General features: G+C 41.8%; 1 protein-coding gene and 2 long non-coding RNA genes across 3 annotated transcripts; 1 reads left to right on the top strand and 2 right to left on the bottom strand.

Moving 5' to 3' along the window:
* Positions 1-50,328: 50,328 nt before the first annotated feature.
* MAP10 (microtubule associated protein 10) lies at positions 50,329-52,977 on the bottom strand. The gene has a single exon (XM_033944117.1). The coding sequence runs from the start codon at positions 52,975-52,977 to the stop codon at positions 50,950-50,952; it is 2,028 nt and encodes a 675-aa protein (XP_033800008.1). The 3' UTR covers positions 50,329-50,949.
* An 8,565-nt stretch (positions 52,978-61,542) lies between these two features.
* On the bottom strand, positions 61,543-128,217 carry LOC117360531. The gene is made up of 3 exons (XR_004539440.1): positions 128,086-128,217; positions 126,246-126,900; positions 61,543-61,833 (listed from the first exon to the last, which is right to left on the bottom strand). It is a non-coding gene; the product is annotated as an uncharacterized LOC117360531 (long non-coding RNA).
* A 137-nt stretch (positions 128,218-128,354) lies between these two features.
* On the top strand, positions 128,355-177,410 carry LOC117361541. The gene is made up of 3 exons (XR_004539682.1): positions 128,355-128,428; positions 165,773-165,914; positions 176,128-177,410. It is a non-coding gene; the product is annotated as an uncharacterized LOC117361541 (long non-coding RNA).
* The last annotated feature ends 110,948 nt before the right edge of the window (positions 177,411-288,358 follow it).

Here is a 288,358-nt window from a genome sequence, read left to right as displayed (position 1 = left end):
TGGCCCTTCACTCCCACCCTCTGTTTCCTACCCGCTAACCAGTTTCTGATCCATCTATGTACATCTCCTTCCACCCCATGGTTCTTCAGTTTTCGAAGTAGGCGTTCGTGGGGTACTTTGTCAAAGGCTTTTTGGAAGTCTAGATATATGATGTCTATGGGGTCACCTCTGTCCATCCGTTTGTTAATTCCTTCGAAGAAGTGCAATAAGTTAGTTAGGCACGATCTCCCCTTGCTGAAACCATGTTGACTGGTTGTCAGAAGTTTGTTTCTTTCAAAATGTTCATCAATGTTGTCTGTTATAAGTGCTTCCACCATTTTACCTGGAACTGAGGTCAGACTCACCGGTCTGTAGTTGCCCGGGTCACCTCTTGATCCCTTTTTAAAGATGGGCGTAACATTGGCTATCTTCCAGTCCTCTGGGATCACGCCTGTTTTCAGGGATAGATTGCAAATTTGCTGCAGTAGTTCCGCTATCTCCTCCTTTAGTTCCTTCAGAACCCTTGGATGGATTCCGTCCGGACCCGGGGATTTGTCAGTTTTTAGTTTTTCTAGCTGCCTGCGTACGTCTTCCAGGCTCACTTCCATGGATGTTAATTTTTCTGCTTGATCTCCCTTAAAGATTTGCTCAGGTTCCGGTATGTTGGATGTGTCTTCATTTGTAAACACAGACGAAAAGAACATGTTAAGTCTTTCTACTACTTCTTTCTCTTCCTTCACCACTCCCTTCCTGTCTCCATCGTCCAGCGGTCCCACCTCTTCCCTGGATGGCTGCTTCCCTCTAACATATCTAAAGAAAGGTTTGAAATTTCGAGCTTCCCTGGCTAGCCTCTCTTCATACTCTCTTTTGGCTTTTCGAACCACACGGTGACATTCTTTTTGATACTTCCTGTGCTCTTTCCAGTTGTCCTCAGTTTTGTCCTTTTTCCATTTCCTGAATGAATATTTCTTATTGCCTATCGCTTCCATCACTATTTTAGTTATCCATGCCGGGTCTTTTGTTTGACTCTTTTTGCACCCCTTTCTGAATCTGGGGATATACAGATTTTGCGCCTTGCTCACTGTGTCCTTGAAAAAAGACCAGGCATGTTCTACCGTTTGCCATTTCTTGGAAGTGTTCCTAAGTTTCTTCCTTACCATTATCCTCATTGCTTCATAGTTTCCTTTCCTGAAGTTGAAAGTTTTCACAGTGGTTCTATTTCCTTTCGGTATTCCTACTTCGACCTTGAACTTGATCATATTATGATCACTGTTTCCCAACGGTCCTACTATTTCCACTTCCTTTGCAGGTCCCTTTAACCCATTTAGGATTAGATCCAGAGTGGCATTTCCTCTCGTCGGTTCTCTTACAAGCTGCTCCATGAAGCAATCTTGTATAGCCTCTAGGAATTCTGTCTCCCTAGCGCATTTTGAGCTTCCAAGACTCCAGTCTATCCCAGGATAGTTGAAGTCTCCCATAATAACCGTGTTACCACTTTTGCATTCACGCTTCATCTCGTCTTCCATTTCTTCATCTATATCTCTGGTTTGCCCGGGTGGACGATAGTATAGACCCATCTTTATTTCAGGCCCTTTCCTTCCAGGTATTTTAACCCATAGCGATTCCAGGTTGTTGGTCGTCTCTGCTTTGTCCATTTTTGTCGATTGTATGCTTTCTTTTATGTATAGGGCTATTCCACCTCCTTTCTGTCCTGACCTGTCCTGGCGATAGAGCTTGTACCCTGGCAGTGCTGTATCCCATTTATTTTCTTCATTCCACCATGTTTCAGAGACTCCAATGATGTCTATGTCTTCTGCATTGGCCATGGATTCCAATTCCCCCATTTTGTTTCTTAGGCTCCTTGCATTAGTATATATGCAATTTAGATCCTGGTATTTTCTTGTCTTCATTTCCTTTCCCTGTGCTTCGGTCTTTAGTTTATTCTCTTGTGCTACAATACTTCTAACCTCCTCTTCTGTGTTAGTCAACTCCTGTAATTTGACCATTGTTTCTTCCCAGCCTTTTTTCCCTCTAGTATCTTCATGGGATACCTTCTTCCGAATCGTCGACGCTTGGTCGACTATCGGCTTTCCCCTTCTTCTTAGGAAGAAAAATTACAGCATTCCTTCCTTTCTCTTATATTTTATTTATGCTATATGAGGTTACAAACATTCTGTCTTCCAGGGGCCTGACTCTCATAATTGAGTGTCACAAAATTTAGGTGTACAATAAAAGGAATTTTCATTCTTTAAAGCAAACAAAAACAATGAAACAATCTTCTTTCTCTAACTGCATCAAAATGTTATCTTTCAAGTTACCCCAAACTGAAGGAGTCTGGGACTGGTTTTCCTGAGTTTTAAATTAAGTTTTCTCCTTAATAAATGGCTGAATTATGTTTAGTTGCAGGCCTAACTTATCTCGTGTTCTAGCCTGCCTACTCTGGGTGTTTTAGCTGGGCGTTTTAGCTTCTTATGGTTATCTCAGCATACACACTATTGTATTCCACCCTCCTAGACATGCAACAGAAAGACTGCAGGGCTTAGATAAGTAACCTGCTAGTGACCTGCTAGTGTGAGCTTAGGACCAATGATTGTTAAGAAAAGTAACACGTGAAAAGTTTTTCCAACATTCAGTTGTATAGCCAGAAAATTGTATAAATATCACTGTAACTTCCTGGTTTCGGGACTTCTGAAGCTGCCAACTTGGGGGCTCAGGAGTCCGCATATGCTGAATAAAATATACCTGTCGCTTTCTTCAAGTCTCTAAGTTTTGTGGCTGACCAAAGTGACCTTTCAAAACAAAGTACTTCTTTTCTTACAAATAACTGTAAAACTACTGGACTCTTCCACCCTTTTCCCAAACTAGCACGCACTGTTAAGCAACTCAGGGCAAGACTGCCCCTTTGCCCTGCAACTTAATTAATATGAGCAACAGCTGTGTTGCATTCTGCCTTCAACACAGGTTTTAGCTCAGCATTTCCACAACCCCCATACACTCCTCTATTCTTGCTGAGGTATAATGCCTGAAATGATCTGGCTGTTTTCCCATAAACATCCCAAAGGGTTCTGCTTACTCTTCTTTACAGTAGGTTTCAGTTCAGCTTATCTAAACCTCCAAGTACTATCACATTACTGCTGAGGTAGAGTGTCTGAACTGACCTGGTTGTACTCCAGTATGTTCACAAAAGGTTGTGTTTACTCTTTCCCTTCCAGAACCAGAAAAGAGAGACTGAAGCTTCCTTCTTTGTTCCCTGCCTCAATCTTAGCCTCAGAAAAACTCTTGTGTGTGACCCTGGATATTAACCAGTTCAGGGACTCCAGCCTTTTCAGTTAGGTTACTGCCCCCTAGTGACCTTAGAGTCAATAATTATCTAACCCCTGTGGTTTCTGTGTTGCTAGGCAACCCCTTCTTGTTGATCCAGCAAATCCTTGTTCCCCAATAGTAAAACCAAATACTGAAGTATTCTTTGAACTTTCCCTTCTCTTTCTGGTTACCATTCTGTCTAGAGAAGGGGATTTTCTCCTCAAAGTGGGGGTAATACAGAAGGAATCCTGCTTTCCCAAGGTAACTCTGCAACCCACTTAATAAATCTGTAGTAGTTTCTCTCAAGTGGTGGGTAACTCCTGAGTTACCTATCACAGCACGTACCTAAAGTTCCTGCGAAAGGTAGTTTCAGGTTTCCACCTCAATCATAACATAGTTCTGCCATTCTTATTTCCTCCTCCTCATGCCTCACCAGTGGAAAGCACCTCTATATCTTGGAGTGCAAAAAACAACCTTTTTTTTTTTTTTTTTTTTAAATCTTCGAGACACTGCAGCCTTGCATCAAACCAATCAGCTGTTTGCCACTTTTAACCTGGCCAATCTAGGTCAACCATCCTCTAAGCAAACCATATCCATGTAGATTTCCCATTGTATTGAATTCTACTACACCAAAGCAGGTCATCCACATCCTGGCAGAATCAGTGCCCAGAGATTGTAGGCTACAACTTCTTTAGTGGCAAACTTCAGATCCATTCCAAATCAAGATATCTGCAGAGCTGCAACCTGGTCCTCAATTCATACTTTTGTTAAGCATTATTGTTTGGACCAAAGCACAGCACAGGATGGGAAGAACAGAGAGGCCAGTGCTGGGCAGACTTTCATAGACTGTGCCCTGAAAAAGGTAAGGACAAATCAAGATCCATGCATATATAGTACCACATTATACCTCATGAGTAGACTTGAATTAGTGCTTATTTACTTCTTCTGCACAAGCATGCCAACATAAGAACATAAGCAGTGCCTCTGCTGGGTCAGACCAGAGGTCCATCATGCCCAGCAGTCTGCTCACGCAGCGGCCCATCAGGTCCAGGATCTGTATAGTGATCCTCTATCCATACCCTTCTATCCCCTTTTCCTTCAGGAAATTGTCCAGTCTCTTCTTGAACCCCCATATTATACTCTGTCCTATCAGTTACCAAGGTTACAATGGAAAGGTCTCATCTGATTCTTTTCAAAAAAACTACGGTATACCTCAATGATCAATCCTCTCCCCACTTCTATTTAACCTCTTCACTGCCCCCTTACTGACCTTGGGACAATCTATTGGATTTACAATCTACGCATATGCTGATGACATACAGCTATTACACCCAATTGATCCCACCGACCCAAACGTGATCCAGAGTATTAACCAGAAATTAGAACAGATCAGCCAATGGCTAAATGATAATGTGCTAGCACTTAATACATCAACATTTAAAGTAATGCTTTTCCCTATCAACACTTGTCTATCAACACCACTTCAAATTGTACATACCATAAAATACTAGGTGTAACATTCGACAAAAAATTAACTTATAATCAGATCAAACATAAAGATGTTTCATTTTGACTAATACTATCAGAATGTTTCCTGATGTATCTTGTTCTACCCAGAAAAGACAAAAACATTCTTATTTTGAGACCGCAGGTTACTCAGTTGGGGGCAACTTTTGTTCTGCGATTCCCCTGTAAATGTGTATTGGTTTATAAGGAGGACAGGTATTTGTCTTCTATGAGCCACAACAGTTATCTAAATTTATTTCCTCTAAGAGTAATTCTTGATTAATTATGAATAAGGCTGGCTCTCAGACAGCTCAGAAATAATTGTTTAAGAGCTATTAGATCTCATCTTGATTTTTCCCCTTTTCTATTTGCTTATTTGTTAAATATTTCAGCCTATCATCAGCTCCGCTTCCATTTAAATGGTGGACTAATTATACTCTGTAATATTTTGTTTAAATCCCTAAATCATACAGAGTCAAGTCAAATGATCTTTTATCCGACCCATGGTCAAACCCCTGCAGAGTTCCACAGGGATCCCCTCTATCGCCCATACTTTTCAACCTCTTCATAGCATCCCTAGACACAACCCTAGATGCCCTAAACATTACATCCTTCAGCTATGCGGATGACATAACCATCCTCCGCCCCTTCGACATCCAAGACCCCACCGCCAACGGTCGCCTGAAAACAACATTGGAAACTGTAGAAAAATGGATGACGAACCACAAGTTAAAACTGAATGCAAAGAAAACCAAATTCCTACTACTAGAGAAGGAACAAAAACCATCCCTAACTGAACTAGAAGTAAACACAATCAAATATCCAATACAGAATATGCTCAAAATTTTGGGAACACACCTAGACAGAGGCTGCACTATGCAAACACAAATACACAAAACCATAAAAAAAGCATTCTTCACCATGCGAAACCTAAGAAAAATAAGAAAATTATTTTCCAAAGAACACTTCAAGATCATTGTACAATCCCTCATACTCAGCTCCTTAGATTACTGCAACAGCCTCTACCTATCTTGCCCAAACACTATGATAAAACAACTACAGACCGTTCAGAACACAGCTATCAGACTCATCTACGCGCTCAGCAAATTCGACCACGTCACCCCCGCCTATATAGACTCTCACTGGCTTCCGATAAAAGCAAGAACTCAATTCAAACTCTACTGCTTACTTTTCAAAGTAACCCATGGTATGGCCCCCAAATACCTGAACAACCGCCTTTACCGCTACCGTTTACCTAGATCAAGAAGAACTCAGAACCTTTTCACCTTCCCCCCTCATAATGGTACCCGACGTAAGAAACTTTACGACAGCCTTCTAGCAACACAGGCAGCGAAAATTGACCCCACCATCACCAAACTGATGATCAACACAACAGACTACAAAATGTTTCGGAAAGAAATCAAAACATTTCTTTTCAAAAAACACGTCCTCACTTAATATCCCCCTCCCCAATCACACATGCACTCTCCCCAGCAAATAACACACTAGTCACCCCCTCGATCTTCACTTACTATTAATATCCAAACCCCTAAATAAACATCTCCCATAGGTATCCATTTAACCTTCTCCTAAATAAGCATCTCCCTTTAGGTATCCACTTAACGGATTCCCTCAAAGTTAGGTATCTTTCTTCAGTTGCCTATATTGTTTTCCCCACTGAACCTGTAACTACTTGATCCCTGTCGAGTTATTCTATCGATAAATCCAGATATCTTATAATTGTATTTCTATACCACAGCATGTAATGTACTTGAATCATTGTTATGTAATTCTCTCGGTAATGTCCTGATCTCTTTTAACTGTAATCCGCTTAGAACCGCAAGGCACAGGCGGAATAGAAATCACAAATGAAATGAAATGAAATGAAAAATGTTTGATTGTGTTTACATTGTATTTTTACTTATGATTTGAATTTGAAAATTGTCAAATGTTAAAATCAATAAATAAAGAATTGAAAAATATAAAGAAGATTACAAATAATACAAAACACGGCAATTAAACTCATAACAAAAGGCCTGTTTTACAAAGCCGCACAGCAACAGCCCTGAAGCCCTATAAATCTCCATGGGCTTCGGGGCCATTACCAAACTGCAGCCGCTAATGTGGCTTTGTAAAACAGGCCCAAAGTTTTTAAAAATATGATCATTTAACACCTTTACTGATAAAGGCACACTGGTTACCAATCTCCTACAGAATAACTTACAAAATCTTATTGCTGGCATTTAAGGCTAAAACTTCTTACAATCCAGAATTAATGAATGGAGTGTTTATCCCTTACACACCTACCAGAACACTCCAATCCCAAAATCAACACCTTCTAGTAATACCATCACCCCAACAGTTAATATATGAAACCACATGTTCATCAATCTTCTCAGTCACAGCACCACAATGGAATTCAATGCCTACTCACCTTCGGGAAGAAAAAGCTTTGGACAGATTCATATCCAACGTAAAGGTATTCTTGTTCAAAGACGTTTTTGACTTATATCCTGATACTGCCTCTTTCCACAGAGGAAAATGTAATTGCCCTCTCCCCTGTGTACTTAGCCTCTATGTCTTCCTGTCCTAGCTAATATTGTAATTCTCACCTCTAACCCCCTCGTAAGCACTATCAGTCTCTTAATATCAATTGAGTGTTTATATTATGTAAATATGTGTTTTGTAATGATTATAGCTTGTATATCCCATCTAATATAATAAAATGATAGGCCGCGCATGCGCACTAAAAAAACGTGTTCCCTGATCCGTCGCAAAAACACGAGTGCGCATGCGTGGGATGATGATGTCATCAGGGACGTGCCAGAGTAAATCAGGGCAGTAGAAGGACCCGAAGCAGCGTGTGGAGACTGATGCAAGCGCTGCTATAATCACATTTGTAGTCCGGACCGCGGGAAGGGAAAGGGGGGGGTAGAGGAAACGCTAATGCTGCTGCACAGGGAACTGGTGGGGGGGGAGGGAAATGGAGGGGGAGGGAATGATGCTTTGGACAGACAGACAGAGAGAGGAAGGGAAACACAAAGAAAATAAGAAAGACACAGGGGCAGGTGCACAGGGAACTGGTGTGGGGGGAGGGAAATGGAGGGGGATGGAATGCTGCTTTGGACAGACAGACAGAGGGAGAAAGAAGAAAGACACAGGGGCAGGGAGATACACAGAAAGACAGACAGGCAAATGGGGGCCAGGGACACAGACAGACAGAAAGAACAGCGGGAGCCGCGTCAGGAGGGGTGCGAGATGCGGCAGTGGGAACTTTTCCAATGGGTGCAACTGGGCGGCTGTCGGGAACCTCTGATCAGGGACAGAGCAAGGTAAGAGTATCATAGGGATAAGAAGGAGGAGGGGGGATAAAAAAGGAAGGGATGCCTACTGCTGGACAGGGGGAGAAGGAAAGAGATGCTGATGGACGGGGGGGGGGGGGTGAAGAAAACGGAACAGAGGACAGCCAAGGAAAAATAAAGGCAGAAAGAAAGAAAGCGGCTAAGGAGAGAGAGAGAAAGAAATAAAGACAGACACACACACATATGTTCTAGCACCCGTTAATGTAACGGGCTTAAAGACTAGTTAATTTATATTTTACAACTGTAAGCTGCTTAGATATTTGATAAGCAGGATAATAAATTTTAATGAAACTTGAAATAGAGCCCGATTCTATAAATGGTGCCTGAGAGAACCTACATTGTCGGTGTCCGCTCAGCACAGTTTTCAATAAACCACTAGATGTCCTTTATACAATCCTGCCTAGTGGTGCCTAGACATACTTAGGCATCACTAGGCGACGGTGAAATAGGCCAGCAGGTTTTACTTGGCCAAATTTACTGGCATCTAACTTGGGTGCCTAGCAACACCTAAGCCAATCACACCTAGTCTCTACCCCTAACCATGCTTACTTTTCAGGTAGGCATCATTAAGCATTGGAAGATGCCTTGATTTAGGCACCGCTAGGTGTCCTAAGAGTTCTGTATGGAACTCTTAATTGGTGATTTTTTTTTTTTTTTTTAAATGACTGAAAACTGACATGGTCAATTACCATGCCAATTATATATAAAAAAAAATGTTTGCAGATTTCAAAGTTAGGTGTTGCTAGGCGTGAGTTATAAGTGTCATTTTTTTTTTTAGCCATTGTGGAACGTGCATTGAATAGAGCATAAAATAATGTAAGTACTTTCCAAGATTGTTGTTTTGCTATATTAAGTTGTTAAGCCTCAGGTGAAACGGGCTCTGTTGGGAACTGTTATTTTCTACATCTGGCTCAACTGCCTGTTATGTATATAGCTGCATCAGATAAGTGCTTGAATTAATATTGATATGAAAACACATTGTATAATGTGTATTGAATCAAATTATTAATATTATAGATTATAGGGATGTTTTTTGACTGATGATTATAGTCAGCCTGTAAGTGGCCAAGCTTAAAGATGTTTAACCTAAGGCATTTGAGGTCTTTTTACTTCCATGGGCAATTGTCTACTTAGCCTCTGATATATTGATTTTTGTAAGTAATATCTTCTTTGCAAATAGCACTTGTTTTTGTCTTTTGCAAGTTGCACTTTTTTCTGTATTTTGCACTTACCTCTGCTCTTTGAGAAAAATAAAATCCAGTTTGTGCAGTGCTACCAAGTTAGGCGGTTACCACCCAATTAATTTTAATTTAAGCTAATTATAAATTAAGTGTCGATTGCCAATTATTGGTGCCAATTAAGCTTATTAAATAAGTTAGGCACCTAGATTAGCTAGGTGCACTGATCTAGATGTCTAACTTTATGCATCTTTTAAACAACCAGGATTTCAGTGACCTTTCAATTAATAGGTAGGTTTTTTTTTTTAATTTTTGGACTCTTTGGATCAGATCTTGTGCGATTTGGATATAAAGCAAAAGTGACTATAAAACCTCTCATTCTTTGGTCTTCTCCAGTGAAGTCTTTCTTAGAACAGAGAGAGTCCCTGGACTCTCTACTTTCTTTCGTGATTCTGAAGTCTGGCTGGTAAGAGTTCAGCAGAGGAAGCTAGCAGGTCAGACATACAGTACATGTTAGTAAAGAATTCGATATAAGATGTCTATCGTTATGTGATATTTCTGTGCTGATTTTTCTTTTTTTATTATTTATAATTTCAACAAATTTTTACAAGAAAAATCTTGTTTACAGAAAAGCTGTAAAAATAATGTTACATCACATTATATGAAATCATATTGTTTAGTAATTGTCTTTAAACCTCCTTAGACCACCATATTTTGGGGGGAGAATGACAGAAAATTTGAAAGGAAACTTTAAACAAAAGAAAAAGAATAATCCAATAAAGGAAACAGGCCTAACACTCAGTTCTGCATTATTAGTTATTCACTTGGTCTTTTTGGGGCAATTCTTTTGAGTTCCAAAAAAGCCTTCAGGTACTCTGGGAGGAAAAACACATATTTTACTTGAAGGTATTTAACAACACACTTGCAAGGATATCAAGTAGAAATGTAGCCCCCAGGGACCTGGTTTCTTGCCGCAGAAGAAGGAATTGCCTTCTCCTCTCCTGCGTAGATTTCATGACATCCTGGTAGACCCAGATTCTTTTACCATGGAATAAATTTTTTGAGGAATGAAAATATTGCTTCATGAACGCTTCTAGGTCCTGCAGGAAAACACATGAAACCAATAATGTTGTTCTAATAGAGGTGTCCGAAACGGACTCCTCTAGAATAGCTGAGATATATTGAAGATCAAGTTGGGATTGAGTATTCTGTCACTCCATATGCTCCTGGGATTGCTTAATTGGTATTTATTTATTTATTTCAATTTATATCCCGTTCTCCCAGAAGCTCAGAACAGGTTACAAGTAGACATTCACAATCGTTTGAAAACAGACAAGACATGACAACAAATAGCTTACAGTAGACAATAACAGAGCTTATTCTAGAGACCAGACTGGTCATAGCGAAGAGTACTAAGAGAAGTATATTGAGGAGGCAATTTTAATGGCCCAACTGACGGAAGAGTAAGGTCTTTACTGCTCTGCAAAGGTCATTAGTGAGTCTAGCAACCTGATCTGTGTGGGTAGTCAGTTCCATAGCTGAGGTAGGAAATGGCTGTAGGATCTTTTGTACACCATACTCATTCGGAGGGACCTCCCTCCAGGAATGCTGAGTCTTTGTTCTGCTTTGGAGCGGAGGGGGCAGTTAGGGGTGTATAGGTGTAGCTTGGATGCTATGTAGGTTGGTTTTTTGGGGTAGAATCTCTTGTGTGTCATGACCAAGACTTTGAAGATGCATCGTTTTTTGACTGGTAACCAGTGAGCTGCATAGAGTGCTGGAGTAATGGGGTCATGGTAGCTGATAGTATAACTTGATAGATAGTATAACTTGTTTAGTGGAGGTATACAGTCCGGAGTACTTCAAAGTCTCAACAAGATTAGCCTTAAACATATCATATGGAGATATTCCAGGGGATTTAGGGAAATTAAGAATTCTGACATTTTATCTCCTATTGAAATTCTCAATATTCTCAATTTTCTTGTGGATAGCCATACAGTATTGTTTTTTACCACCACAGTCCTGAATCCCTGAAGAAACTGTACCTCAGTTTGTATTTGGATAATTGAATTTTTCATTTCTAAGTTGGATTGCTACAATCTTTTAGAGATATCATCCATTTTTCCCCTCCTTTGATGTTTTTAGGGTCACTGCATCCAGCCTCTGGATCACCTTCCAAATTGCCTCCAACATCACCTCTCTGGTGGGGGCCAATGTCCCTAAGATGATATCCTTCAGTAGAAGTTCATCTACTAAACCTTCCTCCTCTGCAGGGTATTCAGATGCAACTTTGACATCCTTTCTTCCAGCCACGTCGGCATCAGCTTCAGCCGAACAGGGAGGTGCAGCCGGAAGGGGTGGTGATAGTGAGATCTCATGCCCCAGTGAGAGAGGCTCCTCTCCTGCCTCTTTCGCAATGGGGCTCATTCCGCCTGTATGTGTGCAGACTACAGGTAAAAAATGCTCAATTGGGAGTTGCTGTGTTGGTAGCAAGGGTGTCGAGGAGGTAGGCACCTGCACATTTCCCTTCTGTTTATGCGGTATCACTTAGGAGGCAAATAAAAAACTGGCAGTCCCAAGAGCGATCTTACAAATGCTCAGAGAGTGCCTCCATCTTGGCTGCTCCCCCCAGACGGTCCACGACTCCTCTGTGTTGATTTTTCAACATGGAAAAACATTATAATGGAGGCAAATCACTAAAATGGACCAAAAAAGGCAGATTGGCACAGAACTTTCGCACCCAGTTATAGAATAACACCTAAATGTTTTCACATGGATCAGAAAAAGGGGACATAACAATGAGAGGGACATTGGCAGATCAGGAGTGTTCTCTTAAAATGCATACACCATCTCTGGCTGCTTACTGGAAAATAATCCAAGTACACGTACATCAATTCTTTTTTTTTCTTGCGCATTGCAGTGCTCTTAATGGAGCAAAGGAAATATGTATTTATTTAATTTGTTTCTATTCCATTCTCCCCAACAAGCTCAGAACAAGATACAGGTTAACACGGCTAATATATATCGTATATACTCAAATATAAGCCAAGATTTTTGGGCCCAAAAATGTGGGTCTCAGCTTATATTCAGGTCAATGCCTACCTGCCCCACTCTCACTCCCGGACCTGTTGCAGGACTCCACCAGGCCTGCTGTAAGACCTGATGTAAGAACTTTCAAGGGCCTGCTATAAGAATTTTCAATGGTCGCTGGCTAAGCAGAGCTGTTGAGCTCAGGTTGTTGTTGCGGCAATAGCCCGTCCTGATGAAGAATCGAAACGCGTTGGTGGGGAGCAGTGCAACAACATGATTAAGCTAAGGGCTCCTTTTATGAAGGTACACTAGCGTTTTTAGCGCACGCACCAGATTAGTGCATGCTATAGCGCGTGCTAGCCGAAAAACTACCACCTGCTCAAGAGGTGGCGGTAGCGGCTAGCGTGCGTGGCATTTTAGCGTACGCTATTCCGCCTTCGTAAAAGGAACCCTAAGTCCATAAGTATTGTTATTTGGAGATATTAGGTAGGAAATAAGCACTTATTATTAAAGTATAGTACTTTTATTTAAAAAGATGAATTAAGAAGATGAATTGAATTGCAAAGCAATGAATGAAGAGAAGTGAATGAATTGAACAAGAAGATAGGATTTAAAGTATGAAATTAAAGTAAAATTAAATTAAATTATATAATATAATATAAAAACAAGTTCTGTAAGTAGTATGTTATAAAACTGGGTGAGAACAGTGATGAGTGCTGCTGCACTGATATTTGATAGTCAGATGGCGTTCTGAGACTCCCCAGTGATATACTACTATCAACTATTTATTGCAAACTTGATTTTATATGGCAAGAGAAGATTAATATTTTGGCTGTTAAGGACTTGCCATACAGCCTGATGGGCCAGCGGTGGGCCAAGACAAGAGGGATCCCGCCTGCCTCCTATCCCGGCCAACTGTGAGTTCCTTTATCACCCTCCCACCTCCTCTGCATACCTTTTACAATCCCCAGTGGTCCAGCAGTGAACCACAGCAGGAGCAGCCTTCCTGCACTCCTGCCCCTCAGAGAGCCACTAATGATTAGCTGTCGTGAGTTCTTGCAGGCCATGTGAGAACTCATGGCAGCTAATCACTAGCGGCTCTCCATGAGACAGGAATGCGGGTAGGCCACTCCTGCTCCGGCACACCACTGGACCACCGGGGATTGTAAAAGGTATGTGGAGGAAGCAGGAGGGAAGCTACCACGGTTTCAAGTTCACATATTTTGCTCTGTAGCAAAATTTATAAGGAAAGGGAAGAGATGTATTGCACTACTGAGATCGTTATGAAGTGAATCAATGTTTCTATGTCACAATAAGATCGCTATTATCCCCCTTTCATCTCCATTTAATCCCTTGGAAACCTAGTTTTTCAAAGTTAGGATACCATATAAGTACAGAAAAGCTTTGGAGTTTCACTGCTGTTTAACTGCTAAGTTTTCTTAATACCAGAACACTAGAAAAAAATCTATCAATATGATTTTACTCCCTTGTCTGCTTACTTTGTTGGTGTATGTATTTTATCACATCTTGTGACTAGCATATAGAACATGGCTTATTTTGCAAACAAAACTGTACAGAAAGATGTTAGGTGATGTCTTTGAAATAATTATACAAATTAACAGTAAAGAACAGCAGCAGAAGACCAGCAAGCCCATCCATAATGCTCAGTTATTTCCATCCACATTGTTAAAATAGAGATGATCATAGATAATAATTTGCTATTCAGTTTGTTTTTGAATTCTAAATTATTTCATTATTTTATTTCATTTGAATTGATTAAAGTCAAGTTTGTAAGCAAATCTGAACACAAAGAAAGATTCTCTGTTAAATGTATTTTTGAATTCTAAATTATTTCATTCTCCCCCCCCCCCCCTTTTTACTAAACCACAATAGTGGTTATTAGCACAGGGAGCAGCGCAGAATGCTCCGCACTGCTACCAAGTTTCAAGTTTAATTAAATTTTAATATACCGACCATCGACGTGCACCTGGCCAGTTTACAAAGCTAAAAAATGTTAAAATAAATTTTAGAAGGGGGAGAGGAGAAAATGTGAACATTAGACAGGTTACGAATACAAACATGAGTTTGAGGGTAAAGAGGGAGGAGAGTTAATAAATACATCATTAAAACAAATTAAATCAAGGGGAGGGGGGAACACCAGGAAAGGGGATTAATTGCTGTATTTTGAATGAGCTGCAGACAACGTAATTCTTTTTGGGTGATTCCATTATATAGGGAGTTGCAGTAATCTAAATGAAAAATGAACTCTATGAGCAATGAACTCTATGAGCGTCGGGAGCAGTGTGGAGCATTCAGCACGGCTCTCTGCACTAAGGATGATCTCTCTCTCTCTCTCTCTCTCTCTCTCTCTCTCTTATGATGAAAAGTTCAACAGCTTAGGGGTCTCCAGTTTTAAAAAAATTTGAACAAAATGGATATCATAGAAGTTTATAAAATCATGTATAGGGAGGAACAAGAGAATGTTCCATGTTCCACAGGAGAGGCCTAAGGCTCCCGGGCCTATTCTGATTGGCCCAGGTGCCTTAGGCCCCACAAGTAGGCGGGGCTTTGGTACGGCTGGGCCAATTCGGCTCCATTCTTCTATGGGCTGCCTGCCAGACGGACGGGTTTGGCACCTGTCTGTCCGGCCAACGAAAAATAGGACGGGGAAGGGGGGTGGGGATGAGGGGGTTGTGGGGTCAGCCGGGGGAGTCGCGGGTCAGCTGGGGGGGCCGATTGGGGGTTCTGGGGGGACGGACATTAGGGGGAGGAGGGTTCATCGAGGGCAGGAAGGCCTGCGATCCTTCCTGCCCGTAATGTAGTGGGGGGTGGGGGTAGGGGTCGCCTGGGCCAGGAGAGCTTGGGCTCCCTCGTGGCCCGATCAAGTCGGGGGGTAGGGGGGTCGTCTGGGCCAGGAGGATTTGGGCTCCCTCCTGGCCCGATCGAGTCGGGGATAGGGGGATCGCAGCTTCAGCGGGGCAAGAGGGCTTGGGCTCCATCTTGCCCCAATCGAGTTGGGGGGTCGCGGCTTCAGAAGGGCAAGAGGGCTTGGGCTACCTCCTGGTCTGATGTTGTTTGTGGGGGGGAGTAATCCATCGCGGCAGGAGAGATGCCTTTTCTCCCCTGCTGTGATGCCATTATTCCTCTACCGGAACTGCTACGGGTCACGGCAGTTCGGGTAGAGGAGTGATCGCATCGCGGTAGGGGAGATGAGGCATCTCTCCTGCCGCGATGGTTAGGTTGCCGGGCTGCTGAACTGATGGCGCCAGCGGCCATCAGCTCAACAGCCCCTTTTTCGGCACTTAGACCTGGTTTTCTTTTATCTAAGTCAAAAAGGTCTAAGTGCCAACTAAACTGTTTTGGTTATACCTGTTGTACGCTTAGGTGTAGGTCGGCCTACCTCCCTCCCACTGCCCGCCCTTTCCCCTCCTCTAAACACACCTCTTTTCTCTCTGTGCGTTTAGTGGCAGGGGAAAGGCCTAAGCTGTTTTTAGATACATCTGAAACCATCTTTGGTTATGGGTACTTGGACGATCAGGCTTTTTGATCATCCAAGTAGCCACTTAGGACACTTTTTAGACTTTTTTTTTATTATTACCTCCATAATCAACCAAAAAAAAGCCTAAGTCTCAAACACCCAAGACAAGAGCTTTTAGGTGATGGAGGAGCCAGTCCTTCGCCTAAAAGCTGGAATCTGTAACCGGTGTCTGTCAAAAAGAACACCAGTTACAGAATCAACTCCCCCCCCCCCAGCAACGATCGTGGCAGGAGAGATGGCTCATCTCCCCTGCTGCAATAACGATCCCAAAGTGTCGTCAACCATAGCACTTGGGATCACTATCGCGTCAGGAGAGATAGCCAATCTTTCCTGCCGTGATCCATCACCCCCTCCCTGACAAGATCGGGCATGAGGGAGCTCAACCCCTCCTACCCCGATGCAGCCCCGTGATTGGCTCACGCAGGAGGGAGCCCAAGCCCTCCTACTCCAATGCAGCCCGGCACCCCCCGACTCGACATGGGCAGGAGGAAGCCCAACCCCTTCTTCCACAGCTACCTCCCCCAACATGATCTGGGCAAGAGGGAGCTCAACCCCTCCTGCCCCAATGGAACCCCCTCCCCACCGATCTGATCTGGGCAGGAGGGAGTCCAACCCCTCCTGCACAGACAACCCTCCCTACCCTCCACCCCCACTAAGATACAGGCAGGAGAGATCCCAGGCCCTCTTGCCCACGATGCACCCCCATGAATGTCCCCCTGAACCCTCGATCGGCCCACCACCTACCGACCTGCAAGACCCCCCTCCTACCCCGCAATACCCCACCCCTGAGACCCCCATTTCACTTAACAAAGTTGACAGGACGGGTCCCAAGCCCGTCCATCCGGCAGGCCTGCCATCCTCATAATGGTGAGTCTTAGGGCCTGATTGGCCCAGGTGCCTCAAGTCCCGCCCACAGGAGGGGCCTTAGGTCTCTGGGCCAACCTGAATTGGGCATCTCTCCTACTGCAATGGCGATTGGCCACCCCCCCCCCCCCGGAAACCGTGGCACTTCGGAGTGAGGATCAGAATCCTCACCCAGAAGTGCCACGGTTCAGGGGGGGAAAGGGGTGGCAGATCACCATCGCAGCAGGGGAGATGAGCCATCTCTCCTGCTGGAATGGTTGTGGTGGGGGTGGGGCGTGGGCAGGTTGCCGGGGCTGTTGAGCTCATCGCGGCAGCCGCAATCAACTCAGCAGCCCCTTTTTCGGCACTTATACCTGTTTTGACTTGGTCTAAGTCAAAATGTATAAGTGCTGACTAAGCAACCTGCCAAAACTTTTGGTTATATCTGCTGTATGCCTATGTCTAGATTGGCCCACCTCCCACCCTTTCCCCTCCTCTAAAAATGCCTCTTTTCGCTCTATGCATTTAGAGGCAGGGGAAAAGCCTAAGCTGGTTTTAGATACGTCTAAAACCAGCTTTGGTTATGGGTACTTGGATGATCAGGCTTTTTGATCATCCAAGTACCCATTTAGACCACTTTTTAGACGTTTTTTTTTTGTTTTGATTAGGAGCCCCATTCTGTATATTTAATGCTGGTAGAAAAAAGTAAGACTGGGGATTTATTGTGATTCTTCTTTGGATTTTAAATCTCACATAAGTATGGTGGTCAAGATTTTCTTTTATCATTTGCAGTTTATTAAACTGCTAAGGCCATTTTTGAATGCATTTAAATTTGGTGCATGCTTTAATAATTAGTTGATTAGATTATTGCAATTCACTGTACAATGGATTAAGTAAGAATGGTTTAGCAAGATTGCAATTAGTGCAGAATACTTCTAAATTGATACCTGGAAAAAATAAATCAGATCATGTTACACCTATATTAGTTAATTTGCATTGGTTGCCTATTATAGGACACGTTACTTTAAAAAAAATTGTGTGGTGTTTAAAGTTTTGAAGTAGAAAGCCCCAGAGTATTTGTCAGATAAAATTGATCAAATATGCTTCAACACAAGTTTTGTGCTCATATCAGAAGAACTTGCTACAATTACCATCATTGGATAAAGTGAGATTGACAGGAACACAGAAAAAAAGCATTCTGTTATGCTGGACCTAACTTGTTGAATAAGCTGCCAATTAGACATAGAAACATGGAAACATGATGGCAGATAAAGGCCAAATGGCCCATTTAGTCTGCCCATCTGCAGTAACCATTATCTCTCTCTCCAAGAGATCCCACGTGCCTATCCCAGGCCCTTTTGATTTCAGACACAATCTCTGTCTCCACCAACTCTTCTGGGAGACTTCCATTCATCTACCACCCTTTCTGTAAAAAAAGTATTTCCTTAGATTACTCTGGAGCCTATCACCTCTTAACTTCATCCTATGCCCTCTTATTTCAGAGTTTCCTTTCAAATGTACTGCAATCAATGGAAAGTTCTATGGGTTTTCGCATGCTATTGAAAATGTGGCTTTTTATTGAAAACCTTTGTATTGTGGAATGAACATTATAACATGGATAGTAAGGAGAGTCAGAATGCTAGAAGTAACAGCTATTTATTGAGGTCTTTTAGACAGTATAGTGGATTTGATAATGAGAATTCCAATTAGATGTTTATTATATCTGGGAGTGGGTCCTATGGATGTGATAGTATAATGAGTATAATAATAATTGTTGCACAATGAGATGTTTTTAAAGTTTGTAACTTGTTATAATGAACTGTTTTTAGATTTGTAAACTGCTTTAGCACTTTGGTTTTTAGCAATATATTAAGCATCAAATCAAATCCCATGACTTTCTAATTTCCTCAAGTTGATTCCATACCAAAGCCACTAAATAGACAAAGGAAAGCCCTAATTTCAGGGAAATCTGATTTAAATGAGTGAGTAGGTCTGGTAGTTATAAACTGTGCAGGCATTTTTAGATAATGAGCTGAACACTTAGAGTAAGATCATAAATTAATTTGAATACGGAAGCATGCAATCTTAAATGTAATTCTTGATCTAATAGGCAATCAATGTAACCAATGTAAAAGTGGATGTGCCCTCTCAAACTTGCCCATAAAATAAAATAAAAAATCAGCCTTGCAGCAGTGTTTTATAATAACTGCTATCTTTCCAACAAAGCTCTTTGATAAACTCAGTGGCATAGTATTGAGGGTGGGGAGAAGAGGGAGTCTGCCACAGGCGTCCTCTTGGTGGGGGCACCAGCATCCATCCTTCTCTCCACCCCCATGCTCTTTCCCGCCCCCCACTACCATGCACCATTTTCCTTCCCCCATACCTCTTTAAAGTTCACGGCGCAAGCAGCAACTCCTATCTGCTGCACGCGCCAGTGTTGGCTCTTCTTCTGACATCACTTCCTGGACCCGTGCCTAGGAAATAACATCAGAGGATGAGGTGATGCTGGCGCGAGCAGCAGATTGGGGTTGCTGCTCGTGCTGTGAATGTTAAAGAGGTATGGGGGAAGTGAAGAGGCACGCACGTGTGACAGGAGGAGGCAGGGAAGGAGCAGATGGTGTGGGGGCAGAAAAGGTGGCACCACCACCCCATGTGCCTCTCACCCTCGCTACGCATTTGGATGTACTGCAATATAAGGCATTACAATAATTCAGATAAGGGAGGATAATTGATTGAACCCTAATTTTTGAGCTCAGATTAGAATGCATATTGTGTTAAGGAACTCCTGTCACGGTTAAAAAGACTGCTAGCCCAGTCAAAAGTGCAGCCCTCAAACCTGCAAGTCCTGAAATAAAGCCTGCACATCCTACCCTAATTTAGCACAGCCAGAAAGAAGGGAGAAAAGGCAGGTGAAGTCACAGCCAGGAATTCAGGCAGGGAGGGCACTGAAACCACAGTCTATCCCCTATTACTCCTTTCCCAGAGCTAGGAAGAAAGACGAAACCAATACAGAAGGGGGTGGAGTTAGCTATCGAGCTCTGCAGTCACGTAAGCCTCAAATAGGAAGACTGCAGGGAGATCAGGGGAAGACAGCGGCCCTGATTGGAGAAGCCAGGCAGCACACAGGGAAGGCAGTTTCCAAACGTCTCTTATTCCTCAGAAAAAAGGTTTTCCAGGAGGCCAGCCAGCAAGAACAGAAAGCCTGACTCCAGAGAGGTACAATAGCTTTCCGATTGAGCCTTGGGGTGAAGGGCTGGAAGGTTGTTATGATGATGAGGAAAACTACTTAGAGAAGTTCCCACCTGAAGTGGAGGACTAAATGGAAGTCTCCAGTCCCTGCGACACTGAGTGGGGAGTGTACAGGGAAGCTGACCCAGAAGAATGTGTGCTGGAGGAAGACATGGACCTATGAATGAGAAGTGTGAAGCTGTTTTCTTCCTCCCAGTAATGAGTCCAAGCTGCCCACATGAAGCCTGAGCTAGAGTAAGGCTGCAGGTTCTGACAAGGCAGCAGTGCCAAATTAAAACAAGGTTTCTATAAACCTCAATTCACCCAGTTTCCAAAAGACTAAAGCAGAAGTACACTAGGGGAGCATATTGGGAGGGTCTGAAGACCTGGGTAAAGGGAGGTTTGCTCCACACAGCCTGCAAAGCCGGGCTGTGAGAGTCCTTAGAAGGGACGAGGTGATAGAGAAAGAAAGCACAGCAGAGAAAACGGTTTTTTATTTCCTCTCTGCCTGAGAAGTAATTGAGAGATAGATTGGCACCTGTGCTAGCACCAGTGCTGGCAAGACTGGAATGAATGTAAGCCAGCAGCTCTAAGGAGGGTGACTTAGGGAACCTGGGAGAGACTGAAAGGTTGATGTGGTTTTAATTTTTTTTTTTTTTTTCCCCTCACTGATAAGGACTATCCAGTGCATGAACTAAAGCCCAGAGAGAGGGTTTGGACTTAAGCAGGAAAAATGTCATAAGTGATACCTGGGAGAAATAATTGTTCATTTTGGAATTTTGTTTTTTTTTTCCTTGTGCTTTAATAAACCCGGTAAAGTTTGGTTCTGAAATACGGTGTCCGGGTTTTCCTTCCACCCACCATATAAAAGGCGCACAAATAAATTGCAAGTATCTTACATTTAATGAAGACTTGCCAAGACAGAGCTTCAGCCCCTCCTTCCCATTAGGGCTGCTGTAGTGTTAGGAAGAGAGATTTTTATCTTTTGCTGCATAGTGAGACAGATAGCCAAAAGCAGAAAAAGGGACCATTAAATGGTTATGTATTAATAATAATAATAATAATTTTATTCTTATATACCGCCAAAGCCGTAGTAGTTTGAGGCGGTTTACAATAAAGAAGAGCTGGACAATCAGCGAATATAGGTACAACATAAAGTAAATCAACATATGGGTGGACGGGAAGCAGGTAAGGCATAAGAGAAAATGGGAAACAATTCAGTTAGTGTGGAAGAGATAAAGCTTAAGAGGTCTTAGGTTACAAATCGATTAAACAAGTTTGTTTGCACTAATTTTCTGAAACTTAGGTAGGATGAGGAGTGCGTGATAATATTACCCAGCCAATTGTTCAGTTGATCTGCTTGGAAAGCAAGTGTTCTGTTCAGGTATCTTTTGTAACGGCAGGTCTTTAGTGTTGAATGGTTAAACATATGGACTCTGCGAGTGGGTCTGGATGAATAATCTAAGTTAAAATGGGGAACCAAGTACATGGGGGCCGAACCAAGAATGGATTTGAAACAGAGACAGGCAAATTTGAACAGCACTCTTGCTTCAAGGAGCAGCCAGTGGGGTTTTTGATAGTAGGGAGTTATGTGTTCCCATTTTTTTAACCCAAAAATCAGTCGGATTACCGAGTTTTGGATGATTCGGAGTCTTTAAGTGGTTTTTTTGAAAGACCCAAAATAAATGATGTTGCAGTAGTCAAGTAAGCTCAGAATGGAGGATTGGACCAGTAAGCGGAATGAGATAGCATCAAAGTACTTTCTGATAGTTCTTAGTTTCCATAATGTTGAGAAGCCTTTTCTGACCAGTGAGTCGGTGTGAGCTTCAAGGGTGAGGTAGCAGTCCAGAGTAACTCCCAGAATTTTTATGGAATTTGTAATAGGAAATACTTGACCATTCAAGGAAATTGATGAGTCTTTGATTTTGTCGTTCGGACTCACCAGGAAGAATTTGTTTTTTTCTGAATTGAGTTTCAATTTGAATTCAGCCATCCATAGTTCGATTTGCTTTAAGATAGATGCCAGGCGTTTCTTTGTCTCGAGAGTTAGGTTTGTTAGAGGAAAGACTATGGTGATGTTGTCAGCATAGATGTAAAATTTGATTTTTAAACTTTGCAATAGGTTCCCCAGTGCGGCCAGGTAAATGTTCAACAGTGTGAGGGATGGGGGGGGGGGGCGCCCTGCGGGACTCTGCATGAGTTTACCCAGCTGAAAGAATGAGTATTGTCACTGTAAACTTGGTATGATCGTTTACTCAAGAAACCGTGGAATCATTTTAACACATTACCAGAGAGACCGATTGACTCCAAACAGTCCATAAGAATAGCATGGTCAGCTAAGTCGAAGGCATTACTTAAATCAAATTGCAGGACTAGTGTACTTGTGTCCTGGCTGAATAAGCTATGGAGGGAATCTAGCAGTGAAGCACTAACAGTTTCCGTGCTATACCCGGAACGGAAACCTGACTGGTTATCATTTAGTATGCTGAATTTATCCAGATAGGTTACTAAATCCTGGTTGACCAGACCATCCATCAGCTTTACAAAGAAAGGAATGCTCGCGATGGGTTTGTAATTTGATGTCAGCTTGATAGATTCCTTGGTTTTTTTTACGATTGGTGTGATCAGGATCTGGCCTTGGGCCTCAGGAAAAGTACCCGACACTAGAAACGAAGAAAGCCATGTGTGTAACTTGACTTTGAAGGTGACCGGAGCAACTTTCATAACATTTGGAAGGCAATAGTCTAATTTGCAGTAGGAGACAGCATATTTTGAGTAAAACTTGCAGAATTGTTGCCAGGTAGGGATGGTAAAATTGTTCCAGATCATATCTGCCCTTGGTTCGTCTTTGAGTTGAGCAATGGTTCAGATGGTTGGTTGTAATGACCGATAGGGAGGATCTCAATTTGGAGATTTTGTTGTTGAAACACTCAGCCAGGGCATTGGCCGATGGTGGGGAGTCTAAGATAGGACGGGTTATGGTCTGAATGTCGTACAGATTGTTGACTAATTTGAAAAGATTTTTGATGTCGGTGTTTGGAGAACCGATTTTTTGGGCATAAAAGTTAGAGTGTTTAGTTGTTATAAGTTTTTTGTACTCTCTTAATTTTGATCTCCAATGCACTCTCTCTTTACTATCTCCGGATTTCAGCCATTGTCTTTCAAGTTTTCATAACTCCTGTTTCACCGTTCCTAGTTCGGCGTCAAACCAGCCATCCAGATTTTTGTTTCTCTTTTTCCTTGATTTTATGGGGGCCATTTTGTTTAGGATCTGCGTACTCATGTTGGTCCGGGAGTCTATCGTAAATGAATCGGGATCTGAGTTGGAAGAGATGTCATAGTGTGACCAGAATTCCACTGGATTTACCAAGCCTCAAGTGGCTACCACTTTCTTATTCCTTTTTTCCACCTTGGGTAGTATGGGGAATGTCTTGTTTGCCAGCTAAGTTGGAAATTGCATAGTCGGTGGTCTGACCATAGGGAATCAGTCCAAGTGGCTTGCTCCCAGAGAATCTTGGGGTATACTAGTCTTTTGGAGGAGAAGGTTACTAGGTCTAGTTGATGGCCTTTTTGATGGGTCTTTTCTGGGGTCGGCACAAAGAAGTCTAGAGAAGTGATGAAGGACAGTAAATCTTTAGGGTCACTCTCCTCTACTTGTTCTAGGTGAATGTTCAGATCGCCGGCCAGTATATTGTAGGAACCTATAATTGAGTTTATGAGGAGGAATTCGGAGAAGTTATCTTTCGCTGTGGACCATTTCTTAGGAGGGATGTAAAACAGCGTGATAATTAAGGCATCTTCTAACTGGTCTGATTGGAGTTTACAGGAAAAGATTTCAAGATCCATTGAGGATTTTGAGGCTAAGATGGTGGACTCGAAAGAATCTCTTGCTAGGATGGCTAGTCCTCCCCCTCTTCCCCTGGTTCTAGGTAGAGATATAATTTTAAACCCAGGTGGAAGACATTCGCGAATTATGATGTCATTATCGGAGACAGCCGTTTCAGTTAGAAGAATAAAGTCAGGGTTGGTCTCCTCTAGCCAATCTTTAACCAGCTGTGATTTGTTCCTGATAGATCGGATGTTTAAGTAGAAACCTTGAACCTTTTGTTGGTGGGGTGAGTTAGCAGGTACCGAGTAGGAAACTTTTCTTAGCAATCGGTGTTTTTTGCTGTAAGGTCTCTTTGGTTTACGTGAGAGGGGAACAACCGGGATTTGAAAAGGGCCCCATTCAGAACAGTCATGAATGAAATGATGGGCGGACCTGTGGGGTTCTGGGTTGGTAGAACGAGACCTTAGGAGGATTGGAATCGGGTAGAGTGTAGTGCCTCAGTTGACCGGCTTTTGTGACAAGACCAATAAAACATAAGAAATAATGTTAGGTAGATGTGTATAGAAGCCATCATGAATTGAGTGGATAACTTTATCTGGAATAGATAATAGATTAACCATGCAAAATACTTATCAATTTGTCCGTTGGATTTTGTCTGCTGGGTTTAGGGTAGTCCCGGAGTTGATGAGGCGTTGTGTGGAGAAGGCTCCAACGTCTGATGATGAGAACGCATCAGTGCAGTGCTTGGCTGCTGGGAGGAGATGTGGTAGTGCGGTGAAGCTTCAACCGCTCCGCTTGCTGCTTCGCAAAGGCGCGCAGTAAGGCACGTACCTTTGCTGTGTACCTTAGCCAGGGAGCCGAAAGGCTGGGCGCCATTTCCTCAGTAGGATTTTAAGTGCTCCTCGCAGGTCGGGAGGGGGTGGAGCAGGCTCGCATGCCCGGCGGGGATAGGGCAGGAACGAGGCTCCCTGCAGGAGCCGGCCTGGTGGCTGGGGATCACCGCAGCAACCTCTGATCGAGATTCAAAGGGAATGGGACTTGTACGAGTTCTGTTCAAAATGTTCTAGGACAGTTTGAATTATACACCAACGGGAACTTCTTTTGAGATGCACTTGGCGGCATTGAGTAGCTTGAAACCAAACAAGTGACCTCCTTTTTTCCGTGTTGATATCTGTTTTTGTCTTCAAACTACTGCAGTTTGTGAAAGTGTGTTTTCATGATTGGCTATTTATCCTCATGTGCGACCTTAATGAGCAGCGCTACAACGTGAAGTCCTGTTTTAAATTGGGCAAGACCGCTAAAGAAACTTATGAAATGTTGAAAGTGGCTGATGAGGAACATGTCATGAATCATGGAAGGTGTTTTGAATGGCATTGATGCTTCAAAAGTGGTTGTGAATCAGTGGAAGACAATTTGTGAACTGGAAGACCATCAACATCAACTGATGAGGGTTCTTGTGTACGCTAATTGGTGATTAACTGTTACAAAATTGGCAGAGGAATGCAACATCTCCATTGGCTCATGCCACAACATTCTAACAGAGAAGTTGGGGATGTCCTGTGTTGCAGCAAAGTTTGTTCCACATTTGATGATTCAAAAAGTAATACAAAAGGAGAAAAGATTAACTATTAATAATAACATCCACAAAAAAGTTAATCAAAAGAGCAATTATATAAATGATGTTAGACCGATCATTAAATCATAATTATCAAAGTGAAGGAAAAGATCTCAGAATTGCCACTCCTAGGATCATAATAATATCATCCAACATGGAATAGTGGCGTGGGTATCTTCCATTGATCATAAAAACCTTCACTGATATTATGTGATGATTTGACTAAATACATCAACATAATTAGTATAGCTGAACCACCCTACATCTTAATTTTTTAAAAAGTTAAATAATTAAAAAAAAACTGTGCATAAAGTGACTAGCTCAATTTTTGACTTTAAAGTGACCGATGCTTTAGCTAACTTGTTTTAAAAGTATTGACTTTAAAGTGGCTGATGTTTTAGCTGGCTCATATGTGACTAGTGTTTTAGTGCCAATAACTAACCATCTAATTTGCTATAAACTGTGCAAAGATTTCAACGTTAAAGTGACTAGAAATTTAGCTGGCTCATATACATTTACTGTTTTGATGACTAACAATTAAACAAGCTTTAAAGTGACTAGTGCAGTAAGCTCGTTACACATTCAATATTTCTTAACTATACTAATGGCAATCTCGTTCAAAAGACTAGTATAGTAGATAATCACTAGCTCACATACAATGTTATTTAGATTTAGCTAGTGACAAGCTTTAAAGTGACTAGTGCAATTAGCTCGCTAATGTTTTTTCTAGCTTGTGCAAATAGCAGTTGTAAACTATAGATTATAATATCATCCAAAAGACTGATATAATAGTCAGCCGAATGGAACAAAATATAACCCAAAATTGGCCCTTATCTTTTTAAGTTCAAAAAGATAAAGAAACGGCAGAATTTTTTATGTCGTTGTATCTCTGTGTTTCTTATCTTATCCGACGGGACCCGTTTCGCCGCTATTGTGCGGCTTCATCGGGGTTTTTGGATAGAAACACTAAAGAAAAAATAAGATACAAAAAGAGCATTAAAGTACAATTAGTGAATGCAACAGACAAATTGTCTGAGATACAAGCGCAGCGTACTTACTTCGATGCAAACAATTCAGATCGTTCTTACACAATCTTTCTGACTAAAGATGGCGCTTATAAACATAAGACGCCAGCACATGCGCAGAAAAAACTGGCATGACAATCTGATTGGACCAAAAAATTTTCCCTAACAATCGTTCGTTTCATGGTTTTAAAAAACAAAGCACAGAATGTTTTAAATCATAAGAGCTAACAGAGTCATAAAAATACTGACCAATCTACTGTAGTATTTAAACCAAAGGGGTGCATACTATTGAGATTATATATCCATCTTAATTTACGTTGTTTAAGTCTTTTTACCCTGTCACCTCCCCGTTGAATTGAAGGCTCATGGTCAATTGCTAAGCAGCGAAGATCGCTGAAAGCATGCTTGAATGTGGTGCAATGTTCTACAATGACTTCTGAACATCTGTTACGTTTTAGGTTAGATTTATGCTCAGATATTCTTGTTTTTAAGTCTCTTGTAGTCATGCCTACATATAGCAAATCACATGGACAAATGATGACATATATAATAAAAGTAGTTCTGCAGTTAGTGAAATGATTTAACAGATATGATTTATTGTTCTGTGGATTAATGAAAGTCTTGGTCTGTAATGTGATGTCACAAATACTGCACAATAAGCACTTAAAATGACCTTTTATATTATGAGTTGTCACATTGGTTTTCATGGTGGATGGACATAAGATTTCTTTCAAATTTGAATTCCTAGAAAAGACAATTCTGAGGTTCTTATTTTCAAAAATTGGATGAAGCTTCATAATATCCCAGTTATTTTTAATGATCTGCACAACATTATTACTATTTGAAAAATATCTTAACATACAGGTCTCAGCATCATCTTCCAGGGTGTTCTTTCTCCCAGTTTGTAGTAGAAGATCTCTGTTGATATATTTGGCACGACGTCTTGCTTGTTTAATGACCTGAATAGGGTACCCTCGAGAAGAAAACTTATCCTGTAAAATTCTTGATTGTTTATTATATTCATCTAATTGTGTGCAATTCCTGTGAATTCTTAACATTTGAGAGAATGGCAAACTCTCTTTTAGTTTCCTAGGATGGCAACTGTCAAACTTAAGAAATGTATTTCTATCAGTTTGTTTAGTGTAAACTCTTGTAATAAACGTATTATTAGTTTGACAGATATCGACATCTAAAAAATGAATATGTTCCATAGATGATTCCATGGAAAATGTAATGTTACTATCACAGTTATTAAGCCATGTATGGAATGATGTAAGTTCTCTAAAATCCCCTTTCACAATAAGAATACATCGTCGATATACCTATGCCATGAGTAAATCTTGGATTCAAATGGGGAGTTTCTAATCCAGGTATTCTCGAAGTCTATCATATATAGATTGGCGATAGAAGGTGCAAATGCTGCTCCCAATGCTACTCCGGAAAGTTGTAAATACATCTCTTTGTCAAATATGAAAAAGTTCTCTTTTAAGGCGAGCCTCGTTAGATGTAATAAAAATTCTGGAGGAATGAGAAATGGCCTTGAAGAAGAGAAAAGGGCTTCTTTGACAATTTGAATTGCAGAATCTTGAGGGATTACAGTATAGAGTGAGTTGACGTCCAAAGTTACCATCAAAAAAGGGAAATCTTCCACTGGAATTGATGAAATGATATTCAAAAAATGAGCAGTATCTTTAACAAAAGTACAGCTCAAACTGACCAAATCTTTTAGAAAAAAGTCTACAAATCTGCTGAGTGGCTCAAGAAGAGTGTTACGAGAGGAGATGATGGGACGTCCAGGTGGATGATCCAAACTTTTGTGGACCATAGGCAAAAAATATATAACCGGTATTGTAGGATTTGCTGTAAACAAAAATTTTGTGTCTTTCAAAGATAAATAACCCCCTTCTGTACCTTCCTTTATAAGTTTTCTAATTTTACTTTGTAAATGCTTAGTAGGATCCAATTTAATCAATTTGTAAGTGTTTTCATCTTTGAGCTGTTTTAGGGCCTCATCAAGATAGTCATTTTTGTTTAAGACGACTACCGCTCCGCCTTTATCAGCTTTATCACTTTGATAATTATGATTTAATGATCGGTCTAACATCATTTATATAATTGCTCTTTTGATTAACTTTTTTGTGGATCCACATTTGATGACCAATGACCAGAACAACCACAAATTTTTGCGCCAAAAAATGTGATGACAGTTCTTCCCCAGCCACCTTACACTCCTGACTTGGCTCCTGCTAACTTCTTCTTGTTTCCTAAACTTAAACCCATGCTGAAAGAAAAGCAATTCAACACCATTGAAGAAATAAAGCAAACTTTGACGCAGCAACTTTTGGTGATTACTGAAGATGCATTTAAGGCCTATTTCCAGAAGTGGAAATGACATTGAGTAAAGTGTATACATAGAGAAAGGGAGTACTTTGAAGGAGACTCACTGGAATAAGTTGTAAAATTGTTTAATACATTTTTATAAAATCAATTCTGGAACTTTATGAACAGACCTCGTATATTGACTTTCTGTGGTTACACATTCAAAATGGTTTACCGTATTTTCACGCAGATAACGCGCACCCGTGTAAAACGCGCACACGGGTATAGCGCGCAGAAACCACAATTTTATGTACAAAAACTTTTGTATAACGCGCTCACGGGTATACCGCGCATGCAGCCCGACTGTCCTTTCGCCCGCCCCGACTCTCCTCTGCCCACCCCGACTCTCCTTTCGCCCTCCCCGACTCTCCGTGCGCTGTCCCGACTCTCCGTTCACCCTCCCTGACTTTCCGTGCACTGCCCCGACTCTCCGTGCACTGTCCCGACTCTCCGTTCACCCTCCCTGACTTTCCGTGCGCTGTCCCGACTCTCCGTTCCTGTCCCCCTTGAAGTCCTGTCCCCCCTTGAAGGTCTGCCTGTCCCCCTTGAAGGTCTGTCCCCATCCTGAAAGCCTGATGCCCCCCCCGACGTCCGATACATCCCCCCCTGGCAGGACCACTCGCACCCCCACCCCGAAGGACCGCCGACTCCCCGACAATATCGGGCCAGAAGGGAGCCCAAACCCTCCTGGCCACGGCGACCCCCTACCCCCACCCCGCACTACATTACGGGCAGGAGGGATCCCAGGCCCTACTGCCCTCGACTCAAACCCCCCTCCCTCCAATGACCGCCCCCCCAAGAACTTCCGACCGCCCCCCCAGCCGACCCGCGACCCCCCTGGCCGACCCCCATGACACCCCCACCCCCCTTCCCCGTACCTTTGGTAGTTGGCCAGACAGACGGGAGCCAAACCCGCCTGTCCGGCAGGCAGCCAACGACGGAATGAGGCCGGATTGGCCCATCCGTCCCAAAGCTCCACCTACTGGTGGGGCCTAAGGCGCGTGGGCCAATCAGAATAGGCCCTGGAGCCTTAGGTCCCACCTGGGGGCGTGGCCTGAGGCACATGGTCGGGTTGGGCCCATGTGCCTCAGGCCGCGCCCCCAGGCAGGATGTTGGAAGCTGTCACATAATTCTACCCATCTTTTTCAGTCAGGATTAATATTTTTCTGACTTTGTTTTCTCTTTTATTCTTTTTTTTTGTATCTTTTTAAATCATTGTTAACCAGGAAATACTTTTTCATCGAAAGAGTGGTTGATCGCTGGAATAGACTTCCACTTCAGGTGATCGAGGCAAGCAGCGTGCCTGATTTTAAGAAGAAATGGGATCGTCACGTGGGATCTCTGCACAGAGTTAAATAGGGGAGGGTTATTAGGGTGGGCAGACTAGATGGGCCGCGGCCCTTATCTGCCGTCTTTTTCTATGTTTCTATGTTTCTAAGTCGAGCTCCTTATTTGGTTGATGACCCGTTATACAAAGCTAAGTTTAGTTTAGGAGTGAGAACAAGTTGCAGGGGACTAAGTGAGCTTAGAACAGCAGTCCAGGGAAGAATGTAGGCACCAAGGCCCAAATTCTGCAAATGATGCCCCGATTGTAGGCAGCTGTAGGCATCCTCCAGTTGACTAACCAGCCAATCTGGACACACATTTTCTAAAAATATTCTCCCCAGGCAGGCCGCCTAGAATGAAGGCGCCTCTGGGAGTCCAGGGAGGCATCTCTCTAGTAGAGTGGGAGACGCTTACAATATAGGCCACATCGAGTTGTGGAGGTAGGGGTCTTCTGGCAGGAGGGGTCGAGCAGCCTGCCGGTGATCGTTGGGGGCAGGTGGAGGGTCTTCTGGCAGTAAGGGTTGGGCATCCTTCCTGCCTCATTCGTTCAGGAGGGGGGGGGACTGGAGGTCGCAGCCGCGGCCGCTATACTTATCGCAGCAGGGATAAGTGTAGCGGCCACATCTACAATAACCCAATTCTGTAACCGGCGTCTGCAACATGGACGGCGGTTACAGAATTGGGTTTATTTTAGTCGGCCTTAGGCCCAATTCTGTATAGGACGCTTGTCAGCTTCTGAGACCGGGCGTTCTATACAGAATCCAGGCCCGAAAGTAACCAACTTTTACGGCAGAACCCATAGGAAGTTTGATGACTAGATTCTGAAAGTTACTGTAGATTGTGATTTTGAAAGTACTGATAGCCCCCCCCCAATCCCAAGGTGATGAGACTCAATGTTTTCCATCCATAATTAGTTAGTTATGCTGTTAGAATGAAAGTAATGTATTTATTAATGTATGGTTTTGAATTTTGCACATGTAATTAATAAATTAGCCTCCTCAATACTTTTCCAGTTTTGGAAGAACATGTAAAGTTATATGTATTGAAATGAAAGAACTAAGCAGGAAAAAGGGGAGAGGAGGAAGGAAAGAGGGGAGATGTGGAGGCAGGGAGGTCAGGGTTATGATCTAGTCATTGTCTACCCTATTTAAGGATATTTTCACCCCTAATTGCTAACACACACCTAACCCGGCTACAAAAGGAGTACCACGGGAAACACTCAGGCATCCATTGGTAACTCCCAAATGTGTATGTGCTAACCAAGCACTAAATATTTCAAAATTCTATAAGAGGCACCTAAAGTTAGGCACCTAACTTACCCCCTTTTACAAAACTGTAAAATTCAGTTTTTAATGCTGGTCGGCACACTGAATACTCTGTGCTGCTCAGCTGCTCATAGAGTTCCTATGACTGTCGGGAGCAGCACAGAGCATTCAGCGTGCCGGCTGGTGCTAAAAAACGCTTTTGTGGTTTTGTAAAAGGGGAGGTTAATTAGTAAATTGGCTTCAATTAAGAGCTTTAACAAGCTCATAATTGAAAACAATAAAAATTAATAGGGCTATAGGAGCTTATCTTCTTAGGCGCGTTTCTGCAAAAGGTAGATGCCTATCGAAAGGTGCCTAGCGGCGCCTAATGCCAAACTAGATGTGTTTAGGGGCCACTAGACACTATTTTATAAAGAACTTAAGCACCTATAATGTAGGCCTTAAACTTCTGACCTAAATTACAGGCACCAGTAATTTAAGTGCCAGTAGGCATAATTCTGTAAAAAAAAAAAATGCCTAAGCATGATTAACATATAATAGGTGCCTACGTTATAGGTGCCTATTTTTTAGATGCCATTTACTGAATTTCCCCCAGAGTGGGCATTCCTGCTCTAACCAGTTAGCACATCTACATTACGGCATTCTAACTGGTTAGTGCAGGAATACCACATGAGCCCTTTTACCCACAAAATGGATGGCAGTAAATACTTGTATTAATTTTTGAAATGGCCATGTGCTAATGGCAACATTAGCACATGGCTATTAAGACACAAAGCAAAGCAGAAAATTGACCAATTTATTGATATGGTAAAAATGGCCTTAGCATATGAGAAAGTTCCACATAAGGGCGTGCTAAGTCCAATTTTTGTTGCAGCTTGGTAAAAGGACCCCTTAAGTGACTTTTTCTGAAAATAATTGTATTTATGGTGCTTAGAAAGACATGTCTGATTAAAGCTTTCTCTTGTGATATATAATTTTCAAATATATATTCAGGTATGATATTATTTAGAAATTCCTAGGGGGTGGGGGAAGAAAAGAAACAGATAAACCTAGAAAAGTCTAGAACTGTTTATCTGCAGAATTCTCTAGGAAAGCACAGAATTTTGGTAATTACTATAAACTGTAGAAGAACTTATACTTGCCTGTCAGAGACATTTGACAAATGCTGATGACTTATAAGGCAAAATAAGCAGCTTTGCTATAGTGTTGTTATGTATGAGTTTAATGGTTGTTTTTCTCTTGCTGCAATTGGAAATCTATACATAATCCATACATAATGTACATAGCGTGTGTCACAGCATTGTTTTCCAATTGCAGGACTTAACTTGATTGTCCCACCAGATTTGAATATGTTATAGTGAAATACAGTAGATTCAGGGCTACTTTTACAAAGCTGCGATAGCGTTTTTTGCGCGCGCTAGACGCTAATGCCAACATTGAGCTGGCGTTAGTTCTAGCCGCATAGCGCGGGTTTAGCGTGCGCTAAAATTCTGCGTGCGCTATAAAAGCTATCGCAGCTTTGTAAAAGGAGCCCTCAGTCATTCCATTTCTTAAGCTTAAGAAGGTAAGAGAAACAATATTTACAGTATAACCCTATTTGAATACTGAAAGCAGCAATATCTCTTTCCAAGATACTTGTCTGTATAACTTAGTATATTTTAGGCCAATTTTCAAAATCATTTACCCAATTAAACACCAGTTTATTTAACCAAATTAACCTTTCTGAAAACTGCCTTCCATAGATATTGCAAGTTTGTTCACATCAGGAGTGGCCTAGTGGTAGAGCCGCTGCCTCAGCACCCTAAGTTTAGAGGATCAATCCCAGCAACACAAATCTTTGCTGCTGTCTGCCGACCTCATTTGAATGCACGATTTTTTGAGAATGTCTAGGTTTTTTAGATTCGCTATCAAAATGGCTGCGTTAGCAGACCATAGCCTGTAAGATGACCCAGCTAAAACAACGCTATCTGTACTTTTCAGCTAAGTCACTATTTTTGAAGTTCATCTATTGGAAATCACTTAAGAGTTGGACAATATTTTGCATTTCATAGACGATTGAACATTATGAGTTAATTTATTAAGCACTTCAAAAAATCTTTTACGACATACATGGTGCAATGATAGATACCATAAGAGTCTCCTTAGGGGTATAGTCCCCACATTGAGGTCTTAAATTCCATCTTGGATTCTGAGCACCGTTTAAAGTCAAAAGGTTTTTGAAGTAGTTCTACTGTTCCTCTACCAGTTTGTTAGTTGCGTTAGCAGACCGTCACTTTTTAACGCGGGTTTTTAAGTATCCTGCTCTCAGTGTTGATATTCGTAAGCTCTTCGCAGGGTTTTGTATTATTTTTTTACTAGTTGTTTAGCCCGTTACATTAACGGGTGCTAGCAGCCCTTCTCCCTTACTTTTATCTCCTCCCTGTCCAGCAGCACCCCCACCCATTCCCTGCTCCCCCTATATAGCAGTAGCCCTTTTCCTTTTATCTCCCCCTGTTCAGCATCACCCCATTTCCAGCTCCCCATATCCAACAGTAGCTATTCTCCTTTGCCGGAGCCCTTCTCCCTTCCTTTTATCCCCCCCCCCTCCCGGTCTAGCAGTACCTCTTCCCTGCTTCCCCTATCCAGCAGTAGGCCTCCCTTCCTGTTACCTCCCCCCCTGTCCAGAATCACCTCTTCCCCGCTCCTCCTGTACTGCAGCACCCCCTTACCTGCTCCCCCTGTCCAGTCCGGTGATCTCCAGCCAACAGGATGGCTCCTGCAGGGAGTCTAGTTCCTGTCCGGTCCGCGCCAGGCGTGCGAGCCTGCTCCGCCCCCTCCCGACCTGCTGGGAGTATTTGAATTAGACCCGACGGTTCCTGTTGAGGGAAGCACTCCTCACCGGACTCAGCGGTAAACTCCAGCCATCGGGCCGACATCCGCCTTGGTTTTTTGTTTTTTTTTAGTTGAAAGATGCAGCGGTGGCTCCTCTCATGATCCCCGCCTGCGTCGGAAGTCCAACGCAGGCGGGGATCGTGAGATTAGCCACCGCCGCGTCTTTCAAAGAATCGTAAGCCGCGCATGCACACTTCCTATGTGTCAAATGCAGGGCTCACGTGACAGTGGATCGCAGGCGCTCCTCTTGCTCTCTGGCTGGTGTTAACGTCTGGGGCATTTTTTATTGTTATGTGTAATCAAGGCAGAGATGAGAAGTGGCTCGAGCCGACGCGCTTCTGCTGGGGACTCGTACAGTCCAGTCCTTCTGGAGAGTGTAGGGCAGTGGGGCCGTAGTAAGAGCGGGGCATGCTGCAGTCTTGGCGGCCACGGACATACGGATCATGGAAGCACGCCGATAAGACTGCGCATGCGCCGCCTACGGTTTTATTATATAGATATATCTTGATGTACTTCTTTGGCACTGAATGGAAGTTTTCTATAGCAGTTACTAAGCTGATATTGCATATTTTAAAGTCATCTGCCTTGACCCCTCTGAAAAAAAGCCGAATATAAATGATAGTTAATTAAAAATTTCTCTGCTTTGTGTAGTTTAATTTTCTAGTTACCATTATGTATTGTTAATAAGATTATATTGTGTGTGCATATGAAGAATGAATGGAAGAAATGCCATTACAATTACACTTCTCCCTCTGTATCCACGGGGGTTAGGGGCAGAGCCGGTTTGTGAATATTAAAAAACTGCAAATAATATTCGGGCCAGCTCTGACCTACCCCCCGCTTCCCCCTGGCATCCCTTAAGCCTTACCTGGTGGTCTCGAGAGACTATGGGAGCTCACTTCAGCCATTCCCTATGAGTGATCTGCATGGGGCAGGAGCGTAGGAAGATCGCTCCTGCCCCCAAAAACCACTAGACCACCAGGTAAGGCTTATGGGGGGTCTAAGAGGGCTTAAAAATAGCCCAAAAAATAAAAATGGAATCACGAATAACCGAATCCGCGGATGCTGAAATCGCAGATTTGGAGGGAGAAGTGTAGTACTATTATTATGGGGGCATGATCTGAGGCAGAGCTTGGGCAGGGTCTGGACAGAGATTGGGTGGAGTCTACGCTGGATTTTTTGGGCCCCCCAAACAAAAAAGTTTTCCACTGCCTACGGTGCATATTATTGGAGAATACTGGGGTTTTGTGCCTAACTTATGTGCTGAGATTTACATTTGAATTTATTTATTTAATTTTCTATACCAGTCTCCCAAGGGAGCTCAGAACGGTTTACATTAATTTATTCAGGTACTCAAGCATTTTCCCCTGTCTGTCCCGGCGGGTTCACAATCTACCTAATGTACCTGAGGCAATGGGGGGATTAAGTGACTTGCCCAGGGTCACTAGGAGCAGCGTGGGTTTGAGCCCACAACCCCAGGGTGCTGAGGCTGTAGTTTTAACCACTGCGCCACGCACTCCCCACTTCAGCTGATATAAATCATCATGCCCAAAGTTGAGCATGGATCCTAGCACTACATGCTATTATCTAAAGGAAGCTTATCATAGAGCACTCTTTCTAGGTTACTATTCAGCAGAGTGCTAAATTTTGAGCATCATTTACCGAATCTAATGTGGAACCTAGTATTACATAGTCATAATTTAGGTTACATAACATTTCATCCACCCTTTGAATGCCCAGTCTTCCAGTCTTATATGGTCCTCCTGGAATTATCACAGGCCACATGCCATTTAACAACTCTGAATAGTTTTGTGTCTTCTGCAAATGTGATCACGTCACTCCTCATTCTGTTACTTGCAGGACATCCGTTCAATAAAAGAAGCCATTAGATGAACCATATTGAACTGCTAAGCTCAAGTGTAAAGATAAAATATATAATTTGTTCCTTTTGTAAAGCCAGTATGCCTGCAGGGTATAAAATTTTCTAAATGCTCAGATATTAAGATAACTTTCTTCTAAGCTGGATATTTCTCCCCTCCATTTCTGTCTTTATTAGAGGCCTATATATGTAAAAGAAAAGCCAGACTGATTAATACTCTTTAAAGTCATCTTTTGTTTTTTTTCAGATTGTTCTACAAAGAAAACTGGAGATAATGGATCATTATCAGAGTAATACAGAGTATCTGTATTGATTAATCCATTTCACCACTCTTTAAAAGGGCTAATAATTTTAGAGGCAGATAAATAAGGCATAGCAGTTATCAGCAAGGAAATGCCCTTAATTGCCATCTGGGTAGTGAATCAGAGATGTTTATTAGACATCATCCATTACTATGACCAAATGATCATTTGGCAACAAAGTTAATGTCCACACACAGCTCATTACTCTCCAGCCGCATCAGTGAACCTCTGTGTGAAGGGGAGGAAATTGCAGTCAGTTATTGGTTCACACTGTGCAAGCCAAGCAAAATATTAGTTAAAACTAATAAAAATGGAAATAGTCTGAAGGGCACTTCTTATCAGCCTTCACTATCTGGCAAAGCAAGAGGTTTTAATACAAACTATGCTATATCTTAATCCATCTTCCTTAAAAGTGCATATAGCCACTCATGGCTTTCTCATGTCACAAACAAGCCTCTTGTGAACAAAATAGCAGTTGCTTGTTTGCTTTATACATCCATGAATCTTTGTTTACTGGTTTACCAGAGAATGCTTTAACGGCCTCATCATCTTGAATTCAATTATTTTTAAATGGCTTTTACATGTTTTTATGAGTGTTCCCTTGCTATTTAACACTAATGGCTACTCAAGAGAGAGAATTACCTGTAAAAAGCTTTTAACAGGAGAAGGACTGATTAGACACACATTCTTTCCTGTAATAATATTCAGTAACTACAATGGTTATGACAAACTGGAGAATACTAGAGTATTTTACCTAGAATGGGAACAGAGAAAAATGTGTGGCAGGATATTTGTTCATCACTTTCATTAAATATACTTAGAATGATTTTCAACCTGTCTGCTTTTGTTACATAGTCTGTAGGCAAGTCTTATTCTTGGACTCTGCCTCATATTTCAAAGTGAAGGTATGCATACATATCTCATTTGAAAACTGTCAAGAGTGCAAAGTGCCTATAGATGCCAGTGATGGCTTTTTATTTGAGTAGAATTAACGCAAACAAAAGAAAAGGATACTAACCTTATTATCTTCTGATCCTTCCCAAAACATAATCATGCTAATGCCTTCTCCAAATATGTACATGTTGTAGAACCCCCTCATATTACTAGCTGGCCTGAGGCAGCACAGTTTTCAAATAGGTTTGGTAAATGTCTTTGAAAAGGCTCTTATGCCCCATATTTTTTTAAATTCTTTATTCATTTTTAAGCTTGCAACAAGTGTAACAAAATACAATCAAATATACTTTAATATCACTTATTAATCTAGAAAATATTTATGCTATGCCCCATATTATAAATGAAATTCCAAAGTGTGTCTCATAATGCTCATGTCCATCTTTTTAAAACAGATTTTTAGACAAAGCCACACTCTGTATTTTGAAACAAGTGCAACTCTGTTTTAGATAGAACATAGAAATCAGAATTGGGAGTGATAAGGTTCAGAGTCATTAGGTTGTGCAGGAGATAGGAAAGAGAGCATGTGTAAGAAGACTGAATGCATTTTAGAATAGTGATTCCCCAGCCCCAGCCAGCAAAGTTTTCAGGATATCCTCAATTAATATTTCTAACCCCCTGCCCCAGAGAGCAAACTGCATCCTAAATTATTGTTGTACAGTGGTACCTCGGAATCCGAACGCCCCCAGAACTTGAACGTTTTGGAATCCAAACCTTTTTTTGTAGTAAATTTTGTCTTGGAATCCAAACTCTGCTTTGGAATCTGAACGCCTTGCACATTGCTCAAACCCCAGGCATAGCGCCGCCAGTCACCCCTCCCCAACTCTCCCCGATGATCGCGGCAGGAGGGAGCCCAACCCCTCCTTACGGATCCCCCAATGGCCCCCCTAAGATCGCCGGCAGGAGTGTGCCCAACTCCTCCTGCCAGACCCGTCAACGGCCCCCCCTAAGATCACCAACAGGAGGGTACCCAACCCTCTTGCCAGACCCCCCCAATGAAACCCCCCACCCCAGAACCCCCCTTGGGCTTACCTCGCAGTTGGCCGGACGGCTTCTCGCACCGTCTGGCCAGCAGGCTCGCCTCCATCCAAATGAGGCGGGCCCGCCTCTCCACTGTCCAACCCACAGGATCCTAGGGCTCACCTCATTTGGACGGAGGCGGGCCTGCTGGCCGGACTGTGTGAGGAGCCGTCCGGCCAACTGCAAGGTAAGTCCAAGGGGGGTTCTGGGGTGGGGAGTTTCGTTGGGGGGGTCCGGCAAGAGGGGTTGGGCACCTTCCTGCCGGCGATCTTAGGGGGGCCATTGGTGGGTTCAGCAGGAGGGGTTAGGCACCCTCCTGCTGGCGATCTTAAGGGGGCTGATGGGGGAGTCCGGGGAGGGGGTTGGGACCCAGGAACGGATTAATGCCGTTTCCATTATTTTCAATGGGAAAAATTGTCTTGGAACTTGAATGTTTTGGAATCCGAACGAGGTTCTGGAAAGGATTAAGTTCGGATTCCAAGGTGCCAAGGTAATCAAAATGGCCAATATTTCTGGTGCAGCTCTTTTCCAGAGAAGCAAAGATTTGCAAAATAAGATAAACAAAAGGAGAAAGAGAAAAAGAGATTGAGAGCAATGATTTTTTTTAGAGAATAGTCAAGAGGAAAGAGAGGAGAAAACAATTAATTTTCCAAACTCTGACTAAATTTACAAATAACAAACCACAGAACATAAATGTAAATAAATAAATACTATAAGGCATAGTTAGATAGATAAATAGATATATAAAAACCCTGACTGGAACCAATTCTGAGAATTGTACACTGGTATCCTATAAAGAATTGTGTCTGCCCTAAGGGACACAACCAAACCCATGTAACTGGACCGATTCTCTAACTGGCACCCTTGTCACAGGCGCCGGTTAGAGAATAGAGCCTAATCCCTTGCCATCAGCTGATCGCGGTGTTGGAAACATGAATTGCATTAATAAATAATTAATAGAGTAAAAATCCCAACATTTTTCCCATTACCAAATGTTTATATATATATATATATATTTCCTATTTTTTGTTTAATTTTAATTCTTAAATTACAAAATTTTAAAATTATAATACTTATATTTTTAAGCTCTCAATTGATATTAAAATAGCAAAAAAAAGAAGAATACTCCTAGTGATATACCTTTTACTGTCAAATTTTTACTGGCAATGTTAACTACTACTTGAATTAAAACCTGCAATTTGCATACAAAGGCTACCCCAGTTAGAGATTGCACCTACCCAGGAGACCAATCCATCAATCTTGTAAACAGTATAAAATAAATAATGCAGTGCTCATCTACTACAGCAGTGGTTTCAAACTCAAACCCTTTGCAGGGCCACATTTTGGATTTGTATGTACTAGGAGGGCCACAAAAAACATAGTTAATGTCTTATTAAAGACATGAAAATTTTGCATGAGGTAAAACTCTTTATCGTTTATAAATCTTTAACTGTTAAAGGAAAGATTTATAAACTTTAAACTGTGAGGGCCACAGAAATCATAGTTAATGTCTTATTAAAAACATGACAATTTTTTTTCCTAAGGTCTTGATGATTACACCTCGGGAGATGCTGAAAAGATATTTAATGGAAATTTTGAGTTTGTCTGAAAATATGATACCACCATTTACACAAGTCTACTATCTTCCTACTAATCAACGGAAACAACAGCAAGAGGTTGAACAGGAAAATTTAGATGTGTCCACTATATTGGAATCCTCGAACACTGAAAAGGCAGTCCCAGCAACCTTATTATTAACAGTGGCATTGGCCCCGGACAAAAACTGGTTACTGAGACTTTTCTTTAAAAATAAAATGAAAACCTTTTTAGGAATGCAGATACAAATGTATCCTGATCTTGCCAGAGAAACCCAGAAGCGCCGTAAAGAATTTCTACTATTAAAGCCAGGGGTGTTGGCCCTTGGGGCAACCTTTTATCTACGTCACCCATGTAAATGCATAGTGTATTATTCTTCTCAGAAATTTGTCTTTTTTGATCCTTCACAGCTGGTGACCTTCCTGTCGTTGTGTCGCTTGGAAAAAGAAAAGGACAATAAGATCTAGCCCTAGATGGGAAGTTATTAGGGAACTTTGAGCTCAGCTTAGATTAATCTCAGCATTATTGGTTCTTCTTTTTTAATTTTAACTGTCCTTTGTGCATCTTGATCTTCAAAGTGGACTTGAGTTAAAATTTAAGTAACATAATGGAGTTTTCTTTTTGTTTTTCTCTGAAAATATGGATATGTATTATTTGTTTGTTTCTTTGATTTTTGGACCTTAATATGATGATAATGGCTATGTATCCTTAAACTTAAATTTTTGCTTTCTGTACAAGTTTATACTTGATAATTATTTATAAAATGATAAATAAATAATAAATAAAAAAACAAAAAAAAAACCATGACAATTTTGCATGAGGTAAAATTTTTTATAGTTTATAAATCTTTCCTTTAACTGTTAAAGGAAAGATTTATAAACTATAAAGAGTTTTACCTCATGCAAAATTGTCATGTCTTTAATAGGACATTAACTATGTTTTCTGTGGCCCTCAAAGTTTAACATCTTTCCTTTCTCAGAACTGATACATTTCAATCACTATATTGAAAATAAAATAATTTACCCTACCTTTATTGTCTGGTGACTTTATTTTTCTGTGCTTTTAACTATGTTTCCAGGGCCTTCTTGTCCATTGACTGTTTTTCTCTCCGTCTACACTTTCTGCCTTGCATCCATCTTTCACTTAAAGCTCACTAAAACTATGGCACTAGTTTCAGTAGTCCTTATTCCAGTATAAGTCCAGAACTATTATAAAAAGTGTATACTGAATAAGAATCTTAACCTTGCAGACTCATGAGTGGATAAATGAAAAAGCCTCAGCCCCACCACTCCACCGCTGTAATATCTTGTTACTGCGGGAAGAAATTACGTGATGCAATCATCACTGGCTATTTCATTCATTTATAAGTGCTTTTTGTTTAAATAGTATGTTTAAATAAATAATTTATTAGGTATAGTAAGAAATACTGAGGTTCAGTGTACTTATCTTATGCCAGCTAAACACTGGGAACATGACTCAACATGTTTCTCACCATCTGTGCTGTATCAAGGGTCCCCCTAAAATAGTAACAGGAAGGTGACATTAGTGCTTATTCTATAACATCACCCCACCCGCTAAGTTTTATAAATAATTACTGCCTAACTTTAAAATCCAAGTGTCTTACCGGGTTGCCTATGTCATCTGACTCTGTCTATGTTTGTAAAAGAGCAAGATGGCGTTGGCGTGTACACCGGTGTTTATATAGTGTCCTCCCATTGGTACCAGTAACTCCTCCCCCTAAGTCCTATTGGTCAGAATCGGTCAAAACAATGGAGCCCTATTGGTCAGAATCTATCAAAACAATGAAACCCACTCCAACTCACAATTAAGTCCATAAGGTTTGACTGTATTAAGAAAAAAGATGTTTCTCTGCTCTCGTTCATTCAACTTAATTAAATCTTTTCCACCTCCCTCCCCACAACATTCTCGATAACCCTCCATCTCATATCCTCAACTTTATGGTTATGAACCAGCCAGTGGTCAACCAAAGGGGCTTTTTCAACCTTATTCAAAATCCAAGATTTATGTTCGGTCAATCAAACCGTATTGGCCTTGACGTGCGTCCCACATATATTAGATCGCACGGACAGATAATCATGTATATGATATCACTGGTGTTGCAGTCAGTATCACTCAAAGATTCCAAGAATTTGTCTCTTCCTGGCACTTTCCACGACCTCCCCTCAATCGTAAGGTGGCACCATTGACATCTCCCACAAGCTGTATGCTGTCCTCCACTCTTTGTTTTCCTACAACCATATTTTTGGAAGTTACATTTTTGGCCCAACGTCATTCCCCTCGAGTATGCAATTCTCGGAAAATTGTACAAGGAGAAATGTCCCTGTACTATATGCCAGTGTCTCCTCATGGCCTGTACTAGAAAACTAACAGTTTTCTTCTCAAAATCTACATTTCCATGTCTTACCTTACCTTCCTATCTCTCTCTCTTTCCCTCCCTATTTTCATGGCCTGTCATCTCTCTCCTTCCCTCCTTCCCCCAGTGTAACATTTCTCTTTCCCTTCCTCCTTTCTGGCCCCCCTCACAGTACAACATTTCTCCCTCCTTTCCACCAGTCCAACATTTTTTTTCTCTCTTCCTTCTGCATGCTTCTCCTCTGGTCCTCTTTCTCTCAACCAAACAACATCTCTCTCTCACTCCCTCCATGAGTCCAACTTTTCACTCTCTGCTCTCTCCCCCCTTCCCCAGTGTAAGATTTCTCCTTCCCTCCTTTCTGTTCTCATAAGAACATAAGAAGTTGCCTTGCTGAGGCAGACCAGAGGTCCATCTCGCCCAGCGGTCCGCTCCCGCGGCGGCCCATCAGGCCTATTGCCTGAGCAGTGGTCCCTGACTATCCCTATGACCTACCTCTACTCCTATCTGTACCCCTCAATTCCTTTATCCTCTAGGAACCTATCCATACCTTCTTTGAAGCCCTGTAACGTGCTCCGGCCTATCACAGCCTCCGGAAGCGCGTTCCATGTATCCACCACCCTCTGGGTGAAAAAGAACTTCCTAGCGTTGGTTCTAAACCTGTCCCCTTTTAATTTTTCCGAGTGCCCCCTTGTACTTGTGGTTCCCCATAATCTGAAAAATCTGTCCCTGTCTACCTTTTCTATACCCTTCAGGATCTTGAAGGTTTCTATCATGTCTCCTCTAAGTCTCCGCTTTTCCAGGGAGAAAAGTCCCAACTGCTTCAATCTGTCGGTATATGCTTTTTCAGTCTGTCAGTATATGAGAGGTTTTCCATATCCTTTATCAGTTTAGTTGCTCTTCTCTGGACTCCCTCAAGTACTGACATGTCCTTCTTGAGGTACGGTGACCAGTACTGGACACAGTATTCCAGATGCGGGCGCACCATTGCACGATACAGTGGCAGGATGACTTCCTGCATCCTGGTCGTGATACCCTTCTTAATGATACCCAACATTTTGTTTGCTTTCCTTGAGGCTGTGGCGCACTGTGCCGACGCCTTCAATGTTGTGTCTACCATCACTCCCAGGTATCTTTCAAGGTTACTTACCCCTAGCAGTGATCCCCCCATTTTGTAGCTGAACATCGGGTTCTTTTTCCCTACATGCATGACCTTGCATTTCCCTATGTTAAAGCTCATTTGCCACTTTTTGGCCCACTCTTCCAATGTCGTTAGGTCCCTTTGCAGATCTTCATAGTCTTCCGTGGTTTTAACCCTGCTGTAGAGTTTGGTGTCATCCGCAAATTTAATAACCTCACATTTTGTTCCCGCCTCCAGGTCGTTAATAAATATATTGAACAGGAGCGGTCCCAGCACCGACCCCCATCCATCTTACCCTCTCCATGAGTCTAATACTTTCTGCCTCCTGCACGCTTTCTCTCTCTGTCCTTGCCTCTTCCCTCAGTGGTATCCCTCCTTCCCACCCCACAACCCAACATGCTCTCTCTCCCCATGCACCATCTCCCCCTCCCCTCCAGTGTGTAGCACCTTTCCTTTCCCTCCCTTTCTGCCAGGTCCTGGAGTACCTCTTCTCCCTTCCTTTTACCTCCTCCTTGTCCAGCAGTATCCCTTCTCCCTTCCCCCTTGTCCAAAAGTACTCCTTCTTCCCTTGTCCAGCAGTATCCCTTCTCCCTTCCCCCCTGTCCAACAGTACCCCTTCTCCCCTTGTCCAGCAGTATCCCCTTCTCCCTTCCCTGCTCCTTGTCCAGCAGTACCCCTTCTCCCTTCCCCCTGTCCAACAGTACCCTTTCTTCCCTTGTCCAGCAGTACCCCTTCTCTCTTCCCTGCTCCCCTTGTCCAGCAGTACCTCTTCTCCCTTCCTTCCTCCCCTTCTCCCTTGTCCAGCAATACCTGTATTTTGCAGCCGCGGTCTTGTAAGTGATCTCGCACACTGGGCAGGAAGAGAGGCTCCAGCGCCAGCATCAGCTGACTTGCATCTTCCTGCAGCCATCGCTTATGTGAGGACTCCTGCTTTCGCATATCTGCCAGATTCACGAAGGCAGGAGTCCCAGCATAAGCAATGGCATCAGGAATTTGCATGTCAGCTGACGCTGATGCCAGAGCCTCTCTTCCTGCCCAGTGTGAGAGATCATGCCAACATCAGCTGACTTGCAACTTCCTGCTGCCATTGCATATGCCGGGACCCTTGCCTTCACGTATACACAAAGGCAGGAGTCCCGGCATATGTGACAGCAGCTGGAAGTTGCAAGTCAGCTGACGCCAGCGCCTCTCTTCCTGCCCAGAGTGTGAGATTGGGTACAAGACCCCTGGGGGCCACATGCGCCCCATGGGCCGTGAGTTTGAGACCACTGATATATACTAAGGTTAATTATGTGTTAAAGGGTGCAGTGGTGCGAGTGCCAAATGTTATGAATCGAGTAGCAGATGCATTGTCCAGGTTACTGGAGCAAAATGTTGGGGAAAAAAATGAAGCAGAGATTTTAAATGGAGAGAAAGATTTCTTTATGCTTTCTAGTGCAGAAAGTTTGGCTTGCAAGAGCACATTTAAATGCTGGACTAAAGCAAAAGTAAGTGCTAAAGACAGCTGGTTAATACGGAAAATCACTTGTTCGATTGCAGAAGAAATATCTAATTTTCAGAAAAGTAATGCAGGCTCTAGATCAGTGTTCTTCAACCTTTTTACACCCGTGGACCGGCAGAAAAAAAATAATTATTTTGTGGACCGGCAAACTACTAGGACTAAAATTTAAAAACCCCATTTCCGCCCCATCTCCGCGAGCTCGGTCCCCACAAATCATCTGATCCCATCCACACAAGCCTCAGTTATGATTTTATATTGAATGTATTTTATTAAAGTATAAAAAGAAACAATATTCTGTACAATTGTCATTTTATAAATACAAATAATTCAGAGCAAGGATCAACAAAACCCCTGTCTCCCCTCCTCTTCACATATATCTCCTCTACTATCAAGAAAACTGAACAAGCCAAATTATTACAGAATGCTACACAGAAATATCATGCTAACAGAATACTGCAGTCACACATGACAGGAATAGTTTTAGGGGAGTGCAACTAGGGCAACTGCCCCCTGGTCAGAGAGCGCCCTAAGCCAGCTGGAAGCTAAAGAAGCACTGCCTGGGCTTTGCAGTCCCCAGTTATGTCTAACACCAGCTCTAGCAGGATATATATTTCAAATCTGATATATTCTAATCACAAAATAGAAATAAAATTATTTTTTTCTACATTTTGTCGTCTCTGGTTTCTGCTTTCAATCTTCTTTTCACTCTCTTCCTTCTAGCGTCTGCCCTCTCTGTCTCTTCAATCCAGCATCTGCCCCTTCCATCCACTCTCTGTCCTCTCCCCCTTCCATATGGTATCTGTCTTCTTTCTATGCCCCTCTCCCCTTTCCGTCCAGCTTGTGCCCCCTCTCTCCTTTTTACATGATTCATTCCAGCTTCACTGCTCTTCATTTTTATCTCTCCTATACCAGATCTATCATCGTTGTCCCTCTCTGCTTATTTTTCTGCTGAACCCTTCCTATCATCAATCTCTCTACTTTCTCATGCCTGTGTCTCCCCTTCCCCTCCTCTAATCTCTCTGCCAGCTGTTTCCTTCCTTTTTTAATTCTCCCTTCCCTCCTCCTCCGCGGACCGGTGGTTGAAGAACTGTGCTCTAGATCAGTGTTCTTCAACCTTTTTATACCCGTGGACCGGCAGAAATAAAAGAATTATTTTGTGGACCGGCAAACTACTAGGACTAAAATTTAAAAACCCCGTTTACGCCCCATCTCCGCGAGCTCGGTCCCCGCAAATCATCTGATCCCATCTGCACAAGCCGCAATTATGATTTTATATTGAACGTATTTTATTAAAGTATAAAAAGAAACAATATTCTGAACAATTGTGATTTTATAAATACAAATATACAGAGCACAGACCAACAAAGCCCCTGTCTCCCCTCCCCTTCACATATATCCCCTCTACTATCAAGAAAACTGAACAAGCCAAGTTATTATAGAATGCTACATAGAAATATCATGCTAACAGAATACTGCAGTCCCCAGTTATGTCTCTAGCAGGATATATAATTCAAATCTGATATATTCTAATGACAAAATAGAAATAAATTATTTTTTTCTACCTTTTGTTGTCTCTGGTTTCTGCTTTCATCTTCTTTTCACTCTTTTCCTTCCAGCATCTGCCCGTTCCATCCAATGTCTGCCCTCTCCCTTTTCCATATGTATCTGACTTCTTTCTATGCCCCTCTTCCTTGTCCATCCTCCTCTCTCCTTTTTACATCATTCATTCCAGCTTCACTGCCTTCTTCATTTTTATCTCTCCTACACCAGATCTAGCATCTTTATCCCTCTCTCATTTCTCTGCTGACCCCCTTTCCAGCATCAATGTATCTCTACTTTCTCGTTCCTCTCTCTCCCCTTTCTCTCATCTGATCTCTCCATTCCACCCTGACCCCCTTCCCCTCCTGTAATCTCCCTGCCAGCTGTTTCCTTCCTTTTTTCTTTCTCCCTACCCTCCTTCCTTTTTTCCTTCTCCCTTCCCTCCTCCCTCTATCCAACATTATCTCTCTTCCCATACCTTTCCCTCCTCCCCTTCCAGAAGCATCTCTCCTTCTCCCTTCCCTCCTCCCTCTATCCAACATTAACTCTCTTCCCATCCCTTTCCCTCCTCCCCTCCCAGCAGCATCTCTCCTTCTCCCTTCCCTCCTCCCTCTATCCAACATTAACTCTCTTCCCATCCCTTTCCCTCCTCCCCTCCCAGCAGCATCTCTCCTTCTAACTCCCTTCAAGTCCAGTAACAGCTCTCCCTTTTCCAGCACCTTCCCAGCCTCCTACAGTGGCTTCCTCCCCTTCCAGCAGCTCTCGGTACTTGCCTGCAGTAAGTTGCCGGTAAATCACTGCCCTGGCAAATAGGATAGCTGGTGGGAGGGGAGGAAGTCACTATGAAGGCTCCCCAGGATCTTGTTCGCACACGCTGACCATCACCCTCCACCTGCACCTGAATCTGCAGCTCTCTCCAGTCTAATCGCAACTTCCCCACGGCCCTCTTCAGCAACTCGGCAGGGGTGGCGATCAAGACACGCTGCCGACATCGGGACCTTCACTCTCTGAGTCCCGCCTATTTTGTTTCAACTTCCTGTTTCCGAACAGGCGAGAATCACAGAGGGAAGGCCCCGACGTTGGCAGCCTATCTTGATTGCCTGAGGCTGGGAGGAACATTAATCGGCAGGAACCGCAGTCGGGAGGAACCGCAGTCGGCAGGAAATTTAACTGCCGACTTGATCTCGCCGGCCCTGTGCGGACCGGCAGAAATTTTCTGCGGATCGGCACCGGTCCGCGGACCGGCGGTTGAAGAACTGTGCTCTAGATTATGAAACCTGGCCTGTGGAATCATAGAAACTCTGGAATCATAGAAATAAATGTATGCTCCAAGATGGGGTATTATTTTGGAGTATTGAAGATCCCAGATATAGGAATGAAATTTTGCAACTGCTGGTGCCAGGCTATGAAAAGAACAACCTGTTAGAGTTATATCATAATAGGAATGAACATTTCACAGTAGAAGTAACTAGTTAACACATAAGATGAAAATATTTTTGGGTCAACCTTATGCAGGATATAAATAAATGGATCCTACATTGCAAGCTGTGTAATCTGGCTAGAGAATCTGTTCCTACAGGAAACACAAAACAAAACTCCAATGCAGCTTTTCACAGCGACTGCTATGTAAGAAGTTGTAACTCTAGACTATATTCTAGAAAAAAAATATTCAAAAGAATATGAAAATATGTTAGTAATGAAGACATGTTTACTCGGTTTACTATACCTATAGCCACAAGAAATCAAACAGCGAAGATATTAGTTCAGCAATAGATTTTATTTATTTATTTTATTTTAAAAATTTCTACCCTCTTACAAACTAAGAGGATGCATGCACAATTGAAATACATACAAACATAGCAAAACAATCTCATCACACATTTTCATTAAAAAACATGCTAACAGAGCTCTAAAATAGCCTTCCCAATAAACTAATAAAAGGCCTTAACAAATAATAAGATTTTAAGTTGTTTTTTTTAAATACATCTTATCCCTTAAGAGAGTCAGGTACCCTGGCAGGGCATTCTACAAGCTTGGCCTGCCACTGAAATTGTTGACCTCTGTGTCATCCTATAGTGTGTCTCTCCAAGTGCCTCAATTGATAGTTGCATTTCAGATTGAGATCTCAAAACTCTAGGAGGAGCATACTGTTTCAACACTTGAATTAAATACCAGGGAGCCACCCCATAGATCACCTGGTGCACAATTGTCAAAACCTTATACTCAGTTCTCATCTCAATCGGCAACCAATGCAACTGTTTCAACACTGGACTGATATGCTCATTCCAGTCCGCTCCAGCGATCATTCTTACTGCAGCGTTCTGAATGATTTGTAGTGCTCTGATCTTAACTTTCACAACGCCCATCAACAATGAATTGCAAAAATCCAATTTTGTCACAACCATATTTTGTACTACAGTCCGGAAATCAGTAATGGACAGCATCGTTTGGTCAATTGTTCCCGTAATTATGTTTATTTTATTAACTAGACTATTTTTATTGATTAATGTACACCGCCTAGAAGTCTGATTAGGCGGTCTAATAAATTTTTAAATAAACTTGAATCCTAATTGAAAAAAATCTCCTTTAATAACATGCATAATGTGTGCCTGCATCATAAGATCTGCATCTAATTGCATCCCTGACATCAGGAGAAATAGGAAACGCCTCAATTTGCACTTTCAAACTATAATTCATCATTCCCTATGAACATTTTAGTACATGGATGCCCAAATTGTTTTCATATGGATCAAAGAAGAACATTTGAGTCAGTTATAATAAAATAATTCTGTCAATTGTAGAGAATAGAGAAATCTAGAACAATACTATCTCATCTTCAAGGGAACAGTCACTGCAAATGATTTCACAGGAGAATGCACCATCTACTAAGAACAATGGAAGGGATAAGAAAAGGAATTGATCACACTATTTACCAGAAATAAACCAGATATACGGTATAATAGTACTGTGCATGGTTCCTCTGGGTACACACCTGCATTCCTGTTTTTGAAAGTGGGAAACTCTACTTCCTTACAAAGAATGGTATAATGGCAACAAATACAATGATAATGATATGGTAAATGAATGGTTAACAAAACATCAAATTAAGAGAAGTCAGAGCCTGGGCTAAGAAGAGATGTGAAGAGAGTGGCCTGAAGATAGCATATGATCAGCATTCATGTGATGTAGGCAGATTCTTGAGCCTGGTGATTGGATATTGACAAGAAAACAAGGTTTTCCTGGATGTCAAAAAAAGTCAAAACATTTGGGAAGAAATACCTGATAAAGTAACTGAAAAAGTGGGAACTTATAATAACATTTATAAAATTCAGGACAGGGATGGGAAAACTATAGTGGTACACAGGAACCAGTTAAAAAATAAGTTACTTGTGAGCTAATGAATGAGGAGCTCGTAGCATATGAAGATTTGGATAACAATGTGAATGAGCAGCTGCTGATGAAGGAGATGAAACTGAATGTGAAAAACCTGAAACATCTTGTTTAATAATATCAACTGAGACATCTCCTTTTGTAGAAGGTATGACAGAGCATTTAATGTGTACTATGCTGAAGACAGAGGAAACAACATCTGATGTTCAGATTTGAATTTCTTATAGAGAAAATATGGGAAAGTTACCCAATTATTTAATTTTGTAGTAATATTTGTCAAATATTCTATGACACAACTCGGAAAATAATCTTCTCAGCTACAACTCCCACCCTTTGGAATGCCCTCCCTTTTATTTTGCAGTAATATTCATCAAATATTTTATGACACAACTTAGAAAACTATCTTTTCAGTTACAGCTTTGGAATGCCCTCCCTCACTACCTTAGAAAAGACACTTGTTAAACTTTAAATCCAATCTTAAGACATTTTTGTATAATGATGTTTTCATCACATGATTCCATCAATCAAACTTTATGCCAGACATATGCCCCAACTCCTACTGTTTCTCTCCCTTTTCTTTGATAGGAAACTATTGTAGCCAGCGTCTCCTCCCCACCTCTTGTAACACGTCTTTGTACAATGTCAGTATCTTTTTTGGCCCTTTATTTAATGTGCTTTTATTCTTTTTTGACTTGCTTTTGAATTTATATGTACTGTATGTACACTGCCTAGACTGCTAGATAGGTGCTATATCAAAATAAAAATAAACTTGAAACTTGAAGAGGGAGGGATGATGGTATATTTTTAAAAATGTTTTGTTATATGCTCGTTTTTTAATTTTTTTTTTTCTTCCTGAATTCATACACATGCTGGCTTCTGAATCACTACTAAATGTTTTTCTTTTGGGTTAACAACTACTATCTTTGGGAAGTTGTCAAGAGGTTCTTTATATATGAAGGGGAATGGTGGTATGAAGTGAGTCACTTCAACTCTCTTGGCTTGCAATAAAATCATCAGAATATATTACCTCAGGGCTGCTTGACAAACTGTTATTTGGATTCTCTTTAAATCCAACTGATCTGAAAGAAGCAAACTCCCCACCGGTGTTACCATGATCATGAATGGTATTTATGTTCTTACTGACAATGGTATCACCAATACCAAAGTCCTGGGCTACAGGTTGTGGTAGCAACATTTTACCATTCCTTTTATTTTCTCTGAAATGTTCTGGATCAACTTGGGATTTTTCCAATGAGCACAAGTTGGCATTATCTTCCAGGCAATTATTACTCATAGCTTTTTTAACATGATCATTCAGGCCATGTTCTGTAATATGATTTTGAGGGAGAAGTTTTATTCCATTTTTATTCATACTGCTTTTCATTAAAGGCTCAATTTTCTCATCAAATGATCTATTTGGATAGGAAATTCTTCCATTGCCAGATCTATATGACTGTATGTGTGTTGAAGAATGCTTAGAGAGTTTCTCTGTTGGCAAGTTACCTCTATTCCTTCTCTTCTTCAATTTCAGCATTTCTTGTTGTTTCTTCCTATATTGCTCTCTGCGTTCATGTACAATTAGCATATCTGGGTTTTTCTGCTGTAAGCGCAATTTTAGTGTATTTGTCAGTCCATAAAGTAATTTTTTTGTTGAATGTCCATGGCCTTTAGTCTCACTGCTCTTCTTGGGTTCTGTAATTTTCTTAGCTTCTTTTTGAGGATTCTTTGAAAGTGATGTGTCTAGTTTCAAAACATCAGCAATTTTGTGCTTGGGACTAGAAGACTTTTTATCTTTCTCAGGGAACTCTAATTTGTCACTTTCTGTCTGTAATTTAGACTGAATTTGGGATTCTCTGGAACCCTCCTTGTTGCTCACACTTCTGTATAACCATGCCAGCTGGGGGTGCACACCAGTACTATCTGCAACTGGCTGATTGCTTAACAGAGAGAGCTCCACCAACAAGGCATTGAGCAATGGAAACTGTTTTATATTGTGTCTCAGATCAGGGGGTGCTGGATGAGGCTGCTGAGATCTCAATCTATGGTCCTCTTCAGTTCTTGCAGGAGTTGACTTCATGGGGTGTATTAGAAACTCTTCTTTCAAAACAGTTCCTTCAATTAGCACTGGATCTTCTTTGGTTATATGTCTGTATTGCAAAGGCAGCTCTTTTTTAGGTTCCAGGGTGCCTGAGCAGTAGAAGAGAGGAGGCGGACAAAACACATTAGCTCCAATCTCGAGATCAGTCTCAGACAAACTCTTGCTGGACTTTCCCAGGAGCAATTGTGTCTGGGTGGACATAGAAGCTTTTTTGCAGGGTGATGGAGCAGCATCAGTCTCTGTGACTACCAGAAGCTGTGGCTCCTCAGGTCTTTCAAGAGGCAGAGGCTTTAAGATGAACCCATTCCCAGTGGGGAGCACACTGCCTTTATCCGCTGCTGTCACACCAATGGTCACTTGTTTTTCCCCACTTAGTAGCTCTAGGCTGCTGCACGGAGGCAAGTGTGGCAGCAGATTGGATCCCAAGTTCAGCAGCCTGTAGGCGAGCGCAAGCTGCCCCACCTCACATCCCATGAGGTCGCATAAAGCATGGGTCCCCCGGTGCTCAGAAATGCTGGCTAGACTCAAGGAAGCACTAGCAAGCAGGTGCGGCAGCTGGCCCCCGAGCAGCAACAGCATGGTGTACAGTGGCACATGGCTTAGGTGTGCATGTAATATCTGCATACCCATGCGGAAAATGCATGACTTGCCCCTGCCAAAGATCACATTCAACAATGGTGCTTGGGGGCCTTCAACAGCATTTTGTGGCTTAGGAGGATAGACAAACAGTGTGGGGAAGTCCAAAAGACGGAAGGCTACGCAGAGCTGCAGTGCTAATGGTGTTCTTTTACCCTTCGTGTGTCCAGGTAGAAGTGGTTGCAGCAGGTCACGATTGATGCAGACAGACTCCACTAGTAACTCTAGGCAGAAAAGACTTTCTGCGTATTTACCATCTGCCATCTCTTCCTTTTCCATGAATTTCCCAATGAATGAATTCCTAGGCTTGTAATGCTGTCAGGTCCCATATAAACTTCCCCTCATGAAAAAGAAAGGAGAAGAAAGCAGAAAGCTCAGCAGGGCAAACACAATGGAACATTTGAGTACAAGCATGTGCATGCTTGCTGGTTGCCTTGGCAACCGGTATGAACATTCTTACAGCAGGTGTGTCTGGCAGTTGGGTGAATAATGCTGAGAAAGAAGATGTGTGACTGTGAACTGAGAATGAAGAAAAGATTTCAAATGTTTTAAGAGATTCGTTAGTAATGTTATATAGTTAAACATTTGAAATCTGCTGTATTTTGGCTTCAGGAGACAGTGTGACTGTTTATGAGGCATTGTGGAATATTACATTAAAAGTTTTAAAAATAAAACTGCCCATAAAGAGAAAGAAAACAAGGGATAGGTCGAAACTTTATGGGTCTGATGCTCTACATTTGAACCTGCTAGGCTAAAACGGGATTGGCAGTTGACACTGGAATATGACTGGTAAGCGCTGTTTTTAGAGTAGTATTGGGGACAATATTTCAGTTTACCTTAACAAGAACACTGTCACTAAGCAGGAGTGTTGGCTTAAATGAAAAGGGCAGCACAACAAAGAAAAATGGAGAGACCCAATGATCCACAGTGAAAACAATCCACCGATGAAAACAAAAACTGTGGATACAGATGTTCTGGAGATAATTTATTAAACACTGACATATAAAACCATGAAAATTAAATTAAAAAAGTATAATGATAAAAATACTGTGATAAAAATCCAACCGGACCCTTCCTCAGGTGTCCAATGGTTTGCAACCTCACATATAAAGAATTGGACTGAAAACAGTCTATTGTCTTTAAACATGTGAGCAAAGAACACCTCAGACAAGCTGAAGTAGCAAAAAAAATGCTAAGGTTGCAAACCATTGGACACCTGAGGAAGGTGTGTTCGCCGAAACACAGACCGTGTAGGATCCGGTTGGATTTTTATCACAGTATTTTTTTATCATTGTACTTTTTTAATTGAATTTTCATGGTTATATATGTCAGTGCTTAATAAATTATCTCCAGAACATCTGTATCCACAGTTTTTGTTTTAATGAAAAGGATGCCATAACTTCTGTATTGTCCCTATGATTCATATAATTGCTAATTAAAAGGAAGAACTCTTTTGTTGATAGAAGAACTTCAAGATTAAGGTAGAATAGAAATCAATAAATGCAATGCAATATAATGTTTTAGTTATTGTTGCAAGGAATATGGAGGAAGAGTGTGAAGTTAGAAATAGTGTACCCATGAAACTCCTGGTCTAACTTGTTACAGTATGATAATTTTACAATATTGAATTATAATGGAGTGCCTGAACAGATACTGAGTAACAAAGTCAATCAAAACCTACCTTTTTGACCAAATTCCTCTAACTTCTCCCCCCCTCTTACTAGCCTCCTCCTCCAATTCTGATTTACCTCCAGACTCTCCGACTCCTCCAATCCTGTTAGCCACGAAATGACTTAACAAAATGGATCACTCGATCTAACTAATTATCCCTTCTTCATTACTCCCCATACTAAATGCCTCTGCTTTGCCTTATCGAACACTGCAGTATGTATCACCGCCGTATGTAACACTGCTTTATGTAATATCGCTGTATGTAACTTACAGCAAATATAACCTAGCTGTAAAAATTAACTTCACTGTAAATGCAGCGTCGCCAAAAATATAACTTCGCTGTAAATGTACAGTCTCTTCATCTGTTAACCGCATAGAACTTCCATGGTAATGCGGTATACAAGAATAAAGTTATTATTATTTGAACAATCACAAGATAGCATGTGCACTATGTGCCAAAGGAAAAACCTTTTTGGAGGAGTTTGGAATAGGGATTACTATTGCTTCTTTGTGGATGATACCAAAATCTGAAATAGAGTAGACACCCTACCGTATGGGGTATGTCACCTGACTATCTTTACCCCCACTTCAACCTGAACTATAATAATAAGAGCTCCCGCAGAATAACTATGTTCGCTTTCCCCTCACTGAAAGCATGTCATCTTAAAAGATTCCTTGAACGAACCTTCTCTTTTCAAGCGGCCAAACTAAACTCATGGCTCGCCCAAATTATACTTGACGCCTCTTCATACCTCCACTTTAGAAAAAAGCTCAAAACTCTACTTTTCAATGGACCAAATCCTTAATGCTCCCCTCTTCCGCCTTAACGCTCCCCCTCTCCTCATTAGAAAACAGATCGAATTCCCTCCTCTGCATCAGACCAAATCCTCCTCTTCCCCCCCTCAACACGGCCCACCTTTCTTTACTTTTTCCCCCTCCTCCCCCTCCCAATGATCCCTGTCCCCTTCTCTCTTACAATATGCTTGGCTCCCCCTTCTCACAAATTCTATTGAACTCTTTTACGGTAAATACCATATATGCTCTGTATTAGTCCTTCCTTACTTAAATTGTCAATGTAAACTAGTTTGACCCTTCGATTGACTTGTTATGTACTTCTTTTTCAACTGCACTGTATGTAACCCATCTATTTGTTGTGAACCGCCTAGAACTCCCTGGGTATGGCGGTATACAAAAAATAAAATTATTATTATTATTATTATTAGATTGTATAAATAACATGAAGAAAGACCTAGCAAAGCTTGAAGAATGGTCTGAAATTTGACAGCTAAAATTGAATGCTAAGAAATGCAAGGTCATGCATTTGGGCTGCAAAAACATGAAGGAATAGTACAGTTTAGGGAATGAAGAACTTGTGTGCATAACAGAAGAGAATGAAGAACTTATGTGCATGACAGAAGACCTTTTTAAAGTGGCCAAATAGGTTGAAAAGGTGATGGTGAAAGCTAAAAGGATGCTAGGATGCATAGGAAGAGGTATAGCTAGTAGGATAAAGGAGGTATTGATGTCCCTGTCTAAGACTCTGGTGAGACCTCCATTTAGAATATTGTGTACAATTCTGGAGACCACATCTTCACAAAGATATAAAAAGGATGGAGTCGGTCCAAAGGAAGGCTACTAAAATGGTGCATGGTATTTATCATAAGGCATTTGGGGACAGACTTAAAGATCTCAATATGTATACTTTGGGTTTGGGGTTGGGATGGGAATATGTATCATATGGTCATGGGAATATTGATAAAGAGGGAGGTATTTATTTTTATTTTATAAGAATATATGATTGTAATTACAAGTGATTTGTGAAAATTGTTTTATTATTTATAATTCACTTGATGTAAGAATTAAAAATGAATAAAGATTTATATAAAAAAAAAAAAAGGATACTTTGGAGGAAAGGGGAGAGAGATGAAGAAACATTTAAATACCTACGTGGCATAAATGTTCATTAGTTGAGTTTCATATGAAAGGAAGCTCTGGAATGAGACAGTATAGGATGAAGTTAAGAGGTGATAGGCTCAGGAGTAATCTAAGGAAATACTTTTTTACATAAAGGATGGTAGATGTGTGGAACAGTCTCCCAGAAGAGGTGGTGGAGACCAAGACTATGTCTGAATTCAAGAGGGTGTGGGATAGGCACGTGGGATATCTTAAAGAGAGAATGGTTACTGTGGATGGTTAGATTGGATTGGCCATTTGGTCTTTATCTGCCTTCATGTTCCTATGTTTCTAACCTTTATTTTCTTAGGGTAGGTGCAGCTATAATATGAGCAGTGTTCAATCATTTATCCACCTCAGTAGGAAATAAATTAATTTTCAAAAGATTTTTGTTTTATTTTTTCAACATAGTCCCCTGATAGCTCCATATACTTCATCTACTTTTCCTGCAATGACTTTAACCCCTTCAAAAAGAATTCTTTGGTTTGACCTTCACACCAGGATGTCTTTATCACTTGAAAACTGCTATCCACAGAGAGATTTCTTCAAAACTTGTAAGAAGAAATAATCCGAGGGAGCCAGGTCAGGATTGTAGGGTGGATGGTTCGGTTGCTGAAACCCACATTCTCGGATGGTAGCCTGTGATTGTTGTGACATGTATACTGGCACATGGTCATGAAGACGCAGCACGCCTGCTGTGAGTTTTCCTCATCTTTTCTCCTTGATTGACTTCTGCAAAGCAATCATTGTGTTGGTGTAACTCTCCACAGTTATGGTCATCTTGTGTGGCATGAACCAGAAGAAAAAGTCCTTCATCCCAGAAGACAGTTGCCATGATTTTGCCTGCAGATTTTTCTATCTTGAACTTTTTTGGGGTGGGGGATTACTTGTGTTTCTAACGCATTGACTCCACTTTGAACTCAGGATCTCTGAAATTGACCCAAGTCTCATCTCCAGTCACCAAAAGAAAAAATTTCACTTGGTCTTCACAGAGCCATCTCCAAGTTCTATTGACAGCAATGGAGCCTCATGGCCTTCTGACAGGGCATCAACATTCTTGGAACCTATTTTGTACTAACCTTGGACATGCCCAACTTTTCATGAATTATTTTCTAAACTGTACCTGCCAAGATGCCCATTTCTTCATCTATTCGGGAAACCTTAATTTGTCTGTCTGATAAAATTAAATTGTCTTTCTTGTACATTTTTGTGGAAGTTTCTTCCACAGGTCATCCAGTGTGAAGGTCATCTTCAAAGGACTCTTTGCCCCATTTAAACTGCTTGCTCCAAAAATTTTACTTTGTAGGATGATGGGGCATACCATAAACTGCAATTGTGCATTCATGGATCTCCTTTGGCTTTTTCTCTTTTGTGAAAAATTTTATCACTGAATGATACTCCAAATCTAGCAGTTTATTATTTTATTTGTACAAGGATTCTCCTGACATCCTGTCTCTTGGAATGTTACACTCACACTGAGCCACAACTGTGCATGAGTAACCTTGAAACATGTTACAACATGCACAGACTATGTTACAACACAGTTGCTACTTTCTTTCATACTCAGGTAGATAAATTATTGAATACCTCTCATCTAATCTGGTATCCCAAAGGTATCTGCAGAAAAGAATTCAAAGCTCCAATACTACAAGAACTTCCCTAAGTTCCTTCAGCCCCCTCGGATGTACAACATTCAGCCCCATCGCTTTGTCTACTTTTATTTTAGCTAGCTCCTCGTGAACACAACCCTCTGAAAATCGATCAGCGTCTATTACTCCTCCATCCCTATTCACGTTTGTCTCCCAGCACTTCAACTGTGAACACAGAAGTATTTGTTAAACAATTTGGCCTTTTTTTTAATCAGCTTCTACATATTCCTTCCCTTCACCTTTGAATTTCACAATGCCACTTTTGCACTTCTTCCTATCTCTAATATATCTAAAAAATGTCTTGCCTCCCCATTTTACTGTGTCAGCTATTTTTTCTTCCATTTGCATCTTTGCTTTCCTTACTACACGACCAGCCTCTCTTAACTTTTCCAGATATTTTTGCCTTTCTTCCTCTTTCTGCAATCTTTTGTAGTTTATGAAATCTAACCTCTTATTCCTTACCTTCTCAGCTACTACTTGACAAATTAAAGTTTAGCAGTGCTTCCAAAGGAAACTGAACTAACACCTTGTTAATAAAATGAGCCTCAGACATTATAGCAGGACTTCAAAGTCACTGCTGACTCAAGAAGCCATAATCGACTCAAAGTTTGTAAATCACAGGCTCCTCTTACCAACAGGGGGAAGCACAGTAAAAAAAAACAAACCTCAATGGATAACAACCAATTGAGAAAAACCTGCGCTTCTAACCTACCCAAAGGCAGAGCACAAACTAAGTTCATACGCTTCCAGTGACAAACACTGCAAACTGGACGTAGTAGTCAAAACAAATGCTCATAAGAACATAAGATTTGCCGTTGCTGGGTCACAAATGCTCTTCTTGTACTTAGCTCAAAAAAGCTGACATCACATCGTCCTCTGGGATCCAAACGGTACTCACACCACGCTGTTCCAAACACATAATTGTAATCCAACTTAGAGCAAGAGAGCAGTTCATAGTTCCCTTCTCTCAACAAGAACCTTGTTTCACCTTGTGGATCCCAGAGGAAGATGTAATGTCAGCTTTAATCAGTATGTGGTCTTAAAGTTGGGTATCCCATTAATTGTGGAGATAACAGTGCTCACATTTCTGAACATCAAACTGAGATGGTTTAAATGGAATCTAGATTTCTGAATGAAAATGTTGATAAATGGGTGAGTGTAAGCAATCAGGCCTGCTCTGCCAAAAAATGATAACTTTGAAGCAGATTTGGTAGTTCATTTGCTTGTTCAGTTTTGTGTGTGAGCTTACACTGATGGCAGAGTATTTTCCAGATGACAGAGCTGGTTGATGATGATGTAATGTCAACAACCTCCCTCTGAAAATACAAGAGAGGCAGGAGATTTGTGATATAATAACAGCAAAACAGTAAAACCATGGTTTTGCTTGGCATCTCTGCAATGAACTTAGGCCCAGATTCTCTATAGGGTGCCGATATCAGCAGCTGCATAAAAGCGGCCATCACTCGCGTGTCAATTACACAATGGTGCCCTATAGAATTTTGCCTCCATGAAAGATATGTGTTGGAAATGTAGGCCAGGATTTTCTGAGCCTACATTTTCAGCACCTATCTTTGTCATGAATCCCGGCTACATAGGCATTTAGGCCACCTAATGCCACTTCCAATGTTAGCAGTGCCTATAGTGGCATTAGGCAGCCTAAAGAACCTACATAGGTACAATTCTAGCATGTAATATTTAGGCACCAGTAAGCACTTTTAACATTGCATTTTTTTGCCATTTTAAATGGCATTTGTTAACTTAGGCACCGGTAGGGCACCTACTGGCACCTAAGTTTAGGCACCATTTCTAGAATTTCCCCCTTATTGCCTTTTGCCTCGGAAATATTGGGGATGCAGAATCCAATATACATTAGCATGGGGCATCTGAGGGGCCCCTGAAAAGTTCTCAGCCCAACCTAGAAGAAAATGATGTGGAGCCATGAAGCTTGCAAGTTATTCCACACTTTTCTCGACACTTTTTTGTTTCAGTGATATGAAATGAAAAGTATTGAGAAAAGTGTGGAATAACGTGCAAGTTTCATGGCTCCACATCTTTCACTTCTTGGTTGGACTGAGAACTTTTCAGCGGCCCCTCATATTTCCTGCATTACAAATAGGCACTTCACTTATATTTGAGCATAAGAGGACCACAGTTTTTACCTGTTATGTTTCATTTTTTTAACGAACTGTAAACCGAGTCGAGCTCCTTAGGTAGTAAATTCGGTATATAAAATGAAGATTAGATTAGATTATTAATAATAATAATAACTTTATTTTTGTATACCGCAATACCACTAAACAGTTCAGAGCAGACCAACTTCCTTCTGCTATTGCAGAGTTTGCCAGGTCATTTAGCTTAGACTATTGCCCTCTAAACGCACCCACACAGAGATGTATGTCTGATTTTCCAGCATATACTTTTCTAGTCAAACAATACATATACTGTACTGTAGTTCTGAAAATCCAACACTGTTGCTTCCCCAAGAAATATTGCCAATGAATGACAATCAAATTGCACGTGTCATAAAAGTGTGCCATTTGTTTTTGTATTGAGCAGTCAGCAGTTTTACTGGGGACATGATTTTGAATATTGCCCAGTACATTTTTTTTACAGAAGTTGTTAAGCTTATTTTAGAAAATGGTAATGATCCCATTTTCACATGAAAAATTCATATAACATGATCTAGGGTTTGCTGAGAATTTGTTGTGGCATTTCGTGACAGCTTTGCTGTTGTATGGTATAACTCATACTCCTTGAAAGAATAATAGGTTTTTTTTTTTAAAGTCAGTTTACTATGATGCCACTTAATACCATGCAGTGTCTCAAAATATCAACTAGAACTTGTCAGCACTGAATTTTCTAATTACAATACCTGTCTATTATCAGTCAGATAGAAAGCAAAGATAATTTGCTCAAAGGAGACAAAAATAATCATTGGAAAAAATAAGATGTGGCAAACAATTTTAAGTTCAGGTTGAGTGGAAACAATTGAGATAAATATTTTAAAGTTAAATCCAGTGGTTTGTTAAAAACTTATAGTGTACTCCATTTAATATTATAATAAAAAAAAAGTATATTTTCTACTGTTATAGTAGACATTCTATTACACAGGAATTGGGCTGTGTCACATTTGCCAGGTAGGAATTCCTACTGTCTAATTATAAAAGGTGTTCTGTTATAATTACTCCTTTAAGAATTCAGTTGTAATAGAAAAGTGTTCAAAAAACATGCAGGTTTTCATTTATCTGCAAAAGCTGAGGGCCCAATATTTAAAAAATAATTGTGCCCTATTTTCAACTAAATTTTAATTTTTCATCTGATAATTCATCTCAATTTAGGAGTTTGAAAGTTATGAGGTACATAATATTAATAATAAAAAAGTCTAAAAACCTGCCTAAATCGGCACTTGGATGATCAAAAAGACAAGTTGTCCAAGTACCGTGGAACAGGGTTTTAGACATATCTAAAATCAGCTTAGGCCTTTTCCCTGCTGTGCGCCCAGAGTGAAAAGGAGCATTTTTGAAGGAGTGGGTAAGGTGGGTGGCAGGTGGCAGGTGGGAGGTGGAAGGTAGGCGAACCTACACTTAGTGGTCCGGTAGCCATAATCGAAAAGTTTGACAGGTTGCCTAGATGGAACTTATATGTTTTGACTTAGACCAAGAAGGCAGTGCAGGCAAATCTCTCTCATGCATATTTATTGTGGATAACCTGAAAACCTGGCCTGCCAGTAGATCTTGAAGACCGGACTTGGACAGCCCTGACATAGAGTGTCACTTCCAGTGAGTCAGGTGGAAATCACAGGAAGGAATCTGCCACGTTCATGGTGGTTTTAACACGGAGACAGTAGCTGCACTGAGAAAGTCTGCAAGACACAAAAAGTAAGATAAAAACTCAAACAAATTCACTAGAAGTAAGTAATAATAGGTCCCAAAAGACAGCAGCATGAATCCTTTAAATATCAGGCCCTGGGTATATTGCAGAATTACATCTGCCTGAAATCAGTGTCTGAAATCACTACTACCCCTCCATCATAGCCACTGTCCTGAGTTTTGCCTTGCAATTAAGGCTGGATTCTGTAAACAGTGTTATTATCGGCGGCCACCTAATAAACGTCCACCAATTGCAGGTCAATCATCCAACGGTAACATTTATAGAATTGCAGTTGTCATCAAAGGTAGGCGCCAGAAATGTAGGCCAAGGTTTTAAAGGCCTACATTTCTGGCACCTATCTTTGACAATCATGTTTATGGAGGCACCTTAGAGAGCCTAAGGTCATTTTCGGCATTAACCACACCTACTTTAACCATAGGCATTCTAAGGCATTTCCGTGGACACAATGAAGGCACCATTTTCTAGGCACCTACATTTTTAAAAAAACAATATTTTAATTGTTTATAAATGGCAGCATTTATAGAATACTAGTCTTATATCCCGTTACATTAACGGGTGCTATAATATATGTGTGTGTGTCTGTCTTTATTTCTTTCTCTCTCTCTCTCTCTTCTTAGCCGCTTTCTTTTTTTCTGTCTTTCTTTTTCCTTGGCTGTCCATCACCACCCCTTGCCTGCTCCCCCTGTCCATTGTCCCTTCCTTTTACCTCCCCTGTGTCCACCACTACCCCTTCACTGCTCTCCTTATGCAGCAGCAGCCCTTCTCTCTTTGTTTTACCTCCCCCCTGTCCAGCAGCACCTCTTTCCTACTCCCCCTGTCCAACATTAAGCCTCTGTTCCTTTTTCTTCACCCCCCGTCCATCAGCACCTCTTTCCTTCTCCCCCTGTCCAGCAGTAGGCATCCCTTCCTTTTTCTCCCCCCCTCCTTCTTATCCCTATGATACACTTACCTTGCTCTGCCCCTGATCAGAGGTTCCCAACAGTTGCACCCATTGGAAAAGTTCCCTCTGCCGCATCCCGCACCCCTCCTGACGTGACTCCCGCTGTCTTTCTTTCTGTCTGTCTCTGACCCTGGCCCCCTTGTCTTTCTGTGTATCTCCCTGCCCCTGTGTCTTTCTTCTTTTCTTTCTGTCTCCCTTCCTCCCTCTGTCTGTCTGAAGCAGCATTCCCTCCCCCTCCATTTCCCTCCCCCCACACCAGTTCCCTGTGCAGCAGCATTAGCGTTTCCTCTACCCCCCTATCCCTCCCCGCGGTCCGGACTATAAACGCGGTCCCGAGTTCTTTGCGGCCCCCCTTCCCTTCCCGTGGGCCCGACTACACATGGAGATTCAAGCAGCATGTGCAGCAGTCTTCAAACGCTGCTTCGGGTCCTTCTACTGCCCTGATTTACTCTGGCACTTCCCTGATGACATCATCAGAGATGTGGCAGAGCAAATCAGGGCAGTAGAAGGGCCCAAAGCAGCGTGTGAAGACTGCTGCACACAGCTGCTTAAATCACCAGTCGGGCCCGCGGGAAGGGAAGGAGGGGTGGCAAGGGACTTGGGTCCCGGGCAGCGGAAAGTTGCTGGGCTCCTCAGTGGAGGCGTTGAGCGGCCGCAATCCCCCCCCTCCCAGACCCTCCCCCATGCTGGAGGAATGGAGATCGGCGGCTAGCTGCGGTCCCAACTTGTGGAGGCGATCGGCGGCTGGTGACGTATAAGCGCACATGCGCACTCCTGCGACCACAGACCTACTGATCATGGAAGCACGCAAATAGGAGTGTGCATTCGCGGCTAGCCTTTTATTATATAGGATGGACTTTAGTGACTTATCACCTGAAGGCCACTTTTAATTACCATATATCCCCATCCACTTCTCCTCTGTTTCTTTCCAACATTGCCCTTCCCATATCCCTTTTTATTTTTTATGCACCTAAATTTAAATGCTTAGATGTGAGGTTATTTTTCTTAAACTAGATGTACATATCCATCACTAGCTAGAAGCCTAGACCTGCTGAAAATTGTACTAATAGTTTCCAAAAGTGTGCAAAAGTTTCAGTCGCTGCCCAAATCCATGTTAACAGTTATATGCAAATAATTTCCCCATTAACAGCTAAAGTGCTCTATTAACTGCCAGCTTGCCAGGTTCAGCGGGGTCTCAAATACCTGACATAAATGGGACCGACAGGTTGTTGGATAATCAAAAAGTTAGATGATGCATAAAAAATGGATGAGAGATGAAATAGAAGTATATTGAATGTGTGTTTCAAAAGAGGAAACCAAAGAGGATTGACCCCAAAGTATCCACAGAGAAGAAAATCCAGAAGAAACATCGTCATTCCACAGAGTTTCTTTTGGTTGTTTCAAAAGAGGAATCAGTAAAAAAAGAGTTTAAAACTTAAATATGCCCAAGAATCTTACCTAGCACTGTTGCCTTTTAACGAATGCTAGGTTTTGCAAAACAATGCTAGAGGCTTTAAGCAAGGTGAATACTCCAGTGCTCGTAGGAATTCTATGAGCGTCAGAGAGCATTTACCTCACCAGCCTATGCTAAAAATCCTCTAGTGCCATTTAGTAAAAGGAGGCCTAAAGTGATGCTAGGAAAAAGAAACCCACATGCATCTCAGTGACAAAGTTGTGACATCACAGGGGTATGTAGAATAATCCAAAATATTGAATAAGCAAAGGTCAGATAAGTGGGACTAGTGTATCGAAATCTATAATGTTTGAAGTATAGATTCTTGGGGACTGGTCTGCACATTAGAAAGGAAATAAACTTAATTTCTGTCCTTAACACTGCATATTCTCATATACATTTAAATTTCAACCACTTATCCCTTCAATTTGGTCAGTAAAATTCATCAGATCACAACATGATTCCAGTGTTTGTGCTGACTGGGGTCCTGCAAACACGCATATTGCTTTACAGAGATTTAATTCAAGGTTGCTAGGAAATGAACAATTTAAAACTTGAATTAAAAAGCTATTAGGGAGATTTTGAGCACAATACTGGTGAAAGCACCTCTCTGACAACCAGATGGGATGCGTTAAAAGTCATCCTTCATGGTAGGATTTATGAGTTGTTATGCTCATAAAAGAAAATTGGAGAGACAAAAATGTTGCCAACTTGAAAAACAAATTTCTCAATTAGAAAAACAACATATTAATAGAGGAGATAATGCTTCACTGCTCCAGTTGCAGAATATAAAATGGGAGAGCTGAGAAAGAATATGAATGCTGTGCTGAGAAAGAATAAGGTTCACTGAGTCCAGCATGCTGTCTCTGACAGTAGCCTGTCCAGGTTACAAGTATCGTGCAAATCCCAAAAATTAAATCTTTGTCTTATAGTTCATTTCCAGGGATGAGCAATGGCTCTCACAAGTGTATCCGGATCAGAATATATTACAGACATTTCTTCCAGGAACCTGTCTAAATGTCTTTTGAAATAATCTATGTTAGGCACTTGAACTAATCCCTGACAAGAATTCAAATCTTAATTATATATTTTCTGTGATTAAAGCTTTCAATATTTTGGTCATTCTTGTTGAAAAGTTAATAAACCAGACCTTATTTATCATTCCATCCCACACATCTTTTAAAAGCTTCTATTGTATCTCCTGTCAGTCACCTTTTCTAAGTTGAAGAGCCACATTTCTTCATAGGAGAGGTGTCCTAGCCCCTTTGTCATTTTTTCATCTTTCTCTGAATCTTTTCTAGTTCTATTATATGCCTTTTTCAGATATGGCAACCAGATCCACATCCAGTATCCAATGAGCAGTCATATTGTTGACTTAGATTCACTCTGTATGTGTAAATTTAGGATGAACAAACTGTATTAAATGTATGTCAATTTGTAATCCATTTTAACTATGGGCTCCTTTTACTACGGTGCACTAGCGTTTTTAGCACGCGCTAACCCTACGCTACATGAAAAATACTAACGCAAGCTCTATGGAGGTGTTAGTGTGTAGCACGCATGCTAAAACCGCTAACGCACCTTAGTAAAAGGAGCCCTATATCTTTATGTAACCCATTCTGAGCTCACTGGGGATAACAGAAAATAAAATGAATTAAATAAATAAATTATACAGAACGTACATATTTATTCTTACTTGTATTGTTCTTTCCTTTTTGAATGATTCCTGAGCCTAGGGCATTCTAGTTATTGTCATGGCATCTGTGGTATTTGGAATGAAATTTTCAGTACGTATGTTCCCACAGTGACTCCTAGATTCCCATCTTCGTAACCCGTAGCATCTCATATTTATGATATTTAACATCGATTGTCACCAGTAATGAACATTCAATAAGTCATAAGTCTTCCAGTTAGATAATATCAGCCTTAAGACAATGGTAAGAAGAATTTTAAATAATTTCCATAGGCCTGTTTGGGGAAAACCAGGCCTTCACTGTAGTTTTAAAGCACTTAAATGACAGCGCTGTAAATCTTGAGTGAAAAAGGCTATTCCAAGTGGTTAGTGTCACAAAAAAATCCACAGTGTCTAGCAGATTCTAAACAATCACTGGTCTAGGAAGAACTGAGGGTTACTTAAAGAGCAAAGAATTCAAGTTATTGTGTAGGGAATAGTGAGCGAAGCCAAATAAGGTGGCACACCCATTTCATGAGCTTTCAAAAGAGGGATCACAGGACCATATTTATGTGCTTAGCAAAGGAGGCAAATTATAGTGTTTTATACGATTAGAAGCTTTTTCAGATTCACCTGTGAAGTCCCTATGTAAATAATATTATAGTAGTATTATAGAAATGAAAATAGCACATGAATGCATGAAAGGATTAATCAGTTGATGTAAGATGAAAAACCAAATATCACAATGGTTAATATCTAGAGCGTAAAGGAAATCCTGCGACTCTTTACTGACTCGAAATAGTGACTTGACTCGACAGGCTTAATAAGAGTACTAAATAGAGCCTAGATAAGAATAGAATGAGAAGAGAGTTCTGCTATCCAACAAGCAGTTCTTGTCAGGATTTAACACAAATCATCGATGACATAGCCACTGATCAATTGAATTTAAGTAGAATTACAGGTGCATAATTTTTGGGTGATCTGTATTAGAGAAAAAGATCAATAAAATGTAATCTGTATAAAAATTGAAAGACAGAGTCAAATTTTGGCTAAACTGTAGCCAATGGGTTTATAAATGTTACATAAAAGTGAAAGAACTGACTTCCAGAGTATGTCACATGAAGCAGCTTGAGGATGGGATGAAGAACTAGAGAAAACCACTGTGAATGAACTTTCAATCAGAAACAAGAAAAAACAAATAAGAGATGAGCCAGATAACCCTAGCACTGACTATCTAGCTAGGTTAAGAGGAGAGGAGGAAAGTGCCCCCATACCAAGATATTGCGCCGAGGGCCAGTCCGCCTTACTATGCCAATGAGCATAGTCATCCGTATGCCAACATATGTACCAAAGAACCTCTAGAAGACAGCACTAGAAGGCAGAGCCCCATATTATATGCTCTGGTCAGAATCACTCCCCGGTATTCCACAGAGTTCAGTGTAGGCTAGCAGATAGTAGAAAGGATCTCTGAGGAAGAGTAGGGACCAGCCTCCCTCGCCCTCCCTCTTTCCTTTTTCACACAGAGGACCTGAAGAAGGCTACATGACACCTAAATATGCAGATGCAGGAGAAAACAACGTCAGAATAAGCACACTGAGGATATTCACATATGCTCCATAGAAGTCAACTTTTCAGAATTATTTGGGGTACTAACCCCATCATAAACCTCCTTGGACACAGACTGCAACTATGTGGCCAATATTGGAGTGTTGGAGCATCTGTGATTTGACTGCTGTCACCACATTAGACAACATTTGTGCCACATGTTACAGCTACTGTATATTAACCAGTGACTTGCCACAGCGACAGCTCACATTTAATGTATCCCTGTTGAAAGTACACACACAACAGACACAATATGCTACTCTATGCTGCTTCCTCATAATATATCCCCTTCTAAATTTCCCTAAAGTTCCTCTCATTGTTCTCAGGGCTTAGGATATTCGGGAGAGGGGGGCAAAATATCTTATACCCTGCCTCACCCCAAAGCACTACAATAATAAAATAAGAACAGCAAGAATTATGAGAACAATAGAAGTAACCCATGGCTCCATAAAACAGGAAAGGTTATAGCAAAACTGTTATGAGTTATACATTAGTTATACATTAGCAAGTGTGTTTTCTAATATACTGAGAGAGCCACGGTCCCTGTGCCCAACCTCATTCTTTGCCAGGCCTTCATTTTTTAAATCATCAGCACCATCTGGGAGCTCCACAGAAGCTGATAGCTATGTTCCCTCTAAGCTGAGCACGTGAACAATTGCTTATACATTCTAGGTGTATCACTCACAGATTTTATAAAATCACTCACAAAAATACTTGCAAATCTGGGAAAAATTTTTTAGAACTTGTTGCTCACACACACACACACACAAAAATAAAGTTTTTATAACTTGTTGCTTACGTCAAAAAAAAATTTCACACGTCAGGCCAATCCTTAGAGGGAGCATTGTACAGCTGTACCATCCCTAGCCTCCATACCTTCCTCAGGAGTGTGTGAGGAATTTCCTCACTGTCCCGATTTTCTTTTGAAATTAGTATGCCAGCTGCGCTGCATCCAGTTGATTTAAATTTGAGTCACCGCTGTTGGCTTGCGTTGATGTCAAGGAGTCAAAAATCTTGAAGAGGCTTTTAGTGGAGTTTTCTGACTGATTTATGAGGTTCTCATAGTATGTCTTTTTGGCCTTTGATGTTGCCTGTTGATATGGTTTTATTTTTCCTATCCATTGGACGTGGCATTCCTGCATCTGGTTTTTCTTCCAGGCCCTTTCCAGTCACCTGGTTTCTGTTCTTAAGGTAAGTAGTTTGTCAGCCTATCCAAGGCTTTCTTGAAATCAGACACAATCTCTGTCTCTGCCACCTCTACCGTGAGACTGTTCCATGCATCTACCACTCTTTCTGTAAAAAAGTATTTCCTTAGATTACTCCTGAGCCTATCACCTCTTAACTTCATCCTATGCCCTCTCATTCCAGAGCTTCCATTCAAATGAAAGAGACTCAACTTGTGCACATTTACATCACATAGGTATTTAAACGTCTCTATCATATCTCCCCTCTCTCGCCTTTCCTCCAAAGTATATAGATATAGATCTTTAAGTCTGTCCCCATATGCCTTATGACAAAGACCACACACCATTTTAGTAGCCTTCATCTGGACCAATTCCATCCTTTTTATATCTTTTTGAAGGTGTGGCTTCCAGAATTGTACATAATATTCTAAATTTGGTCACACCAGAGTCTTATATAAGGGCATCAATATCTCATTTTCCTACTGGCCATACCTCTCTTTATGCATCCTAGAATCCTTCCTGCTTTCGTCGTCACCTTTTCAACCTGTTTTGCCACCTTAAGATCTTCACATACAATCACACCCAAGTCCCGCTCTTCTGTCATGCACATAAGTTCTTCATCCCTAAACTGTCCCATTCCCTTGGGTTTTTGCAGCCCAAATACTTGACCTTGCATTTCTTAGCATTAAATTTTAGCTGCAAAATTTCAGACCATTCTTCAAGCTTTGCTAGGTCTTTCTTATGTTTTTCATACCATTCTGGGTGTCTTCTCTATTGCAGATTTTAGTATCATGTGCAAAGATGCAAATCTTATGCAATAGCCCTGCAGCAATATCATTTATAAAAATATTTTAAAAAATAGGCCCAAGAACAGAACCTAGAGGCACACCATTGGTAACATCCCTTTCCTCAGAGCAATCTCCATTGATCACTACCTTCTGTTGCCTTCCACTCAATCAGCTCTTGACCCAGGACCTATCCTGAGGGCACTCAATTTATTTATTAGACGTCTCTGTGGAACACTGTCAAAGGCTTTGCTAAAATCTAAATACACCACATCTAGCGTACTTCCTCTATTCAATTATCTGGTCACCTGCATGCTTGATTGCTGATCCCATCCAGCACTAGCCCACTTTTCTTCCCAAACATGTCACCTTTCAGGACTACATCCTAAATATGCACAAGGCTCTTTTCCCATTATAAAATACTGTTGTGTGTTCTCAGATTCTGAGAAGTTGGATGTTGATTTAGCACTTGTAAATGGTACCTAACTTCTATGTGCATATGTTTGTGTCCCACCCATGATGCACCCAGACTCCACTCATATAAAAACACACCTGCAGCCTATTCATTATTGAAGATATGCTTATAAGTATAGAATTGTGCGTAGTCAGATTTTCAGCATTTACATGTTTATGTGCACTCATATTCACATACACAACAGTATTATAGTCATTGATATGTATATCTGATGTGTAAATTAGTGATGTTTGGCTAGTTATTTATTTATGAAATGTATCATTATTAAACATATCTAAGACCATATATAAATCATAAAAACAAAGTATCTCAACTCTTACAACATCATAAAATACAACAAAGGCCATTTTCAAAAGGATGTCTAAATCCAACTTTGGACGTTTCCCTCAAGATACCCAAAATCGGAGATAAACAAAAAGCCATTTTCAAAATCAGCAAAACCATTAGAGGTCCAATTTTATTATGTTTTTTAAAATTGCCTACTTAAACATCATGGATGTCAGGCCGTCAAACCTTAATATGTCTAACTTTATTTGTTATTTTTGACTACAGAAACATCCAAGTGCAAAATGTCCAAATCCAGACCATTTGGTCATGGGAGGAGCTAGTATTATAATGGACTGGGCACACAGACATTCCAGCAGAGTAGTGGGCACTTCTATGAACTTCACATAAAGGGTGCCAGATGTACATTTCACAATATATCCCTTATACTTTATGTTGAGCCCTACAAATCTCCCCCAAAACCTACCATACTCACCTGTCTACCATCCCAACAGCCCTTATAGCTGCAGATGGCATCTATATGGCAGTATAGTAGGATTTTGGTAGGTTTTGGTGGGCTCACACTTTCCACCATAAATGAGCCTGGGTCCTCCTCTCTATGGCTCACTAACCCACTCCCCAGGCTACTTAACACACCTGTATGATGCTTGACTAGGCTTTCCCATGCTAGGTACTGCAGGTCTAGCTCAGAATGTCTAAATTCCATTCAGGATGTCTTTGGGAAAGGTTTGAATATTACCGCAAGATATCCAAGTCTAAGCTTACTCAAAACCCACCCAAATCCCACCCAGAACACACCTTCAACATGCCTCTTTTTGTTTTGGACACATAGCAGCTGGGATGCCTCACAAGACATCCAGAAAGACAGTTTCAAAAGTCAATACTTGGACATCCCAGCAATTAGGGAATCCAAGTGCTAGTTTATGCCATTTAGACATCTGTATTGTTTTTAAAAAATGAGCCCCATAATCATTATCTTCTGCAAAATGACATTATATATTTGTCTACTTACTTCTTTCAATTAATTTCATCACAAAATGCCTCATGGAACAATAGCTGCTTCAAACATGGACAAGAAGCTATATGATATATTTCTAGAGCAAGATTGTTCCACATTGTTGGTTCTGATATAAAACCAACTACAGGAAGTGACATCAGAAGGGAGTCAAGACTGGCAGGAGCAGCGGGTGGTAGATGCTGCTCGCACTGGTGAACATTTCAAGGGGTACATGGGGGGGGGGGAAGAGAGGAGGAGAGGTGCTGGTGCCCTTGCAAAAACAGTGCACAGGGTGGTTTGCCCCCACCCTCCCTTACTATGCCACTGAGTGCACACAATTATCAATAAATGGCTTTTTGTTGCAATTGACAGCCTAGTAAAATTTTAGCATCTTCTTTATAGCAACACCCGTATTATGCTACTGATCATGCATGCTAAATGACCTTAACATGTAGGCAAAGTTTTAAGGCCTCCTATTAAACATTTAGGATGGATGTATTATGCATATTATCATTTTGGCCTGTCTTTATTCATTTTAATTGTTCTTTTATATTGATCAAAAGTAACAGGACCATGCATGTTCCCCATAGAGTCTGCAGTCACATTAAGATCTAAGTGAAGGAAAAATGATGGGAGTTAGAGAAAAGAAGACAGCTGAAATAGAAAGTTGTCAGCTGGAATTCAGCTTTCTGGAGAAACCTTTGTATTAAAATATGCAGTGGACAGCTACATCTTGTCCAGTGATCACATAAAGAGAAAAATTTGCCTCATTCTAACTTGTAGCAATCAGTTGTCTTATTGAGGCTCTGCAGCTCTCTGAGAAGGACATTTAAGAAGTGACTGCTGACACTAGGAAGTGCCAGCTTGAGTAATTTCATCCCTTTCATACTTTAATCAATATCTGTTACAAGAGCAGAAGGTAAAACAGCATCTTTTCCTTTTCTCAGATTCTCTAATACTTTAAAACAGGATCCATAGATTTCTATCATTAAAGCTCGGTGTGTGATATTTTTCTGAAAAGTAGATTCACTGTAAAATTAATGTGTGCCCATTCTTGTCTTTCTCTTCAGGCTTAAACATTAAGATGTGCCTCGTTCTTCTATTTTATAGCTCTGCTCTGAAATGGGAAGTATTCAACACTTTAAGGCATGTTTACAAAAATGCAGCCAGATTTCCCACCTAGTACACATGCAGTGCAAATTTTGAAGTGTGTAAAGTGCAAAGTGAATATGATAAAATGAGGGGGACATAGCAACATCTGTTATGAATTTACCACCCAGGACAGACACTTATCATACGAGCCTACCTTACATGCATCAAAAGATAGTACACTACTTGCTTCAAAAGGTTTCTGCACTTTTCTTTTTTAAACACTACAAGGGCTCATAATCGAAAGTGAAAACATCCAAAAAACAGCCTGTCAGCACTTGGACAAACATTGTCAAAATACGTCCAAGTGCCAATAATAAAACCGGGTTTTGGACATATTTATAAATGACCTAGGCCTTCACAGTGCCGCTGAACAACCAGAGCTAAACAGGGCATTTCAGGAGGAGTGGGAATTGGGCGGGACATGGGCCGGCTTAGACTTAGTCGTACTGCATGTATAACCGAACGTTTTATAACAAAGCATAGACGAAACTTGGATGTTGTGACTTAGACCATTTAAAACATGGTCTAAGTCACAAAAAAACAACCTAAAGTGACCAGATAAGAACTGCAAACACATAGTACAGACCCCCACACACTACCCCAGTGATCACCAACCCCCCCCTAAAAATCATAATCACAACTTTTAAATTCTGCCTCTAGAACTTGGCAGCCTGGCATATGAAAGCCTAGTCACGCTGTACAGAGGTGTCTTAAGTGGTCTTGGGGGTGGGTTAGGGACCCATGGAGAGGAGGACCCATACCCATAAGCCACTGTAATGACTGCATTGATGGTGAAACATGAGCACTCCCCTAAAAAATCCCCAAACCCTTTTGTACCGCCCTATAAATGGCTGCTGCAGCCATAAGAGCTATTGGGGCGGTAGATAGATGGGTCTAGGAGATTATGGAGGTGGTTTGGGGGGGGCTCACCATTACCTATAAGGAAGCTGTAGTTAGATGATTACGTGGCATCCTTTTTGTAAAGTTCACATCAGTGCCGTGTAAGGTAGCCCACTGTTTAGGTGCCCTGTGTGGGTGTCCTATCCATTACTTTGCAGACCCCTCCCACGTCCAAAAGGTCTGTTTCTAGGTACTATGGACTTGGACCAAAAGTTGGACGAAATGTGGTATAAAGATGGACGATTTAGCGAACTGGACGATCAGGCGGCTGGACGTATAGATAGACGATTTTCAAAAACAATTATTTTTTGGACAGCATTTTTCAAAAATGTGTCCCACGTTGATTTTTTACTTTGGATGACTTGTGACTTAGATGAAAACGGACTTAGACGGTTCCTTTCGATTATACCCCTCCACATGTTTTGACAGTAAATTTTCCTGTTAGTGCATGTAGTTAGCCTAATAGAGGCGGAGGTAGTAACCTACTGATTTGTGCATGTGACTGAGATCCAGGGGGACTAAGATCAATTCCCGCTTCAGCTCCTTCTGACTCTAGGCAAGTCACCTAATTTTCCATTGTCCTAGGTACAACATAAGTTTATAGTTTATATATTTATATCCCACTTTACACAAAGCGGGTCACAATAAGTACATACATAATCATAAAATCAGCAATACACACACAACAAAATAATCACAAACCATGGAAAAGCAAATAAGCGAGCAGCGCTCAGTCTTACAACCTAAAATTCAGTTTGCATACTTCATCTTATAGAAAAGATAACTTTTTAAATAATCTTTTGAAATTTTTCAAGTTTTCCTGCTGTCTTATGTACAACGCCTGCCTACTGTCTTATTCTGTTTATGCTTCTCCAAGTTGTTCTTAGATACCCTTCGGGGTATTTGAAGAATTCTGCATATATGTTTAAATGCATGCAGAGGTCTTTCCTGAGCTCCTTTGATGCTTTGGTTAGCTGGTTCCCAATTCAAGCAAGAATACTATTTAAATTCTACTGTCTATTATTTAAATCCATAAATGGTGACTGCCCAGCCTACTTGAACAACCGCCTAATCCAAACTACCACAACCAGACACAGGAGAACCCAGAAACCATTCACATACCCTCCAATCAGAGACATGAAAAGGAAAAAACTGTACGATGGCCTTCTAGCCACACAGGCAGCAAAACTAGACCACCAATCTACTAATCGTGACCCCAGACTACAAAACTTTCAGAAAAGAAATAAAAACCCTGCTATTCAAGAAATCCATGAAGACTAACTAACACCGTTTGAAACATTTCAATCCTCTGATGCAACCCGCTCTACTCTAACACCTCTGGACATGTTCAGAAATTCTCTTCTGTAATCCTCCTTGAATCGTAAGGTAATGGCGGAATAAAAATCACTAATGTAATGTAATGTAATTCCTGGAGACCTGTACAGGAAAATATACTAATTCTGGACACCTTCAGGCTTATTTGCCTAACTGTTGGAACACATAGATCAGCACGATCTACAGAATGCAGCTGTCAAAGTGCTAAATTGTACACACATAGATAGATCATTAGCAAAAATTTATATTGTATCCTGTACTGTACACTGCTGAGTACCTGTATATATGTAAACAACTTGGATTGCAACCACAGAAAAGCAGCATATCAAATCTCATCCCCTCTAATTACATTTCTCTTTTTGTTATTTTTTGGGAAGGTATATGCCATGAGCATGGAAGTGTTTATCCAGCTAGTGCATAATGATTAGTACAGTGGTGCCCTCGCCATAACGGACGCCTCGCACATGCGAACCGCTGCGCACAAACGAACTTTATGTCGTGATTCGTACAACGGACTTCGTTTCACACAACGAAGTCGCCCGAGCTGCATCCTTCCGGGGTTCCTTCTCCTTACCTGCCCTGTCGCAGCACACAGCCGAACGGAAATCTTCCCGATGTCAGCGCTGACGTCGGAGGGAGGGCTTAAGCAAAGCCCTCCCTTCCTCCGACGTCAGCGCTGACATCAGGAAGACTTCATCTCTCGAGGAACCTACAGTTAGAGCGAAACGGAGACGCTCCGTTGAGCGTTTAATCATCTAGTTTGCCCTGGGCCCCGGATAAAAGACTAAGTACTAATAGCCAAATACTTTTGTGCTTTATAAGAATTGAGAAGTGTCTACGAGTAGGAAGAAGGCAATGGCGAACGAAAGAGGGGGGAGGGGGCGGTCCGCCTCGAAGAATGTGCACAGCCTGGTCAGGTCCCCCGATCGACCGACAACAGGCCCGGCCGACAAACCTCCCTGCCCTGTAGCCGCGAATCTAAATTACCATCTTACAGCAGCTTCAATAATCCAGCTGCTGTAAGAAGATAATTTAGATTCGCGGCTACAGGACAGGGAGATTTGTCCCGACCGGGCCTGTTCTGTTGTCGGTCGGGTGCAAAAGCGCCACAAAGGTGGAGGCAGGGAGGGAGGAAAGGTGGAGTGGAGAAGAAAAGACGCTTAAGGGGGGAGAAGGCCCCTGAAAGCACATGTTGGAGCAGGGGATGAGAGGGAGGGAGAGAAGGGGAAATATTGGACAAGGGCAGAAGGGATGCTAAATCATAGGGTGACAGGCAGAGAGAACAACAGGAAAAAGAGTGGAAGCAATCTTGAACCTGAGGGTGAGGGCAGAGAGAGGTGGTGAGATGATTGATCATGGGGAGAGGGACAAAGGGAATAGAGATGGGATAGGAAGATAGTGGAAGTAAAAGGACAGGGAGATGTATGTTTTTTAGATGTATCTAAATAAAATAATAACAAAAAATTTATCTTTTTTATGTCATCTTAGCATATTTTATGCTGCAGAACGAATTATTTTTTTTTACATGTATTCCTATTGGGAAAACGCGTTTCACATAACGAACGTTTCACATAACAAACTTGCTCCTGGAACCAATTAAGTTCGTTGTGTGAGGCACCACTGTACATGCTAACTGGATAACACAAACTTGGGGCCCCTTTTACAAAGCTGTAGTAGTGGTGCTGCTGTGGTAAATGTGCCAAAGCCATTCAATTTCCTTGGTCTTCGATGCATTTACCATTTATTCTCGTTAGCCTGCTCTACTCTTCCCCTTTCTTCACAGACTCTCTCCAACCCACCAAAATTATCCAACCAATCCTGTGACTGCTCCACCCCCATCTCTTCAGCTACCTCCCCATTCCTTTCTTTCTTACAAACTCTATTAACCCTATATTACTTCTGTTTCTCCACTCGCCAATCCTTACTCCACAGTCCCTTGACATCACTTAATATATTCCCCTACACCATCTGACCCCCCCCCTCACCCATCCCACCTATCCAATACATAAAACTACCAAGTGACCTCAGTTCAGCTAATATTATATCACGCCAGATGAATCTGGTGTCCTTCTAAACACTGCACACATTTTGGCTGGAAAATAAAAGGGTACTCACATCAAAAACAGGTACACATCTCTCTACAAGTACTTTTTTCTTGAGTAAATTTTAAAAGGAAAATATGATACATTTTCCTTTTGAGAACTGATACATAATTTTTCTCTCTCTTATCCACAGAGTTTTCACCTGCCTGCACAAGTTTAAAAGAAAACATTTAGCAACCCCCATCTAGCACTTACATAAGAACATAAGAAGTTGCCTCCACTGAGTCAGACCAGAGGTCCATCGCGCCCAGCGGTCCGCTCCTGCGGCGGCCCATCAGGTCTATGACCTGTGAAGTGGTTCCTGACCATTTCTATAACCTACCTCTACTTCTATCTGTACCCATCAATCCCCTTAACCTTTAGGAAACTATCTAAACCTTCCTTGAACCCCTGTACTGTGCTCTGGCCTATCACAACCTCCGGAAGCACGTTCCATGTGTCCACCACCCTCTGGGTAAAAAAGAACTTCCTAGCATTTGTTTTAAACTTGTCCCCTTTCAGTTTCTCTGAATGACCCCTAGTACCTGTGGTCACAATTGATGTGGAATGGCAGTATCTAAGGTTTAATGAAATAATACAGCATTGCTAGTGGTCACTTGGGGCTCCTTTTACAAAGCTAGGGCCTTAACGCGCGGAATAGCACGTGCTAAATTGTCCCACGCACTAGCCGCTACCGCCTCCTTTCGAGCAGGCGGTAGATTTCCGGCTAGCACGCACTAATCCAGTGCGTGCACTAAAACGCTTAGCACACCTTCATAAAAGGATCCCTTGGTTTCTTTGCCAACGAGTGTTTGAATATTGTCCAGCCTTCTGGATAATAAAAACCCCATGAAGGATTCCATATTCAATTCCACTAAAGAACTGAGGACACAAGTTAATTGTAGGGTTTCAATATAATTGCCCTGATTTAGAGTCATCACATCCATCATATTTACAAAATGTCAACTTTTGTTCTCCAAGGCTCTAGTCTTTGCAAAACAGCATGATCCTGACAGCAAAAAAAACCCCAAACATATTGCATATTTCTACACATCTATGTTGATGATGCAGTCTGCTACATTTTTTTTTTTGGACAGTTCTGTGAGCATTGCACTAGCTGTTTACTCTGTGACATTCTGCGTTATTCCTTATTTTCTTCTGTAAGAATTCATTGAAATTTCAACATTTAATTTTAATACTGGTTCATTAGGCCATTATTTTTCACATCACATTAAATCATGAGGCAAAAATATGAAACCTGAAACAACTAATTAGTAAAATAAGATATTTTAACTACTACAGACACAAAATAAAAAAAAAATTAAAAAACCACCACAATATCCATTAGAACCGGATGAAGCAATTGATTTGGTTTTAGTTTGTTAGCCAAGAATTTACAATTAATGTGAACTATATTATATGAAAACCTAAATTTATTGTATCATCATTATTTAAGATATATAGGTATTGACTTATTTGATTTTTATGTAGGAAATTGCAAATCTCAAAGAATATTTATAACTCCCTGGCGAACTATACAGTGATGATTTAGCAGCACATAACCATATTTGGCTACCATCGAGTTTTCAGTTATCTACTAGAAGGGCAGCAGACTAGAAAGAGATATAAAGAAAATAGACTATAAGATCTTTAGAGATGAAAAAATACCACCTAGACCTGAATATAATTAAGAAATGCAAGCTAAGTAAAAATGAATCATAAATAGAACAGAGGCCTGAAAAATGATTACAACTATTCTAATTTAATTCTTAATAAATAGAAATAATAATAGCATATGATTATTTGTTATTTTGATATTAGCTTATGAAAAGCACCAGGAGAACATGAGTCAGCAGATCCCCTGCAAGCAAATTCCCCCTGACTACTCTAGTGGAACTATATATCAAATGAGGATAATAAACCTCTCTAACTACTGGTTTATCACAGTGTGTGATCTGAGTAGTTTAAAAGGACTTTTATTTTGACCTACCAGTAAACCAGATAAAATTCAACTATAATCAAAAACCTAGAAGAAAATTTTAGGAAACTCAACTTGAAAGTATATTTTCACAGACAGAGACCTCCAAAAGACTGGAATACAATTTTAAATAAAATAATATAATTTAGCATGAGCTACTAATCAAGAAATGCAAGCTAAGGCCCTCTTTTACTAAGGTGCGCTAACCGATTAGCGCGTGCTAATCGATTTAGCATGCACTAAACGTTTATGCGTGCATGTTAGTCTATGGACTTGTTAGTGCTTAGCACGTGATAATTGGTTAGCGCATTTTAGTAAAAGAGGGGGTAAGTAAAAATGAATCATAAGTGGAACGGTGGCCTGAAAAATGATTACAACGATTCTAATTTTACCAATTGAAACTCTAGATATGTGATTTATGCAATTGTACGTCCTTGCCGGAAGATATATATTGGGTGTATATCTAGATCTATAAAGGTACATTTAATGAACATAAATCCAGGATCAGCACACTGAATTTGTCTGCTCTGCTTGTTCCAGCATTGGAACCCAGTTCCATCATTCCATTATGGATTTGTGTTGGGGCATAATTAACTTTGTTGAAATGTGGGTGGGAGGGGCGGCGTTTAGGACAAAATATATTTTTTAGTTTATTAACATCGAAATGGTCTTGCATCCTTGAGGAACTTTTGGAAATTTTACAAAAACTACCACGAAAACATTTTACTGCTACTTATTTTGTAGCCGTTAACTATTGCAATAACCTAGTTAGCAGATGGCAATTTAGATGTGCTAAGTGGTTAGAACAGGAATGCTCACTTCTCCACCCCTGACATGCCTCATCAAATATTAAGAAAAAAATAATTCATTCATTCAATTTTCTATACGTTCTCCTAGGGGAGCTCAGATGATTTATATTAATTTATTCAGGTATTTAAGCACTTTTCCCTGTCTGTCCCAAGTATGACATGGAGTGGACCACTGTAGAGGAGGACTGGCTGAGTGAAGAGATGAGTGTGTAAATTCCTATAATGGAAAAGTTGAGTTTTGAAAGTGGATGGAAAAGTTGGTTCTAAGTTATACCAAAATGATATATTGGTATGTGTGAGAAAATCCTGAAAAACATACAAAGAAAAGGTATAAGAACATAAGAATAGCCTTACTGGGTCAGACCAATGGTCCATAAAGCCCAGTAGCAACATTCTCACGGCCAATCCAGGTCACTAATACCAGGCCAAAACCCAAGGTGTAGCAATATTCCATACTACCGACACAGGGCAAGCAGTGGCTTCCCCCGTGTCTTTCTCAATAACAGACTATGGACTTTTCATCCAGGAATTTGTCTAAACCTTTCTTAAAACCAGATACGCTATCCGCTCTTACCACATCCTTTGACAACGTGTTCCAGAGCTTAACTATTCTCTGAGTGAAAAAATATTTCCTCCTATTGGTTTTAAAAGTATTTCCCTGTAACTTCATCGAGTGTCCACTAGTCTTTGTAAGTTTTGACGGAGTGAAAAACTGATCCACTTGTACCCGTTCTACTCCACTCAGGATTTTGTAGACTTCAGTCATATCTCCCCTCAGCCATCCCTTTCCCAAGCTGAAGAGCCCTAACCGTTTTAGTCTTTCCTCATACAAGAAGAGTTCCATCCGCTTTATCATCTTGGTTGCTCTTTTTTAAACCTTTTCTAGTGCCACTATATCTTTCTTGAGATAAGAAGACCAGAATAGAATACAATACTCCAGATAAGCAATACAAAGGCATTATAACATTCATAGTCTTGTTAACCATTCTTTTTTTAATAATTCCTAGCATCCTGTTTGCTTTTTTGGCCGCCACCACACATTGGGTGGAAGATTTCATCGAATTGTCTATGATGACACCCAGATTCTTTTCTTGATGCTAGTCCCCAAGGTGCACCCTAGCATCTGGTAACTGTGATTCGGGTTATTCTTCCCAATGTGCATCACTTTGCATTTGTTCACATTAAATTTAATCTGCTACTTGGATACCCAGTCTTCAAATTTCCTAAGGTCTGCCCTCCTGCAATGAACTCTGTTCATCCCTGAATTTAGATGCCTGCATTTCCACACCTAACTGCCTGTGCATTGTTATAAATTATTTTCAGAACTGTACATCGCCCTGAATATATGATAGGGCAATTAAACAAATTTTAAATTAACTTGAAACTTGAAACATTAGTTAGGTATGTGCATTTACACTAGCTTCTGCCAGGCATAAATGCAGCAACTCAAAGTTAGGCACCAAGGCCCTGATTCTATAAACAGTGCCTAACTTCTAGGTTCTGAGGAGCACAATTGTCAGTCATCCATTAGGTGCCATTTATAGAACTGTGCCTAGTGATGTCTAAGTGGTATTAGGTATCAGTAGGTGTTGTAACCTTAGCACATTCCATTAATGACAGTTTTTGTTGTTTTTGTTTTTTTTTGCCTAAATGAGTGTGGCTAAGTCAAACTACAAACAGTACCCAAAATCTGCCCAGAATTTGTTCCTTAACCATGCCTACTTTCTGGTAGGCGCCTCAAAGTAGACACCTACCTCAAAGTGGTAGGTGCCTACCAGCTAATTAATTATTTTTTTAATTGCTTTTTTATTATTTTTCAATGGAGTTTTTCAAATGCACACTAAACTAGTATTCTATAAAGGCCATTCCATGCAGTGCCTAACTTTGGGTGATCTATACGGAATTCCCAGCAAGTGTCCATGCCAGATATTTTGCAGGTTATTGAGTGATTAGAATAGAGTGATTAGACTCACAATTATGTAATTTTCCTCAGGAAGCCATGCTTAAGTTTAATAATGTGGATGCAAATCTTTCAGCTTTAGATAAGTGTGTTTCAGCTTTGGTTCTTGTATTGCTTCTATTCATGCAATTTCTTCTTCTATTAAGGATTCATTATCATGCATATGCAAATGGAGGCTCCTGAGAATAGATTAAGAGTGAAAAATTTATGAATTCTGCATTTTCCATGTACGTGCTTGTTGTCAGCTGAGATCTTGATTAGGAAATATTTCAAGGAAGTTTTATCCTTGTCTAATGCTGACAGTATTCAAGTAATTAATTGCTATTGCATTCCTCTTAAGAAGCAGATTCTTATCAGAGGAAGGGTAGATAAAGATGGGTTTTTTGAGGATGCTAGAAATTTAGTGTATTTTTTGAAAGATCTTACTTTATAAAACAAGGGCCCCCTTTTATTAATCCACATTAGAGGTTTCTACCACGGCCCGAAGCGCTAAATGCTCCAATGCTCATAGAATTCCTTTGAGCATGAGATCAGCATCGGCGCATTTAGCGCTCTGGGCCATAATAGAAACCTCTACTGTGGCTTAGTAAAAGGGGTGGGGGAGATGTTTTTTGTGGAGCTAAAATCCAGATGTTTCCAGATATTTCAAGAGCTACACAGCAAAACTTTCTTACAACTTAAGTCTTAAGCTGTTGTTACTAGCAATACTTTCTAAAATTCCCTTGTAAATGTTTAGGGAGTAATATTCATCTTGCAACAGTAAGTGGTTTATAAACTGCTCACAGCTGTGTGCCGTACTAATCCCAGATATTAAAAACTGGGGCATGTGCACCTCCTGGCATTAAATATCTAGATATATACTTTGATTGGAAGTTAACCTTGCACTGGTCAATATTTAGACTGGTGCTTTGCATCTCTGACACCCCTCCCCCTCAAAAAGATGAGGTGGGTAGGTCAAGGGCAGCATTACAGAGGAGCTGTCAGGTATGCGAGTGCCAGCAATATTGAGTGTCTGCACTTGTATAGCTAAATAAGTGAATTTAAGACAGCTCTTCACTATTGGAGAAGTCATTAAGTTAAGTGTTTGAAAAGCATTTGTGATATGAAATATGAGTATAATAGCTGTTTAAGCACGAAAAATAATCTATGAATAATTATGATAAGAACGCTATAAGAAAGTCACTTAGTAACTCACCATCTGATACGACGTACACAGAGAAAATACTTTGGAATGTAAGGTAGTAATTTTTGGTATAATGATGCTTTAAGCATTTCCACTTTACAATTTCAATGTTACCAACACATGCAGAGAGAGTGAATTTTGCCACCACTAAGGGTCACCTTAGTGGTTGTGCCTGGTCTCAATGGCAGGCACAATGCTTGTGCTCCGGTGTACCGGAGTAGACTAATATTTCTATTGCTTCTCCCCTCATAGTTTCCTGTAAGCCAGGAGTACTCAGCAATAGCCAGTCAGGTTTTCAGGATACCTACGATGAATATGCACACACATATTCTCCCACTTAAATTGGATCAAATCACACACAGGTGTATCACATCAGGTTCACATGATTAGGACATTGTTACTCAGCATTTTGAAGGAGGTTTGCCCTTCTTAAACCTCAGACATTTAGTTTGGTATGCTCATGACTGCTGCAGTAAGAGTGAACACCATGGAGAAATCAAAAGAGCTGTCTGAGGCCTTCAGAAAGAAGATTGTAGCAGCTTATAAGTCTGGTAAGGGATTTTAAAAGATCTCAAAAGAATTTGACATTAGCCATTCCACGGTCCGGAAAATAGTGTACAAGTGGAGGACTTTCCAAACAACTGCCACATGCCTAGGTCTGGCTGTCCAAGCAAGATGCTAAAAGAAGTCTCCAAAAACCCTATAATGTCATCATGGGACCTACAGCAGGCTCTTGCTACTGTTAATGTGACAGTGCATGCCTTTACTTTTTTTTTTTTTTTTTTTAGTTCAATAATTTTTTATTAAGTATTTTAAAGGATACAAGAATCATTTAAAGTACATAGAAACAAAATAAAGCTTTCTGTATATAGAGTATACAAATTTATGTTTAACTGTAGAGGAGCAAAGGCTCCAATTATTGAAGATGCATGTAAGGGATATATAAGATAAAGATGAGAGAGAGCAGTAAAGGATAAAGGAAAGAAAATGAAAGAGAGAAGAGAAGAGAAGAAAAGGATAACAGGAGTGTCTAAGAAGATGAGCGCACATAGGAATCTAAGAATGACCATGGAGATTTGTTATATTTCAAGTTCATGCAGGTTCGGAATGTAACTCTCTTCTCATATGCATAGGATTCAAATCTATGATACATACTCAGAGAGTTCCACCAAAAACTATAATCTATTTGGACCTACGTCTGGAAAACCATACAATCTATTACTAACCGCTCAGAAGAAATCTCTATGGACATTGTAATCCTTCGCTCTCAACACCCATGTTTCACACAATCAAATTGTCCACCTAAACTAATTGATACCATGATGGTGACAGCTCTCATGCACATTCTAAAAAATTGGAAATCACCTTCGCTACTAGATTATACTTTTTGGTGGAACTCTCTGAGTATGTATCATAGAGTGCATGCCTTTATAATCAGAAAGAGACTGCACAAATTTAACTTGCATGGGAGATGTGCAAGGAGGAAACCTTTGCTCTCTAAGAGAAACATCAAGGCCAGACTGAAGTTTGCCAGAGAGAATGTAGACAAATACCAGGACTTCTGAAATAGTGTTCTATGGACAAATGAGTCTAAAATTGAATTATTTGGACACCAGAACAGAGGATATGTTTGGCGTACACCAAATACAGCATTCTAGGAAAAGAACCTCATACCAACTGTGAAGCATGGAAGTGGAAGTGTTATAGTTTGGGGATGCTTTGCTAAAGCAGGACATGACCAGCTCACCATCATAGAATCTACCATGAATGCTACTGTGTATCAGAGGGTACATGAGGAACATGTGAGACCATCTGTAAGAAAATTAAAGCTGAAGCAACACGACAATGACCCAAAACATACCAGTAAATCCAGCAAGGACTGGCTGAAAACGAAGAAATAGAGAGTTCTGGAGTGGCCGAGTCAAAGCCCTGATCTTAATCCCATTGAGATGCTGTGGGGTGATTTGAAACGGGCTGTACATGCAAGAAACCCCTCAAACATTTCACAGCTGAAAGAATTCTGCATTGAGGAGTGGGCCAAACTTTCCTCAGATCGATATCAGAGACTGTTGGATGGCTACAAGAAGTGTCTCACTACAGTTATTTCAGCCATATATGATTTATATTTCTGATATTATGGCCCCTCCTTATTCAAGCTGCAGTAGAGCATTTTAGTGCAGGCCGATGAGATAAATGCACCAATGCTCATAGGAATTGAATGATTGTTGGAGCAGTGACCTTGTCGGCCCACTCTAAAATGTTCTACCGCTGCTTGATAAAAGGGGGCTTATATTTGTATAGATTTTGTGTTGTGATATTGTTATCATTTACAGTTATGCCCCTAATGAAGAATTCAGCAAAATGTGGCCATGTTGGATATTTTGGCCCATATTCTATAAACAGTGCCTTAACTTAGGCACAAGTAGGCGCCCTACTAGCCACTTAGTTAAGTGCAAAACATCTTTAAAATATGTTTTAAAAGAAATTTCAAGGTGCCTACTGGTGTCTATGTTGGAACTTTATGACACCTAATCCCAATCTAGGTGTGGTTAACACCAGAAGTGGCATTAGGTGCCTTAAAGCACCTATTTTGGCACAATTCATGTCAAAGGTAGGCACCGGAAATGTAGGCCTTGAAAACTCTGGCCTACATTTCTGGTGCCTGCCTTTGCCGGAGGCGTGATTCTATAAATGGTGCCATCACGGGATTGAAACGCAATCGGCGACCATTTTTAAGGTGGTCGCTGACAACAGTACCACTTATAGGATCTGGGCCTATGTTTGTTTGATATAATAACCATTTCAGAACTTCTTTGGGCTGATCTACCCTGGATCCTCTAAAGCCTCTCATGCTTGTCTGTTCAACTAGTATAGTTGAGGGGTTTAAAGCAGCAAGTTTATCACACAAGTAACACAGGGTGCTTCACACAGATTTGTCCACCTGCAGAGCCGCCGAAAAATTACACAAGTTCTTAGAAGTTCTGCTGGGATGCTGTAGTACCTGCAACAAAGCAGATAAGTGCATTGCCCTGGCCAAATGTTATGTTCACTGGAGGTAAGGGGACTTGGAAGTGTTATGATGGTCCCTGGTAACAACTAGCAGCAGCTTGCATGCAGTTGGAATGGTACTGAACACTTTATATGTTTAAAAATACAAGGTTGTGCATAGAAATCTAAAATAAAATAATGCTTACTGACATATAGCCTATACTATAAAAAATATATAGATTCTGAGTAAATAGGATTTATTGAAATTGGACTCCTATTGTTTGGAATAGTCAACTAGTATAGCTCCTGCTCTCTCATTGCCCTAGTGTAAGGGATTTTAGTGATTTTTGCTGTCTGTAATGGGGGAGTATCACACTTTTTTCTTAGGAAGGGGGAGGGGGAGTTCAGAGGTAGGGGTTATATCTCATCATTATTTGATGGGCTGCTCCATTAGTAATTTGTATAGTCGTCATTTTCTAGACTGCAAGAGACTGGCCATCTACCTAGAAGATTTTAGTATGATTTAAAATGTCTTTTTCCTTGGCAGTGATCAATCATGCTACACAATAATCAGAACAAATTGGTTCAGCTTATTGAAAAAATTTCAAGATGTTTGTTGTGTTTTACTATATGGTTATGGAGAATTTTCAGTTTAATCCAATCATATCTCAAAAACTTTTTTTCAAATTACCACAGCTGGACAGTAAAAGCAGTTCTGCAAATGCATATGACTTGTTGAACTACGTAACAGGCATCTCTGTAAAATATTCCCACCAACTCAGAACAGAACAGAATATTTTTAGAAATGTTTCTCAATTTACATTACATCAACATTTGAGAAATTTAACACAATCCCATATTTGCCCAGCAACCTGCAATTGAAAAGTCTAACTTGCAATCACACCTGGAGAGGCACAGCGAATAATAGGATTCATGCAGTTTGAATTATTACTCCCTAATTTTCATTCCCACTCATTTTCAAACATTTTCTGTTCTCCATCTGATCCAGAATTTGTTCAACCAGGAGGTGGTCACAGATTTTCTGACAGGATAAATAATATTCACTTTTATAGCTCAAGTAAATTTGCCCTACAAAAAAAACATAAGCTTCCTTCCATGAAACAGAAACAGATGGGATTTGGTAGTCTACCAATAAGAAAACGTATGGGTGTGGATCATCTATCTGTACTGGGAGAACAGCAATTGAGGAAAACTAATTGCTATGGCTGTAAATACTTGATTGGTAGTAGAGCTTTTTGACTGTTTTTTGAATGAATAAGCACAAGTGTGAATGTGAGCTCGCTACTTTTTATTAGCATTTATTGAAATAACACAAATACTATCTTTGTGCAGGAAAATAGTGGAAACAATATAAAAATATCAAAAATAAAAGAATAAAAATATCCCCATTAAGGGCCCCTTTTACAAACCTGTGTTATCTACATGTATACATGTTGTCACACCCCCGGTACCGGGTTGTCAGAATGGCTACCGGGAGATGTGCAAAACTCAGTCACTGGCGCCTTTATGGGTTGAAGGCCCTGCTGGTGCTAATATGAGGAGCAAAAATAAAGTTCAGAACAGCCTGGTTCTCCTCAGAATAATAAGTCTTTAATGCCTAACCCAGCTTCCTTCAGCCAGGTGGCTAATGCTTCAAAGGTAAAGGCAAAATCAAAAGAAACAAATGCAAACAGGACTTAGTCCTACGAGAGACTGCACTCAGCCTTTCCTCAGGTAAGTATTACAGTCCTTAATCAGCTTGTTCACAAAAGAAAAGAACAACTGTAAAAACAGGAGCACATAGACTAGCACAGTCTTTGTAGCATTCAATCATAAAAGTTCATTGCCTTCAATAAAGCACACTGTGGTTGCCTAGCTTCAATCAGGCCTCTCCAACCAGCTTCAATTAACTGGTGGAGATGGGGAATTGCTGAATCCACAATTAAACGCTGCCAATACTAGCCCCACAATCCCAACCTGAGGATCTTCTGTGGATTCTCCCCACAACTCCCACTGAAACAATCAGTAGCAAAAACTTCCTTTATCAAGAGCAAAAGAACCAAATCCCAAAACACAGTTCACAGCCCTTCAAAAATTCAAGAGAATTCTTCAGGAGTGAGCTTTGGAAATGCTCACCCACACACACAGCCAGCACAAGTCCCAAAACACAATGCAGAAAAAAAACACAAGGAGAAACTTAGCTTTCTTCCATGGGAATTTCCTCAGGCTCCCAGGTAAGCTCCATAGGTTCCTCAGTCTGTAGGCCATCAAGCAGACTTGGCAGAGAGGGATCATCCAGGTCTCTCATCTCAATTTCATGTTCAGCCTGGAACCTAGAAGCACCTGGACACGAGTCTCCTTCCAGAGCTGGATTCAGACTGACTTTACTCAGCTTGCTCTGCTCTATTTGGCCAGCCTTCAGAGAGCCATGCCCTACTCTGAATGGGGGTTGGGCAGCCTGGTTTTGAGCTTTCTGCTGTTTCTCAATTAGTTTGAGCAGGTGGGGGCTGGGCTGGATAGGAGCTTGTCTCCTATGGGGAGTTTTAACAGTTTTAACTCTAGGTTTAGAGAACCTTATGATCTCCTCTGGTTTCCCCCCTTCACAGGCCTCTTGTTCCTGGATACCCTTGTCAATGACAGAGCTCTGGGAACTGCTTGTAGGAGAGCTGCTGCACTGATCTACTCTCCGAACAGTTAGGGGTCTTTGTCCCTTCTCTGGCACAAACCTAACTCTGGTGCCGGGTTTGTGACAATGTGTAAGTAGGCGCTTTGCCTATTTCCCACCCAAGTATTTATTTTCTATGTCGTACTCCCCAACGAGCTCAGAACGGGTTACATTGGCCTCTGCAAATATGTGCTATGCAAGATAGTTGCATATGAGTGCTTAGACAGCCCATTCATATATGAACCCATTTGTACACAAATACACACATACACTATTTTGCTAAACATTTGCACAAGTAGTAAGTGTGTATATTTTAGCACCTGGTTTATAGAATTGTCCTCTATGCAAGCAAATAGAACAAGAAGCAGCCACTCTTTTCAAACCATACAAGGGCTAATCAATATCTATCGATCTACATAATTAAAACCAAGGTTGCAAATCTGCCTAAATCCACATAGGGGCAATTCTGTATACAGTATAGACACTTAGGCCCTGATTCTGCAAAGCACGTCTAAAGTTAGGCGTCGTTTGTAGAATTGTGCTCAGTGACACTCACACTGTATAGATGTCCAATTTTTGAGACGTGCTTTAGAAAATCGGGCTTTAGGCGAGAGTTAGACTCCCAAACAATGTCATAATATTTTATTATTATATTATTAGAATGGCAATTTTATGCTGTTTTTCATTATAATTGTGATATTGGGAGTTGAATCTGTTTAATGCTTTTATTTATTTATCTTCTATTAGAGAGAGTGACTGGGATTTGAACCAGCAACATTAGGGTAGAAGGTTGTAAGTTTAACCAGTGTGCTACACAGTGAGCTAGCAAGTTCCATAGCAATTGTAAAACTAGGTCCTTTAGGCTTTGTAAAGGAGGTCATAAAAACATAAGAATTGCCGCTGCTGGGTCAGACCAGTGGTCCGTCATGCCCAGCAGTCCGCTCACGTGGCGGCCCTCTGGTCAAAGACTAGCACCTTAACCGAGACTAGCCCTACCAGCGCACGTTCTTGTTCTTGAGTGTAGTTTGGACTTTAGATAGACCTGAGTTCTATGGACGGAACTTAGGCATACTTTGGATATCCGTAATATGATCTACTAAATAATAATAATAATAACTTTATTTTTGTATACCGCCATACCCCGAAGAGTTCTAGGCGGTTCACATGGGTTAGAACAAATTACAAGAGGTTACATGCCAAATTGATCATAGAATTACGAACTACAAGGAGGAAGAAGGGGGGAGAGGAGGGAGACGGGGGGGGGAGAAGTTTCGGTAGGAGGGAGGAGGAGGATTGAAGGAAGGGGCATTAGGGACTTTAAGGGTCTTGCTCTCGGAATAGGTGGGTTTTAAGTGTTTTTCTGAAGTCGAGGTAGTTGTGGGCTTTGAGGACCATTTGGGCCAGCCAAGGGTTTAGTTTGGCAGCTTGGAAGGCATAGGTTTTGTCGAGGAATTTTTTTGAGTGGCATAGTTTTAGGGAGGGGTAGGCGAAGAGTTGGATTTTGCGGGAGTTCTTATAGTTGTAGTTTAGGGTAAAGTGAGGGGTGATGTAGCTTGGGGATAAACCAAATATTGTTTTGTAGCGAAAGCAGGCGAATTTGAATATGATTCTGGATTCTAGTGGGAGCCAGTGGAGTTTGTGGTAGAAGGGGGTGATGTGGTCCCATTTTTTCAGGTCAAATATGAGGCGGACAGCAGTGTTCTGGATCATCCTAAGTCTCCTGATGGTTTTCTTTGTGGTGCACAAGTAAATGATGTTGCAATAGTCCAATATGCTGAGGATGGAGGATTGTACTAAGAGGTGGAAGGAAGTGTTGTCAAAGTATTTTTTTATGGTGCGAAGTTTCCATAGTGTCGAGATACTTTTTCTGACTGTGATATCGGTGTGTTTCTCCAGGGATAGATGTTTGTCTAGTGTTACTCCTAGTATTTTTAAGGTTTGTTCGAGGGGGAAAGTGGATCCTTTTACTTGAATTGAGGTGTCTTTGATTTTGTCATTGGGGGTTGCTAGGAAGAATTTTGTTTTGTCTGGGTTTAGTTTTAATCTGTAGGATAGCATCCAGAGTTCTATCTGATTCAGTATGCTTGTGAAGGAGTTGAGGAGCTCTTGAGTGAAACTGGTTAGAGGGATGACTATGGTAATGTCATCTGCGTAGATAAAGAATTTTAGCTTGAGGTTTTGCAGGAGGTTTCCTAGGGAGGTGAGGTAGATATTGAACAGGGTGGGGGACAGGGGGGAGCCCTGAGGCACACCGCAAGAGTTTACCCATGAGTAGGAGAGGGAGTCATTTTTGAATACCCTGTAAGATCTGTTCCGTAAGAATCCGTTGAACCAGTTGAGGACCTGGCCGGAGATGCCAATACAGGCAAGGCAGTTTAGGAGAATGTCGTGGTCGACTAGATCGAAAGCACTGCTCAGGTCCAGTTGTAAAATCAGGGCACTGGATCCCCTGCTGAAGAGTGTGTGTATGTGGTCTAGGAGGGAGGCTAAGATGGTTTCGGTACTGTGATTGGAGCGAAAGCCTGATTGGTTGTCATTGAGGATATCACATTTTTCTAGGTATTTGGTTAGTTCGGCATTTACCATCCCTTCTGCAATTTTGGTGAATAGCGGGATGCTTGCGATTGGTCTGTAGTTGGACGGGGTGTTGAGTGGTTCATTCTTGTTTTTTATGATAGGAGTTATTGAGATGTGGCCTTGTTCTGCTGGAAAACTGCCAGTGGTTAGTAGGAGGTTTACCCAGGCCAGCATATTGGCTTTAAAATGGATTGGAGCAGTTTTCATAATGTGGGGGGGGGGCAGGTATCCAGTCTGCAGAAGGAGTTGGAATAATTGTTAAAATATTTGTTGAAGGTAGGCCAGTCGATAATTGTGAATCGATTCCAGCTTAGGTCTGTTCTGGATCCTGGGTCTGGATTGGGCCTGTCCGAGTTTGGGAGGATTGGGAAGTCCCCATGGGGGTTGGCTGGGGCAGTTATTGATGACCTTAATTTTTTTATCTTTGAGTTAAAGAAGTCTGCAAGGGTGTTAACGGTTAATGTGGGTTTTTATTTTTGCTTTATTAAGCTCAAAATACTTTTAATAAGGCACCACATAAACAGGTCAGATCAAAACAGATATATTGCATGCAAAGCCTTCTGTTTTTGTGGACAAACAGCAATGTTATTTGCTAATTAGAGGAAAACATTCATTAACTGAAGCAGAGCATATGAAAAAAAAACAGCTTTAGGTTTCTTGCTAAAAAGCTACCCTTTTTTTTCTGACTAAACAGTGATCCAATCAGCCCATTACTGAAAGCAAGGAAAGCATATAAAAAATATATAGATTGCATACATAACTTCATTTGCAAAAATCTTAAAAACTGAAAAAAAAAAAAACAGATACAGACCTTAGCATGGCTTCTACTTCATTGGAAATGGAGGTGTGCAGCTGCACAATGCTGACCTCATTGTGAGATCATCAAGGTACACCTGCAAGATAGCATACCACAATTAAAATATGTGCTGGGATTTGAACCCATGACCTTGGGAAGATGAGCACAGGGCTGTTACCCAGTGAGCCACAGCTGCTTCCTTTCAGTTATGGGGGGTTATAAGTGCCTTTTATAGAATCAGAGCCAAAATGTATGTATTTTACGCTTATGTATGCCAGAAATCTAAATCTTCACACTCATAATGCTTAAATGTTACCGCTTAGTTTGTAGAATTGACCTGATTGGTTTTAGCCATGGTAACCATCCCCCAAATTCTATAAAAAGGTGCTAAAAATTTGAATGCACAATTTCATTTAGCAAGTCAATTAGGTCCTGATTCTATAAAAAGCGCCCTGCCATTAGGCACCTAGATTGGCTCACCTAACCGATCTAGGTGCCTAACTTATTTTTTTTAATTGGTTAATTCAGTGCTATTAACTGAACAGCACCATTATAACCAATTTAAGAAAAGAAAGTTTTGAGTAAGCGCCTAACTCGGTAGGCACCATGTAGGCATCTAAACCAAGGTGCCTCCCAAAATGTGAGCAAAGTTATGAGTGGTGTTTGGGTGTGGAATGAGTTAGGAGCCAGGAGGCATCTGCCTTTGGTGCCAGTATTTTAGTGTGAAACAGAAAGATTGGTAGACAATCAGGAGATTAGGGCAAATTTATTGATGATGGTCCCAGCAATAATGCCCGATGTGTTTCATCAAACAGGACTGCTTAAGGAGCAAAGTAACTATAACAACACTACAAAATAAAACATATGTATAGTTTCATTCATTAAAAAACAATATAATGGGGAAGAGAAGAGGTCAGACTCATACTTACCCTTTGGACAAGTCTGCCCCAGCAATAGTGGATCCGATGGATCGCTTTGCAATGAGTGGTGGAAGTTCCAGACCGAGGGTCTCGTTAAAGGAGGATACAGGGAAAGGAGAGCCACCTCTCTTGTTTGACACTGACATTTCATTGAGTCTACAGACAAGCGACCCACCACAGAATCCAGCTGAGTTTGTGGAAGAGCAAGGTGTGGTACCGGTGCCGATGAATGCATTTGGTGCTTCACCAGCAGGGTCTGCTTCTTCACTGATCTCAGTGGAGCGGGGAATTATGGCTTCTTTGACGGTGGGTGAGACACCAATTCCCCATGGCGGGAAGGACCTGAGGCCTGCTGAGGACTCTCAATTTGATATTCAAAAAAACTACACTGATTTTAGAAGTTACATAAAGTTGCATTGCCTGATAAACCTAAACTGATTACACAAGATGTTATATGGGAAGCTTTAAATCAGATGTTTCCTTTTCATGTAAGTTATATCTTTTGGCTTCTCAGCTGTTTATTAATCAAGGATCTTTATTGGAAACTCAAAATAAAATTTCTGCTGTTGAAAAGGAACTAACGTCTCTCAAGTCGGAGATTAAAACCATTTCTGATACCCAAGTTGGACTGATTAAAGAGAATGTGTTTATAAACTGTAGACTTGAAGGTTTAGAAATTTTACTGCATCAGAAAACTTTAAGATTTATTCATTTTCCAAAAGTGACTGTAGTGGCTCCTATATTGACTTTTAAAAGATATCTCCTGGAAGTGTTAAAAATACTGGAACAATCTTTTCCTCCAATTACAAAAAACTATCATCTACCAAAGGTGATTAAAAAGGCTACTGGAAAAAACATTGTACCCGGGACTAATGTTCCCTTTGACGAATTAAATCTTACTCAGACTACAACTGGTGAAGATCAAGATGATATTCCAGCTACTTCAATAGTTAATTTTGGTTTTGAATCTGATAGAGAATGGATATTACATTTGTTTTTTTAGGAAAAAAAAGGAGACATTTTTGAATTGTTCAGTCCATGTGTTTCCTGATATGGCTTGTTCTAGTCAGAAAAGATGAAAATTATTTATGACAATGAGAGCTAAGGTTTTACAATTAGGAGCTTTATTCTGGTTGAATTTCCCATGTAAATTTTGTAATCAAGTTAGAGTCTACTAGATATATTTTCTATGAACCACCTCTTCTGAATGCGTTTTTGCCTTCTGGCACATTTACACCTTGATATAAGAAAGTTCTGCTCTGCAATTTGCATGCATGATATGTTATAAGTTAATTCTTGGAATTGTACCTTTGGATTCTCTCCTTCAAATTATGGACTAATATGGGTGATTATTATATAGTATTTCCCTTATTCTTTCTTTTTATTGAGATATATAGGGCTCCTTTTACTAAGCTGCGCTAGTGGTTTTAGCGCACTTAGCACATGCTGCATTACCACACGCTAGATGCTAACGCCACCATTGAGCTGGCATTAATTTTTGGCGCGTAGTAGAGAATGACACGGGGAGCGATCCCCGCAGCGAACCGCTGCGTGGCTGCGGTTTGGCTGCGGGTTATGGTGACCTCATTAGCAAATCGCCGCAGACGCGGGGACAAATCCTTTCACCGCCCGCAAAAGCGGTGAATAGATTTGTCCCCGCAGGCCAATGTCCCCCCTTCTAGGAACCGCTATTTACCTGTGTTTCACCGTGTTCGTGACCGGGTGTTAGATGTCTCCGCCATGTTGTCTGTCTCCTCCAACTTTCGATCCAACTCGCACGGTGCCGCATTTACTCTCGATCCAACTTGCATTTGTCAGATCAACCCTTCCTGCCAATAGAACCCGCCCCCCCCCCCGACGATCGCCGGCAGGAGGATATCCAACCCCTCCTGCCAGCTCCCCAACAGCCCCCCTATGATCACTGATAGGAGGGTGCCCAACCCCTCCTGCCGGCCCCCCCAACGGCCCCCTATATCGCCAATAGGAGGGTGCCCAACCCCTCCTGCCGGACCCTCCCCCAACAAACCCCGCCATCCCGAAACACCACCCTTAGTCTTACTTTCCAAGTTGGACCGGACAGCTCCTCGCTCGTCTGGCCAGCAGGCCTGCCTCCGTCCAAATGAGGCGGGCCCGCCCCTCCCCTCCCCTGCCTAACCCACAGGATCCTAGGGCCTGATTGGCCCAAGCACCTAAGGCCCCTCCTATAGCGGGAGTGGCTTTAGGTGCCTAGACCAATCAGGCCCTAGGATCCTGTGGGTTGGGCAGGGTAGGGGTGGGCCCGCCTCATTTGGACGGAGGCAAGCCTGCTGGCCATACGTGTGAGGAGCCGTCCGGTCCAACTTGGAAAGTAAGACTAAGGGGGTTCCGGGGTGGGAGGGTTCGTTGGGGGGGGGTCCAGCAGGAGGGGTTGGGTACCCTCCTGCCGGCGATCTTAGGGGAGGCCATTGGGAGGACCGGCAGGAGGGGTTGGGTACCCTTCTGCTGCGATTGTCGGGAGGGCCGTTGGGGGGGGGTCTACAGGAATACACAGTCTAGTACCCGAACTCGCAATCTGGGCAACTGCAACTGGGCAACCTGATCCCGAAATCTGAGCAACTGCCTGCTGCCGTCACATATGCTGGGACTCCTGCCTTCGTGTATCTGCCGGATACGCGAAGGCAGAAGTCCCGGCATATGCGACGGCAGCAGGCAGTTGCAAATCAGCTGACGCTGGCACAATCTTGCACACTGGGAAAGAAGAGAATCTCCGGCGTCAGCTGACTAGCAACCCCCCATCGTATGGGACACCTGCCTTCGCATATCTGCCGGATACACGAAGACAGGAGTCCCAGCAAAAGATGCAGCTGCAGGAAGTTGCTAGTCAGCTGACGCTGATGCCGGAGCTTCTCTTCCTGCCCAGTGTACACCAGGTACTGCTGGACAAGGGGAGGAGGGGAAGAAGGAAGGGAGAAAGGATACTGTTGGACAGGAGGGAAGGGGTACTGCTGGACAATGGGAACAGGGAAGGGAGAAGGGGTACTGCTGGACAAGGGGGAAGTAAAAGGAAGGGAGAAGAGGTACTGCTGAACCTGGCAGAAAAGGAGGGAAAGGAAAGGTGCTACACACTGGAGGGGAAGGTGAGATGGTGCATGGGGAGAGAGCATGTTGGGTTGTGGGGTGCGAAGGAGGGATACCACTGAGGTAAGAGGCAAGGACAGAGAGAGAAAGTGTGCAGGAGGCAGAAAGTGTTGGACTCATGGAGAGGGCAAGATGGATGGGGAGGACAGAAAGGAGGGAAGGAGAAATGTTACACTGGGGAAGGGGGAGAGCGCAGAGAGTGAAAAGTTGGACTCATGGAGGGAGAGAGAGAGATGCTTGGTTGAGGGAAGGAGGATGAGAGGAGAAGCATACAGGAGGGGTTGGGTGCCCTCCTGTCGTGATCGCTGGGGGGAGGGGAGACTTGCAGCCGTAGCCGCGGTCACTATGCTAATCACGGCAGGGAGATCTTTGCCGCGATTAGGTACAGCGGCCGCGTCTACTTACCATGTAGGCTAACATTGTAAGCATTAAAAGTACATGTCGTGTTTGTTTTTGTATAGTTATTAACTAATATTTAACTAAGTTTTAAAGTTTTAAAGAATGTTTCCTTTATACGTAAATAAAGAAAAGTATATAAAATCGTACCCGTTTGAGGCTTTTATGTATGCAGCGGTGACGGTGACGGGGCGGTGAATGGGGTTGCAGTGGCGGTGACGGGGCGGTGAAGGGAATGGCGGTGACGGGGCGGTGCAGAGGATGGTGAGAAGGGGACGGGGCGGTGACGGGGACCAATTTTTTCACCGTGTCATTCTCTAGCGCGTAGCATGGGGTTAGTGCACGCAGCAAAGCAGCACGTGCTAAAAACGCTAGCGCACCTTAGTAAAAGGAGCCCATAATGTTTGATTATGTTTTCACCTTGTTTTCTGTTCTCTTTGTAAAATTTGAAAATCTAATTTAAAAAAAAACCCACTACAAATCAAACATATCTTAATAAAAGTGAAAACTTAACAAATATTGATTATTACAATTTTTTTAAAAAAACAGATGGCTTACCTAGCTGTGATGAAAGCCTGTTTGCAATGACATAAAATCAGCCGATATCAAAGGACAGTGCACTCCAACATAGACAAGGAGATACTTGTGAATTGAAACAAGCAAAGCAACATATATTCCTTGCTGAATAATAATTTTCTAAATATATAGGTCTCCTTTTACTAAATAGTGGTAGTGTTTTCTACCATGGGCTGGTGAGGTACATGCTCTGACACATATAGAATTCCTATGAATATTGGAACATTTACCTTGCTGGCCCACACTAAAAACCTCTAGTGCCATTTAGTAAAACCCAACGATAGATCGGTTAAGAGTCACATAAAACTGAAAAACTGTGAAAAAACATAAAAAAACCACAGCAAATACTTAGAGCATCGTGGGTATGTAGTAACTGACAAACAGGCTGGCTAGGCTCACAACCAAGCTTATACTGAGTAAACCTGATGTCATGAATAATAATTAAAACTGAAAGTAAAACTCTTCCAAAAAGAAAAAAAATTGGATAAAAAAGTAGTAAAGCCTTTAAGAGTGTATCTAAAAGAGGTGCAAAAGTTAAAAACATCCACATATAAATGAATCAGTGTGACACAGGAAGCCAAGATGTCCGGTGCTAGCTAGACGCGCTGATCTACTGCTCCAGAGTAGCGCTTTGTTTTCAATGGAACTTTTCCTTGTGCTATTCTGCTCTACTGTGAGCGACTTTTACTTACCAGCCATGCTGAAGAGAAGGGGCTGGAGAGCTGCTGGCGCCTCGCGGCGCACCAGAGTCCCTAATCTTGGCAACATAGAAGAACTCCTGAGGCAAATGCAGGAGATTTCAAAGGCGCTGGAGGGCAGCCCGCTGAGGACGCAGGGAGGCAAACCCATTGTGGTTCCTCCAGGGCTAGATACAACACTCAGCCCCTACGTAAGGGCAGCACCCCCGTAACCTCAGGTTACTAGCTCTCCAATGGGTGGGGGAAACCCCGGAATCCATGGTGTTCTCTCCTCCTGAGGCAAGCACTAATCCAGTGGAGGGCTTAGAAGTTGGGGCTCTTATTCGAGAAGCCCTAACAGATATTCCTGGGGCAAATGCATCTTTGCGGGATGGACATAACCAGAGAGCTCTTCCGATAGATAAAGTATGGTTGTTAAAACTTTTCTTTAAAAATAGACAAAAAGTTTTTCTTGGTCATAAAATACAGATGTTTCTTGATCTTTCACGAGAGATGCAAAAGCACACCCCGTGAATTTCTTCTTTTGAAACTGGGGTTATATCCTTGGGAGCTACTTTTTATTTGAGACACTCTTGTAAATATATCGTGTGTCACCGCACTGTTAAATATGGTGTTTTTTTTAACCAAATCAATTAACAACTTTTTTGGCATTATCTCGTCTGGAGGGAGAAAATCCTTGAGCCCTATAGACTTTGATTTAAGTATGGAACCTTGTTCCCGGCGCTATAGTTTTTAGCATTCTTTAACACATTGTTTTGTATTTTATTTTTTGTTTTTGCTGTTTCTGAAAATCTTGGTTCCCAATGAGGACTTGAGCATAAATAGTTAAATGTTATTTTCTTTATTGAATGTTGGTTTGTTTAATTAAATTATCTGTACTATCATTGCTTTCTGTACAAGTGTAATACTTGATATTTAAATTTGAAAATTAATAAAGAAATAATTATTAAAAAAATAATAAATGAATCAGTGTAATCCTCATGCTGGAAGTCACATAAAAAGAATCAATTTAAAATTGTAAAAACAAACTCATTAAAAATAACCCTGATATGTTTAAGAATCCATAACTACCTAACCTTCTGCACAAATTAATTTTAAAATATATAAAAAAAACAAGCTAAAACAGTTAAAACATGGTAGAATGTTCAGAATACAGTATAGGAAGTTGGTTGGACTGAGAACTTTTCAGCACCTCCTTGTAAATATATAAATAGCACAAAACTGGTGTGTGCTGACAGACAAATTGCCACAAAACACTTTACGGTGTTTTGCAGTAAGCCTATTTTCCTGCACTAAGAGTGTGTGAAAGGCAATATTCTACCTACTTATGCAAAGCCTTTTGTCCTGCATTAAGAGTATGTAAAAGGGCCCCCTAAGAGATTTAGGGGGAGAGGAATTTATCATAGGGTGCTAAGTGCATTAGAATGCACTAATGTGCAACCCCTCTAGCCAACAGGCCCGCCTCTTCACAATGGTGGGCCTTCCCCTCCATGGTAATTCCTGGAATGCACTGGGGAGGGGCCTAAGGCTCTAATTGGCCCAGATGCCAAAGGCCCCTCCCATTTCTATAAATGGTGCCTAGCAGATGATTGACAATTTCGCTCAAAGTCGCCTAGGAGCTAGGCGTCATTTATACAATCATGGATATTAGGTCTATTTCTTAATACATTTTAGCAAAAGGGTCCCTTATTCCCTTAGGTCCAAATTTTCTAAACAGCATCATACCTTAGGCAGAAGTAGGTCCTCTACCGCCACCTAACTTAACTGTTTTAATTAGTGTTAATTGGCCTGGCAATTGACTGTGTCATTTAAAATCAATTAAAATGTAGGTGCCCGTAGGCACCTACAAAATAGGATGCTGTAATTGCATCTACAGAGGCACCTAATGGTGCCTAAGGCCAAAGTAGGCATGGTTTAGGCCAGAAATAATCTTAGGTGCCACTAGGTGTCGCTGAAGACATGATTCTCATCAAATATAGGTGTCGGTAATGTAAGCCTGCAAAATCCTGGCCTACTTTACTGACACCTATGTTAGTCATAAGCTGTGATTCTATTAACGGTGCCTAAGCGTGACTGATATGTAGCCAGTGCCATTTATGGATGTGCCGTCAACAGAATCTGGGCCATACTGCCTTTTACATGGATCTCCTATCCAGTTTAAATTTTATTCAAATATTTTGAGTAATGTTTCCCCCCCACAAAAAAAGTGCACTTCTTGCAAACTGTTCGTCACAAAGTAAATGAAATGGTTATTGCACATGATAAATTAATGAAACCTGGAAATTTATTTTAGGATTCAAAGGAGGACTGACATTCTCAATCCATTAGAATGCTATGTGTGAGGCTGCATAACATCCATTATCCTGAATAATTTCCAGTAATATTGGCTTCTCCCTCACACAGCAGATTGACCTGCAAAGAGGATGAACACTAAAAGAATGCCTGATTGTCAAAGGGATACATGCCAAAAATAAATTGGCTGGCTATAACCTTGGTTATCATGAACTCGCCGTCGTCCCATGTGTGCTGCAACCGAAAGGACTGCCTTTCCCCACACACTCTGCTATCAACCCTTTGCCCCCCCACACACATACTATTCCCCCCTTCCCTAGCTGATAGGATCCCACTGCCCCTTTCCCTATCCTGGCCCAATCCCTCGATCGTCCTTCTCCCTTTCCACTATCCCTTTCTTACCTTACTTCTTTCCTTGCTTCGGCCCCCGCTCTCCCCTTCCTGACATAGTAACGGCCTCTGCCCAATTTGTCTGCGCTCCCTGTATCCGTCAGGGAGCTTGTTCTGAACAATCAAAGGGCAGAAAGAATAAACTTAAAACACTATAGAGTGGAGTAGCATCTTCTGTGGCTTAAAATCCCAGGTGATTACTTATTTACCCCCTCTTTTACAAAGCCGTGCTAACGGCTGCCATTGTGGTACCTGCATTAAAGCCCATAGGGATTTGGGGCTTTTTCCAACTCAGCACCGCTAGCACGGCTTTGTAAAAGACAGGGTTAACTATTTATTTTAGGTCAACTTGTTTGGGTCAGCACTGGATTAAAAAAAAAAAATCTGTTGAAAACACCCAGGGCATTTTGGATCAATAGCAGAAAATATTAATAAACAGATTGCTTTAACAGTATAGCAAAAGAAACTTGATTGGGGCTGTGTTTTAGTGACATTTATCTAATAATGAAGTCCAGGCAGAATGATGAATGCTCAGTGTGTCTGAGCCGAAATGGGTTTATGAGCAAGTCCCTGCTATAAATCACAAAGAGAACTTTGTCAAACGTAACCAGAGACCAAATGCATCTTTATAATTACCTGTGACACATGTTGTCCTGTTTCCATATCCTCTATTGATACTTAGATCATTAATTTTATTTCTGATGTGAAGAATTTATATTCTAAACATCAACTTAAGTCTGAATATTGTAGTGTTTTTAATCACCAGGAAATATTTAACAGGTGGAACAGACAAGTGCCAAAGTACTTTTGAAAAGAATAGTAGTGAGTTACTTATCCATTTTTCACTTGGACAGATATTTTCCTAGGTTTTAGGAAATGGTTTCATGAGACATTCAGCTGCTATAAAAGATGACACAATGCTGTGTTGGAAACTGGCTAAATTCAATACAAATAGGCATGCAGACCACTAAATTATTCTTTCAATTTACTTTAAACTTTGACTCTTTCAAAAATACTAGGACTAGGGGGCATCAATGAAGCTACTAAGTAATAGATAAAACAACCTGTAGAAAATGTTTCTTCACTCAATGTGTAATTTGTTGCCTGAGAATCAGGTGAACGCAGTTAGCTTAGCTAACTTAAAAAAAAAAAAAATGGATAATTTCTTAAAAGATAAGTCTGTAAGCCATTATTAAGATATAATAAATAATAATAATAATAATAATAATAATAATAAATAACAGTTTATATACCGCATGACCATGAAGTTCTATGCGATTTACAATGATTAAAAAGTTACAGATTGAATAGTACTAACAGAGTTAAGATTTAGCAGTCCGTTATTGTGTGGAAAAATGGTTCATTGTAGCCGCCTAAGTACTTTAGGAACAAATATGTTTTTAGGTGTCTCCTAAATTCCCCATAAGTATTCGCAAGCATGAGTAATTGTTTCAGGTCTTTACCCCAATATACTCTTCAATTCCTCTGGAAATGGCCAGATAACTCCTTTTGTAATCCGCCTTGAACTGCAAGGTAATGGTGGAATAGAAATCACTAAAGTAATGTAATGTACCGTATTTGCCGGCGTATAAGACGACTTTTCAGTACCTTAAAATCCTCCCCAAAGTCGGGGGTCGTCTTATACGCCGGGTACTGTTTACATGCCCTTACTTTACATGCCCTAACATCTCCTTCCTTACCTCCTTACGGTGCTTACGGTACTAGTAAACCTGCCGGGACATCAGCGGGGCCATGGCGGGACATCAGTGTGACAAGGGTGCCATCTCCTTCATCCTGCGCAGCGGGAAGCAGCGGCGCTCTGGCCCCACCCCTTTTCTCTTTACTACGTCTCTCGCACATGCGGCCGTGTGTGGAGTCTAGCCCTTAAGGAAGTTGCGGGGGGCGAACAGGAGGCTTTTGAAGGCTTTTAAAGGGAAACTGTCATGCCAGCAAACTTGCTAGGGACTTGCCCGGCACTTGCTCTCTTCCTCTATGTGTTATCTTCCTTCTATCATTGACAGTTTCAGTTTGGTTAACAGTTTAGAAAACAAATAGCATGGCAGCTCCCATGGGTTTATTGTTCTATTCAGCTTTAGTGAATTAATTAAAATTGTTGAAATAAATTCTGATGTTCTTTTAAGTTTTATTTGTTGTGCAGAAGGTGTGCGGAAGAAGGGGTAGTCTTATATGGCGAGTATATAACAAACTCTATATTTTAACTGTAAAAGTTGGGGGGTCGTCTTATACGCCGGCAAATACGGTACTTGGAAAAATTTGCTGCTTATTTCTAGGATAAGCAGCATGAAATCTGTTTTACTCTGTGGGATCTTGCCAGGTACTTGTGACCTGGTTGGTGACTGTTGGAAATAGGATGCTGGGCTTGATGGACCTTGAGTATGTCCCAGTATGGCACCTCTACAAATTTATATTGGTTAGAATTTCAGTTCAGAATTAATAACAGTTGAAATTATTACTTATTTGTTTTATTTCATTTTAGAACTTGAAAATATTCAAGAACCTCTTGATTAAGAAAATAGCAGTGTGTCACAAATAAAGATTAATTAAAAAAAAAAAAACATTGCACAAGAAATCTATATCATTGTACATACAATATAGAAGACACCAATAAGAGGGGGAAATCCATCGCATATGATAAAATAAAAAAGAAAGAGGAGCCTGGGAGCAAATAGCGGGGGGAGAGCATAAGGTAGGGGGACTCCGGGGGAACAAGGCAGGATGGGTAGAAAGGGGCCAGGCAGGGATAGGTGGAGGGAGGAGCAGTGGGAGGTTTTAAAACGGACTCTCCCAGCGCAGCCATTCCTTTGCGGCGCACCTGGGAGAACAAACTGACCTGCTTGCTCCCTTGCCGGGTCTGGATTGGGCTCCTGTCCTGCCGACTGCCTGCCGCCGTTCGTCGTCAGCCCTGGAAGTCAGCTGCGGTGAGTTGGTGCCTGATTCTGCCTGTGGGCATTTGCTGTCGGCACGGGGAGTAAGCTGCGGTGAGCTGGGCTGGATTCAGCCTGCAGCCGTTCGCTGTCTGCGGTGTGTGGTATGGTACGCCATGCTTGATTCGGCAGTTTGGGGCGAGCCACGGAGGTAGAGGAGCCAGTTAACTCACTTGCACGTGGCTGCAGTGCGGTTGAGCCGGTGCTTGCAACGGTGCAGAAGTACTGCGGCTGAGCGGCGCACACAGCACAGGCGGTAGTTTCCTAGTTGGCCGGGTAAGTCACAAAAAAAAAAAAAGGGAAGAGAGAGAGGCGGAGAGTAGCGCCAGCGCTAGCTGAACCAGAGAACTGGTGGAGAAAGGTTTGGGGAAATGGTGGCTGGAGAAGAAGGGGCTTGAGTATTCAGGATGCGAGGGGGAGGAACATGGTAGCCTCCAAGATGGCGGCCAGTATGAGGGAATGGGAGAGAAATCGAGTGTCGGGCCACATGGGAGGAGGGCCCAGGGGCAGAGGTAGAATATCCTGCCCTTTGGAAATGGTTGTAATATAATAGGTTAATTTCAGAAGTTATAGAAGCAGTTTAGTAGGGAGAGGAATGCATTATGGTAGTAGAAAGGCTCCATTTAATTATGTGCAGCCTACTCCATGATAACCCTGTTAACTCCATAAAATTTTAACAGTGGCATCCAGCTCTGCCATTGAGAAATGCCTTTATGCAAGAGTTCAGAATAGATAACAGCAGTTTAGCAAGAATGGGAATTAATTATGGTAGAACAAAGGCTTCATTTAATTATATGAAGGGATTTTTTCATGCTGCCAAGGCACATCAATGATGACCCCTTAACTAAAAAAAAAAAAAAAAATTAGCATCATGGCCACATGCCTGAAGGTCCTGAAGGTCATCAAGTTGGAATGTAGCTTATGATACGCAAGGGCATGGTAATTAGAATGGGCAGAATTACACTGATTAAGAGTTATTCACATTTATATTCTATGTTGCTTATATTCCTATTCTGTTGTTATTGTAATTTTATCCTTTGGCAATAGCATCTGCTTGCAGGATGGCTCCAGCGAAGAAGTGACCCACGAAACGAAGTGCCAAGGTCCCTTCGGCGAAAAAGACTGCCAAGGCCCTTGCACAGTCGGTGTTGGGGAAGGGTCCAAAGCGAGCATCACGGGTGAGGAAAGAGACCACACTGGGAGCAGGAGCATCTACATCAGCAGATGGTACAGTGGAAGAGCTGATGCGAGAGTTTGGAGAAAACATACAATGCTTTGGGATTGGCGAGATGAGACAACGCATGCACAATACAGGGCCGAGCCAGAATCCCACCTTGCAAGTGGAGGAGAGCGGGGGCTTATCCACGGCGACAAGAACTCTGCCAGTGCCAAGTATGGGTGAGCCGAGCACTCTCACAGTGCCAAGTTTAGGTGAGCCAAGCTCTTCTGCTGTACCGGGATCCGTTGAGCCCAGCACTCTGGCTTTGCTAAGTCCGAATCAGCAGCAGGTGGGCACATCAGGGATATCAGATAGTCAGATGGGGAACTGGCCCTAGCAACGGTGCTTCAAAATGCTATTGAGTCATTTAGGCAAGGGCTGTTAGCTGGGGGGCGGGGCCTAAATGGGTCTGGGATGCACCAAGGGGGAGCTTAGCGCATCCTGTAATAATAATAATAATAATAATAACTTTATTTTTCTATACCGCCATAGTCAATCGACTTCTAGGCGGTTTACAGTGTAAGAAGGCTGGACAATCAGCGAATAACAAGAGGTCTCAATACAATACAATACAATACAATACAAAGATTCTGTATACAATACAGTACCATATAGTACGAGTCTAACTACAATATAATACAAAAATCTGAACACAATACAATACATAAGTCTGAATACAATACAATACATAAGTCTGAATATAATACTATACATAAGTCTAAATACAGTATCCTACAATGAGTCTAAATATAATACAATATTGTAGAAGGGAAAGTTACGTATAGTTTGGAGTTCAATAGGTAATGAATATCTGAGTATTTCTTTAGAACTTCCATTGAGTTGGAGTTCTATGGAAAGCGAATATCTGAATACGTGAGGGGCATCTTTAGAGAAAGAAAGGCGTTTACAGTGAGGGAGTCCTATTGAAGGGGGGGACCGTTTTAGTCCGTGAATTTTGCGAATAAGGCGGTTTTGATCGATTTGCGGAATGCACTGTAAGACTGATTAGGTTTATTTATGTAGTTTTTCAGCCAAACTTGCTGTCTGTTCGCTTGGAACTTAAAGGTTCTATCCAGAAATGATTTGTATCTGCAAATCATTTCTGGATAGAACCTTTAAGTTCCAAGCGAACAGACAGCAAGTTTGGCTGAAAAACTACATAAATAAACCTAATCAGTCTTACAGTGCATTCCGCAAATCGATCAAAACCGCCTTATTCGCAAAATTGTAGTTGTGTCTGGATTGAGGTAGCGCCACTGCAGGATGAGCAGTCATCATTCCCACTCCCCTATGGACACTGCATCCCATAGAGTGGTTACGAAGGTGGATGTAGTTTGTGGGGTGCAGACTCTCGAGGGGGGTGTGCCCCAAAAAATTAAGCAAAAAATATGGAACAGAGAGTTCATAGACATATTTTCCTTGCTGGCTAGGGACAATGATGATGTGGGAATTAATGGGGACAATAGAGTGCACTGTTGCCAAGAACGTGAAAGGAAGCACAAGATTAGCAAGTCTATTGCAAATTGGATGGCAGCCTTTCACATTTTTATGAGTGTGGTGGTCAAAAAAGAGCCAGGAATGAGCACATACTTAATAAGATATCTAGACACAATCACCAAAGCACACAAGAAGTATCCAGGGTGGGCATAGTTAAACTATGATATGAAATTTTGGAAATGTATGTCAGAGAACCCAGCTATTACTTGGGAACACCGGATAGTGGATATGTGTCTGGATGAGATGACGCCAGGTAGGCCTTATAATCCAAAGGGTGGGGCAACCTTTTCTAACACTTATAGCTCGGACCGCACTGTCAATTTTTCGACCGGCCAGTCACAGTTACCCACCTTCACACAAAGGACAGTCCATACACAGAGCAACAGGATTTGTAGGCAGTTCAATAATGCGCAGTGTACCTAGCAAAACTGCAAATTCAGACATGCTTGCTTTAAATGCGGTGCCCTTCACCCGGCATTCCAATGCTGGGTGGGGAAGGACAAGCGTTTTCAGCCAGGACTCCAACTTCGGACAAACGACACCACCCCTAGCACACACCCCAATTAAGTACTCAGCCCTACTCCCATGGCTAACACGGTACCCATGGAGAGAGCAGGCCAAATTGTTAAGGTTGGGATTTTCAGAAGATTTTAATATTCCATTAATGCAAGGCATGCCAGGCACGGATCGTTGCCCGAGGAATGCCAAGTCAATCGCGTTTCACACAAACATTGCAAGGGACAAAATAAATAAAGAAGTACAGCTAGGGAGGGTGGCCGGTCCATTCACGGCCCCACCGCTGGGCAGTATGGTCTTCTCTCCTTTGGGTATTGTGCCCAAGAAGGAGCCAGGAAAATTTTGCCTTATACACAACCTATCGTTTCCAGACGGTGCATCAGTGAATGACCACATTGACTCAGAACAGTGTGCGGTTCGCTACTCGTCCATAGATAAAGCAGTTGAGATGATCATCAAGGCTGGGCCGGACTCTCACCTGGCAAAGGCAGATCTAGAATCTGCCTTAAGGCTGCTTCCAGTTCACCCAAATTCATTCAGGTTGTTAGGCTTTACGTTTGAAGGGAAAATTTATTACGACAAGTGCCTTCCCATGGGATCCTTCATTTCCTGTAGATATTTGGAAACATTCAGCACTTTCGTGCACTGGATAGTGGAGCAAATACTCGGTTATACGGTGGTAGTACATTATTTAGACGATTTCCTATTCATTGGAAAATCATGTCAACAGTGTCACGAGGCTTTAGGGATTTTTACACGGGTAGCAAATCAATTTAGGATACCGCTGGCCCCAGAAAAATCATTAGTGCCCTCTCAGTGCTTGTCATTCCTGGGAGATAGAAATAGATGTGGTTGGCCGAGTATCTCATCTTCCGCTGGACAAGCTAGACATGCTGAGATTTCAAATAATAACGCTTGCAGGAATGAAAAAGGCTACTCTAAAGCAATTTCAATCACTATTGGGACGCTTAGCCTTTGTATCAAGGATTATTCCCATGGGTAGAATATTTTCACGGAGAATGGCCTTAGCGACAGTAGGGGTGCGCTGGAGTCACCATTATATAAGAGTCACCGCACCGATGAGATCGGATCTCCAGGTGTGGCGCAGCTTTCTGCGCTTTTTCAACCGGTTAGCGTTTTGGCAGAGGCATCCGGCGACAAACGACGAGTTACAATTGTTCACAGACACCTCGGGCGGTACAGGTTTTGGGATATATTTTCAGGGGGCCTGGTGCTCTGAGCATTGGCCTGCTCTATGACATGAAACCAGAATTACTCGGGATATTACATTCTTAGAGATATTCCCGATACTGATTGCTATTGCATTATGGGCCACCCAGCTAGCCAATCACCACATAGTTTTTAGATCAGACAATGCGGTGGTAGTAGAGGTAGTGAACCATTTACATGCTAGATCACAAGGGATGGTATCCATTATGAGGTAGTTAGTTTTAAAGTGCATATGTTTTAATATCACTTTCAGGGCGCTGCATATCCCGGGCATACAAAATAACATAGCAGATGCTCTTTCTTGTTTCAAGATGGAAGATTTTTGTCACTACGCACCAGCTGCAAATGAACACAGGACCCCTTTGCCCCCAGAGCTCTGGAAGTTTGGCCTCCCCACATATAGCGAATGATCTTCGTATCCCTATCCGAAGCAACGCAAAGGAAATACAACGCAGGAATTTCCTCTTTCATGCAATTCTGCAAAGAGAACCAGCTACAGGAGATATCCTTCTCGTCCCCCGAGGTGTTGCTCCAATATATACTCCACTTGAGAGAGAGAGAGGAGTATAAGTATCCAGTGTGCGATCCCGTCTGGCGGGAATTGGATTTGTTGCCAAGGCATTAGGCATCAAGAATCCCACCAATCACTTCGCTATACGTCACATACTGAAGGGTTGGGCAATACAGCGGCCCAGAACACCAGATGTCAGAAGACCCATTACATTTGCCATTCTGGGTGCGCTGCTGCGAGCCCTTCCTGAAATATGGTACTCTCAGCTGGAGATCTGTTTATTTAAGGCTGCATTCACTTTAGCCTTCTTTGGAGCCTACAAACTGGGGGAGCTGGTCCCAACCAATGCGCAGCAGACTATAGGGCTAATGCGTGGCGATATTGAATGGAAACACGATGGTTTATACATACATATACGTATTTCCAAGACAGACCAGATGGCAAGAAGATGCAGAATTTCTCTGCAGGCAATTCCGGCCAATAGCATGTGCCCTGTCAGAGCATTGAGAGACTACCTGGCTGTCCGCCCAAAAGGGACAGTACACCTACTATGCCATTCCAATACACTCCCATTGACGTGCTACCAGTTCATTGGGATACTCACTAGAGTTTTGGAACACATAGGTCTGAGCAGTAAACATTACAGCGCACATTCATTTAGAATTGGGGCAGCCACCGCAGCTAGACTAGCAGGTTTACCGAGTACCACGATTCAAGAAATCGGCAGATGGAGGTCTAACCGATACCAGCTGTACGTTAGATCCCATCTGGTGTAATACAACTGTCTCAATTTTGTCTTGTCTTTTAGGAACGAAGGTAGTTTGGATCTGCGGCCATTCCTACGTACAATGGGCAAGCAGGAGGACTCAATCCCGCAAGGCGGCAGTAGGCCTTGGCCTGTTCACGTCCGGTGTCACGCTGGAATGGTTCGGAATGCAAAGCATGAAGTGGGACCAGCTGCGACCATCCCTCTCTGAGTTGTAATTGACCCGACCTCAGCCGTGGGCACTCATAGTGCACCTTGGAGGTAATGATATCACTTCTACGCACAGTATTGAACTAATAAAAAATATGCAACGGGACATGCTGGAGATAGCCGACATGTGCAGGGGAACGTGGCTAGTATGGTCCCACATCATCCCTTGTCAGGTGTGGAGAAACGAAAAATCACATAAATCCGTCGAAAAGACAAGACAAAAACTTTGGTGGGGGTAACTCGCAGCAATTGAGGTGTCACTGCTGCGAGTTGTGGCGGGGATAGTGCTTAAGAATGGGGGGGAATTCAACACAAGCGGGGAAGGGGAACAGTTGGGAGGGGAATAGGATTGCTGCTCTAAAGTGAGGGCTCCTACCCCCTCAAGGATGAGAGACCCCTCTTGGACGGAGGGGCAAGCAGAGGATGGATCCTCGCTACCCCCAATCGCTTGGACGGCGATCGGGGGGGGACAGTCAACGGGGCCCGGGACACTTGGACGGCGGCTTGGGCTAAGTGGGAGTAGAGCATTTGCTTGAATGGTGGTGCCTACTTATATGCAGTGCTGATGGACCCCCAGCTTGGGCCCCATTTGGTAGGGTGGTAAACCCCTCCCCCGAGGGTGAGGTTAGTACAAGTTAGGATGAGTTGAAGTACGGTATTTTGACAAGTTGCTCCCTGGTGATCCAGTGCAGGGTCATTGAGGACAAGAGCACAACCCTTTCCTCCTTTCCCTTGCAGCACCTCTGGAAAATGGCTGCCTTGACTTTTCAAGGCAGCATGTGGTACTTTGTGTAGTTCTATTTAGATATTGGGGAGGGGGATGGGAAGGGACTCGGTGGTGCCAGGTGGCTGGCTGTTTTTTAAAACAAAAATAAAAGTTATGTGGGTGCCAGCCCGACATTCAGTGCTGGCACCCACATAGATAAGCGGCCTAATTTAGAATGGTTTTTGAGCTGTCCTAAATTAGGCCACTTATTGTACTTATCTGGGTGCTGACACTGAATATTGACAACATTCACAAAACCTGGGCCTCTCCCCAGTGCCATCCCCAGTCCTTTCCCTGACCTGCCCAGATTTTAGTTGGACAGTCTGAGGGGATATTCAGCAGCACTTTCCTGTTAAGTGCTGCTGAATAACCCTACTTACTCCCTCCTTTACAAAGCTGCACTGGCTGCCACGGTAACAGCTCTGATGCTTGTAGAATTCCTATGAGCATCAAAGCTGTTACCGCTACGGCTGGCACCAAAAACCCTAGCACGACTTTGTAAAGGAGGATGTTAGGTAGCTGGAAGTGATTTAAGCAGACAGAGTTGCTTCCTGCCCGCTTAAATAGCTTTGAATATTGGCCCTCTCATGTCTAAATTAAGGGAACACCCCTGACCTGCCCATGCCCTTTTCATAGCCATGCCCCTTTTTGGTTGTGTGGAAGACAATTTTGGGAGACAACTTTTTAGAATAGCACACAGACAGAAGTGTGCACAAATCCAAATAATTGCCAATTAACTCCAATAACCGGTGTTAATTGTTTCATTAAGTCATTATTTTGTGAGCTCATCTCTGGATTGTGCCTACAATTGGTGCCAAAAATTTTGGCAACCTTTATAAAATCCAGGGAATAGTACATAAGTGCTAGTATTCTGTACATTTGCACACATAAGGGGCATATAAATGTAGATGCCCAGTTATAGAATTATCCTTTGCATGTAAGCTATTTCCATCAAGAATGGGGATCTGCACAGGTTCTCAGGGATATTTCATGCATCTGTAGAACTGCATTTGCCTTTTTCCATATTAATATATAAAACTTCATGAATGTTTCAAGGCAAATTTCAAATAATTTGTGGAAGGAAAATTTGAGCAGACTGAACACGGGCTGTGTTTTGGCAAAACATCTTCCTCAGGGTACAAATGAAGGTTGTAGCTGATCAAATGTGGAAAGAAAATGCCGGCACTGCTGCGCATTGACTCACAAGGTTCCAGACTTTAAAAAACTAAATTTGTTCAGATGTGGGATTATATCAAGGAATTGTTGTCTGAATGGGAACATCTGGAAGAAACAGGAAAGCAGTGGGGAAAACTGAAAGGAGCTATTGTAAGGATAACAAACCATTGTATAATAATAATAATAATAATAATAACTTTATTTTTTCTATACCGCCACAATCTTACGACTTCTAGGCGGTTTACAGTGAAGAGAGCTGGACAATCAGCGAATTACAGAATACAATTAGTAAAAATACACATATTTCTCAAAGTTATCGGCATGGAGTTAATAGTTTTAAAATGGTATTTGATTAGGAGATAAATCTATCGAACAGTGTTGTCTTAATTTCTTTCCGAAAAGCGCTGTAAGTCAACCTGGCTCTGTTGATGTAATTGCCTAACCAGGTCTGTTGTTTACTAGCTTGAAATTTAAAAGTAAGGAAAGTAAGTAAAAGTAAGAGGAAAAGTAGTATCTGAGAAGGTAAGGAAAAAGTGGTTAGCTTTCATAAACACAAAAAAACAGGGAGGAATGGAGGGAAGTATAGTTCAAAAATTAAAAAATATCACTCCAAAACAAAAGCTCCACACAAGCCAAGAAAGCTAGCTTATTACTTAAGCGAAAGAAAAGCCTCAGACAAACGGAGAGGTGTACCCACACTCTTCCACCAAACCATCATAGGCAAAAAAAACTTTTGCAAAAGTTTAAAGTTAGCAGGTGGGAGCAAAAAATAGCCAAGAATGATTAATGGTAAAAACCACTGTACACAAACAGGCCAGGACAACAATTGTTTTGTGGCCGGAAACCACTGCTTCAGGGCCTTAGCGCCAAATCCAGGCTATCCTATAACACAAAACACAAACCCTAAAGGGAAATGAAATTGCTCACCTGCTAAAAGTTGAAAAAGAGCAAAAGCTCATCCAACTAGTTACAGTGCGCAGATCCTAACTGCTGCTTTCAACCACAACTTTCAAAGCACTGTTGTGGGGCTTATAACCATGTCCAGCCCTGTCAGAAGAAAGATTACGTGACAGGTCAGCTGAACACGAACCAGTCAATCCGGGCAGACCATGTCATCTCATTCACAAAACAGAATGATTGAAATCACATAAGCTAAAAATAGCTGATATACAAAAGAGAGCTTACTAGAGAAATACTGCAGAAAAGATAAAAATAAAATGATGACATGATTAACTTTAGAAATGCTGATGCTTTCTTGGCTTGTGTGGTGCTTTTGTTTTGGAGTGATATTTTTTTAATTTTTGGACTAGCTTTCATAAACTACATAAGATCTCAGAAAGAGGAAGACAGGCAAAAATATCTAGAAAAGTTAAGAGAGAATGGTCGAGTAATCAGGAAAGCAAAGATGCAAATTGAAGAAAAAATAGCCGACACAGTAAAACAGGGGGACAAATAGTTTTATAAGCTAGTAATATTAACTTTCTGTCATTTTGTAGGTGAAGAGCTGACCTCTTGGTTTATTCAAAGAAGTGCGGGTTCTCTGAATCAGCCGACCCGGTAAAACACGTCAGAACCCGATGACATGTTTACAATCCTTTGTTCCACCAAGAGATGGCCTTTCAAGTATTATATAAGCAAGAGGAAAAAGTTCACATTCTGTATAAGTTTGCACAAATTGCACAAGAATGACAAGTTATTACCGTTTGGAGTGCCGTGATTGACCAAGGGGTCCACATTTAGGGGCTTGTCCCCGGTTGCGGTTTCTGTACCTGAAGGTTCTGAGCACTTCTAGGTAATTATAGATGATGCAAGATTGAACAGGGGGTGATTGTTAGTATATTTGGTGATATCAGAATTTGGATCTACCCAGTGTTACATAGTATACTACCAGAGTTTGTTAGGGTTTTATTATCACCAGCCACTGTGGTAAAAGCTTCGATACTCATAGAATTCCTATGAGCATTGGAGCTTTTACCACAGTGGCCAATGATAAAATAAAAACCCTACAGCAGCTTGATAAAAGGGGGCTTTAGTTTTTAATTGATGCAGCTAATGTTTAAAAAATTAGGTTCCTCTCTATCACTGAAAATTGACCCAAGGGATTCTTAAGTGTCAGAGGTATTTTTCGCTAGTAATACTCTAGCCAATATTCAAAATAATTTAACTAACCAGAAATGGCTGCCAATCAGCAAACCACGGGACAATCTCTGTCCTGTAAAATTATTTGTATATGTCCTGCCAAAAGTGATAAGTTTTTAAATATTTCTCTGAAAGGAACAATGGTAGATCTGATTGTTTTACTTTATAATAACCAAATATGCCTATTAAACGGAAAATGTGAATTGCTATCCCTGAAAGGAAGTGAAACTGGATCTTTGAAGAAGTAGTAACAGAATGTGCAAGATGAAAGACAAGCAGTGAAATCAAGTAGCAGAAGTGGAACGAGCGAGGAAAAAAATGCTTGAATGGTACTCTAGAATAAAACTCTGAGAGATATACAGCAAGGAAATTGAATGTGTTCTTCTATTTGAGAGATAAATCCGTGGTTATAGGCTACAATTGTAATAAAAATTTCTAAGATGCATTTCATATTTTACATGATCTACAATATCCTCTTGTTCTTCATACAATGTTGTTTTTTAAATGATGCTCAAGGGTACTATAGCTATGAATTAGATTATCTCTAGTAGTCACAGTGCTGATGCATATAATAATGTGTTAATATTCAGTTCAGGCATTTCGACCCAGATTCTCTAACCAGCACCGATTTTTTTTAAGCATTGGTAGGCACCCAAGCTCAGTAAAAAACACAGTTTAAGTGGGGGGTTTTTTTGGTTGTTTTTTTTTTTTTTACTGTGGGCTCCTTTTACTAAGCTGCGCTAGTGGTTTTAGCGTGCGCTAAATTGCCGCACGTGCTTGACGCTAATGCCACCATTGAGCTGGTGTTAGTTCTTAGCACGTAGTGTGGGGGGCAACGCGCACTAAAAACACTAGCGCAGCTTAGTAAAAGGAGCCCTGAGTTTCAAGGCACCTATCGGTACCTAAAAAAATTGGCACCAGAATTCTGCCTCCTTAGGCACTTTAGACCGCCTAATGCCACTGTAGGCATGGCTAACACCGGAAGTGGTGTTAAGCAGCATAAAGTGCCTACAGATACGTGATTAAAATCAACGGTAGGCGCTGGAAATATATGCTTGTAAAACCCTGGTCTAAAAACATGATGGCAGATAAAGGCCAAATGGCCCATCTAGTCTGCACATCCACTGTCACCATTATCTCTTTTTTTCTCTGAGAGATCCCACGTGCCTATCCCAGGACCTCTTGAATTCAGACACAGTCTCTGTCTCCACCACCTCTTCCAGGAGACTGTTCCATGCATCTACCACCCTTTTTGTAAAAAAGTATTTCCTTAGATTACTCTGGAGCCTATCACCTCTTAACTTCATCCTATACCCTCTCATTGCAGAGTTTCCTTTCAAATAAAAGAGATTCGATTCATTCGCATTTACATTACATTGGTATTTAAACGTCTCTATCATATCTCCCCTCTCCCGCCTTTCCTCCAGATTGAGATCTTTAAGTCTGTCCCTATAAGCCTTATGACAAAGGCCACACATGTCTACATTTCCTTCGCCTACCTTTGCTAGAAGAGCGATTCTGTACCTGTCACCGTCGCATGATTGACATGTGATCCCCGGCCGCTTTTAAGGCAGATGATGACAACAGCGCCAATTACAGAAACCAGGCCTTCTCCTATTGTATGTGTATGTGTCTTTCCTGCGCGCTAAGGCCACTTGTGCCATGGCCAGAATATGGTTGACATTTCCATTTTCCCAATTAATGGCCATATGCTAATTTCACCATTACGGTACGGCCATTTTAAAAAATGACCATGTGAGCCCATACTGATGTCTATTTTATAAGCAGTAAGGACCCACGCACTAACCCCGTGCTAGTCAATTAGCATGTGACAATGCCTTACAAGCTAGCTGATTAGTATTGTCATGCCCAATCTTTACCCCTAAACATGCCCCTTTAAAGAAAATTCAGAGAAATATTTTTAGTTAGGAGCAAAAGTTTGTGAACACCACTATTCTTTGCAAATTTCAGTGCAAGAAACACTCAGAGGTACAAACAATCCAAGAAACATTTTTTAAATTAATAATATGCACAAAAATATTGTAATTGTTGACTAGTCCAAAATTAATACAAATAAAATATTAAATAAAAACTTTTCTAAAATACTAGAAAAATCTCAATATGAGCTTTCAACCATTATTAATTCATTTGCTATCTAATTATGTTAATGAAGAGGAACTAGCAGTTTAAATATGGATATGTTGCACAGTTTGAATCAAAGTGCTTTTTATACTGCATTTTTACAGTAATTTATTATTCATTACTATAATTAATTTGTATTTCACTTTTGATCTAAAAAGAAAGTCAAGGTTTTTTTTGTTTTGTTTTTGCACTTCAACATATGGTACTTCAGTAGTTGTGGATCACTTGACAGCATATATATGTCTGCTGTCTGGTTTACATGACAGCTTGTGGAATAAGGAGTTTTATTAATTTCTGCTATAATTATTTAATTCTCAGATCAACTTTGAACAAATGAAAAACATTTGAGCATAAACAAAGTATATTTTAATTGAATATTATCAGGATGCAACACTTCAGGTTATGTGGCAGGTTTCAAGCACTACAGTATGATAAATATCCAGCTCCTTAAAGTGTTTGACAAGTATGCAAAACTACTTTCAGTGGTTGAAATTATGGCTGTATTTTGTATTTGCTTTATTTTTTCCAATCATTCCATTTTATTTTTTTCTTCAAGCATTTGAAATAGCTGTTTAATGATATAGTAATATCAATACATTAAACAGTGGTACCTCGGAATCTAAACTTAATCCGTTCCAGAACCCCATTCGAGTTCCAAAACGTTTGAGTCCCAAGACAGTTTTTCCCATTGAAAATAATAGAAACTGGTCTCTTGATCCCACAAACTCAGCAAGATCGGACCACCCTGGCAGAGACAACAAGATTGGGCACCCCAATCGGCATAGACATCAAGATTGGGCTCCCCTGGCAGAGACAGCAAGATCGGGCACCCCAACCAGCATAGACAGCAAGATCGGGCCCCTTTAGCATAGACAGCAAGATCAGGCCCCCACCGGCATAGACAGCAAGATCGAGCCCCCGCTGGCATAGGCAGCAAGATCGGCAACGGCAACTGCAAGCAGTGCTAAGCCCAAAGCTTCCCTCTGACACGAACCGCCCAGGCGGAAACAGGAAGCTGCGTCAGAGGGGAAGCTTTGGGCTGAGCAATGTTTGCAGTTCCCGTATGTTCGGATTCCAAAGCAGCGTTCGGATTCTGGGGAAAAATTTTATTTTTAAAAATAGTTTGGATTCCAAGTTCGAGTTCTGGGGCGTTCGGATTCCGAGGTACCATTATATATATTATGAAATAGTAGACTATCTGTTAACCTGAATTTGTTGCGCTGCTATTATGAATTGATTCTATATTCAAAACCCCTGTTTTCCAACAATTCCTTGGCTTAGGAAGCACCACATATATCAAAACTGCAGTTATGTGGTACCATAGGTTGGGTAAGATGTTTACTTATCCATGTACGCAACAACCTTTCATACTGATCCAGGCTAGTAAGAAGAAAACTGTGTCAGCACCTTGAGTCATATCCTCATTCTCTGCTAATTTGGAACTAATTGATGTTTTGAACCATGTGGCATTATTATGGCATGTGTTTCAGAGCAGGAGGAACCACAATCAGCTTTCATCTACTTCAGCAAGCTTGGAATGCCATAATAGGGATTAGTATGAGTATATGAAAAGGAGTTTCCTGAAGGTTAAAGAGCCTATGAGGATAACTTAATAGAGAGAGTTCAGTGGGAAGTGAGAGAGACAGAAGGTGAAATAATGGGAGCTGAGAGTGAGGGTAAATATAGGGGTTTACATGGACCATCTAGGTGGGTAAGAGATTGATAAAGAACTAATTCATGAGGGAAAGAATGAAAGTGATTGGCTCAGTGTGTGAAGGAGTGTGCATGAGAAAAGAGATGGGGTGGTTTGAATTGGGGAGGGGGGTTGTGAAGATGAAAATCTTTGCCTCAGGCCTGGATCCTTAATGGGGCAGATATAGAACTAAATTTCAACCCTCCCACCAGTAAAAATACTGTCTCCTGGAAATATAGGGGACAATTTTCAGCCAGCAGTGCTTAGCATTTTGCTGACTGCTGTAAGCATTATGCGAGGAAATTCAGTGTTTGACCATGTCCAGGCTTCAGGATTAAATTTTTTGGCTTGTGGAGCCTGCTAAAATATACCGAGTTAAGTGTGATATTCAAGAATTAACATACTATGGGGCACTGGATAAAACTAGGACTGACTTTTATGCGGTCCTGTTTATGAATATCTACACTTAGGGGTCCTTTTATTAAGGCGTGCTAGCCGTTTTAGTGCATCTAAATATCAGTGTATGCTAAACGCTAATGCGTCCATTATAGTCTATAGTTATTGCGCTAAAACGGCTAGCACACCTTAGTAGAAGGACCCCTTTATCAGCCAAATACTAACTCCACCCATGAAATGTCCCCCAAATAGCTGGTTTTGCGCTAGGTGCCAACCAGACATTTTCAGCAGCACTAATTGGTTAAGTGCCACTGAAAATGACTGGTTAGCTTTGAACAGGTGATTTAACTAGCCAGGTACCATTTCAGGAAGTGACATCAGAAGGCAGACTTAAGCTGGTGTGAGCAGTGGGAAGGAGACCCTGCTCTCTACCAGTACAGACTTGAAGAGATATGTGGAGGGGGAAGGAGAAGTGCATTTAATACATCCCCCAACCATCTCCAGGGGGGATGCCGGGTACCATCCCCCCTCCACTCTGGAGACCTTTCACCCTTGCTATTCCACTGACCTCTATCTACTTCAGCAGATTCTGTTCTAAAATTCTAGTGAAATTTGAGATGTTGTGATTTGAATGTCTCAGTTTCAACTTCTATGTCCCCTAAAACAGAGTTGTATATGTCTTTTAAAAATGGGTTAACAATATGGGCCTTTTTGCACTCTCAGTCCAGGCAGACAGCATGTTGCCATTTAAAGTGATTAAGAGTATCCTCAGCATTTAGCCGAGGATGGATAACATTGGCTGAGCCAGTAACTAAACCATGGAGAAGTAGGGAGGGGGAATGGAAGAAGTGCTGCAGGATGGTTTATCTAGGTCTAGTGTCTTGTTGGTTGTGGTCAGTGTGATTGATGGAGTGTTAGAAGGAGGTAGAGACTGGTATGTGGCTGGAGAACCTTTGGGCAGGAAGCACTTTGTGGATGAGCAGTGTGGAGAGTGAACAGGAGTGTGAATGTGTTGTGAAATTCCTGTTCTGTTGGTCTTTTATGTGTGTTGGGCTTGTGGAGTGGTGAATGTTTGTTGGTCCAATGTTTTGGTTGGAGGGCTATTTTGGTTGGGAATGGAGGGATGGGGACAGTAGCAGCTTTGGGGGTTGTGGGGCTGGAAGTCTAGTGACATGACAAATGGGGAAAGACTGATAACTTGGATGAAATATGGAATGTGGAATGGTTTCAGAGGTTGGGTCTTGTGTGCACCACCCTCACGAGTTGTGATGTGGCTCATTCCCACTGCAGGTCATGCTATTTTCCTCTGTTGCAATATGTGCTTATTCCATCTATATTTTGTTCTTTTAAATTTTGAAACAAGGTAAAATAGTTTTTAAAATCCAGTATCTAATGTCTAAAAATGGACGTCTGTTCACTAGAGACGTAAATCAAATTACTGTATTTCACTCTTGTGCAATTATTTGGGAGTTTTGCTGCAGATGGAAATTCAGCAGGATATCAGAAATCTAGAGATAATATAAATTAAAGATATGGCTTCATCATTTTGCAGTTTCTGATCCTCATGTCCTTTGATGACCCAATTGATGCGGATCATTAGAGGCTTTTTGTTGTTGTAGATCCAGCTGAGTGGCCTAGTGGTTAGAGTTGCTGCCTCAGGACCCTGAGGGTGTGGGTTTGAACCCAATGCACCTTGTGACTCTGGGCAAGTCACTTAACTCTCCATTGCCCCAGGTACCGCAATTAGTTTGTGAGCCTGCCGGATATAGGGAAAATACTTACTATTCAATGTATTGTAAACCACTTTGGGTGAATCTCTTCATTAAAAGGCAGATAATAAGCATAAGTGAAAGACTCAGCAGCACCACAGGCCATGCCATTATCTCAGTTGGGTTATGTTCACAGGAGGCTAGTTCGATACTGACTTGTAACCATGGGGGTAGAGGTTATGGAGGATAGATTTGGGCATTTGTTATGGAGTGTGTTGTATATGTTTGCAGTTATTAACGCTGGAATCATTGTGCTGCCAATTATAATAGTGTTATGCATGGTGTATGAGGTGATTGGCAAGAATGTGACATGAGATCCAATGTTATAAGTTAAACTAAATAAAGGAATACAGCAATTTCAAAATAGAGTCATCATCCCCCCCTCCCCCCCAAAGATGTTCAGACACATTTGAGCTCCTGCTGTCCTTCTTTCAGATTCATGGAGCAGGAATTCATCATTGATGCTGAAATTTAAATTAGCTCCAGCTTACTTGAATATCCCTTTTATTTTTCCTGCATCATCCTCAGTCTTCCATTCTGCAGTGTTGAATGTACTATGGCTACATCTGTCAGGCTGTGTTATTGCTCATTTAATCACTCCAGATTTCACAAACTAAGGGCTCCTTTTACTAAGCTGTGTTAGGGCTTTAATGCACAGAATAGCACACGCTACATTACCCGCGCATTGAGCTGGCGTTAGTTCTAGCCGCGTAGCATAGGTTTGGTGCATGCTAAAATGCTGCGTGCACTAAAAACGCTAATGCAGCTTAGTAAAAGGAGCCCTAAAAATTTCAACTCCTTACATGATCCTAAAGATGGCCAAGATTTGGAAACAGCATGCATAGATGTTGTGAAGAAATTAAATGGAGCTCACTGCCAGCAATAAGTCTTTGTGTGTCTGGTTTATTTATGTCAGTTTTGGCTGTTTTGATTATTGGGGGCTTTCTCATGTATTCTTATATTCTGCTACGATCAACCTAGTTTTCTTCGGCAGAATATAAATAGTTAAATAATTAGAGGGGCATAATCAAAACTTTAAAACATCCAAAAACCTGCCAAAGTTGGCACTTGGATGTGCTAATGTACAATTCTGTTTACCACACCTTCAAAAAGTTATAAAAAGGATGGAGTTGGTCCAGAGGAAGGCTACTAAACTGATGTATGGGGACAGACTTAAAGATCTCAATATGTATACTTTGGAGGAAAGGCAGGAAAGAGAAGGTATGATAGAGAATTTTAAATACCTATGTGGTGTAAACGCGCATGAGTCGAGATTCTTTCATATGAAATGAGAGGGAATAAGATGAATTTGAGAGGTGCTAGGCTTAGCAATAATCTAAGGAAATGCTTTTTTACAAAAAGGGTTGTGGATGCGTGGAACGGTCTCCCGGAGGAGGTGGTGGAGACAGACTGTGTCTGAATTCAAGAAAGCATGGGATAGGCATGTGGGATCTCTTAGAGAGAGGAAGAGATAATGGTTATTGCAGATGGGCAGACTGAATGGGCCATTTGGCCTTTATCTGCTATCATGTTACAATGTTTCTATAAAATCTCCTCAACTTCAGCTGTTTGAGCTAAGTAGTTCCATTCATTTGGTATTAGTGATGTGAGTTTCCTCCCAGTACTAGTTACGAATGGGATTCTCAACAACTTTTTGATTCATTTCTCCAGCTGGTTTCACTATTCAATCTTACAGTATTATAAGAACATAAGAACATAAGTAGTCGCCTCCGCCGGGGCAGACCAGAGGTCCATCCCGCCCAGCGGTCCGCTCACGCGGCGGCCCATCAGGCATATTGCCTGAGCAGCGGTCCCTGACTAATTTTATACCTACCTCTACACTTATCTCTAAACCTTCCACTGCTCTTATCTGTACCCCTCAATCCCTTTTTCCTCCAGGAACCTATCCAGGTCTTCCTTGAAACCCTGTACTGTGCTATTTCCTATCACGGCCTCCGGAAGGGTGTTCCATGTGTCCACCACCCTCTGTGTGAAAAAGAATTTCCTTGCGTTTGTTCTAAACCTGTCCCCCTTCAATTTCATCGAGTGTCCCCTTGTTCTTGTGGTTTCTTTCAAATTGAAAAATCTGTCCTTGTTAACCTTTTTGATGCCCCTCAGGATCTTGAAGGTCTCTATCATATCTCCTCTGAGTCTCCGCTTTTCCAGGGAGAACAGCCCCAGCTTCTTCAGTCTGTCAGTGTATGTAAGGTTTTCCATACCCTTAATCAGTTTAGTTGCTCTTCTCTGGACTCCCTCAAGCATTGCCATGTCCTTTGAGGTACGGTGACCAGTACTGTACACAGTATTCCAGATGCGGGCGCACCATAGCCCGGTACAGTGGCAGGATGACTTCCTTCGTTCTGGTCGAGATACCCTTCTTAATGATACCTAACATTTGGTTTGCTTTCCTCGAGGCTGTGGCGCACTGTGCCGACGCCTTCAATGTCGTGTCTACCATCACTCCCAGGTCTCTTTCCAGCTTACTGACCCCTAGCATTGATCCCCCCATTTTGTAAGTGAACATCGGGTTCCTTCTCCCTATATGCATGACCTTGCATTTCTCTACGTTGAAGCTCATTTGCCACTTTTTCGCCCATTCTTCCAGTGTCGTAAGATCCCTTTGGAGATCCTCGCAATCTACCGTGGTTTCAACCATGCTGAATAGTTTGGTGTCATCTGCGAATTTGATGACCTCACATTTTGTTCCCGCCTCCAGGTCGTCAATAAATATGTTAAACAGGAGCGGTCCCAGCACTGACCCTTGAGGAACCCCGCTCGTGACCCCTTGCCAGTCCGAGTAGTGGCCCTTTACACCAACCCTCTGCTTCCTGTCTGCCAGCCAGTTTTTGATCCATCGGTGGACCTCCCCTCGCACCCCGTGATTCCATAGCTTCCTGAGCAACCGCTCAAGTGGTACCTTATCGAAGGCTTTATGGAAGTCTAGGTAAATTATGTCTATGGGTTCACCTTTGTCCACCTGGCTATTTACCCCCTCAAAGAAGTACAACAAGTTTGTGAGGCACGACCTACCCTTGCAGAACCCATGCTGGCTCGACCTTAGCTGTCCATTTTTTTTTATATGATCACAGATGCTGTCCTTAATCAGCGCCTCCATCATCTTTCCCGGGACCGATGTGAGGCTCACCGGCCTATAGTTTCCCGGGTCGCCCCTTGAACCCTTCTTGAAGATGGGCGTGACATTAGCTATTTTCCAGTCCTCCGGGATCTCTCCAGTTTTTAGGGATAGGTTGCATATTTGCTGAAGTGTCTCTGCTATTTCATTCCTTAATTCCTTGAGCACCCTTGGGTGAATGCCGTCCGGACCTGGCAACTTGTCGCTCTTTAGCTTGTCTATCTGCCTGAGGACATCCTCCTGGCTCACCTCTAGTTGGACCAGCTTGCTATCTTGATCTCCATTTTCTATTGCCTCTGGTTCCGGAATGTTGGATGTGTCCTCCCTCGTCAAGACCGACGTAAAGAAGTCATTTAACTTGTCAGCTATTTCTTTTTCCTCCCTCACTACTCCCTTTCTATCCCCATCATCCAAGGGCCCCACTTCCTCCCTCGCTGGTTGCTTTCCCTTTACGTACCTGAAGAATGATTTGAAATTTTTTGCCTCTCCCGCTAGTCTCTCTTCATATTCCCTCTTTGCTCTCCTAACCACTCGGTGGCACTCCTTCTGGCTTTCCTTGTGTTCCTTTTGGTTGGCCTGCGTTTGGTCCTGTTTCCATTTTTTGAACGATGCTTTCTTGTCACTGATCGCCTTTTTTACAGCAGCCGTTATCCATGCTGGGTTCTTTATTCGATTTTTCTTGCACTCTTTTCTGAACCTGGGGACGTACAGGTTCTGTGCTTCGTGCACCGTACGCTTGAGCAGGGTCCAGGCGCTTTCTACGGACTCTATCTTCCTTGTGCTGCCGTTGAGTTTCTTCCCCACCATTTTCCTCATTGCATCATAAGAACATAAGCAGTGCCTCCACCGGGTCAGACCATAGGTCCATCCTGCTCGGCAGTCTTCCCTCCCTCCGGCAATGTGACTGTCCACTTCTCGCAGGATTGAGTCTCCCACTACAACAGCAGATTTCCCCTTCCTCAGATGTCTCTGTGGTCTCAGGTCCGTGTCAGATCTGCCCTTTCTCAGCTGCCTCTCTGGTCTCAGGTCCATGTCCTCCAGGCTCTGCTGGATCTCCGCTGATCCTTCCGCCAGGTCCTGTTGGGTACCATCATCCGCTTTTTCAGACCCTACGCAAGGTCCCACTCCCATGGTGTCTGGTGGATCCTGACCTCCAGCTGCCGGTTCCCGTCTGATACGCTGGTGGTCCTGTGCCTCCGCCATCTGCCAGGCCTCCTCTATGAACTTCTCGAGCTCTCTGACTTGTTCTGTGATGTGGCTCTCTCTGGTAGTATCCTCCGTTTCCCCACACTGTTCCTCTATGGTGCAGAGTCCCTCCAGCTCCTGGACTCTAACCTGCAGCCTTCCGACCTCCCTCTTCAGGCTATCCAGTTCCTGGCATCGATTGCATATGTATGCCTGCCTCCCAGAGGGGAGGTAGTCATACATATGACATGCGATGCAGTATACTGGGTAGCCCTGCTGGATTCCTGCAGCCTCCATTTCTCTGTTTTCTTTCCTATGTTCTGTAAGAGAAGAGAGAGAAAGAGAATGAGAATGAATAGAGAATAAAGTAGAGAAAATGTACCTCAGGAATTTCTCTACTGGGCTGCCTGTGCTCCTGGCTCCTCCTTAAGGCACCTCCGCAAAGGCGCTCCCGCTAAGGCTCGCAGCGCGCCGAACCTGTCCTTAGTAGATAAGGACAGGTTGTTCACCCTCTCCAAGGTAGGGAGAACGAGAGGGCACTCTCTACATTTGAAAGGAGATAGATTCCGTACAAACGTAAGGAAGTTCTTCTTCACCCAGAGAGTGGTAGAAAGCTGGAACGCTCTTCCGGAGGCTGTTATAGGGAAAACACCCTCCAGGGATTCAAGACAAAGACAAGTTCCTGCTGAAGAAGAACGGGCGCTAGTAGGGCTAGTTTCGGTTAGGGTACTGGTCTTTGACTAGAGGGCCGCCATATGAGCGGACTGCTGGGCATGATGGACCACTGGTCTGACCCAGCAGGGGCAATTCTTATGTTCTTATGTTCACATAAACTGTAAAATAAACATCAGCTAAATCTAACATCCTATCCCCCCTTTTGACAGAAACAAAGTTGATAACAGTGAAAAAACATCTATTAATGTATGGAAATAGATTTAAACATCTCTACATTAAACTGTCAATGTGCCCTGTATCTACTCTATATTAACTCCATCATTGTAGCTATGAGCTTTTACTGAAATTCTTAGTCTTGCAAAGCTGTTTGATGCCTTTCAAGATACATGAATATCTAATGAATCTAGACTGTGACCAACAAACTCATTTCACATTGTATCTGTGTTAGAATTGTGCTATCTAGCCAGACAGAGAACCCTGCTGTGCTGGCTCACATTAATCATCTCACATCCTCTTCCCCCATCACCCTTGTCAGAAGAAGGTTTGTTTGGTTTGTGGGTTTTTTTTTTTTTTTTTACAATTGCAAAACAACTTGCTTTTGTATGAGTTCTAACAGAGTAGGTTCAAAATGTTCTCAAGGCATCTAATACCAGTGCTCAAAATAACAGTATTACCATTTTCTAAGATAACCCACCAATGTACACTAATCAGCCATAAAATATGTTCTTCCATTCTGGCTTTTACTATATTCCTAGGAAAACATTGTATTTACATTTCATCACTTCTCCTCATACATTATCACTCGACTTCAAGGGACGATGGGACAGACAGGTGGGGTCGCTCCAGAGGAATGCTTAAAAGATGGAGGGAGGAAGGGAGGAGGGAGGGTTCTTGAGTGGGCAGACTTGTTGGGCCGCCGGCCCTTTTCTGCCGTCATACTCTATGTTTCTATGTTTCTATCATTATAACTCTGTAAAGCAAGGCGCTGCTATGCTGATTCTGCATATAATTTGAAATTGTATGGGATGGTGAAAATGATAGAGGGGAATGGGATAACTTTCCTATGAGACTAGGGCTCTTCGGCTTGGAGAAGAGATGGCTGAGGGGATATATGATGGAGGTCTATCAAATACTGAGTGGAGTGGTAAAGTTAGGCGTGAATCACTTATTTACTCTTTTCAAAAGTATATGGAATGGGGTCATAAGTGAAGTTACTAAATAGTATGTACAGAACAAATCAGTGAAAACATTTCTTCACTTAACAAGCAATTGGGCTTTGGCATTTCTTGCCGGAGAGTGTGATAAAGGCTTTTGGTGTCACAGGGCTTGAAAAAGATTTGGACAAATTCCTGAAAAGTCCTTAAACCATTATTAAGTGGTATAGTAAGGGGGTGCAGCGGGTGAGGTCCAGGGAAAGTCTTCTTAAGGGCGTGGCACCCCTTCCTCTCACCCCCCCCATTCCTTGACATGCACCCCTTGTCTTTCCCCGCCCCTTTTTTACTTTCCCAATGCAGTGTGCTGCCCGCATCAGTATTGGCACTCTCTCTGATGTCACTTCTTGGACCTGCACCTAGGAAGCAACATCAAAGGGTGAGCCGATACCGACATGGGCATGCTGCTCATTCCAGAGAAGACAAAAAGGTACAGGGAAAGGGAGGGGACATGCGTGGCGGGGGGTGGGGGGGTGCGAGGAGGAACGGGTACTACTTCCCTGGGAGCCGCTCACCCTTACTAACCTACTGGGTGGATTTGAGAAAATCCATTGGTTATTTTTAGGATAGGAACTGTGACATTTATTTTACATTTTAGGATAGGAAGTGTGACATTTATTCCTTTATAAAGCCTCTATTGTGTTAAGACATGATTTTTCATAAGCCCCCAAATGTGGCTATACCTGGGTAAAATAGTGAGTGCATGTTGTACATATGAGAGATTTGCATGGTTGAAATATTACGAACATGTTCAGGGAGCAAGTAGCAGAAACTCAAGATGCTATGAGGTTCACACAACGTCAATCTATAACTTACTCATATGACTTCCAGTCTCTTGGTGCACTCATTACAAATTGCTCCTGTCAAGCTGTCATCAGCATGCCACAGAATGCAAAGTCAGTTCTGCTCTGTAAAGGGTGGATGTTCTAATAAGAGTTTAAGGAAGCACATTCCACAAAACACAAGCCATGCAAATAAGTAAAGATGCCACTTACCTTGTGGCTTTAGCTGTTGTCTGGGTTCAGGGATGGCCTCTAAGACATATCCTCCATCAATGTCAGGTCTACTTCTCATTTTGCCAGGTACTTGTGACCTGAGTTGGCCACAGGATACTGGGCTTGATGGACCTTCGGTCTGTTCCAGTATGGCAACTCTTATGTTCTTAAGTATGATTAGAGCTAAATTAAGTAAGGAATTAGAACAAGATCACATTTTCAGTTTCTTTTTATGTAAGGCTTTTGAACCTGTGATTCTTTCTTTCTTGGATGTTGTACCCAAAACATAAACAGAAAAATTTGGGCTTATTCACAGCCTTTCATATCCAGTCGGGTTTCCATCAATGACTTTATCCCTTTTGAGCTATGCATTGTGAGTATGTTTCCTTTGATTGTCCAATATATTCATATTATGTTCTAAGATTGTCTCTCATAAAATTGTTTTAAAAGCAATTTTGAAGCTTATCAGGCAGATTGACAAATTCTTACAATTACCCGTTTGGAGTAATTATGGCCGTTTGGGGGTGGATGGGCTGGAGAAGGCTTCAATGGCTAGGAAGGTTTAGATAGGCTGGAGTAGGATTTAACGGAGATTTCGGCAGTTGGAACTCAAGCACAGTATCGGGTAGAGCTTTGGATTCTTGCCCAGAAATAGCTAAGAAGAAAAAATTAAAAAAATTTAAATTGAATCAGTTTGGGTAGACTGGATGGACCATTTGGGTCTTTATCTGCCGTCATCTACTATGTTACTATGTTACCCAAGGGAGTCCATTGTGCTTTGGTGGACTGTGATGAATTGTTCCATGATGATGGAGTGCATTTCTCTGATCTAAGACAGGACTTGTTCATTTTGAACCTCAAAAAATCCATTACTTCCCCTATGCTGTTGCATCTGGCATTGAAATTCTATAGGCCTTAGGTCACAGCTTTTTTTTTTTTTTCTTTTAGAATGGGAGGGAACAAATAATGTTGATAAACCCCCATTTTGGCTGGGAAGAGGACAGGGACCTTGCAAGGCAGAGGTGGGTCATCCTATATAATTTCTAGCTAATCTACTCTGAGTTATTGTTTTGCCAGTTCATTTGTGACTAAGGGCTAGATTCACTAAGCAAACCGATCATGTGCCAATCGGTTTGCGACCCCTTTGTGACCCGATTTTACTCTGGCCCAATTCGCTTACCTCTGTGCCAATCCGATTCCGATCCGTGCATGCAAATGAGAGGAACTGTACGCTAAGTAGGCAGGGACACGATTCACTAAAGAAATTTTTGAAACCGACTGGGCTGGCCAATCAACACAGGAAGCGACTGCTGGGGACCAGTCGCAAACATCCTTTCCGACTGTCCTCGGGCCTGAAATCCCAGCCTTGCAACCCATCTCTGCCGCTCTACTCTCTGCCCCTCTGTGACTTGGCTCTGCAGCTTCTCTTCTTCCTCTTGTATACCGGACCCCTACTTATGAGTATGCTTATCGCCCCTTCCAGCTGAGCCCTGCTCTTGCCACCCTGAGTCTCCTGCTCTCTGCCGCCCTTCCCCGCAGTTCGAGCCCATGGTTTTAAAGCAGCAGAGAACAGGAGAGTCAAAAATTGCCAGATTTTAAGAGGCTGCTGCCACCGGGGATTGCGGCAAGCACTCAAGATGTGTTTGAATTCCTTGGCGATTCTGGTAGCTTTTCTGGTATCATTTAAATTTAACTATAAACAAGCTTGTGATAGCAGGGGCATCAGAACCTCTTTTGCTGGGGAAGGCCAAACAAACAGCTCTGCCCCCTTGCCTCTCATCTCTCTAGCTTGTTTTGCTGTGCGGGGCAAAAAATTAGGGCGATGAGCCCTGTGACTTACCCCATCTCTCTGCCTAACAGCCAGCCTTTTAAATTAAAGTTGCCATCCTTCTACTTTCATGAGAAGGAAGGGGAAGAGGCTGATGCTGCCGGGGATTGCCCTTCTCTGGGAGAGCAGGTAAGACGGGGCCTGTAAAAAAAAAAAAAGAAGCAAAATGGACACAAAACACACGCGCAGACCATCTGCAGGGAAAGCAGATGGTCTGCGCATGCGTCAGGATCGCACACTAGCGATCTGTGCGGTCGGAGGGGGGCGTTCCTCCGATCACCCTCATTTGAATTTTTTGATGTTTTGAATTCATCAGGCCTGCTGGGATCGGCCACAAATCTGACACTGAAACTAGGTAAGTGAATCTAGCTCTAAGTTAGACTCCTTTGTTAGGGCATTAATAGGAACAATAAGAACAGAAGCCAACCATGCCCAATTCCGGAAAAAAAACTGAACACTCTTCTCTTTAACAATTAATTTTATAAGATCACCATAAACATCTGTTCTTTTGTTTAGTACAAACAGGTTTCTTCCCTGTCTCCCCCTTTCCTCCTTACTTCCCTTCTTGCCCAATCTACCCTTTTCCTTTTCAAGTCGCCTAGAGCCTGTTTAGATTTGTGCGACTCACAAATATTAGATTAGATTAGAAAGCAGAGGCCATTACATGTCAACTGAACTGGATTTTGGTCTTTTTTGGGTCAAGGCAGCTCAGTTGAACTCCATTATGCAATTTATTAAAATTAGTTCTTATTTGTTTATTCTATAAACTGTTCGTGGAATTTTTTGACTAACCTTTTAAATGAAACTAAGGATCCTTCAATGTTACTAAGGAGTTGAAGACTACCTCATACTGCATTAACCCCCTCCTTTACAAAGTAGCGCCGGCCACCATAGTAACAGCTCCAACGCTCATAGAATTCCTATGAGCATCCGAGCTGTTATCGCTGCGGCCGGAACTAAAAACGCTAATGCGGCTTTGTAAAGGAGGGGGTTATTTATTTATTTGGATTTATTAACCACCTTTTCATGAAGAGATTCACCCAAAGCGGTTTATCACATTTAGTTTCATTAGCGGTTAATAGTAATTAACTTTCATTCACTAGCTCAATAAAATAAAATTAACCTGGAATTCAACTTACTGAGTTAATAAAAGCAATCTGATTTTTTTATTTTTTTATTTTTTACATTATTACTACCTACTCTATTAGGACATAGATTTTTATACCAGAGTTTAATGCCATCATTGTAATTTGACTTGTGAATATTCTGTTGTTTAGACTGAGTTCTTGCTTATTTATTTAACTGTCACAGAAAAAAAATCCAAAAGAGAAATGGGAGCAACCAAATCAAAGAGCCAGGTGACAAAAAAATAGTACAACTCAGCTTTATTTAATAGTCTGATTCAAATACAAGTAGTACGGTACCAAGCTTCATAAGCAAACCCAACATGGGCTCAATAGCTTTCTTCAGGGCTCCTATGTTAACTATATGAAGGGGTGCTAAAAAGTTATCAGTCCAACCAGCCAATCAGGGCTTTAGTCCCCTACCTGGTGCATCCCAGGGCACAAGATAGGGCAAGGCCCGCCATTATGCGGTGGTAGGCCTGCCAACAGGAGGGAATGGGCATCCCTCTTGCCAGCCATCAGATAAAGGTACAGAGGGCATGGGGGGGGGGGGGTCAGGCGTGACAGGGAGATCTTAGGGGTGACAGGGAGTTGTTGGGTGGAGTCAGGGAGTGTCAGGGGGATCTTGGAGGTGTCGGGGTGGAGTTGGGGAGTATTGAGTTGGAGTCAGGGAGCGTTTGGTGGGATTTGGTGGATGATTAATCCAGTGGCAGGAGGGTGTGGGCATCGCTCCAGCCGGGGAATGCCTCAGGGGATGGAGGCAGGAAGAAGTTGGTATCCCTCCTGCCACCAACTTCATGGGCGGAATAGGTTCCCTGCTGTGGCTGCTAAACTGATCGCGCCAGTTAGATTCCCTTGCCGCAATTAGCTCAGTGGTAACATGATTCTCTAACCAGCAACTGTGACATAGAATCAGGGTGGTTATATAGGGGTAGGCATCTGTCTGTCCGTGCATTTGTCCTTTCCAACCCTCTCCCAGTATGTGCAGTATCTGTCTTCCCAACCCCCTGAGCATCTGTCCTCCCTGCCTTCCCAAATCCCTACCCCCTGCACCCATCCTCACCCTGCCAGGCTTTGCACCTAGCCCCTTCCCTCCCTCCCTCCCTATCACACACTGCACTCAGCACCCTTCCCTACTCCCTGTCAGACTCTGCACCAAGCCCCCTTCTCTCCACCTCTGTCAGGCTCTATACCCAGCCCCCTTCCCGGCTCTACACCCAGCCACCTTCCCTACCCCTGTCAGACTCTGCACCCAACCCCTTCCTTCCCCCCATCAGGCACTGCACCCAGCCCCCTTCCCTACCCCCTGTCAGACTCTGCACCCATCCCCCTTCCCTCCTCCCTCTGTCAGGCTCTGCACCCAGCCCCCTTCCCAGCTCTGCACCCAGCTCCCTTCCCTCCCCCTGTCAGACTCTATACCCACTATATAAGTAAATGTCCAGTCACTTCTTTAGCATTAGTCCATATTTAACATCATATACCAACAGACTAATGTAAACTAATTCATCCACTTTACAATTTCTTTAGGGCTTCAGACATGCCATTATTTGTTCGCCGATACAAAAAGTGTTTTTATGTGGCTATGGCTGTGGCTTCTTCATTTGCCCATTCACTTTAAATTTTTATATATATATATATTTATTTTTTTGCAGTTTTTCTTATTTTATATATAAAGTGCTTCCCATAAATAGTTGTAAAAAAGTTAACTTATCTTAACAAATTGTCATTTCCTTAATAGGATCGGGTCGGGGCTTGTCATATCGACATGTTTCGCCATGAGGCTTTTTCAAGATACAGTCCCCCTTTTTTTCAGTTCGAAACAGACCATCCCGATATCCAAACTTTGATAGATCAGAAAGTTTGGATATCGGGATGGTATGTTTTGAACTGAAAAAAAGGGGGACTGTATCTTGAAAAAGCCTCACGGCGAAACATGTCGATGTGACAAGCCCCGACCCGATCCTATTAAGGAAATGACAATTTGTTAAGATAAGTTAACTTTTTTACAACTATTTATGGGAATCACTTTATATATAAAATAAGAAAAACTGCAAAAAAATAAATATATATATATATAAAAATTTAAAGTGAATGGGCAAATGAAGAAGCCACAGCCATAGCCACATAAAAACACTTTTTGTATCGCCAAAAATATCGGCGAACAAATAATGGCATGTCTGAAGCCCTAAAGAAATTGTAAAGTGGATGAATTAGTTTACATTAGTCTGTTGGTATAAGACTCTATACCCAGCCACATTCCCTCCCCCCTCTGTCAAGCTCTGCACTGAACCCAGCCCCCCTCCCTCCCCCTGTCAGACTTTGCATCTAGCCCCCTTCCCTTCCCCACTGTCAGGGTCTGCACCCAGCCCCCTTCTCGGTTCCACATCCAGCACCCTTCCCTCACTACCCACTGTAAGACCTTACACTCAACCCCCTGTCAGATTCTGCACCAAGTCCCCTTCCCTCCCCCATCAGGCACTGCCCCCTGCCCCTTCTCTCTACCCTGTCAGACTCTGCACCCAGCCCCTTCCTCCTCTGTCAGGCTCTGCACCCAGCCCCCTTCTCTCCACCCTGACCCTGTCAGGCTCTGCACCCAGTCCCCTTCCCGGCTCTACACCCAGCCCCCTTCCCTCACTACGCCCTGTCAAGCTCTGCACTCAGCCCCCTTTCCTCCCCCCTGTCTGATTGCACCCAGCCCCCTCCCTTCCCTCCTACCTGTCAGCCACTAAACTGCACTGAACCCAGCCTCCCCTGTCAGGCTCTGCACCCAGCCCCCTTCCCGGCTCTGCACCCAGTCTCCTTCCCGGCTCTACACCCAGCCCCCTTCCCTCACTGTCAAGCTCTGCACCCAGTCCCCTTCCCTCCCCCTCTGTCAGGCTCTGCACCAAGCCCCCTTCCAGGCTCTACACCAGGGCCAGATTTTCCTGTAGGCTAACTAGGCTAACTAGGCTTCAGCCTAGGGCCTCAAGATCTGTTTCACATTTTTTATAAAGGTTAGTACCAATAACAACATGTTTCATTTAACATATTGATATATATCACAGTAATGATGTATTTTATTATCTCTCATGTAATTTACAAACTTAAAAATGGGAGGTGAAAGGGCCTCATAGGTGGAATAGCCTAGGGCCTCTTTTCATCTAAATCCGGCCCTGCTCTACACCCAGCCCCCTTCCCTCCTACCTGTCAGGCACTAAACTGCACTGAACCCAGCCCCCTCCCTCCTCCCTCCCCCTGTCAGGCTCTGCATCCAGCCTCCTTCTCTTCTCCCTGTCAGGCTCTGCACCCAGTCCCCTTCCCGGCTCTACACCCAGCCCCCTTCCCTCACTACCCCCTGTCAAGCTCTGCACTCAGCCCCCTTCCCTTACCCCCTGTCAGACTGCACCCTTCCCCCTCCCTTCCCTCCTACCTGTCAGCCACTAAACTACACTGAACCCAGCCTCCCTTGTCAGGCTCTGCACCCAGCCCCCTTCCCGGCTATGCACCCAGTCCCCTTCCCGGCTCTACACCCAGCCCCCTTCCCTCACTGTCAAGCTCTGCACTCAGCCCCCTTCCCTCCCCCCTGTCAGATTGCACCCAGTCCCCTTCCCTCCCCCTCTGTCAGGCTCTGCACCAAGCCCCCTTCCAGGCTATACACCCAGCCCCTCCCTCCTCCCTCCCCCTGTCAGGCTCTGCACCCAGCCCCCTTCCTGGCACTGCACACAGCCACCTTCCCGACTCTACACCCAACCTCCTTCCCTCACTACCCCTCTGTCAGACTCTGCACTCAGCCCCCTTCCCGTCCCCCTGTTAGTTTCTGTACCCAGACCCTTTCCTGGTTCTACACCCAGCCCCCTTCCGTTACTACCCCCCTCCCCCCCCCCCCGTCAGACTCTGCACCCAGCCCCCTTCCCGGCTCTATATCCAACCCCCTTCCTCACTACCCTCTGTCAGGCACTGCACCCAGCCCCCTTCCCTCTCCCCTGTCAGGCACTGTACCCAGCCCCCACCATGCCATGCCATCCTACTTCGCTGCTAACCCAGTATGCGGCGGCGGCCATGGGATGCGTTTTCTTCTGCTGCTCAGCACTTTGGCGTTCCTACTCGGCGACGAGTGGCTTTTTGACTGGCTCCCGTGAATTCTCGCGATTCGCCAGAATTTGTGGGATCCAGTCAAAAAGCCGCTCAGTGCCGAGCAGGAGTGCCAAAGCTTGCTCCTGCCTGATGCACCTCTGGAGGGCTAAATTTGGGGGTAGGCCAAAGCCCCTGTGGCCACCCCCGTTCCGACGCCTATGATATAATATACACTTCACCCCACACATACACATACCAGTTCAGCTATGGACATTTATAATAGCATCTCCATCAGTTGCTCCCTTTCAGAGCCAATGCCATCTATTAGCTATAGCAAGGCAAGGTCCATTTGTAGACTTAATACACCCAATAAGTTGGTAACTATCTGATTACACAGAAGACGTTGTACCCCATAGATCCTATCATAATTCTGTTGTGGTGCTACTAGGTTATATACCAATGTCCAATCTAATCAAGCCATTCTAGGAGTAAAAGGACTTCTATAATGGCATTACACCTAAAGCTCTGATTTACCCATAGCCAGCCAGAATAATTTTAACCTCATATTTAAGCTGATTTCTGGAGTTCTAAACCCTAAATTATCTAGGTATGGCAATTAAAACATCCAACTCTTAATAGCACTAAACCACCTCATTAAAAAAAGTGGAATGGGAGAGTAGGAAAGTGTACCTGCAGATGACTGCCTCAGATATTTGATGGAAAGCGAAAAATTTAAAGATCACCGGTCCATGCAAAGCTTTGAGGCCAGCCTTTGACTAGCATCTATTGGCCATGTTCCATTGCTCCTACAGAGTATATTCTCAGACACCAGCAAGAAACCAAAGATAGTAAGGCATTTGTTCCAGACACTGACCATGTCTAACCTACAATGGGCTGCTGAAAAGTTCTCAGCTCAATCAAGACGAGAATGATGTGGATCCATTAAACTTACAAGTTATTTCACATTTTTCTTGACACTTAATAAGCCAATTTCTTTTCAATTGAACCAAGTACAACCAATAGGGTGGCTCTTTTAGTTATATTCTCTTGAAATGGCACCAAAAAATTTCAGCAATCCTAAACTATCTAGAGAGCTTACAACATCTAGCTCTCCTTGATTTAGCTGTTTTACTCCCCTAGCCAAATGATACACAGTCTTAAGATCATATTGATCAATATTAATCTGCAAAATATCCTTAGAATACAACTTAAACATTTCTAAAGGAGATAATAACGAGTCAATGGAAAATTAAGCAAGCATAAATTACACTCTGTATTGACATTCTCTTAATTCTCAATCTGTTGGTGTATCATTAAGCTATCTTTTAATGTTGCCGAAGCAGTATTCTGACATAAAACATAATTATTAGAAACCACTTCAACTTTAAGCAATCTTTCATCATGTTCAGTAAGCATTCCAACTACTTGCTCTGTAAACTTACTAAATGGAGTAAATTGTTCTTTCAATTTTTTGTCCATCTTTAAAATTGCTTCATAAACATCTTTTAAAGAAATATTATCCAAAGGAAGTATAACTGGACAATGCTAAATATTGAAAATAATTTGCCTCTGGAATTTTCTTAGTAATGGAATCCAAAGTATCTTGAGCTAAAGAATATGGTATAAAAGCATAACCTTGAATAGCCTTATTATCAATAAGACCACTCACCCTCTATAGATTTTGCTGGGGGGGTGGTTGGTTGGTTGGTTGGTTGTTTCAGGGGCACTGTCAATCATATTGTGAACTGTTGCACAAAAGTGAATAATTGTTTAAAGCAGTGGTTCCCAACCCTGTCCATGGGGACCCCCCAGCCAGTCGGGTTTTCAAGATATCCCTAATGAATATGCATGAGAGAGATTTGCATACCTGTCACTTCCATTCATTAGGGATATCTTTAAAAAACCCGACTGGCTGGGGTGTCCCCAAGGACAGGGTGGTAACCAACTGCTTTAAAGTATGCCTATGACTACTATGCCCTATTGATGAATGACCTGAAATCAGGTTTCAGGTTTATTTAAAAATTTGATATATCACCTTATCAGAATTCAAATCGGTTTTACATAATATAAAAAACAAAGAATATAAAAAGGACATACGATAAAAAACAAATTACAAATGATAGCTACAAACATTTGAACGCACTGACAAATATTAACTTACCGATACAGAGATGGAGAAGGGCAGAATACAATTTATATAAAGAAAAAGAGAGGGGAAGAGGGACCAAAGCAAAAGGAAAGGGTACAAAATATAAACAGTCTAGAACAGTGTTCTTCAACCTTTTTACACCCGTGGACCGCAGAAATAAAAGAATTATTTGTGGATCGGCAAACTACTAGGACTAAAATTTAAAAAACCCCGTTTTACGCCCCATCTCTGCGAGCTCGGTCCCCGCAAACCATCTGATCCCATCTGCACAAGCCGCAATTATGATTTTATATTGAACGTATTTTATTAAAGTTTAAAAAGAAACAATATTCTGAACAAATTGTGATTTTATAAATACAAATATACAGAGCACGGACCAACAAAACCCCTGTCTCCCCTCCCCTTCACATATATCCCCTCTACTATCAAGAAAACTGAACAAGCCAAGTTATTATAGAATGCTACATAGAAATATCATGCTAACAGAATACTGCAGTCCCCAGTTATGTCTCTAGCAGGATATATAATTCAAATCTGATATATTCTAATGACAAAATAGAAATAAAATTATTTTTTTCTACCTTTTGTTGTCTCTGGTTTCTGCTTTCATCTTCTTTTCACTCTTTTCCTTCCAGCATCTGCCCGTTCCATCCAATGTCTGCCCTCTCCCCCTTCCATATGTATCTGACTTCTTTCTATGCCCCTCTTCCTTGTCCATCCTCCTCTCTCCTTTTTACATCATTCATTCCAGCTTCACTGCCTTCTTCATTTTTATCTCTCTTACACCAGATCTAGCATCTTTATCCCTCTCTTATTTCTCTGCTGACCCCCTTCCCAGCATCAATGTCTCTCTACTTTCTCATTTCTCTCTCTCCCCTTTTTCTCATCTGATCTCTCCATTCCACCCTGACCCCCTTCCCTCCTGTAATCTCCCTGCCAGCTGTTTCCTTCCTTTTTTCTTTCTCTCTACCCTCCTTCCTTTTTTTCCTTATCCTTTCCCTCCTTCCTCTATCCAACATTAACTCTCTTCCCATTCCTTTCCCTCCTCCCTCCCAGCAGCATCTCTCCTTCTTCTCCCTTCTCTCCTCCCTCTATCCAACAGTAACTCTCTTCCCATCCCTTTCCCTCCTCCCCTCCCAGCAGCATCTCTCCTTCTTCTCCCTTCCCTCCTCCCTCTATCCAACATTAACTCTCTTCCCATCCCTTTCCCTCTTCCCCTCCCAGCAGCATCTCTCCTTCTAACTCCCTTCAAGTCCAGTAACAGCTCTCCCTTTTCCAGACCTTCCCAGCCTCCTAAAGTGGCTTCCTCCCCTTCCAGCAGCTCTCGGTATCTGCCTGCAGGAAGTTGCCGGTAAATCACTGCGCTGGCAAATTGGAGAGCTGGTGGGAGGGGAGACAGCCACAGTGAAGGCTCCCCAGGATTTGTTTGCACACGCTGACCATCTCCCCTCCACCTGCACCTGAATCTGCAGCTCTCTCCGGTCTAATCGCAACTTCCCCGCGGTAGAAACATTTCTTAACTACTGAACTTATTTGTTCATGGAATGAGAATTTTCCATCAAAAGTACGCCAAGAAGTTTAATAGAGGTGACTATCTGAACTGAAACTGATTATTATTATGGGGCAGGGAAGGGTAAGACCGTCCTTGACTGGGAAAATCATTACTTTGGATTTGCTGATGTTGAGGGCTAAACATATTTGAGGCTTAACCAATGGACTGATTTGTTCTAATTTTAAGTTAGTAGATGAAATATCTGCAGGGTTGTCCAGATCAAGAGGGTGGGTAAGTTGAATATCATCCGCGTAAGCGAAGATAGAGAACCCCATAGATTGTCCTAATGTGATGAGTGGAACGAGGAAGTAATTAAACAACATAGGGGAAAGAATGGGAATGTTGTGGGATCCCATAGGTGCATCCTATTGAAAGTGTCAATGCAAATGTTAATAATAGAAATGTTTGTAACAAACTGAAAAAATATCCAAAAATTGTGAGAAAACACATATCATAACATAACTTTATTCTTCTATACCGCCACAATCAAACAATTTCTAGGCGGTTTATACAGAAGAGAGCTGGACAATCAGCGAAGTACAAATAGTTAAAAATACAACATGTTTCCTATGTATACACAATATAAAAGTCTGTAAATAATCTGGAAAGTAATCATATTTTTTCCTTTTATTTTTCAAGTAATTTTAAAGGTCTCCTTCTAAAAAACATTGTAAAGAAACTAGAAGAATAAGAAGCAAAAGCCTTATGCAATACGAGGGGCCGCTGATAAGTTCTCAGCCCAACCAAGATGAGAATAATATGGAGCCAATGAGACTTACAAGTTATTTCACACTTTTCTTGGCACGTTTCATTTCAGTGATATGAAACAAAATGAAAACTGTCAAGAAAAGTATGGAATAACTTGTAAATTTCATGGCTCCACAACACTCTCTTTTTAGTTGGCCTGAGAAATTTTCAGTGGCCCCTCGTAATATGTAGATGAAATGTCTGGGAAGCATTTAGAGATAGTGGCAAAGAAAAAAAAAACATTAAGCACACACTAGGTAACAGCTAAGATAAGTTTCACAAAATGAAATGGTAGTGGAAAACAAGTAGCAGCAATATAATGCTGGAAGGAAACAAGTGTGGGTGGTAGTAATGGGTGAGTTTAAATGGGAATAATTAATGCAGTTTAGCAAGAGATAGGGAAACGTGCCAAAGATGCTCTATGGCCTTGCCCTCAAAATTTGGCCCAGCAGTCTGTTGTAATGGTTCCCAGCACACGTCTTAAATGATTGGCTGTAATGTTAGGAAAACTAGCTGGGCAGTAACACTGGCAACAGAACAACTTCTTTCTTCCCTTCTCTCTTTTTCTCAAACACCCAAATAAGCAGGAAACTTAATTCCTATCAATAAAATCTAATAGCAATTTACAGGGTTTTTTTTCATTGACAAGAGGGGAGAAAAAGTAACAAGTGATATCCTATATGTTCAATACATTTGATCAGGAAGTCTCTTGATCAATGGTACTTATGGTGGTGTGGAGTTGTCCAAAATGCAATTTTGCTTATTTTCCTATATTGTTTATGAGAATTAGGGGGGTGAGGTCTGTTTTTCATGCTGCAATGTCATAAATAGTGAAATCTGTTTGAAAAGAGTTTGCACTATTTTTCAATGATGGTAGAATTCAGTTTTTATTTTTTTCTGTCATAAATAATGCTCAATCTTCCTGAAGAGTACACTCTATGACAGACATGGGCAACTCCGGTCCTCGGGGGCCGGAATCCAATCAGGTTTTCAGGATTTCCCCAATGAATATGTATGAGATCTATTTGCATGCGCTGCTTTCAGTGCACATTTATTGGGGAAATTCTGAAAACCCGATTGGATTCCGGCCCCCGAAGACCAGAGTTGCTCATGTCTGCTCTATGACAGAGGGGATTTTCCCTGTCATTTTAGGTTAAAATTACATGAGAAAACTAATCAAAATATTTATTAAGTTCTTCCATTGAAAAAGTATCAGCTTGCATTCTTTTACTAAGAGACACTTTTACTAAGCTGAGGTAAAATAAATAGCCTTAACATGCCCTTATTTAGGAACTTTTTTTTTTTTTTTTTTGGGGGGGGGGTGTAGGCTAAGGCCATTTTTTACCGCAGGTATTAATGCCATGTACTAATGCTGCTATTCTGTGGCCATAAAAAATATTGGGGTGAAATATTGTTATGAGATGGGACTCGTGGATTTTAATTGTGCTGTTCTTGATTCGATTACTCCTACTCAGTGCCGGGGTAATTTGAAATGTAGATTGTATCAGAGGGAACAACAACTTATTTTCACACTGGACACTGTCTGGCCCGCGGGTTTAAACCAAAGAATTGAATGGAATGCATACTTTTAGAAGGAGTTTGAAAATTGTGCAGTTCTGGAAGTGACGTCAAATCAGAACAACAGCTAAGTTCCGGGCTTCTTCCTGCTGTTCCATGCCGCCATGCACAGTGTTGCTGTACAGCAAGTCATTTTCTCCTGAAACAGCCAGTTAATATGACAAAATGAGGTTCCTTATCATCGGGAGATTTGAGAGAGCTGGAGGATGGAAACTGAAGAGATTTGAAACCATCTAGTTCTGGCATTCTGGGGACATCAATTGCTTGTGCACATTGGCAGCTACTGTTTTCACTTGGACGTTATTAGTGATATTCATTGTGGAGATTTTTGCCTGTGATAACGAATAGGCAGCCTGATTTACTGTTAATAATGTGCTGCCGATAGGTGTTTTTTTTAGGCTTTTTCTCTAATTTAATGGTAGTCCAATTTTTTCCAGTGACGTACCGCTCATGAGACACTTTTTCTTTATCATTTTGTCATTTAAAAAATTTACCACATGAGCATGTATGGCCTTTATAGGCAGTAAGGACTCACGTGCAATCGGTGCAGTAACCAGTTAGCATGTGGAAATGTAGCTAAGCTAACTAACCACTCTTTGACTCACTCCCTCAAAAATATTGGCAGTTGTTATGAGAACCAAAATAAATCACAGCAAAAGACATGCAAAACTATTAAGTATGGGGATCTTTAAGTATGGGGATCTGCTCACACAAAACATTTTCAGTTGGTTTATAAAAAAATTCAACTTCCCCCCTGATTTTCATTAATTTTCTCAGTTCATGTTTTTGCCTTGAGAGGCTGGAAAAATGCAGTGGCCAGAATGAAAAAGAATTCAATCACAACAGCAAATGATACTTATGAAACGTTAAGCACTGTAATACCAGAGAGAGCTCCTGACCATGCTGAAGGTGAAACAGAGGTCCCCCTTTGAGTTCCAAAAGATAAGACACTGAAAAGTTGAAAGAAAGGAAGAGTGCCCTACAGCCCACATGGGGTGGGCGTTGGCGAACAAAACGGCTGAGGCCGTGCTGACCCTGGAGGGGGGGGGGCAGGGAGGGGGTTTGGGGGAGGGCAAGGGAGGGGGGTAGGCCAATGGAGCATGGGAAGGGGAGGGCACTAGGAACCACGCCGGGTAGGGGGCTCCTTCTCATGCCCCCTTTTTGGCTACGCAGCGAGCATGGGTGGTCACATTTGCGATTACCTCTCCTGTATTCTCCTAGGCAGGCCTTCGGCTTCAGCGGGCCAAGCTCAGCAGTTTGCTCGGTGGGTTGTGGTACAGCGTGCGGTGTGAGCTGTTTCAACATGATCTGTGTCATCGTGCTCCGTCCCAGCATGATCCAGCATTGGTGGGAGAGCGTCGCTGCGTGCCGCCTGGGAGCAGCCTGTTTCTTCGCCCAGTATCGAAGCTGCGGGTGGGGAGCAGGGAGCGAAACAGGGGGGGAGGGGGAGAAGGGGGAAGATGGGAGCGTCATGCAATTGAAAGAGTAATGGCCACATCAGGTTGGGAAGTCGACGGCCGCAAGTGGTGAGCTGCGGGGGACAAGGAGGCCTGCCTGGGGCAGTTCCGGGTAGAGAGCCTCGGAAGAAATCTAGGTGGCAGAACCCGGATAAATAATAGCCGCGCCGGGCTGCACGTGGCGGGTGGGCGGGGGGGTGGCTGGAGGAACTGGGGAAGCAGGCCGCGTGGAGCATTGCCGTGCCACTGCATTGGGGGCCTGATAGGGCAGCACATGCATGCAATTTTTTTTCCCCTACTCATCCAAGGAAGCAAATTGCCAAACTGCTAAATATATTCCTAACAAAAGGAAATAAGCTCTCCAGTGTGCTATCATCGGGTCATGCAGCTTGGGTATGGGTTCCAGTGTGGTAGTGGTGCGGAACGGAAGTCTTGGAGCCACACCTAACCACTTATAGCACCGTTCCTTTTCTGCGGTCTACCAAAGCAGAAACAACAAGATGCATTATAGGGGGGGGGGGGGGGGGGTGGACCACAGCAAAATAAAAGTACAGATGAGGCCACCATCTTAGGTACTCCTACCCTCCTCCCTGCTGCAATCTACATCACACTTACAGTCCAGATGCTCCGGAAGCCGACACCAATGCTGTGCTGGGCTGAAGGGCCTTGAACATCTGCACATGTTTACAGCTTGCAGAACTCCCTTCGAGAACCCCAGAGAGGGCAGGAGCCAGCAGGCCTTGAGCATGTACAGATGCTCAAGGCCCTTCATCCCAACACAGAGTGTCAGCATCGGCCTTTCTGGTGCTTTCTGGTATTTATCGTTGTTTATCAGTTAAAACCTACAGATGTAACCTCTGGTTATGAAAGAGCAATCTATCTCCAGGAGGACATAAAGTTTAGGGGAAGAAAACAGTATACGGTATATGCATTCAATTTGCAAATATGGGCACTCTGTGTTACCACTGACTGCCCACTCAGGCACTTTTCGCATTAGGCCATTTTCCAAAGACAAACTGTCTAGGTAGCTTCTCTTTGAAAGTTAGTTAGACAGCATGCTCATTAAGGGCACCTTTTACAAAGCCAAGTAGCTGGGTGCCACGTAGCAAATTCTGCAACGCCCATTCAATTCCCATTGGCACTGGAGCATTTACCGTGCTGGCCTGCACTGCTGGCTTTAGTAAAAGAGGATGGTAAGAAAGTGTGTGACCTTTGTAGCTAAACAGACAATCAAAAATTGGCCCTTAATGAATGAGTCTTGCCATCTTTCTTCATGGCTATTCCTATGCATTTTATTCTGTTCTTCAGTGGTGCTAGGGAATTCATTTTACATAGAAACATGATGGCAGATAAAGGCCAAATGGTCCATCCAGTCTGCCCATTCGCAGAAACCATTATCTCTTCCTCTCTCTAAAAGATCCCACGTGCCTATCCCATGCTTTCTTGAATTCAGACACAGTCTCTGTCTCCACCACCTCTACCGGCAGACTGTTCCATGCATCTACCACCCTTTCTGTAAACAAAAGTATTTCCTTAGATTACTCTTGAGCCTATCACTGCTTAACTTCATCCTATGCCCTCTCATTCCAGTGCTACCTTTCAAATGAAAGAGACTAGACTCATGCGTATTTACACCACGTAGGTATTTAAACATCTGCATCATATCTCATATGTTGGCTCATAGTCAGTCTCTACCTTATGAATTCAGTAGACTAGTAGTATTAATAGAGAACTTTCTGTTAATTATATATATGTCTGCTTGAAATTTATAATGCCTCTGTCCTTCACAGAGCGTTAATTGGTGCTTCTGATGTTCTTCGCATTCAGTCTGTTACTGGCATGTAATTATACAGCTAGTTAAGAGTCCAATAGGAGAGGCAAGTAATAACACTACATGGAATTACAATACGATCCAATTCTAACAGCATTAAGAAATCTGGCTACAGAAATGATTATAGGTAATGTGGTCTGACCCCAGGACATACGAGTCCCACACATAATCTGATCTCTTTTATTACAGTTTTTGAAGTGCCTTGCAATTTACTTGTTTAACCCCACATGCACACCTCTAGGGGAAAAAAAATGCTATCTTTCAAAGACAAATGTATGTAACCATGGGCTTGTGTTAATTATCGATTCCATCAACTTGCACTGTGCAGATAGGCTCCGAAATTATGCAGTTGTGTGCAGTAGATTCTACCTGGATTGAAATTATTTCATGAGACGTTAACACAGAGCAAGATATACATATAAATAAATAGACAGGCAGCGCCCTCCATAGAATCCCTAAAACCACAAAATCAGGGGAATGCAGAGAGATGAACCATTTTGTAGGTACTTGTCAAAAATATTTTGAGAGCTACAGGCCTGTCATCTGCTGATACATTCATGCAGATCACTTAAATTTCCACCTATACTTCATTCCCAGTAGTCGTTCCCACTCACTAAATTCCTCCACCCTGGTAGTTGCCATTCTCTCTCCACCCCTCCATGACCATAAGTCTTTGTTTCTCAGTCTCCCCCATAATCTTTAGGGCTCCTTTTACTAAGGTGCGCTAGCATTTTTAGCACGTGCTACATTGCTGCATGTGCTAACCCCACGCTATGCGCCAAAAACTAACGCCAGCTCAATGCTGGCATTAGCATCTAGCGTGCGTGCTAAACCACTAGCGCAGCTTAGTAAAAGGAGCCATTAGTCTTTCTCTCTCTCCCCCCTTATCTTCAGTAGTTCCTCTCTTTCTGTATCTCAAGTTTTTATCTCCCTAGTAGTTCCTTTGTCTCTCAGTTCCACCAGTTTCCAGAAGTATGTTTGTCTTTCTCTCTCACTAAATTTCCCTTCTTATCAAGCATTTTCTGCCTAAACAACCTCCACCCCATCCCTGAATACTGTCTTATCACAGGGATTTATCACAGCATATAGTGCTAAAAAAAAGTTCTAAATTATAGAAAAATAAAATCAAATTTTTTTAGGGATACTCAATGGTGCTTCTTTGCCATCAGATTGAATGGAGCTGCTAGTATTGGTCTGTGGAATGCAGCTTGGTCCCTTTATGCTAGTTGATACTCCAGGTGATTATGTGTGCAATGGGAAAAGAGGCAGCTATGGCTCTTGATCTTCTGCTGCCACTTTTGTTTTTTTGACCTAGTAGGAAAGAGAACAACTCTAATCCTTCAGTTGCTGCTGCTACAGTACTTCTTTTTAGTGGGAGAGAGGCAACAGGGAACCTTCAACTACTATTTTCATGTCAAGAGGGAGGCAACAGGGTCCTTTCAGCTGGTGGTTGTTATTTATTTATTAAATTTTCTATACCTGTCTCCCAGGAGAGCTCAGAACGGTTTATTCAAGTACTCAAACATTTTTCCCTGTCTGTCCCGGTGGGCTCACAATCTATCTAATGTACCTGGGGCAATTAAGTGATTTGCCCAGAGTCACAAGGAGCAGCGTGGGTTTGAACCCACAACCCCAGGGTGCTGAGGCTGTAGCTTTTAACTACTGCGCCATACCAGTCAGAGGATGAGGGAGTTTGGGTTGGACTGGAGAAAGCTATTTGATCCCTCTGTTTTAACGGGGCCTTTGAGTAGGGTTACCATAAGGCTCCAGAAAAAAGAGGATGGATTGAGACATCTGGGTTTTACTTCCACTGCTTTCAGTGGAAGTCAAGCTTGGGTGTCTCTAGCCATCCTCCTTATTTCCATTGCTTTCAGTTGAAGTAAACCCCAGATATCTCGATCCATCCTCTTTTTTTTCTGTAGTCACCTTTGAGTGACTACATCTAGAGGCGAGTAGTTCCTGCTCTTCAGTTGCTGCCACTTCTCTCCAATGATAGGGAGCCCTGTCCCTTTAACCACTGCTACTAATTCTATCCACCGGGAGGGAAGACGACTATCTTCTGCTGCAGGGAAGAGGCTGTCCTAAGCTTCCTCAAAGGCAACAGTAGGGCATCCTTCCTCCATTAATTCCACTTTCTTGGAACTTCTCAAATCTTAATACCACCAGACCTACCCAAAAATCGAAACTATCCTTCCCCTCATTAAAAGGCATTTCCCACCCAGGAAAACTGGGGACCTCCCTCCCCTTCAGATTCACTGAGCTCTGGAACAACCTTACCTCCCCTCTTCGGAACCTGAGTTCTCTCCAACTCTTCCGTAAACATCTGAAAACCTGGCTTTTCTCAAAAATCTAACACTCCCTCCTCCTCTGACATCCTAGTCCTCTAAACATTCCTCTTTCCTCCGATCTTCATCTAGCCCTTTCCTTAGAGTACCTTTCTCACTACAATTCTGTAAACTGTGCCGAGCTCCACGACTATGGAGATGGTGCGGTATACAAACCTAAGGTTTAGTTTAGTTTAGTGTTCTGTGAATTAACTTAGGCACTAAGGGCCTGATTCGAAGGACACCAATCTCGGTGGCAACCTAAGAAGTGGCCGCCAATCTTGTGTCAATCACACTTTGATGTCCTGTAGAGAATCACATCCACTTTTACTAACTGACACCTTATCATCTGCAAAACAAAAATTACTAACCGACACCTTAAATGTAGTACAATCTATAATTGGCTTAACTGATTAAATCCTCAAGGAGAGTGTTTGATCTTGAAAAAATAGAAACCTATTTTTAAATATAATAAATAATAAATAAATAAATGAACATCAGTATGAGCTCTCAGAGTGTAAACGACTTATTGGCAACTGTTGTGTCCATAGGGTTATATTCTTTTCGTGCTAAGTACCTTAAAAGTAGGCAAGCATTTTACAGGCCTACATTTAAGGTATCTGTCTCATGCCTACAGACACACGTAGGGATGCTTGTAGACGCCCAAGGCCACTTCCGGTAGAGACCATGCCCATGCCATGCTTTTAAGCAATACTGGTAAAATCAGATCAGTCTTAGAGTTATTTCTGCTGTAGGATTTCTTTAGAACTCTGCTCACTATTAAAAAGAATGCATTGTCATTTTCATTTACAGGCAGGATTCCAGATGCTTGTCTTTCAGCTGGCTCCTCATTTCATTTTTGTACAGGATTTTTGTTAGAAAGCACTTCCACATAAATTATATTGATCCAGAAGCCAAGAGAGTCCCAAAGCATATTTCTTCAGTTAACTGTGGCTATCAGCATTCAATTTTAAACATCAAATACAGTTTGGTATTTTTTTTTTCTTTTTTTTACTGTCAATTTCAGTCCACTTGTGATGTAATGCCGGAGGAGATTTCTTCCTTTTCACATTCTGAAGTCCAGTGAAAAGGTTTTTTTGTAAACCTTGGCTTGTAAATCCACCAGTCAAGGCTCAGATTATGCTTGTAGGAAATGCAGAAATATCAATTTCATTGGATTTCAACATAAATATTCTAGTTACCTTTTAACTTCTAAATTTTTGAAATCACAGGGCAAAAGCAGATTAATATGATATATACAGTAGCTGCTTATCAGGTCTCTGTGGGATTAGACAGTTTTTGTCCTTTGTTAGTAGTTCTTTGTCTACCTTACTGCATGTGACAGTACACTTCTCCCTCCGTATTCGCTGTGATAGGGGATTAACAGAACCGCAAATACAGAAAAAATGAGAATAACTTTTTCATATTTTATTCGCTGTTTTCTATTAAAAACCATCGTGAGTATGGTGAAACCGCAAATAATATGGTGGGAGACTTGGCCTGTTCCTGAAGGAGAGGCAAAACACAGTGAAGAAAGTGCTGGGAATCAGATTTCACCCATTCATGTCAATGACAAAAATGTAAAAAGCTCCCTACGCAAAAACGGCTTGCCCGATTTGAACGAAACTTGGTATGCAGATCCCTCACTACCTGGGGTGATATGTTCTGGGGGTCTCGCGGCCCACCTGCACACGTGGGAGGAGCTACAAACTGAAAATCAGATTTCACCCATTCATGTCAATGACAAAAATGTAAAAAGCTGCCTACGCAAAAACGGCTTGCCCGATTTGAACAAAACTTGCAACACATCTTCCTTTTCAGTTTAAGAGATTGCAAATTCCAGTGATACTTGCATTCTCTATCACAATCAACAAATCACAGGGACAGACTATTACATACTGTGGAGTGGATTTAAGATCCCCCTGTTTTTCCCATGGTCAACTCTATGTTGCTTGCTCAAGGGTGGGTTCACCCAAGAATTTATATGTTCTTGCTCCTGGAGGTGAAACTAAAAATGTTGTTTATAATCAAGTTTTGTGTTAGTTGTATTGTATTCATTTTGTCAAATATTTCACATTATTATTTGAATATTGTACTTTTTATAAAGCTGTAAAGAAATAATTTCATTCACCACTATAAAGTATCTTTATTTGAATCCATTTACAGTGTTATTGCTATAATTAAATACCCGTGCAACGCCGGGGCATCAGCTAGTAACTAATAAATAATAGTGCTAGTAGCTATAATTCACTTTTGAATGTAAAATCTCAGTTAAGGATTTCTTTTGACCTTTGTAGGCCAGAAGTAGATCACAATTGCACAATATTTTTTGTAACAAGTATTAAATGTGTTTTTATAAATACTGTAAGCTTAATAAATATATCAGAAAAAACTACACATCTCAGCACATATCTGAACATACACATCTGTATGATCCCATCCTCCTCAGCTTGCCTATAGCTGCATCATGCATGTTAAAAATGTACGATATGTTGATATGTGCACCTTCCTTCCTTCCCATCCATCCTCCTCAGCCTGTCCTTACACATCCACAGCTGCATGTTAATGATGATGTATATGTTATGATGATAAATAAGTGCATATGAGCACATCATTAACATGCAGCTATGGATGAATATAAAAAAGAAACAATATTCTGTACAATTGTCAATTTATAAATCAGCGTCTTCTCCCCACTCTCTCTTCCCCATTTCCCTTCAGCGTCCTCAGCCCACTCTCTCTCCACTTTCCTTCAGCGCACGCACATAAAAACAAGCAAGTAATTTATATCATTTTCATTCTATTCATTCATAGAAATTAAAGTCTAAATAATGACAGTCACATAACAAAACATGATTTTACAAAAATAATTCCCTGCACAGTCAAGCCTGCAAGGATTACTAGATGTCTTTCAGCAGCTCCCCTCCCTCCCTCCCCCTTACCTTTGTGGCCAAGTCAAAATGATCTACCAACAATAAAATTTTAAAAATCACAAAGCACGCTGTACGCAGAGAAAATGTTAATTATCATTTATATTCCGCGGGTTTTCAAAGAGGTCAAGGCAGATGACTTTATGCAATGTCACCTCAGTAACAACTATACAAAAATAGACAAATATTCCCCCTCCCTTTTTACTAAAACGCGATAGCGGTTTTTAGCACAGGGAGCTGCGCTGAATGCCCCACGCTGCTCTCAACGCTCATAGGCTCCCTGCGCTAAAAAACGCTATTGCGGTTTAGTAAAAGGGGGCCTTAGTGCAAAATATAGACAGCATATATAAATTCTCAAAGCAGACACATTTTGATCACTAAATTGAAAATAAAATCAGTTTTCCTACCTTTGGTAATTTCATCAGTCTCTGGTTGCACTTTATTCTTCTGACTGTGCATCCAATATTTTTTCCCTTCTTTCAGCCTCCTGTATGCTTCCTCTCCTCCAGACCTCATTCCCTCCCCAAACTTTTTCTTTGTTTCACCCTGCCCCGTCTTTCTTTTTCTCTCTCTCCATACCCTCTTTGTTTCTGTATGTCTGTTTTTCTCTCTCTCACACCCTGCCCCCTTCTTTCTTTCTCTCTCCACACCCTCTTTCGTTCTGTATGTCTGTCTTTCTCTCTCTCTCCGTGCCCCATTTTTCTTTGTTTCACCCTGCCCCCTTTCTTTCTTTCTTTCTGGCTTCCTGTCCCCCCCCTTTCTTTCTTTCTCCCTGCCCCCCACCCTCCCCCACCTTGGTATGCCACTATCTGTACCTCACTCCCTCCCTATGACCAAAAATTCTCCTTTCTTCTACTCCCCGTGTACACAACCATCTCTTTCCCTCCCTTCCTTTCTCCCAAGACCATGCCTTCTGTGTCGAAAAACCCATTCCCTCCCCCACCTCAGCATCTCTTTCCCTCCCTTCCTCTCTCCCAAGTCCATGCCTTCTGTGTCCAAAAACCCATTCCCTCCCCCACCTCAGCATCTCTTTCCCTCCCTTCCTCTCTCCCAAGTCCATGCCTTCTGTGTCCAAAAACACATTCCCTCCCCCACCTCAGCAATCTCTTTCCCTCCCTTCCTCTCTCCCAAGTCCATGCCTTCTGTGTCCAAAAACCCATTCCCTCCCCCACCTCAGTATCTCTTTCCCTCCCTTCCTCTATCCCAAGTCCATGCCTTGTGTCCAAAACGCACTCCCTCCCCCCTTTTGTGTTCCGCGTTTGCCTCCCAGCCCATCTTTGCAACTTTCTCAGCAAAACGGAGCTCGAGCCGAGAGGCTTGTCTCCTGTTTCCTGCCTGCCCTGCCGTGCACAAATAGCCGACCGGAAGTATTCTCCGATGTCAGCGCTGACGTCGGAGGGCAGGCTTTGCTTAAGTCCTCTCTCCGACGTCAGCGCTGACATTGGGGAACACTTCCGATCGGCTATGTGCACCTGGGGCGGACCGACCCCGGTACTGGTCCACGGACCGGCGGTTGAAGAACTGTGGCCTAGGATCCTGGGGGAGTCCGGGCCCCTGAATGCAGGACTGGTAGTACTGAGTGCAGGATCCTGAGTGCAGAATGGCGGCCCTGCCTCACAGATCTCAATATGTACAGTTTCAAGTTTATTTAAAATTTCTTATACCGCCTAATAAAACCTTCAAGGCGGTGTACAAAAATACTTTGAGGAAAGACAGGAGAGGAGATATATGCTAGAGACATTTAAATATCTACATGGCATAAATACACATAAGGCAACCTTCTTTCAATTGAAAGGAAACTCCAGGGTGAGAGGGCATGGGATGAAGATAAGAAGTGATAGACTCAAGAGTAATCTAATGAAATATTTTTTTACAAAAAGGGTGGTAGATGCATAGCATACTCTCCCGGTAGAGATAGTGGAGACTGACTGTGTCTGAATTTGATAAAGCATGGGACAGACCCGTGGAATCTCTTAGGGAGAGGAGGAAATAGTGGATGCTACAGGTGGGCAGATTGGATGAGCCATTTGGCCTTTATCTGCTGTCATGTTTCTATATTATATGAGTGTAAATCAAAAAGTAAAGGCAAAATACATTTAACAGCTTTAATAGAAGTAACTGTAAGCAATTGAACATAACACTTTTCCATATAATCTCTAGCTTCTGCGTTTCTGCAGAGAAAAAGATTTTGAGCTGCTCCCAAAGCCAGATGAGTACCACTTCCTTTACTTCATCATGCTTTGTGTTTTGCTCTCCGGGTCACACTGATGCACTTATGTCTCATCAATGGTGAAAATTCTCTCCAGAATACTCAGATCTTCTTCATACCATCTCAGGAACTGGGTTGCAACCTCCACATGCTGTTGCTTGTGCAGATCAATAAGCTGTATGAGAACCCATTGTGCACAGACTTTCCTGTATCCCAAGTCACCACGCAGTTCCTTAGCTGATATCCAAATTTGCAGTCAATTGAGACAGTTTTCTGTCGGTCTTCTCTAATCAAGGTAACCGCCCTGACAACAAATTTCACAGACCTATGGAGACCGAGTCTATGTGGGCCCATGAACTAAAAATAATAATCAGAGACATCAGAGAAGGGGCGGGACCGCGGCAGAGAGAAGACGCTCCGAAGCCGTTCAGCAGCTTGCAAAGATCACTAGCGCCAGCAATCTTATTGCAGGCTGCTGAAGTTAGGGAGATTGATTCTGGAGGCCAGGGGGGACAGCAGGCTTTCCGGAGGGGAGGTGTAGTCCTTCGTAAGGGGGTGCAGCCTTCCGGGGGAGGGGGGTATAGGCCTTCAGAGGAGATAGGCAGGCAGGCCTTCAAAGGGAGGGGGGGCAGGCAGGCAGGCCTTCGGGGGGATGCAGGCCTTCAAAGGGGGGGACAGGCAGGCAGGCTTTCGGGGGGATGCAGGCCTTCGAAGGGGGGGGGGGACAGGCTTTCAGGGGGGACAGGCAGGCAGGTCTTCGGGGGGATGTAGGCTTTCGAGGGGGGACAGGCCTTCATGGGGAGGTGCAGGCCTTCAAGGGGGGAACAGACCAGGGGAGGGGGCCCTGGTGTAGAAGTACAGGGAGGAAGGGAGAGAAGGGGGGGTTCAAAGAGATGTGCATATGCTGGACTTTGGGGGGGAAGAAATAATGGGTCTGAAAATAGAGGAGAGGAAGAGAGATGATGGACAATGGGATTTAGGGAGGGAAGGAACAGAATGGGAGAGAAGTTGGACACAAGGGATGGTGTAAAGGGGAGGATAGAGATACTGGATAGGAGGGTAGTTGGGAAAAGAAAGGGAGAGATGGTGGACCCTGGGGTAGTGGGGAAGGAGGGATAGATGCTGGATGAAAGGGTAGTTAAGAAAAGGTGGATCTGTGGATGGAGACGAAAAAAAAGAAAGATGCCAGACCTCTGGGGGAGGGAAGGGAAATGGAAGGGGAGGACAGAGATGGCAGATGGATGGTTAGAACGGAGAAAGAAGAAAGAAGAAGACCCTGGCAAGCAAGTTATTAGAAGACAACCAGAGCCTGGGACCAACAAGATTTGAATGACCAGACAACAAAAGGTAGAAAAACTAATTCTATTTTCCCTTTTGTTATTACAATATGTCAGATTTGAAACGTGTATCCTGCCAGAGCTGGTGTTAGACCGCAAATGTGAGCTAGGATTTAAGAGAGAGAGGAAAAGTCTTTTTTGTTTATTTATTTTGTTTACACCACAGCGCCAGTGTGGTTAGGAGAAGGCAAAGGGGGTGAAGAGGCTATAAAAGGGGTGAAGAGGCTATAAAATAAACCCAAGGAGTATCACCCAAAGTGGCTCAAAAAGTATTCAACCTAATATATATATTAATACCACTTTTTAGGAACGGTGCATCCAAGACCACCTTAGTTCATGGTGTCTTATAAGAAATAAACTCAGGAAAAGGCCTCAGAATCGGAGCCCACGCACAGTCCTTATCACAGACTGAAACATCAGCGTAGTTTACTTAGCTCCTTAGCTCCAGTCATTGGCCGGAAAAACCTGAGAATATATATTTTAGTATTTCAAATAATTTTTATATTAAATATTTTTAAATAGTTTTTAATAAATAGTTTTAAATATTTTAAATAACTAAATCTTCTGATAATAGATGAAACTCTTTCTTAGTTTGAAAAAGCTAGCAACTAAGCACTTATCTCAATCTTATTTCATGTGCTTCATTACTGCCACAGCTTCATATGCTTCATTATCTGCTGCCAGATTACTGCCACTGCCATTTTGTGGATACAGCAATTATTCCACTGCTTCAGGGCCAACGGCAAAAGCATTCAAGCATTGTGACTCAGCCAATCCTCCTGGCTTCTCTTGCAGCAGAAGGTGATGTGGTCTTCAGCTTCTTCCACACCAGGGTCTAAGGCATTGCCCCACCTTGCCAGCCATGCCTAGCTTGGGAAACCTCCTTAACTTCCTCTCACCTCCCAAGCTTCCCATGTTCTAATTTCTTCTGAATAACATTCCTTTCTTTAACAATATCCAATTGAAGATCTTTAACTTGTGAAATTTGTTGTTCATGTCTATGTATAATCTCACCATAGTTTTTCAGGGTTCCCTCTTGGTGTTCTACTTTAGAATTAATAGCAGCATTATCTTTCCTCAAAACTGCCACTGCTTTCTGAAGATTAGAATCCATAATTTCCATTGCCTTCCAAATTTCCTCCATACTCACGACAGGAGGTCTTTCTAACCTTCCATAAATGATCACTTCTCCCCCGGTATTCTTTTCTTCAGTCTCCAAGCTTGAGATCGGTGTAGAATCTCCGGCTTGATCTTCTACCCCACTGGGTCTCCCAGCCGCTCCTCCAGGGCTACTTGCTTCCGTTGCCTGCAATATGTGACTGGTGGTTCCGGGCTGGCTAGGTGCCTGTCTTCCTTCGGGGCTTAACACTGCCCCATTGCCACTAAGATCCTCCATCAACGGTGGGGGTTCTCCTGATGCTTGCTGCATCCTCGGTGTAGCAAGCCGAGCCAAACCGTCCAAAGTGGTCTGAACCAACCCCCCTCAGAGTCGCGGTCGCTGGAGGCACAGACCGCGTTAAAACTTTCCTCTTTCCCATCATGCGAAATTACACCGCAGGACCGGTAAGTTGGAGAAGAGTCGGTTCGAGACTAAATTAGTCTCGCAGCTCAGCGTGCACGTTTGCTCCTGACGCCATCTTTACTCCAAAGCCGAGAGTAAATTTTTTAATGTGTTCTTCAATGTACTTTTTATTAAGTATTAAACAATACATGCATTTTTTAATGTAAGTATTGTGACTAAGGGCTGATCCGTGTTCAGGGGGCTGATTCACAAATCGCCCTCATGCAAATGAGGGCAATCGGAATCACGCCCACAACCGAGCAGCTGGATCTCTCTATAGTGATCCCGGCGCATGCACAGACCATCTGTAGATGGTCTGTGCATGCACTGGTCCTCCGTGCCCGGCAGAGCAGGAAACCTCTTTTTTTTTTCTTCGCAAGCTTTAAGCCCGTGAGTTAAAAATCACAGGCTTGCACTGCAGGGAAGGACAGGAAAGTCAGGGCAGAGAGATTTGGGGTGAGAGCAGGGCAGCAGGAGAGATTCGGGGCTAGAGCAGGAGATGGGGCAGAGAGTAGATCGTGGCAAGCAGGAGATTGGGGCTGAGAGCAGGAGATTGGGGCTGAGCCAGGAGATCAGGGCAGGCAGGAGATCGGGGCTGATAGCAGGAGACTGGGACAGCCAGGAGATCGGAGCTTAGAGCAGGGGGGTAGAAGGCAGGGCAGTGAGAAAGGACCTGAGCGACTGGTCCTCAGCAGTCGCTTATTTTTAGATCAGTCATCCCAGTTGGTGTCCCTATTTTTTAAGTGATTTGCTGCCTGCCTATATTTGAATGTCATTCTCCTTCATTTGCATGTGCAGATCGGAGGATGATTGGGACAGAGGTTAGTGAATTGGGTCGGAGGGAAATCGGGTCACAAAAGGATCGCTAAGTGGTTGGAAGTTGATTGGTGGGCTTAGTACTTTGAACAACACTGTACATATGAGGGCAAATCTTTCATCCCCCCATCTGTTTTCCATGATTAGTGAGGAAGTGTTGCAACTAGAACAGTAGTCACCGGCTGTTTTAGTCATGTATCACATTACATTACATTGGTGTCTTCTTTTCCGCCAATACATTTCAGTTCGAGGTGGTTTACAAAAGAATTGGTCTGGGCATTCCCAGAGAGATTACAAGGTTGATAGTTGGAAAATGCATTAGGATCTGGGGAGTCAAGAAGGTTTAGTTAGATCAATTGACAAATTTCTTGAACAGCATGGTTTTCAATTCTTTCCTGAAGGTTTTGTAGTAGGGTGTTGTGGTCATCAGATTGGAGATGTGGTGGTCTAGTCTTGCTCCTTGGGTTGCTTATAGTCCAACATATAATTTTTTGCTTTGTATGCCTTTGACTAGGGGTAGGTAAAGTGTGCCTGTGTTCTCCTTGGTCTGGATATGTTATTCCTGATTAGGAGATTGTTTAGATAGCTTGGTCTGTCTCCATTCAGGGCTTTATAAAGGGTACAGTAGAATTTCTATTGTATGCATGCTTGTACTGGGAGCCAGTGTGAGTCTTGGAATGTGGAGGTGATGTGGTTGTATTTCTTCAACGAGTATATCAGTCTGAGAGCTGTATTTTGTAGTTTGTAGTTGTTTTAATATTTTGGCAGGGTATGGTAGGTAAAGGATGTTACAGAAGTCCAGGAGTCCGAGGATTAAGGACTGGACCAGGAGTCTGAATTGATTGTTGTTGAAGTATTTTCGGATTTGCCTTAAGTTGTGCATGATTGCAAATGCTTTCTGGACTGTTTTGCTGATTTGAAATTGCATGGTGCAGCTTTTGTCTTATCGTTATTCCAAGCAGTTTTCGGTTGGATTGTAGAGGATATACGATGGAGTTTATTTCTAGATTTGTTATGGTTGGAGTTTGTTTTTTTCTAGAAGTAGGAATTTGGTTTTGTCTTGGTTCAGCTTTAATTTGTGGTCTTTCATCCATTGTGGCAGCATTTTTTCCTTGCAAAACCATGTGGCAGGAGCATGCTGATGCAGTGACAGCCTTCTTATTTCCTTATAGTGGCCATTTTACAGCTGGCCTCATTCTTATTGGTACCTAGCCCAGATTACAAGGGAAGTAATATAGTGAAGGATTTGCTACCTACCCAGTTTGAGGAATAAAGAAAAAGAAAGAAAGACTATAACATCGGTATCACAAGTAGTTGCTTCTTTTGCCTTTTGGCCTTATTTGGAAGGCTGGCACCCTAGTGGTAGTACTGCAAAACTATTGGTAAGAAGTCAGGCACAGTTCAAGAGAAGATTGGGGTTGTGATGAAATGAGGAATTGAAAACTAGCTAGCTCTAAGGTGGAGAGGTATTTTGCGGTGGCTTGATGCAAGAAAAGGGTTCGGGGGCTTGCAATTGGGAAGAAGACCTCTTTGAGGGAGGGCTGATCAGGTTGTTAATCTCTTCAGTAGAGTTTAGTGAGAAAGCTTCTTCTGGAGGTGATGGGGAATATGTGATTGGGTAGGCATTATATTGTATACCAGCCCTTACATTCAATAATGGCCGGAATATGTGGAACAGGAATCTATAGCTGTTCTGACTGCAAATACATTCAGGTCTCCTTTTTTCTAAGGTGCGCTAGCGTTTTTAGCATGCGCTAAAGATTAGCTCGTGCTAACCACACGCTAAACGAAAAATACTAACGCAAGCTCTATGGAGGCGTTAGCATTTAGCGCGCAGGGCATTGTAGTGTGTGCTAAAACCGCTACCGCACCTTAGTAAATGGAGCCCTCAATATTTGGAACAGATGCAGATTCTTATTCCACATAGCTTGGCCTATAACATGCTCACAACATACCCCCTTCCCACATATAGTTAAAGCTGATAGTTACATGTAAAATCCAGCTTTCTGAAAATCAGCATTTACATGTGCATGATACATAAATTTGTTGGATTTTACACATACATATCATAAAAACAGTTACTGAAATCTGGATCATAGGCTAGAAATAGGTGTCTACTTGCCTTTCACATATATTGTAGATGACCTTTAAAAGCATATATCAAATCTCAAAAAATAAATTCAAAGGAAAAACTTGTAAATATTTTTTAAAGAGGGCTTATCACAATTAAATAATAATAATAAAAAATGTATTCTTTTATACCGCCATTACCCAAGAGTTCTAGGCGGTTTACATCATAAGAAACTGAACAGTCAGCGAAATATGTACATATCATAAGGTAAACAGAGTAAAAGATTTTAAAAAATTCCAATCTTAAAACAATCTAGTTAAGTGATAAATTTGTCAAACAAAGCAGATTTACTAGTTTACGAAAAGAGAAATAAGACATGGCTTGATGGATGCATTCACCGAGCCAACATTGTATTTTGCCTGCCTGAAATGCTAAGGTCCTTTCAAAAAAGGTTTTATATCTGACTCCATTTGGTTTAGGATAAGTAAATAAGTTGGAGCTTCTTGTGATCCTTGATGGTCTGTAAAATTCAAAGTGAGAAAACAAATAAATTGGAGATTCTCCTGAGATCAGCTTAAAACAAATAGAGGAAAATTTAAATAATATTCTTGCCTCCAATGCCAGCCAATGCAGTGAAACGATAATATGGACTAACGTGATTGTTCTTCTTTAGGCCAAATATCAATCGAACCGTAGTATTCTGAATCATTCTCAATCTTCTTAAAGTCTTCTGGGAAGATCCCAGATAAATGATGTTACAATAATCCAGAATGGGTAGGATCAATGATTGTACTAGTAGTCTAAAAGACACTGGATCAAAGTAGTTTTTAATAGTCCGCAATTTCCATACTATATATATATATATAAGTCATCAATCTCAAATAACTAGTGTCAAATAATAAAATTAATATTTGAATGCATCAAAAGAAATGAAATCATTGGAACTCGATATGTGTGTACTCTTAATAAACTATTTTTTTTAAAAAGAAAAAAAATCATAAAGGAAAATATCCTTGATGTGCCCATGCTTCAACATTATTTGCTTGTCTCAAGGGGGGTTTTATTTAAAAATGCACATCTGAAAACTGTGATCTATCTTTAATGAAGAGCAATACAAAAGCTATTCAGAGAAATCTCATTAATTACAATACAGACATCATGAGCTTTGAAACACAAGGATGCTAATAACACTCGGTATGGAAAAACAAACAATTATTTGCAGTATCTCAGTGCTAAGAAGGGTAATAGAAAAAAAAAAACATTTCCCTGGGTAAATAAATTTACTTTTGCAATATGTGGGTAAAAATGTGCACCAATACCCAATAGCAGCTGTAATTGTGTATGAGCTTTTTACATTGCAGGATGAGTCATGAACACTAATGGGTTATCCAATCACTGGTTTTACATACCGATCCATCCCTCCAATAGGGCTCGACTCGGTTAACAAAAATATTCACAGAACATGGAAAGATGTTAGATAGGACCTCAACCTCTATAATCATTCGTTTAAAGTAGATGAATTTCTGAAACAGATAGGTTTTCAACACTTTCCGAAAGATTGATAAATGAGAACGAAGTCTTATTTCTGAAGGGAGTTCATTTCAAAATCATGTGATCATATATCACTGAGATAGGAAAGCTCTCTTAGAACTCAGAACTTGCACCCCTCCCCCCTTTTTACAAAAGCATGCTAGCGTTTTTAGCACTGGCCGTGGTGGTAACAACTCCGATGCTCATAGGAATTCTATGAGCGTTGGCTCTGTTACCACTACAGCCAGTGCTAAAAAAACTAGTGTGCTTTTGTAAAAAAAAGGGGGGGGGGAGTGTAAAGTTCTCAGCATATAGGACTCTTCCTACACACAATCTCTTCAGCTTCTCAGTATGGTTTTTTTATTATTTGTCTACTCAGCCAAATAGATGCTAAAATAGGCTCTCCCAATTATTATTTCAAAGATAGAATGTGCTGAATTTAGCATAGGCAGATGCCTAGGCACCTCTCAGGGACTCTCCGGTCAGACTTGTCAGGATCCCAGGGTGAAACTTCATATGCCCAGGGTGAAACTTCATGTTCCTTTTACTAGTTGCCCATAAATAGCTTCCGTTCGATCCATGAGATACTAGGATTATACTTCAACCAGTCTCAGGAATTAGCACAAACATGCCATCTCAATAAAACCACACACACACAAAAAAAATTCTTAGCAGTTAGCTTTATTTAGTCCAGAGACAAGTCCTCTTGCCCTTTTTTTTATTTTAAAAAAAAATATAAATTAGCATTTCTAATTTCTCTTCTTGCACAGCTTCACAGCTGGTAACCTTGGTTCTCCCCCCCAAATCCCCCCCTCCCTTTTTACAAAACCGTGCTAGCATTTTTAGCGCAGGTCACAATGGTAACAGCTCTAACTCTCAAAGAATTCCTATGGCCATGGCCAGCGCTTACAATCATATACAGTTTTGTAAAAAAAAAAAAAAAGGGGGTGGGGGGTTGGTTTAGTCTTTGTTCCAACCACTTTAACAAACATTCTCAATACTCTGTTCATATTTAGTTCATGCTTTTCCCTTCAGCTTCAAAATTTATACTGGCAATATTCAATTCATAATGCTTTGCTAACTAAATTCACCCCAATTTCAGCCAAGGGCAAACTGAAATAGGGGAATGGGGAACCCACCCTACACCTGTAATCACCAGGTCCTCCCACATTCTCTCTAGTAGCTGATTTCTTCCCAAATTCTAGCAGTGTCAAACAAGAAAAAGAGGAAAAGAAATCTTCATAACGTCTCCTGAAACTTCTTAATGGAGTTATCAGCCAGCTTGGCAGTTTTTTATTTCTCACACAGCTCACTAACCCAAAATCAGGAAAGTTTTATAGTAATAGTTCCCCAGTGTAGATTAATCCCCTTTATTTAAAGTCCATGGGAAGATTATCTGTCTCACCTTCTACTGGGGAGCTAGCCCAGCTTGCAATTTCTCTCTCTGGGGTTTCTATCTCCATAGGCTTGGCTGGTTCATAAACCTCTAGCCCTCTTCCTCTTTTCCTTTGAGCATTTCTTTCAGCAATCCCCTCTCCCATCACTTCCTCTTCCCCTCCCACTTCCATGTGTTCCTCCTCTGCTATTGGTCTATTTGGCTGTTTCTCAGCTTGCTCCCTGAAGGGGATAGGTCTGCCTCTGCTTCTCAGGGATTGATCAGGCCTCCATAAAAAAACAAGGCTTTGCTCTTCTACTACAAGGGGACTGCGCACAGCCCAAATTACCAATTAAAATAATTGTTTTTAAATGGGGTTTTAATGGCACGGTTAATTTTCACACTATTGAATCCATTAAAAACCAATTAATTTAGGTGTGAATTTAAGTTTGATGTTGGCATCCTCAATATAGGCACCTAGCGGCACTTTACAGGCACCTCTTATAAAATTTCCCCCAAAAAGTGTATCTAAATTCATGAAAGCATGGGAAAAATATGTTGGATCCCTAAGGCAAAGAAGGGGATACTAAATGCCTCCCCCCCTTTTTACAAAACCACGCTAGCATTTTTAGCGCTGGTCACGGAGGTAACAGCTCTGATGCTCATAGAAATCCTATGAGCGTTGGAACTATTATCGCCGCGGCTAGCGCTATACCCCACGCTACGATTTTGTAAAACAGGGGGGGGGAGGGGTAGTTACGCAGACTAAATAGGCCATTTGATCTTTATCTGCCTTCATGTTTCTATGTTTTCTACCCTGGTAAGCTCATGAGTTAGCTGTGTCAAAAATTACTTGTATTATTTATTTGGTCCACTACACTTTTATGAACACATTTACTGCTAAAATCAAAGTGCTTGTGCAATATCGGTTAGTTTGGAAAAAAGAATTGCATTGCTCCACGTAAAGTTGATTTAGCAAAATATTGACTATTTATAATTTATTCTCTGAACATTTAGAAGGTAATATAATTATAGAAAGATAACTACTGGCAAAATCATATGTTTTACAATATGTGACAAATGCAGCCATCTGAACAATTAGTCTGTTAGAACAACTTCCTTGGATAGCAAATGGTTATGGCCAACCTGCAACTGCTAAAGTAATAAGATACATATTTCTATAGCTTGGCATGTGGCAACATAGAGCTTCTCTACCAAATGTTAATTCCAGATATGATAGTAAATAAATTAGAAGAAGCTGTATAGTTTTCAATCAATGCTGGAAGGTTTGGGAAGTACTAATATGCAGTAATGTTGCTAATACACTTCTCTCTTAGTATTTACGGGGTTAGGTGCAGAGCTGGACCGCGAAGTGTGAAAAATCACGAATAACGTCTCAGCCGGCTCTGACCTACCCCTGCCTCCCTTCTGCGTCCCCGGAACCTTACCTGGTGGTCTAACGGTGAAGCGGGGCAGGAGCGATCTTCCTATGCTCCTGCCCCGCTTCACTGCTAGATCACCAGGTAAAGTTCTGGGGAGGCTTGGACGGCTTAAAAATAGCCAAAAAATGAAAATTGTTTTTTTGTAAAAAAAATCACAAATAACCGAATCCACGGATACTGAAACTGTGGATTCAGAGAAAGAACTGTAGTTGCAGATGGTTTTTTTTATTATTATTATTTTTGTTCTTGGGTTCAGATATGCTATTTGATCAATTTGTATTGTTAGCTGCCCAATCGGGTCTATACTATGTGCAATGCTGGTACTGGGAAGTATATATACAGTATATATATGTCTACTATAATAAAACCCTTAGCGTGCATGCGTAGTTGAAACTCCATGTGACCGTGCTTCGTGAGCTATGTCTCTGTGTTGTCGCATACGCAGTAGGAGCTTGTGGCGGTTTTTCCATCGGCCACCGTCCTCATACGCATACGCGGCAATGGCTCCCCCCTCCCATACCCCAGCCTGCCTGCGCCTCGATGAATTGCAAAGGTCCAGGCCTCTAGGGGTCAAGGCAACGCTGACAGATGCACACACAGGAAGGAGCCGCAGGTAAAAGGGAGGAGAGCTGTGATCGGACATCTTGCCTGAGAGAGACAGAAAGCCCTGAGGCTGCCTGGCCTAGCGGATGCTGGACAGGGAGCAGGGAAGGTAGAATGGGTACTACTAGACAGGAAGGGAGGTAAAAATAAGGGAGAAGGGCTACTGCTGGACAGGGGGAGGTAAAAGTAAAGGAGACAAGGGGGAGGTAAAAGTAAAGGAGAAGGACTACTGCTGGACAGGGGGAGCCTGGAAGGGGTGCTTCTGGACAGGGGGAGGTAAAAGGAAGGGAGAAGGGCTACTGCTGGATAGGGGGAGCAGGGAAGGGAGAAGAGACGGCTGAGGAGAGTTTTGATAGGAGGCTATAAAATATTGAGAGGAGTAGAAATCATAGACATGGATCACTTGTTTACTTTTTCCAAAAATACAAGGACTAGGGGGCATGTGATGAAGCTACATAGTGAATTTAGAATACTCAGATAAAATATTTCTTTACTCACTGTGTAATTAACTCTGGAACTCGTTGCCAGAGAATGTGGTAAAATCAGCTTATCTGGGTTTAAAAAAGATTTGGATAATTTTCTAAAAGAAACATCCATAAGCCATTATTAAGATGAACTTGGTCAAATCTACTGTTTTATCTCTAGAATAAGCAGCATAAAATCTGTTTTACTCTTTTGACATATTGCCAGATATTTGTGACCTGGACTGATCACTGTTGGAAACAGGATACTGGGCTTGATGGACCTTTTGTCTATTCCACAATTCAAGTTTCAAGTTTAATGATTTTTTGATTAATCACTTAATCATAATTCAAAGCGATGTACAATTTAAAATACATTCAGAGGGAAACAATACAATACAAACTTTAAAAAAGATTAAACATATAATACAAATCAAACTTGAATAATAACATAATATTAGAAATAGTTCAACATATTCGTAACAAAAGGTAAAAAGGGGAAGTGAAATACAATTCATGATAGAAAAGTAGAACAAACAAAGGAAAAAAACATTGGGAAGGTATGTAACAGTAAAATTTAAGATTTAAAACAACAGTTTAAAAATTAATAAATCAAATGCCAAATGCAGCTTTAAAAAGAAATGTTTTTAAATTACTTTTAAATTTTCCCAGATCATGCTCATTTCATAGATAGATTGGGAGGACGTTCCAAATCTGTGGCGCAGTTACTGAAAAAATGAATTGCCGTCTTGTATTAATGATCTTGAGTGAAGGAATGGTTAGTAAATTTTGCTCATTGGACCTTAATGTTCTAGTCGGATTGTATGGGATTAATAATTTATAGATAAAAGCTGGAGTTTTATTGAGTAAAGCCTTGAAGGTGAGTAGACAGAGTTTATAAGTTATTCGATGAGTGACTGGGAGCCAATGTGCTTTTATTAAAAGAGGAGTAACATGATCAAACTTTCTAGAGTTAGTTATAAGTTTAATAGAGACGTTTTGAATAATTTGGAGACGTTTGATCTCATTTAATGCTATCCCTTTAAAGAGTGCATTGCAGTAGTCCAATTTCGCTATTACCAACGAGTGAATAAGAATATTTAAAGATTTGGGGCATAGAAATTTTGAAATTGCTCGAATCTTACGTAGTCTGTAAAAGGTAGTTTTAATAATAGTACTGATGTGATCATGAAAATTAAGTTTGGTGTCAAAAGTAACCCCTAAAATTTTTATATTGTTTACTAATTGCAATGGGATATTTTCTATAGTAATAGGAGCAATGAGAGTGGAACTTTCTTTCCATGGGAATAACATAATATTGGATTTTTTTATATTGAGAGCCAATTTGTTTGCATTTAACCAGTGATAAACTAGGTCAAGTTTTTCGTTGATCTCTTGGATATCAGACATTTTATTGGTATCAATTGAATGCAGAAGCTGGATATCGTCTGCATATGCATAAACTTGAAAACCCACGAATTGACACAAAGTAATTAACGGAGCAAGAAAGATATTGAATAATAAAGGAGAAAGAATGGATCCTTGAGGAACACCGTGAGTAGTTAAAGAAAAGTTTGAGGTTGAGTCTTTAAAGAAAACAGCAGAAGTACGATCTGATAAATAAGATGTAAACCAGGAAAGAACTTGGTCAGAAATGCCGATAGAGTGAAGTCTGCCAAGGAGAAGCTGATGATCGATCGTGTCGAAAGCTGCAGAAAGATCAATAGAAATTAATAGGGTTGATTGGTGATGATCTAGAAAGTATTGAATGGAAGTAGTCATACCAATCAGTGAAAGTTCTGTGCTATGGTGATGTCTAAATCCCGTCTGATTAGGATGCAGCAATTGCAAGAGTTATGTTCTTATGACTTGATATACCTGATCAGCGTGAATATTTTTGTGAGTTTATTTGTGTTTAACAAATATATGCTGGTTTCCATCAATCAGCAGTAGAGAGTTTTACTGCGGGCCAGCAAGGTAAATGCTCTAATGCTCATTCGATTCCTATGAGTGTCGCAGCATTTACCTCACCTGCCTGCAGTAAACCTCTCTACCACTGCTTGATAAAAGGAGCCCAGAATAGATTATTTGTGTTGCGTAGGTTTTTTGTTTAGGTTTTTTTTACAAGCAGGCAATCTTTTAAATTTCCAGGAACATGAAAATCTGTGCCTACAGTACATAATGCTGCAGTAATAGTACTATGTGCTACCTGGCAAAAAAATCAAACAAACCCGAGTTTATTTCTAAAACCTGTTTTATGCTCTTGAGCTGAGACTGAGATACAGTGAAGGCAATGCTCATAGCCCCAGTTTATTACTGAGATTCCTAACCTGTAACAGAGATACCTAGGAGATACTCAGCATTAACATGTTTCAGATTTTTGAGGGAGTTGAAGTTTATTGCTCTTTGCCAGAACTCTCGTTGTGATGGTTATCCTATATAATAATAACCTTAGCGCGCATGCATACTTCAATCTTCATGGCTCTGTGCGTCCGTAGCTCCGTGGCCAGCAAAAAATTGTAAAGTGTGCAGTACATGCGCGTTCGGTGCATGCGCATGTTCGGCGTGTGCGTGCATGACGATTTGCTTCGAGTAGCAGTTTAACCTAATCCAGCAGTGATTACTGTGTGCCGGTTGCCCTTCCCAACACAACGCATGACATAAAAAAAAGATAGGATGGGGCACGATAATTGACTGGGAGAGAGATTGAAAGAAAAAAAAAAACACCACAGACGGGACATTGACAGACTGACACACTGAAAGACAGGTGGGTGGGAGTGAAAGACACAAACAGAAGGACAGGGGGACAGGGAGAGAAATTGAAAGAAAAAAAACAAAAAAAAAAAAACCCAGCAGTGGACAAGGAGAGAGAGACACACAGAAAAAAAGACAGACAAACAACGGCCAAGGAGACAGACAGCAAAAAAAGACAGACAGACATATAGCGGCCAAGGAGAGAGAGAGACAGAAAGAAAGAAAGACAGACAGACAGAAAGCTGCCAAGGAGAGGGAGAGAAAGAAAGAAAGACAGACACACACACATCTATTCTAGCACCTGCTAATGTAACGGGCTTAAAGACTAGTGTTAAATAGAAGGTTAAAAAAAATTAAAAAAAAAAACCCAGCAAGGTTTATTGTCTCACAGCATAGTAAAAGCTATTTCTAATTAAGCTGGAAGCCTACAATCTCAAAATTTTGCTGACCAAATAAGGGAGAAATGTTTTAACATGCATCATTTATTTTGCTCACTTTTATTGGTATAAATCCAGCCCAAACTGCAGCTAGGACTCAAGAACCACTCACAGTCACTTCCAGATTTTCTAAGTTGGTACTTTCTCTAATCTGGATACCCTTTCTGAACTCATTGTTTTGGGGCCCTTCATTTTTAAAATTTATGCCATTTTCCATTTTTGAAAAGAAAAACTGGAGCTTAGACTTTGCCCAGTCTTGTAAACTAAGTAAAAATGGAATTCAGAGTTGCAATTTTATGTAACCTTTGTCACAGTGGAACACATGCTTCTGATCAGTTTAAATCTAAATTACCTTCCCAACCTGTGGCATAAACACAAACAGCTTGTGAATTTTCATAAATCTTTAAAACATTTGTGGAAGAGAATGCCACATGTATTTAGCTCTTGAGACCAAAGATTATCCAGATGGATAACATACTTTCAAAGCAAACCAATATCAAAGAACTCCTCAAGGTACAAATGGGTCATTGTAAACAGGCCTTCATTTACTCATCAGCAACATATATTACATTGATCACAGTGAAACAGCTCCATCTAGCTCAGGAGCTATCACAAAGCCCTTGCAAATAGATCCTGCTTAGAGATTTACATAACATTTGCAACAGAAGTGAAAACAGTGAGAATCTGACTTTTTAAGTGGGTAGAAAATATTTGCAGAAAATTCATATCTACAAATTTTTCACCACAAAATTTAAGTAGGAATTTATAATGAAGCAGTGTTCCTACTGTTTTTATTTTCCTTAAGTGCAACAATATGGTGCTGGACCAGAAAATGAGGGAACAGCTAATGTATCTTGCAGAGAGATTCTTTGGTTAAAGCCTATGAGAAATTAATTTGCAAATTTTCTGATGTTTTTGACATAATCACCAATTTATTGCTGCTTAAAAAATTGGGGGATCAATTTTCAGAGGAAATTATGATACTTCTCGTATGTTAGATGTGCATAAACCATTTTAGACATGCTAAAAAAAGGCATGTATTTTATATTGCATAAATATCTAAACATGGATTTACAAAGCTGTGGTAGAGGTTTCTACTGTGGGCTTGTGAGGTAAATGCTCCGACACTCATAGAATTCCTATGAGCGTCAGAGCGTTTACCTTGCCGGCCGGCAGTAGAAACCTCTACTGTGGCTTTGTAAAAGGCGCCCTAATATTTTTTCAAAGCACGCTTATATATGCTAACATGTAAGATAGGATTTGTACATACTCTGGGGATCATCTAGGTTTTACAAAATTGTTACTATTGTTCAGTGCTCCAGTGCTTTATGCTTTTTCTATTTTTGTCTCCCTTAAAGCAATACTGGCAAAGGATATTGGGCTCTGGCATTTAGTCATGTGGCAGAAGCAAAACATCACATGTATCAAGAATAAGGGAGACACTGGAGTTTCTGGAATCCTGTGGATTACAGGACCGGAGGCAACATGGATTCACTAGAGGTAGGTCTTGTCAGACAAATCTGATCAATTTCTTTAACTGGGTGACCAGAGAGTGCGCTAGATGTGGTGTATTTAGATTTTAACAAAGCCTTTGACATTGTTCCACACAGACGTCTAATAAATAAACTGAGTGCCCTCAGGACAGGTCCCAAAGTGACGGGCTGGGTCAAGAACTGGTTGAGTGGAAGGCAACATAGGGTAGTGGTCAATGGAGATTGCTCTAGGGATGTTACTAGTGGTGTGCCTCAAGATTCAGTTCTTGGGCCTGTTCTTTTTATAAACGATATTGCAGCAGGGCTGTCAGATAAGATATGTCTCTTTGTGGATGATACCAAAATCTGCAATAGGGCAGACACCCAGGATGCTGTGAATAACATGAAGGAAGACCTGGCGAAGCTTGAAAAATGGTCTGAAATTTGCAGCTAAAATTTAATGCTAAGGAATGCAAGGTCATGCATTTGGGCTACAAAAAGTCAAGGGAGCGGTACAGTTTAGGGGGTGAAGAACTTATGTGCACGACAGAAGAGTGGGACTTGGGGTATGATTGTATGTGATGATCTTAAGGTGGTCAAACAGATTGAAAAGGTAACGGCGAAAGCTAGAAAGATGCTAGGGTGCCTAGGGAGAGGTATGGCCAGTAGGAAAAAGGAGGTATTGATGCCCCTGTATAAGACTTTGGTGAGACCTCATTTAGAATATTGAGGATGGAGTCGGTCCACAGGAAGGCTACTATATTTATTATTATTATTATTATTATTATTATAAAATGGTGCATGGTCTTCATCATAAGGTGTATAGGGACAGACTTAAAGATCTCAATCTGTATACTTTGGAGGAAAGGCGGGAGAGGGGAGATATGATAGAGATGTTTAAATACCTACGTGATGTAAATATGCATGAGGCAAGTCATAGAAACATAGAGTATGACGGCAGAAAAGGGCCGGCGGCCCAACAAGTCTGGTCACTCCAGAACCCTCCTTCCCGCAAGTCTGCCCACTTAATCAATTCGAACCCTCCTCCCTGGGGTATCCATCTTTTTGGCATAGCTCTGTGGTGCCCCCCCTGTTTGTCCCATCGATTCTTGAAGTCGAGCACGCTACTGGCCTCGACCACCTGGCATGGAAGATCATTCCATCGATCAATAATCCGTTTGGTGAAGAAGTATTTCCTGGTGTCACCATGAAATCTTCCCCCCGTTAAGTTTCAGCGGATGCCCTCTTGTCGCCGTGGGACCCTTTAGAAAAAAGATTTCTTCTTCCACTTTAATGCGACCCGTGATGTATTTGAATGTTTCTATCATGTCCCCCCTTTCTCTGCCCTCTTCGAGAGAATATAAGCGCAATCTGGTCAGACGTTCTCTTAAAGGTTGTCTTTCAGTCCTGAGACCATCCTAGTGGCCATACTCTCTTCTCATCACATGACTCTCTTCTCTTCACATCCTTTTGATAATGTGGCCTCCAAAACTGAACACAGTACTCCAGGTGAGGTCTCACTATGGCTCTGTATAACGGTAGTATGACTTCAGGCTTTCGTGTGACAAAGCTTCTTCTGTTGCAACCCAGCATTTGTCTAGCCTTTGCTGACGCTTTCTCCACCTGATTGGCAGCTTTCATATCTTTCCAGATGAGAACTCCCAGGTCTCTTTTTGCAGTAGTTCTAGTTAAGTTTTCCCCATTCAAGGTGTATGTTCTGCATGGATTTCTGCTCCCAAGATGCATTACCTTGCATTTTTTTGGCTTTAAAGTTTAATTGCCAAGTACTGGACCATTTTTCCAATAAAAGCAGGTCCTGCTCCATAGTGCTGGGCCTGGTTGCGCTGTCAGGTTCTGTTGCCCTACCCACAATGTTGCATAGTTTAGCGTCATCGGCAAATAATGTAATTTTGCCTCGAAGTCCCTTAGTCAGATTCCTTACAAAGATATTAAATAACATTGGGCTCAAGACCAAGCCCTGTGGCACTCCACTGTCACTTTCGATGTTTTTGATGGAATACCATTTACCATTACTCTTTGAAGTCTGCCGCTTAACCAGTCTTGTACCCATGCTGTCAGTGTTTCTCCTAGTCCTAATGATTTCATCTTGTTCAGTAACCTCCGGTGTGGAACACTATCAAAAACCTTGCTAAAGTCCAAATACACGATGTCCAGGGACTCACCCCCATCCAGTTTTCTTGTTACCCAGTCAAAGAAGCTTATCAGGTTGGATTGACAAGACCTTCCCTTTGTAAAGCCATGCTGGTGAGGATCCCTTAATCTTTCATCGTCCATAAAAATGTCCAAACTGTTCTTAATCAACTTTTCCATGAGTTTACTCACTATTGATGTGAGACTCACCGGTCTATAATTTTCAGCTTCTGACCTGCATCCCTTTTTGTGGAGCAGGATAACGTTGGCAGTTTTCCAGTCCAGGGGTACTTTTCTCTTGCTAAGGGAAAGTTTGAATAGCCCGGCTAACGGCTCTGCCAGGACGTCACTCAATTCTCGAAGTACTCTAGGGTGTAGATTGTCCAGGCCTATAGCTTTGTTTACTTTTAATTTTGATAGCTCTTGGTAGACTTCGCTTGCAGTAATTTCCATGTCCCAGAATGGGTCCTTCGAACTTCCCTTTGTATTTGAGGACCGGATCCCAGCGTTTCGCAGGTGAAGACTGAGCAGAAGTAGCTATTGAGTATTTCTGCCTTGTCTGCATCCGAGTCTGTAAAGCTGCCGTCAGGTTTTTTTAGGCGCCCAATTCCACTTGTGTTCTTCTTCCTGTCGCTAACGTATTTAAAAAAGGATTTCTCCCCTTTCTTTACCTACCTAGCTATGTTTTCTTCCATCCTGAGTTTGGCCTCTCTGACTGTCGTTTTAACTTTTCTGGATTTAGCCAGATAGATTTCTTTAGCTTCCGGACGTTGTAATTGTTTGTAGGTAACGAAAAGCTTTCTTTTTTTGCTTTACTAGTTCTGAGATCTCCATGGAGAACCACTGTGGTCTATTGTTTCTGTGTCGTTTGCTCACTGTTTTTATGTAAATGTTAGTTGCTTCATGCAGGGTAGACTTCAGAATAGACCATAGTTCCTCTACATTGTCCGTCACACTTTAGTTTTGCAGCACTTTGTAGACGTAGTCCCCCATGCCCTGAAAGTTAGTTCCTTTAAAATTTAGGACTTTAGTCAATGTCTTTGACATAGTGGTTCCTTTTTGGAGGCGGAACCAAACCATGTTGTGGTTGCTGGATGCCAAGGTGTCACCCACCGATACCCCTGTGACACTGTCTCCGTTGGTGAGCAACAGGTCCAGGATTGCCTGGTCTTTGGTGGGTTCCAGTACCATCTGCTTGAGGCATGCTCCTCGCATGGAGGCTAGTAGCCTCTTGCTGCCACTGGATGTAGCAGAAGGTTTGTTCCAGTCCACATCGAGCATATTAAAGTCTCCCACCAGCACTGTGTCCCCACACACTGTGATGGTCTCAATGTCTTCCATTAGTTCGTTATCTGCGTCCTCCTTTTGTCTAGGTGGTCTGTATACGACGCCAAGATACAGGCATTTGTTATTGCCCCTGGCTAGGTTCACCCAGAGGGATTTTCCTGTATACTTGATGTCTGTGATTTTGGTAACTTTGATGTCATCTCTAATGTATAGAGCTACCCCTCCTCCTGATTTGCCTTCTCTGTCTCAGCGGAGTAAGTTATATCCCGGTTTGACCATATCCCATCCATAAGACTCTGAGAATCATATTTCTGATATCACCACTACATCCAGGTCGGCATTTCTCATTTCCGCTTCCAGTTCCAATATTTTGTTGCCTAAGCTCCGGGCATTAGCATACATGGCTGTCCATTCTTTCTGTTCTTTCCGTTTGCATGGAGGGTTTTCTGACTGAGATAGTTTGTCCCCTTCAAACCTGCCTTTGTTCTCTTCAATCTTGCCTTTGACCCCTTCAATCTTGCCTTTCTCCCCTTCAATCCTGCCTTTAATCTTGCCTTTGACCCCTTCAGTCTTGCCTTCAATCTTGCTTTTGTCACCCTTGCTATTGCCTCTGTCTCCTTCAGTGTCCATGCTATTTCTCTCCCCTGACCCCCTGTCCATGTGATATTTTCCCTCTGGCCCCCAGATGTAGTCTCCTTCATTTGAAAGGAAGCACTGGAATGAGAGGGAATAGGATGAAGTTATGAGGTGATAAGCTTAGGAGTAATCTAAGGAAATACATTTTTACAGAAAGGGTGGCAGATGCGTAGAACAGTCTCCAGGAAGAGGTGCTAGAGACAGAGACTGTGTCTGAATTCAAGAAAGCCTGGGATAAACATGTGGGATCTCTCGGACAGAGAAAGAGATAATGGTCACTGCGGATGGGCAGATTGGATGAGTCATTTGGCCTTTATCTTCCATCATGTTTCTATGTTTCTATACCCTGAGGCAGCTGGAATACATACGCCAGTGAAATGCTGGCCATTGTCAGTGTTCCCAAGCACGCTGCATTGAAATAAGTAACTTAGGGCTCTTTTTACTAAGGTGCGCTAGCGTTTTTAGCGCATGCACAAAATTACCATGCGCTAAACCGCGTGGTATGCTTCTAGAATAACGCCAGCTCAATGCTGGTGTTAAAGTCTAGCATGCGTGGCAATTTAGCGCACGCTATTCCGCGCATTAAGGCCCTAACGCACCTTAGTAAAAGGAGCCCTTAGTCTGCTCCATCATGGAAGTTTATCTGCATTAGAGTTGAATTTTTATAAAATAGTTTTGTAATTAATGCATTGCACAAGGCTTTATAATCAGCTTTGACAAAAGAGGTTTTTTATGCAAATGAGGTTTTCTTCACCACTTGATCTCAAGAAGGGGGTGATGGGGTTCTGAGGCTTTTTCCTACTTTTGTTGTTAGCTGATTTTGGCCTGTTACAATGATTGAGATTTTCCTCTATATATGAATGTATTCAAAAATTATCCTTAGCATGTATATGTTTCAAATTTATTTAAAAATTTGATTTGATTGCAATATTATAATACAATGCGATTTACAAATAGTGATAAAATCAGGGTAGAAAACAAAAAAACCCACACAATTGCTAAAACTATGACACTACAGGACACAAGAGGAAGACAGGTTTAATTACAATTAAGAACATAAGAAGTTGCCACCACTGGTCAGACCAGAGATCCATCACGCCCAGCGGCCCGCACCCGTGGCGGCCCATCAGGTCTGTGACCTGTGAAGTGGTTCCTGACCATTTCTGTAACCTACCTCTACATCTCTCTGTAACCCTCAATCCCCTCATCCTTTAGGAACCTATCTAAACCTTCCTTGAAACCCTGTAGTGTGCTCTGGCCTATCACAACCTCCAGAAGTGTGTTCCATGTGTCCACAACCCTCTGGGTAAAAAAGAACTTCCTCGCATTTGTTCTAAACCTGTCCCCTCTCAATTTCTCCGAGTGACCCCTTGTACTTGTGGTTACCCACAGTCTGAAGAATCTGTCCCTGTCCATCTTCTCTATGCCCCTCAGGATTTTGAAGGTTTCTATCATGTCTCCTCTAAGTCTCCGCTTTTCCAGGGAGAACAGCCCCAGCATTTTCAACCTGTCAGCGTATGAAAAGTTTTCCATACCATTTACCACTTTAGTTGCTCTCCTCTGGACCCCCTCAAGTACTGCCATGTCCTTCTTGAGGTACGGCGACCAGTACTGGACACAGTACTCCAGATGTGGGCGCACCATTGCACGATATAGCGGCATGATGACTTCCTTCGTCCTGGTCGTGATACCCTTTTTAATGATACCCAACATTCTGTTCGCTTTCTTTGAGGCTGTCGCACATTGTGCTGATGGTTTCAATGTTGTGTCCACCATCATCCCCAGGTCTCTTTCAAGGTTGCTCACTCCTAGCAGTGATCCTCCAATTTTGTAGCTGAACATCGGGTTCTTTTTCCCTACATGCATGACCTTGCATTTCTCTATGTTAAAACTCATCTGCCACTTTTTTGCCCACTCTTCCAGTCTCGTTAGGTCTCTTTGCAGGTCTTCGCAGTCTTCCGTGTTTCTAACCCTGCTGCAGAGTTTGGTGTCATCAGCAAATTTAATAACCTTACATTTCGTCCCTGTCTCCAGGTCGTTGATAAATATATTGAACAGGAGCGGTCCCAGCACCGACCCCTGTGGAACTCCACTCGTGACCCATTGCCAGTCTGAGTAATGGCCCTTTACTCCAACCCTCTGTTTCCTGCCTGCCAGCCAGTGTTTAATCCATCGGTGGACATCCCCCTGCACCCCGTGGCTCCACAGCTTCCTAAGCAATCTTTCGTGAGGTACCTTGTCGAAGGCCTTTTGGAAGAAAAGGTAAATGATGTCTATGGATTCCCCTTTATCCACCTGGCTGTTTATTCCCTCAAAGAAATACAGTAAGTTCGTGAGGCATGACCTTCCCTTGCAGAAGCCGTGCTGTCTCACCTTCAGTTGTCCATTGTTTTCTATGTGTTTGTAGATTGTGTCCTTGACCAGTGCTTCCATCATCTTTCCCGGAACCGAGGTCAAGCTCACCGGCCTGTAGTTTCCCGGGTCACCCCTTGATCTCTTCTTAAAGATGGGCGTGACATTGGCTATTTTCCAGTCCTCTGGGATCTCCCCAGTTTTCAAGGATAGGTTACAAATTTGGCGTAGTGTTTCCGCTATTTCATTTCTCAGTTCCTTTAATACCCTTGGGTGGATGCCGTCTGGACCTGGTGATTTGTCGCTCTTCAGTCTGTCTATCTGTCTGAGAACATCCTCTTTGCTTACTTCTAGTTGGATCAGCTTTTCATCATGGTCTCCATTTATGTTCTCCTCGGGTTATTGGATGTGTCCTCTCTTGTGAAGACTGATGAGAAGAACTTGTTTAACCTGTCAGCTATCTCTTTCTCCTCCTTAACCACTCCCTTCCTGTCTCCATCGTCCAAAGGTCCCACTTCCTCCCTGGCTGGTTGTTTCCCCTTCACATACCTGAAGAATGGTTTGAAGTTTTTTGCTTCCCCCGCCAGTCTCTCCTCATATTCTCTTTTTGCTTTCCTAACCACTCGGTGACAGTCCTTTTGGTGCCTTTTGTGCTCCTTCTGGTTGTCCTTAGTTTGGTCCTTTTTCCATTTTCTAAATGATGTTTTCTTGTCACTTATCACCTTTCTCACTGCATTTGTTATCCATGCCGGGTTTTTGGTTCGATTTTTTATTTTTTTTTGCACCCTTTCCTAAACCTGGGGACATACAGGTTTTGTGCTTCGTGCACCGTGCCCTTGAATAGGGCCCAGGCTTCCTCTACGGTATCCATCTTCCCTGAGCTGTTGCTGAGTTTCTTTGCCACCATTTTCCTCATGGCCTCGTAATTTCCTTTTCTAAAATTGAGTGCTGTTGTAGTTCTTTTCACTTTTGATGTTCCCATTTCTAGCTTGCACTGGATCATGTTGTGATCGCTGTTTCCTAGTGGCGCTAGTACTACCACCTCCTTTGCGGGTCCCCCTAGCCCGTTGAGGATTAGGTCAAGGGTGGCATCTCCTCTTGTTGGTTTCGTGACCAGGTGCTCCATGAAACAGTCCCTCACTGCCTCCAGGAACTATGTTTCTCTCGTGTAATTTGAATGTCCAATGCTCCAGTCTATCCCAGGGTAGTTGAAATCCCCCATCACCAACACACTTCCGCTTTTACATACCTGCCTCAATTCAGCCTCCAGGTCCTGGTCGTTTGCCTCCAGTTGTCCTGGTGGGCAATAGTACAGTCACAATTTTATGTCTGCTCCATTTCCTCCTGTCAGCTTTACCCATAATGATTCCAAGCCGTCCGCCCTTACTGTTGTTTCCATCCTGGTTGAAGGAATGGAGTCCTTTATATATAGCGCTATTCCTCCACCCTTCTTATGTGTCCTGTCCCTCCTATAGAGTTTGTACCCTGGTAGGACCACATCCCATTTATTGTCCTCGGACCACCATGTCTCTGTGACTCCAATTATGTCTAGGTCCTCCTTATTGGCTATAACTTCTAGCTCCCCCATTTTGGTTCTTAGGCTCCTAGCATTAGTGTATAGGCAATTTAAGTCCCTGTTGTTTACCTTCTCTGTTTGTTATCCTCGTGGTTAAAACAGTAGGATGGGAATAGTTACCCACTTAATTTTTATTTAGAAGATTTTAGTCCACTGTAGGGTGTTTGAGTTTTATAGAATTCAAGCAGCTCAGTGGAAAGCATCTTTAAGGAGCCAGCTTTCTAAGAGACCTATTATTTTGCCTCATAAAAGTGTTGGTTGAAGATGTATTCCTGTTTTATGTTATTGAGTTTTTAGGTCTATACAATTTAGTATAGTATACTAGGCTCTTAGTGGTACATTACAATACAGCTTTGACAGGGGTACAATACAACAGAGGAGAGCTAGTACAATTTGAGAAGGACACTATGAGAAAGATATTTCCTTACAGTGCAATTTTAAAAGAGAAATAATTTATTGTTTTCCAGGATGCTAAGGAAGGTACATTGAGAGGTGCTATGAGGTAGAGATTGTCTGTTATAGTCCATCGTCAGGTGGTTGAACTGTGCACATGGTCCAGTAGAGGTTATAAGTTGATTTGTGGATGTACTGGTCAGATTTATTGAGTGAATAAGGAGTCGTTGAAATAAGTCTTTAGTTTCTTTCCGAATGTGAGGTAGTTTGATTCAGATCTGGTTATGTGAAGGTTGTTCCAAATTTTTGCACCAGTGTATGTAAACATGGTGTTATAGGTACATTTGTGCTTGAGTCCTTTAGTTGAGAGATAGTTCAACTGAAGTTTACTGAGATTTTTGTTCATGCAGGGCCATAAGGGATTGAATAAGTCTATGAGTGGTGTGGCAGAATTTCCATGAAGGTTGCGGAAGATTATACATAATATCTTGAAGTGTATTCTAGTATTGATGGGTAGCCAATGTAGCTGTCTCAGGTAGGTAGAAATTGGATCATATTTTTCAACCTGAAGATGAATCTACTGGTTTGCAGGTCAGTGTTGTGTTGATACCTATGTAGAGGAAGTTGCAGTAGTCAAGTTGTGACAAAACTAGCTTTTGTACAAGGATGGTGAAGCTCATGAAAGTAGAGCCTTATGAGTCTTAGCTATCTCATGGAAAAAAAGGTTTTCCTCCAGAGATTTGAAACTCGTGGTTCAAGGGATAAAGTTGAGTCCAGTATGACACCTAGTACTTTCCTGTCAATTTGTCATTTGTCTCTCCTTTCTTCTCCTTTACCACTCAGCTTTCTTCAATTTATTTTTCTGCCTCTTTCCAGATTTTATTTCCTACTGTACAGTCCACAGTTGTTGTTTTTTTATCCACACATTAAAAAATAAAATTATTTTTTTTGGCACAAGAGGCAACTTCCTCTTCCATCGCCCTCCCATCCAGTGCCTGACCTCTTATCTCCCCCTTTCTATTCAGTCTTAAATCCTCTCTCACTCTTCCATCCAGCATCTGCCTCCTCTTCTGCCTTCTATTCAGCATCTGCTTCTTCTCCCCTTCTATCAAGCATCTGCCCCTCTGTATTCCCTTTCCATCCAGCAGCTGCATCCTCTCTCTCCTCCCTTAAATCCTGTGCCTGACCGCTCTCTCTCCCCTCCCCTTCCATTCCATTACTTGACCCCCCTCTTTCCCCTCCTCTTCCATCCAATGCCTGATCTCCTTTATCCCCTTCCATCCAGCATCTGCCCCTCCTCCCTTCTATTCAGTGTCTGATTCCTCTCCCCCTTCTATCCAGCATATGCCCCCTCTCTCTCCCCTTCCATCTAATGCATGACCTCTCTCTCTGCTCTTCCATCCAGTGCCTGACACCTCTCTCCCCTCCACCTCCCTCCAGCACCTGATTTCCTTTCATCCCTTCCATCCAGCACCTGACACACTCTCTCACCTTTTCTATCATCACCTTTCATCCTCTCTCCCATTTTCCATCCATTGCCTGACTCCCTCCCTCCTTCCCCCTCTCTCTCACAGCGATAAAACAAAGATAAAGGCATTATGAGACCATTCTATTCATCCTCGTGGCTGCCATCTCTGCCCCCTTCTGATATCACTTTCAGTTCCGGGGCAGAACCGTCAGCCACAAGGATGAATAGAGTGGCCCTGCAACCCCTTTATCTTTGTTTTGGTACTGCTTAAACAGCAGCAGTGGTAGCAGGGGATGGGGAGATTGTTGGGGGGTGCCATAACACCCATAGCTCCCCCGTTCTAATGCCCATGCATTCTGTTACTTGCAATCTCTACAGGGGAACCATGGGCAAGCACCTCCAGACAGCAAGACTTAACACAACTTAAGGGTATAAGGAGGAGACACCACTTGAGGGCAGCAGGAAGAGAGAAGGCCACAGTGAAGAATCCATCAGAGGAGCAGACTGACCATGTGGGTCAGAAGAATAACCCCTGGAATCACCATCACTATTTTTTCATATTGATGAGACCACAGAAGAGGAGGAAGAAGAAGAGTGGAAGGACTTGAAGAAGAGGGAGCAAGAAGGAGATTGGTTTCTCTCACCCATGAGCTGGTGGTGTATATGGGAACCATGAAAGACTGCCTACCCAACAGGCCCTCATATCAGGCCTTAGCAGATGGAGCATCTGACCAGCATTTCTGCCTCCCTGCAACTGTTTATGTCATTCTTGGGCTCTTAAACTGCAGTTTCTTCTACCCAGACAGAAAGTTGTTCTGCCCCACTGCCTGCTTCTCAGGCAGCCAAGACATTTAGATCCCTGAATGGATCAAGTGTCCTTTTCTGCCAACATCTTCTATGTTTCTCTACTTGCTTATTGATAACTGTTGTTGCTATGATGCATTATATATTGGCCTTCTTAAAAGCAATGTGCAAATGATTCATTCACTTTCCTTTTTTAAAAGAACTATACATACAAGCGCAAATGATGTTTAGAGTTATAGAGGCTCATTTTTAAAGCACATAGACTTACAAAGTTACACAGGTTACTGTCAAACTTTGTAAGTCTATGTGCTTTGAAAATGAGCATCATAGCCTACCACTTTCTTGAACAAGAAAGAAATGACTGTACACATAAAAGCTCTAACAAACATGATGCTAAAGAGGCCGGTGCTGGAAATGGAGTTGGGTTGTTTGCTAGGAATAAACATGTTGGTATCAGGTGCAACACTCATTTAACAGTAGGAATACCTGTAACATTAACAAGATTTACTGACAGTCTCCATCTGTGTCTTTCTACCAAACAAGGTCACTCAGTCAGATCCTAAAAAGCCTAATAAAGAAAGTACCACATCTCCAGGGTGATAATGGAAATTTGCTGTGACATACGTCTTAGGCAACGGCAGTATTTTTAGTAGTGAACAATAAATTAAGGAAGGAAGCAAAAAGTTTGAATTTTTAACATGCTGTACCATCTTGCAAAGTAGCTGGATGTTTAATTGTGCGTATGTGCATGAATTCAGGGGCTATTTTTCTCTCTTCATTCAAAATGGTGCACAAGGAATTTTAGTGCCTTATTCCAGCCATTTTCACAGTCTCAGTTTATGTAAATTATTGATAAAACCCTGTTTATGGAAGTTATTGATCTAAATTTTTAAGATAAGGAGTACCCTCAGTTTTCAAACTCACGCTGAGGGTGCTCCTTATCTTATAGATTTGAGGTTTCTATATTTTTGATGGAGTCTAAGAAGTTAACTTTCCTGCATTGTCCTAGGGCACGGTCAGCTTATATTTTGGTGTCTTTTAAGGATAAATTACATAGTATGACATATCATTCAGAAGACTCCTGATGCAGGCCATTCCAGCCGAAACATGTACATGTCGACTTAATGAATGAATAAAGCAGAGTGTTGAAATTAATCAGCATACCTGTTCTTCTGGCACATCTCCACTACTTGTCTGTTTAACACATAGGCACCAATTATTTGAGTTTATGATTATAATAATGGCATACATGTGTGAATAGTCATAAGGACATAGGAATAGCCTTACTATGTTAGATCAAAGGTCCATCTTGCCCAGTATCCCGTGTTCACAGAAGCCAATCCAAATCACAAGTACCTGGCAAAACCCCAAATAGTAGCAGCATTCCATGCCACCGATCCAGGGCAAGCAGTGGCTTCCCCCATATCTTTCTCAACAGCAGACTATGGACTTTTCCTCCAGGAACTTGTCCAAACCTTTTTTAAAACCAGCCATATTAACCGCTTTCACCACATCCTCTGGCAAAGCATTCCAGAGCGTAACTATTCTCTGAGTGAAAAAAAATATTTTGTCCAATTGGTTTTAAAAGTAATGCTCTGTAACTTCGAGTGTCCCCTAGTCTTTGCAAATCTTGATGCAGTAAAAATATCGATCCACTTGTACCCATTCTACACCACTCACAATTTTGTAGATTTCAATCTACAAAATTGATGGTAAAGGAGTTTCATCCCCTTTACCATCTTGGCCGTTCTTCTTTGAACCTTTTCTAGTGGATACTGGTACTGTATATATAAAACCTGTTTAGAATATCATCCTGGTTATTTTCATACCCTACCCAGTTCCTATATCTAGGATAGATTTGTGTGCTTTATTCAGCTTACAGATAAATCATTCTTCATGTTATTCACACCACCAGGGGTGTCTTTTGCAGATTTTGGTATCATCAGCAAAGAGGCAAATCTTATCTGTCAGCACTTCAGTAATATTGCTTTAAAAAAATGTTAAAAAGAACAGGACCAAGAACCAAATGTTATGATGCTACCCCTCCCCCACAGATATATAAGGCACTTGCAGTCATAGTACATGCTTTGAATGTGATATGATATGCATATACCCCCAAATTCTGTATATAGTGCCATAAGTTGAATGCACAACTGATTTGTGTGCACAGCTTAATTGTTTAACAAGACCAATTAGTGCTGATAATTGGCAATTAACACCTCATAATTGATGCTAATTGACACTAATTAGAAGTTACAGGCACAGCTTGGTAGGCACATTCTATAAAGTGGTGTATGTCAGTTCTACTGTACGAATCTCAAGAGGGTATGGCCAAGGAAGGAGCATGGGTGGATCGTGGGCATCACTAAAAGTTAAGTGCACTGATACAGAATAACCTGATCCATGCACAACTTAGGCGCAGGCATTTAGGCCTGGTTTTCCTTAGCCTAAATAGGTGTGCCGAAAAGTTAGTGATCTGTTTGGCTGCTAAGCACAATTTTTATATGGTGTATGTCTTTTTTATAGAATTGCACTAAGCACCATTCTAGTTGGTGTTGTTTTTTGGCACTACATATAGAATCAGACCCATACTTAAGCTCTTTTGAGCAGGGACAGTCTTCTTTATGTTTTGATGTACACCACTGTGTATGTCTAGTAGCACTATATAAATGATAAGTAGTAATAGTAATTTCTGATTCTCATAGAAACATGATGGCAGATAAAGGCCAAATGGCCCATCTAGTCTGCCCATCCGCAGTAACCATGATCTTTTCCTTTCTCTAAGAGATCCCACGTGCCTATCCCAGGCTTTCTTAATTCAAACACAGTTTCTGTCTCCACCACCTCTTCTGGGAGACTGTTTCACGCATCTATCACCCTTTCTGTAAAAAAGTATTTTCTTGGATTACTCTAGAGCCTATCACCTCTTAACTTCATCCGACCTATGCCCTCTCATTCCAAAGCTTCCTTTCAATTGAAAGAGGCTATCCCTGCCATAGAAGTCTTCCCAGCACCAATTCTAATTCCCAAACATGAGTTTCTGTTGAAGCCCATTCCAGCCTTAATCCTGATCCAACTTTGCCATGTACAGGTCCCAGGCCATAGAAGTCTGCTTGGCATTGATCTTACTTGCCAACCTCTGGAGCTGCCATCAAAGGTCACTCCAGCTTTGAGATCATTTGTGTTTTAATTTGATTTCATATATTTTAGTTTATGTTTTCATGGTAACTTTTGAAGAAGAGTCCTATATGAACGAATAATGCATTCCTTATATACTATATTGCTTTGGATGCCCCCAGATCAGAAGAGGTGGTATACAAGGGGCTGCTGAAAAGTTCTCAGTCCAACCAACCAACTTCCTAAATTCTGAGAGTTATTTTGCCACTGTAGCTGAAAATAGTATCTTAATTTTTTAAGTGCCAATTTGCAGACACTGAACCTCCCCCCCCTCCTTTTACAAAACCGTAATGTAGTTTTTAACATTGACCATGGCGGTAAAAGCTCCGATGCTCATAGGAATTCTGCGGACGGCGCTAAAAAACATTCTATGGTTCTGTAAAAGGTGTGTGGAGGGGGGGAGGGGGGTAAGTTATATATTTTGACATTGTTTCAGATCATTGATTGAACCATATCCACGTCATTCTCATCTTGGGCTGAGAACTTTTCAGCACCCCCTTGCAATAAACATTAATAGATAGATTTTCTCTAAGAACAAGATGACCACATAGTTCATTTTTATTTATTTTAAATCACTTCAAATGGTTTGTAAACATATTCCAAGAGAAGAAAATGTATTCAACAAAATATTTCCAGCATTCAATAACATTGTAGTACTTTACATAGGAGAATTATCTTTCAGGAACCATAAACTTTTATGAGTATACTGCTATGAACCTGCCTTATTTCATAATAGTTTCAAAAAAATAAAAGACATACAATAAAGTTAGCAAAGTGTTTATGTGGTGCCACAGCTTGCCTTCCATGGTATACTTTACTTTGCAATTTATCACCAGAAGGCACATTTGTAATTGCCTGCTGATTATATGATAATAGACTTGATAAATCATTACTTTGATAATGACACTAGAAAGTTTAATGTCTCATAAGTAATCTGGCATGTAAATTAATGCAGGTATTGTATTTTTTTTTTTTTGCTGTGAAAACAAACGGTGGAGAAACATATTGTGTTTTACAGTATTATTACATATGGCATGTCAGCAAGTATACAAAACTGTCATGCCAATGCTTGGTTAATATTGTTTGAATTTATTAATGGATCATCACCTGTAGAAATAAAAATGTTTATGCTCCTTTAATATCAAACAATGCCAACAATGTGAATGAAGCTGAAATACAAATTTTGAGGTTGATATTCAATCCGATTTAACTTGCCAGAAAAACTCCTGACTGTTTAAATCACCTATTTGGGAATAAATCACCTATTTCAGTGGCACTTATCTGGTTAACAAGTTTTCAAGTTTCAAGTTTTATTAAAATTTGTTATGCACGCAATGTCAAATATTTTAAAGCGTATTACAAGTTAAAAATAGGGGACAGACCATAAGACAGTTTGTTACAAAATAAAATATATACACACCAATTTAGTACTGATACAGAAGGAGAGGGGGGGATGAACTACAATCATTAAAGAAAGTGGAGAAACATTTATGGGTAACACATCGGGGGGGTGCAAAAAATAAAGATAAAGAAGTAAAGAAGTGAAAATAAGGGGGGGAAGGGAAAAAAGAAAGAAAGAAATAATTTTTTTTTTTAAGATCTATGAATGAGGACTGATTAAGACTAGGTATTAGGATATAAAATATAGAATTTAACTGTAAGCTTGTCTATGGGCTCCTTTTAATAAGCCGCATTAGGGCTTTAACGCGCAGTATAGCACGAGCTACAATGATGCGTGCGCTAGACCTTAATGCCAGCACTGAGCTAGTGTTAGTTCTAGAAGCATAACACACGGTAATTTCCTGCGTGCGCTAAAAACGCTAGCGCACCTTAGTAAAAGGAGCCCTATGTCTCAAATGCATCTTTATACAGGAAACTTTTTTTAAAACCTTTGAATTTTTTCTAATGAGGTTTCACCACGCAAGTAATTTGGTAGATTATTCCAGAGCTGAGGAGCTATAACCGAAAAAATAGTAGATCTCCTAGTGCCTTATTACTTTTAAGGAGGGGATAGTCAGAAGATGCTCTTCTGTTGATCTAACAGCCTCTTTTACAAAGTTGAGCTAGCGGCTGCGCTGCGATAACGGCCCTGAAACCCATAGAGATTTAAAGGGCTTCGGGCTTTGTAAAAGAGGCCGTAAGTGTCCTAAATGGGGTATATGGTATCAGAAAGTGGTCAAGAAATATTGGTGCATTTGATTGATGGATTTTAAAGGATAACAGTGCGACTTTGTAAGTAATTTTGTGCGAGACTGGTAGCCAGTGTGCTTTTTGCAGAAGTAGTGTTACGTGGTCATATTTTTTTGAATTAGTGATAATTTTTATTGCTGTGTTTTGTATAATTTGCAATCTTCTCATTTCTTTCTGTTATGCCTTGATACAACGTGTTGCAGTAATCAAGCCTTAGAGATTGGAGAAACTGGGTCTCTTTTCCCTGGAGAAGAGGAGACTTAGAGGGGATATGATAGAGACTTATAAGATCATGAAGGGCATAGAGAGAGTAGAGAGGGACAGATTCTTCAAACTTTCTAAAAATAAAAGAACAAGAGGGCATTCGGAAAAGTTGAAAGGGGACAGATTCAAAACCAATGCTAGGAAGTTCTTCTTTACCCAACGAGTGGTGGACACCTGGAATGCGCTTCCAGAGGGCGTAATAGGGCAGAGTTCAGTAATGGGGTTTAAGAAAGGATTGGACAATTTCCTGCTGGAAAAGGGAATAGAAGGGTATAAATAGAGGATTACTGCACAGGTCCTGGACCTGTTGGGCCGCCGCGTGAGCGGACTGCTGGGCATGATGGACCTCAGGTCTGACCCAGCAGAGGCATTGCTTATGTTCTTAAGCCTAGAGATAATTAAAGAATGAATAAGGATGTTAAGGGCTTCTGGTTTTAAGACTTTTGCTAAGGATCTGATTAGACGTAACTGAAAATAACTGGTTAGCACCTAACTCAAAGCTGGCTATTTTGTGAGCATTCTGAGACAGAGCCAGCATTTGGCTGGTTAAATGTTGATGCTCAGAACTTGACTTTATAAATTACAAAAATTAGGGCAGGGTGTCAAAGTCCCTCCTTGAGGGCCACAATCCAGTAAGGTTTTCAGGATTTCCCCAATGAATATACACGGAATCTATTAGCATACAATGATGCAAATTGATCTCATGCATATTCATTATGGAAATCCTCAAAACCCGACAGAATTGCGGCCCTCGAGGAGGAACTTTGACACCCCTGAACTAGGGGAACACTCAATGAAGTTACAAGGAAATACTTTTAAAATCAATAGGAATAAATATATTTTCATTCAGAGAATAGTTAAGCTCTGGAACGCATTGCTAGAGGTTGTGGTAAGAGCAGTTAATGTAGCTGGTTTTAAGAAAGGTTTGGACAATTTCCTGGAGGAAAAGTAGATAGCATGTTATTGAGACAAACATGGGGGAAACCACTGCTTTTCCTGGGTCAGTATCATGGACTCTTGCTACTATTTGGATTTTTGCCATGTACTAGTGACCTGGATTGACCACTGTGATGACAGGCTACTGGGCTAGATGAACCACTGGTAAGGCTATTCTTATCTTCTTATTTCAGTTCTAACTGTATGCAGTAACTATAGCCAGTTAAGTACTAAATATCGCACTTACCTGGCTATGTGTTAGCCAGCTCTGCAAACCTGGAAATTCAATGCTGGTGGTCTGAATTTCCAGGTTTAGTGCTGCTTGCAGTCAATTACCATGCCAATTAAACCAGTTTTAAAAAAATTTGCAAATGGATCCCAAAGTTAGGTGTTGCTATGCATCCACGCTTAAGACATCTAGCTGCACCCAACATATACTGTTTATAGAATCAAGCATTTTTCCATGTCTGTCCTGGTGGGCTCATGGGACTTGAAACCACAATCTCAGGGTGCTGAAACTGTAGCCCTAACCACTGTGCCACACAATCCTCCTGTGTGAACAGCTGCTTGTATATGTGTTATAGTATTCTCTGGCAATGAGCAAAAAAATTGCATTCAGAAGAAATAAAACTCTTATGGCCAGATTTTATAAATGGTGCCTAAGTGCATATACATTGCACTCAAAATGGTTGTCAATCAACCAAAAGGTGCCACTTATAGAGTCCAGCCTAGCGGTGCCTAGGCATCATTAGGCATCCTAAAGGTAGGAGCCGGTATATTAGGCCAGGCTTTACATGACCTAATTTACCGGCACCTAACTTGGACACCTAGCAATCCCCCCCATTGCCCCTTCAGATAGAGCCCTATCATTGTGAATTGCCTAGATGTCGCAAGACTATGGCGGTATAGAAAAAATAAAGTTATTATTATTAAAGTCAACCATGCATATCCTATGCCCCTAAACATACCTACTTTTCAGGTAGGTGTTGGAAAGCACCTTCACTTAGACACTGCTAGGTATCCTAAAAGTTTAGCACCAAACTCTTAATTGGTTATTTTACATTTTTTTTGATTGGCTGAAAAATGACATGGTCAGTTACCATGCCAATTAAGCCAAAAGGTTGAGCATGGATTCCAAAGTTAGGCATCCTCAATGAGGTCACCTAGCAGTGCCTAATGTAGGCACCCTACATATAATCTAGCCCTTAAAGAATTATTAAGTCCTAAAGTTCTGATGAGCCAGAGGGATTTGAATTATACAGACCACCCTCATTGTGGTTCATGTAGCATATATGATGTTATGCTGGAAGAAACCTCTTTGGTAAATCCTTTGAAAAATAAACAGTGTTGATTGCAATAGCAGACCATCAGCACATTATCGTATGTTGTCTATGGTGACTGGAATCGCAGCCCAGCAAGGTGAAATGGAAAGAACTGCACTCTTTGGGGTGGACGGAATATAAGCCAAATAAAGAGCTAAATAAATAAATATGTTTATTTAAAATCAGATGTGTTAGAACCTAATGGACTGAATGCTGCTATTAATTGGAAGACCTTTTATTGTTTTGTTTTTTTTAATTATTTTTAGATGTTGTGATCTTTTGCTATGTAAACTTTGGTTCCAGATGTGATCTTCTGAATGTTGGAAAATACCATTTTGTTCCACTCATGAAACAGAGGGAAATCAGCAAAATGGAGTCCTACATTAACCCTCCCCCTTTAAAAAAAAAACCCCCACAAATGTGTTTTTTAGTGCTAGCTGGTGTGCTGAATGCTCCACGCTGCTCCTGACACTCATAGAGTTCCTATGAGCATCTGGAGCAGCACAGAGCATTCAGTGTGCCGGTCTGCGCTAAAAACTGCTTTTGAGGTTTTGTAAAAAAAAAAGGGGGGGGGGCTAAATGTTGGAGGCTGTAGCATAGGGAAGAGTTTTTCAATCCTTTTTCAAGCTAAGTTTATAATTGTTTCAAGTTCTTGAATCCATTATCTGATTGTGAAGAAATAATAGAGCAATTATGCAGTTATGTATTATTAGTACAGGAGGGCTTTTTTAGAGGACCTGTAATAAAAGGATGAGTTCTGTGATCATTTTATCTCCCAGTTTTACGTGCTTTTCTTCAGTATTTCTCTCAATAGAGATAATTTGGGTTTCACTCTTCTCTCAATTACACTGACTCATTGGGCCAGTTATTGCTTAGATCTAGTGGCTAGAAGGCATTTAAGTTTTTCAGGCAATTCATTAATTATTGCTTTTGTACGGTTTATTATCTATTTAAATCAAATGTTATGCTTCCTCTTTTTATGTCCCTCCTCAAACTAGTAAATACCAAGAGGAGTGGAGGAAAAAATTCCAAAAACTACAACAGAAAAATTACTCTTCGCTTAATGCTCACAAACGCCACCGCGCTTAAAGCGGATGAAAGAAAAAACTTCAGCCTAGACCATTTCTTTCACTTTTTTTTTCAGGAAGCCCACTGATATAAGCAGTGGGCTGATAACTTTGGCAAAGCCCGCGAAGTGGTGTAGAGTTGAAAAAAAAATAATAAGATGAAAGGGAGGTGGAAGGGGTTAAAAGTTAAAGCTAGTAGTCAAAGAAATGAGGTGGATTGATAGAAGGGTTGAGGGAATTGTTGCTATGGCAGGGCAGACAGGGGATTGAGAGAGTGGGGAGAGTTTTGATTGGTTGGCTGAGGGCGGGAGACTTGGGAATAGTGGGTATTTTGGCTGAGGTATTGAGGAAGGGTAGTAGAGTTAATTTGAGAGCTGAGGGAATTTGGGGGGATTTTAGGAAGGTGTAGGGTTTACGGTGTGTTTTTATTTTTATTTTGAGAGCCAAACGGACTTATAGGGGATGGGCCTACATTTCACGCATCTGTCGCAACCATATGGAGATGTCTAGGGCTGCCTAAGCTCGCCAAAGGCCTCTTCTGGGCAAAAACAAAAACACAGGTTTAAGCAGGTTTAAGTGTGCTGACACATCTCCCTCAACTGTGACAAATGCCTACAATGTAGGCATCTTGTCTCGGGTTTGCATTTTTTTTTTAGTGGATCCTGATTGACTGCTAAACAGCGGTAGGGATGCCTACCACTGCCTAGAGTACGGAATGCCCATTTATTGAATCTGCCCCTTAGGGGCTGATTCTATAAATGGTGCCTAAATTGGCCGGCACCTAAAAAAAATGATGTTGGCTGCATGCTAACCACACTTAGGTGACATTTACAGAATCACAGCTAGCAGCACCTATGTAAAAACTTAGGGCGGCCTGAAATGTAGGTGAGGGTTTAAAAGGCCTACATATTAGGCACCTAAGATTTTGGAGAATTACGCTTAGTGGTGCCTAAGTCACGATCCACTCATAGAAATACCCACTTAGCTGTTAGGCGTCACTAAGCACTATGCGATAGGCCACCTATCTTTTATAGGAACTGGTTAGGTGCCTATCGCTCCAATTTTTTAAAAACAATTATTGAGCCTATTAAGGGTATCTTGCCAGTTAAGTTAGGCACTTTAGGCGTCCTTTATAGAATCAGCCTCTTAGGTGTTATTCTATAACTGGGCACACAAGTCTGCCATGTTTGGCATATTTAAGCACCTTGCTTCTGTTATAAGCAAGGGAGGGATGTGGCGCGGTGATTGAAACTACAGCCTCAGCACTCTGGGGTTGTGGGTTCAAACCCTGTGCTGCTCCTTGTGACCCTGGGCAAGTCACTTAATCCTCTATAGCCCCAGGTACGTTAGATAGATTGTGAGCCTGCCGGGACAGATAGGGAAAAATGCTTGAGTACCTGATTGTAAAACTGCTTAGATAACCTTGATAGGTGGTATATAAAATCCTAATAATAAACTATAATGCTTTTTCACACCAACAAAATCAGAGCCTATTACTTTCCTAAAATAGCACTGCACTTTTCTATTTCTTTTAATTTTTGGCCATTGTTCATGTTGCCTTTTTAGAAGAAAAAGATGGTGAGAGACATTCTTGTTAAGAATATTTGAGCATATTATTCCATGTTTCATACATTTTGAATATTGCTGGCTGGATTTTAAACAAATGAATTGGAGCTGTAAAGAATGGTTAATTCCCTTTCTCCAATAAGAGGAAGGTTTGAATCAGAGATTTCCATATTATTATTATATGCATTATATTACGTTGTATTGGTGTATTCTAGTTTCTCGGTTGTATATAAATATGAGAAAAATGGACTATAATAAAATAAATTCATAGCATGCATGTCAGATCAATACTCCTAACAGTTACACTTGGAAATATAATTGGGTTGTGTAAATAAAGATAGATTTCTTCTCTAACTGCTCAACGGTGCATCATTTTATCATCTGTTACCCTCTTTTCTCTTTTTGTCATTATTTCTCAATTATTCATGTATTATCTAAATCATTGATGGTCTATGAAAGCTTTTGGGGGAGAGGGAAAGGTTGATCTGGGGAGTCAACTGCTTTATCCCTGGTAAGAATCCGGTTGAAAAGCAGGCCCTCTGTTTAAGCAATTATCCAGGGATTGTGGCTAGGATTCCCATGCACACTGCTTGTTTTTTTTTTTTATTTTGGTTACCTATCAGAATATATTTGTTCTGACATTTGATACTTTACCTGTTTGTATAGCCTTACAAAGAATTTGAAATAGGGTATCAATTATGCCCTGGCATCCCACCTGTTTTATTTTAATTGGCTGCTGAACTGTCCAGACCATGGTCCTGAATAGCAGTGATATATTTTTCTTTGACATAACTACCCAAGAAACAAGCTTTAATAAACCTCTAGGTTTATTGGTCATTCTTGGTCTCCTCTCCTGCTCTCCATCCTGGCTCTTTTACAGATGTCACAAATCATATAAAAAGGTATAAAATGTAATTGCTTTATTATGGAGCATTCTGTCTCCATTACCCTAAATGTCCAGTGCAGTTATATTTTTATACACCCAAGTCCACCTCATTCTCTCTCCTCATTCACTCTATTGCATTTTATGAACTGTTAATAATAAAAATAGAAAATAAGCGAAACAGCTGGTGGACTGTGTTAGAAGAATTCTAGTATTTTTTTTTTCTTGCTGTATCTTTTTTTCAAGCGCCAGTCACTTGTGAATTGGCAGGCCCATTAATTTCACTGAAATAAGCCACGGCAGCCGAGGCTGCTCTCCCACATGCTTGTAAATGGAAAACAAATATACTGAAATTCCAGGTTTTCATACGAATCAAAAGAACCAGTTAATGAGAAGAATTTTGTAGTATAATAAGTCGAAACAACTTTCACAAGTATTTGAAGGTCCTGGAACCCAACGAGCTGACAATATTAAGCGTTACAAATAGTTCAAATCATGGAACTCAAATCTTAATCATCTCTAAGAACAGTGGGGTCACCGTTCAAAGATACCTATGATTTACCCCCTGTTTTACGAAGGTGCGCTATGCGTTTTAGTGCTTGCTAACTGCTAACGCATCCATAGACTAGCATGCACACGTTAGCGCTAAATGCGTGGTTAGCACATGCTAATATTTAGCGTGCGCTAAAACACTTAGCGCACTTTTGTAAAAGGAGCCCTTAGTCATCTTTATTTAGGCCCTCTGAATGTGCAGTCCTTACCTTAAACATCTATCTTACTTGTTTAAAGTAAGGATGATTGTGCATTTTGCAGATAAAATTAGCCAGATAAAGGCTGGATAGTGCTCCAACAGGGAGACAAGTATGCCCTGCCATTGGAACATCCCTTAGCACTCCTTATTATAAATGGATAAATTCTTAAATGCATTTGAATATTAACCTGAGTGTTTTAATCATATTTCATGGAATGCATCGTCTGACACAAAGTTCATTTCATTCAAAGGGCTTCACAGCAGATAATGAATGATAAATTTGCATGCACTACCTCCAATATATGCAGATCCATCTAATACATATTATTATGGGTATCCTGAAAACCTGACTAGCTAGATGTGTCCCAACAGTTGAGTTGAAAAAACAGTGAGGTTCAGCACATGAAAATAAATCAAAGCATCATAAGAACATAAGCCGTGCCTCTGCTGGGTCAGATCTGAGGTCCATCATGCCCAGCAGTCAGCTCATGCGGCGGCCCATCAGGTCCAGAACCTGTATACTAGCCCTCTATCTATACCCTTCTATCCCCTTTTCCTTCAGAAAATTGTCCAATTCCTTCTTGAACTCCAATACCATACCCTGTCTTATCACTCCCTCTGGAAGCTTGTTCCAGGTGTTCACCACCCGTTGGGTGAAAAAGAACTTCCTAGCATTGGTTCGGAATTTGTCCCCTTTTAATTTTTCCAAATGCCCTCTCGTTCTTGTAGTTGTCGAAAGTTTGAAGAATCTGTCCCTCTCCACTTTCTCTATGCCCTTCGTGATCTTATAAGTTTCTATCATATCCCCTCTAAGTCTTCTCTTCTCCAGCGAAAAAAGCCCCAGTCTCTCTAATCTTTCAGCATATGAAAGGTTTTCCATACCTTTTATCAAATGCGTCGCTCTCTTCTGAACCCTCTCGAGTATCACCATATCCTTCTTTAGGTACGGCGACCAATATTGGACGCAGTACTCCAGATGCGGGCGCACCATCGCCCGATACAACGGCAGGATAACTTCTATTGTTCTGCTTGTAATACCCTTCTTGATTATTCCTAGCATTCTATTTGCTTTCTTAAACAGACGCTGCGCATTGTGCCGATGGCTTCATATCATGTCCACTATTATCCCCAAGTCCCTTTCTTGGGAACTCTCACTCAATAACAGCTCTCCCATTGTGTAGCTGTACCTTTTTCCTACGTGTAAGACTTTGCATCAGCCTCCATTTGTGGGAGCAAAATACACATACTCATGAGAAATAAAACATCTTATCACAAACAGATTAAGCACGTTGTTACCAATCAGGATATTGTAAAACCCATAGTTCATATTAGTAGCCTTTCTGCTTTTAAAACCCTGCATTTTCCAGGGTATAGTAGTGAAATGACAGCTGAATCAATCAACTTATTTTATTTTGGTTCTGCCCTCTTTTCTTCCTCTTCTGTGGACCCTTCCTACCACTTTTCTTCTTCTTCTTCCTATCTCTACTCCTTCCTTTCCCCTTTTCTTTCTTCCTCCTTCCTCCCCCTTCCTTTCCCTCCCTCTTCTTTCCCCTTTCTCTTCCTCCTATCACCAGGAAACATAGACAAACATAAAAAGTAAAACACTCATGCCACACATGCTGACAGAAAAAACGCACCCACAGCCATCACCGAGGGCATCAGACACAGAGAAGAGGCAGGCAAGGAGGGACACAGGGACCAGGTAGATGCAGAGACACAGAGGTAAAGATCAAGGAAAAAGAAAGAGGAAAGAAAGAGGGGCAGAGATCAAAAGAGAGGATGAAACAGAGTAGTAGAAAAAACAAAGATAAGAGGTGACAGAGGAAATGAATAAAAAGTGACCTTTAATTCATAAGGAAATCTCTATCATCACCCACTAACTCATGCATCGTCCCCAAAACATAAGTTGTTCCAGTCTTACATGTGATTTATAGCAAGTATAAAAGTGTGAGTCCATCTCTAATTGTACAGGCACTTACTGGTGTTATAAAATACATTGAGGTCAATATTCAGCTGTCAGCAGTGAGCATTTTGCTCACCACCAATAGTGCTATTCCTGGATATTCAAAGCCAAGACCTCTGCAGGCTTTGGCTTTGAATACCCAGTTATTTTTAAGCCAGATAACACATAGCTGCTTAAGTTGATATTCATCATTTAAGAGGCCATAGCTCAGGGCATAAAGATAGGACAGACATTTATGTGGTCTCATTTATATGCTAACCCTGACCACTTCAGTGCTGAATACCAGTATTTATTTATTTAATTTGTTTTATATCTCGTTCTCCCCAAAGAGAATGGATTACAGGTTAACATACTGTGCATAATATACAGTTAACAGGTTACAATTTCCCATAGTTGCAGTATATGTTTTTCAATACAAGTTTTTATCCTAATTCAACACATACCGAGGCCCTCCAAGTGCATTGCTGCCAGTAAAGGGGGGGGGGGGGGTGATGCTTCAATATTGTACATTAGATAGATTGTGAGCCCATCAGGACAGACAGGGAAAAATGTTCGAGTACCTGAATAAATTCATATAAACCATTCTGAGCTCCCCTGGGAGAATGGTATAGAAAATTAAATGAATAAAATAAAAAAATAAATTTGTGTTTTCAATCCCTTGGAACAGTCAGGCTCCTAGTGATGCAAGTGGTTAAAGATAAAGCCTCAGTACCCTGAGGTTGTGGGTTCAAACCCATGCTGTTCTTTATGACTCTGGGCAAGTCACTTAATTCACACACACTCATTTCCCCCAGGTACATTAGATTGTGAGTCTGCCAGTATAGACTGTTCTGAGCTCCTGGGAAGGACAGTATAGAAAACAGAGTTTGTCAGTCCCCCAGTTTTAAAAATGTGATATTTAAACAGCACCCCTACTGTCAGAGAACTCCCCCTCAGCTTAGAGCAGTGGTCTCAAGACTTGCGGCCCACCAGATACTATTATGAGGCCCTCGGTATGTTATCATAATCACAAAAGTAAAATAAAACCGTTTCTTGATCATATGTCCTCTATTAGCTATAAATGACAATATTATTATTAAATCTACAAAAAGTGAAAGTGGATAAATCAGTAATAATCACAAACTTGCTTCACTCATAAGACTGAGAGTATTAAACTCAACGGAAGAAAAAAGCCTCAGGTTTGTTCCGGCAGGGCATAAATGCTCAAGCCTCCTCCACCCACATCATCGGCATAAAAAACTTCTGTAGGGAATATGCTAATTTTAAGTGTGGGACTGAGATTTATTTTGCAACATTGACAACTGTGATGTAAAAACTTTCAGGTGGAGTCTTGTCTACTACCAACGTTTTCACACGGTAAACAACCGTTTCTTCAGGGCATCCTACCTCCACTTTCATTACACACACATCTTGTAAAAATAAGGGATATAAACTTCTCTCATCCTTTGTCAAGAACAAAAAATATCCCTCAAGGAGATTAAATACTCACTGCATTGTTTGCTTCGCTACGATCTCACCAACGTCCTCCTCTCATAGCAGTTTCTCAAAAGTGTTTTATAGAGAGATACACCAATCACTCTCTCCATGTTGTTATGGCAAAGGATGAGAGGAGTTTATAGTCCTAATTTTACAGATGTGTGTAATGAAAGTGGAGGTCAGGAAGCCCTGAAGAAACGGTTGTTTATCGTGAAACGTTGGCTAGTAGACAAGACTCCACCTGAAAGTTTTACAACACAGTTGTCAAGTTGCTAAATAACATCTCAGTCCCACATTTAAAATTAGCATATTCCCCATGGAAGTATTTATGCTGATGATGTGGTGGAGGAGGCTTGAGCATTTATACCCTGCAGGAACAAACCTGAGGCTTTTTCTTCTGTTGAGTTAATACTCTCAGCCTTACGATTGGAGCAAGTTTGTGAAAAATTATTATTAAGACATAGCCAAAAGGATAGATTTATAAACTATAAAGAATTTTACCTCATACAAAATTCTCATTTCTTAATAAGAGATTAATTGTGTTTTTTTTTTTTCTTAGGCCCTCCAAGTACCTACAAATCCAAAATGTGGCCCTGTAAAGAGTTTGAGTTTAAGACCATGGACTTAGAGGGAATAATGCATATTATCCACTTTATAAAATCAAGTGAACCATATAACCTTCAACATATTCATGCACATGCCTTCCTGCAACAATAGATGCCACAAAATACAAAATTACCCCTGTAGAACCTAGTATTTTTTTTTTAAAAGAATCCTATTATTTACCTCATATTAAATTTATGAGCAAGTCATCTAAATTCATGCTCTGACTATAATTTTGCATACATGGAGCCTGGATTTTACTTTTTCAAACACAGTTTGTTGTTAGATGCCATATGTTTACTCTATTTTGCAAACCTTAGTGTCTGGATGCCCTCATCTGTCATCATACACTTCCAAAGTAATTCGATATGATCAGTGTGATTCCCAGTGGTGTGTGCCATTTATCTCAAAATGCAGGTTAAAAATGCAATAGATCACTATTTCCCTAAACTGCATTGCATAAAAGGAAAAAAAGTGCTCACAAAGGATTGCTCAGGTTATAAATATTACATTAACACAATCAGAAGGATGGTCAAGAAAAAGAATACCGGCAAACAGCAAGTAATTTCCTTAGCTGAACATTTTTCACCTATGAAAAGGCTTTTTTTTTTCTACAGGTGTTATGTATAAACCAAACCATGTCCTGTTACCTGAAAAATGAGTGAATCTAGTACAGTAAAACAAGACAAAACTTAGGAATACAAAGAGTACGGGGCTCATAATCAAAACTTTAAAACATCCAAAAACCAGCCTAAGTTGGCACTTGGACGTCCTAATAGCAGGGACGTCCAAATGCCGATAATCAAAAACCAAACTTTCAGGATGTGCAGCAGCACTTCTAAGCCACTGTGTGTCCAGAGATCAAAGGGGCATGTTGGGAGGTGTGTTATGGTGGAATCAGGCATACTTCAACCTGGATGTACTCCAGCCATAATCAAAGCTTCTCCTAGAGGGAACTTAGATGCCAGCAGTTAGACCTGTTTGAGTTGCATCTAAGTTCACAAAGGTGGCCAAACTGACAAGAAGACCACTAGAGATTTAAGGCATGACCCCTCCCTTACTCCCCCAGTGGTAACAACCCCCTCCCACCACCCAAAGAGCAAAATAAAAACCAAAAGCCCGTAGGCTTCCCATCAGCTGATTGCAGAAGAGGAATCCCCAATCAGCTGAACCAGTTTCAGGGATTCCTTATGGCTCAGCTAATAGGGATTCCCCCTGCCAGGATCAGATGAGTAGTGGAGCCCTACACCCCTCCTCTTGACATCCCAAGACATACCCGGACCTCCCCCTGACATCTGCGACATCCACCTGACATCCTGGACCTCCCCTGACATCTCCGCCCCCGCCACCCACATCCCCCTTCCCACATCTCTGGACCCCCATACCTACGGATGAGAAAGTGGCAGGAGCGAAGCCCATTCCCTCCTGCCTAAAGGGCCATGTTCTGCAAATGATGGGGCTTCTCCATCCCAATCATTTTGAGATATAGTGACCAGAATTGCATGCAATATTCAAGGTGACATGGAGTGATATAGCAGCATTATAATATTTTTTAAAAATCTTATTTTCCATCCCTTTCCTAATAATTCCTAGCATCCTGTTTGCTTGTTTGGCCTCAGTCGCACACTGGCAGAAGATTTCAATAGATGAATGTCTATGATGACACCTGGATCTTTTTTCTTGGGTGCTGACTCCTAAGGTGGGTTCTAGCATCAAGTAAATATGATTTGTATTATTTTTCCCAATATGTATCACTTACTCTTCCATTCTATATATAAGCTCATGTAAACCTTTGCCTTTCTCTTCTTATATATTAAGTTCTTGTAAACCGTGGCGAAGCTCCACTTCCGTGAGAGGAGATGCGGTATATAAACTTAAGGTTTAGTATTAGTTTAGTTTAGTTTGCATTTGTCCATATTAAAAATCTCATCTGCCATTAGGATGCCGCCTTCCAGTTCCTAAGATCTTCCTACAATTTTTCACAGTCCACATATGTTTTAACAACTCTGAATAGTTTAGTGTCATCTGCAAAATTTAATCACCTCACTTATCATTTTAATTTCCAGATCAAGTATAAATATGTTAAATATCCCCAGTCCCAGTACTGATCCCTAAGGCAATCCACTATTCACCTTCCTCCATTGAGAAAAATGGACATTTAAGCCTTCCCTGTTTTCATCGAATAACCAACTCTAATCCACAAAAGAACATTGCCTTCTATCCCATGACTCTAATTTTCTCTAGGAGTCTCTCATTAAGAACTTGTCAAAAGCTTTCTGAAAGTCTAAAACAATATATCAAGCGTCTTACCTTTATCCACATGTTATATTCATGTCTTCAAAGAAATCAAGCAAATTGGTGAATCATGAGTTCCCTTTGCTGAATCCATGCTGACTCTGTCCCATTAAACCACATTGAGCTGAGGGCTTCAAAGTGTCCTTGAGAATGACACCTAGATCCTTGTCCTGGATGGTGCCTAATGTGCAACCCTGTATCACATAGCTATAGTTTGGGTTTCTTGTTGTCACATGCATCGCTTTGCACTTGCTCTCATTAAACATCATCTGCCATTTTGATGTCTGGTCTCCCAATCTCATGAAGTCCTCTTGTAATTTTCCACAATTTTTTTGTGATATAACAACTCTGGAATAAGTTTTTGTTGTCAGTAAAATTTAATTATGACACCCATTATTCTAAATGCCAGGTCATATATAAATATGTTTAAAAAAAAGGAGTGGTCCCAGCACAGACCCATGACATTAACGTGAGCAATTAAAACAACAACAAAAATGAAATATTAGTTAGATATTTTTCAACAGTGGGATTTAGTTCAGCTACCTCCGTTCATTCCACTGTCTTCTGGACCTTCAATGCAGATTGAATTCTCAAGCAAAGTTTGGGCGTCATTATAGGCTCAACACTTTCATTTACTGATCATCTTAACTCTCTAGTTAAAAAAATGCTTTTTTAGCCTCCATATGTTGAGGAAAGTGAGATCCTGTTTCCACCAATAATATTTTGCTATCCTTGTTCAATCAATCATTCTTTCGAGTCTGGACTACTGCAACTCGGTCTATTAAGTCTGACCAAGAAAAGTCTTCTAAGACTTCAGGAGATCCAGAATACTACAGCTAGGCTGATCTTTGCAAAGAACAAATTTGACCATGTTTCAACCGCTCTTGCTACAACACCATTGGCTCCCAGTAATTTCCAGGGTCTACTTTAAATGTGCCTGCCTAACTTTCAAGATCCTCCAAGGCATTCTTCCCCCTTTAATCCTCTATCTTGAATGCTGCGAGATCTGACATCACCAGATCTATCCAAAAGTTCAAATTATCTTTCTCTTCACTAAAAGGCATTACCTACATTGGAAAACTAGGGAAATCTCTTCACTTCAAAACTACAGAGCTCTGGAATAATTTCCTTGCCCAGCTGCACAACCTGGGCTCTTTCCAACTATTCCATAGACACCTAAAAACTTTGCTATTTTCAAAAATGTAAATTCTGCTTCCCCCTACCACCAACTTCCCTTTTAATTTTTGTAAACCATGTCAAGCTCTATATTTATAGAGAAGATGCGTATACTGTATAAGCTTAGGGGCTCATAATCAAAAGAGAAAAAACGTCCAAAAACTGGCCTGTCGGCACTTGGACGATCATAAATGAAAGACGTCCAAGTGCCGATAATCAAACCGGGTTTGGATTAGACTAAACTAAACTAAACTAAACCTTAAGTTTGTATACCGCATCATCTCCATAAAGATAGAGCTCGGCATGGTTTACAGGTAAATATCAATAAAATGAGGTAAGGACATAATAAGAAATTAGAGTTTATGAAGAGGATAGCTAGCTTTACATTTTAAATAGATAGCTTTACGTTTTGGAGAAAATCCAGGTTTTCAGATGCTTTCGGAATAATTGGAATGAGCCTAGGTTCAGCATCGGGCAGGGAGGTTTTTCCAAATCTCAGTGAATTTGAAGAAAAGGGATTTCCCTAATTTACCTGCATACATGACGCCTTTTAATGAGGGGAAAGATAATTTGAGTTTGTGGGCGGATCTGGTAGTATCAGGTCTCGAAGAATTCCAGGATAGTGGAATTAGGGGAGGAAGAATGCCATATAGGATCTTAAATATTAGGCAGGTACATTTAAAGTAAATCCTAGAAATCACCGGAAGCCAGTGAAGTTTTGACAGAAGCGGGGAAACATGGTCAAATTTGCTTTTCACGAAGATCAACCTAGCTGCAGTGTTCTGGATCTGCTGAAGTCTTTGAAGATTTTTATTGGTTAGACTTAGATAGATGGAATTACAATAGTCCAGTCTGGAAGAATGATTGATTGTATAAGGACAGCAAAATGTTGTTGGCGGAAACAGGATCTCACTTTCCTCAACATGTGAAGACTAAAAAAACTTTTTTTTACCAGAGATGATTATTAAAGGAAAGTGTAGAGTCAATAATGATGCTTGAGAATTCAATCTGCAGTGTGGGACCAGAAAATAGTGGAATGAGCATGGGTACTGATCTAATTTTGGGCCAAGCCAGAGTAGTTTTGTTTTGAACTCATTCAGCTTCATTGTATAGAGAAGGCCCAGGAGTTGAGTTTCGTATGCAAGCTGTTATATTTTCAGTGAGGTTAGTTATTTCTAAACGACCTAGGCCTTCATAGTGCCGCTGAATGACCATAGCTAAATGGGGCGTTTCAGGAGGAGTGTCGAGGGTGGGAATTGGGCAGGACATGGGCCGGCTTAGACTTAGTCGTACTGCATGTATAACCAAAAGTTATACAGCACAGGATCAACAGAACTTGGACGTTGTGACTTAGACCATTTAAAACATGGTCTAAGTCACAAAACCCCACCTAAAATCACCAGATAAGCACTGCAAACATATAATATAGACCTCCACACACTATCCTAGTGATCATCGACCCCCCCAACCTCATAAAAATCGTAATCACACCTTTAAAACTCAGCCTCCAGACCATCATCACCTGGTAGCCTGGCATAGGAAAGCCTAGTCGTACTGCACAGAGGCATCTTAAGCCATCTTGGGGATGGGTTAGGGACCCATGGAGAGGAGGCCCCATGCCCATAAGCCCCTGTAATCCCTGCATTGATACTGAAACATGTGCACTTCCCTATATACCCCCAAAACCCTTTTGTACTGGCATATAAGAGGCTCCTGCAGCCATAAGGGATATTAGGATGGTAGATAAGTGGGTCTAGGCCTCTAGGGGATTCTGGAGGTGGTTTGGGGGGGCTCAATGTGACCTATATGGGAGCTGTAGTGAGATGATGACATGGCACCCTTTTTGTGAAGTTCACAGCAGTGCCCTGTAAGGTACCCCACTATTTAGGTGCCATGTCTGGGTGTTCAGTCCATCACTTTGCAGACCCCTCCCACGTCCAACAGGGCTTGTTCTAGGTGTTTTTGACTTGGATGAAAAGTTGGATGAATATGTGGTATAAAGATGGACGATTTAGCGATTTGGACGATCAGATCGACAGGACGTATACTTAGACGATTTTCGAAAGGGAAAAAAATTTGGACGTATTTTTTGAAAATGTGTCCTAAGCTGTTTTTTACTTTGGACGACTTGCAACTTAGACAAAAATGGACTTGGACGTTCCTTTTGATTATGCCCCTCCACAGGTTTAGTTTAGATTTTGCTGTGATTTTATATGGTATAACATCCACTGTTATTATAATTGAATGATACATGCAGCTATATATCCTTAGTTTCCCTTTAGTTACAGCAGCTACTTGCCAAGGCATATTTGGTTTGTAGTGCACAAGCTGACCTTAGATTTTTTTTTTTAATGCATAAAAGATCTATTCTTTCTTTTCTGTGGATCTCCACTTCTTGGCCTCTTGGAATATCACTGTTTGGCTTTTCAATTCAAATGGAGTGCCATCCATCCTTATGGCTTCTGTCTTAAGTGGAAATCCCATTGTTGTCTGTAATTCTGTCTATTTTTAACATATGTGTGAAAATGTTTCTGTTACCCCTTTTTATATTTGTAATTCACTTTGAAACTATGTTAGAAGCGTTTGCATCAAATTTTAATAAACATGAAACATGGTTGGTGTCTGTAGCAAAAAGACAACTTGTACTCCATCTATTGTAGGGTCTATCTATCACACATATCTATCTTGATATCCAGCTGAATAGATAAATAGCTAAATGGGACCCCAGAACTGTGTAATGGGTTTTCTGAAATATTTTAGTACATCACAGCACAAAAAAAAAAATAAAGAAATAAAAATAAAGATAATTTATGCAAGGAAGAAGACATGTGAAGATTAAAAATGAGAAGTGTTAAATGGATACTAAAGCATGGTCAAGTGGCATATTCCTGTCTTACTATTTTGTCTGAAGGGTACTTAAAGATTAGAATAGATGCACATCTTATAAGCTTCAGATTCATGTTCTGACATAGATATTTAGCTGGTATACTTCAAAGAGCTTTTCCTTTTGTAAAGGACTCATAACTGCCAGTCATGTTCAGCAAATGCTGTCTATTCTATTACCATTCATATGATCTTCAGTTGTTTTGACACTTCCTAGTTTAGCTGGCTAGTTTCTGAGTGACATTGACACTTTGAAATCAGTGCAAATGGGGTGGAAAAAAAATCATTTATACTCTGACAATGTTCCATCCTTGCAGAATAAATATATCTATTGCAAAGAAAATGTCACTTGTGCACTATAAAGCTGGTGAAGTTTAGCAATTCTCTATAGTGGATGGTTTTAAAGCAAGCTCCGAATGGGCAGTGAGAAGTGAATTTATTTTTGTCCTTTGATATTTAACATAAAAATGAAACCCTTTTTGTAAATTAAAAAGCTGTAGTTGTGCATCCAGTTTTGAAGGCAAGGGCCGTTTCACTCACTGACCCCCCTCCTTTACAAAGCCATGCTAGCGTTTTTAATGCCAGCTGCAGCAGTAACATCTAGGATGCTCATAGGAATTCTATGAGCATCAGAACTATTTCCTTGGCAGCCAGTACGACTATGTAAAGGAAGGGGGGGAGGGGGGGAAGGGAGTAATTTTAAGCCTCTTTCTAATCTTCATTTTTTGAGAGGGAAGGGAAGTTGAGTCTTGAGTCAACTGTAGACTTTGTTGGAAAAAGTAAAGGCTTTAGATGAAAGACAATCCAGTTTTAGAACCAGATTTACCTCCCCTTCCCCCTTTTATAAAGCTGCATTAGGCTTTTTTTGTCGCCGACCGTGGCAGTAGAAACTCCGATGCTCATAGAATTCCTATGAGGGTCGGAATGTTTACCACTATGGCCAGTGATTTAAAAAGTCTGTATTGGCAGATTTATAGATGATATGTTTTTCTGATTAGATAATAGGGGTGCTAAGGTGTTGGTATTATTGGACATCTCTGCAGCATTTGATACCTGGGTGTTTGTTGGAAAGATTGTATGAGGCTGGGTTTAGGGGTACAGCTAGGTGATAGTTTGAATCCTTTTTAATGGATCATAGCTTTCAGGTATTGGAACGGGATGGGCTTTCTGCTTTCAGAACTTTGCTAATAATGGTCCTTCATGATTCCCTGCTTTCCCCAATGCTGTTTAATTTGGTATTTTTGGACCTTTGGCTTCTGTAATTCATGTGTTTGAATATCTTCTTTTTTTGTGTGTGTTGTACTGTTTATTGTTTCTCAACATACCAAGGCAGAATATAAATAATAAACTATTAGAAATGGAAGTCCATAACTGATGTACAGATATGAACGTCCATATTCTTAGTTGGATGTCCTTTCTAAAATTCTACTCCACTACTATATGGGTCAAGTATGCTATGTCTTGTCTATAGATATGCCAATGCTTTGTAAAAATATGATCATGCAGCCACACGTGTTTATTCCATATTCAAATCATATGTTCAAATCCAAACAGTATCATATAAGTTTTTAATTCATTTAAGCAAGATCCTCAGAAGTGCCAATATTAGCCAAGTGTTTTTAATGGCTATAGTACTTTTGGTACTGGTCTCCTCATTAGACCCGCAGTGAATTATTTTTAAAATTATTTTTGTTATTAATTTTTCTATTTCTTTACAAAAGTGCTTTCTTTGTTAAAGTTCTGTGCTCAATAATTTATTCACATAATATGAAGCTAAAAGAGCTAAAAACTTATCTTTTTGCTTTGTTGTTCATATCGGGGACCTGCCATTCGACATATTTTGCCGAAAGGCTGTATCAAGAAAGTCCCCTACAATATAAATGAACTAAAATTAACTTTTATTCATACCTAGAAAACTTATTTTAGGGATATATCATCCAAATTCTATAACTAAAATGAATAATTACCCCTTGTCATATTGTTCTTCATCATCCCGATCTGCTAGTTTCTTTAGAACAAAGATGGCCGCAGCTTTCTTTAGTACTATATTTAACCCTCCCACTCTGCTGACATCAGAGATACAAAATAGCGAATCATGACTCAAACAAGGGACATCCACTCTATTTCCTGGTTTAACCCAAAAGATTCTACTGTATTTAAAACAAAGATCCATTGTTGTTCACTGTAATTTAATCTACGTTCATAATGGACTCCCTCCCACTCTTCTTTTATACGGTCTATTATGTGCCATTGAATGTCCTCAACTTTATGAGCACACCACTGCCAGTATTGGGCCAGTGGTGCCTCCAGTACTTCATTCAGGATTCTAGATTTGTGTTCGTTGAACCTGATGTTCAATGGACGGCTCGTTCTCTCCACATAAATCAATCTACAGGGGCATAGTATGGTATACACTACATTATAAGATTTACATGTTGTGTATGTTCTAGACTTTATAACAATGTCCCAATCAGGGGGTTGCCACTTGTTAACCTCAATGGTTATATCACACCGCTGGCAATTGCCACATTTCATATTTCAAATTATCCTCATTCTCTATTACCTCCTTAATTATATCTATATTTATCCAGGGGTTCTCCCAGATTCTTCCCTCTGATATAGACTATCATAGGGAATTGCTCAAATAAGATTTTTCATACTGTTCACCAGATTGTTATATCCATCATAAAACGGTATCAGACATACCATTCTATCCTGTTCTTGTTGTATCTGTTTTGTATGAGTTTGTGTCAGCAGTAACTCTCGATTGGCATATTTAGCTCTAAGAAAAGTTTTTCAAATAGATTTTTTAGGATATCCTCTCTGCCTAATATGTGAATCTAAATCCTTAGACTGAGCTAGAAAATCTTCCTCTTCCATACATATTCTACGTAATCTGAGAAATTGTCCAATTGGTAGGTTAAATTCTAACCTATAGGGGTGGTGGCTGTGGAATTAGTATAATGTATTTTTTTCAACTGGCTTGTGGAATAATGTTGCTTTTAAACTATCTTGATCCCGAAAGATGGTAAGGTCCAAAAAAATCTATTTTAACGTTGTCATATGTTAGAGTAAACTTTATTTGAGGATCCAACAATTTAGTGATTCCTACATATCATTCCATATAAAAAAATACATCATCCAAAAAGCACTTCCATGTCATCACATTCTTAAATTTTGCAAATGGATATATTAAAGTGTCTTCCATTTTGGCTATGTATAGGGTGGCCACCGAGGGGGCCAATGTCGCCCCCATGACTACCCCCTGTATTTGAAGATAATATTTTCCTGAAAACCAAAAATAGTTAGATGAAATCACCAAATCTGCTAATTGCATGAGAAAATCTGTTTTTATTTGTGGTTCTCCTTCTTTCATATCAAGATAGTATTTAATGATATCTAATGCCACCTTTTGGGGAATCATGGTGTATACAGACGTGATGTCTAAAGTAGCCAGTATCATTGAATCTGGGAATTCCTCCAAATTCTGCAACCTAGTGAAGAAATCTGAAGAGTCCTTTATAAATGAAGAAATTTGGGATGTCAATGGCTGTAAAAAATAGTCCAAAAACTGAGAAAGGGGTTCCAGCACAGATCTCTTAGTGGAAACAATAGGTCTTCCTGGGGGTTCTTGGATGTTTTTATGCACCTTAGGGATGAAGTATATTTTGGGGGTGCTGGGATATTTTTCCATCAGAAATACCACCTCCTTTTTTGTCAGCATCCCCCTTTCCAGTGCTGGCTGCACTGTTTTTATTCTGTGCTGTAGTTGTTTCACTGGGTCTCCATCCAGCTCTTTATAAGCTTGATCTTCCGATAACTGTCTATAGGCTTCCCTATTATATTGTTTCCTAGATTGTAAGTCCTTCATCTCAATCAATTCTGAAAGTGCCTTGTGTTGTATTTTAGTCAAATTCCCTGGAATGTAATTGGTAGTTGTCTCTTGTTCCATTTTCTTAAGATCTCCCAACATCAGTTCCTGGAAGGTAATAACTGCAGGGTATATGTTCCCCGGTGGTAACCATTTGCTAGCTGGTTTCTTAATGGATATATCCATACTGGGGGGAGGGGGGAGGTTTGTTTTGAAAATACACCTTTAACTGTATTTTACGCATACATTTATAAAAATGCTGCTCTGATCTGAAACGGATCATATTGGGTCATTGGAATTAAGCTCAACCTAAGATGTAACACTTCCATCTGTAATGCGGTCAGCCTTTGTGTAGTTAAATTAATTATTGTTGATTGTTATGTGTCATCATTCCTCCCATTCCGGCCTCGTCTGTTCCCCCGAGTCTTGCCTCGGTCTGATACTACTAAAAAAAAGTCCTTGGCGTATCTTTATTAGTAAAGATCACCTCTAACAAATCACCTCTAGCAAATAGTAAAACATCACCTCTAGCAAATACTTCATGTATTAGAAGCACTGCCTGCTCACTGACACCTCATTTAACAGCCACGGTATTCTGACCGTGCAAAGGTAGCATAATCACTTGTCTTTTAAATAAGGACTAATATGAATGGTAAGATGAAAACTTAACTGTCTCCTCAATCCATTCAATGAAATTGATCTTCTTGTACAAAAGCAAGAATAATAAAATAAGATGAGAAAACCATATGGAACTTAAGCCACTTACCCATATAAACATAACGGTGTGTTCATAAAGTTGAGGACATTCAATGGTGCATAATAGACCATATAAAATAAGGTTGGGAGGGAGGCCATTTTGAACATAGATTAAATTACAGTGAACAATGATGGATGTTTATTTTAAATACAGTAGAACCATTCAGGTTAAACCAGGAAATAGAGTGGATGTCTCTAGTTTGAGTCATGATTCGCTATTTTGTATCTCTGACGTCAGCAGAGTGGGCAGGTTAAATATAGCACTAAATAATGCCGTGGCCATCTTTGTTCTAAAGAAACTGGCAGATCGGGATGGTGTAGAACAATATGACAAGGGGTAATTATTCATTTTAATTATAGAATTTGGATGATATATCCCTAAAATAAGTTTTCTATGTATTAATAGAAGTTCATTTTAGTTTATTTATGTTGCAGGTGGCTTTCATGATACAGCCTTTCGGTGAAACATGTCAAATAATAGGTCCCTTCCCGATATGAACAATGAATCAAATAGATAAGTTTTTAGCTCTTTTAGCCTCATATTATGTGAATAAATTGTTGAACACAGCACTTTAACAAAGAAAGCACTTTAACAAACGAAGTACTTTTGTAAAGAAATAGAAAAATTAATAGCAAAAATAATTAAAAAATAATTAACTGTGGGCCTAATGAGGAGACCAATGCTGAAAGTATTATAGCCACTGAAAACACTTGGCTAATACTGACACTTCTGAGGACCTTGCTTAAATGGGACTTATATGATACTGTTTGGGTTTAAACATATCATGACCTTAGAATTACATGATTCTAACTGTACTGAAAGTCATTCTCAGGAATTTGAAGTAGAGGTTTGTGGGGCAATTTAGTGTTCAATGACATGTGTAGATTTATTTATTAATTTAACACCCAACAGAGTTTCTCCAAATACTACATGATGATAATTTAAAGATAATGTCAGATGAACCCAGAAGTTATTGGAGTTAAAAATACTGAAAATTGTCACTTAGAACCCTGTAATTCTAAGGTCGCGATATGTTGTCAAAATATGACACACATATAAGGAGACAAAACTCTGTACAAGGGTCCAAAGAAAAAGTCAGAGCAGAGATGACCAAATACTCAACTTTTTATTTGTAAAAATATGATGCAAATCCCACACCTAAAGGATATGAAATGATTGATGTATTAGATAATGTACAAAACTTGAGTAGTATTGTCCAGCTTTTTCTATACTATAAAGTATATTTTACATGTAGAAAATAGATCTTACAAAATTATGTGGATGATGTATGTGTGCTGGCAAGGTTGCCCCATAATACAGACCGGCATTAATCAGCCAACGTTCATCAAATCAGGTTATCAACCTCAATCAAAGATATTTTAACGTGAAACATTCCTATATAAATTTAAAATGTATTATACATTGATGAGATAATAACAAAGTCCTGACATATGATCACATTAAATTATAAATCTTTTTTTAATGTCGTGTTGTACTCCTGAATGAGACCTTTTTAAAGACCCAAGAGATCAATAAAAGCATTTGACAAGTGACACATTTTATTTGAAATTACTTGATTAGAGCTCTAAGTAGCGTTCTGACATGAATGCATTTAAAATGTAGCAGATTTATTTTAACAATTGAACCACCATGACCTTAAATTTCCTGCAAGTGTAATGCAATGTGATATATCAGTTTCTATGCGGGATGTAGCACTGTTAGTTCATATAGGTCTGCACTTTGACTACACTTTAATGAGCATATGTTATGTCTTGAACTATCAAAGGATGAAATATGTGCAGACAGTTGCATTTGTTCTTGTCACATTTAATTGGAGACATGTTTGTAATGAGAGTTCTAATTGAGAAAAAGAAAAGCAATTGCCCACATCATTTGTTAACCCATTACAAGGGGCCGCTGAAAAGCTATCAGTTCAACCAAGAAGAGAATGATGTGGTCATGAAACTTACAAGTTATTTCACACTTTTTTGAACACTTTTTGTTTCAATGACATAGAGCTTTTTGGACCCCTGTTCGTTTACAGAAATTGGATAGTTCTAAGTCTAATAGATGCTGGCACTGTCATCTCGATATAGGGACATTGGATCATTTACTGTTTTATTGTCCATTGATACTTAAATTTTGGAGATCCATTTGGGATCAAGTGAATGAATTATTGGAAAATCCAGTGGCATTAACGTACGACACCGTGCTATTTGGTACTTTAATGAGGGCGAAAAGCTAAATATCTTCCCATAATAATAAACTTCTCTTTATTATGAGAGTTACCCTACAACTTATTTTGAGGAATTGGAAAAACTGGGATCGCTTAAATTATACTTTCTGGTGGGAATCTCTATGCCACACTTTTAAAATGGAATGCATGATGGCCGATTAACAGGTATGAAACAATATATGCAATATTCAACTATTTAAAACAATTGTTTAAATTTATGGTGTAATAGAATAGAGTATGTGAGTTGTAAAAGCATTTAGTAATTTATGTTTTATATTGCTTTTATGCTCCTAGTACCCCTCCTGACGAAGAAATTCTCGAAACTCGAGTTGGGGGGTAAATGTAACCTGAAGGAGTTTAAAACACAGCACTACAGCACTTTTTGTACAAGGTCACCTTTATTCAGTGGTTGTAAACAAAATTTAACTCAAAGAAAGACTATAAATGAACGTTTAGAAGCTCTTTGAATAACCACTGAAGTTTGTCACTCACGCACAAATGACTACAATGTTGAAGCACTTTATGTTTGTATGAAAGAAAAAGGAAAACATTTTTAAAGAAAAAGAATAAAGCTGAGATTTTAGATATTCATTGATTGTTCTGGCCATACAACAGGGACATTATAGGAAATTTATGGGTGTTTGGGAGCCATTGACAAAATTCTGTAAGGAGTGATTGTTGATTTTGTCCTTTGATCATAGAAGTCCAGGGTGGGTTGGTGGGGAAATACTTTTAATTTGAGTGCACTTGTTGGATATTTAGAAAGGGGGGGGGGGAGGATATATATATTTGTCATAAAATATAATTTGATAGAATTTAAGTGCTGTTAAAATGTAAAATGTCTGTATACTATGTTGCACTTATTTAAAAAAGAAATGAAATGAAAAGTGTCAAGAAAAGTGTGGAAAACCTTGTTTCATGACTCTGCATTGTGCTCTTCTTAGCTAAGCTGAGAACTTTTCATATATGATAAAATATAAATGAAAAAGATAATAAAGCTACTCCAATTTGATTTAGTTAGTTATATTATCTATTTTGATTAATAAATTAATAAACTTAACAATATTCAGGGTAGGAAGGAGGTTTTGAAATAGATGATTACATCACATGCATTCAGAATGAGGACTTGAAATAACATCTAAATTATAAGAGGTCTCTTTCCTGAGAATTATGCATTTTTATGATACTTCAACCTCATCATTAACACAGGGATGAGTTCTATCTTTTAATCTAGGTGATAGCTTATATGTTTAAAATAAATAAATTAAAACATTAACTTTTAACAATTTAAAGCATTTATGTGCAAAAATAAAATTGTTAATTTAGATATTCATAAATTATCCCAAAAAAAACCCTTTTGTTAGTCTGTATACATTCATGTGTGGGTTGGATAATCCATAGATAGATCAGTGTACATAGTCTAGATATGCAGAGTAAGGCACTTGTAGGTTTAAGTTGTTACTGTGGTAGAATTGGTAAGGTCCCAGAATCTGCTCCTGGTAGGAGAAGGCATGCTGAAGAAAAAGGAAGATGGATTGAGACAAATTAAGAGTTGATTGGTGAGTTTTAAGCTGTTTTTTGCAAAGGTGAGCTAAATCCACACATGCACTAACTACTACTGTGTGCATAGGATAAAATGCATGCGTTAACCTTTACCACACACCTAAACTGTGATTAAATGGTGCCGCTTCAGCATGTGGTAAAAAATTTTTTACCGTGTGCTATAGCGGCACCGTTTAGGTGCTGTTAGCATGTGGTAAAGGTTAATATGTGCATGTTATCCTATGCACACATTAGTAGTTAGCGCATGCATGGATTTAGCGCACCTTTGTAAAACTTACCAATTGACTGTTTTCTCAGAAAATCTTCTATAACTACACCCTTCTGAAGGAAAAAAAAAGTGTGAAACATGTTAGTATTGTGAAAATGTAGATAATTCATCACAAGGGCAAACAAAGGTTTCAGTACATCATTCTTACCTATTCTGTCTGTTTTAGCATTTCAGCTTTGTCCAGGTGCAAGCTCTTGTGCTGAACCCAGTTTGAACAGACCTGGGAACAGGAAATCAGGAGAAAAGGGGGAAAAGGTCAAGACATATATGGAAAAATAAAATGCAGCACAGTCTCAGAATAACAGCTAGAATGAACAGAAGCAAAAGAAACACTGTTCCTTTTTGTAATAAGGATACCTAACAATTATGACTCTAAAAAGATTTACCTGTAGCTCTATGAGGAAAGGCACTGCTTTAGGTTCCACATATTCATGTAACTTGCATATCCATTTTGCTGGCACCAAAGTTTCAAACAGCATGGGGTTTTTTTCAGCCAAGATTCCTGGAACCAATTATTATCATCACTAATTCTCAGCCCTGCTAATGACCCTGTGGAATGGAGAGAATTGTGACAGATTTCAGAGGGAGAAAAAGTTAATGGAGAATCACCAAAAGAAGTCCAAAAGGAGTCCAAAAGATAAAGTCAGTTTTGCCTAAAGCTCTTATCTAATAAAGACACCTAAATAGCTAAAAATATATCATTCTCACCTAGATTTGTTCCTGGAAAGATGAAAAAGGTTAGACAAACATCAAAATTGCAAATTACTATAGTTGCTAATGGTCCTATGAAATGGAGAGTTGTGGCAGATATAGGAATGAAAAGGTTAAAAAATAATCAAGAAAAGTAAAGTCTCAAAAATAAGCCTTAACACAGAATACATGTCCTAAAAGAGAAAACACTTCTCTGATGGACCTTCTTATACTAAGCATGCCTAAGTAGCATCTGATGTCATAGGCACTGTTTGGACTTCCTACTAGAAAACTTTCAAATCTGATTGGGTATGCTTTAGGTGTGTTTTGGGCAAACACAACTATCCTGACTTTTAATCAATTCCTTCCCTTCTCAAAGCTTTTACTAGAAAACATTTGTCATCTGCTTAGTCTGTAGAGGCACTGTTTCCAAATTCTAAACAAAGTTCCCTCTATAGCTCTATGCCTTAAGGGGCTAATTTTATCTTCCAAAGGTCATGGGTTCAAGTGTTGAGTGCTGTTAGCAAATATTTTATATTCATTTTTCTACCAGAAAACCTTCAAACTCTTTGGCCATTCCTCTACTTAAACATATTTGAGTTGATCTTTAAAATGATCTGTATCAATTCTCAGATGTCTATAGCATCCTGTTCTCTCTTCCTAAACCTCCCTCCCCCACCCCAACACACACTCCTCAAGCATGGAACCACAAACAGCCAAGATGAATATACCAACATGTACCTTCCTTCAATACCTGTCCAAGCCCTCTGAAGTTTTAGTAAACTCTTCTATCTTTGCCCTGTGCAGATATTGCATAGAAAGAAATCCATTCCTACTGCAATGGCTTGTAGCAGAGAGAAGATGAATGTATCTGATGCACCTGTGCCTGCAAACTGCAGAATGCTGATGAAAACAGCAAAATCCATCACTTATGAGAGCTGTTAGGATGCTGTTCAAATGAGTAAAGGTGAGGGTGGGATTTGAACTGGGGAGCTTCAGAAGATGGACAAGGTGCAACAAGGCACATTAACCTGGTGAGCCATAAATGGCATCTTTCTGTCAGAGGAGATGTTTCCTCCCATAACAGCTCAGGATGTCCTAGCCATGGGAAGGATAAAATAAGTTTGCCTGGAAAGGGAAATGTGCTGCTAAAAACAGCAACGTCCACCTTCTAGACCCTCTTATGAAAGCTAATAGGAAGCTGGGATTTGAACCAGGAAGTTTGAGATGAAAAGAATGCAACAAGGCACATTAACCTGGTGAGCCAGAAATGCTTTCTTTGTGGTGATTGTGATATGATAGCTAATCAGATGATAAATATGCAGGTCAGTCAAGTATGATATGAAAGGGCACTGAGATCCACCTGAGTAGAAGCTGATGTAGCTCTATGGGTTAAAGTCCTGTACTGATCATAGAGAGATTGTGAATTCAACACCCAGGGCTTCTTTTAATTGTGGCATACTACCTTGAAGGTCCTGCTTGATGATCTCACAATGTCAGCTTTGTGAAGTTGAAGAGCTCCATTTTGCAATGAGGGAAAATGCATGTTAAGGTCTGTATCTGTTTTTTCTCTTTTTAAGCGCTGAGAAATGAAGTACTGTGTTCAATAATGATATGTTTCTCATGTTCTTCCTTTGCTTTCAAGAAAGAGCTGATTGCAGTACTGTTGAGAAAAAAGGGGTTCTTTTTAAACAGGAAAGCCAAAGGTAGTGTAATGAGTAAATCATATTACTGTTTGAGCAGAAAAGTACTATGTTTTCCATGCAATATGTTTATATTGATGTGCTCTATTGATCTGGTGGCTTATTAAATCTATTAGGAAGGAAAAAGAAGAAAAAAAAAACATATTCAAACTCACTATAGGAAATATTGCGAAAGCTGAAAGCTCGCCTAATCTGTGTCTATAGGAAGTCTCCGACTAAGAAAGCTGAAACTCCATTGAAATGAAGCAAAAACTACACTTAGACCAGATTTTTCTTCACTTTAAGCAGAGCCCAGTGTCTGATGAGGTGCAGGGGCAGAGCAAACGCACATGCCATTCATCAGCCAGAAAGTTACAATTTTAAAAGTAAGCCTATCTGAAGCCTAATTTATGCTTGACTTTAGCCTAACTTTAGCCTAATTTTAACCTAAGTTATGCCTAACATAAGCCTAACTTATGCCTAACTTAAGCCTAATGTATGCCTTACTTAAGCCTAACTTATGCCTATCTTAAACAAGACAGCTGATTTTTCTTCTCCTGCGGTGGGATTTAAGCAGAGCCCAGTGTCTGATGAGGTGCAGGGGCGGAGCAAGTGCCAGAAAGTTGAAATTTTGAAAGTAAGCGTAACTTATGCCTAACTTAAGCCTAACTTAACTTATGCCTAACGTAAGCCTAACTTAACTTATGCCTAACTTAAGCCTAACGTATGCCTAACATAAGCCTATCTTAAGCTCCATTGAAATGAAGCAAAAACTACACTTAGACCAGCTTTTCCTATGCCTACATTTTCCACACTGTTTGGACACCCTCTGTCGCCTAACTAGCATCTATATGGTGCCTGTCCTTAACCACGCCCATGTTACTCCCATGTCAACAAACTTAGACGTGACTATTCACTAAATCTGCGCCTATCTCGCGTCTGTGCTCTAAGGACACCTAAAGGACGCCTAAGTTCCAATTAACGCTTGTTAAGACCCTTAAATCGCTCATTATCTACTTAAATCAGACGTCTAACGTACGCCTAAAGTTAGGCGCACTTTACATAATCTATGCCTTAGGGCAGGGGTGTCCAATGTCGGTCCTCGAGGGCCGCAGTCCAGTTGGATTTTCAGGATTTCCCCAATGAATATACATGAGGTCTATTTGCATGCACTGCTTTCATTGTATGCTAATAGGTCTCATGCATATTCATTGGGGAAATCCTGAAAACCCGACTGGATTGCGGCCCTCGAGGACCGACATTGGACACCCCTGCCTTAGGGTTTTGTGATCCCTTCCATCATGCTGTGTGCCTCTGTGCCAAATTAGATTTCCGGCGCGTGGGGCGGCTTGCAACGGCGGTTTGACTCCTGCACTGCCGCTGCTGGGACGCCTCTTCTCACCCCCGTACCAGCAAACGCAGCAGCTGCGGGGCATTTCCTAGGCCAGCCCACTTCGATAATGCGAGGTGGGCCAGCCTAGCAAAAGCTCTGAGGCTGCCCTAGCTAGCGGATGCTGAACAGGGGGAGCAGGGAAAGGAGAAGGCCTACTGCTGGACAGGGGGATCAGGTAAGAGGTGCTGTTGGATAAAGGGGAGGTAAAAGGAAGGCCTAAATCAGTATGTGGATGATCAAAAATCCAGATTGTCCAAGTACCGATAATCAAAGCTGTTTTTAGATGCATCTTAAACCAGCTTAGGCCTTTACCCTGCCCCTAAATGCCTAGAGCGAAAAGAGGTGGTTTTAGAAGAGGGAAAAGGGCCGGAGGTGGGCTGACCTAGACTTAGTTGTACAGAAGTATAACCAAAAACTTTAACAGATTGCCCAGTCAGAACTTATACGTTCTGACTTAGACCAAGTCAAAACAGGTATAAGTTCCAAATAGGGGCCGCTGAACTGATCGTGGCTGCGGCATTCAGCTCAGCAGCCCTGGCAACCTGCACACCCACCAACGCAATGATCGCGGCAGGAGAGATATCTCATCTCTCCTGCCGCAATTGCGTTACCCCCCTGAACTGCCTTGAATCGCAGCAGGAGAGATGCCTAATCTATCCTGCCGCAATCACAATCCACCTCCCCCTCAAACCCCGACAATATCGGCTGGAGGAGGCCAACCCCTCCTGCCAGAAGGTGACCCCCCCACCCCTTCAAATATGGGCAGGAGGGATACCAGGCCCTCCTGGCCACGGCGCATCCCCCGTGACCCTCATGATCAAACCCCCCATGGTCCTCCCTAACCCCGTGACCCCCCCTACCCCCCCAACTCACGTTAAGTTGGCCGGCCAGCTGGGTCCCAAGCCTGTCCAACATCCTACGAATGGCGAGCCTAGGGCCTGATTGGGCCAGGCACCTAAGGACCCTCCAGTGGGCGGGGCCTTAGGCACATGGGGCCAACCCAGCCCATGTGCCTATGACCCCGCCCACAGAGGGGCCTAAGGCAACTGGCCAAATTCAATTTATACCCTCTGGTTTATCATTTTTCCTTTTTTTGAAAAAGATTTGGTTCTATAGTAATACCTTTCAAGTATTTAAACATCTGTATCATATCACCCCTATCCCTCCTTTCCTCTAGAGTATACATATTCAAATCTTCCAGTTTCATCTTGTATGTCTTTTGACCTACCATTTTCATCGCCTTCCTCTGGACCACTTCAAGTCTTTTTATATCCTTAGCCAGTTATGGCCTCCAAAACTGAACACAATACTCCATGTAGGACCTCACTGATAAGTTATACAGGGGCATCAACTCTTCCTTTCTTCTGTTGGTTATGCATCAGTAGGGGAGTGTGTGTATGTGTGTGTGTGTGGGGGGGGGGGGTCATGTTTAAATCCTTCCAGCATCCTTCTGGCTATAACCACCAACTTGTCACACTGTTTTGTCACCTTCAGATCCTCAGACATTATCATCCCTTCTTCTTGTCCGTGCTTATAAAACTCTCACCTCTTAGTACATTAGGCTCCCTCAGATTTCTAGTCCCCAAATCACTCTGCACTTCTTTGCTTTGAATTTTAGTTGCCAAACATTAGACCATCCTTCCAATTTTTGCAGATCTTTTTGCTTGTTTTTCACTCCCTCCAGGGTTTCCACTCTGTGACAAATCTTGGCATCATCAATAAAAAAGGCAAACCTTACCTTTTAATCCTTTGGCAATATCTCTCACAAACATATTGAATAGAATTGGCCCAAGCACCGATCCTTGAGGCACTCCACTACTCACCTTTCCTTCCTTCAAGTGAATTTCATTAACTACCACCCTCTGGCATTTGTCCATAAACCAGTTTCTGATCCAGTTCACTACTTTGGGCTCTAAATTCAGCACATCAAGTTTATTCAAGATCCTCCTATCAGGAACCATGTCAAAGGTTTTGCTTAAATCTAAGTAAATTATCTAGTTCATGCCTTCAATCCAGTTCTCTGGTTGATCAGTCAAAGAATTCAATCAGATTTGTTTTGCATGATTTACCTTTAGTAAAACCATGTTGCCTTGGGACTTGTAACTCCTTAGCTTCTAGGAAATTCACTATCTTTTCCTTCTAAGGAGTAATGTTAGGAAATTATTTTTCATGGAGAAAGTGGCTGATACCTGGAATGTCCTTCCGAAGGAGTTGGTGAAGAGGAAAACAGTGACAGAATTCAAAAAAGCATGGGATGTAAACAGTGGATCACAAATTAGAAAATGAATGGCATTAATTGAAGAGCAAGGGCTGGTACTAGGCAGACTGTATATGGCAATTTGGCCCTGTATATTGCAACCAGGCCCTGTATATGGCAATTTGTTTAAGGTGGGCTGGGGAAGGCTTCGATGGGAATTCCAAATAATTTAGAACATGAGGAAAGTGGTGGGAGGACTTTTATGGTCTGTATCCTGCAAATGATATGATGGGTTGGATAGGCTGGAGTGAGCTTCAAAGGCAACTCCATTAGCTGGAACCCAACATATCAAGCTTCGACTGTAACTCCATTAGTTCTGGGTGGACTTCTACAATTTAGCACCCAGTAATATCAAAGAAAAAAGATGATTCAACTTAAGCTTGAATTTTTAATGAGTGCAACTGTTCGGCAGACTGGATGGACCATTTAGATCTTTATTTTCCGTCATTTACCATGTTACTATTTTAATGCAACTTTGTAAAAGGGGCCCTAAGTCCATGCCTGTTGTGGAGTAAACCCAAGTCTCCAATTTGTTCTGAAAAAAATGGAACCAGTTCATTCTTAGCTGCTGCTGTGCTGTAGCATGTGGCTTTTACTCTTTGTTTGCAGAAGTAGATGTGACTATACTCCCAGTGCTTCTAGAAGGTTTTCAAATCACTTTTCTCAGATAAAAAATGACTAACCAGCAGCCCCTCTCCTAATGCTATGAATGAAAAAAAAGACAATAAAAATGTTTTATAACTGCCCAACTCAGTAGAAAACATCCGCAGCAATAACCTTAACCTACGGTACTTGGTAAAATTGGTGGATGGTATTGTATTTCCCCCTAACAATTCCATTTTATTGCTGGGTTTGCAGCACTTTGGCAGAAATGTTATATAATTTTAAAGCTTTTTAAAGTTATTCTTTTTCCCATCAGAGACCCTTTTTTTATAGCAAGGAGAAGGAAGGAAACAAAACCAAAAAGAAACACAAAGATAGAAAGTAAACATCATGAGTGTGGCGAGCCAAGGATTTTACAGCAGAAATACAAATATGATATCCACACACTCATTTTTACAGTGATCTGTTACAGATGCGAATGCTGGACACGACAGAAAGAAGATTGACTCATTTGAGCTTTGATGCTGGAGAAGAATTTTAGATGTGGTGAACAAACATATACAAATTGATTCTGGAAGGGATCAAATCGGCTATGTCACTCAAAGCCCAAATCATGAAGTTACAACTGTCTTATTTTGGTCACATCATCAGAAGAGAGAGATCACAGGAGAAGGACATCATAAGAACATAAGAATTGCCCCTGCTGGGTCAGACCAGTGGTCCATCGTGCCCAGCAGTCTGCTCACGCGGCAGCCCTCTAGTCAAAGACCAGCACCCAAACTGAGACTAGCCCTGCCTGCGTACGTTCTGGTTCAGCAGGAACTTGTCTAACTTTGTCTTGAATCTCTGGAGGGTGTTTTCCCCTATGACAGACTCCAGAAGAGTGTTCCAGTTTTCTACCACTCTCTGGGTGAAGAAGAACTTCCGTATGTTCATATGGAATCTATCCCCTTTCAATTTTAGAGAGTGCCCTCTCGTTCTCCCTACCTTGGAGAGGGTGAACAACCTGTCCTTATCTAATAAGTCTATTCCCTTCCGTACCTTGAATGTTTCGATCGTGTCCCCTCTCAATCTCCTCTGTTCGAGGGAGAAGAGGCCCAGTTTCTCTAATCTTTCGCTGTACTGCAACTCCTCCAGCCCCTTAACCATCTGTCGCTCTTCTCTGGACCCTTTTGAGTAGTACCGTGTCCTTCTTCATGTTTGGAAAGATCAAAGGAACCAGGCAAAGAGGGCGACCTGCAATCAGATGGCTGGACATGTTGAAAACAACCAAGGGGATAATGCAGGAGCACAAAACCAATTTCTTTTTAGATCCGCAATTCATCAAATTACTAGGACTCGAGCAGGAGTCAATGACACCAAACAACAACAATAGAAAATTTGGTGCCAAGTGTTTAAATTTAGAACTTTAAAAAGAAGGTGTCTATGGAGTGGGTTTAGGGTTTGGGATAAAGGTCTACAGATTAACAATGATTTTCATTACTAGACACCTAATTTAGGAATCTTAAACCTAGTCAAATTAATAAACTCCTAGGTTTCAGGATCCTAAAAGCACTTCTATAGTCAATATCAGGTGCAAACTGATATTGTTCTTTTTAACATAAATTCTTTGCTGAAAACTGAATCCATTTTGACTGAATAGCTAGATAATTTTAAATTAGGGTGGACCAGGTTTGTTCTAGGAGTGAAGAAAAATTTATCTGAATAACAGCAATATTCAGCCATTCTCCCCTAGCTGCTGCTGTGATCCTCATGCCACCTCATATGCTCTGTTTTCACGCATGTGTGAAACTGATCAGACCCAAAGGGTGGCAGGTGGCAGCAGTAGCTCAAGGGCATTGGAAGTGGCAGTCCAAAATATAAGCTCGTTCAGCAGGAAGGAGGACTTCAGATGGCAGGGTTTGGCAATCTGCATCAACACTGGTATTTTATTTATTTATTTATTTATTGGGGGGGGGAGAGATAAGATGAAATTTTATTGGTCCACTCACTTTGGTCTCAGGCCCAACCTAGATCAGCAGTCTGCTGAAGGAAAAAAAACACACTTCACTGTTATACAGCTGCTATGCATCACTCCATTCCCTAGTTTTCTATTCCACGTGAGCTTACAGATGCTCCTTTAAGTACTCCACTGGTTAAGGAGAAGCTGTGTGCCTTGCCAGCCAACGAGATGCTGCTATTATTCCCAGGCAGGGAAAGTATCATGCCATTGGCTCATTGGCTCTCCGTCTGACTTGCTGTCCAGAAAGAAGAGTTTGCCTGCACGGTTAGTTTTTTTTGGTATCAACTGCAAACCTTATGTGCCAGGTCTGATTTTTTTAGTTGCCATGGTGACTTGGCTCCTGGGGTTTGTCAAGCTTAGGGCACCCCCCTAACACAACAAAGACAAAATTATTATGGTTTGGCCCAGAAATTGGTCATTTGTCATCTTCAGTTATCCTTATCAATTATTCACAATTTGTAGTGCTGGCCGCAGCAGTAGCAGCTTCGAGGCTCATAGGAATTCTATGAGCGTCAGAGCTGGTACCAATGTGGCTGGCACTAAAAACCAAGCTATGGTTTTGTAAAAAAATGGGGGGGAGGGGGACTGAAAATAACAATGGTCCACGGAAGAGTCCTCAGCAAGGTCAACCAACAAGGGAAGCGAAAAATGAAATGGCAAGAGCAAGCACTTATCTTAATGAAAGTAGCACGTCTATAAATTCACCAGGAAGTCTATCATTTGGCAAAAATGTGGGTTAAACTGTACATTCAGGTTCATAAGTGTGTATACTGTTCCTGATTCTAAATAAAGTTCTGGATGTCAATATTTTATTTATTCTTTGTTCTACTGGCCTCAGATCCACCACTCCACCGCCTAGCAAGAACTTTTAGCGGAGAGAATTACATGGCTCTTCATCATTGGCCCAACAAATTATTACTCATGACCTAGGGCTCCTTTTACTAAGCTGTGCTAGTGGTTTTAGTGCGTGCGCTAATGCCTCCATTGAGCTGGTGTTAGTTTTTCTGCGTAGTGTGGAGGTTAGCATGCGCTAATCTGCAGCACGCACTAAAAATGCTACCGCAGCTTAGTAAAAGGAGCTTCTAATCTTTACTCATTCTTTATAATTTATAGTGAAATCAATAAATTAGTAATACTTAATAAAAGTTCCAAAAACTTAGAGCTCCTTTTACTAAGGTGTGCTAGCATTTTTAGCACTCGCTAACCATGCGCTAAATGAAAAATACTAACGCAAGCTCTATGGAGGCATTAGCGTTTAGAACGTGCGGCATTGTAGCGTGTGCTAAAACCGCTAGTGCACCTTAGTAAAAGGAGTCCTTAGCTTAATGTGCGTAACCCGGGAGGGAATGACCCGACATGTTTCGCACTGTTGTGCTTTATCAAGGGTTCCCCGCGGCCGCTACTGTCATCCAACTCCTATACTACTCAAAGAGCGACCACAGGGGACCCTTGATAAAGCACAACAGTGCGAAACATGTTGGGTCATTCCCTCCCGGGTTATGCGCATTAAGCTAAGCTAAGTTTTTGAACTTGTATTACTAATTTATTGATTTCACTATAAATTATAAAGAATGAGTAAAGATTAGGTCATGAGTAATAATTTGTTGGGCCAATGATGAAGAGCCAAGTAATTCTCTCCGCTAAAAGTTCTTGCTAGGTGGTGGAGTGGTGGGTCTGAGGCCAGTAGAACAAAGAATAAATAAAATATTGACATCCAGTACTTTATTTACAATTTTGATGAGTATTCTGGATATATTTTGGATTCTAAGCAACAAACCAAAACAAAGGAAAAAACCAAGGTCCAACTGGTTGGAAAAGAACTGCTCACGGGAACGCCAGCAATGATCAATGAAGATAGCTATTTATCCAAGGCTTTTTTCTTTTGATAATTTTCCTTTTTATCAAAAGTGGACCCCTGACGAAGGTTTGTCCGAAACACGGACCGTGTTGGGTCCCTTACCTGGTAAAAGGTTTTTAATCAAAAATTCATTTGTCATAATAAAGTCTGCCTGCATCGTGTACCAAGTCTGCAGTTTTTTTTGGTTTGTTTGTTCTATATTTTGGATTCTGACATCAAGATCTTGGAGCTATACTGTTCCTGAAGCATAATCTTGAGCATCACAATGGAATTTTTAAATTTTCCCTTGTCTAATTTTGGATCAATTTTGATCCAATGTTTGTTGAATCGTTGGCAAACTCTCTTGAAACAATGCAGTCATAGTTAGTTCTGATTGCATAATCTGATGTATAGCATCTACTTTGGTCTTAATGTCCTGTGAGGCTTCATGGATGGTATCTACAGTAAGGAGCATTTATTAAGTATTGCTGCCCATTTATGTTAAAAGGACTCCTTATTCATGAACATTCCTAGGGATTTTTGCATTCTCAAACCCCTTTCTCAGTAATGGCTCAAGGCAAGTTACATTCAAGTACAGTAGGTATTTTCATGTCCGTGGAGGGTTTATAATTTTAAAGATTTGTGTCTGAGGCAATGGAGAGTTAAGCGACTTGTCCAGGATCTCAACCAACCAACCAGCGCGCATGACTTTTCATCACATGCTAACCCCCGTGCTATCCTAAAAACTACCCCCTGCTCAAGAGAAGGCGGTAGTGGCTAGTGTGGCTGGCGGTTTAGCGTACAGTATTACACGCGTTAAACCGCTACCGCGCCTTCGTAAAAGGAGCACATAGTGTTAACATATTTTATTTATTTATTTATTTAAAAAGCTTATAGACCATGTAAACCTAAGAGGATCACAAAAAATATACAAAATTATAGTACAAATAGCAAATCCAATAAAATATACTAAAACTACAATTTCATTGCTTCTTTTCTTTAAATACTGCTTCATACTCAATAAAAAATCTCTACAAAAAGAGATGTTTTCAATAATTTATTAGAACATTGTATATCATTTACTAATCTTAATTGTCCTGCATATATTTCCAGCATACTCCATATACTATTCTTTTAAACATGTTCTATTAGTTTTCTGTACATTATTTTGATTTCTTTTTGGTACTTTAATTCCCTGCATAATATCAACAATAACAGAAGTTCTACGAGAGGCAGCTAGTTGGATATGAAGGGTGTTCAAAAGAGCCCATACTGTCCCTTTTTTTAAGAGTGGTGCTTATACAGGGGGGGGGTGTAGTGTTCTTTTTAAGCTGCACTAAACATTGTCACCAACCGGCTCGGGACAATGGGCCCTGAGCGGCTGGGACACGGGAGTTGTGAGCTGCACAAGGAAAATAATAGCGGAAGAAAAATACTGCCACACCAGGTAAGGGTAGTTACTTAAATCAAACTCAGGATTTATTCTTTCATTGGTATTAAACATAAAGCTTGTCAGAATATTTCTGCGTTTAGCAAATAGTCCCAAAACAGTAAAAAGAAAAAAAAACACAAAACAGCAAACTGTCCAAAAAGTGAAAATGTTCAAAAGTTCAAGTCTTTCCAAAACTCAGGCTATTGGCTTCAGCCCATACTTATTTCCATGCAACGTAAAAACAAAACATTCCAAATACCAACAGTCTTTAAACTTGACTATTGCAGCACTAGTCAGAGCTACTGCTGTGACTATCCCAGCAGCTTGAATACTGGGCAGGCAGTGCGCTTCACGTGGTGATATACTGCCAAACAGGCCCACAATCCCACCACAAAATACGTGAGGCGAACCCCCACTACCTGGGCTGGTAACAGTACTTTCTCATGTAAGAGAAACACAAAAAATAAAACTTTCACAAAAGTCTTTTCAATCTTCTGGAGCTCTGGTTTCTAAAGCTCCTACAGGGCAATGCATAATCATGGAAGTCCTTTATATAATAAGGTCACAGCTATTCACTTTTATTCCCCGAGCGGCTTGCCTTCCAGGAAGCAAACTTCCATTGGCAGAATCTCACTCACTGGAGCAGCAGATGAATCCGGGTCAATTTCCATGGCCTGAGGTTCTTCATTCTCCTTCAAAGCAGATTCTTCTCCGGCTTCCATCAGCTCCATAGATTCCAGTGGAGAACTGCCATCAGTATCTCCCAGCCCTGAGCTCTCCTGCTTGTCCTGTGCCTCTCCTCCTTTTAACTGATTTCCCAGGAGCTTTCCTCTCTGGGCAACTAGTTTGCAGCCCTGCCCCCAACCCTCAGGTGGGAAGTATTTCCTATCAGCAACCCTGGGCCTGAGAGGGGGATGGGCGCTCTGCACTTGTGCTCTCTGACTCCCTCTAGAGAGCAAGGGAGAAATAGCATCAGGAGAATCAAGAAAAGGTTTATTGGTAACACTGGGGGAAGGTTGGCCTTTAAACTGGGCTCTGCACTAGGGACACACCTAGCAGGCATAGGCTGAGTACCACAACATCCAATGTATGTATTTTACTTCAGAGTAGCTAAAAACTACATGCAAATAAGTAGGGAAAGCATGCAGACTAGGTTTTATGGAATTCTTTCCAACTTCCCCAAGAGTGTGTGTGTGTATGTGTTTGTATGTGCGTGTACGCACGCACATGCATGTCTGGGTATGTAAACTAAACTAAACCGTAAGTTTATATACTGCATCCTCTCCATAAAGATAGAGTTCGGCACGGTTTAGAGGTACTTTAAAAAAATGAGGGAAGAACATAAGAATTAGTGGTTAGAAATGGGGTGATGAGCTTTACATTTTTGAGAAAAGCCAGGTTTTCAGATGCTTTCAGAATAATTGCATTTAAGAACATAAGACTAGCCATACTGGGTCAGACCAGTATCTTTCACTGTACAGAAGATTCCAAGAGAGCAATTCTCAAATTCACTGTTTACTTCATTTGCTGGCATTTTCTCTGTTAGCTTGATATGTGTGCAGTTTGATGAGTTTTCATTTGGTATGTGATATTGTTTGTATGATCTATGAGTAACTGATCCCTTTTCAAATACTTTAGCCCAGGCTTACTTAAGCTTTGTGTCAAGAGTTCATTTTAAGCCATTTCATTCCGTATTTGCTTGGCTTGGCTTTTTACACAAGCCCAACACAAATGTTACAAAACAGTATTTGCCAAGCTGCTATTGACTCAGCTTTTCCAGCCTAAAGTCCATTAGAATTGATATTTTTTTACACAAACACTCTGATTCTTTGACCCTGCCTCCCAACCTATACTTGTTGCACATGCAGAATTCTTTGTAATTCTAGAGAGAATAGAAAAATGCAATTGAGTTTTATATATCTTGTTTCCAGTGGTGTACCTAGCATATGTGACACCCAGGGCTCATCATTTTTTGACACCCTCCTTATCTATTTGAAAAATATGATTTTTAGTAACAATCCACATATCGCACAAATTACAAGTCCTAATATATGCAAACAAAATCATAATGCCAGACTTTGCATGCATTTAGTACAACACCAGTGAAATAGAAACAAATGTATTGACAGCAGATGTAAATTCTCAAAACCAACATATTTCAGTCATTAAGTTGAAAATCAAATCATTTTTCCTACCTTTGTCCATTTCTCTCCTTCCTGTTCTCACTTTTTGTGGTCTAGTATCTCCTCTTTCCTCCTTTTCTTTCCTCCTTCTCCTCCTATTGCCTACCATGGTCTGGCATTTCTGTCCTCCCCTTCCTTCCTTCCATGCCCTGGCATCTCTCTCATCTCCTTCCTTCCCCCCCTCTCCCTCCATTATCTGGCATCTCCTCTCCTTCCTTTCTCTCCCTCCCTCCTTCCTTCCTTTCCCCTGTTGACATCTGTCTCCTTCCCTCCACCCTCCCCCAATGCCCTGGCATCTCTCCCTCCCCCTCCATGGTCTTGTATCTCCTTTCCTTCTTTTCTATCCCTCCCTCCCATGGTCTTGGCATCTCTCTTTCCTCTCCTCTCCCTTCCCTGATCTTCCTTCTCCCTCCTTCCCTCTCTCTTCCCAATTGGGTGCAACAGCAGCAGCATTTATCTTCCCCCTTCCCTCCCTTCTCTGTCTCATACACACAGCATTCACAACTCGCTAAGTTGTGCCCATCTCCACACAATCTCCACCCCAGACATCGTACCCATAATAGTACTAATTGTAACACCAATTTTTCCATCCATTTTTCATATATACACACATACAATATAATCGTATTAACAACACATAATTAACCACAAAATTAAAATACATAAAGCACACTATATGTTTTCCAACATTCATTCCTACCAGAAAATAAATAATCCCATGCAAATGCAGAACCAAAAACTAAAAGTACTAATATTCAAAAACAAACCCTAAGATGCAAAACTCTGCAAGCAGTACAATCCTCAGAGAAAAACAAACAAATGCATTTCTTCCTGAACAGACAGGACAGACAATTAGGGCAGATGTAAAAAAAAATAATAATAAAAGCATTTCCCCTACCGTTGTTGTCTCTCTTCCTCCATGTGCCTTGCCTTCTGGCCTGCCCCCTGGTGTTAGCTTCAGACCGGTCCACGGTGCGATCAATGCATGGTCTTCGGGCCGGCTCCCTGAGTGCTGCATTGCACAAAGCTGTGGGAAGCGGCTCCTCGCGCACGTCCCACGCCTCATCTGGAAGCCTTCCCTCTGACGTTGCGCAGGCCGCGGGTAGGAGCAGGCCGCGGGTAGGAGCCTTTTCCCAAGGCTTTAAGCACTGCAGCACTCAGGGAGCCAGCCCGAAGATGCTGCATTGATCGCACGGCTACAGAACAATCTCTTGGGCCCGGTGGTTGAAGAACACTGCTCTAGATATAATTAATATTAGTAGTAGTAATAGCTAGAAACATTGAAGGTTCCAGGCTGAAACAACAAGATAGCAGACTCCAAATCAGGTTTGCTATCTGTTAGTGGAGATAGTGAGGATCAAGTTCACATCACCACAGACTGGCCACAACATTCACAATATCCTTTCATAAGAACATAACAATTCCTCTACTGGGTCAGATCTAGAGTCCATCTAGTCAAGTATCATGTTTCTAAAAGTGACCAGTCCAGGCAGAGTCCCAATAAGCAGTGGTTTTCCCCAGATCTACCTTAATAACTTTTCATTTGGGAATTTATCTAAACCTTTTATTAAACCTGGCTACATTAACTACTTTACCACTTGACCTGAGAAGAGTTCCAGAGCTTAATTATTGATGGAATGAAAAAGAGAGTAAAGTGATAACCTAATGGTTATGGCAATGGGTTAAGAATCAAGAGATCCAAGTTTTTGAAGTACATTGGAGAAGTAGTTTCATGGTTAGTGCACAAGGCTTGCCTGGTTCAAATCCCAATACTGCTCCTTATGATTAGGACACTGTTATTTACATAGATGCTGAAGATTTTAATGCAGCTCGTCTGTACATGTCCTGCTATCATTTCTGTACTTTCAGTTTTTCTTATGTTTGGACTTTTTTCTTTTGATTAAAATTAATAAACTATTTGAACTCTAACATTACTTAGGGCTCCTTTTATCAAGCTGTGGTAGACGGTTAACGGTTGGAATACCGTGCATTCAACCGTCTGCTGTGCTAGTCGCTAATGCCTCCATTTAGCTAAATTCTTCTATCAGCTCTTTTATTTAGGTAACTGAGTCAATCTTTCAGTACCTTTACTATGGATGGTTCATTCTGTCTCTGAATACCTAGTATGGACTCCTGAGGCTTGAAAATTAGATTAGAGCATTAGAAGAACTAGGTCAGCTCAAGATAAATTTTAATGTCAGTGTACCTCCAATAAGTACATCTAGCATAAAAGAGCACCCAAGGATTACTGAAAGAAGAGCAAATCAGGAAACAGAAACAAAGATTAACAGAAATGCATAACACAGTTAAGCATAGGCTGGTTAAAGAAGATTTTTGAGAGGCAGAAATTTCCTTCTTGGCAGTTGCCTTTCTACCTAAAAATTGTAGGTTCAAGACTGACTGGTGTCTAAAAGTTATTAACGCTTGGAAACAAAGCGTGACCTTAGAACAGCGGTCTCAAATACGTGGCCCGCGGGCCACATGTGGCTCTCCAAGTTTTTTTTGCGGCCCGTGGTCTGGACTGGATCATTCCCTTCCTTTTGGAGCAGCAGCGGGTCTGGCCGGTTCGTTCCGTTCAAAGCCGCGGGTTGGCGGCTCCTTGCGCTATTCACTCCTGCATCGGAAGCCTCTATGACATCACAACATCAGAGAGGCTTCAGACGCAGGCGCAGATCTCGCAAGGAGACGCCACCCACGGCTTTGAATGGAATGAGCCGGCCAGACACGCTGCTGCTCCAGTGGCGTACCAAGGGGGGGGGGGGGTTCGCACAGCTGGTCACCCTCCACTGTTCTTCCTAGTGCGGCTCACGGCTCCTCTAGAGCAGGGGTGCCCAACTGCTTCCCTTCCCTTCTCACCGCCGGCACCATGCTCTTTAAGCTCCCTGCTTCTCTCGCCGCCCAACCTCAATTCTGACGTCGAGAGGACGTTCTGGCTAGCCAATCGCTGCCTGGCTGCCCGGAACGTCCTTTCCGACGTTAGAATTGATGTCGGGCGGCGAGAGTTGGTCGGCCCCGTGGAGATTGCGGCCTGTTCCCGATGGCGGCAGCAGCAGCAGCAGCCTATTTCCCGGCGGCGGTGGTGGCATGGGGGAGGGCAGGAAGAAAGAAAGAAAGAAAAAAGGGGGGGGCAGGGAGCCAGAAGGAAAAAAAGAAAGAAGGGGGGGGGACAGGGAGCCAGAAACAAAGCAAAAAATGGGACAAGGAATCAGAGAAAGACAGACATAGAAAAAGAAAGAAAAAGTTGGGGGAGGGAATGAGGTCTGGAGGAGAGGAAGCATACAGGAGGCTGAAAGAAGAGAAGAAATATTGGATGCACACACAGTCAGAAGAATAAAGTGCAACCAGAGACTGATGAAATTACCAAACAAAGGTAGGAAAATGATTTTATTTTCAATTTAGTAATAGAAATGTGCCACTTTTGAGAAAGAAAAGATATTAAACTTTAAATGTGAGTGCTGCAGAAAAAATAGAGTACTTGGAGGGCCGCAGAAAAAAATAGTTAATGTCTTATTAAAGAAATGACAATTTTGCATAAGGTAAAACTGTTAAAGGAAAGTTTTATAAACTATAAAGAGTTTAACCTCATGCAAAATTGTCATTTCTTTAATAAGACATTAACTATTTTTTTCTGCGGCCTTCAAGTACCTACAAATCCAAAATGTGGCCCCGCAAAGGGTTTGAGTTTGAGACCACTGCCTTAGAATGACTTCCGGGTTCTATCTGACATGTAGATGTTACAACACTCACGAGGATTTATTTCAACTTAACCGTTCCTTCATTTCATAAGAAATTGCATGGTAAATCCACACATGTCATTGAACACCAAATTGCCCCACAAAACCTCCACTTCAAATTCCTGAGAATGACTTTCGGTACAGTTAGAACCATGTAATTCTAAGGTCGCAAAAGGTGAAATTTACACCACCACCCCTTTATAAAACCAAGATAGCAGTTTATAGCGCAGGCCGGAGCACTGAATGCTCTGTGCTACTCCCACCATTCAAAGGAACTCTAGAGAATTCAGCGCACTGCCTTCACTAAAAAACCACTATCATGGTTTTATAAAAGGAGGGGTAAATGACACCATAAAGAGAACCTTAATTTGGGGTGTTAGTCCTGCCCTCTCGAATTAGAAACAATATGAAAAGGCAAGGTGTTTACATTTCTCTTGTCATTTCAAATGAATGCAACACTCCTAGTAATTTTTTTCTGACGTTGGCAGAACCTGCTAGATTATATAAATGCACAATGTAATTGTAAAAGGCACTTCTGTCATGTTGCTTTTTGCTCCAGACATGATTTATCCATGTATGCTTATCTAGTAGTAATCTTAGTGCACTTGGTGTAAACAAAGTTTAGTGGTTACAGGCAGGAGGTTGTCTCTATGGGTCAGATTTTATAAACAGCATCTAAGGTGCGCCGATATTAATAGGTGCCGCATTCACACAGTTGTTAATGAACCGCTAGGCATCGCTTGTAGATTCATGCCTAGCAGCACCTAGGGAGGACTTAGGCATTGCTAAGTGCTGGTGCATTTAGTGTTTTATCAGGCCTAATTTACCAATGCCATCCCTTGCACGCCTAGCAATGCCTAAGTTTACCATGCCTGTTCCTGACCCCTAACTATGCCTACCTTTCAGGTAGGCAATGTTAGGCATCGGAGGGCAACTTGACTTAGGTGTTTGCTAAGGGCTGGCAGGAAGCTTATTCTGTAATGGAGCATAGGCACCTAACCTGCGGTACTGAGATATCACAGGTCAGTGGCTCCCACGGCAAGTCAAAGAGCAGTAAAACCTGGCTTTTCCTGTACTTTGATAAATGTCAGTTAACGCGCATCTGAAACCTAAAAAAAGCACCATATTTTTTAACCTCTAGGATAATAATAATAATAATAACTTTATTTTTGTATACCACCATACCCAAGGAGTTCTAGGCGGTTCACATTTGTTTATCAAAAAAATTACAAGTGGTTCACAATAATTGAACAAAGTTAGAAGCAACGAAGTAGTTGAGGTTAGAGAGAGAAGGGAATGTGTAGGTCAGGGGGGGGGGAGAATTGAGGTGGGTAGGCTGGGTAGAGAGGTGGAAGGGGAAAGGGGAAAGGAGGAGGTTGTGGTTCATTGGAGAGGGGTGTTAGGTGTCTTGTCCATGGAATAGGTGAGTTTTGAGAGATTTTCTAAACCCGAGGTAGGTTTAGAAAAAGGTTTAGATAATGTTCAAAGTGAACGCGCTGCATAATTGTGATCTCTCTGAGTTTTACTTCTCATGACATTAATTGCAATCTATAGTGTGCTGGGAAAACTTTGGATCATCTGTTGTTCTATTGTCCTCTGATACTCAGTTTCTGGAAATCAATATGGGGACACATTAAACTCATACTGGAATCAACCATCCCTTTGACATTTGAGGCAATTATATGTGGAACATTGCTGCATATCAAAGCTCCCATGGATCGTTACAAAAGGTAGGCTTTTCTTGATCATGACAGGGATTGCTATGCAAATGATAACCCGCAATTGGAAAAATTGCGACTGCCTCAATTTGTTGTTTTGGTGGGCCAGTTTATGTTTAGGTTACAAATACGAAAAGATGAATGCAGATATGTTAGGGAATAGCAAATTATTTAAATTGGTTTGGGGCCCGTTGACATCCTTTGTTAATTCAATATAGTTGCTTTTGTTTAAATTTGTGTTTATTTTTACACATTTCCAGGATAATAATAATAATAATAACAGCTTATATACCGCAATACCGTGAAGTTCTATGCAGTATGGGATGGGGTGGGTGGGGGGCATATCTTTCTGGTTCATTTCGTGATTAAATTGTTGGATGGGAGGGGAGGGATCTTTATTATCTGCATTGTTATTAATGGAAATTAAGTGCTTATTTTGTTATTAATGTATATATAATTTATGGCACTTTGTATTAGTTTTGAAAATTAATAAAGATTGAAAAAAAAAAAACCAAAAAAACTTTGTAATATAGTTTGAAAGATAGAATTTCAGCATAAGTAGAACATGATACTTAAAAAAAATCAGTTTCAATAAAATGTAACTAAAACAAATTGCTGAAAAAAATGTGTGCTTAGCATTCAAGTACTGTGCATATCACTTGCTGATTCTTCTGGAAATTCAGTAATTGAGTGTCTCTAGTAATATGAAAAATGTACTACAGGAATCATCAGCTGCAACATTTGATTTGTTTTTCATGTTCTATCCTGCTTTCTAGCATGGAAATGGTAATTCAAATTGTCCCTGACAGCCTTGGTATTTAAAGTCATATAAACACAGTGCAACTACATATTTGAAATGCAAACATTTTTTTTAAAAAACATTTCATTAAGATATTTTAATTATATCACTTTCTAAAGTGCCTGTTTCCATTGTTATGAAATGCACTGCTTGATGCATTTTTAATATTCTCTCATTTCTAGGAAATTATCATTGATAAAGTGTTAGCAAAGAATATGGCTTTCAGAGAAAATAATGGCTGTACAGTTTAATATTTGCCTTGCATTTTATTTTTTTTTTTATTTTCATACTGGTGTAAATCATTCATTCAAAACAACGATAGCCCATTGCTCTTTGATATTCATGTTGTCTTTATATGTTATTAGGTCTATACAGTACATAATCCAACCATATACATACTGTGCTGTTGTGTGTGTGTGTGTGTAAAGGACTGTCTGAAGGTGTAGATGAGCTGGCTGGTTTCCTGGAGCATCAATATACCATGCTGCTGCCATTAAGCTAGTGTTTATTTATTCAAGGAAGCTCAGAACTGTTTTACATGAATTTATTCAGGTACTTCAGCATTTTTCCTTGTCTGTCCTAACAATCTATAATAATAAAATGTTAGTCGCGCCTGCGCACTCTAAAGCCGTGTTCCCTGATCCGTCGCGGCCATGAGAGTGCGCATGCGCGCTTACACGCATCGGGCTTACCACCGCTGCAGCCAGCCGAGGTCTGCGCATCGGGCTTATGCTCAAGCCGCCGGCACGGCTCCTCTCTCGAACCGCACCAGGCGGGGATCGAGAGAGGAACTGCAGCGGCGGCTTTGAACTTAAAAAATGAAGTTGTTAGAAGGGGAATCCGCAAGGCTGTGGCCTTCCTCACCCGGCTCTTACGGTGCGGCTGAGCGCTGGTGGCCGGCGAAACCCTAATGCTGACACTGAATCCAGGGTTGATGTTGGTTCCCCCACCTCAGATGCATCGCAGCCGTGGGGCCGGGAGAGGGGGAGGCTGCCGCCGCCGAACAAACGAGATGAAGCGGCCGCGCTTTCTTTGACTGTGCTCTTTACACGGCCACCAGTCGTGCCTGCGGGCGGACCCCGGGGCAGGCGGGTTGAGCCTACCATCCAACCCTCCTACCTTGAGAAGAACACAAACCTCCGGCCTGCAGCAGCTCCACAGCACTCTAAACATTCTGCTTCTCAGCCTTCTACTGTCTTGATTTTCACTGCCGAGGAAATCAGGACAGTAGAAGGCCGCGAAGCAGAATGTTTAGAGTGCTGTGGAGCTGCTGCAGGCCGGAGGTTTGTGTTCGTCTCACGATGGGAGGATCAGTGGGGTCGGCTGCATGGCAGCGGTAGTGGCGTGGGGGGGTACATAGGAAACATGCTGCAAATGCCGAATTCTACTGTAAGGGAGAATTGGGGGGGAGTAGAAATTAAAGGTTCTACTGCACAGGGGGATGGGAGGCAGGCAGGTTGGCTTCGGGGAGAGGGTGTGGGTGGAACAAAGTCTAAAAGGCATTGAGGGGGGCATTGGAAGGAGGCCCGGGGAAGCAGGGAAGAGGAACCGGGGGAGCAGGGAAGAGGTGCTGCTGACCAGGTAAGCAGGGAAGAGGAACCAGGGGAGCAGGAAAGAGGTGCTGCTGACCGGGGAAGCAGGGAAGAGGAACCGGGGGAGCAGGGAAGGGGTGCTGTTGGACCGTTGTGGGAGGGAGGGGCGTAAAAATGGGAAAATGCTGCACATGGAAGTGTGGAGGGGGGAAATGCTGCTGCACAGGCAAATGGAGGGGGAGAGAATGCTGATATGGCTACTGTACAGGAAAGTGGAAAGGGGGAGATAAATGCTGCATAAGGGGCAGGAAGAGAGACAGATAGAAAGAAAGACAAATAGTAGGAAGGAGGGAGACAGAAAGAAAAGAAGAAAGACACAAGAACAGGGAGAGAGACAGAAAGAAAGACAGACATATATACATATATTCTAGCACCCGTTAATATAACGGGCTTAAAGACTAGTAATAATAATAATAACTTTATTTTTCTATACTGCCATAGTCAGGCGACTTCTAGGCAGTTCACATTGAAAGAAGGCTGGACAGTCAGCGAATAACGAGGAGCCTAAAATAGAAAAGTTACATAAACAAGTTACATACTAATTTAAGTTCCATGGGTAAAGGATACATGAAAAATTGGAGCTTCCTGAGAGATTGAATAGTGTTTATGGGGGTTTGTTTTAGTTTGATTGTGGTCTGTTTTGGTCAATGAATTTGTCGAATAGGGCGGTTTTTATTGCTTTTCAGAATGCATTGTAAGTCAGTTTGGGTTCATTTATGCAGTTTCCTAGTGGGCTCACAATCTATCTAATGGACCTGGGGCAATGGGGAGCAATGGGGCAATGGGAAGTGACTTGCTAGGGTCATAAGGAGCAGCATGGGTTTGAGCCCACAATCTCAGGGTTCTGAGGCTGTAGCTTTAACATCCAAGATAAGTTCCTGTGGCAGCTAGGGTTATCGTCCAGGGCTTAGAAAATTTGTCCTATAAGCTTTTGGCGTTTCCTTTTCTCTGCAGACCTCATTGGAGCAGAAACCTTCTTCAGTCACTCAGTGCATCTGTTATTTGGTGATGTTCCTGTGAGTAGAGAATATGAGAAGCAGAAATTGAAAATGACAGCACAGGAAATCAATATTATGGTGAATATTATATTTCATAAAGTGGAGTTGCTTATCTATAATGAGGGTTTTCTACAGGCAGCGGGGGAATGTAGCTACACCTGCTGGCATCATCATCCAATGGACCCAGCATGTCCAGAGCCCTCCGCCAGGAAATAATTTAAAAAAATAAATAAAAATTTGTAAGATAACCTTTGGGGAATCTTGCCTCTGCAGTGTCAGCCTAGCAGCATCAATCCAACCAAGGAAGTTGAATCTGATTCCTGGTGGTACCACATGTTACAGAAACTTGCCCATGATGTGAAATGATTCCGTTTGAACTGACAAGAAATGCAATCAGAAATCCAATTGACCTTTCTTGTTGATATTTTTCTGGATGCTAATATAATGTTCTCAATATCTTCTTAGACAGGCAAGAGGTTTACTATGTGCTTTTCAATCTCCAAGCTCTCACAGGCTGCATAAATTGGGCTATATCAGATCTCATTGTTATAGAAGTAGAATTGGGTGATTCCTAATGGCTTCTCATAGGCAGGTAACAAATGTTAACAGTAGAGGGAACCACAGTTGTATGGGCCAGTAGGGTACAATGAGAATTAGTCTCAGCTTTGTCTTTTTGAACCTTCTCTTAGACTTTGGTAATTAGATGGAAGGGTAGAAAAGAACATAAGAATAGCCTTACTGGGTCAGACCAATGGTCCATCAAGCCCAGTAGCCCATTTTCACGGTGGCCAATCCAGGTCACTAATACCTAGCCAAAATCCAAGGAGTAGCAGTATTCCATGCTACTGATTCACGGCAAGCAGTGGCTTCCCCATGTCTTTCTCAATAACAGATTATGGACAATAACAGACTATGGACTTTTCCTCAAGGAACCTGTCCAAACCTTTCTTAAAACCAGCTATGCTATGCACTCTTACCACAACCTCTGACAATACGTTCCAGAGCTTAACTTTTCTCTGAGTGAAAAAAAAATTTCCTCCTATTGGTTTTAAAAATCTAACTTCATAGAGTGTCCCCTAGTCTTTGTAATTTTTGACAGAGTGAAAAATCAATCCACTTGTACCTATTCTATTCCACTCATGATTTTGTAGACTTCAATCATATCTCCCCTCAGCCATCTCTTTTCCAAGATGAAGAGCCCTAACTGTTTTAGTGTTTCCTCATATGAGAGGAGTTCCATCCCTTTTATCATCTTGGTCGCTCTTCTTTTAACCTTTTCTAGTGCCACTATAATCTTTCTTCCATTTGATTCTGAAGACATCAAGAAATAACCTTTGACATTCAATCAATTAAAGCAGAAGCAGACACATTTTATTTTTTTCTGAAGTAAAAAGGTTACCAAGGGAAATCCCCAACAATAAAGATTACCTATAGATTCTAGAAATCACTTTATTGGAGCTGCAATAACGGTTACTGTGAGCTGGGTATATAGACTGCTTAGAATAAGTCTTGAATGGAACATGCAAGGTACTATATCTCATGGCTTCTCTGCATAAAATAACTCATTCCATTTTGTCCTATTTGTTTACATAGAACATGGTGACCTGGTTGTCAGTTTTGAATTAGCAAGTCTCATTTTTTTAGTCAAGGTTTGAAGGCTTTTACAGCATTGAAGATAGAAGCCATTCTTGGATGTTCCATACTCCTTGTGTTGATAGGTAAAGAGGTGAGCATCCATCCTTAAATAGATGGATCTGTCATGAGTGTCATTTTAGGAGAGAAGGCTTCTAGGTCAGTCACGTGCAGCATGCAAAAGCTGTTGCCCACGACACATCCCTGTGTGGCTGAACACCGGAAGGAGGTAACTGGGATCGTCTGCTAGCCCGGAAGGCTTCTCTCTGATGTCCGGAGAAACATGGGGTAGGAATAATCTTCTGAAGGTAGATGGATGCCTCTGTGTCCAAATTTGTTTGGAGAGTGAGTGCATGAGTGTGCCCTTGAGTCTGCTAGCACAATGTCTCACAACCAAGAAACATAAGAACATAAGCAATCGTGCCCAGCAGTCCGCTCCCGGCGGCGGGCCCCCCAGGTCCATGACCTGTAAGTGATACCTTTACCTAAAACCTTTTATTCCCTAAATATTTAATAATCCTGTATAGTAACCCTCCTATCTATACCCTTCAATCCACATTCTCCTTCAGGAAATCATCCAATCCCTTTTGAAACCAATATCGTACTCTGTCCTATCACCTCTTCTGGAAGCGCATTCCAGGTGTCTACCACCCTCTGAGTGAAGAAGAACTTCCTAGCATTTGTTCTGAATCTGTCTCCTTTCAATTTTTCTGAATGCCCTCTTGTTTTTGTTGTCCCCGCTAGTCTAAAGAATATGTCCCTCTCCACCTTCTCTATGCCTTTCATGATCTTATAAATCTCTATCATGTCCCCTCTAAGTCTCTGCTTTCCCAGGGAAAATAGCCCCAGCTTCTCTAGCCTTTCAGCATATGAAAGGTTTTCCATGCCTTTTATCATCCTTTTATCATCCTTGTTGCTCTTCTCTTCTTGAGTATCGCCATATCCTTCTTAAGGATACAGTGACCAGTATTGGACGCAGTAATCCAGATGCGGGCGCACCATCACCCAATACAGTGGCAGGATAACTTCCTTTGTTGTGGTCCTGATACCTTTTTTGATAATGCCCAACATTCTGTTTGCCTTCTTTGAGGCCGCTGTGCATTGTGCCGCCATCTTCATTGTTATATCCACCAATACCCCCAATTCCTTTTCTAGGTTGCCTTCCCCCAGTACCATCCCTTCCACCGTATAGCTATACATCGGGTTCCCTTTCCCTATGTGCAAGACTTTACATTTATCTACATTGAAGCTCATCTGCCATTTTTTTTTGCCCACTCACTCAGTTTGTTCAGGTCTCTTTGTAGTTCTTTACATTCCTTAACAGTTCTAACCCTACTGGAGAGTTTTGTGTCGTCCGCGAATTTTATAACTTCGTACTTCGTCCCTGTTTCGAGGTCATTAATGAATATATTGAACAGCAGCGGTCCCAGTACTGACCCCTGTGGGACACCACTCGTGACCCCTGTCCAGTCAGAGTAGTGTCCCTTTACCCCTAACCTCTATTTCCTGTCCGTCAGCCAATTTTTGATTCATCTGTGCACGTCCCCTTCCACCCCGTGGCTCCACAGTTTCCTTAGTAGGTGCTCATGGGGTACCTTGTCGAAGGCTTTTTGGAAATCCAGATATACGATGTCTATGGGGTCACCTTTGTCCAATTGTTCGCTTATCCCCTCAAAGAAGTGCAGTAGGTTCATTTGGCATGATTTTCCTTTACAAAACCATGCTGGCTTGTTCTCATTAGTTTATTTTTTTCTATATGCTCATTGATACTGACCTTGATCAATGATTCGGCCATCTTCCCCAGAACTGAGGTCAAGCTCACCGGTCTGTAGTTCCCCGGGTCACCTCTCGAACCTTTTTTGAAGATAGGTGTAACATTCGCTATCCTCCAGTCCTCCGGGATTACCCCTGTTTTCAAGGTTAGGTTACAGAGCAAGAAACAAACTCTGCTCTTTATGGACAGATGCTGGAAGATGATATAAGACCAGTCAAAACAGGAAAGAAGGGACAGAGAGCAACATGAAGACATATCTGATGGTTGGTCTTGCTGAACTATTGCCCTAAATGAACCTGAGGAGAGGAGGAGCTACTGAGGAGAAATAGTTTTATATTGTAGCCATAGCAAAAAGGAAAGGAAAACAAATAACACTATCAGCAAGAGCCACACTGGAATGAGGCTACTAAAATCAAGCATGTGTTGGAAAACTTAAACAAACAAAATAATTTCCTTGATAGGAGCAGAGGAGGGCTGTGACCATTGGAAACTGCAGGAGAAAAAAAGACTGATGCTTATAAGTTGATGCTGCAGTGCACAGGCAGAAATCCTCACCTGCTGTCTTACAAATTGTCTTTGTATGTTAAAACTTTATTGTTGTGCAGGAGGACTCCTGACATATTAGCTCCATCTGGTGACATCATTAGAAAATGTATCTTCCTTGCCATGCTATGGAGAAAATGAATGTCATGACTCCAGTTCATTTCTTTTACTGTCTTAAAGGTGAGCAAAATGTCTATTCTTTTAAATAACAGTTTCTACATATTGTAAAGGTTAGAGTTCAGAATTTAAGGCCAGAACATTTTGGTTCAATACTTAGGCTGAGACTTAGAACTGTAAACAGAAAAAGGGAAGCACTATACAGCAAGAAGTTTTTCAAAAGAAAAGCATGTGGCAGGGAAAACCCTTTATAGAATAACACAGCAACCATGAAATGCAGCGGAGCATGCAGAAAAATAACAATGCTGAAATGTGCCACCTGAGACTAGGGCTTTGAGAAGCAGGTGCTTCTATCTGGTTTATGAAGGAAAACAAGCAATTTGCAAGCACATATTAACACACTGTTACTGGGCTTATAAATAGCACTTAAGCTAAATTGAAATTCCATGATATATAGCTAAAATTGCTTAATAAGGAAACATGAGAATACTTTATATACAGAGATCTATACAAGAGAATTACTAAGGAGTACATAACAAGAAATATAATTTTAAAGCACCAATCTGCATAAACAATTACAGCAAGGAAATATGGTCTGATACATTGCATACTGGTGCTATATTGCTGAATGACGACCCAGTATTCAGTGAGAAATATCCAAGTGGCAGTGGCTCCTACCTAGTTAAGTCCTGTTTGCTAGGCCATACCTGGATTTTTTACAGCTGTTAAACCAGTATATTTCAAACTGTGTGCCGCAAGATGCTGGGGAAGAGGAGAGGCACTAGCTGACTGCCTACAGGACATGCCTTTCACGGCGAGAGGCACTTCCTGTAGGCAGTAAGCAGGTGCCAGCTCCTCTCCTCGCCGGCACCTCTCCTCCTCTCCATGCATCTTCTCTTCCAGCACCCCCTCCACCACACACACACACACACAGGGCCCCGTCTGTCCATGCATTTACCACTATATGTTTTCTAGGCAATAAGGCCCAAATTCTGTAACTGGCGCCTAATGTTAGGCACCTATTTCGGAGGCACCCATCTAGATAGGCGCCTATCTAAATAGAGTAGCAAGTTCAATTAAGCTTTTTAATCAGCAATAATTGAAACTTAGGCGCCTATCAAGAAAGTGTGATTCTGCAATAAGGCACCTCTAAAAATTTAGGCGGTCTTCAAAAAAATAGCCGCTATGCACGTTAGGCATGGGCGTGGCCACATGTTAGGCGCCTTGTTTGCAGAATCGCTGTTCTTAAGCGTGCTTAAGCACTCAGCTAGGCGTCTAACTTTTAATTGTGCCTAGAGCTGCCTCCAAAATAGGTTTAATGATTCATTAAACAGCACCCATTTTTACTTAAATCATGCTGAATAGTGCCTAATTAGGTGCCTTCTTATAGAACTTGCCTTTAAGGGCCATATTCTATAAACTGTGCCTACATTAGGCGCTGTTAGACACCTAATTGCGGCCACTTAATGACATCTAAGTTTGGGATATGTGGCAAAAATAATTTTTTAATTGGCTTAATCGGCGTGGTAATAATAATAATAATTAGCAAAATGAAACTATGTTCATAATTTCATTTTTCTTTCTAGTTCAATGAAATCACTTGGCTGGGGCTGAGCGACAATATTCAACGGCGTTTAACTAGATGGTGCCACTGAATATTGTCTCTTAATGGCCAACCTCTAACCAGCAAGATTTGGGAACAGTCTGAGGGTGGAGTTTGGGTAGAGCCAGTGGCGTAGCGAGGGTGACCGGTGCCCGGGGTGGTGGCGCCCCCTCTTATGCCCTCTTCCCCACTCCCCCTGCTATGCGCACACACGTGCTCCCCTTCCCCATACTTTTTAATTTTGGCGCAAGCAGCGAAGAACTTGCTGTCTGCATCAGATTCGGAGCTCTCTATGATGTCACTTCCTCCAAAGCCAAAGCCGATGTGGGCAGCAAGTTTGTCGCTGCTTGCACTTAAGTTAAAAAGGTACAGAGAAGGGGTGTGGGTGCGCATCAGGGGGAGGAGTGGGAAGGGGAGCAAAGAGGAGGAGGGGTGCTGGTCCCCTGAGAAAGACCACGCCTGGGGGCGAACCGCCCCCCCCCTTGCATGCCTCTTACTATGCCACTGGGTGGAGCAGCCACATTCAATCTGCTAAGTGGATAGAAAGCTGCATAAAGTTAGGACAGAATAAAAGATTTCTTAACTTTATATGGGGAAGATGACTGAGCACTGGTGAATATCAGCTGGTGCCAGATTACTTTCTAGGTAGTGGTTCTAGCTGCCCCTCTCCATCCTGATATCCCTCCCACCTCCTGGAACAGAAAACATCTCTCCAGTCTGATCCCCCCTCCCAACCTCCCAACTGCAAGGCTACTGATAGAGGTCACAACAGCCACTTTGAATCAGCCTACCACATAAGAAGGAGTGGGTATCACTCCGACCACCAGGGATTCATCAAGATAGACCTGGAGGGGAAAGGCTAGTGGGAGTGTGTGTGTAGTGGTGGGGGAGCTTTCAAATTCAATTAGACCGGTGTCTCTCAAACTTTTTTTAGCTCTGGCACACTAAACAGTGCAAATGTTTTTCACGGCACATTATAAATGAAATTATAAAATTGCAAAACCAACAAAAAATATATATTTGAAATTTTTTTATTTAAAGTTTGTTAAATTATATATGGGTTATTGTAACAATGGTGAAACTAAAGTAGATAGGGTAGAATTGCTAGTCAATGCAATGCATGAGCTTGTTTTTGAGTGCAAATTAACTCAAAACGTGGCCCAGTAATCAACAAGCAAACACACATTTCATCATCCACCATCTGCAGTCATTCTCTTTTTTTCTATTTAATTTCTGTTTAAGCTGAAAATCCAGGTTTGCCAAGATAAGAAGATCCAAATGGTAACAAAGCCTTGATCAAGTTTCAAGTTTATTAAAAATTTGATATACTACCTTATCATTTGTTACTCAAGTTAGGATAACTACTGCATAAAAAATAAAAATAAAATTACTTTCCATTAGTTTTCAAGGGCCAATCATGTCAAAGAATGATGCTTGTCTGGGCGGTTGTATCCTTATGCACATGGACACTCATAAGATTGACAGACGCTTGTATACGCAATGTACATGCCATCTATTCTAGTGTATACTTATGAAGGGAATTTTTAAAAATAAAGTATCATTCTGGAATCTCTTCTGGCACACTCAGAATCTCTTCCGGGTACATTGTGCTATAGTACATAGTTTGAGAGACACTGAATTAGACCAACACATGGAACATAACACACATGATATTATAGAAATCAAAAACAAATACTGTACTTTTCATCAACACTGCAGTGCCAGGAGGCACAAGAATTAAAAACAAAGAATTAGAAAAATTAACAAACTATTGAGACCTGACAGTAGAAATAGACCCTGGAGCAAGTCATGTCAGATTTCTCCTGTTGTAGGAACCTTGAGCAGCATTTCACCAAGGCTGGACAAATTTCTACTAAACTATGCACTTTTAGATTTGACAACAGCAGACACATTAAAAAATGGTATATTTTCTCGAGCATCCTTGCCTTTCCATTTTTGCCAAAAATTGTGTCCTACTAAGTTTACCATGCTATGTTTTGTCATATTCTATTTTGCCATGCTTTGTTACCTCTTTTGTTATGTCTGTCAGACAACACTTGCCATGCTATCTTCTACCATACTGTGTCTGAGACTATGGGGCAGGGGTTAGAGCTGTTGTGGTTTAAGGTTCAAACCCAAATTGTTCCTTGTGACTCTGGGCAAGTCACTTGGTCCCTCATTGCCCCAGGTATATTAGATACGATTGTGGGCCTACCAGGACAGATAGGGAAAATGCTTGAGTTCCTGAATAAATCCATGTAAACCATATTGAGCTTCCCCTGGAAGAACAGTATAGAAAAATAAATAAAAACAATTTTGCTTGGTTCAAAGTACATTTTACGAAGATACCTGGATAATTCCTAAACTTCTAGATGAAGCTCAAATTCTTCACGCAAATCTTTGTGTTATGAGCCGTAGGAAGAAGTAGAAGAAAAATGTTAAATCTGAATCCTGAATTGTAAGGGAAGCCGGTTCAGGCCCATCAAACAGAGAGAAATGGAATCACATGGACTATTCTGTAGTCCATGTGACAAGCTTGTCTATAGCTTTCTGTGCGTGCAAGTTGCAAAACTCTCAATTTGCAAGGGGCATCATCAATATGAACTGAATTATAACCATCAAGGCGTGCAGCACCATTCAAAAACTAGTTGTAGAAGATGCTTATCTATGAGGGGATGCTGAGAAGTTCTCAGCCCAACTAGCCAACTTCCTAAATTCTGAGCATTATTTTGCCACTGGCTGAAAAGCGTGTTATCTTATTTCGTTACGTGCCAATTTGCAGAAATAAAATTCTGTGTTTCAGATTATTAATTGAGGTATATCCACTTCATTCTCTTCTTGGTTGGGCTGAAAACATTTTAGCAACCCCCTTGGTAAGCTTAACAGTCAGCAACCATAATGATACCCTGTTTTTCACTTATGAAAGAAGTGGGAAGACCGCCACATCCTCAAATAGTTTATTACCCCCGCTCCCCTCTCCACCTCCTACACTACCACCACCAATGGAACCAGCAATCAGTCTATCCAGATTTTATAATAATTAAGAGCAAACCTATTTTCATCTATCCAAATGTAGGTCCTAACCAAACATATTTTCCATTACAAGAGGAACTGAGATACTCACATGCTGTACAGGGGAAAAGCAGCTGAATACCATCTACATAGAATCTAAAAGTTTATCCCTAATGTTTCCAGATGGGAAGTTTAGAGCTTCAAATTCATATTAAAAAGTATAACAGATATTGCAGAGCCCTGAGGAACTTTCATATAAAGAGAATTTCAACAAGAATATACTGTATGTCTTCCATCCACACCTGTGAGACCTTTTTGTCAGAAATGATTTAAACTAAGTCAAGATTAACCCTGACACATTCATTGCTTTAAGGTGATCAACTAAAATGTCATGGTTGATGGTATGCTGCAGACATCCAACAGAAAAATCTAAACAGCATCACTGCCATCAGTTTCACAGAACGAGATACTTTATTTTATTTACCATCTTTATAACACATCAAAATAATAAACTCAAATATTAATGATAATAATCATAATATAAATGGTATGGAATTTCATTATTACACAGAGCATAAATATAAAAAATGAACCTTTTCTAAAATACATAAGGAGTCCATTTCTGTATGCTGAATGTAGAGGCAGGAAGCAGCCATTTTAAAGACCTAGCAGCTTCCATATTGTGTTGTCGGCACTTACACATGGAAATGGTAATTTCAAAATGTCCACATGTAAGTGGCATCACTTCTACATATATGAGGGGTCGCGTGAAAAATTTCAAAAGCCCAACCCAAAAAAAGTTGGGGTGGTCTTCATTGAGAGCTATACACTTAGGGGCATATTCTATAAATGGCATCCCGATTGTAGGTGGTGATAGGCGTCCTACAGCTGTCTAACCAACCAATCGGGATGCACGTTTAAAAAAAATCAACATACATCCCAAGGTAGGCAGCCTACATTGGAGGCATTTTTACGAGCCTAGGGAGATGTGTAGGGCTGCCTAAGCTCACTCAAGGCTAGGTGTGGGCATAGCGTCACCCGGATGTGGCCTTAGATGAGCTTAGGTGACCCTAGGCATCTCCCTTGGGCCATGATAGGCGTCTGAAATGTAGGTCAGCAAAATGCTGGCTGACATTTCAATTAGATGCAGCTTCTGAACTAATGGCAGCAAGGGAATATCCCTGCCAAGATCAGTTTAGCAGCCGAAGCAGGGAACCCTTCTCCCCCCCCACCTGAAGTCAGCCGGCAGCATGGATGCCCAGTCCCTCCTGCCAGAACCCCCAAAGCTACTCCCTGAATGTCTTTGGCAGGAGGAATGCCAAATTCTACCTGCTGCCATGCCCCGAAGATTACCGGCAGGAAGGATGCCCAGTCCCTCCTGCCGGAAATCCTCCACACTCCTACCCTGAAGATCAGTGGCAGAAGAGATGGGCCATTTCTTCCTGCTGGACCCTTATGAAGATCATAAATCAGTAGGAAATCCCAGTCCCTCCTTCCGGACCCCCCCCCCCCCCCCACCACCAAGATCACCGTCAGGAAGGGATGCCCACTCCCTACTGCCTGAGCCCCCTGAAAATTTTTCCACACCCCAATACCTCAAAAGCCTACCCGGATACCTCCTGTACCTTTTTCTTGTAGGCTGGCTGGAGGGATGCTTACTCCCTCTGGCTGGCAGGCCTGCTTCACAGAATGGCGGCCTTCCCTTCCCAGTGCATTCTGGGATGCACAGGGGAAGGGCCTAAGGCCCTGATTGGCCCAGGCATCTAAGGACCCTCCCATAGTAGGGATAAGAAAGCATATTCAGTCAGGGCTGGATTAAAGGATAAGCCCAGTAGGCACATGCCTAGGGTCCAAAATTGTTAGTGTGCCCGCTGAAGGAGGGTAAAGAGAAAGAATTTTTTTTTCAAATGGCAATGGGCAGCATCGGCTTGGCGCCCCCCCCCCCCGACACAACTCAAGATAGGCAATGGGCCCCCCCAGTACTCAAGATCGATAATGGGGCCTCCTCCTCCCCGGGCATCAACAGCACATCAGATTGGCAACAGGGTGCTCAGCCCAAAGCTTCCCCTCTGACGCAGCTTCCTGTTTCCGCCCAGGCAGTTCAAGTCAGAGGGAAGCTTTGGGCTGAGCACCGCGTTGCCGATCTGATGTGCTGTTGATGCCAGGGGAGGAGGAGGCCCGTTGCCGATCTTGAGTGCCGGGGAGGGGGGGGCCCATTGCCGATCTTGAGTTGCGTTGCAGGGGGGGGGGGTATGATTGCCGTATGAAAAAAAAAAGGCTTTCTCTTTGCCCTCCTTCATCAGGCCCCCTACTGGGCCTATCCTTTAATCCGGCCCTGACTGAATATGCTTTCTTGACCTTCCCATATTACCTGCCCTTCTCTCCCTTCTCATTCCCTAGCATGTGTCAACATTAGTCCTTTGCTCCCATCTCTAAGCATCTGCCAGAGTTATCCCCCTTTTCCAAACTTCTTACCCAGCTCCAGCATCATCCCTATTCACCAACCCCCAATCCCTACCCAGCTACAGCTGTGCCTTCAAACTCCTTAAAGCACCAGCCTCAGCCCCAGTGTTACTCCCTTAGCCCCAGTCACATCATAGCATCAGCCTCAATCCCAGCCCCAAATCCTCCTCCATTAATCCTGGACACAGAGGTGGGAGTTTGTTCTTCGCTGTCACTGCTCTGTCCTTTTGAAAGGTCACTTGGATACACAAAGTCAGAGGCGTGAAGAAAATACAAGAGTTTTTTATTCACAGCATGCCGGGACTCTAGTGCAGTTAATAGCCTGCCTACTAGAGTGTCAGAAACAGGAAATACACGGACTTTTATGCCCTTTTCGCAAACTAATATATGCAAAAACTACAATTTTCATTTGTTACTTCTATAACTTTCTACAATTATTATTTGGTCCTAAGCCAGCACTTATGATAGGCTCAGGGATACAACTTATAGTCCTATAGGAAACTAGCTCATTTCTCTGCTTATCTAAAATCTTACAGGTCTAAAGGCTACATGTACAGAAGGGCAGGGTACATCATGGCTCAAACTCTTATCTATCAGCTTACAATGTGGTAGGGCAAGGACATACATTTCAGGCAGATGCAGTCAATAGATTAAACACTGTTTTCAGCTATGTAGACCAGAGCAATATTTTAAATAACAGTTAACCATTTCATGACCCTACATTTTGACCCTACATTCCCCCCTTTCAGGCTGGCGTACCTAAGGAGCCAAGCCTGACAAAATAAAGTTAGGGGTCAGGAAAGTCGGGGTTCCCAGTGGGTAAGGGACGATACTGGGAGAGGGCAAGGGCCAATTCAGCAGTGGAACGGTTGACAGCAGAGTCCATAGTTCAGTGGAGCAGCTTTATGGCTATGGGGACCATACAGGGCAGGCAGCAAAGGAGCAGAGAAGACAGGGCAGCAACCAGCAAGATGATCTTCAATGCTGAACCAGAGGGCAACCAGGAGCTGAAGGTACTAGAGATCCAGTCTGCAGTAAGGTCACGCCAGGTCTGGTCAGGAACATGAGCCAGTTTGGTGATACGATCCACATCGTTCTCAATCACTTTACTCAAGTTCAAGGCAGCAGTTGGAGAGGTTGAATTTATCACAGGCACAGCAGCTAGTAAATAGTCCAAAGCTAGACGATTCTGATAAATAGCAGTGCGCATTTTAGCATTCGCTCTGCCAATGGTACTCAAAGCTCGGGAGGTCTCATTGGTTATCAGTTCAAGTACAGCTTATAGACAAATAATGCAGTTCAGCATATAGATTGGGGTCCGATAGCCCCAGGTGTCATCCTCGGCCCATGTGGCAGGTCCATAAGCAGCAATGATCCGTTCTGCAGGCCAGTCATCACCCCATTCACCTATTTTAAGGGAATTGGTGGAAGTAGACCGCTTTTGGCGACCTCTGGTGTTGAATACAGGGGCTCCCAGGTGTTCACCATCGGCCAGCGGTAACAGGAAGAAGCTGGGACGGATCATGCAAAGCACACATGTACCAGTCTAGTTAGCAGGCAACCAAGAGTAGGCAAACGGATCACAGAGCCAATATCAACTATCAGGAGCTGACCATAATTCATAGGAAGTTCCATTAAGCAGTGTCTGAAGGGCTGAAGACAGTGGGAAGCAACAATGGAGGTTCACAAGGCCCATCGTGAAGGTCGTGGACCTAACGTAAAAGTGAGGGTCTGTGAAGTCAGGTTTAACATGTCCAGCTGCATTGCTTCCCATAGCCACTGTTCTCCCATACCAGTCCCTCCTCATACAAAATAATTGCTAACATTAAGAGTCTGACCTATAGTTTCAGCAAACTATATAAACAGATTTCTAGTGATTAAAGGATATCAGCATCTATTTTCATAAAACTGGGGAAACACCACAGAGTGATGGACAGAAGCACATGAGTGGGATACAATTCGGACATATACATCAGTACCTGGGTCTCACCTTTTACCATCAATATACAATGCCATGCAGTCTCTGGCCTTCTGGACTTGGACATTGGCATTCCAGTTATATGGGTCAGTGATAGTGAAAACCATGGGATTACAGTAGCCTGTAGTACACAAGGGGCCGGAGCTAGGACCTATAGTAAGGGAGGCAGACGGGGTATTCTTTCTCATAAAGGACAGGCTCCACCATTAGTGAAGGTTTCCTCATAGGGGCAGTTCTTAAAGGCATCAGGTTATACAGACCTATATACTTAGCACATTTGGTATAATAACGCTGTCAATCTAGGGAGCCACACAAAACTGAATTAGGGGTAGTACCATGACCTTGAGAAACATCAAATAGCACACATGTATCACAATACAAAGACACCAGGCGAGTGGGGTCTACAATAAGAGTCTAGTTGATAAGTGGACCCTCAACATTATAAATGCAGATTTCCGCCCACTTTTAAACTTCATCACCAGTTGGTTGGAAACAGAAAATACCCTCAAAACGTTTGACACTTTCTGTACTTAACTCCTTCTTGCAAACAAACATCAGGCAAAAGGGGCTGCACTTGTTAAGTACAATAGGAAAGAAATACAGAAGAAAGAAGCATAAGTAAGGGCAACACAAATATCAGATATATATATACTAACATAGGAAACTCATTTTTCTTTCAGGCACAACTTAGAAAACTTCAAACATGTTATACTCAAGACACTTGCTAAAGGCAGTGTGACCACAGGCAGTCAATTAAACTCAAACACTTATAAAGAATTATATTCAGAACACCTGCTAAGTACAGTGGTAAATATTCAGAACTTTTGAGGTCTTAGAAAGCTTCAGCTGAAGATCCGTGTTGTAGTGGAACCAAGTTTCATGTCCGGACACCTTGACAACTGTAAGAGAAGAAATTAGGACAGTAAAAGGACCTATCCACCTAAGTTTCAGGGGGTCTGACTTCCAAGTTTTAGCCATACTGTATTTACAGGGACATACCCATGGACTTGTGTAGCTATCGATAGTGGGGCCCTTTCCAGGACCCATTTGTGGAACTCTTAAAGGGCTTTAGCTAAAGACTGGACCTGACTCTGGAGGATATCTGATCCCAGAGTAGCAAAGGAACCAGGATCTGGGTTTACAATGGGTGGTGGCCGGCCGGACATGAGCTCAAATGGGGCTTAGATGGGATGCATCTAATATGAAAAAGAACAGAAGGCAGCAGGACAGGCCAGGACAGATTAGTTTATTCAATTCATTTTGTGAGAAGGGTCTTAAGAGTTCTGTTTATTCTTTCGACCTGACCAGAGCTCTCAGGATCTATTCAATTTGGAGGGCCTGAGCAATTTGTTGGACAACATCGGCAATGAAAGCAGGGCCATTGTCACTGCCTATAAAAACAGGGAGACCAAAGCACGGAATTATTCAGGAGGTGTTTGGTTACTTCCCTGGCGCGTTCAGTACAAGTAAGGAAGGCTTTGACCCATCTAGTCAGGGTGTCTGTGAAGACTAGGAAGTGACTGAGGGAACGGGAAATGGGCATGTGGGTAAAATCTACAGACAGAACCTGCATCGGATAAGTTCCAATAGGTTGGTATCCAAGAGGTGGCAGTCATCTGATTGGGAATTTTATTCTAGAACCGACAACACACTGTCGGACCATATTCCGGACTAGCTGATCAAGGTGATTGATAAAGAAATGTCTCTTGAGAGTCAATTTTCATAGCGGGTTCTCCAGAGTGTGCCAGATCATGGCATCTTTTGACAATCGTGAGGGCCAGGTGTTGAGGAATAACTATGAGGGTGCTGTGCTTGCATTTGAAGTATCAGTGTGTGTGTCTGGATTGGCACTTGAATTGGTGCATTTTGTATCCACCCCCCTTTCAGGACAGACTGGCCCAAAATAATGCATGCCCAAGTCTGTTCCTGAGAAGCGTACTGGGGTGTAAGGGAATCCAGAAAAGGAATGATTGTATACAGAGGAGCCGAAAGAGGGGGCAGAGACTGGCAGCTCGGGCTGTGTGGTCGGCAAGGGCATTGCCACGAGAGACAAGGTCCATCACGCGTCTGTAAGCATGGCAGTGCATAACAGAAACACATGAGGGTAGTTGTACGGCCTCAAGAAGGTCAAGAATGAGGGGAGCATGATGGATCAGGCGGCCGGAGGCTATAAAGAAACCTCGATGTTTCCAGATGGCCCTATGGGAATGCAAGTTAAGGAAAGCATATTTGGAGTCAGTATATATATATTGCAAGACTGAGAGGCATAGTGGTGCAGGGCAGAAGTGAGGGCATAAAGCTCAGCTTCTTGGGCAGAAGGGCCAGAAGGCAGGGGCCTGAGTCAGAAGTTTTTGGAGGCAGCGAAAAGACCGCTCCTGAAGTTGGGTCCAGACAAAAGGGGCTGAGTCAGCGCCTTTGGTGGAATCATACAGAGGACGAGCAATAGTAGAGAAATCAGGGATCCAGATGGGACAGTATCCTGCAATACTGAGAAAGGTGCTCAGAGCCTTGCAGTTATCAGGGACAGGGAGACTACAGACAGCCTGGACACGGGTGTAGGAAGGGACCTGGTACCCTTGGAGATTTGAAAGCCAAGGTAGGTGACATGAGGAAGGCATACTTGAAATCAATGTAAATATGGCCACAGGAAAATTTAAAAGGCAGACCCACTATCTGAAAGACTCAGATAAATAATAATAATAACAGTTTATATACCGCAATACCGTGAAGAGCTATGTGGTTTACAAAAGATTAGAGAAGGTACAAAATAATTGAACTTAAGATGTGTACTAACACATAAGAATTGTTCTCAATCCCTATTCTATATCAGGTTCCTACCCCAAAGAGCTGACTTGTAAAAATTAAGCTAAATGCAGTTCTGGATCCACCCACTAAGCAGGGTAGTCTGACACAAGCGCTCTCTAAAGCAGCAGTCCCTTCACTATCAGCTGACTGGCAAAAATATTTACTTCAATACAAAAGCATTCCTAAAAATTACATTGTTATACCTAAACTTACAATTTTTTATATACAGAAATACAAAACAAAGATTGGAATATACAGTAAAACTTTGGTTTGCAAGTGTTCTATAAGACAAGCAATGATTAAATTTTAACTTGCTATACCAGCAACGTCTTGCAATACACGTACATACAGTATAGAAGCATCACATTTTCACAACTGAGCCAATGGTTCCTCTCTATATGACGCTGCAGGAATGCAGTAACTGTTCCAAACGAGCAAGGGCTTGCAATACAAGTATGTATATTTTTGTACACTAGTGCCCTGGAATACAAGCATACTTCTGGAACAAATTATGCTCCCAAACCAAAGTTTTACTGTACTCACAAGTTTAAACATTGTTCATTTTTATTTTTTTTTACAATCAACATGGGTCTCAGTAGAGACTTACTCCCCCTTCCTACAGAATTTCACAAAGGAGAGAGAGTTGCTTAAAGATCAAAGAGATCAAATTACAGATGTAGTCCTTTTCAGAACTTTTAAATTTAGACAAATAACTACTAAATTTGGACAAAGAACTTCTTTTTAGCATGGATTATAAGTTCCAGAAATCATATTTTTCGTTTATATGCATTTCTGAATATGCATATACATTTTATAACATAGCCAAAAACTTCAAATGCAAAACCACTTATCTGTTTCAGGAGAAACCACATTGGAAGTGCTACACACTTCATGGCCCTTATCAGCACAAAAGGAAAAGTACTCTCCTCTCATGCTGTGAACAACTGACAGTTTAAACTTCACTGATACATTTGAACAGACAGAAGTCATAAAGAACCCGGGATACTGCAGGACTTGGGAATCAGATGAAGGGAAGAATTTGGCAAGGTCTGAAGCAAGGGCAGTGCTGAATAGAGAGGGGCTAATTTTAAAGCCCTGGGGTAGACGGGTCCAGGTTACTTAGGAGGTTTGTCCAGTGGAAGGGTTTTCCCATTGGAATGCAAAATTGGCTGACTGGAAGAGGAACTGACAGCAAACGAATGCATAAAAACCTGACGAGTTATGTCCTCTTCCAGGGAGCCAGAGGGGGCCAGCCCACACCAAATATCGGCCATTCTAACTGGCACAGACAAATAAGGGTTGATTTGTTAAGTATAATCAAAGACAAATTCCTTTTTTAAAATTAGCTAACATATCAAGGGATCCCCACAGGTAGACAGACATCCCCCCCATTGTGCAATGGAGGACAAAAACACTTCCCTGAATTCCTGGCCCCGCCCGTCTCCGGGCTAGGGAAACGCAAGTACTAACAGGTCCACACTCGCTTCGTCCTCAAGGACGTCTCAGACACTCTCAAACACACAAAACACAACAGATTTCAGTTCAGTTACTCAACCAGAAAATAACAGTTCCTAGAATCCCTTTCCCACAACTTTTCAGCGACAGATCACGTGGCTTACTAGGCAGGAGACGAGAGACAGGATAGGGATGATCAATCCCCACTTACCAGATAGTGGCCACTCCAGGTACAGATACAGATACAGATACAGATTCTTGTACTTTAAACTGAGACTAGATAAGTCAGTTGAAGCGGTCCAACGTCCTGAGGTCTGCCAACCCCCCAAAAGGAAGGCAGCCGGCTAAGCAGACATATCAGCCGTAGGACCAGAAACAAGTGACCAATCGAGTAACCAGTGGTCAAGAGACCTTCAAGTCCCTGTTCAGGCGCCAAATGAAAGGTCACTTGGATACACAAAGTCAGAGGCGTGAAGAAAATACAAGAGTTTTTTATTCACAGCATGCCGGGACTCTAGTGCAGTTAATAGCCTGCCTACTAGAGTGTCAGAAACAGGAAATACACGGACTTTTATGCCCTTTTCGCAAACTAATATATGCAAAAACTACAATTTTCATTTGTTACTTCTATAACTTTCTACAATTATTATTGGTCCTAAGCCAGCACTTATGATAGGCTCAGGGATACAACTTATAGTCCTATAGGAAACTAGCTCATTTCTCTGCTTATCTAAATCTTACAGGTCTAAAGGCTACATGTACAGAAGGGCAGGGTACATCATGGCTCAAACTCTTATCTATTCAGCTTACAATGTGGTAGGGCAAGGACATACATTTCAGGCAGATGCAGTCAATAGATTAAACACTGTTTTCAGCTATGTAGACCAGAGCAATATTTTAAACAACAGTTAACCATTTCATGACCCTACATTTTGACCCTACACTTTTACATCCAGTCCTGCTGAGAGCACTGTTGCAGTTTTGAACAGCAATCACAAGAACTTCCTGTGTTCTTGAAATAAATAGGAAGTGTCTCTACAAACATTTCAAAACTGCTACAGTATCAGTGACAGCACAGATTATAGAAGGGCAGAGCAGTGGGAACAAGCACCTGTCATGGTCACTGGAAAACTCTAGAGCCCTGAGACAATGCCTCACTTATTTACCTAATAATAATATTTATAGTTCCCCGGATTCCTTTCCAAGTTTGGAGTGGCTAGCAATACAAGAAGCTGGCTATTTCCAGGAATTACAGCATCAGTTAGTTACATAATACCATATCAGTAATTCAGTAGAGCTAATAAACTGCCTCCTTTACTAACGCTTAGGGCTCCTTTTACAAAGCTGCGCTAGCGGTTTTAGCACACGCTTAGCGCGTGCTAAATTGCTGCACACGCTAGACGCTTACACCAGCATTGAGCTGGCATTAGCTCTAGCCGTGGGTTTAGCACGCGCTAAAATTCTACGCGCACTAAAAACGCTATCGCAGCTTAGTAAAAGGAGCCCTTAGCGTGGGTTTTAGCACCAGGAATAGCGGTAACTGCTCCGACACTCATAGAATTCCTATGAGCATCGGAGCAGTTACCACCGCTGCCAGTGCTAAAACCCGCACTATGCGTTAGTAAAGGAGGGGGGGAAATGAGGCAATGCACTATAATTTGCTACACCAAAAACATATTTTCTAAACAAGTAAGTTTTGATATTTCTTCCAAAAATTAAATATGAAGGTGAAAACCTGAAAATTATAGATACATCCTTCCCTAATTTAGCAGCCTGGTAGGTTTAATACTTGTTCAAACAGTTTCAGTCTTTTGATATCTGTGGGAGATGGAAAGCACTGGGATTTCTAGGAATATTATCTTTTCTCTTTAAATTAAATTGCAGATAAAGATAATCCAGTACAGTGTTATAAATTACTTTGTAAAAGAAGCAGGATAATTTAAAAAGGACTCTCGCTTCTGCTAGTTGCCAGTGTGATTTTTCAAACTATGGTGTTATTCTGTTTTATCTGAGTAAATTAAATGTACTGCTGTGTTTTGTATTGTCTGAAGTTTTTGGGTTGTTTTTTTTTTTAATATTTGCTTTGAGCAGCCCAATCTGCATTATAATGTATGTAGGATTAGTTATTTAATTTTGTGTGTGTGTTTTCCTTGTTTTCCTTTCCTATGTTTAATGGAGTTCCTTTTGATTTGATTTATTTATTTGATTTTATATCCCATCCTCCCAGGAGAGCTCGGAACGGGTTACAAGATTACACACATAATAAAGCCTGGACACAGGATGACGAGCATTGCACAACAAACATAGAATGGCAGCTTAGCAAGGCAGACGTAATCAGATATACAAGCATAGCATAGCATGATAAACATAGTATTACAAGCATGGCAAACATAGCATGGCAGACGTATTATACATGGTGAATATAGTATTACATATATAAATATTGCCCATCATATAATGCTCTACCCTACCAAGTCACCATGTCTTTGTCATACAATGCTTTGCCACGTTTTATCATACTGCCACCTTCTTCTCCCACTCTACTATACATTGTATCTTTCTTACTGTGTATATGCCATACCATGTCTACCATGCTACAAATTCACGTGCTGCATTCACTATACAATATCTGCTATCCCATGTCTACCGCGCTGGGTTCTACCATGTTAAGTGCCATACTGTCATCTCATACTATGTTAGCCATGTTTGTTTACTGTTTTGCCATGCTACATTTGTATATATAATACTATTTTTATCATGCTTTGTTTGCCATGCCTCTCCTAACCAAGTTATTAGAATCCATCATATCCACCCAACTCTCATCCTACCTAGAACGTTTCTCTATCCTCCTACCCCACCAATTCGGCTTCAGACCCAACTTCAGCACCGAATCCCTCTTGGCCTCACTAATCTCTAAGGTGCAACAACTCCACTCTCGAAACAAATTCGCTGTTCTTCTTCAATTCGACCTCTCCGCAGCCTTCGATGTCGTTCACCACGACATCCTTATCTTCCAACTCTCCGAAATAGGCATAAGCTCCACAGTCCTTGATTGGTTCTCGAAATTCCTACGCTTCCGCTCCTACACCGTAAGCACAAACGGTTCCTCATCCCCCGCCTGGAAGCCGAAATGTGGAGTCCCGCAAGGCTCACCCCTCTCTCCTATTCTTTTCAACATCTACATGTCCTCTCTGAAACTCCTTCATCTATCCCCCCTAGAAACTCTCTACTCCTATGCTGACGACATCCTCATCCTCCTCGAAACCGACGCGAACCTCTCGAACCTCACTGAGAACATCTCCACATGTATTACGAACCTCCAATCCTGGGCCCAATCTGTACAAATGAAACTGAATGAGTCCAAAACCAAACTCCTTTGGCTCGGCCCAATCTCAGATCATTTACCCACCTCCATCCCTCTACCTTCCGGCCCCACTCTTCATCTTGAATTTTCAAGCAAAGTCCTAGGCATCATCTTAGACTCCTCTCTCTCCTTCAACGATCACCTCAACTCCCTGGTAAAAAAATGCTTCTTTAGCCTCCATATGTTAAGAAAAGTAAGATCTTGCTTTCATCACTCTCATTTCGCCATCCTCGTCCAATCCACCATCCTCTCTAGACTAGACTACTGCAACTCCATCTATATAAGCCTAACCAAGAAAAACCTCCATAGACTTCAGCTAATTCAGAACGCCGCTGCCAAGCTTATTTTCGCAAAAGGCAAGTTTGATCACGTTTCCCCACTCCTCTCCAAGCTTCACTGGCTCCCAGTATACTCCAGAGTCCTCTATAAATGTGCCTGCTTAGCCTTCAAGATTCTACATGGCATCCTTCCTCCCGTTATCCCACTCTTCTGGAACTCATCAAACCCGCTCTCCCAAACCCTCCCAAAAACTGAAACTATCTTTCCCATCTATAAAAGGTATATCCCGCGCAGGAAAACTTGGAACATCCCTCCCCTTTAGAACCACTGAACTCTGGAACAACCTCTCATCCCCGCTCAGAAATTCTAGCTCCTTCCAATCCTTCCGTAAACGCTTGAAAACTTGGCTCTTCTCAAAAATCTAATTCTACTCCCGTTCTCTAGTACCCTCCCCTCTCTATCCTCTCAGTCCCTCTCCTATATCCCTTCTTTGTAATTTCCTCTCCTCTTAACCTCTGTAAACCGTACCGAGCTCTGCGCATGCGGAGATGGTGCGGTATACAAACCTAATAGTTTAGTTTAGTTTAGTTTAGTTTAGTATATCCTATATAATAAAACGCTAGCCGCGCATGCGCACTCAGACCTGCGTGATCTGTGATCCCTGATCCGTGATCTGTAGGTCCGTGGCCAGAGTGCGTATGCGGTGGCTAGACAAAGCGGGAGAAACAGACTCGAGCGCTGTGGCCGACTCAGGATGGGAGGATGCGCCGCAGCAAAGTGCTGCACAGGTACTGGAGGGGGAGAAATATATCGCTTCTGCACATACAGGTGCAAACCTCCCTCCGGCGTTGGCAGCCTCAGCATGTTAAATAGGCTGCTTCGCGACTTTCTCCTGCAGTTGAGTCCCTCTGCTGCGTCACTAATGATGTCATCAATGACGCGACAGAGAGACTCAACGGCAGAAGAAAGTCGCGAACCAGCCTGTTTAGCATGCTGCGGCTGCCAACGCTGGAGGGAGGTTTGTTATTAAAGTCATCTCGCCGGGAGGGTCGCAGAGTCAGCGGGGGTTGGCCTGGGAGGGGAGAGAAGCATCTGCCTCGGGTGCTTCAGGCAGCAGCAGCGTTTACAATTCGCTGCTGTTGCGGCTTCAGGCCTTCCTCTCTGGTCGGTCCTGCCTACTTCCTGTTTTCATGAACACAGGACCCGCCAGAGAGGAATACCTGAAGCCAGTAACAGCAATGAATTGTGAATGCTGCTGTTGCCCGATGAAGTAGTTGAAGGAGGAAAGTGAGCAGAGGAGGAGAGAATGGCTTGGAGGGAAGAACAGATGGCAGGGCATGGAGGGAAGGAGGAAGGTATGCCAGACCAAGGGAAAAGGAAAGAGGAGATAGAGAGAGGCCATATGGGACAGAGAGAGAGGGGGCGGACACTGGATGGAAAGAGAAGAGAGGGCAGTGAATGGAAGGGGCAACATAGAGGGTGAACAGTATTCTAGCAACCGTTAATGTAACGGGCTTAATGACTAGTATATCTATATAATAAAACCGTAGGCGACGCATGCGCAGTCTTATCGGCGTGCTTCCGTGATCCGTATGTCCGTGGCCGCCAAGACTGCAGCATGCCCCGCGCTTACTACGGCCCCACGCGAAGCTGACAAATTCCAACTACCCCCTCCTCTCCCGCAACAACCACTACCGCTCATACACTCCTGCAGGAAAAAAAAACTCACTGCTTGCTCACACATTCAAAACAAAATTGACTACGGCGCTGCAGAAGTCAGCTCTTTGCAACGGCCCCACACTCGCGGTCTCGCTGGGGTTTTTCGCGGTGGCGGCTCCTCTTGCGTCCCGGCCCTGTGTACTTACTAGACTCCCCCTTCCCGCAAAAAACGTTACCGCTCCTGTTCAAATGCGGCCTGCTGAGGTTCGCGGCCGGCTGTAACGAACCTCGCAGGCCGCTCTCCACATGGTAGCACGTTCCCTCTGACGTAATCGCGTCTGAGGAACATGCTACCAAGTTGGAGAGCGGCCTGTGAGGTTCGTTACAGCCGGCCGCGAACCTCAGCAGGCCGCTTTGAACAGGAGGAACTGCCACCACGGGGATCGTGAGAAGAGCCGCCGAAAAAAAACCTTCAGCCACAGCAGGCCAGCACGCTGGAAAGGAAGTGGGAGGGGCTCCGAACGGAGCAGGGCAGCTCACGGTAAGAGAAGGGAATGGGGTGTGGGGGGAAAATGCTTCTACTGCTTCAGCAGGGACCTGGAGGGGAAGGGAAATACCGCTGCTGCTTCTGCAAAGGAAAGTGGGGAAGGAGGGGAAGAGAAGGGAATGGGGTGGTGGTGGGGGGAAATGCTGCTACTACTACACAGGGATTTGGAGGGGAAGGGAAATATCACTGCTGCTTCTGCAAAGGAAAGTGGGGGGGGGGGAGGGGAGAGACAGAAAAAAATACAGACAGACAAAGGAGGCTAGGGAAAAATTGCAGGAGGGAGAGAGACAGAAAGAAAGGAAGAAAGAGACAGGAGCAGGGAGAGAGACAGAAATAAAGACAGACAGCCCAGTCATATATTCTAGGACCCCGTTAATGTAACGGGCTTAAACACTAGTATATATATATATACCTAGCATGGCAAACAAAGCATGATAAAAATAGTAAGGTAGAGCATTATATGATGGGCAATATAGAGGGCAAACAGTTCCTGGTAAGGTGGGCAATGGCGCATTTTGAATTTGAGATTTGTGACAGCAGAAGGTTGGTTCTCTTCTTTATTAGGCTTGGGATTTGGGTAGGTGCATCAGATGGGTCAAGGGAAGAGGTGGGTTTTTTATTGCCTTCCTGAAGTTCAGTAGACCTTCTAATGATTTTATGTGGGTAGATAGTTTGTTCAGAGGTAGTGGGAGTATGATCTTCTTTTGTGCAGTTTCAAGGCAGGGATGCGCTTGCTGAGGGTGTACATACGAGCATAGCAGTTGACTTGGGGTATAGGGTAGTAGTTTTTTAGCCATATAGGCTGGTACCATGTCATGGAAGAGTTTGTAGGCCATTACTAAGCCTTTGAACACACATTGTTTGTCTACTGGCAGCCAGTGGGCAGTGCCCAGCGCCGAGGAGATTAGATCTCATATGTGAAAGTTTGGATTCTGGTTGGATTACTTTGTAAACCGCTTTGATCTTATTTGTAGCCTAAGCAGTATATAAAGAGTTTTAGTAAACTTATGCAATTTTAAAATAATCAAGTTGACATAAAATTATAAATTGACCTCATATTTTGAATTGATCAACATTTAAATATATGTGTATCTCCCTAAGTTTTCTCAACTGGTAGAACATTTCTCTAATTAACTGGTTTATTTGAAGTTCTAAAGTCAGCAAGTTGTCTAAATAAAAACCTAAGATCTTAATAGAGGAATCTAACTTATATTCTATATGACTAAGAAAAATTGTCCTAGGATTCTGACTAAGGACTCCTTTTACAAAGCTGTGGTAGAGGTTTCTACTGCTGGCCAGTGACGTAAATGCTCAGACACTCATAGGAATTCTTTGAGCATCTGAGCATTTACCTCACCAACCCACAGTAGAAACCTATACCACAGTTTTGTAAAACCAGCATAAATGAATTTTCAAAACATATAAAATTTACCCCCTGTTTTACTAAGGTGCACTATGCTTTTTAGCCACAGTAAATATTAGCACACACTAAACACACGCTAAACACTAACACGTGCATGTTATCCTGTGGACACTAAGCGGTTAGCGTACATGTTAATTTAACGTACGCTAAACGCGCACTAAAACGCTTAGCACGCCTTAGTAAAAGAGGGCCTTAGTGTTATCAGTATTTGACTTCAGCCTAAGTCTGCCCTGGTAATGGATCGAAACTGTCAGCATATTTTTTTAAAAAATGCCAGCAACAGAATTTAAAAATATTTATATATTAAGTATTGCTGTGTGTACAGTCAGTGGTGTTGAAAATTGTAGCAGCTATACATATGCGCCTGGATTCTATATGTAGCACCCACATTTTCATGCCCAACTTAGTGTGCCGATCAGAGATGCATACACAAATAAACTGAGTAATATATATTGATGTTAATTAGCAGTCTTAAATATTTGCACATTTCACTGCCTGCTATTCTATAAATAAAAGTGCCTAACTTCAAACACATACATCTAAAAAGGGGGGTATGGCTAGAGGGTGTGTTGAGGATGTTCACATGTAATTGCTAATATAGAATACATTTAAGTACTGATTCTATAAAAGACGCTTCAAGTTAGGGCCTAGAGTGGCACGCATAGCTGATCTAGGTGCCTAACTTAATTGTTTTAAAATCTTAATCGATGTCAATAACAAACAATTAGCATCTTATAATTGGCTTAAATTTAAATTAATTGGGTGATAGGTGGTTAACATGGTAAGTATAAATGATCACTTTTAACCGCACTGGTCACCAGACAATTCGCTGCACTCTGGACAATCCGCAGTGCGCGGCACATGTACTTTGGAAGTCCTGAGTGCAATTAATTGCAGTAGTCCAGAATGGGAAATACCATTGAATGGACTACCAATTGAAAATTCTTCACAGCTAAAAAAATCCTTCAGGCCTTTTAAAAGTTTTAATTGAAAAAAGGGTTTCAGAACAACACTCTTTATTTGAGGTTTCAAGGCAAAGTCTAGAATTACAGCTAAATATTTACATTCTCTAAGAATAGGGATCCTATCATTACCAAGAAACAAATTCAAAGGGGCAACCTAGTAGTAAACCATTACCTGCTAAAACCAGCACTTGAGTTTTCATGATGTCCATTTTCAGATATTTTGCTGACATCCATCTATTTACTAGTTGTAAACACAACTTAAGATATTCAATAGCCCTTTGTTCAGATTTCCCTATACAAAAATAAAATTGTATGCATAATGACTGAAAGCTGTAACTTCATCCATTTCCACCCATTGTATACCTCTGAATGTGCCTACATTAATATTATTTATTTATTGTATGTGGAGAGGCATAATCCAAAACTACATTTAAATCTGTTTTAAGTCGCTAATCGCCCAAAGTCGGAAATGTCCAAAGTCCATTCTCGAAAAATGCATCCAAAATATTTTTTTTCAAAAATCATCTACTTATACGTCCAGTCGTTTGATCATCCACACTGCTAAGTGGTCTATCTTTATACCCCATTCTCGTCCAAAAATTTGTCCAAGTCAAAGATGCCTAGAACAAGACCTTTTGGACATGGGAGGGGCCAGCAAAGTTAAGGACTGGCCACCCAGACATGGCAACAGAGTAGTGGGGCACCTTACAGGGCACTGCAGAAAACTTCACAACTCCCTTAAAGGTCAGGGTGAGCTCCCCAAAACCTACCATACCTACCTGTCTATTCCCCCAATAACCATTATGGCTGCAGGTGGCACCTATACGACAGTACAATAGGGTTTGGAGGGTTTTTAATGTCTGCACATGTTTCACCATGAATGCAGTGATTAGAGTGGCTTATGGGCCTGGGTCCTCCTCTCATTGGTTCACTAGCCCACCCCCCAGACTACTTAAGCCACCTCTGTTCAGCTTTACTGGGCTTTCCTATGCCAGGTGCTGATGTTCTGTAGGCAGGTATGTACATTTTTATTCTGATTTTTATGGTGTGGGGGGGGGTTCATTGATCAATGGAGGAGTGTGTGGGGGTCTGTACTTTGTCTGCATTGATTATCTGGTCACTTTGGATTTCTTTGGGACATTTAGACCTGTTTTAGATTACCTAAGTCACTGCGTATAAGTTCCGTCTAGGCAATCTCGTTAAACTTTTGCTTATACTTGCAGTATGACTAAGGGCTCCTTTTACAAAGGTGTGCTAGGGCCTTAACGCGCTCAATAACGCGCATTAAATTCCCGAGCACGCTAGCCGCTACCGCCTCCTTTTCAGCAGGCGGTAGATTTTCGGCTACAGCACACTATAAGGCGTAGTAATTTTGTGCATGCGCTAAAAACCCTAGCGCACCTTCGTAAAAGGAGCCTTAAGTGTAGGTCGGCCCATATCCCGCCCTAACCACTCCTTCAAAAACGCCCCTTTTCACTCTGGGCATACAGCAGCACTGAAACGGCTTAAGCTGGTTTTAGATACATCTAAAACCCATTTCGACTATTGGCACTTAGACAACCTGTCTTTTTGATTGTCCAAGTACCGATATAGGCGGGTTTTTAGTCGTTTTTATTTTTTGATTATATCCTAAGCAGATTCCCATATACTGTACATACATAATTTTAAAACACATACTACATGCAACAACAAACACACCTTATCACTGTGTGCACTTTTATCCAGGGTTATTTTTATACAAATTGTTTTATGTATGTAAACAGGATTATATGCACAAAGCAGTCTTTATAAAATTGCCCCATGTGCACATATTGTTGACTTTAAGCAAGGAATTCAGTCTTATCTGTGATTTTTTTATGGCTCTTCAGTTAACATATTTGCACATGAAATAAACATTAGATAAATCATTTTAACAATCCTTCATCAAAGTATTTATTACTCAATACCATAATGACTTTGCAGAAAAAAATATTACCAAAAAAATCTGATATTCTCTTCTCTAGAACCAATAAATCACACTACAGAATAAGTCTTCGATACTTAAAGAGACTTTCAATTTTTTTTTCCATCTTTCATATGGACTTTGCCTTGTCAAGCATATATATGGACATAGATAATTTCCAAAGACATTTGCATAGTAAATAGTAGTTCACTTGATTAAGTGGTTTGTCTAAATATTTTATTTCCTTGGATCAGCTAAAAATAGTATGAGGTGGGGAGTACAACCTTTAGGTATGTTCAGGTCAGGAATGGGATTTTAGTCTATATGCATGACATTTTTAAATGTGTACTGACAAGTACATTCCATTTCCTAGAGATATGCGTTTGTTAATGTACAATCAGTCAGTGTGCCTTTAAAAAAATGTACCCCCTTCTTTTTCTACCGTGGTGCAGAAAGCTAAATGCTCCAATGCTGCTCTCCCTGGTCCAGCATGTCTTCACCCTCTTCTCTCATCAAACTTCTATCTGAGGTCACCCACCACCAGTCCTGCAGCTTTCCTTCTCCAGTGCCCCCTCCCCTCCATTATGATTTTTCTCCCTCTCAGGCATCCCACTTTCCAAACAGGAAATTGCTGTGGGGCCTCATTTGGGGGGGCAATGTCCCCCCCCCCTACACACTCCCAAACGACAATCTTCGTACTCCCCTAAACTATGCCCATTCCCCTCACATGGGCAGATTTAGCCATTCTCTCTCAGACGATTCAGCATGGCCGTTTCAGCGCTACTACGACGAAACACCCCGCGATGAACTCGCCGCGATGATTTGTCCCAGGTTACTTGTGTCTAACAAAATGATGCTTACCATATCAGACAGCAAACAAATCTGAGTGCTAAATTACCTGGCGCTTCCCTGGGTAATTGAGCAATTTAACTCCACTCATGATGCCTCATCCCCTATACCTATTACATTCATGTGTCAAAATATTTACTATGCAAATTAAGTCTTATATTTCCAGTTTAAATTTTAAATCAAGATCACTTTAAAAAGGAATGATAGTAGAATGTTGTCAAAGGATGATAAAGATTGGCATTATTATATAAAATTCAAAAAAATAGGTTTCAATAACATAACTTCAGTGTTGGATAAATATGAATAGATGCAAATAATGAGAGGAAAAGGTCTCTGAACTCCTGCACTTTCAGTGAATGATCATTTGAAAAGCTTGAGCAGGGCAAGTTTTCATTCATCGACCAAAAAACCTCTCACTTAACTTGATGAAAACATTTTTTTGTTAAGTTTTAAACTTTTTAAAAATATTTTATAAATAACTTAAACAATGTATATGAAAATGCACTTATCTTAAAATTGCATGATAAAGTGCAATAGTGCCATGTGCAATCCAGTTTAACCCGACGGGTCCCGTTTCGCCAGAAAATAATGGCTTCCTCGGGGTCTTTGAAAAACTGTGAAAAAATAAGAAATTTGTGTTCAACACAACACTCAAATTGTCAAACTACAAATTTAATCAATATAGTACCCACTGTTAGCAGCTTATGCGCTTACTTCCCCAAAAATGGCATCGGTAACTTGAGAACGCCTGGACATGCGCATTAATAGCTGATCACAATCATGTCAAAAGCAGCTGTGATTGGAGAATCACTATCTCACACAACCACCTCATTCCAATGCTGCCTTACAAACTATTGCTGATAGAGAATAATTAATCAACATATACGTTGATGATCAAAAACTTATTGTGACATTACCAGCTAGCTCTTCAAAAATCCTATAAAGTTAAAGTTCCCAAAAATGTTGTTGAAAAACCAATGTTCACGAAATGCTGTTCCAAAGTGCTGTACAAAAAATATATATACTCCTCAAAAAGTGCTTTCCAGCCAATGTTCATAATTATTATCTATCAGCAATAGTTTGTAAGGCAGCATTGGAATGAGGCGGTTGTGTGAGTAACGGCCTCTTTTACAAAGCCACGCTAGTGGCTGCGCTGCACTAACGGCCCTGAAGCCTATAGAGATTTAAAGGGCTTCGCGGCTGTTGCCATACAGCAGCTGCTAGTGCGGCTTTGTAAAAGAGGCCGTAAGTGATTCTCCAATCACAGTTGCTTTTGACATGATTGTCATCGGCTATTAATGCGCATGTCCAGGCGTTATCAAGTTACCGACATCATTTTTGGGGAAGTAAGTGCATAAGCTGCTAACGGTGAGTACTATATTGATTAAATTTGTAGTTTGACAATTTGAGTGTTGTGTTGAACACAAATTTCTTATTTTTCCACAGTTTTTCAAAGACACCCCCCCCTACCCCGAAGAAGCCATTATTTTCTAGCGAAACGGGACCCGTCGGGTTAAACTGGATTACACATGGCACTATTGCACTTTATCATTCAATTTTAAGCTAAGTGCATTTTCATATGCATTGTTTAAGCTATTTATAAAATATTTAAAAAAAGTTTTAAACTTAACAAATAAATGTTTTGATCAAGTTAAGTGAGAGGTTTTTTGGTCAATGAGTGAAAACTTGCCCTGCTCAAGCTTTTCAAATGATCATTCATTGAAAGTGCAGGAGTTTTGAGACCTTTTCCTCTCATTATTTACATCTATTCACATTTATCCATCACTGAAGTTGTGTTATTGAAACCTATTTTTTTGAATTGTATTTTTAATTTAAGAGGTTTCTTCCATTATCTACTATAATAAAATGCTAAGCGCGCCTGCACACTCTTACCTGCATGATCTGTGATCCCTGATCCATAGGTCCATGGCCGGCAAGAGTGTGCATGTGTGCATAGCTGTGCCAGTGGCCGACAGAGACAATGAAAAGCGCTGAAATCCCTGCTCGCCACCTCCTCAAGCTAGGAAATACGGCCCTATCGGCCGAAGTTTATTTTTAAATTAAAAGCTGCGGCAGCGGCTCTTCTCACAAGCTGCACCTGCATCAGAGAAGGTTTCCGAAACAGGCGGGGATCGTGAGAGGAGCCGCCGTGGCACCTTTAAACTTAAAAATAAACTCCGACAAGGGAATAATGGAGCACGCCAGACCGCAGGAAGGGAAGGGGGGCCAACAAGAGAATAATGGAGCAGGCCAGATCATGGGAAGGGAAGGTGGGGGTGGGGGGGAAATGCTGCTGCTGCTGCACAGGGACCTGGAGGGGAAGGAAAATACCGCTGCTGCACAGAGAAGTGGAGGAGGAGGGAAATACTGCTGCTGTTGCTGTACCGGGAAGTGGGGTGGGGGGAGAGAAAATGCTGCTGCATAGGGAAATGGAGGGGGAGGGAATACTGCTGCTGCACAGGGAAGTGGGGTGGGGGAAATGCTGCTGCACAGGGAAATGGAGGGGGAGAGAATGCTGCATAGGGAGCAGGGAGAGAGACAGATATAAAGAAAGACAGCGGGAGGGAGGGAGACAGAAAGAAAGGAAGAATGACACAGGGGCAGGGAGAGAGATAGAAAGAAAGAAAGACAGACAGACATATTCTAGCACTTGTTAATGTAACGGGCTAAATGACTAGTTATATAAGAGCCAAAGGCTATAATGCAGCCATCCATATTGCATTTAGTATGTTTGCTATTAACAAGCATAGTCACTGTTGCTAATGACCAGTTTGAACTGCTGTGTAGTACACTCATTTGCAGAAAAGAAAAACTCAGTCTGGGGTTGTGTTACATGTAATCATTTATAGGTTTTAGTTTTGTGTTATAATGAAGGGCTATTATAAACCATCTCGGAATAAAAATGTGTAAATGAGTTCTATTTATTTTCAGTAACCAATCATTCCTGGGCATTAAGCTGCCTTTGGTTCTTTACGCTGCTTTAGTTTCCAGCACATATAAGAAAATATCCTTTATGCAAAAATATGCATGAGCTCAAAAGAAGGAGAAAAAAATCTATAAATAGATAGCATACCTCATTACAATGGAATTAATTGGCATTTTATGCTATTTGCTCTGAGATTTAAAAGAAAATTCAGCACATACCCAAACATAGCAAAACTGTCAACGTTATTAATGTAATTTCAGTTCAGAAATGAAAGACTTAAAGAGCTTCTCAGTGGAAGGCTGCATCACATTAAAACTTGTCTGCTCAGATCAGGAAGGCAGCACCAAAATGAAAAGAGAGGAGAGCATGGTAGAAGCCTTTTTGATCTGAATATGAGTGACAGAAAGAGAATCTATTGATGTTTGCGTGTGTGTGTGTGTGTGTGTGTGTGTGTGTGTGTGACAGAGAAAAAGTAAGTAATCTCATCTAAGTGTGCCTGTATGAGAGATACGAGAGAAAAAGAGAAAGTATGTGTGTGTTTGTGTGAGAGAGATAAAACAAAAAGGAGTATTTGTGTGCATGTATATGTGTGTGAAAGAGAGACAGAGAGTATTTGTGTGTCTATGAGAGAGAGAGAGAGAGAAAGAAAGAATGCATTTATATGTGTGAGATAGAGAGACAATAGTATTTATGTGCACATATGTGGTGTTTGTAAGAGAGACCATTTGTGTATGTGAATGTGTGAGATAGAGAAAGAGTATTCATGTGTGTGTGAGAGAGAGTATTTGCACATGCATTTCTGTCTGTATTGAGTGGCTTGCAGATTAATCTGCGGGCTTATAACGCTGGATGAGCCAGCGAAGATGGTTTTGGAGGGGTAAGGGTTAATTAAATAGTAGTAGGTAGGTATGAGGATGGGTAGTGGGTTGTTTTGCAAGTTAGGTAAGGGGAGGGGTGGAAGTAAGAGGTGTAGGGATAAGTGAAGGTGAGAGCGAGCAAGGATTGGCTGGGAAAAGGGGCTCTGGGATTGGAGGAGTTTTCTGAGGAGAATTGGCGGGCAGTGGAGAACTAGGCATTTGGAGGGGGTGGGGAAGGTTAGGGTTGGTGGAGAAAATTGTCCCACCCTCCCTTCCCTATGTTGGGGCTTCTCTATTTGGAGGGTTTTGTTTTGGGGGAGTAGGGTTGGTCGCAGCTTTGTTGCGGAAAAAATGCTATGTTGGGGAAACAATTTTGGATCAGTGTGGCTATGCAACAGATTTGGTCACTAAATTTTGTAACTGCTCATGTGCAATACCGCCATGGATGGCGGCTGGACTCTGCAGCACCGCGAGTCTTGCTGTAAGTGAATTGGGGAAAGGGGGAGAATTTTGGAAGAGGAGCTAGTTCGACACCGAGTAGCTCCAGAATTTTGAGAATAAGCTACACTGTTTTTGAAAATGTTGATAAGTTGATTTTATTAAGGTTTGTTCTTAATGAAAATAAAGCTGCGGCCCATTTTTTGCCACTATATCTGAGTTGGTGTATTTTATTCTGAACAATCTGAGCGTGGTGCGAATTCCAGTGTGCATGTGAGAGAGAGTATTCATGTACATGTGTATTTGGGTGAGAGATAGAAAAAAGGAAAGTATTTGTATCTGTGAGAGAGACACACAAAGAGAGGACTTGCCTCTGTGTGTATGTGTGTGTATATATACAGTACATATATACATATCTATGAGAGCTGATTGAAAAATAATGAGACTGCCTCTGTTTTTCTTTCCAAGAAATAGACGTGACAACACTGTGCTGGTTTTTGTGAAGTTCACACATTGATGTTTCTGAACCTGCAGTTAGACTGCTGTAGTTTTCATTGTTGGGTCACAGCAAGAGGAAGAACTTTCTACGTTTCATCAATGCAGATGAGGAAGATGTGTCTGTGAGGGTTTGTCAGAGGTGTGTGATTGAATTTTGTGTTAAACTTGAAACTTGTGTTAAACTCTTGATTTCCTAACATCAACTGCATGGCAAGAAGTTCTCGTCAGATGATGAAGTGAAAAAAATGCTGCAGCGCAAAAAGTGACGTCACAAAACAGTCTACTGCATTTGTTTGAACCATTTTTGAAATGCTGCAAAAAAAAAAAAAAATGAATTGAATATGAAGGATGCTGCTTTGAAAAATAAAAAAAAACTGTTCAGATCCTGTGGAGTCATCTGATTCTGAATATAAAAAAGAGACTTTTTACTTTTCAATCGGCCTGCGTTAGTCTGCCCCCATATTCTACACTCATATTTGTGTGCAAGAGAGAGAAAAAGAGAAAGTATTTGTGTGTTTGTACATGTGAGTGGGTCAGTGAGTGTTATGATAAAGAGTACTCATATATACTTGTCCCCATCTAATGTCTGCATTTGACTCCTTGGCTATAGGATAAGCTGTATTATAGAAAAGCATTAGCGTCATATCTGTGTTATTTGAATTTTCTGATTTGTGCTTATTAGATGCTTCATAAGTATTATGTCTCCCTTTTAGCATGCATTGCAGTATATCTCTCTTATTTGAATTTCAGTGCTGTTAATAAGTATATTTTTGGAACTTTTTCATGGTAGTCCTATTATTTTCAATTTCCTGATTTAGCTCTACCTCATTCGTTGCATTTATGTTATTTGGTCTTTTTACTACTGTTATGCTGTTAACAAAACTGTATGTTTTATGTTGAATTATACCTGCTCTACACCATCTTGGGTGAATCTCTTCATAAAGGTGGTTAATAAATCTCAATAAATAAATACATACAAGTGTACTGGTGTGGGTAGCTGTGAGAGAGAGACGCACACATTTAAGGGAAAGCCTGAGTAAGAGACACTTTAAGTTTCTTAAAAGTTGTCTCAGCACTAATATCAAGGGGTATATTGTTCTACAAAGAAGTGATGAGGCTGAAACAAGAATGTCTATTACAACCCAAGCCAATCTGGAGGAAGGAGAGAACAGTCAAAAAGGTCTGCTGAGAGGAGCAAAGGGTCCTCAGAGAGTGATATGGGATCACTGGAGAGACTGGAGAGAAACACAGGAAGGCCATTGTAAAAAACAAAACAAACCAAAATATCCTGTTGTGAGATTTCCAGTATCTTTTTTTTTTTTTGTAAATCTTTATTGAGATTTTTCAAACTTTTATAATGTATACAATTGAAGAATCAAAAAAAACTATGAAAATACATTGTTATCATCACAATTATTATATTAAACAATTTTTTATCCCCTTCTTATCCTAGTTATAAACAATAATATTATATCTTATCCTATCAATATAATTAAAAATAATAATAATAATTTTACTCTTCCAAATAAATATTCCACCCCACCTCCCACCCTCCTGGATTTGTAAAGGAATCTAACGAGATTTCTTAAAAGGGATTCTATAAGCAACAGGGATCCAGTGTATAGACCAAAAAAAATGAAGGAGTTAAATGATCATATTTTCTCAAACTCACATATGAATAACTTATACTCTAGAATCCTATAACTTATGTGTATGTACGGAATTTAGGCATTCATTTAGAACAGTTCTGTGGCTGCCATAAATGTTCACACCTGCTACTACTTATTTATTTATTCAATTTTCTATGCCGTTCTCCCAGGAGAGCTCAGAATGGTTTACATGAATTTATTCAGGTACTCAAACATTTTTCCCTGTTTGTCCTGGAGGGCTCACAATCTGCCTAATGTATCTAGGGCAATGGGGGGAGGGGGGGGGGTAAAGAGTGGGTGACTTGCCCAGGGTCAGAAAGAGCAGTGTGGGTTTGAACCCACAACTACAGGGTGCTGAGGCTGTGATTTTAACAACAGCACCACACTCTCCTTAGTACTGTTACTACTTATTTCTATAGTGCTGATAGATGTATGCAGCACTATACATTATAACATTCAAGAGACAGTCCCTTCTTAGTAGAACTTACAGTCTAATCAAATAGTTTGCTGTTATGCTAGTATTCTATAAATAAAAGTAGGTGCCTATGTTCCTTTATAGAATATATGCCAATCAGAAACCCTTTGGGTGCCCCTGCATGTATGGAATCAGTTATAGAATTACCCCATTAAATAAGAGTGCCAATTGGATATTGTGACCAATCAGACTCTGTGCCTGACGTGTTCCCAGCTAGAAACCTCAGGAGAGGCAGAGAAAGGGCTAGGAAAGTTGTTACCAAGCCCCGCAGAGCTCAGCAGCCTAGGTTCCCTAAGTACACTAGGGAGGACCCCGCTGAAGATGAGGTCCTATCTGACTATTCAGAAGTTGAGGATATGGAAACTCAGCCCAGTTCTGCTAGGTTTGCTCCCAAGCCTGTGAATATTAGGTTTAGGCAAAATGCTCCTATGAGAAAACCCAGCAATTTCCAGAACATCCACAGGGGGAGCCCAAGTGAGCCTCAGAGCAGTGCAGGCACACTGAGAGCAGGGCATGGCTTTCCCCTGAAAAGCCAGCTGCTTTCCCTTCAGAATCAGAGAGGCAAAGGAAAGGAAAAGTTTCTCTTCTCTGGTGCTCAGGAAACAGCCAGTCCAGAGCAAACTGAAACAACCTAGAACCCATGGAAGTGGATAATTTAGCTCCAGATCAGGCTATGCCTCAGGCTATGCCTCAGGAGGAAGAAATGGACATTGGTGAACAGGTATTTCCAGACCCGAAAGCCATGGAAATTGGAATTGCCTGTAAGGCCCACTGAGCTCTAAAACTGTCTTTGCTTTGTGAGAAGTTTTCATAGCTCAATATTGCTCAGAACTGAACTGTTTGAATGCTGTTTTGGGTTTTGTTGTATGAACAATTACTAGGGCTTGTGTTACAGCCTGTAGCTTAGTGAGAAAGAGGTGGGGTTTCTTTTGGGTTTTTTTTTGGGGGTTGCTTTTTTCTTTTTGCTCACAACACTGCTGTAGCCCAATACAGGCCCCAGGTGGGAGTAGGGCTCTATAGCTCTAATGTTTAAAGGACTGGTACTGTTGCTTTCACAATTTGTTCCACTGAAGAAATGTTTTGTTTTTCTTTTGTTTTAACTGCATTGCTTTTGGCTTTTTGGATACAGTAGCATACATAGACTGAGAGCTGTTTCAATGTGGGAGAAGTTTGTCAAGACCTCGGGTGGGAATATTTGAATATTGCATAATATTTGTATGAAGACAAACTTGGCAGTTCTCCTGCCCCAGCTCAAATTCAGCGGTGAATTTGAAACAGCTCCCTTTCTCCCTCCCTGCCCCTTACCTTCGTGACCGCGAGTCTAAATTACCTTCTTACAGCAGCTGGAGTTGCGTGTGGCTGCCGTAAAGGTCATCTCTGACGCAACCGGAAGTTGCATCAGAGACGACCTTTACGGCAGCCATTCAGCAGCCGGCTGCTGTACGAAGGCAGTTTAGACGTCACCGGCCACAGGGCAGAGACATTTGTCAGACCAGGCCTGTTGTCCGGGGGGGTGGGGAGGGGGGGGGAGGATGAGAAAGTGTAACGTAAGGGCATTGTTTTTTAAAATCAATGTTATTGTGTTTGTCCTTCATAATTTTTATTTTCTTTTATATTTTTGTACATCGCTTTGCAAACTGATTTAGCGATTCATCAAAATATTAATAAACTTGAAACTTGAAGACAGAGGGGGAGAAGAATGCTGAAAGCACATGGGGAAGACAGAGGGGGGATGAAGGACACTGAAAGCACATGGGGAAGACAGAGTGGGGAGGATGCTGAAAGGACATGGGGAAGAGAGAGTGGGGAGAAGACGCTGGCAGGGAAGAAGACAGAGATGCCAGACTATGGGGGGAGCAGAGGGAAGAAGATGGGTGCCAGACTAATTTGGAAGGGGGGAGAAAGGGAGAGGCACAGTAACAGAGCAAATAGAAGATGAAGAGAGACAGTGGATGGAAGGAATTGAATAAGAAGATGAGGAAAGCAGAAACCAGAGAAGACAAAGGTAGAAAAAAATTTTCTATTTATTTATTGCTTTAGGAGACATGTGTCTATGTTTCTGTGGTGTTTCATTGTATGCAGAGTCCAGCTTCTTGCTAGTTCAATTTAACCTTTGTCTATGTATTTCTATTTTATCCCCCCCTTTTACAAAACTGTGGAGCGTTTTTTAGCGCCAGACGTGGTGGTAGCAGCTCTGATGCTCAGAATTCTATGAGCATCAGAGCTGTTACCACTGTGGCTAAAATCCACACTAGTTTTGGAAAAGGGGGAGGGGTTAGTTTGTGATGACATATTCCATATTAGGCGAAGGTGTTTTCTGTGTTCTGTGTGTTCGAAAGACATGGTTTTCTGTTAGGATTGAAGGTGTAGGATTGATCTGTACTAGTCTGGCTTGTTTAGTTTTACAATGGGTGTATTGATGTTATACTGCTCACTGCAGTATGTAAGATGCTGCCTTTTCCTAGGTACTCATGTATGATGTGTGGCTTTTTACTAAAAATCATGTTTTTCGTACAGATGAGGGGGGGCAAAAAATGATGGGCCCTGGGTGTCACATATGATAGGTACACCACTGATTACCTGGTTTCCACTTGACTGTTTTATTTGATATTTTGCCTGTGGGGACTGTCTCCTTATCGAGCAGCACGCCAGTGCAGTTTTCCTGTGGTCCATCGGGGCGCTATCCGCCCAGCCCAGGGCCCGGTGGCCACAATATGCAAGACAAGGTTAATCCAGTCCTGGATTTACCTCATTGCATGATCTATTCAATACAAAACAATTTTATATTCCACATAAGTTTGAATCCGGATCACAAGAAGGATTATCTGAATATTAAATGGAGAATGTACATAATAAAACAGAGAGAAAATAAGCAGATTGAAATTACATAATCACCAAGATATGCTTTCAGGATTTTTTGGAACAATAAGTAAGAACTAATCCTTCGTTTCTTGAAAATAATTTAGTTCTAGATGTGTATGACTTGATAGGACGGGGAAGAATAGGAAGCCCTTTTCAATAAGAACATTCTTATCTTAGAGAAATATCTGTACCAAATATGACAGAATTTAAATAAGAAGGTGCTAGTCTATACAAAATCCTATGAGCTGAAGTTCCTATTTTAAATTCTAACTGTGCTGCAATTGGCAACCAGTGCAAAGATCACAAAAGAGGTGAAACTCTGTCAGAGTAATGAGCAGAAAAAAATCAACCTAGCAGCAATATTTTGTATTGTCTGCAATTTCTTCAGCAATAATTTAGAAGTTCCAAAATAGCATAGATTACAGCAGCCAAGTTGGGAGATAAGTAAACTCTGAACTACCATTTGAGAAACATGAGGGCTTAAAAAATGTATAATTCTGCACAGCTTCTCATCGACAGAAACATTTTAAAAAAATCAAACATGAAATCTGTGCTTCCAGTGTCAATAAGCTATTGATTAAAACTTCTAATATTTTTAATTGTGATCAGACTTAAATTATAAACTATCATCTTGCAAACAAGAATCATTCTAGAACTGGTCAACTTGACCAATCATCAAATATTTAGATTTTCTTAATTAAATTTAAAACAAATATCACATACCCACTTCTCAAACTGAGATATACAATTCACAATGCAAGCTGGTCTCAACAGGTGTTCATCGCACTGGAAGCAAAACACCCCTTCCTTTACAAAGCCACGCTAGCGTTTTTAGTGTCGGCCATGGTGGTAACAGCTCAGATGCTCATAGGAATTCTATGAGCGTCGGAACTGTTACCATCTGTGCATATAAAAACATTGTTACACTCTAATGTAAGGTAATATCCCAAGGAAAATTAAGATGTTAAACATAGTGGAGACAGAGGGGAACCTTGAGGAATCCCACATGATGGTTTCCATATACGAGGGGATGCTGAAAAGTTCTCAGCCCAACAAAGAAAAGAATGACATGGATATGGTTCAATCAATGATCTGAAATAGAGAATGACATCCATCCCGTCCCTGTGAGTTTTGTCACTGTCCCTGCCCCATTCCTGTAAGCTCTGCCTTAACTGCACAAGCCTCAAACACTTATGATTTTAAAGTGTTTGAGGCTTGTGCAGGTGAAGACAGAGCTTACAGGAATGGGACAGGGACAGGAAAATAACTCGTGGGGACGGAACAGGAAAATGAGTTCCTGTAAGAATGGGGAAAAATTTGCCCTGTGTCATTCTCTAATCAGAAACAATGTCAAAACAGAGAATTTTGTTTCTGCAAATTGGCACTTAATGAAATAGGATAACACGCTTTTCAGATATACAGTAGTGATAAAATAACGCTCAAAATTTAGGAATTTGGTTGGGCTTGAGAATTTTTCAACACCCCCTTCTACAGCACATAGGACCTATGATGTAAAAAATCCTCAGGCCAACATAAAATATTTTGTCCTATCCCAAGAGAGTTCAATATTAGCAACATAAGATGATGGTCAACCAAATCAAATGCAGAGGAAAGGTCAAACTATAATAAAACAGCTTGCTGACCCTTTCATAACAATGATTTCCCCAAGAAAAGTAGGACATGCTAGCATGCACTGGGGTAAACCCAGGACTGGATCAATCCTGTCCTGGGGAAACTGTCTTTCTGTTGAATATACACTGATGGCCAAAAAATCAAACAGAATGTTAGTGAATTTTTGAAAATGAATAGATAATAAAACAAAACAGTGTTATAATGTATTTGTATTGCTCCACAGTATAGAGTATTGTGTGTAGTTCTGATTGCTATATCTTAAAAAAAGATATAGCAGAATTAGAAAAAAATACATAAAGGCAACCAATATTATTATAAGAATAGAATGACTCTCATATTACTACTGCTACTATTTACTATTGATGCAGAATGTAAATAAAACTGAGGTTATGATAGTGGGGAATGATAAAAAGAAGATAAATTTGGAGTGTGTTAATGTGCTAGGGATTCGGTTGCCTTTAAAAAAAGAAGAAATGTTGGTGTTGGGGTTTTTGTTGGATTCAGCACTGACAATGGGATATCATATTTTGCAGACTATCTACCGTATTTTCGCGGATATAACGCGCACCATTGTAAAACGCGCACAGGGGTATAGCGCGCAGAAATCACGATGATATGTACAAAAACTTTTCTATACCGCGCTCAGGCATATAACGCGCATGCTGCCCGACTCTCCTCTGGCCACCCCGACTCTCCTTTCGCTCTCCCCGACTCTCCTCTGGCCACCCCGACTCTCCTTTCGCCCTCCCCGACTCTCATCTGGTTGCCCCGACTCACCCTGACTTTCGGTGCACTGCCCCGACTCTCCTCTGGTTGCCCCGACTCACCCTGACTTTCGGTGCACTCTCCCGACTCTCCTCTGGTTGCCCCGACTCACCGTTCACCCGCCCTGACTTTCGGTGCACTGCCCCGCCTCTCCGTGCCTGTCCCCCTTGAAGTCCTGTCCTCCCTTGAAGGTCTGCCTGTCCCCCCTTGAAGGTCTGCCTGTCCCCCCTTGAAGTCCTGTCCCCCTTGAAGGTCTGCCTGTCCCCCTTGAAGATCTGCCTGTCCCCCCTTGAAGTCCTGTCCCCATCCTGAAAGCCTGATGCCCCCCCTCGACGTCCGATTCTTCTCCCCCCTCGGCAGGACCACTCGCACCCCCACCCCGAAGGACCGCCGACTCCCCGACAATATTGGGCCAGGAGGGAGCCCAAATCCTCCTGGCCACGGCGACCCCCTAACCCCACCCTGCACTACATTACGGGCAGGAGGGATCCCAGGCCCTCCTGCCCTCGACGCAAACCCCCCCCCCCCCCAGCCGACCCGCGACCCCCCTGGCCGACCCCCACGACCCCCCCACCCCCCTTCCCCGTACCTTTGGAAGTTGGCCGGACAGACGGGAGCCAAACCTGCCTGTCCGGCAGGCAGCCAACGAAGGAATGAGGCCGGATTGGCCCATCCGTCCTAAAGCTCCGCCTACTGGTGGGGCCTAAGGCGCGTGGGCCAATCAGAATAGGCCCTGGAGCCTTAGGTCCCACCTGGGGGCGCGGCCTGAGACACATGGTCGGGTTTGGCCCATGTGCCTCAGGCCGCGCCCCCAGGTGGGACCTAAGGCTCCAGGGCCTATTCTGATTGGCCCACGCGCCTTAGGCCCCACCAGTAGGCGGAGCTTTAGGACGGATGGGCCAATCCGGCCTCATTCCTTCGTTGGCTGCCTGCCGGACAGGCGGGTTTGGCTCCCGTCTGTCCGGCCAACTTCCAAAGGTACGGGGAAGGGGGGTGGGGGGGTCGTGGGGGTCGGCCAGGGGGGTCGCGGGTCGGCTGGGGGGGCGGTCGGAGGTTCTTGGGGGGGGGGCGGTCGGTGGAGGGAGGGGGGTTTGCGTCGAGGGCAGGAGGGCCTGGGATCCCTCGTGCCCGTAATGTAGTGCGGGGTGGGGTTAGGGGGTCGCCGTGGCCAGGAGAGTTTGGGCTCCCTTCTGGCCCAACTACACAAAGTACGGGGAAGGCGGGTGGGGGTGTCGTGGGGGTCGGCCAGGGGGGTCGCGGGTCGGCTGGGGGACGGGCGGAGGTTCTTGGGGGGGGCGGTCGTTGGGGGGAGGGGGTTTGCGTCGAGGGCAGGAGGGCCTGGGATCCCTCCTGCCCGTAATGTAGTGCGGGGTGGGGTTAGGGGGTCGCCGTGGCCAGGAGGGTTTGGGCTCCCTCCTGGCCCGATATTGTTGGGGAGTCGGCGGTCCTTCGGGGTGAGGGTGCGAGTGGTCCTGCCGGGGGGGGATGTATCGGACGTCGGGGAGTCGGCCGGGCAAGAGGGCTTGGGCTCCCTCTTGCTCCGATCGTGGATGCGGGTGCGGGTGGGAGCGCGTGCGAGCGGTCGTTCGGGGTGGGGGTGCGAGCGGTCCTGCTGGGGGGGTGAATCGGGCGTCGGGCGGGGTGGGAACTATGTTTAAAAACTTTTGTATACCGCGCTCAGGCATATAACGCGCGAGGGGTATGCGCGGTACGTAAAATCACGTATAACGCGCGCGTTATATCCGCGAAAATACGGTAGATGGGCTATGTGCAATTACACATGTTGTATAGATTGGAGCCAATGTTAATGCCCAATGATTTCCGCACTGTGGTACATGCATTGATATTAGGTAGGTTAGATTATTGCAGTGCAATACAATACAATGGGAGGGATGTTATTGAATAAGAGTACCCAGGAAAGGGACTTGGGGGTAATGGTGGACATGACAATGAAGCCGTCGGCACACTGTGCAGCGGCCGCTAAGAGAGCGAATAGAATGCTTGGTATAATCAAAAAGGGTATTATAGCCAGAACGAAAGAAGTTATCCTGCCGTTGTATCGGGCGATGGTGCGCCCGCATTTGGAGTACTGCGTCCAATATTGGTCGCCGTACCTTAAGAAGGATATGGCGTTAGTCGAGAGGGTTCAGAGGAGAGCGACACGTCTAATAAAAGGTATGGAAAACCTGTCATATTCTGAGAGATTGGAGAAGCTGGGTCTCTTTTCCCTAGAGAAGAGGAGACTTAGAGGAGATATGATAGAGACTTATAAGATCATGAAGGGCATAGAGAGAGTAAAGAGGGACAGATTCTTCAAACTTTCTAATAACAAAAGAACAAGAGGGCATTCGGAAAAGCTGATAGGAGACAGATTCAAAACAAATGCTAGGAAGTTCTTCTTTACCCAACGTGTGGTGGACACCTGGAATGCGCTTCCAGAGGACGTAATAGGGCAGAGTACGGTACTGGGGTTCAAGAAAGGATTGGATAAATTCCTACTGGAAATGGGGATAGAGGGGTATAGATAGAAGATTACTACACAGGTCCGGGACCTGTTGGGCCACCGCGTGAGCGGACTGCTGGGCATGATGGACCTCGGGTCTGACCCAGCAGAGGCATTTCTTATGTTCTTATGTATTTGGGAGTGGTGAAAATATAGAGTAGGTCATTGCAGGTTTTGATGAACTCTGCTGCAGGATTGATTGTGGGCACTTCACAGATGGCCCATATTATGCTGATCTTGAAGCAACTGCATTGGCTTCCTATACAGCAAAGAGTGCAAAATAAAGTTTTATCTATAGTACATCAGGAATTGTATTATTGGTCTAAATGACTACATGACCAGGCTACATATCTCCTCAGTTCTTATCTCTGTCTCCAGAGGAGGCCAAGGAAAAAACTACCAGACAGAAAAGTGTAGTTTAAATATTCAAGGCCTTGAGAGTCTCTTGGCATTTTACTAAATGGTAGGAAATCAACCAAGAGTCTCTCCGAATTACAAGTGACTGTCCATTTTATGGGAATTATGACATCAATTAATTCATTATTAAACATATGTTGTTGGTACATCTTCCAATTAGATTACAATTGCTTAATTAAGATCCAGTGATAACCTGCATAATTCAGCAATGTTCTGTTGGTTCTATTCAAGCCACATGGTTTCTGTTAATCATATTTCATAAGTAATTTTCCCTAGCAACAATGATGGCTCAGGCATCACATGTTATTGGTTTCACCTCTATCAGCAAAAGAGGGGGTAACAACATGTTCACTTAGGGCAGGGGTGCCCACACTTTTTGGGCTTGCGAGCTACTTTTAAAATGACCAAGTCAAAATGATCTACCAACAATAAAATTTTAAAAAAACAACGCACACTGAACGCATAGAAAATGTTAATTATCATTCCTATTCCAGGGTTTTTCAAAGAGGTCAAAGCAGATGACTCTATGCACTGTCACCTCAGTAACAACCATACAAAAATAGACAAATATACCCCCTCCCTTTTTACTAAACCACGATAGCAGTTTTTAGAGCGCAGGGAGCTGCGCTGAATGCCCAGCGCTGCTCTCGACGCTCATAGGCTCCCTGCGCTAAAAAACACTATTGCGGTTTAGTAAAAGGGGATCTTAGTGTAAAATATAGACAGCAGATATAAATTCAGACACATTTTGATCACTAAATTTAAAATAAAATCATTTTTCCTACCTTGTCTGGTGATTTCATGAGTCTCTGGTTGCACTTTCTTCTTCTGACTGTGCATCCAATCTTTCTTCCTTTCTTTTAGCCTGTATGCTTCCTCTTCTCCAGACCTCATTCCCTCCCCCAACTTTTCCTTCCTCTCTCCCTGCCCTTTCTTTCTCTCTGCCTCCCTTTCTTTTTTTTCTGTTTCTCTTCTTTCCTTCTGTCTCCCTGCCTGCCCTTTTTCTTTCTTTCTCCCTACCCTCCCCCAAGCCACTGCCATCGGGGACCAGGACCCAAACCGCCACCAATAAGAGGCCCGAAAGCCGATGCAGCCCCAAGCTCTCCCTGCTTCGGCCGACCAGCATTCCTCTCCCCGACGTTAATTCTGCCGTCGGGGAGAGGAAGGCTGATTGGCCCAAGATCGCGATCGACCTATTGGGGGAAATGCTGCCAGGTCCTGCCTTCGCGGAAACAGGAAGTATGCAGGATCCGGCAGCAAGAAGAGCAAATGCTTCACTAACCTGTTTCCCGCATTAGCCCATAGCGAACGCTTGCTTCAGGGCTCTCAACATGTGCGTGCCGGCTTCCCTTCTCCCCCCCCCTCCCCCCGGACATAACTTCTGGTTTCGGAGGGAAGAAAAGGGAAGCCGGCACGCACACGTTAGAGCCACAGAGCATAAGTTCGCTACGGGCTGAAATCTCCAAGCCGTTTTTTTTTAAATGTTCAGCAGTGGCGGCGGCAGCAGATGACAGCTGGGCGGACAGCCCAGCTAAAAGGCCCAAGGGAGAACACTGGAGAGGAAGGCTGATCGGCCCAGTAGATCAGGACGGCAACACGAGTCTATCACGGAGCCCGGGATGGGCTCCGCGATCGACTCGCGTTGCCTTCCTGAGCTACTGGTCGATCGCGATCGACGTGTTGGGCACCCCTGACTTAGGGCATACTGCCCTAGGACTCATCTATTTCCCAATCTTACAGGAAATAGCAGCTGTGGCATGCATCTATTTTGTAACTTTAACATTTGCTAACCAAGCAATATTATTTTACTGTAACTCTGAAGCATTTCTATCCTTGATTCACACTGGCTCCCAATACAAGCAAGAGTACAATTCAAATTATACTGCATACTATTTAAAATCATAAACGGAGATAGCCCAGTCTTCCTAAACAACCGCCTAATCCATATTACCTCAACCAGACACAGGAGAACACACAAACCATTCACGCATCCCTATATAATATAATGTGTGTGTGTGTGTCTTTTCAGGTTCCTAAGCAAGTGTCTAATACATATTGGTTATGCCCCGTCCTCTCCCCCCTCTTATATCCTGCTTAATACAATTAGTGCCATCAGCCTCACAAAGCCCCTGGATGTTTTCAAGGTTTATTGGAGTTGTATAGTCCAGGAATGGCATTGCGATCTGAAAATGGTATGAGACTATCAATGGAGAGAGAGAGATGAATGTGAGGCATGTAAGAGTTAGGAATTTGATGTTTACAGTAGCAGGAGTGCAATTTTGGAATGCACTGACAGGTCAATTGCATTTATACAAGACCAGAGATGCCTTTCAAAACCTTGTGAAAAGACAGTTATTTGTGGATAAATAATTTGGCAGGTCTTTAAGTTAATTGCAGTGTGGGGCAGCCTTGTAAATGCCATCATTCAGGCGCCTTCACATGATCGATTATATTCTTCTAAGGCATAGCATAATGGTCTATCTGTGGGTGTGAGTGTATTGTATTGTATGTTTAGAGTCAATTTTAGATTAACAATATATTTTTATTATGGTAAGGGTTACAACAGAGACCTGCCGGGCATTGACAACCAGTGTTCACATTTTAGTTGGGTTGATGTGATAATTATTTTGACAATATTTGTAGTAATATACTTTCACCGCTAAACTTTTTGGAATAATTTACATTTATTTTGTTGTATGCTGAGGAGCTGGAGCCTCTTTCGTGACATGAGTTAGGTTGTCCGTAGCATAATTATGACATTGAATGAATGATAAGTTTGCAATATAAGTATGAGAATGAATGGATAGTGTTGTAACACAATTATGAGGATAACATTGTGATAAATGTTCTTTGATATATTATTTGTAGGTATTAAGCATTTTGTTCTGATTCTCTGAAGAAGACATGGCGAAATGGGCCCGTCAGAATCAGTTCTTGAAATGATCTGTTTGTTACCACTGAGATAAGTGGCTTTTTACATATTTCTTTATTATTTAAATAATTAAACTATAGATGGATTGCGATTTTTGCACAATTATTTAAATATATTGTTGATTTGCACATATAGTAGAGGTGGTGGAGCAGGATCAGTAATTAAAACCACAATCTGTATTGGTTGGCATGTGCTACGAAGATATGATCTGAGGTCCTGCCTCCTCTCCACAGACGACTCAGTCCTTTATTGAATTCACTGGATTCATTGTCATTTTTGGAAACGCTAAATATGTGGTAACTACAAACCTTTACTGCACTTTAATACAGGCCCTTGAAGGCTATTTGGAAAGACAATCATCAAAAGAATCCATTTGACAAATAACAACATTTTTTTTTAAAAAAAGAGCAGCTTTGCACATGCAAATATAAGTGCCTACAAGTATAAGCAGTGATTTTGCTATTTAATTATATAAGTGGAGCTGCTTACATGTGTAAGTGGCTGGTTTTGGAAACCTTAATGTTTTGAAGGGAACTGATCAAAGAACCATCCTGCAAAGTTTGATTTCTTGGAAGTTCAAGGTGGCTTTGAACTCTATAGAGGTAAACATAAGTCTTTCCTCAAGCTTTCCTCTCAAATCCAGGCCCAAATGATAAATTAGCCACCATTTATGTGTGAATCAGTTTGAATGCTGACAAGATTTTCCAGAATATAAGTGAACTCAATTCTAGTCCTCAAGGTCCACAGGCAAGCCAGATTATCAGGATATCCACAATGAATATGCATGAGAAAAATTTGCATACCAAGGAGGCAGTGCATGCAGATCTCGCTCTTGCACATTCATTGTAGATATCCTAAAAACCTGGCCTGCCGATGGACCTCGACAACCAGAATTGAGTATCCCTGCCTTAAAGGCTACCCAAACTAGACACAGAACACACCTCCTTCAAATGTTTGTGTCTTTTCTGAGATCACAACTTCTGTTGGAAGGGTTGAAGATCATAACTTCTGTAGGAAGGGTTGAAGATCCATTATGGCCAGAGGTTGTTAAGGTAGATAGCATGGTGCTTACACTGTGAAAGAAAAATTTTAGGCATTGGGTAGATTCTCTTTTATCCACGAAGGATCTGATTTTATCTGTCATTAAATCAGCTTTCTTTCAGATGTGGCTTTTGAGTAGATTAATACCAATGCTGTCCCCATATGATTGTGGAGAAAATGACTAAGATGCAGGCTTTGTTGAAGATATAGCATTTGAGCATTACTTTATCACAGAGAGTTCTTGAGCAGGACCGTCTTTAGCCTTTGATCCATGTTTTTCTCCTTAGGACTTTTAGGGACATATTCCATTCAATATTTTATTATCCTTAGGATCCTTGAGGAAGACAGGGATGTCAAAACACGGACCGTGTTGGGTTCATAGTCCCCAAATTTGGGTCCTAGACATTTTATCATGTGGATTAATTGACTGTATCTTCAATAAAGCCTGCATCTTGGACATCTTCTCCATAGTGTTTTTGTTTTGGGTTGCTCTTTGGTTCTGTGGAGTATCAAAGATCAATTTTTGTTTGTTTGTCCCCATATGATTTTCATCTTGGAGTTCAGAATGTTTTATTGCAAAGGTTGGATTATTGTAATGCACTGTAGTTGGGTATGCCATCATCCAAATATAGATCTTTGCAAGTGATTTAGAACAGTGGTTCCCAACCCTGTCTTGGAGGACCACCAGCCAGGCAGATTTCCAGGATGGCCCTAATGAATATGCATGAAATAGATTTGCATGTAATGAAGATGATAGGAGTGCAGATCTGCCCCATGCAAATTCATTAGGGATATCACGAAAACCCAATTGGCTAGCGGTCCTCCAGGACAGGGCTAGGGTCCACTGATTTAGAACACTGCAGCACGTTTACTCTTTGGTGGCAGTAAATTTGAGCATGTGACATCTTTACTGCGAAAACTGCATTGGCTACCTTTTAAATCTCGAGTAGTGTTTAAGGTCTTGGTATTGATTTTAAAAACAATTTACCAAGGGATACTGTGGTATCGTACACATGCTGTGACATTACATGAGCCCTGTTGATCCTTAAGATCAGAGAACATAATGCATTTATCTGTTGATGAGTTACAGCATGTGAGGTATGCTAGTACCAGAGCTATGGCTCTTTTGGTGACGGGGTAAAGTTTTGGAATAATCAGGTTGGACAATTGAGAATAAATAGTAACTTTCAGAGTTAAAAAAAAAATATTCAAAAAATCTATTTTTATGGAAGCTTTTTAAATGGTTAAGAAACAGCGACTGAAGAAATGAAGTGATTAATGGAAATGTTATCTGTATATTGTTTTGTTTTATTATGTTTTAGACTGTTTTTGGTGTTCTTATATTATGATTATGTTTGGGTTTTTTTTTCTACAACCGCTTAGGTATAAGCAGAATTTAAGGTGTTTTTTTTTTTTTTTTTTTGTAATACATAAATAAACATGTAAATAATACCCATCACTTCTAAAATTTCATCGTATGAGGAAAGACTAAAAAAGTTAGGGCTATTCAGCTTGGAAAAGAGACAACTGAGGGGAGATATGATTGAAGTCTACAAAATCCTGAGTGGAGTAGAATGAGTATAAGTGGATCGATTTTTCACTCCATCAAAACTTACAAAGACTAAGGGACACTCAATTAAGTTACAGGGAAATACTTTTAAAACCAATAGGAGGAAATATTTTTTCGCTCAGTGAATAGTTAAGCTCTGGAACGCATTGCCAGAAGTTGTGGTAAGAGCGGATAGCGTAGCTGGTTTTAAGAAGGGTTTGGATAATTTCCTGGAGGAAAAGTCCATAGTCTGTTATTGAGACATGGGGCAAGCCACTGTTTGCCCTGGACCAGTAGCATGAAATTTTACTACTCTTTGGGTTTTGGCCAGGTACTAGTGACCTGGATTGGCCACCATGAGAAAGGGCTACTGGGCTTGCTTGATCTTTGGGATGACCCAGTAAGGCTTTTCTTATGCTTCCATTCATTTAGGGTCTTTTTTTTACAAAGCCGCAGCAATATTGCTATCATGGTTTTGTAAAATCGGCCCTTAATGAAGCAAAAACAATTAGTTCTTAATTATATTTTTGAAAGTGTCAGCTGTCCTGTTATAAAACGGCTTCCCAAACCTGTCTTGGAGATTCAACATATGAAAATTGATCTCATGCATTTTCATTGGGGATATCCTGGTAAGCCTTGTGTTATCACAAACTAAGCAAAATAATGGAAAGCTCTTATTAAACATTACATTTTGACAAGAAACAAATGTTGCAATCATTTAAGTGTACAATAACTGTAGCCTGGTTTTTATGAGCAGAATCATGCTTTTTAATTCTGTTTTTTCTTTTGTGATGCTCTTTTCCCCAACGATTTAATGCAACAATTAATTAGCAGGGGTATAAACTAGGTCAGAAATAAGATCTTTTATAAGATTTATTCCCCTAACCTTCTAAAATATTCTCTTTTTAACTGTGGAAGAGACTGCTTCAATTTCTCCTTATAAATTTATGAACAAATTCATATAGTGTCATTTCAGATTAATATATGCATTTATCCCTTTTTCTCTCTCCTTTCTCCTTTTCTCCTCCTTAATAAAATAAAGGAAAAATATCAGAGAATTTTTGTGAAGCATTTTATTTTAATATATTTGTAACACTTTCAGAGGACAATTGCTAAAGATGGTAAGGATGCATTTGGGTCCTGGGTAAGGTATCTTAAACGAACATGCAAGTCTGTCATTTATGTGTCCTAATAACACAGGAGGAGAGCCTATTCTATATGGACCTGGCATTAGCCCTCCCTTTTACGAAGCTGTGTTAGGCTTTTTTTTACTGGTTGCAGTGGTATTAGCTCCTACACTCATACACCGGAGCTGGCAATAAAAAAGCCTAATGTGGCTTCATAAAAATAGGGGGGCGGGGGTATAAATGACAGTGCTTAAATGTAGCAAACAAGTAGACAACTTATAGTATTCTGTAAGTTGCCCACCTAAATGTCTGCCCAACTTATGGCCCTCCCATGTGTCTCTGTTGGACACCCCCTTACAAATATGTGCTATGCCATTTGAATGTCTGTTTCTAGGAAACCACTTAGGTACCTGAATTACATTTTTATGATCAAGGTGCCTAAGGGTGGTGGTGGTGGGGGGGGGGAGGGGGTGGGGGGGGGATAAGTTAGCAAGTTATCAAGGTATGATAGAAGGATGGCTTTTACCTCTCCTTGATTTACCATGGGAGTCACTAATCTGAGGCATCTTAGTACTGCAGGTTGCTGACTCCCATTGTAAAGGACTAATGCTTCTTGTGAGCAACTTCGCAAGCAGCTTTACCTTGTGACCTACAAACATTGGGCTGCAATGCCATGGCCCAATGCTTCCAGGTTGTCTCTTAAAAGGCACTCTCCAAAAACCAGACAAAAAGCTCTACAATCACAAATCCTAAGATCAATATCAGAAGTAGAGTTCAAAAATTGTTATTTCTTCTTTATCAATGCACCTAGAGATATCACATTAATTTTCTAATAATATTGCAATTATATGAATTTTAACCAAAAATCTATCTGGGCTATCATATCAATACTGTAATCATAGGTCATAAACAATCCTCTTGTGTGTTTAGATTAAATTGTTAATGGTATATTCTAAAAATTCATGTATCACAATAACTTAGCTTTTGGTTGGGAGATCTTTGATTCAAAAACCTGATTCCGACAGGCCTGTTTTGCCCACTACTTCATCGGAGAAGCAGTGTCTCTAAAAAGGTCCAGCACCTTGGTGCTGATACATGGTGTGGGGGTAGCTACTCCTCTTGTGACCTCCACAATCAAGCCCCTCTCTAATAGGAAACCCCAACAAGGGCCCCCTAAAGTGCATACTCCCTGGTTTCACATAGGCTGAACTCCAAGGGACCTCCCCATCATCCTGATGTTTTCTTCCCCCAGTTCCCACAGAGCCTAATAGGTGGGCTTGTCATTCCTGCCCTCATCAGAGTGTCAGGTCAAAAGTGCGCCGGGACAAAGGCGCACCCAGACAATTGAGCATAGCGCGCGCCACCGCGCCGCTCTAAATTACTGTTTTTAGCGCTCCGACGGGGGGGCGTGGGGGAGAAACCCCCCACTTTACTTAATAGACATTGCGCCGTGTTGTGGGGGTGTTGTGGGGGGTGTGGGGGGTTGTAACCCCCCACATTTTACTGAAAACTTCACTTTTTCCCTGTTTTTAGGGAAAAAGTTCAGTTTACAGTAAAATGTGGAGGTTTACAATCCCCCAAACCCCCCATAACGCCGGCGTGATGTCTATTAAGTAAACTGGGGGGGTTCCCCAACAAAACCCCCCGTTGGAGCCCCTAAAAACTGTAATTTAGAGCTGTGCGGCGCGTGGTGCGGCGCACACTTTTGTCTTTTGCGCCGTTGTCTATGAACCCCTCATCAGTGCTGACATCCAAAATGTCACTGGCAGCTTCTAGTGATGGTCTCATGGTATCACCCTCACAAAGATTTATTATATCTTAAAGTTTTCCCTGAGGTCTAGAAGGCAAGAAGAAGGGATCTCTTGGAGAGAAAAAGAGATAATGGTTACTGTGGATGGGCAAACTAGATGGGCCATTTGGCCTTTATCTGCCGTCATGTTTTTATGTTTCTATGGATTCATGGTTGCTCTAGCCCTCACTAGCACTGAGATCCAAAATAGTTTGGTTTGGATTGGATTTATTGCATTTGATCTGCTGCTTGAACATAGGTATTAAGCGGTTTACAATACTAAATATAGGCTTTGAGCTACTCTTTCTGTCCTGAATGAGCTCACAGTTTAATTAATTATACAAGAGAAGACATCACTAACATATGGAGATATACGTATAATAAGAGGAAGGAAAAGAAAGTACCCCATAGAAAGTAAATAACATTGAAGACAAAGCAAGAAAAAATCCTCAATATCCAAGAAAATGAGTATTATAGTTACATTATAAGGAAAGATAGAAGAGTTAAACTAACAGTCAAAATTTATAAATATCAATAACAGGAAAATGAGAATTATTAAATATTAAACTAATGTAAACATTAGACAGTTTATAGCTCTGAGTCTCATTCTGGCCCAATAGACAGAACAAACTCTCAATTTATCATCTAAGAAATCTAGCACCAGATACACTATTTAGCTAGAGATGTTTGCTATTGGACTTTGGATGGATCCATAGTGAAGATGGAAGAGAATAGGTTTCAATAGTTTCCGGAAGGAGGAATAAGATATTCCCTCGAAGAAGTCATGAAGTATGGAATTCCAAAGGCAGGGACTCACATATGAGAAGGCTCTTTTCCTTGTTGCTTGGAGTTTTATTACTCTAGGACCTGGGCTTTCAAATTGGTCATGGAAAGATGATCTTAGAGTTCTACTGGGTTTATATTTGATTAGCTTTTTATACAGATAATCAGGAAGTAAAAGATGCCAGGCTTTGAAAACTAGGCAAAGTAGCTTAAATTCAATCCATTTAATTATAGGCAGCCAGTGCAGCTGAAACAGAATCAGAATAATATGGTTGCAGATGTATGCACCTTTTAGGAGTCTAGCTGCAGTGTTTTGAATTAGCTGCAGGAGTGATAGATTGGCTATGCTTGATCCTAGAAATAATGTGTTACAGTAATCTAAGCAACTAGTAATGAAAGCACAAGTTAGTTTTGCTAGATTATTTACAGAGAGCACAGTCTTAGGTGGTAGAAGCACATTTTTACTACATGGCTTATTTGCGGAGTAAAGTTTAATTCAGAGTTACAACACATTCCTAGAGTTGGATGGGTTTGCCGGCTAGTTCAGGAAGTTTACGTAGTGCAGCATGGCTGTGTGATAGCCACATGGTGGATGGTTTTTCTGCGTTAATAATTAAACTATTGTCTGCAAGCCAGATATTAAGATCAATCAGTTTGTGGAATTTTATTTTTGTATAGATTCTGATTATTTATAAGTTCTTATTTGAGTATTATTATTATTTGTATGTAAATTGTATTGCACTTTTTGTTGGCATTAAAAACTAAATAAAGTTGTTTAAAAAAAAAAAGTTCAATCAGTTTGCTATTAAGTTCAGAGAGCACTTCTTGGTTGTCACCCACAAATATAAGTAGTTGAACATCATCCACAAATGTGAAATTTGATATTCCATAACTCTAGTAATTTCACTAAAGAAACCAGATACAAGTTAAAGAGAGTTGGTGATAAAGATCCTTGCGGAACACCTAACATAACAAATTTGTTGTTAGACCATTCACTGTTCCAATAAACTGAACAGGATCGGTTAGTGAAGTAAAAAGTGAACCATTGCAGAACTGTGAAATTCAACCCAAACTCTCTACATCTCTGGAGAAATTTCAGGTGAGAGATTGTTATCAAAAACTGTGGTTAACTCTAGCTGGATTCATAAAGTATTAAAACCCAATTCACTTTTCATATGATTTAATCCGCGAGGTGTTACAACAGTGATTCTGTACTCTGATGACTTCTGAATTCGGATTGCTGGGGGTAGAGTATATTGTTATCTTTTAGGTATTCTGTAAGCTGCCTGAGAACCACTTTCTCTAGTCTTAGCCAGTAGAGGTAGATTTGAGATTGGTCAGAAATTGACATAGCCTCCATTACTGGAATTACCTTTCTTAATGATGGGAGTGAAAGAACCTTCCTTTGTACATTTCTGGACTATTCCGGTAGTTAGAGATAGGTTAATTATGTGACTAATAACGGGGGCAATTTCTTTCCTATGGGCGTAAAGAATTTTAAACAGAACTTTGTCAAGGGATTGATGATGAGTTTGGTGAGTTTATTATTTGCCCCACTGTTGTGGAAGTTACTGATTGAAAGCGGTCCCATTTATTATTGCATTTCAAGGCTACGTGGTAGTCTCACGGTTATAGCCAGTCTTACTTGCATGCTAGCTTAGCCTACGGTGCTCAAAAGGGTTCTCGGGGGCTTTTACCAATCACAGTAGCAGCCACCAAGAACCCTATGCAAATGCATTACAAGGAGCTCATTAGTATTAAAAATGAGCACACCTGATGCACCGAAGGCCACACCCATGTCCATTTCTTACCAGATCAAATTTTCTGGCAGGTCTGGGAGCTGCTAGTAGCGGTTTGTATATGTGCAAGTCCAGTGCCTATGGTCAGAACACAGCTGCTAGTGCAGGACACAAACTACCAGTACTACTACTTATCACTTAAATAGCGCTGAAAGACGTACACGGCACTGTATACTTTGACATGTACAGACGGTACCTGCTCAGAAGAGCTTACAATCTAACTTGTACAGATAAGATGTGACAGATGGTAGGGGATGCAGAACCCAAGGTGAAAGGAGTTAGAAGTCGAAGGCACTCTCAAAGAGGTGGACTTTTAAACAGGCCTTGAACACTGCCAGAGAAAGAACTCGCAGTAGGGATTCGGGCAGCTTGTTCCAAGCATATGGTGTAGCAACCAGAAGGGACAGAGTCTGGTGTTGGCAGTTGAAGCGAAGGGCATAGATAGGAGGGACTTACCAGCTGAGCGGAGCTCACGGGGGTATCATAGAAAAGAGATAGTGAGGGGCAGCTGAGTGAGTGCTTTTGTAGGTCAGTAAGATGAGTTTGAATTGTATTCAGAAATTGATGGGAAGCCAATGAAGTGACTTTAGGAGAAGAGTAACATGAGCATAGCGGTTCTCCCGGAATATGAGTCATGCAGCCAAATTCTGGACTTATTAGAAGGGAGCAAGATGGCTAAGTAGAAGGCCTGAGAGTAGCGAGTTCTAGTAGACTAAGCGCAAGGTGATGAGGTCGTGGATAAGTGTTTTGGTAATATGTTCAAAAAGGAAGGGTCAGATTTTGATAATATTATAGAGGAAGAATTGGCAGGTTTTAGTGATATGATGTGTCCATATCGAACTCACAACCTCAGTGTGCTGAAGCAACAGCTCTAACCACCAAGCCATTCCTCTACACTGTGCAGTACTGTGCTCATGGAGCTCTGATAAGCAGAAGCAAACAAAATTTTTTAAAAAAATCTTCCAACCTCAACTGAAGCCTCTTTTTCTGTGGCAAGGTTCAAAATCTTTTTTTTTGTTTGCTTGCTTCTGCTTATCAGAGCTTAGCGAGCACAGCCCTACACAGTGTGGAAGAGTGACTTAGGGCAGGATTCACTAAACCTCCGAACCGTGCATGATCCGTTTCCTATTGCATGCCGGCCGACTGATTCAGTAAAGGCCTGCATGCAAATGGGGATGATTGTTAGCACGCCCCCTACACACCCCCTACCCACAGCCAGAGCGATCCCCGCTCATGTGCACACCCTGATAGTAGTGACAGGAGAAGCAGCCTCCTGTCACTGCTGTCAGGGCTCAGCCCAGCCCAGATCTCTCTTGCCTGCTCCCAGACTCTCCTGCTCTCTGCCTCCATTCCCTGCAGTGCAAGCCTGTGGTTTTAAAGCAGGCCTGCACTGCGGAGAACGGCGGCAGAGAGCAGGAGAATCTGGGAGCAGGCAAGAGAGATCTGGCCGACACCCCCCAAGGCCCTGATCTCTCCTGTCTGCCTTGCTCTGCCCCCCCCCCCACCCACCCATACACACACAGAAAAAAGCAGGAGGGATACCAACTCCCTCTTGCCATCGGCATTTTAAAAAAAATACAGCACGGCCCTGGCCCCCCCCACCCCGACCGTCACGGCCCTCGCCTTCCCCTCCCCCACTGCCTACCAACACGGCCCATCCCTGGCAGTATAAAGTTGTGAGCAGGAGGGGTACTCAGTCCATCCTGCTCCTAGGCCTCCCACCCCCCGGTCAGCCCAGCCCCGGTCAGCCCAGGTGGTTGGGCCCGGCCCACCCACCTCGGTACCTGTAAAATAGTTGGGAGCAGGGGGGTGCCTGGTCCCTCCTGCTCCTTGGGCAAGGCTCCCCAACATCTTTGGGAGCAGGAGGGGTGCCCAGACCCTCCTCCTGCTCCTAAGCACCGCCAAAATCTTCGGGAGCAAGAGGAAACTCCTTCTGCTCTTACTCTGCTGCCTGCCACTGCCCAATAGCGGCCTTAGGCCTGGAGAGACCTAAGACATTGATTGGCTGAGGCGCCTCAGGCTCCTCCCTTTGGAGGGGCCGGGGCACCTCAGCCAATCAGGGACTTCCTTAGGGAGGAGTCTAAGGAAGTCCCTGATTGGCCAAAACAATGATCAGGACTGGGCTGGGGGGTGGTAGGCCTAGAAGCAGGAGGGACCGAGCTCCCCTCCTTCTTCCAACTTTCGGTCCATTGGACCCGCAATCTTTTTTATTTTACTTTTTACTTTATTTTTTTTTTGTAGTTTGAGCCCTGCGAGCCCGTAGTTTTAACCCACTTTAAACTCGCAGGTTAAAACCACGGGCTCGCAGGGCAGGGAAGGGCAGTGCAGGGCAGCAGGACTTCAGGGAGATTTGGGGCAGTGCATGCAAGCAGGACTTCAGGGCAGAGAGCAGGACTTCAGGGCAGTGCAGGGCGGCAGGACTTCGGGGCAGGAGATTTGTGCTTGAGTTCGGACATAGAGCAGGATATGCAGTTGAAAACCACTGAACGACTGGTCCCCAGGAGTCACTTCTTCTGTTGATTGGCCAGCCCTGTCCGATGTGAAATTTTGTGTAGTGAATCGGGTCGCTGTCCAATTTGCATGCGTTTCTCCTCATTTGCATGCACAGATTCGAAGCGGATCGCAGGAGAGGTAAGTGAATCAGGCCGGAGGGAAATTTGTTTGTTAAGGGGTCGCAAACCAATCGGTATACGATCGGTTTACTTACTGAATATAGCCCTTAGTGGTTAGAGCTGCTGCCTCAGCACTCTGAGATTGTGGGTGTGATCCTGGGCAAGTCACTAACCTTCCACATAATTCACCAGGACAGATAGGGGAAATGCTGATTTTAAATTTGCTGTGCCTAACGATCAGCTCTAGTTCCTCCTCCTTTCAACGGCATACTCAGCACAAATAGCATGCATATAATTTGCATGCCATTTGTTCTGAGCATCACCGGAAAAATGAAACACTCCCAACCCAGTGTTTTTCACCGGGTTGCTGGAGCTCTGTGCATCTGGCCCTAAGCTGCTCACTCATAAAGCGTAAGGAAGACAAAACAAACCAGCAAGCTGATTTCAAACTTTCCTTTATGCCAGTGAGGGATAAAAATTGCTCCTATTTCTACATCTCTCAAAGATTCACATCCATCTGTGAATGATTCTACATAAGAGTTCCTACAAAATGAATCAAAATATTCTGCAAAGT

The sequence above is a fragment of the Geotrypetes seraphini genome, chromosome 5 (genome assembly GCF_902459505.1).
Source record: "Geotrypetes seraphini chromosome 5, aGeoSer1.1, whole genome shotgun sequence".
Lineage (NCBI taxonomy): Eukaryota > Metazoa > Chordata > Amphibia > Gymnophiona > Dermophiidae > Geotrypetes > Geotrypetes seraphini.
The sequence above is the reverse complement of the archived record's forward strand: the minus strand, read 5'-3'. Positions and strand labels throughout refer to the sequence as shown.

Coding starts and splice junctions, on each gene's coding strand:
- MAP10 (XM_033944117.1), bottom strand. CDS start 52,977: ATGGAAAAGGAAGAGATGGCAGATGGTAAATACGCAGAAAGTCTTTTC.